This window comes from Oncorhynchus mykiss, chromosome 24, assembly GCF_057628025.1.
Source record: "Oncorhynchus mykiss isolate SJ-2025 chromosome 24, ASM5762802v1, whole genome shotgun sequence".
NCBI classification, from domain to species: Eukaryota; Metazoa; Chordata; class Actinopteri; order Salmoniformes; family Salmonidae; genus Oncorhynchus; species Oncorhynchus mykiss.
The window spans coordinates 19361990-19650347 of record NC_143045.1 but is presented as its reverse complement, the minus strand read 5'-3'; the positions used below and the strand labels follow the sequence as shown (position 1 = coordinate 19650347).

General features: G+C 43.1%; 8 protein-coding genes and 2 long non-coding RNA genes across 16 annotated transcripts in view; 6 read left to right on the top strand and 4 right to left on the bottom strand.

The window, feature by feature from the left end:
* LOC110503944 (reticulon-4 receptor-like 1) overlaps positions 1-63938 on the top strand; it is a 222129-nt gene extending 158191 nt beyond the window's left edge. The window contains exons 2-3 of the mRNA XM_021582607.3: positions 59628-60079; positions 61456-63938. Of these exons, the coding sequence (XP_021438282.1) occupies positions 59628-60079; positions 61456-62442 (1439 nt within the window). The 3' untranslated portion in view covers positions 62443-63938. The remainder of the gene's footprint in view (positions 1-59627; positions 60080-61455) is intronic.
* Positions 63939-78076: 14138 nt separating this feature from the next.
* LOC149972395 (uncharacterized) lies at positions 78077-181294 on the top strand. Of its 2 annotated transcripts, none has more exons than XR_016491369.1 (3): positions 78077-78372; positions 178657-178889; positions 179232-181294. It is a non-coding gene; the product is annotated as an uncharacterized LOC149972395 (long non-coding RNA). The 2 variants fall into 2 exon arrangements; XR_016491368.1 differs by lacking the exons at positions 178657-178889; positions 179232-181294 and adding exons at positions 81291-81376; positions 81564-81676 and having other exon boundaries at positions 78081-78372.
* Positions 133906-187836, bottom strand: rpa1 (replication protein A1). Of its 2 annotated transcripts, XM_021582603.3 has the most exons (17): positions 187509-187836; positions 187264-187314; positions 186925-187003; positions 185337-185445; positions 185045-185133; positions 184820-184891; positions 182472-182601; positions 182022-182124; positions 181861-181929; positions 181351-181543; positions 172373-172509; positions 170111-170259; positions 161044-161173; positions 152646-152822; positions 151047-151154; positions 150643-150729; positions 133906-134809 (listed from the first exon to the last, which is right to left on the bottom strand). In XM_021582603.3, exons 1-17 carry the CDS (start codon positions 187539-187541, stop codon positions 134702-134704), a joined length of 1824 nt encoding a protein of 607 aa, XP_021438278.2. In that variant the 5' UTR covers positions 187542-187836; the 3' UTR covers positions 133906-134701. The 2 variants fall into 2 exon arrangements, with proteins under 2 accessions (XP_021438278.2, XP_021438280.1); XM_021582605.3 differs by lacking the exon at positions 184820-184891 and having other exon boundaries at positions 187509-187692.
* Positions 187837-192320: 4484 nt separating this feature from the next.
* wdr81 (WD repeat domain 81) lies at positions 192321-210526 on the top strand. 2 transcript variants are annotated; one of them, XM_021582600.3, is made up of 12 exons: positions 192321-192658; positions 195753-196265; positions 196476-200044; positions 202725-202832; positions 203130-203332; positions 203577-203758; positions 205112-205277; positions 205455-205620; positions 205767-206621; positions 206812-206957; positions 207261-207443; positions 208467-210526. In XM_021582600.3, the coding sequence occupies exons 2-12, from the start codon at positions 195913-195915 to the stop codon at positions 208791-208793; spliced, it is 6258 nt and encodes a 2085-aa protein (XP_021438275.3). In that variant the 5' UTR covers positions 192321-192658; positions 195753-195912; the 3' UTR covers positions 208794-210526. The 2 variants fall into 2 exon arrangements, with proteins under 2 accessions (XP_021438275.3, XP_021438276.3); XM_021582601.3 differs by having other exon boundaries at positions 192546-192749.
* LOC149972394 (uncharacterized) lies at positions 196498-202266 on the bottom strand. Its single transcript, XR_016491367.1, has 4 exons — positions 202008-202266; positions 200628-200688; positions 200346-200478; positions 196498-196630 (listed from the first exon to the last, which is right to left on the bottom strand). It is a non-coding gene; the product is annotated as an uncharacterized LOC149972394 (long non-coding RNA).
* A 425-nt stretch (positions 210527-210951) lies between the features above and the next one.
* LOC110503941 (alpha-2-antiplasmin) lies at positions 210952-216579 on the top strand. Its single transcript, XM_021582606.3, has 9 exons — positions 210952-211239; positions 212101-212174; positions 212269-212343; positions 212436-212742; positions 213164-213307; positions 214660-214848; positions 214972-215114; positions 215393-215597; positions 215819-216579. The coding sequence occupies exons 2-9, from the start codon at positions 212112-212114 to the stop codon at positions 216190-216192; spliced, it is 1500 nt and encodes a 499-aa protein (XP_021438281.2). The 5' UTR covers positions 210952-211239; positions 212101-212111; the 3' UTR covers positions 216193-216579.
* A 1338-nt stretch (positions 216580-217917) lies between these two features.
* slc13a5b (solute carrier family 13 member 5b) lies at positions 217918-230370 on the top strand. 3 transcript variants are annotated; one of them, XM_021582599.3, is made up of 12 exons: positions 217918-218161; positions 219231-219359; positions 220345-220481; positions 220880-221097; positions 221295-221469; positions 221581-221703; positions 221839-222051; positions 223584-223690; positions 223836-223957; positions 227314-227475; positions 229720-229857; positions 230112-230370. In XM_021582599.3, the coding sequence occupies exons 1-12, from the start codon at positions 218060-218062 to the stop codon at positions 230235-230237; spliced, it is 1752 nt and encodes a 583-aa protein (XP_021438274.3). In that variant the 5' UTR covers positions 217918-218059; the 3' UTR covers positions 230238-230370. The 3 variants fall into 3 exon arrangements, with proteins under 3 accessions (XP_021438274.3, XP_036817976.2, XP_090074742.1); XM_036962081.2 differs by lacking the exon at positions 230112-230370 and adding an exon at positions 227566-227658 and having other exon boundaries at positions 217948-218161; positions 229720-229858; XM_090218616.1 differs by lacking the exon at positions 219231-219359 and having other exon boundaries at positions 217982-218161.
* A 10526-nt stretch (positions 230371-240896) lies between these two features.
* slc47a3 (solute carrier family 47 member 3) lies at positions 240897-254497 on the top strand. The gene is made up of 17 exons (XM_090218615.1): positions 240897-241121; positions 242574-242675; positions 247955-248023; positions 248235-248383; positions 248637-248679; positions 248794-248838; positions 248930-249027; positions 249161-249258; positions 249544-249657; positions 249847-249914; positions 250131-250239; positions 250381-250456; positions 250782-250851; positions 253136-253268; positions 253538-253632; positions 253721-253763; positions 253904-254497. Exons 1-17 carry the CDS (start codon positions 240978-240980, stop codon positions 254146-254148), a joined length of 1701 nt encoding a protein of 566 aa, XP_090074741.1. The 5' UTR covers positions 240897-240977; the 3' UTR covers positions 254149-254497.
* Positions 252903-264424, bottom strand: slc47a4 (solute carrier family 47 member 4). Its single transcript, XM_021582596.3, has 17 exons — positions 264113-264424; positions 263393-263494; positions 263037-263105; positions 262714-262862; positions 259685-259727; positions 259485-259529; positions 258838-258935; positions 258578-258675; positions 258362-258475; positions 258162-258229; positions 257811-257919; positions 257613-257688; positions 257424-257493; positions 257061-257193; positions 256659-256753; positions 255929-256012; positions 252903-255826 (listed from the first exon to the last, which is right to left on the bottom strand). Exons 1-17 carry the CDS (start codon positions 264278-264280, stop codon positions 255524-255526), a joined length of 1824 nt encoding a protein of 607 aa, XP_021438271.1. The 5' UTR covers positions 264281-264424; the 3' UTR covers positions 252903-255523.
* Positions 264425-277786: 13362 nt separating this feature from the next.
* pitpnm3 (PITPNM family member 3) overlaps positions 277787-288358 on the bottom strand; it is a 128362-nt gene continuing 117790 nt past the window's right edge. The window contains exons 17-20 of one of the 2 annotated variants that reach the window (XM_090218613.1): positions 285068-285251; positions 284676-284804; positions 284045-284435; positions 277787-281406 (exon numbers count right to left, since the gene is read on the bottom strand). In XM_090218613.1, coding sequence (XP_090074739.1) covers positions 284112-284435; positions 284676-284804; positions 285068-285251 — 637 coding nt within the window. In that variant the 3' untranslated portion in view covers positions 277787-281406; positions 284045-284111. Of the gene's footprint in view, positions 281407-282321; positions 283262-284044; positions 284436-284675; positions 284805-285067; positions 285252-288358 lie in introns of those variants that run through there. The other variant, XM_090218614.1, reaches the window with a different exon arrangement.

Genomic DNA, 288358 nt, shown 5'->3' with positions numbered 1-288358 from the left:
CTAGTTTCCTGTGTCATGATTTGACATTGTTTTGTCCAAGTATTGTGATTCCATTTACTATGAACTTTAAAACTGCTGTGTAGTACACGTTTTCCTAAATAAACCATTTGGGAGAGAATGAATCCTCTTCTACAGGTCAAGATGGTGCTTAATACTTATACTCGATTGTAGACAAAGCAAACATATCTGTTATCCACAATTACCAGACTATAGAAAGATTTCTGAAAAACAAGCTGACAACAAATTTAGTCTGTACGTATATGCCCACAGTGCCATGTTGGCAATTGCTATTCAGCAATGATGTATATTTCAAACAAACCTGCCAGTGTGAAGCATCGAAGCGAGAAGAAGTCATGGGATGTATGTAATTATAGCCCACATGCTGCCTGAGAAAAATCCATGTGATCTGTGAGTGTGCACGCGTGTGTAAAGCAGGTAGTGTGAGCCATGTTCCCACGGATATTTTCAAACAAGCCATTAAAGTTGGAGGGAAGGAAATGACCTGTAGAATACAGAACAGCTAATAGCTTTAATTAATGATCCATTTAGCAATGCTGCATACAGGTTTCACAGTAGATACAGGGCACTTTAGTCAGTCTTCCACAAGGCTCTATCCTCCTGGGGTTCACCAAACACATACATCACAGTGAAGAAAGGACCAATGAAATGTCTATTTGAAGAATCATTATAAGATGTGAGGATGAGAGAGAGACATTCTCAGCATCTTGCAGTAGCTCTTGCTTGCACAAAAGAAGAACAACTTGTATGCACACAGTATCTAACTAAACCAGCACAAAACATGTTGGCGTCACCACCAACTAAAACTTTTTTTAAATTCTGTAATTTCCTCTCTCCCTCCATTCTCTCCTCCCTCCTTATCCATTGTCCTTTTCCTCAGTCTGGTCAGGACAAAAGAGTGGCTATTGTGGCTCCCAGAGGCTTTCTATGTCTCTCCTCCTGCCTCGTCTCGGCGCTACCTGCCTATCGCCCCAGAGCAGAGCTCCCTTATTATGCCTCCTCTCCTTGTCATTGTGGCACATCGCCCGCCGTCTACAAAAATATCGATCAGCCACAATAACAAACCAACCACTCTCTCAGTACTATAGAAATTATACACTCCCAAATAAAATGGGGGAAAATTACACACACGGGGTTCAATGTGGAGTAGTAATGTACCCAACCTCTCTGGCTTTGGTTCAATGTGGAGTAGTAATGTACCCATCCTCTCTGGCTCTGGTTCAACGTGGAGTAGTAATGTACCCAACCTCTCTGGCTTTGGTTCAATGTGGAGTAGTAATGTACCCATCCTCTCTGGCTCTGGTTCAACGTGGAGTAGTAATGTACCCAACCTCTCTGACTGTGGTTCAATGTGGAGTAGTAATGTACCCATCCTCTCTGGCTCTGGTTCAATGTGGAGTAGTAATGTACCCATCCTCTCTGACTGTGGTTCAATGTGGAGTAGTAATGTACCCATCCTCTCTGGCTTTGGTTCAATGTGGAGTAGTAATGTACCCATCCTCTCTGGCTCTGGTTCAACGTGGAGTAGTAATGTACCCATCCTCTCTGGCTCTGGTTCAATGTGGAGTAGTAATGTACCCATCCTCTCTGGCTGTGGTTCAATGTGGAGTAGTAATGTACCCATCCTCTCTGGCTTTGGTTCAATGTGGAGTAGTAATGTACCCATCCTCTCTGGCTCTGGTTCAATGTGGAGTAGTAATGTACCCATCCTCTCTGGCTGTGGTTCAATGTGGAGTAGTAATGTACCCATCCTCTCTGGCTCTGGTTCAATGTGGAGTAGTAATGTACCCATCCTCTCTGGCTGTGGTTCAATGTGGAGTAGTAATGTACCCATCCTCTCTGGCTCTGGTTCAATGTGGAGTAGTAATGTACCCATCCTCTCTGGCTTTGGTTCAATGTGGAGTAGTAATGTACCCATCCTCTCTAGCTGTGGTTCAATGTGGAGTAGTAATGTACCCATCCTCTCTGGCTGTTGTTCAATGTGGAGTTGTAATGTACCCATCCTCTCTGGCTGTGGTTCAATGTGGAGTAGTAATGTACCCATCCTCTCTGGCTTCGGTTCAATGTGGAGTAGTAATGTACCCATCCTCTCTGGCTGTGGTTCAATGTGGAGTTGTAATGTACCCATCCTCTCTAGCTGTGGTTCAACGTGGAGTAGTAATGTACCCATCCTCTCTGACTGTGGTTCAATGTGGAGTAGTAATGTACCCATCCTCTCTGGCGTTGGTTCAATGTGGAGTAGTAATGTACCCATCCTCTCTGGCTTTGGTTCAATGTGGAGTAGTAATGTACCCATCCTCTCTGACTGTGGTTCAATGTGGAGTAGTAATGTACCCATCCTCTCTGGCTTTGGTTCAATGTGGAGTAGTAATGTACCCATCCTCTCTGGCTGTGGTTCAATGTGGAGTAGTAATGTACCCACCCTCTCTGACTGTGGTTCAATGTGAAGCAGCACTTTCATTCCGTAAAATCAGTTTGACATGTCACAATTCCTTCTCTGACATTTTCTGCAATTTCTTAGGGATTAATGATTAACCAGTGGACGCATTTAAAATCACTGTTCTAAACTAATATATACACCAAACCTTTTAAATGTATAGCTAGCTGGCTAATGTTAGATAGCCAGATAGCTTGTTAAATAGTGATTTTTGTAAATTAACTTTATGACAAAAAATGGTTTCTCTCTAAATGAACTAACAGTTTTAAGAACCATTCAATAGGAAGTGTGCTTCTCGATTTGTATCATTTGGAATAGAGTTCTGAAAAGGCACTATGCCTTGCTCAAAGTTGAATTGGGATACCACTCCGACTCGATGGGGATCTCGCAAATCGGAGGGGACGGGCTAAGGGGGTATTGGGATTGAGCCGCAGGTAGACGTTTATTGTCATAAATCTTCCCCCGGAGGCAGAGCTGAACGTAGGCCAGCTGCAAAATCAAATTTGTCTGTATTGTATAACGTCGTGAAAACAAAAATGGGCAAAATTTAAGGTTAGGGTTATGCATTAGTGTTAGCATTGTGTTAGGTTTAAAATCAGATTTTATGACTTTTGGCTGTGCCAGCTAGTGACCACTCTGCAGAGCTGCCTCCAGTACATGAGTCATCCCAATAAATGCCAACCAGCGATTGAGCCCTACTCACCTTTCCTCCCTCCTCCTCACCCCCCCTGAGTCAGTCAACCTTGTGTTGCCTCGCTCCCTGCATCCACAAACAGGAGGCCATGCCAGAAAACAACACCTCTGCATTTTAGCACGCCAATTACAAATATTAGCATTAATGAAAAATGCATATTGAATAAATAAATGGGGATGAAGATGGTGTGTGTGTTATTTTCCCTCCCTGGACAGTATAGTTATCTCCGAAATGAAAAGGTTGACTGGACAGTATAGTGATCTCCGAAATGAGAAGGTTGACTGGACAGTATAGTTATCTCCGAAATGAGAAGGTTGACTGGACAGTATAGTTATCTCCGAAATGAGAAGGTTGACTGGACAGTATAGTGATCTCCGAAATGAGAAGGTTGACTGGACAGTATAGTGATCTCCGAAATGAGAAGGTTGACTGGACAGTATAGTGATCTCCGAAATGAGAAGGTTGACTGGACAGTATAGTGATCTCCGAAATGAGAAGGTTGACTGGACAGTATAGTGATCTCCGAAATGAGAAGGTTGACTGGACAGTATAGTTATCTCCAAAATGAGAAGGTTGACTGGACAGTATAGTTATCTCCAAAATGAGAAGGTTGACTGGACAGTATAGTTATCTCCGAAATGAGAAGGTTGACTGGACAGTATAGTTATCTCCGAAATGAGAAGGTTGACTGGACAGTATAGTTATCTCCGAAATGAGAAGATTGACTGGACAATATAGATATCTCCGCAGTGAGAAGGTTGACTGGACAGTATAGTTATCTCCGAAATGAGAAGGTTGACTGGACAGTATAGTTATCTCCGTAGTGAGGAGGTTGAGTGGACAGTATAGTTATCTCCGTAGTGAGGAGGTTGACGGGACAGTATAGTTATCTCCGAAATGAGAAGGTTGACTGGACAATATAGATATCTCCGCAGTGAGAAGGTTGACTGGACAGCATAGATGTCTCAGTAGTGAGGAGGTTGAGTGGACAGTATAGTTATCTCTGCAGTGAGGAGGTTGACTGGATAAGGATAGATATCTCCACAGTGAGGAGGTTGAATGGTCAGAGTAGTTATCTCCACAGTGAGGAGGTTGACTGGACAAGGATAGATATCTCTGCAGTGAGGAGGTTGACTGGTCAGAACAGTTATCTCTGCAGTGAGGAGGTTGACTAGACAGTATAGTTATCTCCACAGTGAGGAGGTTGACTTGGCAGCATAGATATTTCCTCAGTGAGGAGGTTGACTGGCCAGTATAGCTATCTCCACAGTGAGGAGGTTGACTGGCCAGTATAGCTATCTCCACAGTGAGGAGGTTGACTGGTCAGAATAGCTATCTACACAGTGAGGAGGTTGACTGGACAGCATAGCTATCTCCACAGTGAGGAGATTGACTGGACAGTATAGATATAGTTACCTCCACAGTGAGGTTGACTGGAAAATATAGTTATCTCCACAGTGAGGAGGTTGACTGGACAGTATAGTTCCAGTATCTCCACAGTGAGGAGGTTGAGTGGACAGTATTGTATCTCCACAGTGAGGAGGTTGACTTGAGAGCATAGTTATCTCCGCAGTGAGGAGGTTGAGTGACAGTATAGTTTACTGGACAATATAGTTATCTCCACAATGAGGAGGTTGACTGGACATATCGTTATCTCCACAGTGAGGAGGTTGACTGGGGAGCACAGTTATCTCCACAGTGAGGAGGTGAACAATACAGTTAACTCCACAGTGAGGATGTTGACTGGACAGTATAGTTAACTCCACAGTGAGGATGTTGACTGGAAAATATAGTTATCTTCACAGTGAGGAGGTTGTCTGGACAGTATAGTTCCAGTATCTCCACAGTGAGGATGTTGTCTGGAGTGTATAGTTAACTCCACAGTGAGGATGTTGACTGGACAATATAGTTATCTTCACAGTGAGGAGGTTGAGTGGACAGTATAGTTCCAGTATCTCCACAGTGAGGAAGTTGAGTGGACAGTATAGTTTCTCCACAGTGAGGAGGTTTACTGGACAATATAGTTATCTCCACAGTGAGGTTGACTGGGGAGCACAGTTATCTCCACAGTGAGGTTGACTGGACATATCGTTATCTCCACAGTGAGGAGGTTGACTGGGGAGCACAGTTATCTCCACAGTGAGGAGGTGAGTGGACAGTATAATTATCTCCGCAGTGAGGAGGTTGACTGGACAGTATAATTATCTCCACAGTGAGGAGGTGAGTGGACAGTATAATTATCTCCACAGTGAGGAGGTTGACTGGACAGTATAGATATATCCACAGTGAGGAGGTTGACTGGACAGTATAGTTATCTCCACGGTGAGGAAGTTGAATGGAGCGACAGGGGAAGTAGAACATGGGGGTACTGAGAGAAATTAGAAGGAGACTGGATTCTGGGATAGGTGGAATACATACTGAGGAGGAGATGTGCTGTGTGTGTGTGTGTGTGTGTGTGTGTGTGTGTGTGTGTGTGTGTGTGTGTGTGTGTGTGTGTGTGTGTGTGTGTGTGTGTGTGTGTCTGTACTCAAAGTGTATATGCTGTAAAGTTGTGGCTTGTTGATCAATAGCCAATGATATTATCAATAAGATAGGAACAGCTGTGTGTGTATTAATGCGGTCAACAACTCCAATACAGCGTTAACGTTCTGAGTGACCCGGCTTTATGGTGGTCCTTTATCTGTTGTTGATTGAACTGGTGTCTGTAAAAGCTTAACTAAGGCATATTATAAGTGTCCACTGGCCATGGTTTATTTGTGTGCCTGCTTGCACATGCTGATTATTAGGAGTGTGCTGTATAACAGGCGAGTACTTGTAGTGAAGCAGATTTAAACAAGGGTAGGAGAGAAGGCCAGAATGGAGGCAAGCAGCTCATCAAAGTCCTTGTTGTCATTCACTTCACTACTCACAAGGGTGCATACTCTCATGCACACCCACACACACACACACACACACACACACACACACACACACACACACACACACACACACACACACACACACACACTGATAAAGGGACACACTTGACACAGTTGGTCGTGCCAGACCTCACACTAACATGCTTTGGACACAGACTCATTGCCTCCACTGCCAACCTGGCACAAAGTCATAGAGAGAGAGAAAGCCTGAGAGAAAGAGGAACAGAGGGAGAGAGAGACACACAAACACACAGGTTGACTGAGAGGGTGAAGGAGGGAATGTGTTAGCAAGAAGAGAGCAAGAACAGAATTTGGGAAGGAGGGCTGGGTAAATCCCAGGGTGCATTGGTTGGACAGTGTTTATTTTTTATCTCTGAAGAGATGTGGCTTTCCCAGAAACACAGAACACAAATCTACAGCACAACTTGGTAGTTTTTTTCCCTTCTTTCCCACTTTCTTTACAGACTGTACCAATTACACCCAGGTCCCAGTTGCATAAAACCTCTTAAGGATCCGCCCCTTTTTTTAAATTTTCGCCTGAAATGACATACCCAAATCTAACTGCTTGTAGCTCAGGCCCTGAAGCAAGGATATGCATATTATTGGTACCATTTGAAAGGAAACACTTTGAAGTTTGTGGAAATGTGAAAGGAATGTAGGAGAATATAACACAATGGATCTGGTAAAAGACAATACAAAAAAAAAAGTTATTGTTTTGTACCATCATATTTGAAATGCAAGAGAAAGGCCATAATGTATTATTCCAGCCCAGGTGTAATTTAGATTTTGGCCACTAGATGGCAGCAGTGCATGCGCAAGGTTTTAGACTGATCCAATGAAGCATTGCATTTCTGTTAATTTTGTATCAAGACTGCCCAAATGTGCTTAATTTGTTAATTAATAACTTTCATATTCAAAATTGTGCACTCTCCTCAAACAATAGCATGGTATTCTTTCACTGTAATAGCTACCGATTAACAAGAATTTAAGCTTTCTGACAATATCAGATATGTCTATGTCCTGTGAAATTTTCTCGTTACTTACAACCTCATGCTAATCACATTAGCCTACATTCGCCTTAAAATGTTTTGTGCAACTTACTTAAAGTTAAGGAAACCTTCAGGGAAATGATATGGGGGAAATTAACTTAAGATGTTTTATGCAACCAGGCCCTGATCCTTAGCATAAGGTATTTTCTCTAGATGCCCCTATGTTGTACTCTGATGCTATGAATAGACTGGACGTCAAGCACACACATCCATCACTCTGAGGCTTTTCATAATGGAGGCAAACTACTGCAGGGCCGCGGGACACAAAGCATGATTCACTGATAACATTGGAAGGGCCATGTGAAAGGGTTCCCATCGCTGCCTTTCATAGATACTGAAGCTGGTGGACAAAGTGCGAGATGTGAGTGACAACTGTAATTTTATAAGATTTCCAGAAGGCCCATTGTCATGCAAGGTTGGTGGAGGGTAGGTCCAAAAGCCAAAGCCCCCAGATGGGTGAGCATAATATACAAGGATTTACTCAAAGGTGCTTATGAGAACCTTAATGACGTTGTACCTAGTCGGTGAGAATTCCAGTGGAGTACCCCATCCAGGTAGTGGTAGTGCTGGCAACACTGGCTGCAGTAACCCAAGGGGAGGGAGTCACACTCTGACAATCAGAGAGGAGGCATATTATTGTGGCCCTAGCAGCAGAGAATAATCAAACGGTTTGACTGCACAGAGGTGCTTGGGAAGATGGGTCACAATGGGGGACCAGCGTCTGTGGGTGCTGGGGGGAAGGGAGGTATCCGAGCTCCATCAGCTAGGACTAGATATTGGTTAATCAACTTCCTATTCCTGCTCAATTTAGCCATTTGGCATGCCTTCTTAAACAGCCAAACTGTATACTGGGCTCAAACCTCCATGGAAGCGCTTATATTGTTACGCATAGGATTTGTTAATTGTGGGAATAAATATGCAAGATTTGTTCATGTATATTTATGCAGTAAAACCGAGGCAAAGGCGTAAGAAATTATGTTGGCTGCGGATCTGGTTCTGTACTGTAGGTGGCACCATGTGCTCTTTTTAAAGGATGGGCCCCTAACTCAAGCCCTAAGATCCATGTGTACAGGGATGGTCAGCCAGTCGATGGAACGTCAACCCAACTTGGGATGGGGAGAGGATTTAGTGGGTGTAATATTGGAGAACAATTAGAGGTTCACAGTGTATTTGGAAAGTATTCAGACCCCTTCTCTTTTTCTACATTTTGTTTACTTTACAACCTTATTCTAAAATGGATTAAATAAAAACATTCTTCATCAATCTACACACAATACCTCATAATGACAAAGTTAAAACAGGTTGATAGACATTCTTGCAAATGTATTTATTATTATTTTTTAACCTTATTTACATAAGTATTTAGACCCTTTGCTATGAGAGAAATTGAGCTCAGGTGCATCCTGTTTCCACTGATCATCCATGAGATGTTTCTACAACTTGATTGGAGACCACCTGTGGTAAATTCAATTTATTGGACAATTTATATAAGGTTCCACAGTTGAGAGTGCATGTCAGAGTAAAAACCAAGCCATGAGGTCAAAGGAATGGTCTGTAAAGCTCAGAGACAGGATTGTGTTGAGGCACAGATCTGGGGAAGGGCACCAACAAATGTCTGCAGCATTGAAGGTCCAGAAGCACACGGTGGCCTTCTTAAATGGAAGAAGTTTGGACCATCAAGACTCTTCCTAGAGCTGGCCGCCCGGCCAAACTGAGAAATCTGGGGAGAAGAGCCTTGGTCAGGGAGGTGACTAAGAACCCAATGGTCACTCTGACAGAGCTCCAGAATTCCTCTGTGGAGACGGGAGAACCTTCCAGAAGGACAACCATCTTTGCAGCACTCCACCAATCAGGCCTTTAGGTTGAGTGGCCAGATGGAAGCGACTCCTCAGTAAAAGGCACATGACAGCCATTTGGAACTTGCCAAAAGGCACCGAAAGGACTCACAGACCATGAGAAACAAGATTATCTTCTCTAAGGAAACCAAGATTAAACTCTTTGGCCTAAATGCCAAGCGTCACGTCTTGAGGAAACCTGGCACCATCCCTACAGTGAAGCATGGTGGTGGCAGCATCATGCTGTAGGGATGTTTTTCAGTGGCAGGGACTAGGCTGCAGAGCACTCAGGATCTCAGACTGGGGCAAAGGTTCACCTTCCAACAGGACAACGATCCTAAGCACACAGCCAAGACAACGCAGGAGTGGGTTCGAGACAAGTCTCTGAATGTCCTTGAGTGGCCCAGCCAGAGCCTAGACTTGAACCCGATCCAACATCTCTGGAGATACCTGAAAATAGTTGTGCAGCAAGCTCCCATCCAACCTGACAGAGCTTGAGAGGATCTGCAGAGAAGAATGGGAGAAACTCCCCAAATACAGATGTGCCAAGCTTGTAGCATCATACCCAAGAAGACTTGAGGCTGTAATCGCTGCCAAAGGTGCTTCAACAAAGTACTGAGCAAAGGATCTGAATACTTATGTATATATCTTATTTCAGTTTTTATTTCAGTTTTTATTCTAAAAACCTGTTTTTGCTTTGTCATTATGGAGTATTGAGTGTAGATTGAGGAGGGAAAAATAAAATGTAATCTATTTTATAAATACGGCTCTAATGTAACAAAATGTGTAACAGTGAAGGGGACTGAATACTTTCCGAATGCACCGTACTTAGTTGCAGCTACAGTATGCTTAACAGTGCAAATATCATGGTACATGGACACTCAATTATTCATGGTACTTTTTAATGGTAAGTTTAGAAACATATATTATGGTAAGTATAATCAAAACATGTATCTCATTATGGTAAGTGGTAAAATAAGTATAGCTAATTATAATTGTAAAGGCTTACCAGATAATAAGAAAAGATCCGTTTTTACCTGGCTAAAAGAGAAGGAATATAACATCCATTGTTTACAGGAAACTCATTCAACACCTTTCAAGAAAGTTGAATGGAAAAAGGACGGGTGGGGGGGCAAATTATATGCATTTCTTAGAAAATATATATAATCATTTATCGAGTTTACAGGAAACACATGACTAAATGATTATGGTGGGAGATTATAATACGCTTTTAAGTACCTCAATGGACTGTAAAGGAAATCACACTACAAAATCTAAAGGAAATTACGAATATTATGGATATATTGGAACTAGTGAATATATGGAGGCTTAAATACCCTGACCTAGTGAGATATACATGGTGGAGGCTTAAATACCCTGACCTAGTGAGATATACATGGTGGAGACTTAAATACCCTGACCTAGTGAGATATACATGGTGGAGACTTAAATACCCTGACCTAGTGAGATATACAGTACATGGTGGAGGCTCAGTCAAGCTAGTCGTCTTGATTACATTCTTATGTCATTTTCGCCAGCACCAAACGCTAATTGTGTTGATAGGGGACAGAATGCAGTCGGACCATCAAATAATTGGTATACACATTACTCTTACAGAATTTCAGTGTGGGCGAGGATAGTGGAAATGTAATCAAAGTCTACTGGATGACAACTTCTTTTTAAGAAGACAGAAGAATTTAGAACCTTACTTTTTCCTAAATGAAATAGGTACAGCATATGGGACACTTTTAAATGTGCTTTAGAGGCAATACAGTTCAATACTCATCTTTAAAACAAAAATAGATAGATAGCAATAAAAACGGTCACATAAAAGCACAAAATAAGTTAGAGGAAAAACTAAAATAAATGGAGGAAGTTGTTCAAGAAAGATGAAGTGTAATATATTATAGAAAAAAGGAAACTGGATGGAATATGGGGAAAAAATGTACCAAATACTTTTTAAATCTTCAACATTAAAATGCTATGAAAAATAATGTATAGAAACTTGTTACAAATGAATCACCCATGATTCACCAAATTATATTTTGAAAGAGGAAGCCTCCTCCATCTCCACTAAGTGAAGTTAATTGTAAGGATTTGTTTTCTATTAACAGTGTAAAATGAACAGCTACACAGAAAGACTAATGTGAGGACCTAATTACGGAGGAGGAACTTCTAGATACAATTAAAGCCTTTAAGTCCTGGGAAAACTCCAGGGCTCGATGGCATACCAGTTGAGGTATATCAAATATTTTTCGGTATCCGTTTTTAACATGTGTTAACCACTCCTATAAAAATGGGAGACTATTAGATACTCAGCAAGAAGGTCTGATTTCACTATTACTGAAACAGGACCCAGGTGTTCAACATAAAATCCAGTCCACCTAAAAAACTGTAAAACCCCTAACACTTCAGTATCGTGATGCCAAAAAGGTATTGTCGGATATTATTGATCCTAATCAGACATGTTTTTTTTACATGGATGATACATTGGTGAAAATATAAAACAAGTACTGGAAACAATAGAACACTATGAAAAATCAGGGAAACCAGGCCTGGTATTCATAGCTGACTTTGAAAAGGTCTTAGATAAAGTATGACTGGAATTTAAATATAAATGCCTGGACTATTTTAATTTTGGGGAATCTCTTATAAAATGGATTAAAGTTATGTATAGTAACCCTAGGTGTAAAATAGTAAATAATGGCTACATCTCAGAAAGTTTAAAACTATCTAGAGGAGAAAAACAAGGTTGTCTACTATCGGCATATCTATTTATTATGGCCATTGAATTGTTAGCTATTAAAATCAGATCCAACAATAGTATCAATGTGCTAGAATTCCAGGGCTTAAAAATAAAGGTGTCATTGTATGCTGACATTCATGTTTTCTTTAAAATACAATATTTGGATCCCTGCACAGCCTCATGGAGGATCTAGATCATTTTTCTAACCTCTCTAGAATAAAACCAAATTATGAAAAGTGCATAATTTTACGTATTGAAAGGCAAAAAAATACAACTTTTACATTACCATATACTTTACCAATAAAATGGTCAGATGGTGAATTGGACATACTCAGTATTCATATCCTGAAAGAAAGAAATTATCTCACTACAATACATTTGTATAGAAAGTTAGCCAAATTAGACAATATGTTGCTACCATGGAAAGGACAACACCTGTCTATTTGTGGAAAAATCACCCTGATTAATTCTTTAGTCATATCCCAATTTCCCTATTTACTTTCTGCACTGCCGACACCTAACAACTTGTTTTTTAAATTAAATGAGCAAAAATGGAATGGCAAGCCAGACAAAATTAAACGTGCCTATTTATATAATGAATATGAATTCGGAGGGCAGAAATGTTTTAATATTAAGCATTGGACCTCTCACTAAAGGCTTCAGTCATATGAAAACTATCCTCTCAGTGGCAGACCATGTGTAACAACACCTGCACAGGATCGGTACATCACGCCTGCGGGACAAGTACAGGATGGCAACAACAACTGCCCGAGTTATACCAGGAACGCACAATCCCTCCATCAGTGCTCAGACTGTCCGCAATAGGCTGAGACAGGCTGGACAGAGGGCTTGAAGGCCTGTTGTAAAGGCAGGTCCTCACAAGATATCACCGGCAACAACTTTGCCTATGGGCACAAACCCACCGTCGCTGGACCAGACAGGACTGTCAAAAAGTGCTCTTCACTGACGAGTCACGGTTTTGTCTCACCAGAGGTGATGGTCAGATTCACGTTTATCGTTGAAGGAATGAGCGTTACACCGAGGCCTGTGCTCTGGAGTGGGATTGATTTGGAGGTGGAGGGTCCGTCATGGTCTGGGGCGGTGTGTCACAGCAACATCGAACTGAGCTTGTTGTCATTGCAGGCAATCTCAATGCTGTGCGATACAGGGAAGACATCCCCCTCCCTCATGTGGTACACTTCCTGCAGGCTCATCCTGACATGACCCTCCAGCATGACAATGCCACCAGACATACTGCTCGTTCTGTGCGTGATTTCTTGCAAGACAGGAATGTCAATGTTCCGCGATGGCCAGCGAAGAGCCCGAATCTCAATCCCATTGAGCACGTCTTGGACCTGTTGGACCGGAGGGTGAGGGCTAGGGCCATTCCCTCCAGAAATGTCAGGGAACTTGCCGGTGCCTTGGTGGAAGAGAGGGGTAACATCTCAGAGCAAGAACTGGCAAATCTGGTGCCGTCCATGAGGAGGAGATGCACTGCAGTACTTAATGCAGCTGGTGGCCACACCAGATACTGACTGTTACTTTTGATTTTGACCCCCCCTTTGTTCAGGGACACATTATTCAATTTCTGTTAGTCACATGTCTGTAGAACTTGCGCCATACAGGTTGGAAAATAGTTGGGAGGAGATTTTCGATATACCCATTCCATGGCTTACATGGTTTATGAACTGATGCACAAAATGATGTTAGATTCAAAACGTATTTTTTTAATGAAAATTATTATACAACATTCTTGCAACCAATAGAATGTTATGTATATATATATATATACTGTGACAAAATACAGTATATGGCTGCTATGGTCTTCAGAGATAGATGGGAGGGGTTGAGGGTAGCTGAAGACTGGGACTAAAAACAAACAAAAAATAATTCATGTAAAATGTACTGTCTGTAAAATGCTGTCCATTAGTTTACTCCAATTAGGGGAGGGATGGTATGGTTAGGGGAAAATATATACAAAAATATATATATTTAAAATAATATATATGTATATATATTTACCCCCCAAAAAATATATATGGGGGATTTTAAATTATGCAGACAATTACATTGATAGAAGCCACAATCTATCCACAATATTAAAGCTGATCTATTCCCCAAAAATACAAAATAAAAAAGGTAGCGCAGAAATGTGGAAAATGTTAAACTATTTGAACTTTTTCACATTTGTTAAATAACATTGAACTGGGATCAAGTTCAGCAGCACTATCCCAGCTTTTGTGGTACACTCTGCCTAATACCCACTCCCCTTCAGAACCTCCGCTCCACTGCTGCTTGGATAACAATAGTTATTGCAGCATGAAGACATTTTTACACTTATAATGTGAAACTTTCATAACTCATTGGCTTCCAGACACACTGCCATACAAACCGGTTCCTGGATATTGACTTCTGCAAGACTCAATTCTGATTGTTCCATTCCAACCAAAACTAGTCAGTACCTTACTATGCTGCAATAGGATTGCATACATCGTAGCAGAATTATATAGCTTACAGGTGCTAGCAGATAGCAGAATCTAGTCATGGAAAAATGCAACACAAGGAACTGGGGATGGACTACACAATGGCTGACTAAGGGACAGTTCTAAATGTACTAAGGTGGTGGGTGGGCTGGTCCAAAATAGGGGAGAGTTGTGTAACTTTTTATTTTGCTTTGTGGAGCATTGTGGAATTTTTTTATTGGGCACAGTGGAGGGTAGTGGATTTTTTTTTTGTCTTACTAAAAAGGCAATAAACAAAAATAATCCACCACCCTTCCCTGTGCCCACTTTTTTTCCACTTTTTAACCCCCTTTCTCCCCAATTTAGTGGTATCCAATTTGATATTTACAGTATTGTCCCTATTGATCTTGTTTAGGCCATACACATGTCATGACGTTGGCCTGGGGGTAGGGTTATGACAGTCATAAATACCTCTTCCCCCCTTTTTCCTCTCTCTCTACCCTACTGATGTTACATTTGCCTAACCCTTGGTTAACATAGAGATTCTGGGAACATCAGAAGGTGGGGGGAAATGAACAATATTCTGGTAATCCGACCAATTGAACATATGCGGTGGTACTTAATGAATATTATGTCAGTTCGGTTGTCATCTGAGACATTCTCATCAATGATAAGATGATATAAACTCTAAAGTGGAAAGTCTACACATCAGAGTTATCGGATTCACATGGAAATATTGTTCAATTTAAATGTTTGAATTATTCGTGATGGGATGAAATTTGATTTTAGCTTCTAAAATGTGAGATTTGGGTTTTAATGAGTTAGGGCTATGCTCAATCAGTGGCCCGCCCCTGTGAAGGGACATGGGCTATAAAACTTTTCAAATACGCCCTCCTCTCCCTTCCTATATAAAGCCTTGACGACAATATAACCTCAGATAATAACTACAGAACGAAGCCAACATCAACGTGAGCTTTGGTTGCGAATGGTATGAACTTTGAACTCTTATTCACTACAGAAGTGATACCTCCTAGCCGTTGAGTTAGCAACAGCCGCTGCAAACGAGGGTTAGGAAGGAACGGACAGAGTATCCCGTCTACCACACAACGACGTTACTACAATGTATCCAATTTACCAGCAGAGACATTCTTCAAAGGACTCGGTTGGGCAACACAGCCTTCCATCTACCACCAACCTACCGAAGCGCAGCTCAGAGTAAATATTTATTGCATTTTCCTTTTCCAAATGGACGGTAATTTAGAATGCATAAGATACTGTATTTACGATAGCACAGCTTCACCCTTTGTTCCTCAGTCTTCCCGCTCTTTCACTCAAACCCAGCCCCTTTTCTTTTGTGTAACCAGCTGTCATATCTGTTCCGCCCGCTAGGGACGTTTTCCTTTATGACGTAATTTGTAATCAAGTTATGATTTAATTATGTGTATGCGTAATTCTGTGTGATTAGTTAGGTATTTAGTAAATAAATAATTAAACACAATTTTGTATTGCTGATTCAACTTGTTAGCCAGGGTTCGTGCAGATAACTAAGAATTTACAACTTTCAGATGAGACTGAATTAAGATGACGATTAATATTGACTGCTATTAATGTAAAATATTACTTGGTCTTTAAGAGTTTATTCGGAAGATAACAGCTCTATAAATATTATTTAGTGGTGCCTGACTCTCTAGTTAATTACATTTGCATGATTAGCTCAATCAGGTAATATTAATTACGTAGAAATTATTTTATAGAATAGCATGTCATATCACTTAATCCGGCATAGCCAAAGACACGACACACATTTGATTTATAACGATATATAACGATGCCCCTCTTCATATTTCTGAAAATAGTATAAAAAGTAAAACTCATTTTGTATATACTTTAAATTGATTTGGACATTCAATTCATGGGAAATTGCAACTCAATAGATGCTAGTAGTCAGCCTGAAGTAAACAGTTCTGAAGGTACGATATAAAGCCTATCACCTCTATAAAATCTGCAATGCATGTTGAAACAGTCATTAACCCTAATTGCTTCTGTAAGTCACTCAGGATAACAGCGTCTACCTAAAATGTAAATGTAATGATACTATTCCTACCAAGTGGGTTAACCGTATTGGCAAGATTACATAGGGTGTTTGCCTTTCACACCAGTGACCTGGTTTTACTACCTTGTCCTGCCATTTGCTACTTTGGTGTCCGTGGGATGGCGGTCATCGGAACGCACTGCTCCGACGTGCTAGGGGGTGAGTAGTCGGAGCACAATCACGTACCTCGCTATTTGAGCCAAGTTACAATTTCCAGCAAGTGGATTAACCCTATTTGTACGATGTGTTTGTCTTTCACGCCAGTGACCCAAGTTTTATTCCCTGCACTACGGTTCACTACAATACCAAAAGGCAAAAATCTCTTGGTGAGGTCGCTAGGTGTTGTAGAAAGTTTGTTTAGTATTATTACAAGGGTTACAATGTTTATTTAAAAAAATATATATACAGTACCAGTCACAAGTTTGGACACCTACTCATTCAAGGGTTTTTCTTTATTTTTACTATTTTCTACATTGTTGAATAATAGTGAATACATTAAACTAGTAAATAACACATATACAATCATGTAGTAACCAAAAGACTGTTTAACAAATCAAAATATATTTGGGATTCTTCAAAGTAGCCACCCTTTGCCTTGATAACAGCTTTACACACCCTTGGCATTCTCTCAACCAGCTTCAACTGGAGTGCTTTTCCAAAAGTCATGAAGGTGTTCCTACGTATGCTGAGCACTTGTTGGCTGATTTTCCTTCATTCTGCGGTCCAACTCATCCCAAACCATCTCAATTGGGTTGAGGTCGGGTGATTGTGGAGGCCAGGTCATCTGATGCAGCACTCCATCACTCTCATTCTTGGTCAAATAGCCCTTACACAGCCTGGAGGTGTGTTTCGGGACATTGTCCTGTGGAAAAACAAATGATAGTCCCACTAAGCACAGACCCGATGGGATGGCATATCTCTGCAGACTGGTTTGGTAGCCATGCGGGTTAAGTGTGCCTTGCATTCTAAATAAATCACAGAGAGTGTCACCAGCAAAGCACCCCCACACCATAACACCTCCTGGTCCTCCTTTCCAGTAGCGGCCCTCATGAGAGCCAGTATCATCATAGGGCTTGGTGGTTTTTGCGAATGCACTTGAAGAAACTTTCAGTTCATGTATTAAAATAATGACTGTCATTTTTCACTTCTTTTTTGTTTGTTCTTGCCATAATATGGACTCGGTCTTTTACCAAATATGCCTATATTCTGTATACCACCCCTACCTTGTCACAACACAACTGATTGGCTCAAACGCATTAACTGAAATGCATTCCAGGTGACTACCTCTGAAGCTGGTTGAGAGAATCCCAAAAGAGTGCAAAGTTTTCATCAAGGCAATGGGTTCCAACTTTGAAGAATCTCAAATATAACATATATTTTGATTTGTTGAACACCTTTTTGGTAACTACATGATTCAAAATGTGCTATTTCATAGTTTTGATGTCTTCACTATTCTTCTACAATGTAGAAAATAGTAAAAATAAAGAAATCAAATCAAATGTATTTATATAGTCCTTCGTACATCAGCTGATATCTCAAAGTGCTAGCCTAAAACCCCAAACAGCAAGCAATGCAGGTGTAGAAGCACGGTGGCTAGGAAAAAGTCCCTAGAAAGGCCAAAACCTAGGAAGAAAATTAGAGAGGAACCAGGCTATGAGGGGTGGCCAGTCCTCTTCTGGCTGTGCCGGGTGGAGCTCATAACAGAACATGGCCAAGATGTTCAAATGTTCATAAATGACCAGCATGGTCAAATAATAATAATCAGAGTAGTTGTCGAGGGCGCAGCAAGTCAGCACCTCAGGAGTAAATGTCAGTTGGCTTTTCATAGCCGATCATTAAGAGTATCTCTACCACTCCTGGTGTCTCTAGAGTGTTGAAAACATCAGGTCTGGGACAGGTAGCACGTCCGGTGAACAGGTCAGGATTCCATAGCCACAGGCAGAACAGTTGAAACCGGAGCAGCAGCACGGCCAGGTGGACTGGGGACAGCAAGGAGTCATCATGCCAGGTAATCCTGAGGCATGGTCCTAGGGCTCAGGTCCTCCGAGAGAGAGAAAGAAAGAGAGAAAGAGAGAATTAGAGAGAGCATACTTAAATTCACACAGGACACCAGATAAGACAGGAGAAGTACTCCAGATATAACAAACTGACCCTAGCCCCCCGACACATAAACTACTGCAGCATAAATACTGGAGGCTGAGACATGAGGGTCAGGAGACGCTGTGGCCCCATCCGATGATACCCCCGGAGAGGGCCAAACAGGAAGGATATAACCCCACCCACTTTGCCAAAGCACAGCCCCCACACCACTAGAGGGATATCTTCAACCACCAACCTACCATCCTGAGACAAGCCCGAGTATAGCCCACAAAGATCTCCGCCACGGCACAACGCAAGGGGGGGGCGCCAACCCAGACAGGAAGATCACATCAGTGACTCAACCCACTCAAGTGACGCACCCCTCCTAGGGACGGCATGAAAGAGCACCAGTAAGCCAGTGACTCAGCCCCTGTAATAGGGTTAAAGGCAGAGAATCCCAGTGGAAAGAGGGGAACCGGCCAGGCAGAGACAGCAAGGGTGGTTCATTGCTCCAGCGCCTTTCCTTTCACCTTCACACTCCTGGGCCAGACTACACTCAATTATATGACCCACTGAAGAGATGAGTCTTCAGTAAAGACTTAAAGGTTGAGGCCGAGTCTGCGTCTCTCACATGGGTAGGCAGACCATTCCATAAAAATGGAGCTCTACAGGAGAAAGCCCTGCCTCCAGCTGTTTGCTTAGAAATTCTAGGGACAATTACGAGGCCTGCGTCTTGTGACCTTGTGACCATAGCGTACGTGTAGGTATGTACGGCAGGACCAAATCAGAGAGATAGGTAGGAGCAAGCCCATGTAATGCTTTGTAGGTTAGTTAAACCTTGAAATCAGCCCTTGCCTTAACAGGAAAAAGTGTAGGGAGGCTAGCACCTGGAGTAATATGATACAATTTTTGTGTTCTAGTCAGGATTCTAGCAGCCGTATTTAGCACTAACTGAAGTTTATTTAGTGCTTTATCCGGGTAGCCGGAAAGTAGAGCATTGCCGTAGTCTAACCTAGAAGTAACAAAAGCATGGATTCATTTTCTGCATCATTTTTGGACAGAAATTTTCTGATTTTTGCAATGTTACGTAGATGGAAAAAAGCTGTCCTTGAAACAGTCTTGATATGTTCGTCAAAAGAGAGATCAGGGTCCAGATTAACGCCAAAGTCCTTCACAGTTTTATTTGAGACGGCTGTACAACCATTAAGATTAATTGTCAGATTCAACAGAAGATCTCTTTGTTTCTTGGGACCTAGAACAAGCATCTCTGTTTTGTCCGAGTTTAAAAGTAGAAAGTTTGCAGCCATCCACTTCCTTATGTCTGAAACACAGGCTTCTAGCGAGGACAATTTTGGGGCTTCACCATGTTTCATTGAAATGTACAGCTGTGTGTCATCCGCATAGCAGTGAAAGTTAACATTACGTTTTCGAATGACATCCCCAAGAGGTAAAATATATATCGAAAACAATAGTGGTCCTAAAACGGAACCTTGAGGAACACTGACATTTACAGTTGATTTGTCAGAGGACAAACCATTCACAGAGACAAACTGATATCTTTCCGACAGATAAGATCTAAACCAGGCCATAACTTGTCCGTGTAGACCAATTTGGGTTTCCAATCTCTCTAAAATAATGTGGTGATCGATGGTATCAAAAGCAGCACTAAGGTCTAGGAGCACGTGGACAGATGCAGAGCCTCTGTCTGATGCCATTAAAATGTAATTTACCACCTTCACAAGTGCAGTCTCAGTGCTATGATGGGGTCTAAAACCAGACTGAACCATTTCGTATACATTGTTTGTCTTCAGGAAGGCAGTGAGTTGCTGCGCAACAGCTTTTTCCCAAAAAATTGAGAGGAATGGAAGATTCGATATAGGCTGATAGTTTTTTTATATTTTCTGGGTCAAAGTTTGGCTTTTTCAAGAGAGGCTTTATTACTGCCACTTTTAGTGAGTTTGGTACACATCCGGTGGATAGAGAGCCGTTTATTATGTTCAACATAGGAGGGTCAAGCACAGGAAGCAGCTCTTTCAGTAGTTTAGTTGAAATAGGTTCCACTATGCAGCTTGAAGGTTTAGAGGCCATGATTATTTTCATCATATAGTGTAGCCACATAGGCCTATGATCCCAGCTGGCCTAGTTATTCAGGAAAGCTTAACGCGCCTTCTGCCTCCTTTCTGATCGAAGCAGCTATTCCTCGACCTAGAACCTAACGCTTCATTATAGCTTAAATATTTGTCATTACCTTTTATCTCTGGCATATACACAACCAGTCACAATGTTTTCATCTGATTAGGCTACTTCAAAAGACTCCTTCCTGTAGGCTACCTGCGCACGTTCATCCACTCCACTCTAATATCATTCCAGCTTCCAAACCCTGAACCAGCCATTTGATGAATAAATAGAGACATCTGTTACAAAACACCAAAACGTTCAGAGATTGACAAGCCAAGCCTTCGATACTGAGTAGGGAGGGATGTATTTTCTGTTTATCAAGACTGAAAACTTCTACTTGATTGTGGTGTTGAGATTGTCACGCCTAGCCTTTGATACTGAGTAGGAAGGGATGTATTTTCTGTTTATCGAGATTGAAAACTTCTACTTGATTGTGGTGTTGAAAAGGCAAACCATGATGAAGCGCTCAAAGTCAATAATGGGTATGCAGTTTTGTGTTGATTATTGGTTGTGTGTGGTGCATTGGCACAGAAACCTGTTGGTGGAAAATAGTTGCATATACATTATGATTATGGCATCATAATGATGAAAATCTGATTTCCCCCTACACTCTTAGAAAAAATGCTTCCAAAAGGGTAATTCAGATGTCCCCCATAAGAGAACCCTTTTTGGTTCCAGGTAGAACCTTTTTTGGTTAAAGGTAGAACTCTTTTGGGTTCCATGTAGAACTCTCTGTGGAAAAGATTCTACCTGGAACCAAAAATGTTTATTCAAAGGGTTCTCCTATGGGGACAGCTGTAGAAGCATTTTAGGTTCTAGATAACACCTTCTTTCTAAGAGTGTAGCTGATCATTGCCAGCTCTGATCACAGCGTAATGAGACAGGCAGGGAGCGTGAGCTCGTCCGTGGTGGTCGAAGGACCCTCAGCCTTCTGGCCCGTAGCCCGGCGTGGTATCGACTGCCACAAAACCATGTTGAAGTGGTCAAGTTGATGTGCATGTTTATAAACACAGGATTGCTACAGTTATTGTTATTTGTGGTGGTAAATATTATTATTACATCTATTATTAATGTTGACCAAACATGTCCCAAACATAACCCCCCCCCCCCCCCCCCCCCCCCCCCCCGTGTCCCATCCCGTCCCTAACACCCACTGGAGATGAGTTGGCTAAATCAGGCTGAGGAACAGCAGCAAGGCCTCCTTGATCAATGTTTGATATCAGAAATAAATACATGGAACTGTTTGCCTGCCATTGTGAAGAAGACCCAGGTGCAGGGAGGCGACTCACAGATTAAAGTAAAATGTTGCATCTCTCCTCTGGATATGGGAGAGGCACCTGCAGAATTTATGTCACAAAGAAAAGGAGCACAAAAGCACTTCCCCCTTTTCCTTCTTTGTTTTATTCCCCGTTTTTATTTTGTGTCTTGTTGAAGTGTTTGCCAATGGAGAATTGAGGGTGGAAAACACCAGAGCTATCAAGAAGCAATCATGGCTTGATGGAGTGGGGCTCTGGGCCACAGAGAAATGGGACAAAAGCAAATGACAGGCTGGTGGAGGAAAATAAAGAAGGGAAGGAGAGAGAGGTGGGGTGAGAGAGAAAAAGAGAAAGGAAAAACCGCCTGCCTGCATAAAGTGCCTCAACTGAATGATCAGTTTTATACCTTTCAACCCATCATAGGACAATATAGCAGACTGTTACATATTCCCCACACACCTGCATCACTGTGCCTGTCCATCACGGCTGTGAAGTCATTTTCTATCTATCTATGAATCAAATGGTTTGGTTGAAAATATTTTTTTGTTATTTGTGTGGATTTTTGTAACTGTAAAAAAGGAAATATTCAACATAAACATGTAGTGAGATGTAGTCTGTTGATTGGCAGTAGCCAGCTCCATCCATTTTCCTCTAGATGAGGTGATTTAGGATTAGTAGGTATTACACATAAAGTGAAAATAAGCTATATACAGTGGGGAGAACAAGTATTCGATACACTGCCGATTTTGCAGGTTTTCCTACTTACAAAGCATGTAGAGGTCTGTAATTTTTAACATAGGTACACTTCAACTGTGAGAGACGGAATCTAAAACAACAATCCAGAAAATCACATTGTATGATTTTTAAGTAATTCATTTGAATTTTATTGCATGACATAAGTATTTGATCACCTACCAACCAGTAAGAATTCCGGCTCTCATAGACCTGTTAGTTTTTCTTTAAGAATCCACCCTGTTCTCCACTCATTACCTGTATTAACTGCACCTGTTTGAACTCGTTACCTGTATAAAAGACACTTGTCCACACACTCAATCAAACAGACTCCAACCTCTCCACAATGGCCAAGACCAGAGAGCTGTGTAAGGACATCAGGGATAAAATTGTAGACCTGCACAAGGCTGGGATGGCCTACAGGACAATTAGGCAAGCAGCTTGGTTAGAAGGCAACAACTTTGGCGCAATTATAAAACCAGAAGAAGTTCAAGATGACGGTCAATCACCCTCGGACTGGGGCTCCATGCAAGATCTCACCTCGTGGGGCATCAATGATCATGAGGAAGGTGAGGGATCAGCCTAGAACTACACGGCAGGACCTGGTCAATGACCTGAAGAGAGCTGGGACCACAGTCTCAAAGAAAACCATTAGTAACACACTACGCTGTCATGGATTAAAATCCTGAGTACAACCCCAAGAACACCATCCCAACCGTGAAGCAGGGAGGTGGAAACATCATTCTTTGGGGATGCTTTTTTGCAAAGGGGACAGGACGACGGCACCGTATTGAGGGGAGGATGGATGGGGCCATGTATCGCGTCTTGGCCAACAACCTCCTTCCCTCAGTAAGAGCATTGAATATGGGTCGTGGCTGGGTCTTCCAGCATGACAACGACCCGAAACACACAGCCAGGGCAACTAAGGAGTGGCTCCGTAAGAATCATCTCAAGGTCCTGGAGTGGCGTAGCCAGTCTCCAGACCTGAACCCAATAGAAAATCTTTGCAGGGAGCTGAAAGTCTGTATTGCCCAGCGACAGCCCCGAAACCTGAAGGATCTGGAGAAGGTCTGTATGGAGGAGTGGGCAAAAATCTCTGCTGCAGTGTGTGCAAACCTGGTCAAGAACTACAGGAAACGCATGATCCCTGTATTTGCAAACAAAGGTTTCTGTACCAAATATTAAGTTCTGCTTTTCTGATGTATCAAATACTTATTGCATGCAATAAAATGCAAATGAATTACTTAAAAATCATACAATGTGATTTTCTGTATTTTTGTTTTAGATTCCGTCTCTCACAGTTGAAGTGTACCTATGATAAAAATTACAGACCTCTACATGCTTTGTAAGTAGGAAAACCTGCAAACTCGGCAGTGTATCAAATACTTGTTCTCCCCACTGTAATTATACTGAACAAAAATAAATGCAACATGCAACAATTTCAATGATTTTACTGAGTTACCATTCATAAAAGGAAATCAGTTCATTTACATCAATTCATTAGGCCCTAATCTACTGATTTTACATGACTGGGCAGGGTCTGGGAGGGCATAGGCCCACCCATTTGGGAACCAGGCCCACCCACTGGGAAGCCAGACCCAGCCAATCAGAATGAGTTTTTCCCCACAAAAGGGAGATCACGCAGGTGAAGAAGCAGGATGTGGATGTCCTGGGCGGACGTGGTTACACCTGGTCTGTGGTTGTGAGGTCGGTTGGACTTACTGCCAAATTGTCTAAAATGACGTTGGAGGCGGCTTATGATAGGGAAATTAACATTAAATTATCTGGCAACAGCTCTGGGGGACATTTATGCGGTCACCATGACAATTGCACACTCCCTCAAACTTGAGACATCTGTGGAATTGTGTTGTGTGACAAAACTGCACATTTTAGAGGGGACTTTTATTGTCCCCAGTACAAGGTACACCTGTGTAATGATCATGTTGTTTAGTCAGCTTCTTGATATGCCACTCCTGTCAGGTGGATGGATTATCTTGGGAAAGTAGAAATGCTCATAGGGATGTTAACAAATTTGTGCACAAAATGTGAGAGAAATACGCTTTTTGTGCTTTTTATGCGTTTTCTATAAACAGAACATTTAAAAAATGACTCAATCCCTTGTTAGTGTAAATGGCCCACCAGTGTCAGGTTATATTGGTATCAGTAGACCACCATGCTATATCAAACACAGCAAGTTTCCTAACAGATACATTTTGTAGCACTACTTCCACCCACTCTCTTTTTCTGGGTCAGAGAAAGGCGATCCCGTCTGAGTTTTAGCCACCCACACCCACCCAGCCACATACACACACACACACACACACACACACACACACACACACACACACACACACACACACACACACACACACACACACACACACACACACACACACACACTATCTTCGCCCCACACACAGTCCCCCAGCTCGGTCCCTGGGGACACTGACTGTGGAGGTGTTGTGTTAGACGGAGGGTCTTGATTGTGGTGGGAGGTGTGAAGAAGGCCCGTGCCATCAGGCATTGCTCTCTTTCTTCTGGTCTCAGCCATTTTGTGGCAGACATATGCTCTGTGGCACAGCAGAGATACCCAGGGTCCCCCATTTCATGCCCAGAATGACACAGGTGTGTGTGTGTTCTCCTGGTAGGGTGTGATCAGTGTGTGTGATGCTTCACTGATAAGGAGGGAAAGATCGTCAGACACGGGGAAGACATGGGGAATGGCTCTAGACAACAGGGGGACAGGGGTTCACCTAATACTTTTTTGCACTATTGGTTAGAGCCTGTAAGTAAGCATTTCACTGTAAGGTGAAACGTGACAAATAAACTTTGATTAGATTCTGGGGAAAGCAAAGCTTGCACATCCACATCCACCTGCCTGTGTCGCAGCTTCTCTCAGTATGTTTGGAATGACCTTTTATGTATTTATCAACTGTAGGGATTTTCATGGTGCAAGGCAGAGTAATATATCGGTACAGGCCTATACAATAAATGCAATGTCACAGGTGGCCAATAATAAAAGATTGACTACCTATAGAGACCTATTCAGAGATGGAAGGAAGAAATGAGGTCAGGCGAAAGCAGATCATGATTATTCTCTGTGTGGGTGCCACGTTTAGGGAAATGAAAGTAAACTTACCACGCAGTGCACTGTAATATAGGGCTGTTTTTCACACTCCACTTTTAGATAGTGTACCCCAGAGAAAGGGGAAGAGCTAACAGTGTGAAATGTGATGTGAAAGCCATTGTAAAGTCATGCAAGTCATATAAATCATAAGAATGGAACATTATACTAAGTTGTGAGGACACTTTGAAGTGTTGCCGTTATATAACTGTTCTAATATACAGCCTACTTCACATGATTACTGGATAGGGGCTACATGGGCAAGACGTGGAATACTGCATCACCTGGGACTAGGAATAATACACTGATCTGTACCATACATTAGCTCTGTGTACATTAGCTCTGTGTACATTAGCTCTGTGTACATTAGCTATGTGTACATTAGCTCTGTGTACATTAGATATGTGTACATTAGATATGTGTACATTAGATATGTGTACATTAGCTCTGTGTATATTAGCTGTGTGTACATTAGCTATGTGTCATCCATTAAATCTGACCAAATTCACATAGAAATGTCATTTTCATTGAAAGCAAGTCTAAGAAGCGGTAGATATGTTCTATGTGCTCTATTTCAATGCTTCCCGTTTCGTTTTTATGTCTTTTACTTTTGGTTTTGTACACCAGCTTCAAAAAGCTGAAAATACGATATGTTTGGTTATGGAAAAGATATTCCACAGCGGATGGTACAATGATTCTCTACACTATATTTGCTTGTTTTGTCACAAACTGTAAACTGAAATTAGGCGAATTTACAATTTTAGCAACTAGGAAATGACAGAGCAACTTCTGCATAGTGCATATTTAACTAATAGATGAGTTGGTATAGACTGGTTTGTTGCTTAACAACACAACGATGCGTGCGCAACTATGGGGCAAAACAGACATGTAAACTTTATTTTGTCTCCAATGTTTATTGAAAACAAATGAATGTGCATAATGAGTACCTGTCTCTCAAATACTGTACATTGTTACAGTTGTTGGTTAGCTAGCAAATTTGAGCTACATTAGCATTGACATGAAATCAGTCAAAACACCTCAAAACAAGACATGGTGTAAAGAACAAGATGAAACACACTGAAACGAGCCACTTACGATTCCCCACATGGCAGTTTCTTGTCATTGTTGCTAGCTACTGTATCTGGCCGTCCAGAATCAAAACAACACACGGACCTCTGTCCCATTGAAGCGAGCGCATTGTTTTCCTGAAGTTGTCAGCTAATCTTAAAGTAATGATGGTCTGTGGTTTCTTTTTGCTTATTTGAGCTGTTGTTGACATAATATGGACTTGGTCTTTTACCAAATCTTCTGTATACCACCCCTACCTTGTCACAACACAACTGATTGGATCAAACGCATTAAGAAGGAAAGAAATTCTACAAATTAACTTTAAACAAGGCACACCTGTTAATTGAAATGCAATCCAGGTGACAACATCATGAAGCTGGTTGAGAGAATACTAAGATTTTGCAAAGCTGTCATCAAGGCAAAGGGTGGCTATTTTGAATAATCTCAAATATAACATATTTTGATTTGTTTAACACTTTTTTGGTTACAACATGATTCCATATGTGTTATTTCATAGTTTTGATGTCTTCACTATTATTATACATTGCAGAAATTTTTTTTAAATAAAGAAAAACCCAGGAATGAGTAGGTGTGTTCAAACTTTTGACTGGTACTGTATGCTTGGATGTGCATCTGTGTGTGTGTGTGTGTGTGTGTGTGTGTGTGTGTGTGTGTGTGTGCATTTCCGCGTGCACACTTGCGTATGAGTGTGTCTGTGCTTACGTGAGTGTAAGCGTGCCTCTGTGTGCTTGCATGCATGAGTGTCTACATCAGTGGCGGTCAGTTCCGTTTAAAATTAGGGAAGATGATGAAACATTTTACGAGCATGGCCTTATTTCTATTACAGCATATTGGATGACTGTCATCCCATACACCCAGCTCAATGTAACATCGATAGGTTTAGGCTACTACATGATACTAACATTTTCCCTTTACACATAATGAGGTTGCTACAAGCTAGCCTATGAATGAAAGTTTACAATGACGGTGCACAGGTCGAGATACATTTTTTAGTAATTAAGGTGACAGACAGTGACACATTCAATACCTCCTAGCTGATCTAGGGTGTAATCATTAATCCAACAGTTGCAAACGAGAGTTACTATTGGACTATTTCAGGGATGTTTATCCCCATTCCGTTTGCTTCTGTTTAAAGAAAGTTTTTCACCAAAATCAGCGGAATGAACACACCCCTGATCACACAAACACAGTTGACTTTCATAGCAGCCACATACAAACAGCATGATCAATTTGCTCTTTGTTATTCCTTCTCACATCTATGCACTCTCCTCCTCTCACCTTTTCCCTTCACTTGTGGACTTCAGTGTACAACACATCAGCTGTCTGTGACCAGGCGAAAAATATTTTCCAAACCATACCTTCATCTCATAGCCGCTACATACAGCCTACATTGTTGTCACCATATTAGCTAACATCATAGTCAACATAGCTAATAGAACTAACACTTGAGTAAATTTGCTACAATCATGCAGTACAGTGCACAGTCAGCAAGCAGTTTAGCAATTACACCGGCAGGCCCCGGTGTCAATAAATTAGTAAAATCAAAAGCTTACCTTGACTTGGAAGAGTTCCAGTGTTGGATATTCATAGCCAGCTAGCCAGGTGTTTGAGTAGGCTAAACTAGATAGCTGCATTCGCTAGCTAAGTAAGTGAAAGTGAAAAAACTACAACAAAATATAGCTCCCTCTCTCTTGCTTCTCTTTCATTTTTAAAGAAATGTATTTGTACAAAACTGTTCAATTATTGTTTTTCTCTTTAAGTCAGCTACTCATTACATTTTATACACTGCAATGCTATCTAGTTAATCCCCTGATTTGGTGGGCATCATGTCAGTTCATGCTGCAAGAGCTCTGATAGGTTGAAGGATGTCCTCCGGAAGTTGTCATAATTTCTGTGTAAGTCTTTGGATGGGGGTGAGAACCATGAGCCGCCTAGGTTTTGTACTGAAGTCAATGTACCGAGAGGAAGATGGAACCTAGCTGTCATCCGGCTACATCACGGGACTACCCAACAGAGTGCTGTTAATCAAATATTTGGGGGCGTGAATATATTCAGTAAAGTTTTATCTAAAAAGGATAACTTTTTTAATGTTTCTCAATTTTTATATTTAGGAAATTCACTGAGGAAGATGGTCCTCCCCTGAGGAGCCTCCACTGGTCTACGTATCGGTATGCGTCTACCTGTACGCATCTACGTGTGAGCGTGCCCAAAGGATGTGTGTGTGTGTGTATGCTGATGACACAACAGTGGTAGGTCTGATCACCGACAACCATGAGACAGCCCATAGGGAGGAGTTCAGAGACCTGGCAGTGTGGTGCCAGGACAAAAACCTCTCCCTCAACGTGGGCAAGACAAAGGAACTGATAGTAGATTACAGGAAAAGGAGGGCCGAACACGGCCCCATTAACATCGACAGGGGCTGTAGTGGAGCGGGTCCAGAGTTTCAAGTTCCTGGGGTCCACATCGCCAACAAACTATCATGGTCCAAACACACCAAGACATTCATGGAGAGGGCACGACAAAACCTATTCCCCCTCAGGAGACTGAAAAGATTTGGCATGGGTCCTCAGATCTTCAAAATGTTCTAGAGCTGCACAATTGAGAGCCTCCTGACCGGTTGCATTACCGCCTGGTATGGCAACTGCTCGGCATCTGATCGTAAGGCACAACAGAAGGTACTGCGTTCGGCCCAGTACATCACTGGGGCCAAGCTGCCTGCCATCCAGGACTTCTATACCAGGCGGTGTCAGAGGAAGGCCCAAAAAATGGTGAAAGACTCCAGTCACCCAAGTCATAGACTGTTCTCTCTGCTACCGCACGGCAAGTGGTACCGGAGCGCCAAGTCTAGGTCCAAAAGGCTCCTTAACAGCTTCTACCCCCAAGCCATAAGACTGCTGAACAGTTAGTCAAATGGCCACCCGGACTATTTACATCGACCCCCCCACCCCCTTTGTTTTCACACTGCTGCTACTCGCTGTTTAAATCTATCTATGCATAGTCACTTTACCCCCACCTACATGTACAAATGACCTCGACTAACCTATACCCCCGCACATTGACTTGGTACCGGTACCCCCTGTTACCTCTTATTTTAGTTTTCACTTTAGTTTATTTAGTAAATATTTTCTTAACTCCATTTCTTGAACTGCATTGTTGGTTAAGGTTTGATTTGATTTGCTTGCGTACACGTCTGTTTGTGTCCACATGTGTAGGGAAGCAGGTTGTCAGGAGTGCAGGTTGCAGTAGTCAGTTAGGGGGAGCAGGCTGTTCAAGCTGCCAGTCAGACCCAGGCAGGACTACAATTACAGCCACACCAGCCCCTACAGTAATGATGATGGGGGAGCAAATCCTGCAATACAGCAGCTCATTAAGGGAGTTTGTTAAAAGCAACAGTCCTCAGGCTGGCTGAGGGGAGACAGGTGTGGCTCCAGGTTTGGGAAGAGAGAGGACGACAGGCTGGGAAGACACAATCACATCACAGAACTTCCATCTAGCCCCACAGAAATGAGGGATAGCCCTACTGAACGAGGGACTCCTTCTGGGGAGAGAGGGATACTTAAGCAATAAGACACGAGTGGGTGCGGTATATGGCCTGTACTCTGAAACGCGGAGTGCTTGGATACAGCCCTTGGATACAGCCCTTAGCCGTGGTATATTGAGCATATACCACAAACCTATGAGGTGCCTTATTGCTATTATAAACTGGTTACCATTGTAGTTAGAGGAGTTAAAAGAAAAGTTTTCTCTTACCTGTGATATACGGTCTGATATACCACGGCTTTCAGCCAATCAGCATTCAGAGCTCGATCCACCCAGTTTTTAAAGAACAGTATACACTGGTATATACAGATATTTTCTAATGAATATACTGTGTGGTAGGGTACTGATGTAAAAGACCACTCAGAGTACATGCATACATTAGCATAATGCAATCCCACACAGCCGATACAGGCATGTTCACACAGATAACAGTAACTTGAACACATATACAGTACCAGTCAAAAGTTTTGACACACCTACTCATTCCAGGGTTTTTCTGTATTTGAAACTATTTTCTGCATTGTAGAATAATAATGAAGACATAAAAATTATGAAATAACACATGGAAGGAATAATGTACTAATCAAAAAAGTGTTAAACAAATCAAAATATATTTCATATTTGAGATTCTTAAAACCCTTTGCCTTGATGACAGCTTTGCACACTCTTGGCATTATCTCAAGCAGATTCATGATGTAGTCACCTGGAATGGATTTCAATTAACAGGTGTGCCTTAAAGTTCATTTGTGGAATTTCTTTCCTTCTTAATGAGTTTGAGCCAATCAGTAGTGTTGTGGCAAGGTAGGAGTGGTATACAGAAGATATCCCTATTTGGTCAAATATTATGGCAACAACAGCTCACATAAGCTAAGAGAAATCACAGTCCATCAGTCAATCCAGAAAATGTCAAGAACTTTCTTCAAGTGCAGTCGCAAAACCCTATGATGAAACTGTCTCACGAGGACCACCACAGGAAAGGAAGACCCAGTTACCTCTGCTCCAGAGGATAAATTCATTTGAGTTACCAGCCTCAGATATTGCAGCCAAATAAATGCTTCACAGAGTTCAAGTAACAGACACATCTCAACATCACCCAACTGTTCAGAGGAGACTGCTTGAATCAGGCATTCATGGTTATGTTGCTGCGAAGAAACCACTACTAAAGGACACCAATAAGAAGAAGAGACTTGTGGAAATCTGTCCTTTGGTCTGATGAGTCCAAATTTGAGATTTTTGGTTCCAACCACCATGCCTTTGTGAGACGCAGAGTAGGTGAACGGATGATCTCCGCATGTGTGGTTCCCACCGTGAAGCATGGAGGAAAGTGAAAGGGGGATACCTAGTCAGTTGTCCAACTGAATGTATTCAACTGAAACATGTCATTTAACCCAACTCCTCTGAATTAGAGAGGTGCGGGGAGGAGGTGTGGTGGTGCTTTGCTGGTGACACTGTCAGTGATTTATTTAGAATTCAATGCACACTTAACCAGCATGGCTACCACAGCATTCTGCAGCGATACTCCATCCCATCTGGGTTACACTTAGTGGAACTATAATTTGTTTTTCAACAGGACAATGACCCAGGCTGTGTAAGGGCTATTTGACCAAGAAGGAGAGTGATGGAGTGCTGCATCAGATGACCTGGCTTCCACAATCACCCGACCTCAACCCAATTGAGATGGTTTGGGATGAGTTGGACTGCAGAGTGAAGTTAAAGCTGCCAACAAGTGCTCAGCATGTGGGAAGTTTTGGAAAAGCATTCCAGGTGAAGCTGGTAGAGAGAATGCCAAGAGTGTGCAAAGCTGTCATCAAGGCAAAGGGTGGCTGCTTTGAAGAATCTAAAGTATAAAATATATTTTGATTTGTTAAACACTTTTTTTTGGTTATTACATGATTCCATATGTGTTATTAATGTCTTCACTATTATTCAACAATGTAGAAAATAGTAAAAATAAAGAAAAACCCTTCAATGAGTAGGTGTGTCCAAACCTTTGACTGGTACTGTAGGTAGCCAAGTATATCTCAACACGATACCACATCCTCTGAGTTGATTGCAGATGGGAGTTTATGGAGTGAACCTCCAACTCCTCCATGTTACTGTGCAGTCAATACTTAAAAAATGTACATTCTTACACCCTAACGTGTACCTATGTTGGACATCTGTTGTTGTGTGCCTTTCTTTCTTTGCTGAAATCCATACTTTTGAATTAAATGTTATTAAAAGACAACCACTGACTGCTTCCTTGTTGCTGTTGCTCTAAAATGGGAACTCAGCGTGAATGCACATGTGCCGATTGAATCTCAACAAGGAAACAGTCACTGGTTGTATTTGATTAACGTATTTTATTAAAGAGTATGGATTTCAGCAAAGAAAGACAGGCACACAACAACAGATGTCAAACATAGGTACACGTTAGGGTGTAAGAATGTACATTGACTGCACCGCAACTTGAGGAGTCGGAGGTTCACTCCAAAAATTCCTGTCTGCGTTCAACTCCGCGGACGTTGAATCATGGAGTTAAGATATACTGTATTTGGCTAACATATAGGGAGCTAGCTGCATTCCATTAATATTAGAGGAGACCAGAACATGAGATTAAATTCCATTCATTAAGTTCTACTTGTAGTTTGTGGAAACACTAATTGTGAGTAAGAGTTTATCACTATTCCAGTTTGTGGGGAAATGAAGTTCTCAGGTACACACAGGCAAATTAATCCTGACAGTCCGACTCTCTGCCGTTAATGATATACATTCACAGTCGAGTGGAAAAGCATCTCATCTCTGCTTGGCTTCACAGTAAAAAACTCGACTCACACTGAGGTAAATGCAGCACACAAGTTTCAGCCAGCCTGGCCATTAAAAACACCATTCAACCATCTCACTCATCAGTTTCCACTTCCCCCTGTCACTATCATTTCTCACCATTGAAATAGATAGAGCCTCTCACACACAGTATAAAATGCCTCTTCTCATTCCCCGCGTTTAGTCAAGGCTGAAAATCATCATAATTACTGCCGCTCTCGCTGTGGATGAGCGCCACAGTTAGGGAAGCACAGGGAATCATTTGATGCTGCAATCTAAAATTAAACACAATACACTTAAACACAAACATAATAGGGGACACATGCAATTACTGGTAATTAAAGAGCAGGACTCTTCTGCAGCGAGGTCAATCAATCTCTCTGGGGCAGGAAAGAGAACCAACGCCAGATCACAAGCTTAGGCCGAAATGACATTTCTCTTCCCTCTGCCACAGCCAGCGGTGGCAATAGAGAGAGTTGCGTTGCGTGCCACCCCAGCACAGAGTTCTGATTTGATATTCCACAGCTCATTATTTCATATTGACAAATCATGACGACAAATCATGATGACATGATGACAAATCTCCCTTTAAATAACATATGGAATGAGAATATAGTTTTTATTCTTTTTTGGGAAGAAAAGTGGCGGTTCTGACTGAATTCCAGTAGCATGAGATTATGCTTTAACTAACAGGCATTAAAGAGCCTAATCCTCCTTCATGTCTGAGAGTGGAGTCGCATGTCGTCTGTTGAATACCCTGTCTGCCGCCCTGGTTGGTTCACATGTTCCCATGGCAGACTGGGTTCGATCATCCAACTGCCGGCTAGAGGGAGGGAACCTCAGGTCCTTACCAACAAACTCACTAAGTGACTTGACTCATCAAAAAAAGATTACATTTGACATTTTAGCAATTTAGCAGGTGCCATTTTCTAGAGTGATTTACGCACGTAAGTATACACATCCGCAAGTACACACGACTTACAGTTACAGATTAGATCTGCATCACTCAGACGGTTTCGGTTTCCAGTTATTTTGAATCAGCATACTGTAGTGTGTGTATGAAGGTGATATTTAACGTTTTCTCAGAAAAGGGGGCACATTGGGTCACATAGCTCAGCCTGACACGTAGCCTACTTGTACTTTGTACAACATGGCTGAAAAGATACCATACGCGGTCAGTGTTACTTTGGGCCGTTGTGGACTATCTCTCAGATTTTAACGGATGAGTACTATATGTTCTGAAAACTGCAGGTCAAACAGGAATCTGCCGTGCGTGAACCTGCCTAGCATACAGTGGTAAAATGAACCTAGAGGGCAGCGTGCTGTGGATCCTGCAGATGTGAACCCACAGAAAGAACAGGACTAGTCACCTCACACACTGCAGAGAACAGGACTAGTCACCTCACACACTGAAGAGAACAGGACTAGTCACCTCACACACTGAAGAGAACAGGACTAGTCACCTCACACACTGCAGAGAACAGGACTAGTCACCTCACACACTGAAGAGAACAGGACTAGTCACCTCACACACTGAAGAGAACAGGACTAGTCACCTCACACACTGAAGAGAACAGGACTAGTCACCTCACACACTGCAGAGAACAGGACTAGTCACCTCACACATTGAAGAGAACAGGACTAGTCACCTCACACACTGCAGAGAACAGGACTAGTCACCTCACACACTGAAGAGAACAGGACTAGTCACCTCACACACTGCAGAGAACAGGACTAGTCACCTCACACACTGCAGAGAACAGGACTAGTCACCTCACACACTGAAGAGAACAGGACTAGTCACCTCACACACTGAAGAGAACAGGACTAGTCACCTCACACACTGAAGAGAACAGGACTAGTCACCTCACACACTGAAGAGAACAGGACTAGTCACCTCACACACTGAAGAGAACAGGACTAGTCACCTCACACACTGAAGAGAACAGGACTAGTCACCTCACACACTGAAGAGAACAGGACTAGTCACCTCACACACTGAAGAGAACAGGACTAGTCACCTCACACACTGCAGAGAACAGGACTAGTCACCTCACACACTGAAGAGAACAGGACTAGTCACCTCACACACTGCAGAGAACAGGACTAGTCACCTCACACACTGAAGAGAACAGGACTAGTCACCTCACACACTGAAGAGAACAGGACTAGTCACCTCACACACTGCAGAGAACAGGACTAGTCATCTCACACACTGCAGAGAACAGGACTAGTCACCTCACACACTGAAGAGAACAGGACTAGTCACCTCACACACTGAAGAGAACAGGACTAGTCACCTCACACACTGAAGAGAACAGGACTAGTCACCTCACACACTGAAGAGAACAGGACTAGTCACCTCACACACTGCAGAGAACAGGACTAGTCACCTCACACACTGAAGAGAACAGGACTAGTCACCTCACACACTGCAGAGAACAGGACTAGTCACCTCACACACTGAAGAGAACAGGACTAGTCACCTCACACACTGCAGAGAACAGGACTAGTCACCTCACACACTGCAGAGAACAGGACTAGTCACCTCACACACTGAAGAGAACAGGACTAGTCACCTCACACACTGAAGAGAACAGGACTAGTCACCTCACACACTGAAGAGAACAGGACTAGTCACCTCACACACTGAAGAGAACAGGACTAGTCACCTCACACACTGAAGAGAACAGGACTAGTCACCTCACACACTGAAGAGAACAGGACTAGTCACCTCACACACTGAAGAGAACAGGACTAGTCACCTCACACACTGAAGAGAACAGGACTAGTCACCTCACACACTGAAGAGAACAGGACTAGTCACCTCACACACTGCAGAGAACAGGACTAGTCACCTCACACACTGAAGAGAACAGGACTAGTCACCTCACACACTGCAGAGAACAGGACTAGTCACCTCACACACTGAAGAGAACAGGACTAGTCACCTCACACACTGAAGAGAACAGGACTAGTCACCTCACACACTGCAGAGAACAGGACTAGTCATCTCACACACTGCAGAGAACAGGACTAGTCACCTCACACACTGAAGAGAACAGGACTAGTCACCTCACACACTGAAGAGAACAGGACTAGTCACCTCACACACTGAAGAGAACAGGACTAGTCATCTCACACACTGAAGAGAACAGGACTAGTCACCTCACACACTGAAGAGAACAGGACTAGTCATCTCACACACTGCAGAGAACAGGACTAGTCATCTCACACACTGCAGAGAACAGGACTAGTCACCTCACACACTGAAGAGAACAGGACTAGTCACCTCACACACTGAAGAGAACAGGACTAGTCACCTCACACACTGAAGAGAACAGGACTAGTCACCTCACACACTGAAGAGAACAGGACTAGTCATCTCACACACTGAAGAGAACAGGACTAGTCACCTCACACACTGCAGAGAACAGGACTAGTCATCTCACACACTGCAGAGAACAGGACTAGTCACCTCACACACTGCAGAGAACAGGACTAGTCATCTCACACACTGAAGAGAACAGGACTAGTCACCTCACACACTGAAGAGAACAGGACTAGTCACCTCACACACTAAAGAGCACTTCTGGTCTCCACAAGTATAGTTAAACACGTCAACATGCACATGTGTGTTTATGTGAGTGTGTGTGTTTGCATGTGAGTCAAGTGAAGTGACTAGCACTTTCTATGAATATCCCCCAAAAGTATATTGGATGAAACCAATAACTTTATGACAGAGTAGGGCATAGCCACTGGTAATTCACACTCTGTCTTAGACCAGACAGGCCAATTCCTCAAATTAGACTAGAAAAGATTGTTCCGTAAGATAAAAACAATGCAATCAGGAGCCATCCGACTCACTGTCTCTCATCCAGAGTATCAGAGTTGCTGATTGTGTTGATTCCCTTTGATAACATTCAACAGTGCAGATCTATCTGGTGAAAGATTAGAGACATGAATAAGTCATTACAGAGAGAGGCCCAGTAACAGAAGTTTTGTGTGTGTGTGTGTGTGTGTGTGTCATTGTGTGTGTGGTGTGTGCTTGCGTGTGTGTGTGTGTGTGTGGAGTGGCATAGCGAGGGAAGAGTGTGTGGGTTTCTCTGTTGTGTCTTTGGACAGTAAAAATAAAGAAAGTTGTACACAGTAATTATATTCCCAAACATTTAATGGGTATAGCAACAAATGTTGCAACACCCAGTGCCTTCTTCGGGGTTGCATGTTAAATGCTTGAACCAGTTTATGTAGAAGTATTCCTACATAACCTAGATCAAGCATTTACCATGTAAAACGTTGGTTGCTACTGTAGAGCCATGACATTTTTGGGAGCATCGTTAAAGTACATTTGAATAGTTTTCTCTCAGTAAGTCAGAAGGTCTATAAAAATGCTATGGGTGTGCGTCCGCTTCTACCTTTTACCACACATTTATAAAAAGTGTGGAGCGTAAAGAGAGTGGGTGTCCAGATATTGTGGAGCTGTGATAACACTGCATTTTGTGAATGAGCCTGGCTGTAGTCCTCAGATCTGGAGCTTATTTACAACAGAAAAGGTTGTGTTATCGGCAGTTTTGCAGAGAGCATATTTCAGTGATAATGCAAAAGGTTTATAGACGTGTTGATGGATTGAAGATATCTGAGATCAGAGAATTATTTCTAGTGAATCCAAAGTCTATGATCTGTAACAGAACATATAGTACAAGCAGTGTTGCTGTGGGGCCATAGAGTTCCAGTTACTTTTAAAAGTGAATGTTCTTATCAGTTTTATGGTCCCAAATGGCACCTTGCTATCCTCTATGGCCTTAATGACCCTGGTCAAAAGTAATGCACTATATAGGGAATAAGGTGCTATTTGGGATACAACTTTAGGCTCATCATAGCCATCATTCCCCATCTCCATGGGCTAGGTGAACCTTCACATCTGAAATAGCTGTAGTAATCTCCATGGGCTAGGTGAACCTTCACATCTGAAATAGCTGTAGTAATCTCCATGGGCTAGGTGAACCTTCACATCTGAAATAGCTGTAGTAATCTACATGGGCTAGGTGAACCTTCACATCTGAAATAGCTGTAGTAATCTCCATGGGCTAGGTGAACCTTCACATCTGAAATAGCTGTAGTAATCTCCATGGGCTAGGTGAACCTTCACATCTGAAATAGCTGTAGTAATCTCCATGGGCTAGGTGAACCTTCACATCTGAAATAGCTGTAGTAATCTCCATGGGCTAGGTGAACCATCACATCTGAAATAGCTGTAGTAATCTCCATGGGCTAGGTGAACCTTCACATCTGAAATAGCTGTAGTAATCTCCATGGGCTAGGTGAACCATCACATCTGAAATAGCTGTAGTAATCTCCATGGGCTAGGTGAACCTTCACATCTGAAATAGCTGTAGTAATCTCCATGGGCTAGGTGAACCTTCACATCTGAAATAGCTGTAGTAATCTACATGGGCTAGGTGAACCTTCACATCTGAAATAGCTGTAGTAATCTCCATGGGCTAGGTGAACCATCACATCTGAAATAGCTGTAGTAATCTCTATAGGCTAGGTGAACCTTCACATATGAAATAGCTGTAGTAATCTCTATAGGCTAGGTGAACCTTCACATATGAAATAGCTGTAGTAATCTCAATGGGCTAGGTGAACCTTCACATCTGAAATAGCTGTAGTAATCTCTATAGGCTAGGTGAACCTTCACATCTGAAATAGCTGTAGTAATCTCTATAGGCTAGGTGAACCTTCACATCTGAAATAGCTGTAGTAATCTCTATAGGCTAGGTGAACCTTCACATATGAAATAGCTGTAGTAATCTCAATGGGCTAGGTGAACCATCACATCTGAAATAGCTGTAGTAATCTCTATAGGCTAGGTGAACCTTCACATCTGAAACAGCTGTAGTAATCTCTATAGGCTAGGTGAACCATCACATCTGAAATAGCTGTAGTAATCTCAATGGGCTAGGTGAACCATCACATCTGAAACAGCTGTAGTAATCTCTATAGGCTAGGTGAACCATCACATCTGAAATAGCTGTAGTAATCTCTATAGGCTAGGTGAACCTTCACATCTGAAATAGCTGTAGTAATCTCCATGTGCTAGGTGAACCTTCACATCTGAAATAGCTGTAGTAATCTCTATAGGCTAGGTGAACCTTCACATCTGAAATAGCTGTAGTAATCTCCATGGGCTAGGTGAACCTTCACATCTGAAATAGCTGTAGTAATCTCTATAGGCTAGGTGAACCTTCACATCTGAAATAGCTGTAGTAATCTCTATAGGCTAGGTGAACCATCACATCTGAAATAGCTGTAGTAATATCTATAGGCTAGGTGAACCATCACATCTGAAATAGCTGTAGTAATATCTATAGGCTAGGTGAACCTTCACATCTGAAATAGCTGTAGTAATCTCTATAGGCTAGGTGAACCTTCACATATGAAATAGCTGTAGTAATCTCCATGGGCTAGGTGAACCTTCACATCTGAAATAGCTGTAGTAATATCTATAGGCTAGGTGAACCTTCACATCTGAAATAGCTGTAGTAATCTCTATAGGCTAGGTGAACCATCACATCTGAAATAGCTGTAGTAATCTCCATGGGCTAGGTGAACCATCACATCTGAAATAGCTGTAGTAATCTCTATAGGCTAGGTGAACCTTCACATCTGAAATAGCTGTAGTAATCTCTATAGGCTAGGTGAACCTTCACATCTGAAATAGCTGTAGTAATCTCCATGGGCTAGGTGAACCTTCACATCTGAAATAGCTGTAGTAATCTCCATGGGCTAGGTGAACCATCACATATGAAATAGCTGTAGTAATCTCCATGGGCTAGGTGAACCTTCACATCTGAAATAGCTGTAGTAATCTCCATGGGCTAGGTGAACCATCACATATGAAATAGCTGTAGTAATCTCCATGGGCTAGGTGAACCTTCACATCTGAAATAGCTGTAGTAATCTCCATGGGCTAGGTGAACCTTCACATCTGAAATAGCTGTAGTAATCTCCATGGGCTAGGTGAACCTTCACATCTGAAATAGCTGTAGTAATATCTATAGGCTAGGTGAACCTTCACATCTGAAATAGCTGTAGTAATATCTATAGGCTAGGTGAACCATCACATCTGAAATAGCTGTAGTAATCTCCATGTGCTAGGTGAACCTTCACATCTGAAATAGCTGTAGTAATCTCCATGGGCTAGGTGAACCTTCACATCTGAAATAGCTGTAGTAATCTCCATGGGCTAGGTGAACCTTCACATCTGAAATAGCTGTAGTAATCTCCATGGGCTAGGTGAACCTTCACATATGAAATAGCTGTAGTAATCTCCATGGGCTAGGTGAACCATCACATCTGAAATAGCTGTAGTAATCTCCATGGGCTAGGTGAACCTTCACATATGAAATAGCTGTAGTAATCTCCATGGGCTAGGTGAACCTTCACATCTGAAATAGCTGTAGTAATATCTATAGGCTAGGTGAACCATCACATCTGAAATAGCTGTAGTAATCTCCATGGGCTAGGTGAACCATCACATCTGAAATAGCTGTAGTAATCTCCATGGGCTAGGTGAACCATCACATATGAAATAGCTGTAGTAATCTCCATGGGCTAGGTGAACCATCACATCTGAAATAGCTGTAGTAATCTCCATGGGCTAGGTGAACCTTCACATCTGAAATAGCTGTAGTAATCTCCATGGGCTAGGTGAACCTTCACATCTGAAATAGCTGTAGTAATCTCTATAGGCTAGGTGAACCATCACCATCACCATCATAATCTTAACGTAGCGTGTTGTTCCATCGCTCAACACATCAACCAACCAAATTTCTCTGACACACCACGGCCCCACACCAGTTATTTCTGTAGGAAAAATATGCTTCCAATTTCTGTTTTGTCACTTCTAACTGGAGCAATCCACTGAACAAATTCCCGTCAGAGTACCAGAAAAAAGTACATATCAAAGAGAGAGAGGGAGAGAGAGAGACAGAGAGAGGGAGAGAGAGAAGAAAAATCAGCTACACTTAACAGGACCTTCTTCATCTCCAGTGAAAAGCGTTTGCTGCACATTTGTCCCTCCATCTTTATTTCTCTCACTCCTCCAGTGTCATTAGTCTCTGCGGGAGAAAAAAGGTTCATTTTCTCCTTGGCTCTAAGTACAGGGTGCAGTGCATTATCTCTCCTTAGAATTACACTTTCAAACACTGTGCCTGTCTGTCACTGCCGTTAAGGAGAGACTGGGCAGCCTCAGGCTAACAATAGCCGAGTACTGAACAACAGGAATCTCTCTCTTTTACTCACTCACTCACTCACTACTATTCGCTCGCTCAATCACACAAATCTATGTCAGTCTCAGTAATGAACGAACAAGCCAAGCTTCACAATCATTGCCTTACCTAATGAGCCAATGAAAACATTGATTTGAAGTCTTCTACCCAGATTCTGCTTCTGTACATGTGTAATGTAGGGGCATGTGTGTGCGTGCGTGGCTGCCTGCAGGCTTAGCATGTGTGTTAATGTTATATTGAAGAAGGTTATAGGAATTATGAAAATTATGTATTTTATCATCAGGTTAGCTCAGAAAGGTGGAACGATGTACCGATAAATGTCAGATAAGATTGTGAGATAGTCATATCCTTAACCAAAGGCTATACAGTGGTATGGTAATGCCTGCATGACAATGTCACAGGTCATGCATGGAAATTGTAATGGAAAAAATGAATGGGAAACATGGGAAATCAAACAAACGCAGCGAGGCTCACATACTGTATCAGTCAGAACATTATCCTTCCCCGAGCTTCAAACTTCCTGGCTCTCTAGTTAGGAACCATAATATTCTGAGAATCTTTATACAAAATACTACAAGCCAATAATATACAATAATATACAGATTTGTTTTTATATATTTTATTATCATACCATGAAATGTCCATCTTGTTCAACCTCTAATTAGCTGTGATATATACTACTTCTCCTTCTCTCTCTCTAACCCCAAGACTAGCTCATACAGTGCCTTGCGAAAGTATTCGGCCCCCTTGAACTTTGCAACCTTTTGCCACATTTCAGGCTTCAAACATAAATGAAATGAAATGTGCCTGAAATGTGGCAAAAGGTCGCAAAGTTCAAGGAGGCCGAATACTTTCGCAAGGCACTGTACATGAATCACATTTCTGTTATCACTTTAGGCCAGCCTACATTGTATTTCCCCATTCCTATAATTTCCCCATTCCTATCATGTAGGTGTGGCAGGTAGCCTAGCGGTTAGAGCGTTGGGCCAGTAACCGAAAGGTTGCAGGTTTGAATCCCCAAGCCAACTAGTTGACAAATCTGTTGATGTACCCTTGAGCAAGGCACTTAACCCAAATGTTTCCTGTAAGTCACTCTGGATAAGAGTGTCTTCTAAATGCCTAAAATGTAAAGTAGGGTGCTGTAACTACTCCCCAGGTCATTGCTGTAAATGAGTAAAATGTATATCATTATTATTAGAAGAGTAGAGAAACACTCTGTATTCTACACCTTTGTTGACTAGACGTGTTACAGAAGCTAATGCCAGAACATTGGTGTCACACTCTGGTATTAACGAGTGATCTTCATCTCCTATTCTGCACAGCATGTCTCTCTCCAGAGGAGAATTCGCTGTCCTCATCCTATAGTCCTGCTCTAGTTCCGGTGAGAGTGGAGGGGTGTGCCGTCAACTGGAGCACCGAGCCAAGTGCACAAAAGCCCATCAGAAAAGAATCATTTCGGCAAACTTGCCGTGTTTGAGTTTGGGCTTTGCCGTCTCTGTACCCGAGGTGAACAGGGCTGAGGATGCTGAGCCTATCCCCCATGGGAGAACTGCCTAGAGCGAGGGCAGGGCTGGTTAGGAGAGAGGTATAGAGGGAAAGAGAGAGGGGGGCAGAGAGGTGGTTGGTGGTGGAAGACCACAGAGGTATGAAGATAAGATAATAGCCCCAATGGGGAGATATGCAAAGCGCTTTATGAGGCTAAGTCAGTCTTGTGTGAAGCCTTACATGACACACACAGAAAATGCAGGTCATTATCTTCAGCTCCTTCCCCTCAGCCTCTCTGCTCTCGGCTGGTGCTTTCACATTCCCCATTTCAACTTATTTTTCTCTCTCAAATGTTACTCATACTTTTTAGTGTAAACAAGCCCGTCTGTCTCTCTCCGCCACTAAGTCCTTGGTTCTCCTTCTCATTATCCGTCATCAAGGAGACGAGCAGAGTGAAACAGGGGAATCTGTTTCGTCCTCTTGCCTCATGAACAGAATAGCCTCCTCTGTTCATTTTCTTTTTAACGAGGACTTTATCTTTATCAGTGCATGGTTGCCTGGTGGGTTCTCAGGGTGTCTCATGCCTTGGTGTCAGACAGTTCAAGGGACTAAGTCATTACAAGTAGTGAAATGAATCCCTCACCGTCACTGTGGAAAACATAACCACATATCCCCAGAGCGTCTTGACCGAGGCGGCCGCACAGCGTCATAAGGTGAGAGAGGATTGGGATCACTAACAAATTAAGAGGATGCGTGCTGAATGAGGAGGAAGAGGAGCCGAGTGGTTCTCCTCACTGTCCGCCCGCCTCGAGAGGCCTCAGGTTTACAATGGGAGAGGAGAGAGGCAAAATACTGTAGAAAACTTCAAATGGCAATTAAATGAAGCAAAGGCGCCCTTCTCAATGGTGCAATGATGAAACGTTCAGAAGCAGGTCTAAGGAAAAGATTGAGTGATTTGTCATGATCCTCAAATCCCTATTTTTGGATAAGAAATTGGGAGTCTTGCTCTAAGTAGTAAGAATAAGAAAGTCATTGCTGGATGAAGCTTTTTGAAGGCTTGATGATGGGGAGGACTTCGATGTGAGTGTAGTAGTGGTGTAGTGTTTCTCCCAGTGAATCCCATAAGCTGCTGTACTATCTCAAGCAGCCAGACTGGGCCCTCTTTAATCACCACTGGGCAGGGACTGGGTTTTATCCAGTGAAGCCTCCTGCGTTGCAGAACTGCAAAACAAAAAACAGAGTGAACAGCAAGGGGGAAGTGACACGTGAGGGGAGGGAGGGGGAGAGAGAGAGAGGGGGGAGGAGGAGTTCAATGAATGGGAGAAAGAGAGAGAGAGAGACACAATCAACATTTTGCACATAGGCAGCTGCCTACACATGCTGACAATTCTTCCAAGAACAGGTTTGGAAGTGAAGATGAGTGCAAAATATTTGTGTTAAACACTGAACTGGCAGGAACAGCAGTCAGGGGGGTAGTCCCAGAAGGGCGTGTGTAGACACTGACTAACCACCCACAAAAGACAGGGGGAGATGATGGGCTAAAATGGAGGTAGAGCAGTCTGAGAGACTGAACAGACACTGAAGGACAGCCACTCTAATGTGCGTAGGAGAACAGCACTGAAGGACAGCCACTCTAATGTGCGTAGGAGAACAGACACTGAAGGACAGCCACTCTAATGTGCTGAGGAGAACAGCACTGAAGGGCAGCCACTCTAATGTGCTGAGGAGAACAGACACGGAAGGACAGCCACTCTAATGTGCTGAGGAGAACAGACACTGAAGGACAGCCACTCTAATGTGCTGAGGAGAACAGACACTGAAGAACAGCCACTCTAATGTGCTGAGGAGAACAGACACTGAAGGACAGCCACTCTAATGTGCTGAGGAGAACAGACACTAACGGACAGCCACTCTAATGTGCGTAGGAGAACAGCACTGAAGGACAGCCACTCTAATGTGCGTAGGATAACAGACACTGAAGGACAGCCACTCTAATGTGCTGAGGAGAACAGCACTGAAGGACAGCCACTCTAATGTGCTGAGGAGAACAGACACTGAAGGACAGCCACTCTAATGTGCTGAGGAGAACAGACACTGAAGAACAGCCACTCTAATGTGCTGAGGAGAACAGACACTGAAGGACAGCCACTCTAATGTGCTGAGGAGAACAGACACTAACGGACAGCCACTCTAATGTGCTGAGGAGAACAGACACTGAAGGACAGCCACTCTAATGTGCGTAGGAGAACAGCACTGAAGGACAGCCACTCTAATGTGCTGAGGAGAACAGACACTGAAGGACAGCCACTCTAATGTGCGTAGGAGAACAGACACTGAAGGACCGCCACTCTAATGTGCGTAGGAGAACAGACACTGAAGGACAGCCACTCTAATGTGCTGAGGAGAACAGACACTGAAGGACAGCCACTCAAATGTGCTGAGGAGAACAGGGAGAATGAGAAGATCATCACTCGTGATTTGAGAGCCAAAGCAATATGAGACCCAAGTCAGATTGAACGAAGGCAAAAAAAAAAGCAGAAACTAAAAATGGAAGATGCATGCAGAGAAATGGATTGATAAGGCGTGGAGGAAGTTGCACAATGGTGCGTGGCATAGGAAAGTGGTTGAATTATTTCCCCCTATTCCAGCAGAAGTGGAGTAGTACAGGGAGAGTGTGAGTTGAGAGGGTCAGCACGATAAGGCATGTTGAGGCCCAGTGTTGCTAATGAATTGACATTACAGCAGGATCAATGGTGAAGCTCTGAGGGTCTGAAAAAGTGCAGTTAATGAAAAGATTACTCCCTTAAGATCAAGGTCTCTTACCCCCCCCCTCTCTCTCTCCCCTCTCCCCTCCCTACCCCCTCCTTTTCCATTCCCTCCCTCATGTCCTCTCTTCACTGTACTCCATATCCTCCCATATTCACACGAACATGTACATGCACACACACACAGATACAGCTATGTATGTATAGATGTATACTATTTTCCCTAAACACAGACTAATCAGTATGATGTTTGTTGTAAGTAATTGCAAACAACTATATTCATGTCTATGCATAAAAGTTGTTTTTGTGGGGAAGGCTCTCTCAGAGCTCATTTTTCTGTTATTGCAGTGGACTTACAGTATATATAGTTATGTGCACTCTGATGGTTGGTGAGATTGTGATAAAGCCCGGGATCGAACCAGGGCCTGTAATGATGCCTCTAGCACTGAGATGCATTGCCTTAGAACGCTCGCGCGTGCATACTAGTGTGTGCATACGATTGTGTATGTCTTCAAAAACATGTCATGCTCAGAGAACCAAACTCACCTGCACTGAATAATTGATCTGTAAAATCTAGGGCGCATAAATGGTTTGTATGCAAGGCAGCTGCTGTAAGCATGCATCTATTAAAGCAGCAAGCAGCCAGGTTCTTTAAGGGGAGGGATGACATGGGTAGGAGGGATAGACATGGGTAGGATGGGTAGACATGGGTAGGAGGGGTAGACATGGGTAGGTGGGGTAGACATGGGTAGGAGGGGTAGACATGGGTAGGTGGGGTAGACATGGGTAGGAGGGGTAGCCATGGGTAGGAGGGGTAGACATGGGTAGGTGGGGTAGACATGGGTAGGAGGGGTAGACATGGGTAGGAGGGGTAGACATTTTATTTTATTTTTTTTTATTTTACCTTTATTTAACCAGGCAAGTCAGTTAAGAACAAATTCTTATTTTCAATGACGGCCTGGGAACAGTGGGTTAACTGCCTGTTCAGGGGCAGAACGACAGATTTGTACCTTGTCAGCTCGGGGGTTTGAACTCGCAACCTTCCGGTTACTAGTCCAACGCTCTAACCACTAGGCTACCCTGCCGACATGGATAGGATGGGTAGACATGGGTAGGATGGGATGACATGGGTAGGAGGGATAGACATGGGTAGGATGGGTAGGCATGGGTTGATTGGGATGACATGGGTAGGAGGGGTAGACATGGGTAGGATGGGTAGACATAGGTAGGATGGGGAGACATGGGTAGGATGGGATAAACATGGGTAGGATGGGTAGACATGGGTAGGTAGGGAAGACATGGGTAGGAGGGATAGACATGGGTAGGATGGGTAGGCAGGGGTAGGATTGGATGACATGGGTAGGAGGGGTAGACATGGGTAGGTTGGGACATGGGTAGGCAGGGATGACATGAGTAGGAGGGGTAGACATGGGTAGGAGGGGTAGACATGGGTAGGAAGGGACATGGGTAGGATGGGAAGACATGGGTAGGTTGGGATGACATGGGTAGGGCGGGAAGACATGGGTAGGGGGGAAGACATGGGTAGGTAGGGAAGACATGGGTAGGTAGGGAAAACATGGGTAGGAAGGGATGAAGCAAGCTGGAAAATGGACTCATTCAGCTCAAGGATATGTGGCTTAAATCCCTTGACCTGATTGGTGGTGAGAGACACACGCATCAAGTTCTAGATCATTCATCTGAAAAGCTTTTACTGACCGTTCATTCAGATAGAGGAGAGACCAGGATGTCCAGTGTTAGTCAAGGACGTTCATTCAAATAGAGGAGAGACCAGGATGTCCAGTGTTAGTCAAAAACGTTCATTCAGATAGAGGAGAGACCAGGATGTCCAGTGTTAGTCAAGGACGTTCATTCAGATAGAGGAGAGACCAGGATGTCCAGTGTTAGTCAAGGACGTTCATTCAGATAGAGGAGAGACCAGGATGTCCAGTGTTAGTCAAGGACGTTCATTCAGATAGAGGAGAGACCAGGATGTCCAGTGTTAGTCAAGGACGTTCATTCAGATAGAGGAGAGACCAGGATGTCCAGTGTTAGTCAAGGACGTTCATTCAGATAGAGGAGAGACCAGGATGTCCAGTGTTAGTCAAGGACGTTCATTCAGAGAGAGGAGAGACCAGGATGTCCAGTGTTAGTCAAGGACGTTCATTCAGATAGAGGAGAGACCAGGATGTTCAGTGTTAGTCAAGGACGTTCATTCAGATAGAGGAGAGACCAGGATGTCCAGTGTTAGTCAAGGACGTTCATTCAGATAGAGGAGAGACCAGGATGTCCAGTGTTAGTCAAAGACGTTCATTCAGATAGAGGAGAGACCAGGATGTCCAGTGTTAGTCAAGGACGTTCATACAGATAGAGGAGAGACCAGGATGTTCAGTGTTAGTCAAGGACGTTCATTCAGATAGAGGAGAGACCAGGATGTTCAGTGTTAGTCAAGGACGTTCATTCAGATAGAGGAGAGACCAGGATGTTCAGTGTTAGTCAAGGACGTTCATTCAGATAGAGGAGAGACCAGGATGTCCAGTGTTAGTCAAAGACGTTCATTCAGATAGAGGAGAGACCAGGATGTCCAGTGTTAGTCAAGGACGTTCATTCAGATAGAGGAGAGACCAGGATGTCCAGTGTTAGTCAAGGACGTTCATTCAGATAGAGGAGAGACCAGGATGTCCAGTGTTAGTCAAGGACGTTCATTCAGATAGAGGAGAGACCAGGATGTTCAGTGTTAGTCAAGGACGTTCATTCAGATAGAGGAGAGACCAGGATGTTCAGTGTTAGTCAAGGACGTTCATTCAGATAGAGGAGAGACCAGGATGTTCAGTGTTAGTCAAGGACGTTCATTCAGATAGAGGAGAGACCAGGATGTCCAGTGTTAGTCAATGACGTTCATTCAGATAGAAGAGAGACCAGGATGTCCAGTGTTAGTCAAGGACGTTCATTCAGATAGAGGAGAGACCAGGATGTTCAGTGTTAGTCAAGGACGTTCATTCAGATAGAGGAGAGACCAGGATGTTCAGTGTTAGTCAAGGACGTTCATTCAGATAGAGGAGAGACCAGGATGTTCAGTGTTAGTCAAGGACGTTCATTCAGATAGAGGAGAGACCAGGATGTCCAGTGTTAGTCAATGACGTTCATTCAGATAGAAGAGAGACCAGGATGTCCAGTGTTAGTCAAGGACTTTCATCTCCACTTAACACAAATAGTTAAATGTTAGATGGACTGGGTTTAACTGACGAGAGAGACACAGGGGATTGTGATGATCAAAAGGAAGCACCAGAGTTATATATAGAGAGAGTTGGGCCAACTTTTAGAACGGCTGCCATGTTAGCACCTTTATTCTCCTGTTGGTGATGTACCAATACGAGAGCAGTTCCCTGTGAAATGACCCGACAGTTCTGACACTTCCCTGTGAAATGACCCGACAGTTCTGACGCTTCCCTGTGAAATGACCCGACAGTTCTGACACTTCCCTGTGAAATGACCCGACAGTTCTGACACTTCCCTGTGAAATGACCTGCTGTAAATAAGCAAGACAGAGCAGCGAATTGAACAGATGTTTTTATTGATTAAATCAAATCAAACTTTATTTGTCACATGTGCCGAATACAACAAGTGTAGACCTTACTGTGAAATGCTTACTAACAAGCCCTTAAGCAACAGTGCAGTTCAAGAAAGTTGAGAAAATATTTACCAAATAAACTAAAGTAAAAAATATAATAAAAAGTAACACAATAACATAACAATAATGATGCTATATACAGGAGGTACTGGTACCGAGTCAGTGTGCGGGGGTAGTTAGTTAAGTTAAGGTAGTTAAGGTTAGTTAAGGTAATTTGTACATGTAGGTAGGGATGAAGTGACGATGCATAGATAATAAACAGCGAGTAGCAGCAGTGTACAAAACAAATGGGGGGGGGGGGTCAATGGAAATAGCCCGGTGGCCATTTGATTAATTGTTCAGCAGTCTTTTGGCTTATGGCTTATGAACTTGAAAATGTATTAATGAACTAGGCGCCCATGTCAAATCTTTTTAGTCTCCTGAAGGGGAAAAGGTTTTGTCATGCCCTTTTCACAACTGTCTTGGTGTGTTTGGACCATGATAGTTCGTTGGTGAGGTGGACACCAAGGAACTTGAAACTCTCGACCCGCTCCACTACAGCCCCGTTGATGTTAAAGGGGGCCTGTTCGGGCCGCGTTTTCCTGTAATCCACGATCAGATAGGCATTCTCACATAGGTGTTCCTTTTGTCCAGGTGGGAAAGGGCAGTATGGAGTGAGATTGAGATGGTGTCATCTGTGGATCTGTTGGGGCGGTATGCAAGTTGGAATGGTATGCGAATTGGAGTGGGTCTAGGGTATCTGGGATGATGCTGTTGATGTGAGCCATGACCAGCCTTTCAAAGCACTTCATGGCTACCGACATGAGCGCTACGGGTGGTAATCATTTCGGCAGGTTACCTTCGCTTCCTTGGGCACAGGGACTGTGGTGGCCTGCTTGAAACATGTAGGTATTACAGACTCAGTCAGGGAGAGGTTGAAAATGTCAGTGAAGACACTTGCATTCGGAATAATGTGTATCCAAGTTGGTACTGTGGTGTTGGTACTGTGGTGTTGGTACTGTGGTGTTGGTACTGTGGTGTCAACAAAATTGCATATCTGTTTTCACTGGACATCTTCATAGGTTTAGAATACTATCAGAAATAAAAAGCACAACGCAGAAGCGTCATTTATCACTTAGAAACAGCTATGGAGGAGAAAACCGTATTGGCCCAACTCTCTATGTATGACTGGAAGGCACTTGCTTCAGGTGTTGTGTAGGTGGAGGATGTTAGAACATAGCACCTTTAGAAGTCTCTCCATTCTATAGAGAGGAATGGTTGGAAGTGATTGTGTACAGGTTGTGTAATGGTTCACGGAACACTCGCTAACACAAATTGCTCTTTTTACCGCTCGGTAACCAAGTAACAACTCAGTAACCAATCGGGGATCCAGGCTGGGCATAAATGTGTGCGGTATGTAACATAGGCTATGCTGGTGGAGGTGCCTGGGAAATAATTCATGTTAGTGGGGACATTGCTTATTCATAGAGTAAATTGCTCACAGGCAGTCAGTCACATTATGCTTAGTATTCAAGCTGACTGGTCTATGGGCCGGAAACAAGCTTAAAGCTACAGTGGTGAATGGCCAACAACCCTACATCTACATATTGGAACCTCTAATTTTGGCAATTTGGCTGGTAAACTGATTTATTTCTATGTCCACCATGCCCCTGTCCCCATCATGCTTCAGACCCTACCCTACCACTCTGCACAGGGAACAAACTACTTCTATGTCATCAACTCACTCCCAACACTGAAACCCAACTATCAGTGCTCACAGTGCTCACAGTGCTCACAGTGCACACACAATATGAGAATTAAAGGACATTCCCTGTATCACTTTTCAGGAAATTTATGAAGTACATATATCTACACAGTAGATGATTTATATGGGCTTGGTCAAGCCATTCGTTTCGATTGGCCGGTTGCAGTGTGATACCGCCACAGGGAACGCAATGCGTTTGAATCATTTAGCTTCATGCTGTCATGAAAAATGAATGTAGTTTGTGGCTGATAGCCTGGCTTCATCCTAGAGCATTGGGCTAGTTGAGTGTTGCCACTGCACTCTCACACACTCCATTACCCAGTCAGCAGTGGGAAGCTAGGTGTGGAGCTAAAACCTCTACCTGGGACAATGAGGCAGTCAATATAATGTGAATATAATAATGCAAAAATAACTACCATCAAAAAGACTTCCATTAGAGTGTGTTAATTCAATTGCAGGTATTAAACAGCTGTGGTTGGCTCAGCTTGCCCGCCTCTGTTTCTGCCTCACTGCACCTTTAAATTCCATCTTAATAACTAACGGCCTTTCCTTTATTCATACTCACACTCTCCCACAAATCCTCCCCTTTATTCCCTACATGCTCCATATGGTGCCTGGCTTATGTTTTTGGAGCATCTGATTCCTCAACTTTAAAAACGCTGCTGTCACTTGTGTCATCGTCTCTCCCTTCTTCTCTCTCATGTTCTCTCTCTGTTTATTTGTTTATGCGTCGAGACACAGAGCTGTCTTTGTAATCTTCATCAGGCCTCTGCTCATTTCAGCTGACGAGACCTCTCTGTCGCAGGTACCTCCAGTTCAGCTGAGGAGACCTCTCTGTCGCAGGTACCTCCAGTTCAGCTGAGGAGACCTCTCTGTCGCAGGTACCTCCAGTTCAGCTGAGGAGAACTCTCTGTCGCAGGTACCTCCAGTTCAGCTGAGGAGACCTCTCTGTCGCAGGTACCTCCAGTTCAGCTGAGGAGACCTCTCTGTCGCAGGTACCTCCAGTTCAGCTGAGGAGACCTCTCTGTCGCAGGTACCTCCAGTTCAGCTGAGGAGACCTCTCTGTCACAGGTACCTCCAGTTCAGCTGAGGAGACCTCTCTGTCGCAGGTACCTCCAGTTCAGCTGAGGAGACCTCTCTGTCGCAGGTACCTCCAGTTCAGCTGAGGAGACCTCTCTGTCGCAGGTACCTCCAGTTCAGCTGAGGAGACCTCTCTGTCGCAGGTACCTCCAGTTCAGCTGAGGAGACCTCTCTGTCGCAGGTACCTCCAGTTCAGCTGAGGAGACCTCTCTGTCGCAGATACCTCCAGTTCAGCTGACGAGACCTCTCAGTCGCAGGTACCTTCAGTTCAGCAGAGGAGACCTCTCAGTCGCAGGTACCTTCAGTTCAGTTAAGGAGACCTCTCTGCCTGACGCCAGTGTGCTTGCATGTGATGAGAGTGCTGATCGTGGCCCACACACTGGACGACATCATACCACATGAATCAATCAGTTCCTTTACCTTACACTCCCACTCTGATCATTAAGACATAAGAGAGGGAGGATACTAAGAGGTTCTCTTCAGTGAATGTCATTTCTCTGCCATTGGTCCCCAGCCTCCCATTCCCTCTTATCCACTATCTAGGCCTATCCTTTTCACATCATGAATATGCTGATTTCTAAGTGTTACCCTTATCTATCCTCAAGCTTGAGATGCTGGATGAAAATAACAGCAATCATTTAAATGACCACTAGGATCTAGTCAACAGATCACAGAGAGAAAACGACAGGGTAATGGGCAAGCTACAGTATGATGGGCAAGCTACAGTATGATGGGCAAACTACAGGATGGTGGTAAAACTACAGGGTAATGGGCAAGCTACAGTATGATGGGCAAACTAAAGGATGGTGGGAAAACTATAGGATAATGGGAAAACTACAGGGTAATGGGAAAACTACAGGATGATGGGAAAACTACAGGATAATGGGAAAACTACAGGATGATGGGAAAACTACAGGGTAATGGGACAACTACAGGGTAATGGGAAAACTACAGGATGGTGGGCAAACTACAGGGTAATGGGAAAACTACAGGATGATGGGAAAACTACAGGATGGTGGGCAAACTACAGGGTAATGGGAAAACTACAGGATGATGGGAAAACTACAGGGTAATGGGAAAACTACAGGGTAATGGGAAAACTACAGGATGATGGGAAAACTACAGGATGATGGGAAAACTACAGAGTAATGGGAAAACTACAGGGTAATGGGAAAACTACAGGATGGTGGGCAAACTACAGGGTAATGGGACAACTACAGGGTAATGGGAAAACTACAGGATGGTGGGCAAACTACAGGGTAATGGGAAAACTACAGGATGATGGGAAAACTACAGGATGGTGGGCAAACTACAGGGTAATGGGAAAACTACAGGATGATGGGAAAACTACAGGGTAATGGGAAAACTACAGGGTAATGGGAAAACTACAGGATGATGGGAAAACTACAGGATGATGGGAAAACTACAGAGTAATGGGAAAACTACAGGGTAATGGGAAAACTACAGGATGGTGGGCAAACTACAGGGTAATGGGAAAACTACAGGATGATGGGAAAACTACAGGATGATGGGAAAACTACAGGGTGATGCGAAAACTACAGGATGATGGGAAAACTACAGGGTGATGGGCAAACTACAGGTTAATGGGAAAACTACAGGATGATGGTAAAACTACAGGGTAATGGGAAAACTACAGGATGATGGGAAAACTACAGGGTGATGGGAAAACTACAGGATGATGGGAAAACTACAGGGTGATGCGAAAACTACAGGATGATGGGAAAACTACAGGGTGATGGGCAAACTACAGGTTAATGGGAAAACTACAGGATGATGGTAAAACTACAGGGTAATGGGAAAACTACAGGATGATGGGAAAACTACAGGGTGATGGGAAAACTACAGGATGATGGGAAAACTACAGGGTAATGGGAAAACTACAGGATGATGGGAAAACTACAGGGTAATGGGCAAACTACAGGGTAATGGGCAGACTACAGGGTAATGGGCAAACTACAGGTTAATGGGCAGACTACAGGTTAATGGGCAGACTACAGGTTAATGGGCAGACTACAGGGTAATGGGCAGACTACAGGGTAATGGGCAGACTACAGGGTAATGGGCAGACTACAGGGTAATAGGCAGACTACAGGGTAATAGGCAGACTACAGGGTAATAGGCAGACTACAGGGTAATAGGCAGGCTACAGGGTAATAGGCAGACTACAGGGTAATAGGCAGACTACAGGGTAATGGGCAGACTACAGGGTATTAGGCAGACTACAGGGTAATAGGCAGACTGCAGGGTAATAGGCAGACTACTGGGTAATGTGAGTGCTTCTTTATCCTCTGGTCAGTGCTTCAGTAGTAGCCCTCTACAGACTCAGTCCTCACAGCATTAGTGAAGTGTGGGGATCATGGAGCCTACACTTGCTACTCTGTCACTGGGTTGGGAATGGTCAAACTAACACGCGCCCTCTCGGACCCTAGGAAGCCATTTGTCATGTGTTCTAGAGCTGTCACTAGGAGGAAATTACTGGAAGATTAGAGTGTAACACAGTTCTTTATCAGGAGCATCCTGCTACTGCAGCCTGTTCACTGTTCACCACGACGTCAACTGACCCACGTATGATGCCACTGACTGAGCAGTCAGTAATAATAATATGCTATTAAAGTATGATGATTACATAAGCAGTGCAGTACACAGTCACTTTCATTAAAGAAAAACAGATTCACCTACACAATGTCTTATCAAAGCAGAACATCACGGAGCGCCACAGAGTGCTAATTATATACAGAGCCTTTCTTTCCCTCCATGTTTTTTAGCTGACGCTCTACAGCTAAGAATGAGCCTGTTCAATCAATAGCTTAGTTTATTGCTTTGCCATTATTAAAGTGGTCCAACTCGCGGTGTTTACAGTCATGACCATGACTGTAAACACCTTTATGGAGGAAATCAGGCTAAGCCGTGATTTATGGTCAGGCAATAGCAGGGGACGCTTATCAAGGGTCCTTGGAGAGAAACAGGAAATTGAGTTTGTCCAGTGTAATGGTGGGTAGAGAGACAGGCAGACCGATCCCTTCCTATTAGCAGAGATGTGTTATTCATGAGGGCAAATTTAGTGTGAACTATGTTTCATTGATATTCTACACAGTCACTTCTCACTGTCTAGGGACCAGAACCATTTTATTTTCTTCATTTATTTATCTATTTTCCCCTCGGTGACGACTAGGAATAAAGGGACTGGGTGACCGTGGGGTCACATGGTCAACCGTCAGGACCAATAGCGGGCTGTTAAATCATTCTCCCCAGTAACAAACTATTAGCAGCATCTCTCATCAGCTGGGTGGGGAGGGTAGGGGGGAGAGATGGGCCTGGGAGGGTGGGGAGAGAGACGGGCCCTGTGATGGTGGGGAGAGAGACTGGTCCTGTGAGGGTGGGGAGAGAGACGGGCCCTGTGAGGGTGGAGAGAGAGACTGGTCCTGTGAGGGTGGAGAGAGAGACTGGTCCTGTGAGGGTGGAGATAGAGACTGGTCCTATGAGGGTGGAGAGAGAAACAGGCCCTGTGAGGGTGGAGAGAGAGACTGGTCCTGTGAGGGTGGAGATAGAGACTGGTCCTGTGAGGGTGGGGAGAGAGACGGGCCCTGTGAGGGTGGAGAGAGAGACTGGTCCTGTGAGGGTGGGGAGAGAGACGGGCCCTGTGAGGGTGGGGAGAGAGACGGGCCCTGTGAGGGTGGAGAGAGAGACTGGTCCTGTGAGGGTGGGGAGAGAGACGGGCCCTGTGAGGGTGGAGAGAGAGACTGGTCCTGTGAGGGTGGGGAGAGAGACGGGCCCTGTGAGGGTGGAGAGAGAGACTGGTCCTGTGAGGGTGGGGAGAGAGACGGGCCCTGTGAGGGTGGAGAGAAAGACTGGTCCTGTGAGGGTGGAGTCAGTAGGGAGGGAGAGAGTGATGAGAGTCAGCACCAGAAATAGCTGCGGTGCCGCATTTCCAGAAACATATTATCTCTCTTTCAGAACCTCTTTTATTCTGCTTGTGTGTCCAAAGCTATTTATATAATACAACGTAGGCTGAATGGCTTATTGTATGAGCAAACAATGCCGTTATGATTATGAAACATTCATTTCTTGCATTTTTATTTGATGACGGCTGCATGTACCTCCTCTCAGTTTAAATCAATCTGTCTGTCAATAGCTCACCTAACAAACATTTCTCAACTCTATAACTACGTGATCATTTCTCAACTCTATAACTATAACTACGTGATCTGTCTCAGTCATTCCTAGACAACCTTTTTTATCTACCTGTTGTGTGTGAATGCATGTTGTGTATCCACAATGGCTCGGGGGGTGATGAGATCAGTGAGGTGGCAGGTGTGAAGCGCATGGTCTCTAGTGGAAAAAGTCTAGCTGATGCCAGCTGCGGAGGAGACAGCCGCCGTGCCATGCCACTGTGCCGTAGTATGCCGCTGTGCCCTGAAAGTAGGGCGAGGGTGGAGCTCACACGTTCCCTCCCGTCTCTCACACCGGAGACACAGACAAGCTTAGTGGTTATTTTAAGCAGCTCCATGGCATCTACATCAACAGCTGCTGTTTCCCCTGCTACAGGAGGGGAGGGATGCTAAACAGGAACAGATCCTGGTCCAAGGAGAGGTTGTGAAAGGAGAGGACAGGAGATATAATGTTAAGACACTCTACTGTACTGTTTGGTTTCCTCTACACATTATCTGAGGCGTGGATAGAGAAAATGAATTAGATGGTAGATTATTCTGAGTAAAGAATTAATTACTGGGTCCTGACATGCTGGGGAAGGGGGGGGGGGGGGGGCGGAGAGGGGAGGGGGAAGACAGAGGAGATATGGGGAGGGAGGGGGATCTTTCCATATAAAGCTTGATTAGCATCTGGGCCCGATTCAAATTCTTTCCCTATCTAAGTAGGATCTACGCATCCCCCCCCCCCCCCCCCTCTCACTTTATCTCACTCTCATCATTTTCCAGTGTCATGGTTGATACCAAGTTCTATTAAAGACATGCACAAAGCAAAATGTGGATTTAAAAAAGCAAGGCACGGAAAAGTTTAATCACAGGCCTGAGTGTGACGGCAGCTCTGAGAGGTGAAAGGAAGAGGTACTGGATGGATAATGGAACAGATAAGGAAACCATCTACCTGGGCCATTCAATGATTCATAGCTTGAACATAGTTTCTCTTAAGTAAAGCAGAGTGAAACTGTAGTATGACATAAACAGTGCTGTTTGTGTCAGGAGACCAATGCCAATACCATGTGTATGAAGTACAGTATACATTCAAATGGGAAAGGCGAGCCAAAGAACACTTGGTAAATAGGAAAGATGTCAATATTATGAATATAAAGCTGTTTTTCAAATAGGCTGCAATGTGAAACATTGAAATATTCCTTAAACAGGGTGATCCATTGACTGTGTCTGAGTCTGTGCATTTGTTTGATACATCCTCCCAACCTTTATTTCCTGGGAGCATCCAGCATGTTTCTACTCATTTAGTCAAGTGCCATGTTCAATACATCTCCTTGTAAATAGAATAGTGAAAGAGAAAATAGGGAGAGAGAAATAAACAAACTGAAAAAGAGTGGAATGTAATGTGGAAGTAAAGTGACCACTATTTGATTGGGAAGTGTCCTCTCACAACAATTTAATACATTTTAGAGAAGGGAATAAGAATAACCCTTTCTAGTTTTGTCCTTTTTGTAATCCTCTTGTTTTCGTCTAAGACATTCCTCTTGTCTTTGTGAAGAAAAGCACTGTATAGTGCTTTACTGGCAGGCCTACAGGAGTGGGAGATGTGTGTCCCAATGCAGTGAACCATGTAATGCGTCCCGACACTGATTCCACTCTCGTGCAAGGGCAGAGATGGCAGTGGCTGTGCCATGTCCCCCGACCAAAGTGCATAGTCCTTTCCCCTCCGGCACTATGGCACCAAATGCATCTGTGTACGACACATGACTATCAAGGACTCTTCCAAATCTTGTAATCAGTGTAGTACTCTGTGATACTGTTCAACAGTTTTATACACAGTTCAACCTAGAGAGGACCTGTATTCGGGAGTATGTTTGCATGGTGGATTGGGAGGATGCATTGTTAGTTGGTTGTCACCCAGCTGCAGAGTTGACAAACAGGATTACAGGGCCTGCTCTGGGGAGCGGAGAGGCTTCTGCCCCTGTTCAAGTAGCATGATACACGGCACATCACTCCTTTCCTCTTCTCCGCTACGGTCACCAGACCAGACACACTGAGAAGGTCTGTGAAGTCAGACGCTGAATGTCACAGCTTCAACACACTTTGGGAAGGAGGAGGAATATTCAGATACATACATCTGTCTATGCTGTCTCCTGTCCTTAAAGAGACTTTCCCTGCTCCTGAATTCCAGTGTAGCAGCCCTGGGATTAGGTAGCAGCGAGTTAAAAGGCAACAGAAACGTATCGATTAGAGGGAGTGAATGAGTGCCATGATGCCTTGAATAATAAATTGAAGGGAACACAGCCACCGCTTGTCAAATGTCATTACGAGGGGATAGACTCCTGCTTTTCTCCTGTTGGTTGATTCCCCCTGTAGATCAGCAGATGGATAAGTCACACTACGGGGCCATGGAAGCGTGTCACCAAACAGCAGGAAGTCTGACTGTCTCTGAGAAACTTAACATAAATTTAAGTGAGCATTCCACACCCCATTTATCCCCACTGCTTTCACAGGTGTACTTTGACAGGTATTTTCTAATCCTTATAGTAAAGGACTGGTTAATGACGTCTCTCTCTCTCTCTCTGACTATGGTTCTGAGTATAGTAGAGTTGTAGTGAGCTGACGGACACAGATTAACTTCCTCTTATGACTACTATCTCCCAGAGGTGAGGAAATATTGGAAAACTGAGAAAATAAAAATGTTGTGTGTGCAGGAGGCATACCTGTAATATAGATCCAATCAGACTTCCTGAGGAACTAAATACAGCGTACAACTGAAGCTCATGTTATTGTTTGGACTGATCTTGAACAGACTCTAAGAGCAACACAGGCCTCATTCTGGAACCGACTTAGACACCAGAAGATTTGGAGTTGTGGATACTGAGCCAAGAGAGTAATGCAATGTCCACATTTGTATTGAGTGGCTCAATAGCAGCAGAATTCCTCAAAGGCCCAATGTCACTCCGTGAAGCCAGAAAATCTATGATAGCAACAGGTCACTTGGCATGAGTCATCTATCAGGACAGAATACGTTTTACTCTGTAATATAGATATATCTGACAGTCTCTCTCTGGTCTAGCCTCCCTACATCATCTCTCATACTGTTTACTCCTGACCTGGCTGTCTCCATATCTCCCATCTCCTTTATCATCCTACCCCCTTGCCCTTCGGTCTTCCTAGTCAATATCTCACTCTTTTATCACTTTGATTCCACTTACAGTATTTCTCCTCTCCCCCAATATATCTTTCTCGACTTCATTGAAAAAAATATTCCAAAAACCATTCTTCTTTCCTTTCAAGTTCCGAAGTGGACATCAAAGTCAGACGGCAGAATTTAAATTCAGAATCAAACCCCAGACTAAATGTAGCTATGTCCTCTTATACATGTTCCTCTCTCTGTCCTCTCTCCAGGCTGCAGGCTAGAGTTCCTGCTGGTTCTCTGTGGATTGGAGCTTTCCTGGTCCTGCCCACACCACTGTATCTGCTACACCGCACCCAGTACTGTCAGCTGCCAGGCACACAACTTCCTGTCCGTTCCCGAAGGCATTCCCCCGCACAGCGAGCGCATCTTCCTGCAGAACAACAAGATCCACCGGCTGCTGCAGGGCCATTTCAGCCCCACCACGGTCACACTGTGGATCTACTCCAACAACATCACCTACATCGAGCCCTCCACCTTCCACGGCTTCGCCCAGCTGGAGGAGCTGGACCTGGGGGACAACCGTCACCTGCGTTCCCTGGCTGCAGACACCTTCCATGGGCTGGGCCGGCTCCATGCTCTGCACCTGTACCGCTGTGGGCTCAGTGCGCTGCCCAGTAATATCTTCCAGGGGCTACGCAACCTGCAGTATCTCTACCTACAGGTACACTGGGGCTCTATGGCACTCTGAGTCAAATGAAACAATTCTGCATTATAAATTATAATAAAAAAAAATATATACATATATACACTACCGTTCAAAAGTTTGGGATCATTTAGAAATGTTCTTGTTTTTCCAAAGAAAAGCTCATTTTTAATCAAATTGATCAGAAATACAGTGTAGACATTGTTCATGTCGTAAATGACTATTGTAGCTGGAAACGGCTGATGTTTAATGGAATATCTACATAGGCGAACAGAGGCCCATTATCAGCAACCATCACTCCTGTGTTCCAATGGCACGTTGTGTTATCTAATCCAAGTTGATCATTTTAAAAGACTAATTGATCATTAGAAAACCCTTTTGCAATTAACAGTGAAGAGGTGACTCTGGGATGCTGGCCTTCTAGGCAGAGTTGCAAAGAAAAAGCCAGATCTTAGACTGGTCACTAAAAATAAAAGATTAAGATGGACAAAATAACACAGACACTGGACAGAGGAACTCTGCCTCTTCACTGTTGACGTTGAGACTGGTGTTTTGCGGGTACTATTTAATGAAGCTGCCAGTTGAGGTATTGTGAAGTGTCTGTTTCTCAAACTAGACACTAATATACTTGTCCTTTTGCTCAGTTGTGCACCGTGGCCTCCCACTCCTCTTTCTATTATGGTTAGAGCCCGTTTGCACTGTTCTGTGAAGGGAGTAGTACACAGCGTTGCACGAGATCTTCCGTTTCTTGGCAATTTCTCACATGGAATAGCCTTCATTTCTCAGAACAAGAATAGACTGACGAGTTTCAGAAGAAAGTCTTTGTTTCTGGCCATTTTGAGCCTGTGATCGAACCCACAAATTCTGATGCTCCAGATACTCAACTAGTCTAAAGAAGGCCAGTTTTATTGCTTCTTTAATCAGAACAGTTTTCATCTGTGCTAACATAATTGCAAAAGGGTTTTCTGTTGATCAATTAGCCTTTTAAAATGATAAACTTGGATTAGCTAACACAACGTGCCATTGGAACACAGGAGTGATGGTTACTGATAATGGGCCTCTGTACGCCTATGTAGATATTCCATAAAACAATCTGCCGTTTCCAGCTACAACAGTCATTTACAACATTAACAATGTCTACATGGTATTTCTGATCAATTTTATTTTATTTTCATGGACAAAAAACGTGCTTTTCTTTCAAAAACAAGGATATTTCTAAGTGACCCAAAACTTTTGAACGGTAGTGTATACCCAGTGCTGTTAAGCTGTGGTTTCTCTGTCCTACTTTATAGTAGCCACATACCTTATAACCAAACAACATGTTGGTAGGTACAGTGTTACAGAGTACTGAAGGTGTATAACCTCTCCATGTTGCTGTGTTTGGCTGTTCTCAGGATAATCACCTGGAGTTCCTGCAGGATGACATCTTTGTGGACCTCCACAACCTGAGCCACCTGTTCCTGCATGGGAACCGTCTGTGGTCGCTGCACCAGAACACCTTCCGGGGGCTGGGGGCCCTGGACCGCCTGCTGCTGCACCACAACCAGCTGCAGTGGGTGGATCGCCTGGCCTTCCACGACCTGCGTCGCCTCACCACCCTCTACCTGTTCAACAACTCACTGACCGAGCTGTTTGGAGACTGCCTGGCACTGCTGCCTGCCCTGGAGTACCTGCGCCTCAACGACAACCCCTGGGAGTGTGACTGCAAGGCCCTGTCGCTGTGGGACTGGCTCAAACGCTTCAGAGGCTCTACTTCGTCCGTAGGCTGTCAGGCCCCGGCCGAGCTGGCTGGGAAGGACCTCAAGCAGCTCCACAAGGAGGACTTCCCCAACTGCTCTGGCTCTGAGTCCCTGCACCAGAGCAAGACCTGGGCCGGGACTGATAAGGTGTCTCTGAAGAAGGAGCCACACCCGGTGCCACCGCCTCACTCCCACCCCCACCGCCCTCACCATGAGGCGCCATACTACCCCTCGCCGCCTTCACCTCTGCCCCATCCGCCCCCGTCCATAAGCGGGGAGGCCCCGGGATCAGAGGGACAGCCTGGGGTAGCACCCCCTCAGAGGCCAGGCCGCGCTCGGAACTGCACCCGCCAGCGCGTCAGGGGAGGCAAGGGGAAAGGGCAGAATGAGGTGCATACCTTAAAGGAGATGGCCGATAAAGAATATTCCTTGCCTGATTTTGAAGGGGGCAAATATGACCACACGTCCCCGGATGGCACCATCACGCGGAGGAAGCATAAGTGCCCTCCCCGGACCACTGTTCGCCCCCCTAGTGGGGTGCAACAAGCCACCAATAGGGCCATGTTCTCCCAGCCCTTAGTGCATCTCAGCACCATACTGGGAGCTTTGTTGCCCGTGACCATTGTCCATATTCTCCGCTGACCTAGAGGGTGGGGAATAGATACTGGCTAAACAACAACAGTGCAGTCCTCAGACCTGCTCTAGCTCCTGCACAACAAGGCCTGTGTGTGTGTGTGTGTGTGTGTGTGTACTTTGTGTGTATGTGGTTGTGTGTGTAAAACATTGTGTAGGGAGCGTCGCTATTTAGACTCTGAAATAGACTTTCAATCATCAACATAAAATGTGAAAAGACTCACGATGCTGTGTGAGGGACAGGGATGTGTGAGGGACGGGGATGTGTGAGGGACAGGGATGTGTGAGGGACAGGGAGTGAGGAAAGACAAAAGGAAAACAGAACACGCTTATACTGCCACTGTTGCCATTATGTTGTATTTCCTGTTGTCCTGGCCTCTTTCTGTCTGAGTTCTGTCTTCGCCTCTACTGGAGCGCAGGTAACCAAACTTTTTTGGAAAAGAGACGTTGCAAATGCAGAAATGTAGCTGAGACAGATAGACTCGAAGGAAAAAGTGTTGGAGCCAGCTTTAATTATCAGTTCACAGTTTATAAATCCTTATTGAGGGACGAAACAGAAAACAGATGACGTGGTGAAAGAAATCATCACAGAGAAGTCTAGCCCAATCTTGTGTTTCATATTATTTGCCAAATGTTTTTTTATTACATTAATTGCCAATAGCTGCTCCATAGAATTGGGCCGCCGAGGTATCCGAGGGTATTGCTCATCAACAGGGAGATAAGCAGGAAGATGCCCGGTCGTAAATCATAATTCCATATCAGAACAGGAATGTGCAATGCTCACTTCTTAGCAGAAGTAATGAAAAACTATAGAAACAGCAATTGAAAGAGCAGCACACACACAGACCAGTCAGCTCCAGGTACAGTATGATAACTAGGTCACTTCTGCTCCATGTCCAGGTAACATTGACCCCGAGCTAGTTATACATCTTCACCTACTTTACAGTATTTCTACATTATTTACATCCTGCTTTATAAATTCTGAATGTCCTGCCTTTCTACCTGCTCCAGGTCATTTTCTACATGTGCTACTACGTATTAAGCTAATGTACCCAAGCTGCTAATTATCTGTATGGAGGTGAGTGGGACTGTGGTCCACTCCCATCTCCTCAAATACCAGTGTGTGTCCCCACGAGAAGGAAGCTGTGAATATTGATGGATCTGTCTATTTCTTGTCTCAAATGTTGTTTGTTTGATTTTGCCAAGACGTAAAGAGGACCTAGAGATGGAGCCCTACAGGGTACAGAGCCTTAGGGGTTAAGGGTCAGATTGGCTATTCTCAGTTTCCCAGTGAGGCTTTGGGCTTTGCTGAACAGAATGCTCTTTAGTGTGGGCATCCCTTCCTCATTGGAATGTGAGGAACATTTATATATTGTCCTAATCAATGGACATCAAAGGAAAACAACTGCCCAACAAGACTAGAGAAGTAACAAAAACAATATGTGTACCTTAAATGACTTCTGTAATGAATAAAAGATTATACGAATAAAAACATTTTGAATCGAGCATGGCAAAACGTGGACCTCTCTCTTGGAAATAATAGAACTGCTAAAATGTCTCCCTCTACAATGACTGCTGTTCTTGTCAAAGGATGTGGGGGAACCAAGAGAAAGACAATCACTTCTAAAGTAGCAGGGAATTAACAGGACGATGGACAGACAGACAGACAGACTACTGCTGGACTGCTATCCCTCTGGACTACTGGAGGTTTTGTGCCTCGGGAAAATGAAACGCTAAGTTGACGATGTTTGTAATAACAGTGATGTGAACTGTACCATTAACAATGACAACAGGAGGACTAACTAACTGCAGTTCTAATATTAATCATTTATTATGAGAATAACAATATTAATGACATCGTCAGAAATGAAAACAGGGTTTCTGCTCCCCTGATGAGGGGACAATCTTTCTTTAAATTAATTTACCATTACATTGTTTTGTTTGTTTACTAAAAAGAAAACATTTCATTTCCTTTTTTTGTTACATCCTCTCAACCTCTTTATCTGATAAAACAATGCACAATTCAGTCCCCCCTCCTACTGTTCCCCATCTATCTCCTGTCTCCTACAGTTCCCCATCTATCTCCTGTCTCCTACTGTTCCCCATCTATCTCCTGTCTCCTACTGTTCCCCATCTATCTCCTGTCTCCTACTGTTCCCTATCTATCACGTCTCCTACTTCTTCCCCATCTATCTCCTGTCTCCTACTTCTTCCCCATCTATCTCCTGTCTCCTACTGTTCCCCATCTATCTCCTGTCTCCTACTGTTCCTCATCTATATCCTGTCTCCTACTGTTCCCCATCTATATCCTGTCTCCTACTGTTCCCCATCTATCTCATGTCTCCTACTGTTCCTCATCTATCTCCTGTCTCCTACTGTCCCCATCTATCTCCTGTCTCTTACTGTTCCCCATCTATCTCCTGTCTCCTACTGTTCCCCATCTATCTCCTGTCTCCTACAGTTCCCCATATATCACGTCTCCTACTTCTTCCCCATCTATCTCCTGTCTCCTACTGTTCCCCATCTATCTCCTCTCTCCTACTGTTCCCCATCTATCTCCTGTCTCCTACTGTTCCCCATCTATCTCCTGTCTCCTACTGTTCCCTATCTATCACGTCTCCTACTTCTTCCCCATCTATCTCCTGTCTCCAACTTCTTCCCCATCTATCTCCTGTCTCCTACTGTTCCCCATCTATCTCCTGTCTCCTAATGTTCCTTATCTATATCCTGTCTCCTACTGTTCCCCATCTATATCCTGTCTCCTACTGTTCCCCATCTATCTCATGTCTCCTACTGTTCCCCATCTATCTCCTGTCTCCTACTGTCCCCATCTATCTCCTGTCTCTTACTGTTCCCCATCTATCTCCTGTCTCCTACTGTTCCCCATCTATCCCCTGTCTCCTACTGTTCCCCATATATCTCCTGTCTCCTACTGTTCCCCATCTATCTCCTCTCTCCTACTGTTCCCCATCTATCTCCTGTCTCCTACAGTTCCCCATCCATCTCCTGTCTCTTACTGTTCCCCATCTATCTCCTGTCTCCTACAGTTCCCCATCTATCTCCTGTCTCCTACTGTTCCCCATCTATCTCCTGCCTCCTACTGTTCCCCATCTATCTCCTGTCTCCTACTGTTCCCCATCTATCTCCTGTCTCCTACTGTTCCCCATCTATCTCCTGTCTCCTACTGTTCCCCATCTATCTCCTGTCTCCTACTGTTCCCCATCTATCTCCTGTCTCCTACGGTTCCCCATCTATCTCCTCTCTCCTACAGTTCCCCATCTATCTCCTGTCCCCTACTGTTCCCCATCTATCTCCTGTCTCCTACAGTTCCTCATCTATCTCCTGTCTCCTACTGTTCCCCATCTATCTCCTGTCTCCTACTGTTCCCCATCTATCTCCTGTCTCCTACTGTTCCCCATCTATCACGTCTCCTACTTCTTCCCCATCTATCTCCTGTCTCCTACTTCTTCCCCATCTATCTCCTGTCTCCTACTGTTCCCCATCTATCTCCTGTCTCCTACTGTTCCCCATCTATATCCTGTCTCCTACTGTTCCCCATCTATCTCATGTCTCCTACTGTTCCCCATCTATCTCCTGTCTCCTACTGTCCCCATCTATCTCCTGTCTCTTACTGTTCCCCATCTATCTCCTGTCTCCTACTGTTCCCCATCTATCTCCTGTCTCCTACAGTTCCCCATCTATCACGTCTCCTACTTCTTCCCCATCGATCTCCTGTCTCCTACAGTTCCCCATCTATCACGTCTCCTACTGTTCCCCATCTATCTCCTGTCTCCTACTGTTCCCCATCTATCTCCTGTCTCCTACTGTTCCCCATCTATCTCCTGTCTCCTACTGTTCCCCATCTATCTCCTGTCTCCTATTGTTCCCCATCTATCTCCTGTCTCCTACAGTTCCCCATCTATCTCCTCTCTCCTACAGTTCCCCATCTATCTCCTGTCCCCTACTGTTCTCCATCTATCTCCTGTCTCCTACTGTTCCTCATCTATATCCTGTCTCCTACTGTTCCCCATCTATATCCTGTCTCCTACTGTTCCCCATCTATCTCCTGTCTCCTACTGTTCCCCATCTATCTCCTGTCTCCTACTGTCCCCATCTATCTCCTGTCTCTTACTGTTCCCCATCTATCTCCTGTCTCCTACTGTTCCCCATCTATCCCCTGTCTCCTACTGTTCCCCATATATCTCCTGTCTCCTACTGTTCCCCATCTATCTCCTCTCTCCTACTGTTCCCCATCTATCTCCTGTCTCCTACAGTTCCCCATCCATCTCCTGTCTCTTACTGTTCCCCATCTATCTCCTGTCTCCTACAGTTCCCCATCTATCTCCTGTCTCCTACTGTTCCCCATCTATCTCCTGCCTCCTACTGTTCCCCATCTATCTCCTGTCTCCTACTGTTCCCCATCGATCTCCTGTCTCCTACAGTTCCCCATCTATCACGTCTCCTACTGTTCCCCATCTATCTCCTGTCTCCTACTGTTCCCCATCTATCTCCTGTCTCCTACTGTTCCCCATCTATCTCCTGTCTCCTACTGTTCCCCATCTATCTCCTGTCTCCTATTGTTCCCCATCTATCTCCTGTCTCCTACAGTTCCCCATCTATCTCCTCTCTCCTACAGTTCCCCATCTATCTCCTGTCCCCTACTGTTCTCCATCTATCTCCTGTCTCCTACTGTTCCCCATCTATCTCCTGTCTCCTACTGTTCCCCATCTATCTCCTGTCTTTGCCATGACTGAATGGTTCAATAAGTTGTTATCAAAGAACAACCGTATAAAATGTTTATAAAGATATTAAAGTCTATATCTTCTTATGTTAAAGATGACTGTTTGACTGTGTTTATTTAATATTCAGACACTGGCTTACACAAGGCTGTGCAGTAGGCCCTGGAGAAGCTGGGAGTCAGCCCCCCCCCCCCCCCCCCTCTCTCTCTTTATTAGGAATTTAAAGCTGAAATTGGCTCTGTCAGCATGTTTGTCTTTTTCCTCCCTGTTTTCCCCTCAGTATGTGCACTACTTTGCAATCTGTCTCGCCTCATCAGACACTGCAGGCTAAACTAGCTGTTTTCTACAAATAGAGACATCTCCATGGCTCAACACTTGGCTTTGTATACATATGCAACACACACATCAATAAGAAATATATTTTATTTGAGAGAAACTGACCAAAGAATGCAGGCCCAAAGCATTAGAGTAAGTGACATGTTTGGACCAAAAACACAAAAAGCAACACAGTAGGCTTACATGCAGACAGAGTTCTGTACTGAGTCAGTGGAACACATATCTCAGTATGATAAACTGAGTTCAATAAATCATTTCAAGGGCACTAAGGGTGTTTGTGTCACAGTGAATCTGTAGATATTCAGTGTTATTATCAATAATATTTCCTTGTCCAAACCCCTCTCACCATGATGAAAATTGATCCACAAGTAAGTGTGCAATGTTTTGTTTATATATATATAATTTTTCTCTGTTAAACAAAAAAGGGAGGAAATATTCATTGTTGAGGATGGCTGCGGAATTTCATTTCAACTGTTGAGTAGCTCTGGCATCTAACAGCATTGGGCTCTATCTCCATCAAGCCCATCTCTCCTGTCCTCTCTCCCTTTTTACCTCTCTGTCTCTACTGTCCTCTCTCTCTCCTCTCTCTGTCTCTCCTGTCCTCTCTCGCCCTCTCTGTCTCTACTGTCCTCTCTCTCTCCTCTCTCTGTCTCTCCTGTCCTCTCTCGCCCTCTCTGTCTCTACTGCCTTCTCTCTCCCTTGTTCCCACTCTGTCTCTACTGTCCTCTCTCTCTCCCTCTGTCTCTCTTGTCCTCTCTCTCTCTCCCTCTCTGTCTCTACTTTCCTCTCTCTCTGTTTCTACTGTCATTTCTCTCTCCCACTCTGTCTCTACTGTCCTCTCTCTCTCCCTCTTTGTCTCTCCTGTCCTCTCTCTCTCCCTCTCTGTCTCTACTCTCCTCTCTCTCTCTCTCTCTCCTGTCCTCTCTCTCCCTCTCTGTCTCTACTGTCCTCTCTCTTTCTCTGTTTCTACTGTCCTTTCTCTCTCCCACTCTGTCTCTACTGTCCTCTCTCTCTCTCCCTCTCTGTCTCTCCTGTCCTCTCTCTCTCTCCCTCTCTCCTGTCCTCTCTCTCTCTACTGTCCTCTCTCTCTCCCTTTCTCTCTCCTGTCCTCTCTCTCCCTCTCTGTCTCTCCTGTCCTCTCTCTACCTCTCTGCCTCTCCTGTCCCCTCTCTGTCTCTACTGTCCTCTCTCTCCCTCTCTGTCTCTCCTGTCCTCTCTCTCCCTCTCTGTCTTTACTGTCCTCTCTCTCCCTCTCTGTCTCTCCTGTCCTCTCTCTCCCTCTCTGTCTCTCCTGTCCTCTCTCTCCCTCTCTGTCTCTCCTGTCCTCTCTCTCCCTCTCTGTCTCTCCTGTCCTCTTTCTCCCGCTCTGTCTCTCCTGTCCTCTCTCTCCCGCTCTGTCTCTCCTGTCCTCTCTCTCCCGCTCTGTCTCTACTGTCCTCTCTCTCCCTCTCTCTCTCTCTATCTCTCTTGTCCTCTCTCTCCCTCTGTCACTACTCTCCTCTCTCCCTCTCTCTCCCTCTCTGTCTCAAATGTCCTCTCTCTCCCTCTCTGTCTCTTCTGTCCTCTCTCTCTCTCTCTTTGTCCCTCCTGGCCTCTCTTTCCCTCTCTGTCCCTCCTGGCCTCTCTCTCCCTCTCTGTCTCTACTGTCCTCTCACTCTCCCTCTCTGTCTCTCCTGTCCTCTCTCTCTCTGTCTCTCTGTCTCTCCTGTCCTCTCTCTCTCTCCCTCTCTGTCTCTCCTGTCCTGTCTCCTTTTCCCTATCCATCTTCTCTCCCTCTCCTGTCAAATCCCTCTCTCTCTTTGTCACACACATCTCTCTCCTAATATAACACCCTAAAAGCCCTGCCTCACACCTCAATACTATACTAAGATGGACATTGAGCTCTCCAATCATGTACAGTGGCAAGAAAAAGTATGTGAACCCTTTGGAATTACCTGGATTTCTGCACAAATTGGTCATCAAATTTGATCTGATCTTCATTTAAGTCACAACAATAGACTAACATAGTGTGCTTAAACTAATAACACACAAACACATTTTAAAAAGTATGTGAACCCCTAGGCTAATGACTTCTCCAAAAGCTAATTGGAGTCAGGAGTCAGCTAACCTGGAGTCCAATCAATGAGACAAGATTTTTTGATGTTGGTTAGAGCTGGCTTGCCCTATAAAACAGACTTACAAAATGTGAGTTTGCTATTCACAAGAAGCATTGCCTGATGTGAGCCATGCCTCAAACAAAAGAGATCTCAGAAGACCAAATATTAAGAATTGTTGACTTGCATAAAGCTGGAAAGGGTTACAACAGTATCTCTAAAAGCCTTGATGTTCATCAGTCCACGACGGTAAGACAAATTGTCTATAAATGGAGAAAGTTCAGCACTGTTGCTACTCTCCCTAGGAGTGGCCGTCCTGCAAAGATGACTACAATAGCACAGCGCAGAATGCTCAGTAAGGTTAAGAAGAATCCTAGAGTGTCAGCTAAAGACTTACAGAAATCCCTGGAACATGCTAACATTTCTGTTGACGAGTATGATACGTAAAACACTAAACAAGATGTTTATGGGAGGACACCACAGAAGATGCCACTGCTGTCCAATAAAAACATTGCTTTTAACGTTTGAAGTTTGCAAAGAGCACCTGGATGTTCCACAGCGCTACTGTCAAAATATTCTGTGGACAGATGAAACTACAGTTGAGCTGTTTGGAAGTAACACACAACACTATGTGTGGAGAAAAAAAAGGCTCAGCACAGCAACATCAAAACCTCATCCCAACTTTAAAGTATGGTGGAGTGAGCATCATGGTTTGGGGCTGCATTGCTGCCTCAGGGCCTGGACAGCTTGCTACCATTGACAGAAAAATGAATTCCCAAGTTTATCAAGACATTTTGCAGGAGAATGTTTGGCTATCTGTACGCCAATTGAAGCTCAACAGAAGTTGGATGATGCAACAGGACAACGACCCAAAACACAGAAGTAAATCAACAACAGAATGTCTTCAACAGAAGAAAATACACCTTCTGGAGTGGCCCAGTCAGAGTCCTGACCTCAACCCGATTGAGATGTTGTGGCATGACCTCAAGAGAGCAGTTCACACCAGACATCCCAAGAATATTGCTGAACTGAAACCGTTTTGTAAAGAGGAATGGTCCAAAATTCCTCCTGACCGCTGTGCAGGTCTGATCTGCAACTACAGAAAACGTTTGGTTACGGTTATTGCTGCCAAAGGAGGGTCAACCAGTTATTAAATCCAAGGGTTCACATACTTTTCCCACCCTGCACTCTGAATATTTACATGGTGTGTTCAATAAAGACATGAAAACATATACTTGTTTGTGTGTTATTAGTTTAAGCGGGCTATGTTTGCCTATTGCAGTGATGGTGACCTAGATGAAGATCAAATTTTATGACCAACTTATGCAGAAATCCAGGTATTTCCAAAGGGTTCACATAATTTTTCTTGCCACTGTAGGCTGTAGTTCTGCAAGCCCACCAAGCCCTCTCAGCACTAGCTGCATTACAGGTGAATGTGTTCTTCTGATCTTTTCCCTGGGACAACACTCAATTGTTTTTTTTGGCATACTGTATCATCAATATTATTCCATCATATACTGTACACTCTAGGGAGCTATTCTGTGAATTTGATTTGCTGGTTATAATATCATCTTTACTACATATACAGTAGTCACTGTATAGAACTTGGCATTCCTTCAAACAGTTGAAGCCATGCAGACATTCACTATAAACTCAATTCCACTTAGCAGTTCCTCTCAGTAGAGGCATCATGGAGCAATAATGGTCTACAGAGAATAAACCCATGCTGACAAACGATGCCACCATTTCCTTAACTAACATGATCATTGCAAATCGTCCCAACTCATTAGGAAATGACACTGACAATTAAGCTGTCAACAGCTACACAAGCCATTTCATATTAATGTCTCACTTCACTAGGGCAATCATTGGTTACACATTTAGTAGCATGCTCAGAGAGCCAGACACAACACCCCATTAACCAATCACACTCATCTGAATCTACTGCTGCCATAAAAACAAGGATAGTCCAAATGTATACCTATGCCATAAGTATGCTATTCAGGATACATTTAAGCAATAATACATGAGGTCATGTTATGACATTTTTATCATGGTCATAGCCACGAGGCAAAGCCGAGTAGACCACCACAGCCATAATAAAAATAGCATAACACATGGCCTCATGTGTATTTTTGTTTTCATACAACTGGTTACCAGCATTAAAAATCAAGATTATTTCCCAAACCATCTATTTTTCAACTAAACATGATGCTACAGTCAATAACACTGGTTGTCAAGTGACATTTTAGACATTCTCTGGTTGTTAGTACTATTTGTATTGACTGCCATGTAAAGCAAAACTACCCAAGCCTGGTTGATACTTCCAGAACCTTAGTTTCTAGGGACGCTGTCCATGGTTCTGAAAACAGTGCACGTCTGCTCTATGCATAGGAAAATGTCATGTCAGATGGAAACAGCGCTGAAATGTTGTATAGGGGTGCAGTCCATGCATCTGAAACAGCACTGAAACGTTGAATCAAAGATATTGATACAGCAGATCAGAATAGAAACCACAATGAAAAAATGTTTTGGATGGTCACAGCATCGACAGCTATTTATTCATGATACTGAATTGCACATTTCCACTGGGCAGAGCTCCCTAGGTTCTCATACATGCAGCCACAAGGATTTCTCTTTCCATGTGATTTTTGTGGTTCTTGGTTTCTTCATTACAAATTAGTCTGGTTTCAATTTGAGTTTTCCTTTATTGCCTCTTCGGCCAAAGCAAATCAAACCACACCTTATTCAGTAAGTGGCGTAGAAACTCCAGAGAATATTACCCATCTCCTGTTTTGAAACAGTTGCCAGATCGATGTTTATCCCCATTTCTGACAGACATTCCAGAAAGCACTTCACAGCCCGGTTGGTTTGTCTTGATGTAGCTAGCTTCTTAATATCTCTCCTTTTCAATATCATCTAAAGCAGCACTAACGTTACTGACTTCTGCATGTCTAACGTTAACGCAAGGCTCAGGTTGCTGGTCCACTTGTTCTTCTTCTGGTTTCATTTCTTACATATCCTCCTCCTCTGCTTGTTGGAACTATTCATTAAACGTTAGTGGATAAAACAAATCAAAAGTAACATGACGAGTTACAGGTGCTAAGACTAGTGGTTGTAAAAGTAGTAGTGCGTTGCTAGGTAACGACATAAACTATGCCACTTTATATGAATATGGCCATGTGTATGTTGTCTCATATATCATGGGCAGGAGAGGCTCTAACAATGGGAATTCCAAGCCACACTTTGTATAAGGGTCATAACCAATGCTAAATGACACAAGAGTTTTTAGTGTCTTTCACTTGGCGGTAGCTTAGCTTAGTCGGGTGGATATTTTTACATGATTAGGTTTTTCTCATATTTGGGATAAATGTGTGTTTCACTCACAGATACTCTCATCTGACTTGACCCACTTATTTGGGAGGCACTTCAAAGACAGGAGCCTAATTGTAATTGTCTTCTTGCGGTTGAATCCAGGAATGAGCAGCATACAGTCAGACATAGTTATGTTGGGAAAATCCTCTGTGTAAAGCAGGTAGGTCACCAATCCAAACATACCATTCAAAAGTTTGGGGTCACTTAGAAATGCCCTTGTTTTTGAAACAACAGCAAAAATGTTGTCCTTTAAGATAACATTATTAAATTGATCAGAAATACAGTGTAGATATTGTTAATGTTGCAAATTACTATTGTAGCTGGAAACTGATGGTTTTTCATTTCAAATATTTTTTATTAAACACACACAAGAATGGTGTATAGGTATACAATACAGGTATACAATTCTTATCTAAACATAAAAGAGCATACAGGAACAACAAGACCAAGAGTTCTGGGTGCAAACCAAATAATACATAACACGACATACAAAACAAGAACACGTAGAAAGAAAGAGGGAAGATGTCCCCCCTATCCCCCCCCCCCCCCCCCCCCCCCAAAAAAAAACCCAACTGCTCGGGTGGCAGGGCCAGCACATGCTGCCCAAAGGTAGATTAAAATATTACAATTGAGAGTGCGTTAATAAGTACAAATTCACAGCGCCGACTCATCCAAGTAGGAGAGGAAAGGCTGCCAGAATTTATTGTTCAGAATATATCTAATTCTTTCTAAGTGTACAGTGTTTGCCAATTCACTGAGCCATAATTTGGTAGAGGGCGCTTCCCTCCTTTTCCAAAACAACAAGATGAGTTTTTTTGCCGAGATGAGACCGTACGAGATTAGTTGTTTTTGGGGGTTGGTTAATCCGTTTAGGGACTCAGATACTCCCAGGATTATCAGAAGCGGGTCTGGATCTATTGAAGTCTCCAAAACTTCAGAGAGGATCCCAAAAATTCCACACCAATAACCATGCAAGCTAGAGCATAGGGCAAAGCAGTGGAGTAGTGTACCCTGCGCAGCCAGACATTTATCACATGTAGGGGATGTATCAGGAAATATCCTATGCAGTTTAGTTTTGGAATAGTGTCATCTGTGTAATACCTTGAATTGTATGAGACGATGTCTGGAATTAATGGAGCATGTGTGGATATACTCCAAGCTCTCTTCCCAGTCTGCCACCGAGATGTCAGTCCCTAGTTCTTCCTACCATTTTGCCTTGATGGCATCTGTAGAAGGTGTGCTAACAGATTGAAAAGCATCATATAGACGAGATATCAGTTTATCTGAGGTGGGGCATATTTTTATGCATCCGTCAAACATGGAAGGTTTAGCATTCCCAAATGTTGGGAGGTGTTTTCTAACAGTCTCTAATTTGTAGGTATCTGAAAAAATTACTTCTGGGAAGATTATAAGTTTCCCTCAGCAACTCAAAGGAAGCAAAGGTCCCTTCTATGTATAAATCCCCTATGGTACATATCCCCAACTCTCCCCATCGCTCAAAGGTGTTATCAAGGTTAGAAGGGGCAAAGGGGGGATTCCTGGCGACAGGGAGCATGAATGACATTGGTCTAAGCTCAAAGTGGACTTTAATTTGCTTCCAGATTCTGACTGTGCTATGTATAATAGGATTGTTATAATAAAGTGACATCTCCAGATTGACAGGCGACAAAATCACAGCGCCAATAGAGAAGGGGTGACACTCCTCACGCTCCATACTAAGCCAGCTGGATGCCGGAAGTGCGTCATCCAGCAGAAACGTAACAACGCGGAGGTTAGCGGCCCAGTAATAAAATCTAAAATTTGGGAGAGACAATCCTCCTTCCATCTTGGATTTACAGAGGTGTTTTTAACCTATCCTGTGTGTTTTATAATCCCAGATGAAAGGATTGATCATTGAGTCCAGTTGTTTATGAAAGGATTTAGGTATGAATACTGGGATGTTCTGATATAGGTAGAGCAGTTGTGGGAGGAAGACCATTTTAATGGCATTAATTCTTCTGAGCAGAGAAATTGGGAGAGTTCTCCAAAATAGTATGTTTGCTTTGAGTTTTTGTATCAGAGAGGGGAAATTATCTTTAAATAGTAAGGAGTATTGTTTGGTAACTACAATTCCTAGGTAGGTAAATTTTTCTGAAGATAACTTAAATGGGAGATGTTCTAGCCAGGAGGTGTTTTGCGACCGTATGGGCATTAATTCACTCTTGTTCCAATTTATTCTGTATCCCAAGAAGGTACCAAACAAATTGATCACATCAAGAATAGCTGGGATACTAGCCTGGGGTTCTGTTACATAGAGGAGGATGTCATCTGCGTATAGGGAGATCTTATTTAGAGTATCTTTAGTATTATAGCCGTGTATTGCTGCATGAGATCTAATCGTCTGAGCGAGCGGTTCGATAATTAGGGCGAAGAGCATAGGCGACAGCGCACAACCCTGCCTTGTCCCCCTGTTAAGGTTAAATCGGGGCGACAATGATTGGTTAGTGAGTATTCTGGCACAGGGGTTCCTATATAAAAGCTGGATCCAATTTATGAACCCATCTCCAATATTACATTTCTGTAGGACCTTGAATAGATAGGGCCACTCAACTTGGTCAAAGGCCTTTTCGGCGTCAAGAGATATGACGGCAAGGTCCACGTTGGGTAACCTCTGAGAATAAATAATATTGAAGAGGCGCCTGAGATTGAAGAATGAGTTTCTGTTATGGATAAAGCCGGTCTGATCCGAATGGACCAATTTGCCAATTAAAGTGCTAAGCCTGTTAGCCAGAGTTTTTGCAAAAATCTTTTGGTCTGTATTAAGGAGAGATATTGGTCTGTATGACCCTACCTCTTCTGGATCTTTACCCTTCTTATGTATAACTGTAATGAACGCTTCGTCCAAAGTAGAAGGGAGAGCTCCATCATCATTGGCCTGAACCAACATTTTGTGCAGGTAGGGAGAGAGCATGTTGCTGAATGTTTTATAGAATTCACCAGGGTATCCATCTGGGCCCGGGGTCTTGCCACTCTTTAGAGATTTAATTGTTTCTCGAATTTCATCAAGAGATATTTCCTTATTCAGGAAGTTAGAATCTTCCTGGTTCAGGGCAGGAAGATTACAGTCCTCCAAAAATGTTTGCATAATTAAGGGGTTAGGATCCGCTTTAGATGTATATAGAGTCTCATAAAACTACCAGAATCTGTCAGTGATGTCTTTGGGGGAAGAGAGTCATTCCCCAGATGCAGATTTAACCCTGTGAATCATTCGGTCACTCACATTTTTTCGAAGTTGTCTGGCGAGTAATTTGTGTGGTTTGCCACCAAACTCAAAATATTTTTGCTTGGCATAGAGAAAAGATTTAGCAATTTTAGCTGAGAGAATCTGATTATATTAAAATTTTAAAGAGGTCATTTTTTTATGTTTCTCCATAGATGGGTGGCTAGCATTCTCCCTATCCAGTAAGTGAATGTGTCCCTCCAGTTTTCCTCTGTTTTGCCTACTCCTGGCAGCCTGAAAGGAGATGATACAGCCTCTCAGATAAGCCTTCAGTGTTTCCCACAATAATGCTGGGGAGGTCTCTGTGTTGTCGTTGGTCTCAAAGAAAAATTTAATTTGGTCTTTAAGATATTCACAGAATGTTGGTTCTGTGAGGAGCTGAGGATTCAACCTCCAGACCCTCTCGTTTGGTACAATGTCACCCAATCTCAGGGAGAAGGTGAGTGGACTGTGGTCCGAGATTATAATATCATGATACCTCACATTCCAGGTATAGGTGAGTAGTCTAGCATCCAACAAAAAGTAGTCAATTCGAGTGTAAACCTTGTGAACATGAGAGTAAAAGGAGTATTCCCTACCCGTAGGGTTAGCGATCCTCCATATATCAAATAAGTTCAAATATTTTATGTAGGTATTCAAGAATTCGCTTGAATAGGAGGTAAATATAAATATTGGTCTAGCACACAGTTAAGGTCCCCTCCAATGACCAGGTTAGTATGGGAGAAATCTGGAATCAGGGCAAGGACTCTTTTGAAAAAAGAGGGGTTATCAATGTTTGGCCCATAGATATTTAGTCGAGTTACTGAGGTAGAGTGGATTTCTCCTATTGCGATCACATACCGACCCTCTTTATCCGCGTTAGTGGTTTTATGTAGAAAGGGAATTCCTTTCCGTACCAGAATCGCTGTGCCTCTCGTTTTGGCAGAGAAGTTAGAGTGATACACTTGCCCCACCCACCTACACTTAAGTCTGCTATGAGAGTTATTCTGCAACTTAAACATATTGCGCATTTAAGCGTCATCCTGGGTCAATCCCAGAGATAAGCAAGATATAGCCTCAAGATTATATTGGTAAGCACTGCCGGTCAAAACATAAACCATCCGCAACCGACATAGTCAGCCGTACCTTTACATACTGTGGGTCAGGAGATCGGAACAAGGATTTGTTAAATTAAACGTTCCCCCCATTAAAAAAAAAAAATGTTTAATAAAAAATTGATAAAAATATATACATATATTTATATATACATACACACACATACACATATATACACACATACATATATATATACATATATATACATATACATACACATACACACACATGCATACATTCACACATACTTACATACATATACATACATATATATATATATATATATATATATACATACATACATACATACATACACACACACACACACACACACACACACACACACATACACATATATATACATACACACACATACACATACATACACACATATACATACACATACCTATATATACATATATATACATACACATATGCATACACACATACAAACACACATACATATACATACATACATACATATGTATGTATACATACCCACACAAAAAATCATATATAAAAATATATATTTAAAGAATATGTATATCCATCCATATGCACATATACACATACAAACATTCATACCCCAGAATAACAATCTACACTGATTTAAAATATACACTGTGGCAAAGAAGGGGGTCGAGTGATAAATGGCAGATATGTGAGAGCAGAACTAATAAACGGGCTCTGCCCGATCACTAAAATAGCCACCCCTGTCAGAACTACAGATCACAAAATGGCCGGCCGCCAAAACTACAAGTCCCAGAAGCAAGGGGAACCCTCAGAAGGTGGAGCCGACCCACAGATAAAGGGTCAAGAAAAACCAGGAAGAGGGAGAGAGAGTGCTGGAAGGATCTATGAACAATAGAGAAAGAGACAATAGAGATTGGCTGGATTTACCGTGTATGAGCTGGATTGTTTTGGATTTACCTGTTGGCGTTTGGACCTGGACCTACCGAGAACCCGATTCGTGTACCGAACTCTGCTATCCTTGACCTCGCCTACGGCCTGGGTGGACCAGGACGGAGAAACAAACACACAGGTACTGTCCTGTTCGAAAGAACTCTCATTCTTGGGTGATTTGGTGATAGTTTACCACTTAATTTGTGACAAACGCTCCTAACCTTGAAGAGGTTTGCCACAACACATACATAATACTAAAATGCTAAGAGAAAATAGTAATAAAGTACAAATAGTAATTATATGTGCGCACACCTACACAGACATAAGCACTACAGAGGGCTGGTGGGATTCTAGTCGGGAGAGAGGCCCACGGCTAGACAAAGGCAGAACGGCACAAAACATCAACTTGCTAACCAGGTGTCTGCCCCCTCCCAACCATCACCCCCAGTCCCCTGCAAGCAATAAATAAATGGTATGGTTGTAAGGATTGTAAAATAAATAACGAAACAAAACAAAAGTGGGGGAATATAAGTATGTCCGTCCGAAGGTGTCAGTGATCAAACCTGGAAGTAAAAAAATATGCATCGCTCTGAGCACAGCCGGGATGAAAGTGAATTTAACGTTAAATGAGAGCTCTGACCGCCATCCATTGGTCTGCTCAGCGTCTTACATGTTCGGAAGCCCTTGTTGAGCCCGTTTAATACGTTTTCACCCAATATGGTATAGTATGGATTCGAGTCCATGAGCAGACCCTAACACGCAATGACAAGGCACTCTAACCTGTATGGGGGATTGGTGTATATCGAGGGAAGAGTAAAGCTGGGCGAAGATGGAGTTTGTAGAGTTTGGTCATGACATCTCTGTAGTCGGCGCGATGCTTTGCCACATCGGGCGCATAATCCTCATATACATGGAATGGATGCCCTTTATGTGACAGGTTGCCCCTCATTCGAGCTTCACGCAGGATAAGATCCTTGGTCTTGAAACTGTGACAACAGATGATTACTGGGCGAGGACATTGGCCCGGTCCAGGCACTGGGACAAGGGAGCGATGTGCGCGGTCCAACTGGGGATCCGAATCCAAAACATCCGATCCCATTGCATCCTTCAATAGCTTGGCGAAGAAGTCGGTGGGGCGAGAGCCCGCCTCTACCCCCTCTGCCAGACCAACAACGCAAAGGTTATTACGTCTGGATCGGCCCTCCAGGTCCACCACTTTCACAGAAAGCCTCTGCACACTATCCTGCAATGACGTGCATAGCTTCTCTAACTCGTCGATCCTACCAGCTTTGAATTCAGAAGCTTTCTCAAGGTCCACAATACTCTGGCCATGCGAAATGACCGTTCGAATGATGCTCTCGATTTTGGTGTCCAGTTCAGCAATAGTGGCCTTAAGATCCTCAGCTATAGCAACACGTAGCTCCCCCGGGTAAGTTCTGTAAGTGTGACGTTGTTGCATGTGCCTCCCGCCATGTCTGTCTCGTTGTTTAGTGGGGAGTAGGCCTTCGCTGTGGATTTATTGTCCTTTGGTCGCTTATTACTCGGCATTTTCATATAAAAAGTTACAATCTTGTATTAGAAAGAAACGTTTGTTGTAAAAAGTGCCATAAAGTAGGTTAAATTAGATTATTTCGCAAAAACGTTGCAGGAGCCTCTCACGCACAGCCGTTCATTCCAACATGCTAGCTCCGCCCCCGAAACTGATGGTTTTTAATGGAATATCTACATAGGCGCACAGAGGCCCATTATCAGCAACCATCATTCCTGTGTTCCAATGGCATGTTGTGTTAGCTAATCCAAGTTTATCATTTTAAAAGGCTAAATTACCATTTTGCAATTCTGTTAGCACAGCTGAAAACTGATGTGCTGCTTAAAGAAGCAATAAAACTGGCCTTCTTTAGACTAGTTGAGTATCTGGAGCATCAGCATTTGCGGGTTCGATTAAAGATCTTTCTTCTTCTGAAGATCTTTCTTCTTCTTTCTTCTGAATCTCATCAGTCTATTCTTGTTCTGAGAAATGAAGGCTATTCAAAGCAAGAAATTACCAAGAAACTGAAGATCTCGTACAAGTACTCCCTTCACAGAACAGCGCAAACTGGCTCTAACCAGAATAGAAAGAGTGGGAGGCCACGGTGCACAACTGAGCAAGAGGACAAGTACTTTAGAGTGTCTAGTTTGAGAAACAGATGCCTCAAAAGTCCTCAAATGGCAGCATCATTAAATAGTACCCGCAAAACACCAGTCTCAACATCAAAAGTGAAGAGGCGACTCCGGGATGCTGGCCTTCTAGGCAGAGTTGCAAAGAAAAAGCCATATCTCAGACTGGCCAAAAATAAATAAAAGATTAAGATGGGTAAAAGAACACAGACACTGGACAGAGGAACTCTGCATGTACAAAACATTAAACAAGACTTCCTAATATTGAGTGGTGGACCATTCTTGATTCACACCGGAAACTGTTGAGCATGAAAAATCCAGCAGCGTTGCACTTCTTGACACAAACCGCTGCGCCTGGCACCTACTACCATACACTGTTCAAAGGCACTTAAATATTTTGTCTTGCCCATTCACCCTCTGAATGGCACAAACAACATCTACAAACACCCAAAGCACAGTGTGAGATTTACTAATTTATTATTCATGCATCAGAATAGAACAGAGCTGCTTGTTGATTCATTTCATAGCCTTAGAATACAGTGCTTTCAGAAAGTTTTCATAACCATTGACTTCTTCCACATTTAGTTGTGTTACAGCCTGAACTCAAAATTGATTAAAAATATGTTTATTTCTAACCCATCTACACACAATACCCCATAATGGCAAAATAAAAACATGTTTTTAGACATGTTAGCAAGTATTGAAAATGGAATACAGAAATATCTAATTTACTCAAGTATTCACACCCCTGAGTCAATACATGTTAGCATCACCTTTGGCAATGATTACGGCTGTGAGTCTTTCTGGGTAATTCTATAAGAGCTTTGCACACCTGCAGTGTCACGGAGGCTCTCCACACTGCCAATGCCGACTCTCTCTCCTCTGTTCTCATCCTCCTAGATCTTTCCGCTTCCTTCGACACTGTGAACCATCAGATCCTCCTCTCCACCCTCTCAGGGCTGAGCGTCTCAGGCCGCTCCTACCAGGTGACGCGGAGAGGATATGTTTCTGCACCACGTACTCTCACTACTGGTGTCCCCCAGGGCTCCGTTCTAGGCCCTATCCTCTTCTCTCTATATACCAATTAACTCGGCTCTGTTATATCCTCACATGGTCTCTCTTATGCAGATGACACTCAACTACTTTTTTTCCTTCCTCCCTTCTGACACTCAGGTGGCGACACGCATCTCTGCGTGTCTGGAGATCCCAAAAACATCTAAAACCTTACCTCTTCAAACAGTATCTGAAATATTCCTCCTCCTCTCCTCAAAGGATTTTATGTAATCTATCACAAGGTGATATTAAAAAGCTGTAAAACATTAACCTAAATATTAACCATCAACTTAGTGAAAAACATTGGTGTTTCTTACAGTATGATGGTTTCATCATGAACTATCCTTTATACTTTTATGTATTTTACTATGAATATGTATTTGTTGTCAATGTTTTGGCATCAAACTGGTGGCAGTTGTGAACACAGTCAGAAGTTGGAAGAGTTGCAGAGTTGATTGAAAACAATGCCATTATTGAGTAGATGCTTTTTAATTAATTAGGCTATTGTCTCTTGAACCATATGGTCTATCTACTAGAAACTCATGGACAAAATGGACCAACATATAATAAATTGATACTATATATGAATACATTTTTTGGTTTGTTATAACAGTATAAATGACCAAAGTTACAATAGCTTGCCATAGATTTTCTGTTAATTATCAAAATTACTGAAGATTCCAGTAATGTTGGTAAATTACTGGAAACTTTGCAACCCCACAAACAGTAAAAGAAGTGGAATGATCCAAATATATATTATTATTATAGTCTATGATGACAATCTGTGTCTGTTGCATAGCTTTTAATTGACTCTCTGTCACCGTTGCGTGGGTTTAATTAAAAGCAGGCATTTAGAAAATTCTAAAAGAGAATGAGAAAGAGAGGGAGCCGAGGGGAGAAGAGTATCACAGGGGGATATGATAATAACAGAAGAAATGTTACCAAAAACTACATTACCTGCTAGCGCTAGCTACAGTTGAAGTCTGAAGTTTACATACATTTACGTTGGAGTCATTAAAACTCGTTTTTCAACCACTCCACAAATTTCTTGATAACAAACTATAGTTTTATTATCGGTTAGGACATCTGCTTTGTGCATGACACAAGTCATTTTTCCAACAATTGTTAACAGACAGATTATCAGAGTATCACAATTCGGGTAGGTCAGAAGTTTACATGCACTAAGATGACTCTGCCTTTAAACAGCTTAGAAAAGTCCAGAAAATTAATGCATGGCTTTAGAAGCTTCTGATAGGCTAATCAACATCATTTGAGTCAATTGGAGGTGTACCTGTGGATGTATTTCAAGGCCTACCTTCACACTCAGTGCCTCTTTACTTGACATCATGGGAAAATCCAAAGAAATCAGCCAAGACCTCAGAAAAAAATGGTAAACCTCCACAAGTATGGTTCATCCTTGGGAGCAAATTCCAAACGGCTGAAGGTACCTTCATCTGTACAAACAATATTACGCAAGTATAAACACCATGGGACCACGCAGCCATCATACCGCTCAGGAAGGAGACGCATTCTGTCCCCTAGAGATGAACGTACTTTGGTGTGAAAAGTGCCAATCAATCCAGAACAACAGCAAAGGACCTTGTGAAGATGCTGGAGGAAACAGGTACAAAAAGTATCTATATCCACAGTAAAATGAGTCCTATATCGACATAACCTGAAAGGCCGCTCAGCAAGAAGCCACTGCTCCAAAACCACCATAAAACAAGCCAGACTACGGTTTGCAACTGCACATGGGGACAAAGATCATACTTTTTGGAGAAATGTCCTCTGGTCTGAGGAAACAAAAATAGTTCTGTTTGGACATAATGACCATCGTTATGTTTGGAGGAAAAGGGGGAGGCTTGCAAGCTGAAGAACACCATCCCAACCGTGGCTGGCAGCATCATGTTGTGGGGGTGCTTTGCTGCAGGAGGGACTGGTGCACTTCACAAAATAGATGGCATCATGAGGTAGGAAAATTATATGGATATATTGAAGCAACATCTCAAGACATCAGTCAGGAAGTTAATGCTTGGGTCTTCCAAATGGACAATGACGCCAAGCATACTTCCAAAGTTGTGGCAAAATGGCTTAAAGACAACAAAGTCAAGCTATTGGAGTCGCCATCACAAAGCCCTGACCTCAATCCCATAGAACATTTGTGAGCAAAACTGAAAAAGCGTGTGCGAGCGAGGCCTAAAAACCTTACTCAGATACTACAGCTCTGTCAGGAGAAAATGGGCCATCATAAAGCCCTGACCTCAATCCTATAGATAATTTGTGGGCAGAACTGAAAAAGTGTGTGCGAGCAAGGAGGCCTACAAACCTGACTCAGTTACACAAGCTCTGAATTTGCCAAAATTCACCTGACTTATTTTGGGAGCTTGTGGAAGGCTACCCGAAACGTTGGACCCAAGTTAAACAATTGAAAGGCAATGCTACCAAATACTAATTGAGTGTATGTACACTTCTGACCCACTGGCCACTGATGAAAGCAATACATGCGGAAATAAATTATTCTCTCTACTATTATTCTGACGTTTCACATTCTTTAAATAAAGTGGTGATCCTAACTGACCTAAGACAGGGAATTTTTACTCTGATTAAATGTCAAGAATTGTGAAAAACTTAAATGTATTTGGCTGAGGTGTATGTAAACTTCCGACTTCAACTGTACCTTCCCCTACTCCTCTCCTTCACTCCTCTCACTCTGTCTCAGAGTCCCTGTCTCCCCAATCAATCACAAAGCTAATAATAGCTACTTCTGCATAAGCCCATTTATTTCCTCTGCCCTTTTAGTCTGTTTATTTATTTAGCGTGAGAATGCCCTAAGAACTGCGGTATACCTCCGCAAGCTCTCTCCATGCTAACCAGGCAGCATACTAAAACGCTAGGACCTGACTAGCCCAAGGCCACATCACCACCTGCAGGGAGGGGAAGTAATTCTGCTGTTTGACCTTAATTTAGGTTTGCTCTGCTGCATTGCTGAAAATAATAAGCTAAACCCAGCTGTCTATTCCCATAATCAGTAACTGGTAGAAAAGCTTATTTGTAGTATTCTGAGAGGATGGAGTTGTGTGTCATAAATCATATTTCCCCTTCCTGGGCTAAAATGCTGTCGGTTAAAGTGCACCTTGGCGTTTACGTTGTCTGGAATGTGATTTACAGAGGGACTTTATTATTGTTTCTTAAAGGGCCAACCCACAGTTGAAACAATAACAAAATGGGCACCCCACCACTGTTTTGGCAAAAAGCTGAGGAATGGGGATGGAGAAATGTAACCAGTCAAATTCATAAACAGAGCTATGGAAACAGGACTGTCCCTCCATGATATCAAAATAATATTTGTAACCATGTTCTGACACTGTACAGTGTTTGTTAACATTTATGTTGTTTACAAAACAGAGTAAAACCAGCATATATTTTGACATCTGTAGTAGTACGACAGTTAAAAAATAAAATAAAAAAATTCAAGAGTCAATGGGTATACAGTGCATTCAGAAAGTATTCAGACCCCTTGTCTTTTCCCACATTTTGTTACGTAACAGCCTTATTCTAAAATGTATTCAATTGTTTTTTTTCCCCGTCATCAATCTACAGACAACAGTCCATTACAACAAAGTTTAAATTTACATAAGTATTCAGACCTGTTACTTAGTACTTTGTTGAAGCACCTTTTGAAGTGATTACATCCTCTAGTCTTCTTGGGTATGACGTTACACGCTTGGCACACCTGTATTTGGGGAGTTTCTCCCATTCTACTCTGCAGATCCTCTCAAGCGCTGTCAGGTTGGATGGGGAGATGTTCAATCAGGTTCAAGTCGGTGCTCTGGCTGGGCCTCTCAAGGACATTCAGAGACTTGTCCCGAAGCCATTTCTGCATTGTCTTGGCTGTGTGCTTAGGGTCGTTGTCCTGTTGGAAGAACATTCACCCCAGTCTGAGGTCCTGAGCGCTCTGGAGCAGGTTTTCATCAAGGATCTCTCTATACTTAGCACATTTCATCTTTCCCTCAATCCTAACTAGTCTCCCAATCCCTGTCACTGAAAAACATCCCCACAGCATGATGCAGCCACCACCATGTTTCCCGGTAGGGATGGAGACAGGTTTCCTCCAGACGTGATGCTTGGCATTCTGGCCAAAGAGTTCAATTTTGGTTTCATCAGACCAGATAATCTTGTTTCTCATGGTCTGAGAGTCCTTTAGGTGCCTTTTGTCAAACTCCAAGCGGGCAGTCATATGTCTTTTACTGAGGAGTTGCTTCCATCTGGCCACTCTACCATAAAGGCCTGATTGGTGGAGTACTGCAGAGATGGTTGTCCTTCTGGTAGGTTCTCCCTACTCTACAGATGAACTCTGGAGCTCTGTCAGATCGACCATCGGGTTCTTTGTCACCTCTCTGTGTCACGATCGCTGTCGTTGTGGAAATTACCTGACCAAGGTGCAGCATGGTGAGCGTACATTTCTTTTATTTGATAAATGTCACCAGCAAAACAAAGAACAAGGAAACAACCGTGAAGCTTACTTAGGCTATAATGCCACTAACAAAGACAACTACCCCAAATACAAAAAGGAAAAAGGCTGCCTAAGTATGATTCCCAATCAGAGACAACGATAGACAGCTGTCCCTGATTGAGAACCATACCCTGCCAAAACATAGAAACAAAGAACATAGAGTTTCCCACCCGAGCCACACCCTGACCAACCAAACATAGAGAATAAAAAGATCTCTACGGTCAGGTGCGGCCGCAAACCTGACACTGTAGGGGAGGGTCCGAGTGGGCATCTACTTTGGTGGCGGCTCCTGTGCGGGACGCAGACCCCGCTCCACTTCTAGCTCCCCCACTTTGGCGGCGCCTCTGGTACGGGGACCATCGCCCCCGCCCCCGGACTGGGGACCCTCGCCACAGGCCCCGGACTGGGGACCCTCGCCACAGGCCCCAGACTGGGGACCCTCGCCACAGGCCCCAGACTGGGGACCCTCGCCACAGGCCCCGGTCTGAGGACCTTCACCGCAGGCCCTGGACTGAGGACCCTCTCCGCAGGCCCCGGACTGAGGACCCTCGCCACAGGCCCCGGACTGAGGACCCTCGCCACAGGCCCCGGACTGAGGACCATCGCCGCAGGCCCCGGACTGGGAACCCTGCCGCAGACCCCGGACTGGGGACCGCCGCCGAAGGCTCCGGACTGCAGCTCGTCACCCCCGGAGGCTCCGGACTGCAGCTCGTCACCCCCGGAGGCTCCGGACTGCAGCTCGTCGCCGGAGGCTCCGGACTGGGGACCGTCGCCATCTGTCCTGGCTGGATGCCCACTCTAGCCCGTCCAATGCGGGGAGCTGGAATGTAGCGCACCGGGCAGTGAACGCGCGCTGGAGACACCGTGCGCTTCACCACATAACACGGTGCCTGACTAGTACCACGCTCCCTACAGTGAGCACGGGAGTTAGCTCCGCCAACCTCCCCGTGTACCTCCCCGTGTGCCTCCCCGTGTGCCTCCCCCCAAAAATGTGAGAACCATACCCGGCCAAAACATAGAAACAAAGAACATTGAGTTTCCAACCCGAGTCACACCCTGACCAACCAAACATAGAGAATAAAAAGATCTCTACGGTCAGGCCGTGACACTCTGACCAAGGTCCCTTCTTCCCAGATTGCTCAGTTTGGCCGGGCGTACATAAAGATATATGAATGAGTGATGGTACAGAATGGCATAGGCAAGATGCAGTAGATGGTATCGAGTACAGTATATACATATGAGATGAGTAATGTAGGGTATGTAAACAAAGTGGCATACTTTAAAGTGGCTAGTGATACATGTATTACATAAAGATGCAGTAGATGATATAGAGTACTATATCTATATATATATATATATATATATGAGATTAGTAATGTAGGGTATGTAAACATTATATTAACTAAGTAGCATTGTTTAAAGTGGCTAGTGATATATTTTTACATCAATTTCCATCAATTTCCATTATTAAAGTGGCTGTAGTTGTGTCAGTGTTGGCATCAGCCACTCAATGTTAGCAGTGGCTGTTTAACAGTCTGATGGCCTTGAGAGAAGCTGTTTTTCAGTCTCTCGGGCCCTGCTTTGATGCACCCGTACTGACCTCGCCTTCTGGATGATAGCGGGTTGAACAAGCAGTGGCTCGGGTGGTTGTTGTCCTTGATGATCTTTATGGCCTTCCTGTGACATCGGATGGTGTAGGGGTCCTGGAGGGCAGGTAGTTTGCCCCCGGTGATGCGTTGTGCAGACCTCACTACCCTCTGGAGAGCCTTACGGTTGTGGGCGAAGCAGTTTCCGTACCAAGCGGTGATACAGCCCGACAGGATGCTCTCAATTGTGCATCTGTAGAAGTTTGTGAGTGCTTTTGGTGACAAGTCAAATTTCTTCAGCCTCCTGAGGTTGAAGAGGTGCTGCTGCGCCTTCTTCACGACGCTGTCTGTGTGGGTGGACCAATTCAGTTTGTCCATGATGTGTACGCCGAGGAACTTAAAACTTACTACCCTCTACACTACTGTCCTGTCAATGTGGATAGGGGGGTGCTCCCTCTGCTGTTTCCTGAAGTCCACAATCATCACCTTTGTTTTGTTGACGTTGAATGTGAGGTTATTTTCCTGACACCATACTCCAAGGGGTGGAGATGTTGTTATCTACCCTCACCACCTGGGGGCGGCCCGTCAGGAAGTCCAGTACCCAGTTGCACAGGGCGGGGTCAAGACTCAGGGTCTCGAGCTTGGTGATGAGTTTGGAGGGTACTATGGTGTTAAATGCTGAGCTGTAGTCAATGAACAGCATTCTCACATAGGTATTCTTCTTGTCCAGATGGGTTAGGGCAGTGTGCAGTGTGGTTGCGATTGCGTCGTCTGTGGACCTATTTGGGCGGTCAGCAAATTGGAGTGGGTCTAGGGTGTCAGGTAGGGTGGAGGTGATATGGTCCTTGACTAGTCTCTCAAAGCACTTCATGATGACGGAAGTGAGTGCTACGGGGCGATAGTCATTTAGCTCAGTTACCTTAGCTTTCTTGGGAACAGGGACAATGGTGGCCCTCTTGAAGCATGTGGGAACAGCAGACTGGCATAAGGATTGATTGAATATGTCTGTAAAAACACCCGCCAGCTGGTCTGCGCATGCTCTGAGGACGCGGCTGGGGATGCCGTCTGGGCCTGCAGCCTTGCGAGGGTTAACACGTTTAAATGTTTCACTCACGTCGGCTGCAGTGAAGGAGAGTCCGCAGGGTTTTATTTTTATTTATTTATTTTTTATTTCACCTTTATTTAACCAGGTAGGCTAGTTGAGAACAAGTTCTCATTTGCAACTGCGACCTGGCCAAGATAAAGCATAGCAGTGTGAACAGACAACACAGTTACACATGGAGTAAACAATTAACAAGTCAATAACACAGTAGAAAAAAAAGAGAGTCTATATACATTGTGTGCAAAAGGCATGAGGAGGTAGGCAAATAATTACAATGTTGCAGATAACACTGGAGTGATAAATGATCAGATGGTCATGTACAGGTAGAGATATTGGTGTGTAAAAGAGCAGAAAAGTAAATAAATATAAACAGTATGGGGATGACGTAGGTTAAATTGGGTGGGCTATTTACCGATAGACTATGTACAGCTGCAGCGATCGGTTAGCTGCTCAGATAGCAGTTGTTTGAAGTTGGTGAGAGAGATAAAAGTCTCCAACTTCAGCTATTTTTGCAATTCGTTCCAGTCACAGGCAGCAGAGAACTGGAACAAAAGGCGGCCAAATGAGGTGTTGGCTTTAGGGATGATCAGTGAGATACACCTGCTGGAGCGCGTGCTACGGGTGGGTGTTGCCATCGTGACCAGTGAACTGAGATAAGGCGGACCTTTACCTAGCATGGACTTGTAGATGACCTGGAGCCAGTGGGTCTGGCGACGAATATGTAGCGAGGGCCAGCCGACTAGAGCATACAGGTCGCAGTGGTGGGTGGTATAAGGTGCTTTAGTAACAAAATGGATGGCACTGTGATAAACTGCATCCAGTTTGCTGAGTAGAGTATTGGAAGCTATTTTGTAGATGACATTGCCAAAGTCGAGGATCAGTAGGATAGTCAGTTTTAATAGGGTAACTTTGGCGACGTGATTGAAGGAGGCTTTGTTGCGGAATAGAAAGCCGACTCTAGATTTGATTTTAGATTGGAGATGTTTGATATGAGTCTGGAAGGATAGTTTACAGTCTAGCCAGACACCTAGGTACTTATAGATGTCCACATATTCTAGGTCAGAACCATCCAGGGTGGTGATGCTAGTCGGGCGTGTGGGAGCAGGCAGCGAACGGTTGAAAAGCATGCATTTGGTATTTCTAGCGTTTAAGAGCAGTTGGAGGCCATGGAAGGAGTGTTGTATGGCATTGAAGCTTGTTTGGAGGTTAGATAGCACAGTGTCCAAGGACGGGCCGGAAGTATACAGAATGGTGTCGTCTGCGTAGAGGTGGATCAGGGAATTGCCCGCAGCAAGAGCAACATCATTGATATATACAGAGAAAAGAGTCGGCCGGAAAATTGAACCCTGTGGCACCCCCATAGAGACTGCCAGAGGACCGGACAGCATGCCCTCCGATTTGACACACTGAACTCTGTCTGCAAAGTAGTTGGTGAACCAGGCAAGGCAGTCATCAGAAAAACAGAGGCTACTGAGTCTGCCGATAAGAATATGGTGATTGACAGAGTCGAAAGCCATGGCAAGGTCGATGAAGAGTACTCTTTTATCGATGGCGGTTATAATATCGTTTAGTACCTTTCAGAAAGTTTCAGAAATAGAGGGTCCAGATTGTCAAGCCCAGCTGATTTGTACGGGTCCAGGTTTTGCAGCTCTTTCAGAACATCTGCTATCTGGATTTCGGTAAAGGAGAACCTGGAGAGGCTTGGGCGAGTAGCTGCGGGGAAGGCGGAGCTGTTGGCAGAGGTTGGAGTAGCTAGGAGGAAGACATGGCCAGCCGTTGAGAAATGCTTGTTGAAGTTTTCGATAATCATGGATTTATCGGTGGTGACCGTGTTACCTAGCCTCAGTACAGTGGGCAGCTGGGAGGAGGTGCTCTTGTTCTCCATGGACTTTACAGTGTCCCAGAACTTTTTAGAGTTAGAGCTACAGGATGAAAATTTCTACCTGAAGAAGCTGGCCTTTGCTTTCCTGACTGACTGCGTGTATTGGTTCCTGACTTCCCTGAAAAGTTTGCATATTGCGGGGACTATTCAATGCTATTGCAGTCCGGGCCGTGTCAGTGGCACTGTATTGTCCTCAAAGCGGGCAAAAAAGTTATTTAGTCTGTCTGGGAGCAAGACATCCTGGTCCGCGACAGGGCTGGTTTTCTTTTTGTAATCCGTGATTGACTGCAGACCCTGCCACATTCCTCTTGTGTCTGAGCCGTTGAATTGCGACTCTACTTTGTCTCTATACTGACTCTTAGCATGTTTGATTGCCTTGCAGAGGGAATATCTACACTGTTTGTATTCGGTCATGTTTCCGGTCACCTTGCCCTGGTTAAAAGCAGTGGTTCGCACTTTCAGTTTCACGCGAATGCTGCCATCAATCCATGGTTTCTGGTTTGGGAATGTTTTAATCGTTGCTATGGGTACGACATCGTCAATGTACTTTCTAATGAACTCGCTCACCGAATCAGCGTATTTGTCAATTTTCGTTATTTTGGTTCCCTTCCCCAGATCAGTGCCTTGATACAATCCTGTCTCGGAGCTCTACGGACAATTCCTTCGAACTCATGGTTTGGTTTTTGCTGTGACGTGCACTGTCAACCTTATATAGGTTGAGAGTGGAACCTTAAATAGACAGGTGTGTGCCTTTCCAAATGTCCAATCAATTGAACTCCAAGTTGTAGAAGCGTCTCAAGGACGATCAATGGAAAAAGGATGCACCTGATCTTAATTTCGAGTTTCATAGCGAAGGGTCTGAATAATTATGTAAATGTGATATTTCTGTTTTTTTGCAAACATTTCTAAAAAAACAGTTTTTGCTTCGTTATTATGGGGTATTGTGTGAAGAGGGAAATACAAATTTAAACCTTTTTAGATTAAGGCTGTAACGTAACAAAATGTGGTGAAAGTCAGGGGGTCTGAATACTTTCTGAATTCACTTGTATATCATTTAGTCCAAAAATCAATGTAGCAATTGCAGATTTCCCCTTTAAAGATGACAGCATCTCCCTCTACTCCCTCCTGGACAGACAGTCCCATTGAAGCAGTCGAACTTGTTATGGGCAGGTGGGACGGTAGCGTCCCACCTGGCCAACATCCGGTGAAATTGCAGTGCGCGAAATTCAAAGTACAGAATTATAAATATTAAACTTTCATAAAATCACAAGTGTAATACATCAAAATAAAGCTTAACTTCTTGTTAATTTCAGATTTCAAAAAGGCTTTACGGCGAAAGCACACAATGCGATTATCTGAGGATAACAGGCATGTGCGACACGAAAATCAGAAATAGCCATATAATAAATGCCTTCCTTACCTGTCCTTAAATGTCCTTCTTTATATCCATAAAAACTCAGTTTAGCTGTCGCGCTTCAGTCAATATCCACCCAGTTTCCCTCCATCAAAATGCATACAAAATTAATCCCAAACGTTACTAATAAACTTTTCCAAACAAGTCAAACAACATTTATAATCAAACCTTAGGTACCCTAATACGTAAGTACATGCTAAAATTTAAGAGAGAGAATCGTTATTGTCTTTACCGGAGAAAAATACCAAAGAACGCGCTCTCATTCATGTGCTTGGAAACACTACAGCCAAAATGAGAGCCACTTAGAAAAACTACAATTTCTGACTCATTGTTCCAAAAACCAGCCTGAAACTCTTTCTAAAGACTGTTGACATCTAGTGGAAGCCCGAGATACTGCAATCTGGGAGGACTTCGCCTTATAATAAAAGTGACAGCCATTGAAAATAGTGGTAGGCTGAAATTATCTTGGGGGGAGGGGGGGGGGTTTGTCCTCGGGGTTTCGCCTGCCATATCAGTTCTGTTATACTCACAGACATTATTTGAACAGTTTTAGAAACTATAGAGTGCTTTCTACCCACATCTACCAATTATATGCATATCCTAGCTTCTGGGCCTGAATAACAGGCATAACAGGCAGTTTACGCTTTTCATCCGGACGTGAAAATACTGCCCCCCACCCAAGAGAGGCTAACATCTGCTCAATTAACACCTACAGTTTAAGTCGGAAGTTTACATACACCTCAGCCAAATACATTTAAACTCAGGTTTTCACAATTCTTGACATTTAATCAGAGTAAACATTCCTTGTCTTAGGTCAGTTAGGATCACCACTTTATTTTAAGAATGTTACATTTCAGAATAATAGTAGAGAGAATAATTTATTTCAGTTTTTATTTCTTTCATCACATTCCCAGTGGGTCAGAAGTTTACATACACTCAATTAGTATTTGGTAGCATTGCCTTTCAATTGTTTAACTTGGGTCCAATGTTTCGGGTAGCCTTCCACAAGCTTCCCACAATAAGTAGGGTGAATTTTGGCCCATTTTCTCCTGACAGAGCTGTAGTATCTGAGTAAGGTTTTTAGGCCTCGCTCGCACACGCTTTTTCAGTTTTGCTCACAAATGTTCTATGGGATTGAGGTCAGGGCTTTGTGATGGCGACTCCAATACCTTGACTTTGTTGTCCTTAAGCCATTTTGCCACAACTTCGGAAGTATGCTTGGCGTCATTGTCCATTTGGAAGACCCAAGCATTAACTTCCTGACTGATGTCTTGAGATGTTGCTTCAATATATCCATATAATTTTCCTACCTCATGATGCCATCTATTTTGTGAAGTGCACCAGTCCCTCCTGCAGCAAAGCACACCCACAACATGATGCTGCCACCCCCGTGCTTCTCGGTTAGGATGGTGCTCTTCAGCTTGCAAGCCTCCACCTTTTTCCTCCAAACATAACGATGGTCATTATGGCCAAACGGTTACATTTTTGTTTCATCAGACCCGAGGACATTTCTCCAAAAAGTATAATCTTTGTCCCCATGTGCAGTTGCAAACCGTAGTCTGGCTTGTTTTATGGCGGTTTTGGAGCAGTGGCTTCTTCCTTGCTGAGCGGCCTTTCAGATTATGTCGATATAGGACTCGTTTTACTGTGGATATAGATGCCTGTTTCCTCCAGCATCGTCACAGGGTCCTTTGCTGTTGTTCTGGGATTGATTTGCACTTTTCACACCAAAGTACGTTCATCTCTAGGAGACAGAAGGCGTCTCCTCCCTGAGTGGTATGATGTCTGCATGGTCCCATGGTGTTATACTTGCGTACTATTGCTTTTACAGATGAATGTGGTACCTTCAGGCATTTGGCAATTGCTCCCAAGGATGAACCAGACTTGTGGAGGTCTACACATTTTTTTCTCGTCTTGGCTGATTTCTTTTGATTTTCCCATGAGCAAAAAGGCACTGAATTTGAAGGTAGGCTTTGAAATACATCCACAGGTACACCTCCAATTGACTCAAATTATGTCAATTAGCCTATCAGAGGTTTTTAAAGCCATGACATAATTTTCTGGACTTTTCTAAGCTGTTTAAAGGCAGAGTCAACTTAGTGTATGTAAACTTCTGACCCACTAGATTTGTGATACAGTGAATTATAAGTGAAATAATCTGTCTGTAAACATTTGTTGGAAAAATTACTTACAAATCATGCTGCACAAAGTAGACATCCTAACCGACTTGTCAAAACTATAGTTTGTTAACAATACATTTGTGGAGGGGTTGAAAAATGAGTTTTAATGAATCCCAACGTAACTGTATGTAAACTTCTGATTTCAACTGTATGATCAATTCGAGAGTGGTGGAAGAAAACAGCAGTCCTTTCTGTGACTGCACAGCCCCGGGGCCCATCACTCTGCTGGGGTGCAGGACCCAGACAAGGGACTAATGACACACACAGAACTTTCTCCACTCCGATGAATCCCCCTACATTTCGACCTGACAGACAAACAACACACTCCTGCTCTCCACAAGCAACACCATTTTACTTTCTCTGCCTTTAATCACATACCTCTCCTTCTTGCACTTCACATACAGCAGGTAGCTTAGTGGTTAGAGCGTTGGACAAGTAACCGAAAGGTTGCAAGATTGAATCCCCGAGCTGACAAGGTAAAAGTCTGTCGTTCTGCTCCTGAACAAGGCAGTTAACCCACCATTCCTAGGCCATCATTGAAAAAAAGAATTTGTTCTTAACTGACTTGCCTAGTTAAATAAAGGTACAATAAACATACAGTACTGTTTGACCCATGGCCATCTTTTTTGCACAGAACAGAACCTTGAATGCGGCCAGGTTTGTCTGGAAAGAAAACAAGATTAGCATACTGTATACTCCAAATTACCACCTTTGATGACAATAAGATGATCTTCGTCAGGTCAAACCAGATTCAAAAGTCTTTGTCTTCAATACACCAAAGCCCTGCTCTCAGAGAAGCAATATGACAATATTTTCATGGTTATTCTATATATCATCCGAGCAGAGGCCTTCCTTATTCAGTGCAGTGTGTTTTTCCTCTTCTCTGAAGTGCTGCTGTGAAACTCTGGCCCCAGATCCATATTTAATCATGCCAAGGCAGGCAGACAGACATGCAGGCAGACAGGCAGACAGGCATGCAGGCAGACAGGCAGACAGGCAGGCAGACAGGCAGACAGACATCGTTGGGGTCATGGAGAGAAAGGAACCTGGTGATCCTACAAATGATTTTCCCACTCGCAGCGACAGACACCTTCAACCCCACGTAATCCTCAGGCTCAGAGGAGAGGGGGGGGGGGGGGGACTTACTAAACAGGAGCTTTCTGGGATACATCCAACGTCGCACCCTATTCCCTGTATAGTCCACTACTTTTGACCAAAGCTAATAGGGTTCTGGTTAAAAGTAGTACATTATATAGGGGATAGGGTGCCATTTGGGACTCACACCTGGATCCAATATAATGTGGTGTGGAGAGCATGGCACGCCATCACTATTTGAAATGCAATGAGCTGCAGTCTGAGTTACAGCTGATGTGTGTAATTACTGGGCTAGCTGGTAGTGTCTAATTATCCCTCCATACACTCTATCCATACACTTCAACAACAGCTGCCAGTCTTCAACGTTTCCCCAATCAATACCCTGATGCTGCATGCTTATCATCGACCAACCGCAATCAAATAGAATTTGTAAATGTAAAATGTATTGTTGCTCTAGTATTTATTTATATACATGTACTTACAAACACATTTTACATGTGGGATATTTAACCTCTGTGTATTTGAGACACACACACACACACACACGCACTACGCATGCACACGAATGAACGAGCGCACGCACACACGCGCACACGCACAGTGCACTACGCATGCACATGAATGCGCACGAACGAGCGCACGCATGCACACACACAAACACACACACACACACACACACTTCCTGGCATAACCAAACAGGTTTTCCTCCCACACCCAATAATCCAAACAGTCTGTTTTATGGTTTAAAACCGATTCCTCAGAATAGATTTGCAAACTGGGATAGAGGGGAACAGTTGGTGAGGTTGGATGAAAAAACACATCTCAAGAGTAAACAGCATTAACGAAAATAATGGCTTGCCAAAATAATTGGTTGTGAGCAAATTCTTCATCATATTCCACTAGATGACCCAGAGGAAAATATAAAGATCATCCTTGCTGTGCTTTGTTTATATACTGTTGTATCCTGTGACTACATCATTAATTTCACCACAGGTACGTTAATAAAAGATTGCATAGGAATCAATTAAGCGGGCATGGAGAGTGAATAACGGTCCAATGGCTGTTCTTTTGCTGCTATCAATATTTCAGGCATGTATAAAGATTGTCATTGCAAGAACATCAGACAGCTACAGGCACGAGAACACACACACATGTACACACACACATACCGGAACAGCTGGTGTTATGGGAAAACAGAGAGATCTCTCTTAGGATACAGGAGAGCCAGTAGACCCAAGGAGGTTAAAGAGAGGAGCATGGCATTTTCCTCTGAGTGGCATATGGGTTTACACCATGTTGTGCTAGAGAACAGATAACCCTAGTACTCTGCCCCAAGATCCTGCACATAGCCTCTCCTTGGACGGAGAATTCACACTCATTTGATTGTCCTGCTGAAAGGCCAATGTGTTCCACTAGAGGAATAGGTTGTCCCTTCAGAAGGAATAATAGCCTCATCTCACCCAGGTACTGTAATAGCCCTGTGTGCCAGGTCTCTAAGACCAACCTGTACTACTATAGTAAACGTAAATCTGTGGCACTATTAGTATGATATGATGTGTTACGTTTCATATGGTATGAATTCATTTGTGGAAGTCCATAATCCATTTCATACGATATGTAACACATTACAATTTATATGATATGTTAATAATTGCAATTTGTACAATATGTTACAAATTTACAATAATTATGATATGTTACGAGCGGCAGGTAGCCTAGTGGTTAGAGTGTTGGGCCAGTTACCGAAAGGTTGCTGAATCGAATCCCAGAGCTGACAAGGTATAAATCTGTCGTTCTGGCCCTGAACAAGGCAGTTAACCCACTGTTCCCCGGTAGTCCGTCATAGTAAATAAGAATTTGTTCTTAACTGACTTGCCTAATTAAATAAAGTTAAAAAAATATATATCCAATTTGTTGTAGCTAATGTTAGCTAGGTTATGGTAAGGGAACGGGTTCACTAACATTCTATCTAGCTAAAAAGTAGTAAGTCATTGCAAAGTTGCTATTTAGCTAAAATGCTAAAGCTGTTCTTTGGGTTGTTAGACATTCCCATTATACCTGTCCCAACCAACCTCCAACCTCTCATAACCTTCTGTCTTATGTACCCATACCAAAACATATAATCCGGGGTGAAAGTAGATTTCATTTCTTCCCGGTACAGGACCTCCTACGTGTGCATGCGCTTGCCTAATCATAGAACGTAGAATCCCTACTCATTCAGGTAGGATCTCTGTGGGCCTGGTCATAGAATGTAGAATCCCTACTTATTCAGGTAGGATCTCTGTGGGCCTGGTCATAGAATGTAGAATCCCTACTAATTCAGTAGGATCTCTGTGGGCCTAGTCATAGAATGTAGAATCCCTAATTCAGTAGGATATCTGTGGGCCTAGTCATAGAATGTAGAATCCCTACTCATTCAGTAGGATGTCTGTGGGCCTAGTCATAGAATGTAGAATCCCTATTAATTCAGTAGGATCTCTGTGGGCCTAGTCATAGAATGATATACAGAATCCCTACTAATTCTGTAGGATATCTGTGGGCCTGGTCATAAAGACTTGTCATTTAACTTTTAAAATGTATTGCCTTTTACTGTGGCATAAACACAACCAGTCATGTTTGTCAAACAATCACTTCAAAAGTCTCCTTTACTAGGCTACCAATGCACATTCATCTACTCACAACATATTTCAAGCCTCCAAACAGTGGGGAATGGAAAGAGACATAATTTACACAAAACACTAAAAAGTATAATGGCATTTGGCGATTGTCATTAGGACAGAAACTATGCATCCACTGCATATTTCAGTGTCGGTCACTCATCTCTGCCTTGACAAAATGTCTGTGCTCTTTTCGAACCACATTGCATTTTGGAGCATAGGCTGTACCACCCGTTTTCAAGTCCATTAGCACAGTTTTCATATCTCTGACGTGTGGTAATGATAAATAGTGGTTTAATAGCCTACAGTTTTCATGTCTCTGACGTGTGGTCATGATAAATAGTGGTGTAAAAGCCTTCAGTTTTCTTGACATTTTGTTTCATTATTGTGATAGGTTAATGTTTTACTGGTACGGCGTACCCCCACTATTTGTTTTGCCAGGACACCGCACTGTATCACCTTAAGCCTCATTCACATTACCCATAACCACTCCATTATGTTGCGCCGGATGTTATGCATTTCAATGGAGACATCCACAACTGAGTGAAAACGCAATGCCCCCTTGCGGTTGAAAACACATACTTTGACATTTTACTAACTTTGCGTCATCTTCAATGTGTCGAAGAACAGGAAGTTACCAAAACACAGAAGAAGATGAAAATGTGGTTTTCAGTGATGGCTTTATGGGATAGCTAGCAACTTGTAAACAATTGCCCATTCCTAAGTGAGTACTGTTTTAATAGTAATGTTAAATGTTACACATTGCCTGTTAAGCCAATTACAGTGTTTTCATGTCTTTATTGAACACACCGTGTAAACATTCAGAGTACAGAGTGGGAAAAGTATGTGAACCCTTGGATTTAATAACTGGTTGACCCGCCTTTGGCAGCAATAACCTCAACCAAATGTTTTCTGTAGTTGCGGATCAGACCTGCACAGCGGTCAGGAGGAATTTTGGACCATTCCTCTTTACAAAACAGTTTCGGTTCAGCAATATTCTTGGGATATCTGGTGTGAACTGCTCTCTTGAGGTCATGCCACAACATCTCAATCGGGTTGAGGTCAGGACTCTGACTGGGCCACTCCAGAAGGTGTATTTTCTTCTGTTGAAGACATTCTGTTGTTGATTTACTTCTGTGTTTTGGGTCGTTGTCCTGTTGCACCACCCAACTTCTGTTGAGCTTCAATTGGAGGACAGATAGCCAAACATTCTTCTGCAAAATGTCTTGATAAACTTGGGAATTCATTTTTCCGTCAATGATAGCAAGCTGTCCAGGCCCTGAGGCAGCAATGCAGCCCCAAACCATGATGCTCACTCCACCATACTTTAAAGTTGGGATGAGGTTTTGATGTTGGTGTGCTGTGCCTTTTTTTCCTCCACACATAGTGTTGTGTGTTCCCTCCAAACAACTCAACTGTAGTTTCATCTGTCCACAGAATATTTTGCCAGTAGTGCTGTGGAACATCCAGGTGCACTTTGCAAATTTCCGATGTACAGCAATGTTTTTTTGGACAGCAGTGGCTTCTTCCGTGGTGTCCTCCCATGAACACCATTCTTATTTAGTGTTTTACGTATCGACTCGTCAACAGAGATGTTAGCATGTTCCAGAGATTTCTGTAAGTCTTTAGCTGACACTCTGGGATTCTTCTTAAGCTCATTGAGCATTCCGTGCTGTGCTCTTGCAGTCATCTTTGCAGGACGGCCACTCCTAGGGAGAGTAGGAACAGTGATGAACTTTCTCCATTTATAGACAATTTGTCTTACCGTGGACTGATGAACATCAAGGTTTTTAGAGATACTTTTGTAACCCTTTCCAGCTTTTTGCAAGTCAACAATTCTTAATCTTAGATCTTCTGAGATCTCTTTTGTTTGAGGCATGGTTCACATCAGGCAATGCTTCTTGTGAATAGCAAACTCAAATTTTGTGAGTGGTTTTTATAGGGCAATGCAGCTCTAACCAACATCTCCAATCTCATCTCATTGATTGGACTCCAGGTTAGCAGACTTCTGACTCCAATTAGCTTTTGGAGAAGTCATTAGCCTAGGGGTTCACATACATTTTCCAACCTACACTGTGAATGTTTAAATGATGTATTCAATATAGACAAGAAAAATACAATAATTTGTGTTATTAGTTTAAGTACACTATGTGTGTATATTGTTGTGACTTACATGTACATGAAGATCAGATCAAATTTGATGACCAATTTATTCAGAAATCCAGGTAATTCCAAAGGGTTCACACACTTTTTCATGCTACTGTAAGTATTCACACACGAGTAAACACATGTTAGAATCACCTTTTGCAGCGATTACAGCCGTAAGTCTTTCCGGGTAAGTCTAAGAGCTTTGCACACCTGAATCACACAATATTTGCACATGATTATTTTTAGAATTCTTCAAGCACTGTCAAGTTGGTTGTTGATCATTGCTAGACAGCCATTTTCAAGTCTTGCAATAGATTTTCAAGTCAGAACTATAACTAGGCCACTCAGGAACATTCAATGTCGTCTTGCTAAGCAACTCCAGTGTATATTTGGCCTTGTGTTTTAGGTTATTGTCCTGCTGAAAGGTGAATTTGTCTCCCAGTGTCTGTTGGAAAGCAGACAACCAGGTTTTCCTCTAGAATTTTCTATTTACGACATAAAGTTAATTTCTTTGACACGTTTTTATCTATTTTTTACTTTAGTGCCATTTATTGCAAACAGGATGCATGTTCTGGAATATTTTTATTCTGTACAGGCTTCCTTCTTTTCACTCTGTCATTTAGATTAGTATTGTGGAATAACTACAATGTTGTTGATCCATCCTCAACTTTCTCCTGTCACAGCCATTAAACTCCACTGACTTAATTTTTTAAAATTAATTTGTAAACATAAAAAAATTAATTCCACTTTGACATTATGTGGTATTGTGGGTAGGCCAGTGACACAATATATAAATGTAATCAATTTTAAATTCAGTCTAACACAACAAAATTTGGAAAAAGTCAAGAGGTATGAATACTTTCTGAAGGCACTGTATATTTATTATATGACTGTTGCCTCCTGTTTAAGTTTATTGTGATGGTAATGACGTTTGTTTTTGATGATAGGCGGTCGCTAGCTATGCTGGTATCTTCAACCTAGCTAAGTGACAAAATGGTGTCGAAATAGAACACTGGCTCTTCTCTCTCTTCCTTCTCCTCTACTCACCTCTCCCAGTGATGCTGCTGTTGTACTCAGGCATGGCTGCCTCCCACATTAGCGGACAGATCGGCATTGATTTTGTGACAAGTGCACCAGCTCTGCTCTAATTGGCTAAGTACGTCTGCAGTCCTCCTGGCTAATTGTGCGAGGCTACAGCAGCAATAAGACATGCTGCTGGGACCATCCTCACGCTCCCAGCTACAGCCAGACACATCTGCCTTGATTTTATACCAACTTCTCCAGATCACTCTGCGGTTTCACTAGATGACATCTTTCAGGTCAGTGATAAGGGAAAACAAGGAAGGAACAGCTTTGGCATGTTCACAATATGGATGTCCATTACCTACCACAGCTCTGGAGGTCCTTTACTTAACACAGCCCCCCCCCAAACAATAAAACACAGCCCTGGATGTCCATTACCTAATCCAGCCCTGGATGTCCATTACCTAACCCAGCCCTGAATCTTCATTACAATAACACAGCCCTGTATGTCCATTATCTAACACAGCCCTGGTGTGTCCATTACCTACCACAGCCCTAGATGTCCATTACAGTACAACCCTGGATGTCCATTACCTAACCCAGCCCTGAATCTTCATTACAATAACACAGCCCTGTATGTCCATTATCTAACACAGCCCTGGTGTGTCCATTACCTACCACAGCCCTAGATGTCCATTACAGTACAACCCTGGATGTCCATTACCTAACCCAGCCCTGAATCTTCATTACAATAACACAGCCCTGTATGTCCATTATCTAACACAGCCCTGGTGTGTCCATTACCTAACCCAGCCCTGAATCTTCATTACAATAACACAGCCCTGGATGTCCATTATCTAACACAGCCCTGGTGTGGCCATTACCTACCACAACCCTGGATGTTCATTACCTACCACAGCCCTAGATGTCCATTACCTAACACAGCCCTGGATGTCATTACAGCAACACAGCCCTGGATGTCATTACAGCAACACAGCCCTGGATGTCCATTACAGTAACACAGCCCTGGATGTTCATTACTGTAACACAGCCCTGGATGTCCATTACATTAAAACAGCCCTTACTTCATGATAAGCTGTAGACCACACTATCTACCAAGAGAGTTTACATCAACATTTTTTATAGCAGTATATTTACCACTAGAAACCGATGTTGGCACTAAGACCGCACTCAACGAGCTGTATAAGTCCATAGGCAGACAAGAAAATGCTCATCCAGAAGCGGCACTCCTAGTGGCCGGGGACTTTAACGCAGGCAAAATTAAATCAGTTTTACCTCATTTCTACCAGCATGTCTTTTGTGCAACCAGAGGGGAAAAAAACTCTAGACCACCTTTACTTCAAACACCGAGACGCATACAAAGCTCTCCCCCGACCCTCCATTTGCCAAATCTGACTAAAATTCTATCCTCCTAATTCCTGCTTACAAGCTAAAACTAAAGCAGGAAGCACTAGTGACTCGCTATATACGGAAGTGGTCAGATGACATGGATGCTACGCTACAGGACTATTTTGCGAGCTCATCCAATGGCATTGAGGAGTATATCACCACAGTCACCGGCTTCAATAAGTGCATTGACGATGTCCCCACCGTGACCAGTACCAGTCAAAAGTTTGGACACACCTAGTTTTTCAAGGGTTTTTCTTAATTTTTACTATTTTCTACATTGTAGAACAATAGCGAAGACATCAAAACAATTAAATAACACTTATGGAATCATGTAGTAACCAAAAATATTTGAGATTCTTCAAAGTGGCTACCCTTTGCCTTGATGACAGCATTGCACACTCTTGGCATTCTCTCAACCAGCTTCATGAGGTAGTCACCTGCAATGGAGGCGTGTCTTGTTAAAAGTTCATTTGTGGCATTTTTTTCCTTCTTAATTCATTTCAGCCAATCAGTTGTGTTGTGACAAGGCAGGGGTGGAATACAGAAGATAGCCCTATTTGGTAAAAGTCCATATTATGGCAAGAAAAGCTCAAATAAACAAAGAGAAACTATAGTCCATCATTAATTTAAGACATGAAGGTCAGGCAAACAGGAACATTTCAAGAACTTTGTGCAGTCGCAAAAACCATCAAGCGCTATTATGAAACTGGCTCTCATAAGGACCACCATAGGAAAGGACGACCCAGAGTTACCTCTGCTGCAGAAGATACCAGCCTCAGATTAGAGGTACCAGCCTCAGAAATTGCAGCCCAAATAAATGACCGGTGGAAATATGTCCTTTGGTCTGATGAGTGTTAATGTGAGATTTTTGGTTCCGTAACCGCTGTGTCTTTGTGACGCAGAGTAGGTGAATGGATGATCTCTGCATGTGTTGTTCTCACTGTGAAGCACGGAGGAGGAGGTGTGATGGTTCTTTGCTGGTGACACTATCAGAGATTTATTTAGAATTCAGGTCACACTTAACCAGCATGGCTCCACAGCATTGTGCAGTGATACGCCATCCCATCTGGTTTGCGCTTAGTGGGACTACCATTTGTTTTTCCACAGGACAATGACCCGAAACACACCTCCAGGCTGTGTAAGGGCTATTTGACCAAGGAGAGTGATGGAGTGCTGCATCAGATGACCTGGCTTCCACAATCACCCAACCTCAACCCAATTGAGATGGTTTGGGATAAGTTGGACCGCAGAGTGAAGGAAAATCAGCCTACAAGTGCTCAGCATATGCGGGAACTCTTTCTCAATTGTTGGAAAAGCATTCCAGGTGAAGCTGGTTAGAGAATGCCAAGTGTGCCAAGCTTGTCAAGGCAAAGGGTGGCTACTTTAATGAATCTAAAATATATTTGGACTTGTTAAACAATTTATTTGGTTACTACATTATTCTATATGTGTTATTTCATAGTTGTGATGACTTCACAATTATTCTACAATGTAGAAAATAGTAAAGATAAAGAAAAATCCTTGAATGAGTCGATGCGTCTGGTACTGTACATATCCCAACCAGAAGCCATGGATTACAGGCAACATCCACACCGAGCTAAAGGATAGAGCTGCCGCTTTAAAGGAGCGGGACACTAATCCAGACGCTTATAAGAAATCCCGCTATGCCCTCAGACTAACCATCAAACAGGCAAACCATCAATACAGGACTAACATTGAATCCTACTACACCGGCTCTGATGCACATTGGATGTAGCAGGGTTTGCAAACTATTACGGACTACAAAGGGAAACCCAGCCACGAGCTGCCCAGTGACATGAGCCTACCAGTCGAGCTAAATGCCTTTTATGCTCGCTTTGAGGCAAGCAACACTGAAGCATGCATGAGAGCACCAGCTGTTCTAGATGAGTGTATGATCACGCACTCCGATTGTGAGCAAGACTTTTAAACAGGTCAACACTACCAGGACGTGTACTTAGAGAATGCGCGGAAACAACCGGCAAGTGTCTTCACTGACATTTTCAACCACTCCCTGACGGAGTCTGTAATACCTACATGTTTCAAGCAGACCACCAGTCCTTGTTCGCTTTCTTTGGAAGGTAACTTGCCTAAATGACTACCGCCCTGTTGCACTTACAATCGGTAGTCATGAAGTGCTTTGAAAGGTTGGTTATGGCTCACATCAACATCATCATCCCGGAAACCCTAGACCCACTCCAATACACATACTGCCCCAACAGATCACGCAATCTCAATCGCACTCCACTCTGCCCTTTCCCACCTGGACAAAAGGAACACCTATGTGAGAATGCTGTTCATGACTACAGCTCAGTGTTCAACACCATAGTGCCCACAAAGCTCATCAATAAGCTAAAGACCCAGGGACTAAACAACACCCTCTGCAACTGGATCCTGGACTTCCTGACAGGCCACACCCAGGTGGTAAGGTTAGGCAACAACACATATGCCACACTGATCCTCAACACAGGGCCCCTCAGGGGTGTGTGCTTAGTCTCCTCCTGTACTCCCTGTTCACCCACGACTGCGTGGCCAAACATGACTCCAATACCATCATTAAGTTTGCTGATGACACAACAGTGGTAGGCCTGATCACCGACAACGATGAGACAGCCTATAGGGAGGAAGTCAGAGACCTGGCAGTGTGGTGCTAAGACAACAACCTTTCCCTCAATGTGAGCAAGACAAATGAGCTGATCATGTACTACAGGAATAGGAGGGCCGAACATGGCCCCATTCACATCGACAGGGGCTGTAGTGGAGCGGGTCGAGGGTTTCAAGTTCCTTGGTGGCAACTTTGAAGAGTATGAAATATAAAATATATTTTGATTTTTTAACACTTTTTTTGTTTACTACATGATTCCATATGTGTTATTTCATAGTTTTGATGTATTCACTATTATTCTACAATGTAGAAAATGGTAAAAAATAAAGAAAAACCCTGGATGAGTAGGTGTGTGTTTGACTGATACTGTATGTACTCTTAAAATCAAGAGTTTGGGGCTATAAGGATTAGGCAGCATTTTTGTCAAAAATGAGTTATTGACATATCCTTGATCTGTTCAATGTTATCTAGCTATATATTATTTTAAAATCAGGGTTTCAAAAACTCCTGCACGTTTACATTTTTGCCGTAGCACTACACAGCTGATTCAAATAACCAATTCGTAATTTTTATTTCACCTTTATTTAACCAGGTAGGCCAGTTGAGAACAAGTTCTCTCTTACAACTGCGACCTGGCCAAGATAAAGCAAAGTTGTGCGACATAAACAACAACAGAGTTACATATAAACAAACGTAGAGTCAATAACACAATAGAAAAGTTTATATACAGGTGCAATGAGCTGATGCTTAAAGTTAGTGAGGGAGATATGAGTCTCCAGCTTCAGTGATTTTTGAAATTCATTCCAGTCATTGGCAGCAGAGAACTGGAAGGAAAAGCGGCCAAAGGAGGAATTGGCTGAAATATACCTGCTGGAGCGTGTAATATGGGTAGGTGCTGCTCTGGTGACCAGTGAGCCGAGATAAGATAGGGCTTTACCTAGCAAAGACTTATAGATGACCTGGAGTCAGTGGGTTTGGCGACGAATATGAACCGAGGGCCAGCCAACGAGAGCATACAGGTCGCAGTGGTGGGTAGTATATGGGGTTTTGGTGACAAAATGGATGGCACTGTGATAGACTGCTTCCAGTTTGCTGAGTCGAGTGTTGGAGGGGGGGGGGGCAGGGGCAGGACCGAGTTCCAGAAACAACGCTCTAAATATCCCAACCCATTATTACATTCCAAAGAGAATACAATATAAAAAAACATGACACCATTCAAACCAATGAGGGTTCGGAACGTTAAAGCCAATTATCTCAAAATCATCTTCTTGCAGAGAACCTTACAGGCCCAAGCTCACCAAATGTATTTTCTAATAACTTTTTCTGGAGGAAAACATCTTATTAACAATGCTCTCCATGTTGTGGTAGTGGGGGCTCTGCCCTGAGGGTGCTTTTTAATACCAGACAAGAGAGAGAGACAAGTCCACACCATGCAAGCAAGGGTGACTTTAAGGTCCTTATGACAACTGGGATTTGCCCATTTTGAACTGAACACAATACTTTCCCACTTCACACATTCCCTTGTATGCTCTTAGTCTGAACCCACAGTTGGCTAAGATGTGTACCCATAGGTCTACAGAGAGTACTGCTAGCTGCCTCGAAGGTCCAGTCTCCATCTGTGCTCTCCTGTCCTGTGCTACTTGCTGGCCCAGACACTGTCCCTCTGAGGCTCTGAGCAGCAAATGCCACTTTTCTCCCAATGTATGTGTCTATCAACCTGCCTTTGTACCTAACTTTATTCAAAACACAAAGGATGAATAGGGGGACAAAGATGGAATCCATCTCTCTCTCTCTCTGCCCTCTCTAGCCCGAACCTAGTCAATTAAATGCAGGCTTGTCAGATCAAACAGACTTAGTCTCCCTGCCACACATGCATAACAACCCCCTCTAGAATGAAGGGGAAGGGCTATGGCTTAAATTCATGGTGAGGAGCGGATCCAGAGAAGAAAGCTGACATTTGAGGACAGGCGAGTGTTCTGCCCATAGATCTAATGACACAAACACACACACACACACACACACAACCCAGTGCGTCCCACACTGCTGCCCAGCACTCAATTTGGAGCGTACTCTGTGAAAGCATTTGATCTGCTTTTAGAAGCCCTGGACAGGGCACTCACACTATGCAAGTGCACACATACACACTGCTGCACGTGTAAACATGTCAACATGAGCGCATGAACACACTATATTGTCCCCAGGGAGCTGAAGGTTTTTCTGCCTGTTTTATGATAGACAGTACAGCGCTTCTCAATAAGTGCACAGTATCTCTTGGAATGAGTCAATGTGCTTCACACATTTTACTGTAGACCTAGATCTATCCCTTAAAAGCTATAAAGAATCATAAAAACTAGAGGAATTTGACAGCAATATACACAATGCCAAATTCATACACATTTCATCCAGGGTTACTAAAAGGCTACATTTTTTAAGTGAATACCCACTGTAACCATCTATTGCAAAAAACAGAGTCAAATATAGGTTGTGTGGAATGCATTATTAAACTAACTGCATATTAAAGACAATAGAAATGGGTGTGACCTTAGAGTCCAATCTATTCTTGGACCGTCTGAAGAACAAGAGGGCACACTGATTTCACATAGCAACTGTCCAAAAATGATTTTATGTGAACCATGCAATTAGAAGATTCCAGATGCAGTGGAGTGATTAGTGTCATGATCTCCAAGCGGTCGGTTCGTTCTATGGTTCTATGGTTTCCTGGGGATTACAGATTCTCAATGCAGCTCTATTTGTGGAAACCCAGCCCTTTTCTCCCAGTTTTCTCCCAGTTAATCAAGTTAAATCTGTGCAATCCAATGATGTTTATAATGTCCTTACCAAAAGTAGGCTGAAACAAAGAGAAGAATGAGGGCTCAGTGACGCTTTCTCCTACATCTTAAGTACAAGAAGGCAAACTGCTGACAAAGCCTTTTCCTATGTGTTGCAGATGTCTCTTAAGTCGTAGCTTAACGGAATAATTAGAGTTTGAATGTAGTCGTCTCTTTACATGCCTGATTAGAAAGTAGTTGGAAGTGAACAGGCATATTAGATATCACCCCATAGAGATCCTATAATAGATTGTTTTTCTGTGACTGCCTCAAAGTGTTGAACCTAGAAAAGGTTGCACTAGGCCTATTCTCTATGACAAAGTTGACTGATTTTCATGACTATTTTCAAAAAAAACATTCTACAGATTTTTTGAGTGTCCGAAGGTATACCTCAAAACTGGACAAAGACACAGATTATCCAATGTATTGACCAGATACTCATGTGGCCGCTCTAACAATGAAAGAAATGTCTTCAAAGATGGAAGGCCGGGAAGCAAGATCAGGTGGGACCCTTCTAGCCAATGAGATGGCTGATATGCATGTGAACAGGCACAACTCCGATATAAAGTGTTTTTTCTCAAAAGTTGTCAGGATGTCACGCATCCTAATTATATCAGTACACTCATAACAACCAAATCATTACGAAACTTTTATTCAATCAAATAAGTCACACCTAGAAAATAAGCCATTACATTTTTTTGTTTATCAAATTCAACACTCTCCCATTGACCTTCATGCAAAAACTCTTTGCTTGGTCAAAACGGGCGAGTATGATTTCAAAAGCCAATGAATCTAAATCAGTACTGATGATGACACAGGTGAAATGAAGCAATTACCCGTCTCCATGTTTTATTGTAGCTCACTGATATCATGAGAAGCAGGCAGATGCCCCTTGCATATTTGGAGGCTTAAAAATGAATGTTTGTTTTTTTGTCAAACTGGAGTGCAAGTTATAACCACATAATTGGCAGCCAAAACAACGGTAGCTCATCTGAATGGAAAGCTTCTCCTGAAAGTTTATCCTCATACACCCATTTATGATAGCAGGGTGGTTGCTTGCATAATGAGTAGCACCTGTGTCGCTTTTTAGCTCAGCCAATCAGAACCTTGGAAATATTCCCAGGAACTCCACAGTGGCTGCAGAGCTGTCAGATTGGAGTTAAGTGCCACAGATTGTAGTAGGTGGTGAAATATGAAGAAATGAAACCATGTACTTTAAAGACAATTAACTGAAGTGTCCTTGTTGAAGAGGATAGCCTAACTCATGATATTTTTATTTTGATGAAAAGCAAAAGAATAGGCTATACCTGTGATTAATTGATAGCAGGTAATTGCATAAACCCAATGAGTATAGCTGGGCAATATGGACAAAAATCCATATTGCGATAAATTGCCTGAGGCATTAACGATAAATAGAACGATAAGTTTAACATTAATGTGCACCAATTTGTTTTTAAATGATCCTTTAAACTACTACTACTAGTTTGATGGTTGTAGCCATCAATTGTCCCATTAACAATCACCCATATTAGCAAACCTATTTCATTTCAAACTTCACATTTCTCTAGTATAGGTCGTTATCGTCCCAGCTCTACCCATGAGTCATACATGTTGTTTACAAGGAGGATACATTTTTCAATTAGACATTTCCACAGCATTCAAGAACATGTTAAGTGCAAATCTTTAACCCTCTTTTACAGGAGTCCATACTCCCTGTTTGTTGTAGGTGAGGCATATGTGTATACAAACCATAGCAATGGAAAATCTGTTCTCTCTATGGGTCTTTAACTGTTAAGATCAACACAAAACACCACAAGCTGAATGCATATATGCATCATTGCTACATCAACCAGGGTAGCAAGGCTAACACACATGGGCTACAATGAGAAGACTCCCTGTGTCTGGGTTTATCTCTATTCCTCATCTCCCTCACCCCGCTCCACCCTCCCCAACACAGGACATGGGGTCCTTGACATAATGACGCATGAGGAGGACATAGGGAGACACCCGGCTTTAAAGACATAATCACCCCACTGCTGTCAGAGATCAGGTCAGAACTCCCCCCCCCCCCACCACCACCTCTACTTCTCCCTCCACACGCCTGCCCGGTCCACTTAGCATTTTGTCGGTGTGTCAGCCCCACACACATTCTACATGACAGAGGGTCGACACTTACACTGCACCCCAGTGACTGCGCTCATCCGCTACCTTCGCCCCGGAGGTGGGAGGTCCTCGTTCTGCCATTCACCACAACCCAAAATATGCTGTGACTGTCTTTCTGCCCCTCCAGCAGATAAGAGCTCCAGGGGTCGAGAGGAAGATGGTGGTGCTTCGACACAGGAGGCCAGGCCTAATCCGAGAGGGCTACGAGTGACTGAACCTAAATCAAATCAAAGCAAATGTTATTTGTCACATACACATGGTTAGCAGATGTTAATGCGAGTGTAGCGAAGTGCTTGTGCTTCTAGTTCCGACAATGCAGTAATATCTAACAAGTAATCTAACTTAACAATTCCAAAACTACTACCTTATACACACAAGTGTAAAGGGATAAAGAATACGTACATAAAGATATATGAATGAGTGATGGTACAGAACGGGATAGGCAAGATGCAGTAGATGGTATCGAGTACAGTATATACATATGAGATGTGTAATGTAGGGTATGTAAACAAAGTGGCATAGTTTAAAGTGGCTAGTGATACATTACATAAAGATGCAGTAGATGATATAGAGTACAGTATATACATATACATATGAGTTGAGTAATATAGGGTATGTAAACATTATATTAAGTAGCATTGTTGAAAATGGCTAGTGATATATTTTACATCAATTTCCATCAATTCCCATTATTAAAGTGGCTGGAGTTGAGCCAGTGTGTTGGCAGCAGCCACTCAATGTTAGTGGTGGCTGTTTAACAGTCTGATGGCCTTGAGATAGAAGCTGTTTTTCAGTCTCTCGGTCCCTGCTTTAATGCACCTGTGCTGACCTCGCCTTCTGGATAATAGCGGGGTGAACAGGCAGTGGCTCGGGTGGTTGTTGTCCTTGATGATCTTTATGGCCTTCCTGTGACATCGGGGGGTGTAGGTGTCCTGGAGGGCAGGTTGTTTGCCCCCGGTGATGCGTTGTGCAGACCTCACTACCCTCTGGAGAGCCTTACGGTTGTGGGCGGGGCAGTTGCCGTACCAGGCGGTGATACAGCCCGACAGGATGCTCTCGATTGTGCATCTGTAGAAGTTTGTGAGTGCTTTTGGTGACAAGCCACATTTCTTCAGCCTCCTGAGGTTGAAGAGGCGCTGCTGCGCCTTCTTCACGATGCTGTCTGTGTGGGGAGGACCAATTTAGTTTGTCTGTGATGTGTACGCCGAGGAACTTAAAACTTACTACCCTCTCCACTACTGTCCCATCGATGTGGATAGGGGGGTGCTCCCTCTGCTGTTTCCTGAAGTCCACAATCATCTCCTTAGTTTTGTTGACGTTGAGTGTGAGGTTATATTCCTGACACCACACTCCGAGGGCCCTCACCTCCTCCCTTGAACTGACAGAGCACAGCTAGAAACAAAATGGAGGAGCACAAAGAAGGGGTTACATGGGCCCATATCATTATTCATCACTTTAGCTGTAAAGATGGCAGACTCCAGCCTCAGAACAGACAGATATGAGTGGGTCAAGGGGATTGTTCAGTCATTTCTATATTACCATATGTCTGTCAGTAGGGGTTCTGCAGATAACCAGTGAAGCATTCTCCAAAGTTCCTACAGAGTATCAGAGAGACAACTCTCTCTGGACCTCCTGGGCTTTTTAAAGAGGGGGGATCAACACAATGAGAGCGTTCCACTGACTACAGTACACTCCTCCTTCTCTACCCTTTATTTCATGGACCCCTGACTCCACCAACACTAGGATTAACATCCTCTGCCCTGCGTTCAGCTAGAGGGAAATGACTTACTAAAAACCACTCCATGTTTCTGCTTTCTTCAAGTCGACAGTGGAAAATGAGTAAAACATCTTTTGTCGTTTACAAAAGGCTGAAGTAACGTAAGGTTGCAGTGATTCATCTTCAATCTTTAAAGAGAATGATGAGAACTCATATTACTATTTAACTATTTAAACAACAGTAGACTTGATCAGAGGCAGAAAAAGGGAGCTGAATAGAGCCAGTGGGCCTTCAGCAGTAGTTCTGCATGGCTAGGCTCTGCTTCAGGCTATTGACTTCCATGAGAGGAATGTAGTGGGGAGGACATAGGGCATTAGACTAATGAGCAAAGTGGCCAATGCCCCAGAGCACTTCTCCATTCCCCAGGGGGAGACAGTCAACATACAGTTCATACCCACTGACCCTCAGCTTCTCTCCCCCTCTCATCTCTAAAAACAGATGCTTATTCAACACAGATAAACATACACAGTACACATAGGCACTCACACACATACAAAATAGCAGAGCCACTTAAAAGCAAATCAGCCAATCAATATTAACGATAAACAGCTATGTGCTATGACAGGCCTTTTCTAATCCAGCCAGTAAAGGCCTGGTTAATGAGAGGGCATTTAGAGCACAGACACACATACACACGGCTGGGCATATCCAAACAACCGGCGACTGCCAATAAACAATGCCAGGACCAAAGCAGAATTTTGATCAGCCTGGCATGGTCACACAGTCTCCATACAACAACCCTCTGTAATCAAAGGACCAAAGCCCAGGGGTGAGAAAAGGTTTGGGGGGGGGGGACCCTGACGCTGGCACTGGAGCTCCATTCCCATTTAAGAGGACATCAGTGGGTCAGTAAGGTTCAAAACATCCAATCAGGAAGGCAATTACAGTGTTATTACAATGTATTAGTGCCGTTGACACTGTTAGTGGTATGGGCTGTCCTGAATGAAAGCAAACGGGTTCAGAATGATAGGATGGTACTGTGTGTTTTATAGACTTGATGCGGACTCCCTGACAGCGTTGTTGTCTTTATGTCAACACAGTGTTCGAAAAGGCTTTTCCATCTGTGTCTTTTCCTTATCTGCAGTGAGCCATCACTGTCTTTTTTGTTTACCCTGCCCTCGTCTTTCAACCTTTCACATCTCTCCGACTCTCCGACTCGGTTCATCCAAAATTGACTCCACCCACCCACTCTCTCCCGCCTTCTCCTCCCCCGCTCAAACCTAACAACCCATACTTCATCCTCATCACTCTATTTCTCCTTAGCCCATAATCCATTGAAAAGCCATCTTAAGACATAATCAATTACAGCCAGATCAATAATTGTTGTCAGAGGAGAGGATCTGGTGACAGGGGTCTCATTGAATTGTCAGTTAGACTGGCTGTTCGGTCCTCTCAGGCCACGCACTCAGACAGGGAAAGATCTCTGTAGTACAGCCATCAACAATAACAAGCAAACACTACACACACATATTTATTTACAGTGTTTTTCTGCAATGACTGTATTTCAGCAGATGACACATTTCAAATCAATTATCATATTTCATCTTCCAAATGTTGACTTGTAGGCTTACCACCACTAAAGCTGTTTTGAATAATTCTCACTTTACAGCTCCACTACACATAAATAATGTTTATTTCTAAAAGGTTAATTTCTTACAACAGCCACAACAATTATTTAGGATTGTAATTAAATCATATTTACACTTGTTGTCAGAGAGAAGTGTTAGCATGGTGAATAGGAATATATATATTTTTTAAAGAACGTAGCTCTCGTTAGACAGCATGGCCTTTTGGTGTTTTGAGCAATCATATTCCATTGTAGTTCATTTTTCAGCAGTGTGTTTGTTGCAATGCCCCGCGCCTGCCTGGCAGACAAAGGGGAAGTAAAACATAGTTTAAAAATTCGACTTTTATTTTCTATACCTACAGGTTTATCATACAGTGGAAGTTCGCATACACTTAGATTGGAGTAATTAAAATTTGCTTTTCAACCACTCCACAAATGTCTCGTTAACAAACTATAGTTTTGGCAAATCGGTTAGGACATCTACTTTGTGCATGACAAGTAATTTTTCCAACAATTGTTTACAGAGAGATCATTTCACTTATAATTCACTGTTTCACAATTCCAGTGGGTCAGAAGTTTACATACACTAAGTTGACTGTGCCTTTAAACAGCTTGGAGAATTCCAGAAAATGATGTCATGGCTTTAGAAAGGCTAATCAACATAATTTGAGTCAATTGGAGGTGTACCTGTGGATGTATTTCAATGCCTACCTTCAAACTCAGTGCCTCTTTACTTGACATCACGGGAAAATCTAAAGAAATCAGCCAAGACCACAGAAATAAAATTGTAGACCTCCACACGTCTGGTTCATCCTTGGGAGCAATTTCCAAACGGCTGAAGGTACCATGTTCATCTGTACAAACAATAGTACGCAAGTATAAACACCATGGGACCACGCAGCCATCATACCGCTCAGGAAGGAGACGACTTCTGTCTCCTAGAGATGAACCTACTTTGGTGCGAAAAGTGCAAATCAATCCCAGAATAACAGCAAAGGACCTTGTGAAGATGCTGGAGGAAACAGGTACTAAAGATTCCATATCCACAGTAAAAGGAGTCCTATATCGACATAACCTGAAAGACCGCTCAGCAAGGATGAAGCCACTGCTCCAAAACCGCCATAAAAAAGCCAGACTACAACTGCACATGGGGACAAAGATCGTACTTTTGGAGAAATGTCCTCTGGTCTGATGAAACAAAAATGTAACTGTTTGGCTATAATGACCATAGTTATGTTTGGAGGAAAAAGGGGGAGACTTGCAAGCCGAAGAACACCATCCCAACCATGAAGCACAGGGGTGGGAGTATCATGTTGTGGGGGTGCTTTGCTGCAGGAGGGACTGGTGCACTTCACAAAATAGATGGCATCATGAGGTAGGAAAATTATATGGATATATTGAAGCAACATCTCAAGACATCAGTCAGGAAGTTAAAGCTTGGTCGCAAATGGGTCTTCCAAAAGGACAATGACCCCAAGAATATTTCCAAATATTTGCAAAATGGCTTAAGGACAACAAAGTCAAGGTATTGGAGTGGCCATCACAAACTTCTGACCCACTGGGAATGTGATGAAAGAAATAAAAGCTTAAATAAATCATTCTCTCTACTATGAAATTTCACATTCTTAAAATAAAGTGGTGATCCTAACTGACCTAAGACAAGGAATTTTTACGAGGATTAAATATCAGGAATTGTGAAAAACTGAGTTGAAATGTATTTATCACCGCAGCATTCCATGAAATGACAAATGATGTGGTTTTGGGGCAGCGTGATTTAAGTAGGAACTTTGGCTAGAGGCTGGGAGCTAGCGAGGTGTCTGCTCCAGATAATTGCCTGATGTCTTTCAGGAGAACCAGGATGGCATCTAACGTCCTGCAGCTTGACAACCTGTCAACTCCCATTCACAGGGAACCAACATATCTCCAGGTTGTCGTTCCTAATAGAAAAGGAGAAGTACAACAAAAAGGTCTGTTCTCCTACAGACCTGCAGCCCACCTGGTTAAGTGGCATTACTCAGTGGCTAGCTGTCCCGGACTCCTTCAGAGGAATGCACAATGTGGATTGTTTGGAGATGGAATGGAATCCCAGCAGAGCTGAGGGACAGTATTAAAGATTCAACATGCTGTCAACTGTGCCAATGTTTGTGTAAGGCTCAGTCTCTAAGAAGTCATGGGGGCTTTTATCCAAATAGACATTGACAACCCCTATTGACTATTCTGAGTACATCTGTCCAGCTCTGAGAAGGGCTGATTATTGATTTATACAGAATCCAGAGACTGTAGCTTCACATGACGGTCATGCTACATTACACCTCTCATCCTGATTCTAGGAAGATATCAAAGGAGGGGAGTTGAAAGCCCCTGAATATAGTTAGAAGTTTGATATAATGTATGGCAGGCCATCAAAAGACACTAGATGACGATTGGCACCTTTGAAGGCCTGTACGTGTTACAGGCTACAAACCCTACATCTCTATCTGAAGGCTTAATGAGGTTCAACATAATCGCTGTGTCTTTTTAAATCTCCAGTGGCAAAGTGCTCAGTTTACCTCAGGCCTTTTAAATTGTACCGGAAGCTCAGAAATATATATATATTTGTATTCCTCTCAGAAACACACGGTCTCTCTCTCTTCCACTGTTCTATTTCTTCACTGCAGTAGAAAAACAGGCATATCTAATCCTGGGAGGTTGAAGTATTGCCCTCAGTGTCACACATCCTTGGCTGCTCTTCTGTCTTGTCTCTATCTGTCAGGGTACGGTGCTCGGCTGGGGACACAGTCACCCCTCCACATCCATCGGAGCGTCCGGTGGGAGGGGGGCTGTCCAAGGCACCAGCACTGAGAGGCATGAAAGGGGGATTTAGATGTCGCCCCACCCGCCGAGTCAGACCTGGCGTTACATTGCCCTTCTGGCCGGCTCACCGAGGTAAAGTCCCCAGCACGCCTCCGCTTAAAAGACATCCTCACGATCAAAGGTGACATATCTGCCCCTCGCTCGTGTTGCATTCCAGGGTCTCAGAGTCTTAGTGATGTGGGGCTTGTGGCTATACACCACGCTTCAGTAATCTACAGACATCCCCCACGCAAGCATGAATGCACGCGGGCACACATACACGTACCCTCACACACACCCACACACTTACACCCCCCCCCGCATGCAGGCAAAAATGCACACACTCCCCCCCCCCCCCCCACCCCCCCCCACCCCACACACACACACACACACACACACCCTACAGGCGCTTCATTAGCACACATCAAAGACCTGCCTGGAAACACTGGGGTCACTAATGGCCCAAACAGGGACTTCAATTAAGCAATTCCAATGGGGGGCTAGCTAGCCTGGTGTAGACCAGTGGAGGCTTCAGGGGACAGAGTCCTCCCATGCTGCTTTGCAGTGTTATCTGTGTCTCTACAGACCTGCATGCAGCGCCTAAAGCCCCTCTGAAGGATAGTTCTGACATCGCATAGCATCCTCTCTTTGTAATTATAGCACTTCAGAGTTTATGATACTACATATTAGCTACATTTTTCCTCCTTAATGTTTGTCACAAAAGCATTCCTCCCTTTGCTTCTCTCCCTTCCTTTTTATATGCCCTGAGTTTGTTGTTTTTACTAGGGAAATGTGAGGCACAATGGTTGGTAATTAATGATCTAGAATCATGGCTGTAGGGTAAATATCATCTGCCTAGCGAGAGCAATTGACTTGGCTGAGTTAAAGAGGCATCTGGGTGGTGGGTTTGCTCTACTTCACTAGTTACTGTAGTCTCTGTAGGTTTTCTTCTCTCTCCTCTCTTTGAGTAGCAATAAAATGGTAGTCATTTAGAACGGTGGGGAGGAATAATTATTTAATGACTCCATATAAGCCTATGGCATCTCGGTAATAACTTGAGATGAGGTTATATCAGTGTGGGGAAGTACCGTTTCAAAATGGCAGAATATTAATAGAGGGAGTGGAACCTCCTAGCTTCTGTGTAAATACTTTTAGGAGGATTTGTTTAATTGAAAATCTCCATCCTTCAGTCTTCACCTGCCTGCCTGTCTTGCCTCCCCCCTCACACACACATGAAGGACTACAGGACTTCTTCACATTCAGCCCTATCTTCAAGGGTCTGTAGAAAGATGTCAAAATAAAATCTGCAGCAGGGCTTGTGTAAAGCTAGATGTGCAGGCACTCTGTCAGCCAGCAAGACAGTACAGCCCTGAACACCCAGACTCCCATTTTCTTCATTTCATTGCAGAAAAGGTTGCACTGACAGTGAGTAAATAAGCAAAATGTGTGTGTGTATTGTAGAAGGCAGCAGGAGAAATTACCCACAGGAGCACCAGGAAGCCAAGATCACTAAAGACAAGACAAGGCAAGGAGCACCAGGAAGCCCAGATCACTAAAGACAGAGCAAGGAGCACCAGAAAGCCCAGATCACTAAAGACAGGGCAAAGAGCACCAGGAAGCCCAGATCACTAAAGACAGGGCAAGGAGCACCAGGAAGCCAAGATCACTAAAGACAGGGCAAGGAACACCAGCAAGCCAAGATCACTAAAGCCAGGGCAAGGAGCACCAGGAAGTTCAGATCACTAAAGCCAGAGCAAGGAGCACCAGGAAGCCATGATCACTAAAGATAGGGCAAAGAGCACCAGGAAGCCCAGATCACAAAAGACAAGGCAAGGAGCACCAGGAAGCCCAGATCACTAAAGACAGGGCAAGGAGCACCAGGAAGCCCAGATCACTAAAGCCAGGGTAAGGAGCACCAGGAAGCCAAGATCACTAAAGACAGGGCAAGGAGCACCAGGAAGCCCAGATCACTAAAGCCAGGGCAAGGAGCACCAGGAAGCCCAGATCACTAAAGACAGGGCAAGGAGCACCAGGAAGCCAAGATCACTAAAGCCAGGGCAAGGAGCACCAGGAAGTCCAGATCACTAAAGCCAGGGCAAGGAGCACCAGGATGCCAAGATCACTAAAGACAGGGCAAGGAGCACCAGGAAGCCCAGATCACTAAAGACAGGGCAAGGAGCACCAGGAAGCCCAGATCACTAAAGACAGGGCAAGGAGCACCAGGAAGCCCAGATCACTAAAGACAGGGCAAGGAGCACCAGGAAGCCCAGATCACTAAAGCCAGGGCAAGGAGCACCAGGATGCCAAGATCACTAAAGACAGGGCAAGGAGCACCAGGAAGCCCAGATCACTAAAGACAGGGCAAGGAGCACCAGGAAGCCTAGATCACTAAAGACAGGGCAAGGAGCACCAGGAAGCCCAGATCACTGCATCTGCTGCATCTCTAATGGAACCCTATTTCATATATAATGACCTTGCCCTATGGGCCTTGGTCAAAATAAGTGCAATATATAGGGAATTCGGTGCAATTTGGGATGCACCCAGAGACAGGGTAAGGCCTCTAGCTCTCCCCAGGGCCGGCAGAGTTTCAGGGGGTGAACCTGGCCTGCTTGACATGGAAATAAGAACAGACCAGCATCCTGGAGACATACAGACAAATGCGCTCCTTTTCTGAGGCTAAGTCCCAAATGGCACCATATTCCCTTCTACACAGTGCACTACTTTTGACCAGAGCACTATGGGTCCTGGTAAAAAAAGTAGTGCACTAGGAATAGGGTGCCATTTGGGATGCACATCAAGACTTTATTGGTACATAAATCAAACAAATCAGTATGACTAGATGAGCTTCTGATCAGTTCCCATAATTCTGTGTAGACTAGAGAGACTGAGTAGGGACAGACTCAAGCCATTGAATCTGTGCAAATAGAAAAAGGTTGGCGAAGCCAGCAAATGTTCTGCAAATGTACTATTCTGTCTCTGAAGCCCACATGAATAAACCCAGCCATAGACTATCCCAGTCTCACATGACCAGCAGGCTAACCCTCATAACTAGAATAACATTGCAGGGAAAAACCCTTCGAAAAAACAAAACTACAATGTGTGAGAGAGACAGAGGGCAGGGGTGGAGAGGGTTGTGAGAGAAAGGGGGATCTGTATTGATGTGGAACAGCTTTCTCTCCAGTTGTGGTGTCCTCCCTATGCACGCACACCCATGTCCCAAAGGCTCACACACTCTTTGGGCAGGAGGGGAACCCACTAGCACCACCAAACAATTAAAGGCCCTTAAACAGTAAGAGGGAAAGAGAGGAAGGAGAGGAGAGAAAGAAGGGCAGCCAGCCAGCCAGCCACAGAGGCAGCATGAGAGCAGGGCCTTGATATATAACCAAACAGCCTGTCCTAACCTTCCCCAGAGGGACCTAAAAATACCTGTTTTTAGACAGAGGGAGGGGTGTGTCGTGTCTTTACTATCATTAACTGAAGACTGATAGTTTTTATCAAAGATTCTCTGTAATTCGTTATTACGCGATTAGACTGATTAATCATGTAACCGTAATTACTAGGAAGTCGGGGCACCAAGGAAAAATATTCAGATTACAAAGTTATCATTTCCTAAAATAATTGTTCAGATATTTTATCTGATCAATTAGTCTTCGAATTAATTAATTATTTACTTTACCTCACGTTAGTCTCATTCAAAACGTCGTAAATTGTTGGTTATCTGCACGAACCCAGTCTTCCCTATGAGTCATCCATACATCAATTGTCTTAAATAATTTATTTATTACTAACTAGGTAATTCACAGAAATGCATAAACAAACAAACAAGGTAAATGTGGTTACATGAAATGATAGGAGAATGTGCCCTAGTGGGCTAAACCGGCATGGCGGCTTGTTAGACAAAAGGGGAAGTGGGGGTCGACTAAGATGTCACTACAAAGTGATAATTATAACAATTGAAATGCTAATCCTTTGCACATGAACGCTCACTCATTTGGGAACAATTGCAATCAATATATATTTACGCTCAGTGTGTCGTCAGGATCGCTGGTGAAAAGTTCATTTATTTTGTAGAATTGTCCGTCTCTCTCCCTCTTTGTCGTGGTTATAGTGGTGGGTTCCGAGTGACATTCATTCGTTTCATTATAGAATGGATGTTTCGGTGGTTGTCGTTCTTCGCGTTCAATGATACCGAATTCCTAGCTGCCGATTAGTAATTAATAGCAAAGACTTGTTCTTATTCTGTCGGTGTCGATAATCTAAGAGTTTAACCACGTGGTATGGTTAAAAGATTCAACAATGGTCTACAACCTTTGTCCTCCTAATGGAGAAAAACATGGTCTGCAACCTTTAGCCATCTCGTAATTGAGGTAAGCTCGGTCTGCTGATCGAAAACCCGAGTGGGGGTTTTATTCGGAAGGGCCGAAAAGGGCTGTCCCAGGATGTCTGACCCTAACTGGGCTCAGGGGCAGTTCTCTGATTTAGTTCAAATCAAAAGGGAATTGTATTTTTGTTCATTAAACAGTCCAAAATCATATTACACAATTATACAAACAGTATCATACTCACTCATTCATCTTATACAACAATTAGATGTAAACCTCATATCTGAGGCTATTATATAAACAGCATTATGGTAATGTACCCACACCGTCTTCCATGAGCTTCCCCAAGTTGTGACAAACGGACCAGTTCGTAGCTGGATTCTTCACCGATCTTTTATTCTTTCTCCGGAACATTTGTTTGTACCTCACGTTCTGTGAGGTGGAAGGATTTCCTTTGTCCTCTATGAAAATGTACTCTCTCTATAGTGTGTGTCCATGAGGAGATTCACAGGAATTTACGACATCTCTCTGACCACAGCAACCTAGTTGAAGGAGGCAAGGGGGAGGCAGGGAGAGGGGGATGGGCTTGCTATACCCAAAGAGGCTTAATGTCATGACAGGTGTGAAGAGGAGAATGGTGCAAACTCTGAAGCAGACAGGCAGGTTGGGAGGGATGGAGGGAGACAAGCAGGGAGGTAGACAAGCAGAAAGTAAGACAAGCAGGGAGGGAGAGAAGGATGGAGGGAGAGAAGGTGGTGGAGTTGGTGTGAGTGTCTAAGAATAGTAGTCATCGGTGGGGTACTTTTGCACTTTTCCAAGTCATTTAACGTTAACGGCAGTAAGAGGGAAGGTGATAATAGATACACATCAGGTGGTACGACTCGCTGTTCTTCATCCTCCCTGTTACATCAGGGAAAAGAGAGACATTTCAGAGGAAAGCAGGAGAGTGGGTGTATGTCTAATATTCCTCTACATGTCAATGAACTCTGACAGACCAAAGCAGTATTCACACCCTGACCTTTCTGCTGTCTAATCACCTGTTATCTTGACACTTCAATGAACTCTGACAGACCAAAGCAGTATTCACACCCTGACCTTTCTGCTGTCTAATTACCTGTTATCTTGACACTTCAATGAACTCTGACAGACCAAAGCAGTATTCACACCATGACCTTCCTGCTGTCTAATTACCTGTTATCTTGACACTTCAATGAGCTCTGACAGACCAAAGCAGTATTCACACCATGACCTTCCTGCTGTCTAATCACCTGTTATCTTGACACTTCAATGAACTCTGACAGACCAAAGCAGTATTCACACCATGACCTTCCTGCTGTCTAATTACCTGTTATCTTGACACTTCAATGAGCTCTGACAGACCAAAGCAGTATTCACACCCTGACCTTTCTGCTGTCTAATCACCTGTTATCTTGACACTTCAATGAACTCTGACAGACCAAAGCAGTATTCACACCATGACCTTCCTGCTGTCTAATTACCTGTTATCTTGACACTTCAATGAGCTCTGACAGACCAAAGCAGTATTCACACCATGACCTTCCTGCTGTCTAATCACCAGTTATCTTGACACTTCACTGAGCTCTGACAGACCAAAGCAGTATTCACACCATGACCTTCCTGCTGTCTAATCACCTGTTATCTTGACACTTCAATGAGCTCTGACAGACCAAAGCAGTATTCACACCATGACCTTCCTGCTGTCTAATCACCTGTTATCTTGACACTTCAATGAGCTCTGACAGACCAAAGCAGTATTCACACCATGACCTTTCTGCTGTCTAATCACCTGTTATCTTGACACTTCAATGAGCTCTGACAGACCAAAGCAGTATTCACACCCTGACCTTTCTGCTGTCTAATCACCTGTGTCATGTCTTTGGCATCATTAAACTGAAGATGAATCTTTATCAAATGACTCTCTGTAATTATTATTATGCGATTAAACTGATTAATTATGTAACTGTAATTAACTATGAAGTCGGGGCGCCAAGGAAAATATTCAGATTACAAAGTTATCATTTTCCTAATATAACTTTTCAGATATTTTCATATCTGATCAATAGTCTTCTGATTAATGAAATGTGCTTTACCTCACGTTAGTCTCATTCCAAACGTCGTAAATTGTTGGTTTCTGCACGAACCCAGTCTTCACTATGAGTCATCCATACATCAATTGTCTTAAATCATTTATTTATTAACTAACTAAACAATCACAGAAGTGCACACACAAACAAAGAAAGTAAATATGGTTACATCTACTCAAACCTCGGCCCTCTCGTTATCGAGGTAAGCTGGTCTGCAACCTTTGTCCTCTCGTAATTGAGGGAAACATGGTCTGTTGGGAAATTCTCAAAGGAGGGGTTTTATTCAGGAGTTGCAGAAAAGGGCCTGTCCCAGGATAACCAACCCTAAATGGGCTCATGGGCGGTCCTCTGATTTAGTTGAACTCAAAAGGGAATTGGAGTTTCCTTCATTAAACAGTCCAAAATCACATTACACAATTTTACAAACAGTATCATCCTCACTCATTCATCTTATACAACAATTAGATGTAAACCTCACATCTGAGGTTGTTATATAAACAGAGTTACGGTAATGTGGCCTTATTGCCTCCCAATGAGTGTCACAAAATTGTACCAAACGGACCAGTTTGTAGCTGGATTCTTCACCGATCTCTTATACCTTCTCCAGAACATAAATGTTGTTCGGACCTCAAGTTCTGTGAGGTGGAAGAAATTCCTTTGTTCTCTATGAAAATTCACTCTGTCTCTATACTGTGGCCATGAGGAGATAATCTCCTCCAGGAATGTACCTCTCTCTGACCACAGCAGCCTGAGAGGGGGATGGGGCTTGCTGTACCCAAAGAGTGCAAAGTCATGACACCTGTTATCTTGACACTTCAATGAACTCTCAGATGATATCACTCCTCAGTATTCATTGATGAGCAGCTCCTTATTCAACGCAATGGGTCATCCAATTAAAAGAAGCCCAGACAAGGTCAGCTACACCTGTACACCCAGAAATACACCACATTGGTTTTCAAAGGGCCTTGTGTCAGATTCAACAAAAGAGCTACATGAAACTTCAGTTATTTTGAAATGGGAAGCCTTATCAGGCATAGCAGTTTCACTGATGTGCCAGACCTTTGATGTCCTCCCATTTGTTCTACAATTTTTTCTTTGTGATGTATGATTTATTGTGCATCTCAAAAATCTGCCTGCGCCATCCAAAAGCACTCTCTGACCATGTTCCTGTAACAGCCAACAGTTGTTGACAGGATCAGGATCCAAACACTGCATCTGTTAAACACAAGCATGCACACACACACAACAGCTTGTGATGTTTTAATCTATAAAACAGGGATGACCAAATATGATGATCTCGACCAGACTGGAGCTGAACAATAGACAGCCATGTGTTCTCCCTCTTAACTCTGGGTAAACATTTACCTCCAGTACCTCGCAACCCGGTAAGTGCATTCTGTTCAGCACAGCACACACACACACACACCCCCCCCCCCCCATTAACACACACCACCCATTTAGAAAAAGGAGACTCATGCTTTTGACTTCTTTTCCAGACGTTTGTTTATTATTCTAACCCACTTTAAAACATGTTTAAGACAAAGATTTTTGTTGACTAATAGAATCAAACATGCCACCTACTCAACCTGATATGTGGATAGTATACTTAGCCTGTCTGTCTGTTCATCGCCTGGAAATTGCTATGAGTCATATCAGTGGCTGCTACTGTGTGGATACAAGCCAGCCAATTGTATTTTAGGTGATGTTGATGAATATCTCGTCTTACGTCTTTGTGACTTTACCTTCAGTATATATAGACCCTCTACTGGAAGCAAAGGAGACAATCAAGAGAGGGAGTGAGGAAGAGTCAGTGTGATTGAATCCAAAGAAAATGTATTTTTTAAGAATACTAGCACCGGGAAAAAATGACAGGCAGGGAAACAGGCAGCAGAGAAAAATTACAACAGCAACTCTCTCCATCGCTATCAGCATGTTTTATTCATTGGCATGGCCTTATAATCTAGTGCTTGAGAAAAGCAGACAAAAAGCCCCTATCTATAACCAAATCCAATTAAAGTGGAAACAGGATAGGAGCCAGAGACACACTTCTATTTACAGATTCAATCTACAGCGCTTTTGACAAGCTACAATGGATTATTACTTTATTTGACCACAACAATAATTGCGAATATCGGCTTTCCACCTGCCAGACATTTGATTGTCAGAGAAATGTTCTGCACTCACTTGAGGAAGCAGGCAAGTAGGGAGAGATTCTACCAAGTATCTTTCCTCTCTCTAAACACAGGCCTTGACTGGGCAGCTGTTCTAGTGTTGAGCAGAAGCCAGTGCAGCAGAAATAGATCCCAGCGCAGAAACATACAACACTGCTTTTTGACTGTAACACCAGTGTTAAACTGGTGTATACACCCTTATGTAATAGTAGAGAAATTGACATACTTGGTATTCATATCCCTAAAGATATAAATTAACTTCCAAGACTAATTTCAATAGTAAGTCATCCAAAATAGACAAGATCTTGCAACCATGGAGAGGTAAATACCTGTCTATGTATGGAAAAATCACACTGATTAACTCTTTAATCATATCACAGTTTGGCTATTTACTTATGGCGCTGCCTACTCCAGAGAACTTGTCTTTCAAATTAGATGACAAAATATACTTACATTTATTTGGAATGGTAAACCAGACTAAATTAAATGTGCATGTTTATATAATGAACCTGAGTTTGGGAGGCTGAAATGATTAAATATAAAAGCATTGAACCTCTCACTAAAATCTTCACTCGTACAAAAGTTATACTTAAACCCAAAATGGTTCTCCAGTAGATCATTAAGAATGGTTTATCCTCTGTTTAAAAATAGCCTTTTCGGTTATAATTGCAAGTTCAACTCAAATATACATATACACTACCGTTCAAAAGATTTGGGGCACTTAGAAATGTCCTCGTCCTTTAAAGAAAAGCAAACATTTCTGTCCATTAAAAGAACATCAAATTGATCAGAAATACAGTGTAGACATTGTCAATATTGTAAATAACTATTTCAGCTGGAAACGGCAGATTTGTTATGGAATATCTACATAGGCGAACAGAGGCCCATTATCAACAACCATCACTCCTGTGTTCCAATGGCACGTTGTGTTATCTAATCCAAGTTGATAATTTTAAAAGGCTAATTGATCATTAGAAAACCCTTTTGCAATTATGTTAGCACAGATGAAAACTGTTGTTCTAATTAAAGAAGCATTAAAACTGGCCTTCTTTAGACTAGTTGAGTATCTGGAGCATCAGCATTTGTGGGTTCGATTACAGGCTCAAAATGGCCAGAAACAAAGATCTTTGTTCTGAAACTCGTCAGTCTATTCTTGTTCTGAGAAATTAAGACTATTCCATGCGAGAAATTACCAAGAAACTGAAGATCTCGTACAAAGCTGTGTACTACTCCCTTCACAGAACAGCACAAACTGTCGCTAACCAGAATAGAAAGAGGAGTGGGAGGCCACGGTGCACAACTGAGCAAGAGGACAAGTACATTAGTGTGTCTAGTTTGAGAAACAGACGCCTCACAAGTCCTCAACTGGCAGCTTCATTAAATAGTACCCGCAAAACACCAGTCTCAACGTCAACAGTCTGTATACTTCCGGCCCTTCTTTGGACACTGTTAACAACCCTCCAGGCAAGCTTCAATGCCATACAACTCTCCTTCCGTGGCCTCCAATTGCTCTTAAATACAAGTAAAACTAAATGCATGCTCTTCAACCGATCGCTACCTGCACCTGCCTGTCCAACATCACTACTCTGGACGGCTCTGACTTAGAATACGTGGACAACTACAAATACTTAGGTGTCTGGTTAGACTGTAAACTCTCCTTCCAGACCCATATCAAACATCTCCAATCCAAAGTTAAATCTAGAATTGGCTTCCTATTTCGCAACAAAGCATCCTTCACTCATGCTGCCAAACATACCCTTGTAAAACTGACCATCCTACCAATCCTCGACTTTGGCGATGTCATTTACAAAATAGCCTCCAATACCCTACTCAACAAATTGGATGCAGTCTATCACAGTGCAATCTGTTTTGTCACCAAAGCCCCATATACTACCCACCATTGCGACCTGTACGCTCTCGTTGGCTGGCCCTCGCTTCATACTCGTCGCCAAACCCACTGGCTCCATGTCATCTACAAGACCCTGCTAGGTAAAGTCCCCCCTTATCTCAGCTCGCTGGTCACCATAGCATCTCCCACCTGTAGCACACGCTCCAGCAGGTATATCTCTCTAGTCACCCCCAAAACCAATTCTTTCTTTGGCCGCCCCTCTTTCCAGTTCTCTGCTGCCAATGACTGGAACGAACTACAAAAATCTCTGAAACTGGAAACACTTATCTCCCTCACTAGCTTTAAGCACCAACTGTCAGAGCAGCTCACAGATTACTGCACCTGTACATAGCCCACCTATAATTTAGCCCAAACAACTACCTCTTTCCCAACTGTATTTTATTTATTTATTTTGCTCCTTTGCACCCCATTATTTTTATTTCTACTTTGCACATTCTTCCATTGCAAAACTACCATTCCAGTGTTTTACTTGCTATATTGTATTTACCTTGCCACCATGGCCTTTTTTGCCTTTACCTCCCTTCTCACCTCATTTGCTCACATTGTATATAGACTTGTTTATACTGTATTATTGACTGTATGTTTGTTTTACTCCATGTGTAACTCTGTGTCGTTGTATCTTTCGAACTGCTTTGCTTTATCTTGGCCAGGTCGCAATTGTAAATGAGAACTTGTTCTCAACTGGCCTACCTGGTTAAATAAAGGTGAAATAAATAAATAAATAAATAAATAAAACAGTGAAGAGGCGACTCTGGGATGCTGGCCTTCTAGGCAGAGTTCCTCTGTCCAGTGTCTGTGTTCTTTTGCCCATCTTAATCTTTTCTTTTTATTAGCCAGTCTGAGATATGGCTTTTCCTTTGCAACTCTGCCTAGAAGGTCAGCATCCCGGAGTCGCCTCTTCACAGTTGACGTTGAGACTGGTGTTTTGCGGGCACTGTGTGTAATTTCATAGTGTTAATGTCTTCACTACTTTCCCACAATGTAGAAAATAGTCAAATAAAGAAAAACCCTGAAATGAGTAAGTCTGTCCAAACTTTTGACTGGTACTGTATATATATATATATATATATATATATATATATATATATATATATATATATATATATATATATATATATATATATATATATATATATATTTATATATTTATTTTTTTTTACACCGTGGTAAATCCTTTAGGGCTATGCGCCATCGGTAGGAACCACAGCGATGTGTGCACACACACACCCAGGTACTAGTGACTGGGCACCAGCCAGGGTCATGAATCTTGAGCGATAAACACAGCGCTCCATCCATTACAATTACAGCAGCACCCCAAAGGGCCTCCAGCCCAACGGTCTCCATGGTGTCAGGGCCATACTGGGGCCTGTGGGCCTTAACGCTCTGTTTCCTCAGCTCAGCACAGCTCAGCACAGCATGCATTACCAACCCACTGGGGCTCACCATGCACAAGCTTAGCCAGAGGAGAGGACACATGGAGCATCACAACAAACAAGGACTGGGGCTGTGTCCCCCAAATGGTAAACAGAGCTTCACAATGTGCAATTACTGCCAAAACAATGGTAGCCATCAGCTGACTCATACTCACTCATACATACACTGCACTAAAAGTTACATTGTTAGTCTATTATCATTAGATTACTTTATTTCGCCATTTCAGGGTCTCAATTAGAGACCCATTTTAAGATGAGACCGATAGATGATCAGATTAGATTTATTGGGGTCTTGGACTCAGTGATCAGATTTCCCATCCAGTTCAGTGCAGAGTGGACAGTCAGTCATGGAGCAGATTGTATTTCTCTAATGGCCCCCATTACAACAGTTTCTATGAATATATTTAATTGACTCCACGGAGAGTTAACAGTTTCTTACCCAGCATGAATGCCGAAGTGCTTGTCTTAGAAACAGACCACTCTTTCCCCTGAGTCAAATACAAACGTCTACACATGAATGTACACACATCAGCACACAATTTTTTTCTTCTTCACGTTCTCCACACACTTGGTCCAGTGTGACACTGCATGTGTAAAACTGTTTCTGCAGTCAACCCTTAGCTACGTGAACACATGGACCCCCCCTCAGTGACTGGTACAGTTTACATAAATGACAATACTGTTCCCCTCATCCAACATGTTGGTAAAATGTCACCATTACTTAACACCAGCTAAAAGAAGGCAAAAAACAACCGTAAACCTACAAGCAATATATTTGTAAATGCTCCAGGGGTAACCAGGTTCATACGGTTCACAGTGCTCCATCTATTGCATGGAAAATCAGCGGATCAACTGATTTCTCCAGTTTAAGTGTCCTGTACAAGTGCAGAACACAAATCTGAATATTTACAATTCATCTCACAAATCAAAATCCTTAATAAGAACCGAGACTCATCAAATTCCTAACCATCGGAGTGAAACAGATGAGCAGCACCAGCGTTGGCAGTCAAAGGTTCTCACCAAGCAGCTGTTGATAACAGACAGTGTGCAGCACTGCTCTACAACTCTATCGTATCCACCCATCACAGTATGCTTAGCCAGGCTGGGAGCACTGCACACACTATCTATAAAAGTCAGCCTTGTCACAGTTAGGAAGGCAGAACGGTACATGCCTTCAAGATAATCGGAGCAGTTTGCCATAGCAAAGGCTGTTTGAGGTCTTAACCAGGTTAAGATAGATGTCCTCTCTAATCTGAACCCTGTGAATGGAGGGTATGGGAGGCCATGTCCCAGGTAGCCAGACAGACAGACAGAAGCAGCCATTTTGGTGCTATACAGGTCCCACTCCACCATTCTGTCTGTTCTGTTCCACTGAGACTTGATGTCTTAGCAGAGATATAGAGTGCCTTCAGAAAGCTTTCAGACCGCTTGACTTTTTCCACATTTTGTTACGTTACAGCCTTTTTCTAAAATGGATTAAATAAAAACATTTCCTCAGCAATCTACACTAAATACCCCATAATGACAAAGTGAAAACAGGTTTTTAGAAATACCTTATTTACATACGTAAGTATTCAGACACTTTGCTACGAGACATGAAATTGAGCTCAGGTGCATCCTGTTTCCATTGATCATCCTTGAGATGTTTCTACAACTTGTTTGGGGTCCACCTGTGGTAAATTCAATTGATTGGACATGATTTGGAGCCAGAGCAAAAACCAAGCCATGAGGTCGAAGGAATTGTCCGTAGAGCTCCGAGACAGGATTGTGTCGAGGTACAGATGTGGGGAACGGTACCAAAACATTTCTGAAGCATTGAAGAGTCTTGGTGGTTCCAAACTTCTTCCATTTAAGAATGATGAAGGCCACTGTGTTCTTGGGCCACTGTGTTCTTGGGTCCCCAAGAACACAGCGGCCTTCATCATTCTTAAATGGAAGAAGTTTGGAACCACCAAGGCTCTTCCTGTCTGATGAAACCAAGATTGAACTCTTTGGCCTAAATGTCAAGTGTCAAATCTGCAGGAAACCTGGCACCATCCCTACGGTGAAGCATGGTGGGGCAGTATCATGCTGTGGGGATTTGATTCAGCGGCAGGGACTGGGAGACTAGTCAGGATCGAGGCAAAGATGAACGGAGCAAAGTACAGAGAGATCCTTGATGAAAACCTGCTACAGAGTGCTTAGGGCCTCAGACTTGGGCGAAGGTTCATCTTCCAACTGGACAACGACCCTAACCACACAGCCAAGACAATGAAAGGAGTGGCTTCGGGACAAGTCTCTGAATGTCCTTGAGTGGCCCAGCCAGAGCCCGGACTTGAACCCGATCTAACATCAATGGAGAGACCTGAAAATAGCTGTACAGGTGTGCCAAGCTTGTAGCGTCATACCCAAGAAGACTTGAGACTGTAATCACTGCCAAAGGGGCTTCAACAAAGTACTGAGTAAAGGGTCTGAATACTTATGTAAATGTTATATTTCAGTTTTCTTTTTCTTTTATTTATACATTTGCAAACATTTCTAAAAACCTGTTTTTGCTTTGTCTATATGGGGTATTGTGTTTTGATTGATAGGCAAATAAACAATCAAATCAATTTTAGAATAAGGCTGTAACGTAACAAAATGTGGAAAAGGTCAAGGGGTTTGAACACTTTCTGAATGCACTGTAGTTTAACAGTAGTGTAGCATATGGGAGCATATTATAGATTAAGAAGATCCTCTACTGTACTATTCAGACATCTGCTTTCAGGGAAAGATCTAGGAATGTCCTCTGATCCCAAGTCTGATGCTTGTCTGTATTGTCCCTGTATGTGTCTGATGCTGATGACAATCTAACTCCTTCCTTTAGGCTTCAATATAGTTTTTATTTATGAATTCATTCAATTATAATACTGATTTTGTTGGGTTACAAAGTCAGATTGAAATAGATGTGATTTTTTTTTGTCATTGATCTACACAATATATTCCATAATGACAAAGTGAAATGAAAATTCTAGACATTACAGATACAAATGAAATAACTAACATATAGTCACTGCATAAGTATTCATCCCCTTTGTTTTAGCAAACCTAAATGAGTTAATGAGTCAAATTTGTCTCAACAAATCACTTAGTAGACGCATTGTGTGTGAAATAATAGGGGTTCACATGATTTTTGAATGACTACCCCCTCTGTCACCCATACATACAACATCTGTAAGGTCCCTCAGTCAAGTATTGCATTTCAAGCACAGATTCAACTACAAAGACCAGGGAGCTTTTCTAAAGCCTCATAAAGAATGGCAGTGATTGGTAGATGGGTAAAAATAACACATCAGACATCGAATATCTCTTTAAGTATGGTCTAGTTAATAATGATGCTGTGGTTGATGTATAAATCACCCTGACGCATCAAAGATAGTCATCCTTGTGAACTGAGCTGCAGGACAGGAAGGAAACTGCACAGGAATGTCACAATGAGGCATTTGGTGACTTTAAAATAGAGTACAATGGCTGTGTTTGGAGAAAACTGAGGATGGATCAACAATATTATAGTGAGTCCACAATAAAGGATCTAAAAGTGAAGAAAATAATGCAATTATACAAAATAAAAATATTCCAAAGCATACATCCTGTGTGCAACAAGGCGCTGAAATAATACTATAAAAAAAAAACACATGACGAAGGAGTACACTTTTTGTTTGGGGCAAATCCAACATCCCTGAGTAACTGCCTCCTTATGTTCAAGCATGGCGGTGGCTGCATCATGATATGGGTATGCTTGAAATCAGCAAGGACTGGCTAGTTGTTCAGGGTAAAAAGAAACAGGATGGAGCTAAGCACAGGCAAAATCCTAGAGGAAAACCTGCTTCAGTCTGCTTTATACCAGACTCTGGGAGAGGAATTTACCTTTCAGCAGGACAATAAATTACAACACAAGGCCAAATTTACACTGGAGTTGCTTACCAAGAAGACAGTGTTCATGAGGGGCCATGTTACAGTTTTGACTTAAATCTGCTTGAAAATCTATGGCAGGATTTGACAATTGATGTCTAGCCATGATCCCAAAAATCTTAATAGTTTGAAGAAATAAAAAAAAAAAAATTGTTAAGTATAAATATTCCACAATTCAGGTGTGCAAAGCTGACTTACCCAAGAAGATTCACAGCTCACTAATCACTGACAAAGGTGTTTCTAAAATGTAATGAGTTGGGGGGGTTGAATACTTAGCTATTGAAAGGTTATTAGTGTTGTATTTTTCATTAATCGTAAAAAAATATTTTTACTTCTTCTGCTTTGAGAGTATTTTGTGTAGATCACTGACCAAATGTTTAATTAAATCCCACTTTGTAACACAAAGTGTGAAGAAATCCAAGGGGGGATGAATACTTATTATATCCACTGCAGCTCACCTGCCAACCCCCAGGTCCCCATCTGTAACGCCCATCTGTTGTCAAGGTAATAGTTCAGTGGGAACTACTTCTGAATATTACACAGAAATGGCATTCAGTTTAATTGAATGGCAGTCGGCCAATGTGTGTCATGCTAACAAGTGTAAAATCTATTCTAAAAGTGCATTAATATCTAATTTTCTTTCTAATTGGAAGTCTGCATGGCATAATGGAAATTGGAATGAAATAATCTAGCTAGGTGTAAACGGCTGGCATCTTGTGACGACTCCTCAGGGTAAGCTTGAATGAAGTGAATTATTCGTTCACCATGTTTTAAATGAGTAGTCTACATGCAGGATGTAAGAGCTATTTATAATGTGATAGACTTGACTCCCCAAAGTCGTCAAAATGTGCTTTGGTTTAATAGTTGGAGTGCCTCCCTCTCAGAGTGTGAGTGCGTCACGAAATGAAGTGTTTGCGCACAACGACAATCACGGGCTCACCACTCACCGAGCCCAGAGGCTGTATCCATGGTTACATGTGTGACTGACAGGCCGGGAGTCGGGGGGGGATTCACAAAGAGATCCGCTCTGCTTTGACACTAGTTAACTTCGGAACCAAAAGACAACAGCCATCCCAGCCAACAAATGACAACGGTGTTACATGGAGGAAACCTCTAGGAATTCTTCCATGGGGAAAACCACCACATAAAGAAGTAGAGGGTGTCAGTTTGTGAGGTGGGGGGAACGAAGACAAGATTGAGCGATAGGAGGCACAGCTAAAAATAAAAAATGTAACAGTGGGAAGACTGCTTTAATCCATCTACACACAAGGGGCCGGAGACTCAGCGTTCAGCGGAAACGCGATGGTTATCAGAAGAAAAACGGGGAAGAAGAGCTTTATTGATGTTCTGCTTTAATACAACATGGAAGTCAAGACTGCAGGAGGGAATCTGAGGCACATCTGAGCTCCACCTCTGGAGATCGATGTGAGTCCCAAATGGCACCCCATTCCCTATATAGTACACTACTTTGGACCAGAGCCTTATGGACCCAGGTCAAAAGTAGCACAAGGTAAAGGGAATAGGGTGCCATTTGGGATATGCCCAGAGAGCCAGATACTGAATAAATCTTTTAAAATGCAGCAACAAAGAAGCAGGCTCCAGACACGCCCCACGGCCTCCACCCCGCGCCCTTCTCTTTAAATGGGCTGAGACCTGGTTAACCTGCCTGCTGTACATGGTTACATTCAGACATAGTGCATTCTAACACATCACATTAACCTGGACCTTTTATTCATATCTGTCAAAAGAAAAAGCAGAAAATATTCATTTAAAAACACACCTGACAACTGCATTGCGTTTGATCACAAACAGGTTTATTTTTATGCAATCAACTGACCAAATAGATGGAAAGAAAAATGTCCAAAATATTTTAACGTAAGAGATAACGAAGTTAATGTCAAAAGGTCAACCACGCCAACCATGTATCTACATAAATACAGTGAAGAGCATCTCCCAGAAGTCTGCCTGCTCATTGAGTGAGAGTGAATGGGCAGGTCCAGACCAGGCATAGTGACGGTGGGAGAGATAGTGTGAAAGAAGGAGCTAGCTACAGCACAGACCCCCCTCTACTTATACAATACACACGTCCGACTTACGGCAGAACACACAACAATGATTTCTGTGGTTAAGACCGTCCCATCTGCGTCTCCAGCCCTCCTCCTCCAAAATCCCTCTGTGGTTCCATTTTATCCACCACCCAAAACATCAGCAGTTTCAGAAGACACCCCCCACACAACACCATAACACAGAGGGATATAATACTGCCCCAGCAGCACTCTCTCTAGATTACTGGTTAGTCCAAGAAAACAAACTACCAGTACATTACGCATAAAAAAAACATATTCAAAGTTCGGTACATGGACACAGCTAAATAATACTTTTTTTTTAAGTATAGAAGAGTGACATTTTAGGTTGCGTCTGAAATGGCACGCAATTCCCCGTGTAGTGCACTACTACATACGGGATAGGGTGCCATTTGGGACGGAACATAAGACTGGTTCACAGTCAGCCTGGCAGGTTGGGAAGAGCTGCAGCTGCAGATCAGAGGAAAGAGCTTGTATGTAGCCGAGGGGGCAAAGCGATCGTTCTTATTGGGTGGCAGCCATCTTCCTGATGTTCATGATGAGTCTCTTGCTGTACTCCTTGTGGTCCACAGGTTTCACCTCCATCACCGTGGCCTTGATCCGGGACTCGTCCTAAAGAGACAGGGGAACACATAGATGTAACATGGTGTCACCCTCCGTGCCCTTTCCTACACTAGCTACCTCTCAATTATCTATCCTAGTAAGTTAAAACTAAATGACTGGTACAAGAAATGTGGCGGAAATTCCCTATAGCCCATATGCCTACACCAATCCAATGCTTTTAGATATGTGGGAAGTAGTATATTATTGGGAAGCACCCACTGTGTTCGAGATAAGACGGACCAACACAAACCATGGCCATGTGCAATAGATAACCTGCTGGGTATAGGCAAACAGTGGCCATTCAACTATTAGAATCGTTGGGAAATTAACAGAAAAACATGGCTGGTGTTCTGTGGTGAGAGGAGATAGCAGCCTGGTACCAGAGAGATTAGCCTACTTCTCTAACACATTAGAAGAGTTGATATTTTAATAGCCTTTATTTAAAATCATCAACTAAAATCTGCTGTCTGGCATTTAGATGGATGATACAACCTCCCTGCACTGCGACGGATTTTAAATGTTTTCACCACCTCCGCATCCGTCTAGACTAGAGAAGGTCATCCACCTGGTCCATCACTCTTTAAACAGGCAGCTACAGTCACCTGCTCGTTCGTAATGGCACCCTCTTCCCCTACATAGTGCACCACTTTTGATCAGAGCCATATCACTCCTGGTCAAAAGTAGTGCACTATGTAGGGAAAAGGGTGCCATTTGGGACGTAGTCAGTCACTTTGTCTTCGTTAATCGCTCTGGAACCACTAGAGGTGATCTGGAAGACATGTTCTGTCAATTGACTCTCACTCCTATTAGAGCCTAACAAGAACTCCCATCCTTCTAGCAGCCCTTACATAACACAGGGTCATACGGAAAGCTAATATGTGCGTAATGACTGCGACCCAGTAGATGAAAGTTTGATTCGACAGTCATCACCATTGTACACAGCGGACACAAAAGATCAAAATGCTGCAACCAATTGTCAATATAGAATTCTCAGAGAAGAAATGGCCATTTCCCGTGCGGAGTGAGCATTGTTCTAGACTGCTAATGTATGTGCAGGTGGCAGGGCGCAAAGCGGGGCGAGGGAGTGTCATAGGGTGCGTGACAGAAGGAAATGAGGGATGTTGAGACTGCGGGCAGTGAGTCAGGCCCACACAGCCATCCAGACACAAACGAATAAGACAAAAACACACCACAGGCTTAGTAGCCTGGACTGCCTGGCCCTAAATCACTAACAGTTCTGCTAGAGTACAGCAGCTACAACAGTCAGCCTCGACAGACCCACAGCGCTGTGATTAACATCTGGCTAAAACTTTAGAGAGCTTCTGCTGCTTGGGGCTTGGCAGTCTGAGGAAAAAGCACCTCTCTCTCACATGGGCTTGGAAAAACAAGCAGGCAAGTTAAGAACAAATAACAAATTCTTATTTTCAACGGCCTAGGAACAACGGCCTAGTTAACTGCCTGTTCAGGGGCAGAACGACAGGGGCAGAACCTTGTCAGCTCGGGGGTTTGAACTTACTAGTCCAACGCTCTAACCACTAGGCTACCCTGCCGCCCCAGTAACCTTATGGTTTAGTGGATGACATATGCAGTCTGTGGTCCACTGAACACTTCACATTTACAATAGCAGTTTTTTTTTTTTTTTACAGCAAAACATTTTATGAACAATTGTTTGAATTGTCCTTACTGTTTTTTAAATAATTTGAGTGCTAGCTGCAGTGGATATCTTCTCATTTCTACAGCAAGAAACAAGAATGACGTAATCATGGTTGCATTGTGTCTGTTAACTTCTTGGTGACAGGGGGCAGTATTTTCACGTCCGGATTGCATGCCCAAATTGCTACTCATCCCCAGAAGATAAGATATGCATATTATTAGTATACATATACATACACACACAGTTGAAGTCGCTTAGGTTGGATATATGTTAAAACTTGTTTTTCAACCACACCACAAATGTCGTTAGCAAACAACAGTTTTGGCAAGTCAGTTAGGACATCTACTTTGTGCATGACAAGTAATTTTTCAAACAATTGTTTACTGACAGATTATTTCACTGTATCACAATTCCAGTGGGTCAGAAGTTTACATACACCAAGTTGACTGTGCCTTTAAACAGCTTGGAAAATTCCCAAAAATGATGTCATGGCTTTAAAAACCTCTGATAGGCTAATTGACATAATTTGAGTCAATTGGAGGTGTACCTGTGGATGTATTTCAAGGCCTACCTTTAAACTCAGTGTCTCTTTGCTTGACATCATGGGAAAATCTAAAGAAATCAGCCAAGACCTTAGAAAAAAAAATTGTAGACCTTCACAAGTCTGGTTCATCCGTGGGAGCAAATTCCAAACGCCTGAAGGTACCATGTTCATCTGTACAAACAATAGTACATAAGTATAAACACCATGGGACCACGCAGCCATCATACCGCTCAGGAAGGAGACGACTTCTGTCTCCTAGAGATGAACGTACTTTGGTGCGAAAAGTGCAAATCAATCACCAGAAGAGCAGCACCTTGTGAAGATGCTGGAGGAAACAGGTACAAAAGTATCTATATCGACAGTAAAACGAGACCTATATTGACATAACCTGAAAGGCCTCTCAGCAAGGAAGAAGCCACTGCTCCAAAACCGCCATAAAAAAAGCCAGACTACGGTTTGCAACTGCACATGGGGACAAAGATTGTACTTTTTGGAGAAATGTCCTCTGGTCTGATGAAACAAAAATAGAACTGTTTGGCCATAATGACCATTGTTATGTTTGGAGGAAAAGGGGGGAGGCTTGCAAGCTGAAGAACATCGTCCCAACCGTGAAGCACGGGGGTGGCAGCATCATGTTGTGGGCGTGCTATGCTGCAGGAGGGACTGGTGCACATCACAAAAATAGATGGCATCATGAGGGAGGGAAATTATGTGGATATATTGAAGCAACATCTCAAGACATCAGTCAGGAAGTTAAAGCTTGGTCACAAATGGGTCTTTCAAATGGACAATGACCCCAAGCATACTTCCAAAGTTGTGGCAAAAGGGCTTAAGGACAACAAAGTCAAGGTATTAGAGTGGCCATCACAAAGCCCTGACCTCAGTCCCACAGAAAAATTGTGGGCAGAACTGAAAAGGTGTGTGCGAGCAAGGAGGCCTACAAACCTGACTCAATTACACCAGCTGTCAGAAGGAATGGGCCAAAAGTCACCAAACCTATTGTGGGAAGCTTGTGGAAGGCTACCCAAAACATTTGACCCAAGTTAAACAATTTAAAGGCAATGCTACCAAATACTAATTGAGTGTATGTAAATGTCTGACACACTGGGAATGTGATGAAAGAAATAAAAAGCTGCAATAAATCATTCTCTCTACTATTATTCTGACATTTCACATTCATAAATTAAAAGTGGTGATCCTAACTGACCTAAGACAGGAAATGTTTACTAGGATTAAATGTCAGAAATTGTGAAAAACTGAGTTTAAATCTATTTGGCTAAGTATGTAAACTGTATATAGCTATTTTTGCGTTGCCCCTTTCTCCCCAATTTCGTGATATCCAATTGGTAGTTACAGTCTTGTCTCATTGTTGCAACTCCCGTACGGACACGGGAGAGGAGAAGATCGAGAGCCGTGCATCCTCCAAAACACAACCCCGCCAAGCCGCATTGCTTCTTGACACAATGCCCGCTTAACGCGGAAGCCAGCCGCATCAATGTGTCGGAGGAAACACCGTACACCTGGGGGCCGTGTCCGCATGCATTGCACACGGCTCGCCACAGGTGTCGCTAGAGCGTAATGGGACAAGGACAACCCGGCTGGCCAAACCATCCCCTAACGACGCTGGGCCAATTATGCGCCGCCTCATGGGTATCCCAGTCACAGCCGTCTGCGACACAGCCTGAGATCGAACCAGGATCTGTAGTGACGCAGTGCCTTAGACCGTTGTGCCCCTCAGGAGGCCCCCTTTCTGTAATAGTCCTAAATGTGCCAGTGTTGCTATCTATGGTAGATAGTTGGAGCAGAAACCTGACTAACCAAATCACACATGAAAAGGGCATCAGTCTCTCAGACGCAGCAGAGATGAAGGGTGGTCTAGAAATGGTATCTCCTCATTCTCTACCGTCTAATGAGTGACTCCCTCAGGACTGTTCTAGACCCCCAACTAACTCAGCCTCACCTCCTCTTCCTCCCCCTAGCACACACAGGGCTCTCTCAGGCTCACACACACCGCACTGCAGTTCCACAAGGGAGTGTGACAGTGTTTGTCAAGCAATTAGTGTTGGTCACATCTTGCCAGAAAGGCAGAATTTGTGGGCAAAGCGAGGCGAATCAGGCTGACGCTTGCTATGCAAATCCACAGCACTTCTCTGCTTCTCCTTGCGTAGTACTACTGCACTGGGCCCACCATGGGTGGGATTTGGATGGAAGGCAGACTTCTATGAGAGCTTGACATGGTTTTATGTCCGATGTGCCCTCTTTACTAGTCACCCAGACAACCAGTTACAAGGACTAGGCTGTCTGGGCCAAGAGAGGAAGGTGAGGAATAAGAGCACTGTACGACATTATAGCTGGGTTACGATCACATATAGGCCAATCGTACTTACTTATTAATTATTATAACTTGAAACAAAATTCTGACTATGCTTCTCTCGCCTGATTCCTCAAACAATGATCAAATATATTGTCAGCAGACATGGCTGAGCTGCATCTCTTCTATCAACACAAAATCATGTCTCTGCTAGTCTGTCTGTAGTCAGTACAGCAGGTAGGTAGCCTCTGGAAGCTCTGAAAGGGACTTTGTATAATGAATCCAGTACCTTCGGAAAGTATCCAGACCCCTTGACCTTCTACACAATCTACACACAATACTCCCACAATGACAACGCCAAAACAGGTTTTTGGAAATGTTTGCAAAAAAATACCTTATTTACAAAAGTATTCAGACCCTTTGCTATGAGACACGAAATTGAGCACAGGTGCATCCTGTGTCCATTGATCATCCTTGAGATGTTTCTACAACTTGATCAGAGTCCACCTGTGATAAATTCAATTGATTGGATATGATTTGGAAAGGCACACACCGTCTACATAAGGTCCCACCATTGACAGTGCATGTAAGACCAAAAACCAAGCCATGAGGTCGAAGGAATTGTCCATAGTGCGCCGAGACATGGTGTGTCGACGCACAGATCTGGGGACGGGTACCAAAACATTTCTGCAGCATTGAAGGTCCCCAAGAACAGTGGCCTCCATCATTCTTAAATTGAAGAAGTTTGGAACCACCAAGACTCTTCCTAGAGCTGGCCGCCCGGGTTAACTGAGCAATCGGGGGAAAAGGGCCTTGGTCATGGAGGTGACCAAGAATCCAATGGCCCCTGTAACAGAGCTCTAGAGTTCCTCTGTGGAGATGGGAGAACCTTCCAGAAGGACAACCATCTCTGCAGCACTCCACCAATCAGGCCTTTATGGTAGACTGGCCAGACAGAAGCCAGTCCTCAGTAAAAGGCACGAGAGCCCGCTTGAAGCTAAAGACTCAGACTATGAGAAACAAGAGACTCTGGTCTGATGAAACCAAGAATGAATTCCTTGGCCTGAATGCCAAGCGTCACGTCTGGAGGAAACCTGGTACCATCCCTACGGGGAAGCATGGTGGTGGCAGAAGCAGCAAGCTGTGGGGATGTTTTTCAGACTGGGAGACTAGTCAGGATCGAGGGAAAAATGAACGGAGCAAAGTACAGAGAGATCCGTGATGCAAACCTGCTCCCGAGCGCTCAGGACCTCAGACTGGAGCAAAGGTTTACTTTCCAACAGGACAACGACCCTAACCACACAGCCAAGACAACGCAGGAGTGGCTTCAAGACAAGTCTCTGCATGTCCTTGAGTGGCCCAGCCAGAGCCCGGACTTGAACCCCATCTAACGTCTCTGGACCTGAAAATAGCTGGGCAGCAACACTCCCTATCCAACCTGACAGAGCTTGAGAGGATCTGCAGAGAAGAGCGGGTGAAATTCCCCAAATCCATGTGTGCCAAGCTTGTGGCGTCATAAACAAGAAGACCCAAGGCTGTAATTGCTGCCAAAGGTGCTTCAACAAAGTACTGAGTAAAGGGTCTGAATACTTATGCAAATGTGATCTTTAATTTAAATTTAATTTTTTTATAAAATCTGCAAATATTTTGAAAATCCTGTTTTTGCTTTGTTATTATGGGTATTATGTGTAAATTGATGAGGGAAAAAACAATGAAATCAAATTTAGAATAAGGCCGTAACCTAACAAACTGTGGAAAAAGTGAAGTGGTCTGAATACTTTCCGGAGGCACTGTCATTAGATGAGAAAACTCCAATCTCCAATGACTGATGCAAACTGCTGCTTGAGAAAAAAAAGATATATTTTTTTTTAAAGCTGCCGGTAATTTCCCCTGTCCAACACTGCTGCTCTCATGATGCTATAGTACTGATGCTCTAGTAGTGCTGGTAGGAGTCATTAATCATGGCAACCAAGAAACAAAAACATGGGCTTTTTGTCAATTAGTGATGGGGGGTGGGGGGGTAATCGATAGTTACCTATGGATATTATTTGAAGATATATATTATCTATCGTTTTGACAATATTGCAATAATTTTTGCACCAGCTGTACTTGTACCAAAACTCCTTCATAGCTTGTTCTCCATCTTCTTTTTAAATAGGGGAACAATTTGTTTTCAGCACTTTTATTCACATGACTGAGTCTGGGTCTCTTGTCCCTCTACAGCAGACATATGGTGAGCAATATGTTTGGAACATTGAGTCGCAATAAAATCACAGAACCGAAATGCATATAGAATCGTGAGTACAACAATACATATGGTTTCGGCACCAAAGTATCATGATGCTATCGTATTGTGAGGGCCCTGGCAATTTCCAGCCCTAATGTCAATACGAGACCCTTACATCGTTCATCCTACATTTATTTTTTATTTAACCTTTAACTAGGAAAGTCAGTTAAGAACAAATTCTTATTTACTATGACGGCCTACCAAAAGGCAAAAAGGCCTGCAGGGACAGGGGGCTGGGATACACACACATCACAACAAGAAAGACAACACAACATAAAAGAGACCTAAGATGACAACATAGCAAAGCAGGAACACATGACAACAGTGTCATGACGCTGGCCCGGGGGTAGGTTTATGACAGTTATAAATACCCACCCTTTTTTCCTCTCTCTACCCTAGAAGTTCAAACTGTTTGGGTACAGACCTGGATAGTAGGACAGAACTCTGCAGGCTATCTTTGCAGTAGATTGCAACACCGCCCCCTTTGGCAGTTCTATCTTGTCTGAAAATGTTGTAGTTTGGAATTAAAATTTCAGAATTTTTGGTGGTCTTCCTAAGCCAGGATTCAGACACAGCTAGAACATCCGGGTTGGCAGAGTGTGCTAAAGCAGTGAATAGAACAAACTTAGGGAGGAGGCTTCTAATGTTAACATGCATGAAACCAAGGCTATTACGGTTACAGAAGTCGTCAAAAGAGAGCGCCTGGGGAATAGGAGTGGAGCTAGGCACTGCAGGGCCTGGATTCACCTCTACATCGCCAGAGGAACAGAGGAGTAGAATAAGGGTGCGGCTAAAAGCAATAAGAATTGGTCGTCTAGAACGTCTGGAACAGAGAGTAAAAGGAGGTTTCTGGGGGCGATAAAATAGCATCAAGGTATAATGTATAGACAAAGGTATGGTAGAATGTGAATACAGTGGAGGTAAACCTAGGTATTGAGTGATGAAGAGAGAGATAGTCTCTAGAAACATCATTGAAACCAGGAGATGTCATTGCATGTGTGGGTGGTGGAACTAATAGGTTGGATAAGGTATAGTGAGCAGGACTAGAGGCTCTACAGTGAAATAAGCCAATAAACACTAACCAGAACAGCAATGGACAAGGCATATTGACATTAAGGAGAGGCATGCTTAGTCGAGTGATCAAAAGGGACCGGTGAGTGGAGAGGTTGGTTGGGGGTCACGGCGATTTAGACAGCTAGCCAGGTCATCGGTAGCAAGCTAGCATAGGATGGAAGTCTGTTATTAGCCACCTCTTGCGTTCTGTCAGTAGATTAGTGGGGTTCCGTGTGGTAGAGGGGATTAATCCAAATCACACAACAACAAAAATAAAAACAATAGATATAGTTAGAGGCCCAAGAAGAAAAAATAATAATAATAAATAAATAAATAAATTGTACGATTGTCTATTCAGATAGCAGCCGATAAGACAGCTAACGGTTAGCAGACCGCAGATGGGCGTTCAGGTAACGTCGCGACGGAGGAGCCAGCCGGATAACTCCTTCGGGTAGATAACGTCGGCAGTCCAGTTGTGAAGGCCCGGTGGGGCTCCGCGTAGGCAGTAAAACGGGTCCGGATAGGTGACTGCAGCCCAGGAGTGATTGATGGAACTCTTCAGCTGGCTAGCTCCGGAATAATTGATGTTTGCTCCGGACTCGACGAAAGCCGATAGTCACACGGATAGCAGCTAGCTAGCTGTGAGATCCAGGTATTAATGTCCAGAGTTAGCGGTTGAAATCCAGAGACATGGAGAGAAAAATTGGTCCGGTATGTTCCGTTCCGAGCCGTACAAAACTGGCGATAGATTTGAGCTAAAGGATAGCTGATGACCACAAACCGTGGTTAGCCGAATACTAACGATTTGCCAGTAAAGAAGCTAACTAGCTTCTGAACTAGCTTCTGATTAGCTTCTGGCTAGCTCCTGGCTAGCTTCTGACTAGTTTCTGGCTAGCTTCTTGGAGGATTACAGATTTGAGGTAATACTTTTTTATAAATATAAATTGGTGAGGCGGGTTGCAGGAGAGCGTTTTGAAGATGAGTTGATGGAAAATTTAAAAAATGTATGTGAAAAAAGTTATATTACACACACATATATACACACACACACACACACACACACGGGACACGACAAGACGAGGACAAAAAACGTCTGAACTGCTATGCCATCTTGGAATCAAGATGAATATGATGTCAGTTCGGTTGTCATCTGAGACATTCTCATCAATGAAAGGATGACATAAACGATACAGTGGAAAGTCTACACATTATAGTTATCAGATTCACATGGAATTGTTGTGCAATTTAAATGTTTGAATATGAAAATATTTGTGAGGAGATTAAATGTGATTTTAGCTTCCAAAATGTGAGAATTGGGTTTTCATGAGTGAATTAGGCTTGTCTCAGTGGCCCTCCCACGTGAAGAGACATGGGTTATAAAACTATGAAAACACACCCTTCTCCCTCCACTTTATAAGCCCTTGACGAAAATATAACTTCCTGTTCCGAGGACGACGGTCCATACGTTAAAATGGACTAACACGTGCAACTACAGAACTAAGCCAACCTCAGCGTGAGCTTTGGTTGTGAATGGTATGAACTGTGAACTCTTATTCACTAAAGTAGTGAGACATCCTAGCCGTTGAGTTAGCAACAGCAGCTGTCAACGTGGGCTAGGAAAGGACAGACAGAGTATCCTGTCTACCACACAACGACGACACTGCAACGTATCCCGTTCACAACCAGACACTCTTCAAAGGACTCTGTTGGGCAACACGGCCTTCCATCTACCACCAACCTATTGAAGCGCAGCTCAGAGTAAATATTTATTGCATTTTCCTTTTCCAAATGGGTGGTAATTTAGAATGCATAGGATATTGTATTTACGATAGCACAGCTTCTCCCTTTGTTCCTCAGTCTTCCCGCTCTTTCACTCAAACCCAATCCACTTTCCTTTGTGTTGTCATATCTGCTCCGTCCGCTAGGGACGTTTTCCTTTATGACAATTTCTAATCAAGGTATGATTCATTCTGTGTATATGCAATTCTGTGTGATTAGTTAGGTATTTAGTAAATAAATAATTAAACCCAATGTTGTATTGCTGATTGAACTTGTTAGCCAGGGTTCGTGAAGATAACCAAGAATTTACAACTTTCAGATGAGACTGAAATAAGGTGACGATTAATATTGACTGCTATTGATGTAAAATATTACTAGGTCTTTAAGAGTTTATTCGGAAGTTAACAGCTCTATAAATATTATTTTGTGGTGCCCTGACTTTCTAGTTAATTACATTTACATGAGGTAATATTAATTACAGACAAAGGATTTTATAGAATAGCATGTCGTATCACTTAATCCGGCATAGCCAAAGACACGACAACAGCATGGTAGCAAAACAACATGACAACATGGTAGCAACACAACATGGAAGCAGCACAAAACAAAGTACACAGATTATTGGGCACAGACAACAGCAGAAAGGGCAAGAAGGTAGAGACAACAATATATCACGCAAAGCAGCTACAAGTGTCCATGATTGAGTCTGAGATAAAACTGTCCAGTTTGAGAGTTAGTTGCAGCTCGTTCCAGTCGCTAGCTGCAGCGAACTGAAAAGACGAGCGACCCAGGGATTGTGTGTGCTTTGGGTACTTAAACAGAATGTGACTGGCAAAACAGGTGTTGTATGTAGAGGATGAGGGCTGCAGTAGGTATCTCAGATAGGGGGACATGAGGCCTAAGAGGGTTTTATAAATAAGCGTCAACCAGTGGGTCTTGCGAAGGGTATCCAGAGATGACCAGTTTACAGAGGAGCATAGAGTGCAGGGATGTGTCTTATATGGAGCATTGATGGCAAATCTGATGGCCGAATGGTAAAGAACATCTAGCCGCTCGAGAGCACCCTTACCTGCTGATCTATAAATTACATCTTCGTAATCTAGCACGGGTAGGACGGTCATCTGAATCAGGGTTAGTGTGGCAGCTGGGGTGAAAGAGGAGCGATTACGATAGAGGAAACCAAGCCTAGATTTAACATTAGCCTGCAGCTTCGATCTGTTCTGAGAGAAGGACAGTGTATTGTCTAGCTATACTCCCAAGTACTTGTATGGAGGTGACAACCTCAAGCTCTAAATCCTCAGAGGTAGTAATCACACAGGTGGGGAGAGGGGTATTCTTCTTACCAAACCCCATTACCTTTGTTTTGGAGGTGTTCAGAACAAGGTTAAGGGTAGAGAAAGCTTGTAGGACACTACGAAAGCTTTGTTGTAGAGCATTTAACACAAAATCTGGGCAGGGGCCAGCTAAGTATAAGACTGTATCATCTGCATATAAATGGATGAGAGCTTCCTACTGCCTGAGCTATGTTGTTGATGTAAATTGAGAAGAGTGTGGGGCCTAGGATTGAGCCTTGGGGTACTCCCTTGGTGACAGGCAGTGGCTGAGTTTCTGACTTTATACACTGCACTCTGAGGTAACCAGGTTAGCAAACCAGGCCAAAGACCACTCAGAGATGCCAATATTCCTTAGCCGGCCCACAAGAATGGAATGGTCTACCGTATCAAAAGCTTTGGCCAAGTCAATAAAAATAGTTGCACAACATTGCTTAGAATCACGGGCAATGGTGATATCATTGAGGACCTTTAAAGTAACTAACTTTGGCCTGATTATTTGTGAGGATAACATCAAGAAGAGTAGCCTTTTCTGGGTGTTTGGGAGTCATACCTTGTGGGATTGGTAATAATCTGAGAAAGATTTAGGGAGTCCCATTGCTTTAGGACTTGGTCAGGTGGTTTAAGCATGTCCCAGTTTAGGTCACCTAGCAGGACAAATTCAAACTTGGTGTAAGGGGCCAGGAGAGAGCTTAGGGCAGGTAGGGTACAGGCCGGTGCTGATGGAGGACAATTAGCACCCAGCAAGTCAACAAAGAGATATTGGAAAGTTTAATTCCAGAAAATCTAATTGACTGGGGACAGACTTGGAGACAACCGAGCTACATCAGAAAACATTCTCTACAACCTAGCTACACAACTCCACGTAAAAACAAACCTTAATTTTTTTTTTAAAAACACTTCCTTTTCTTAGGAAAAAAAATCTGCAGGTGTGCTTTAAAACTTCTTGGCGCACCCATCCCATTAGCGGGATCATTTGTCAACATCCACTGAATTGCAGAGCGCCAAATTCAAATTAAATCACAAAAATATTTAATTTTCATGAAATCACAAGTGCAATATAGCAAAACACAGTTTAGCTCGTTGTTAAATCAGATTTCAAAAAAGCTTTACAGCTAAAGCAAACTAAGAGTTTATGTAAGGACATCTCTCTCAGCAGACAAAACATTAAACAGCAAAGTAGATTGGTCATGAAAGTCAGAAAAGCAATAAAATTAATCTCTTACCTTTGATGATCTTCAGATGTTTGCACTCACGAGACTCCCAGTTACACAATAAATGTTCCTTTTGTTCCATAAAGATTATTTTTCCATCCAAAATACCTCCATTCGGTTGGCACGTTTTGTTCAGAAATCCACAGGCTCAAGCGGTCACGATGGTGCAGGCGAAAATTCCAAATAGTATCCGTAAAGTTCGTAGAAACATGTCAAACGTTTTAATTTTTTTAATAATCAATTTTCAGATTGTTTTTACAATAAATTATCAATAATATTTCAACCGGACCGTAGCTTTTTCAATAGGAGAGAGAAAATGTCTGCTCTAAGCTGTTGCACATGCAAAACTCTGCTGGCACCCAGCCATTCACTGACCCGATGTGATCGTTCTTGCTCATTTTTCAGAATAAAAGGCTGAAACTATGTCTAAAGACTGTTCACACCATGTGGAAGCCATAGGGAAAGGAATCTGGTTGATATCCCTTTAAAATGGAGGGAAGGCATGCAATGGAACAGGGAGCTTTCAAAATAAGAGGCACTTCCTATTTGGATTTTCCTCAGGTTTCCGCCTGCAATATCAGTTCTGTTATACTCACAGACAACATTGACAGTTTTGGAAACTTTAGAGTGTTTTCTATCCTAATCTGACAAATATATGCATATTATAGCTTCTGGGCCTGAGAAATAGGCAGTTTCATTTGGGTACGTTTTTCATCCAAACATCAAAATACTGCCCCCTATAGTCAACAGGTTAAGGAGACATTGGGTTGAGGCAATGGTCAGGACATCCTTGAAACAGCAGAATCCTGTAAGCTGCCGAGGCTGAGCTGGCTGTCGTGTTCGCTCTCTCCCCAGCACAGCAATGGTGTGACAGATTGTGGTCGACTCTTCTGTTGTTAATGGGCCTCCCTGGCAAAGCTCCAACTCTCCCTGCTCACAGTCCCAACTCAATCAATTATTTTATGCTGTGCCCTCAAAACAAGGCTCCATCTGTGTAGTTTCCTGAAGAGGGTGACCACAAGTAATCTGTGTGCACCTTTCACATAGCCCCTGAAAATGAGCCGTCTAAAGAAAACACACCGTCTGTTCTGTGGGCTCATCCTACAGACGAACGGATGGAAGGAGAGGGCAAGAAGAGGTAAAGGAGAAGAGGCAGGAATACAAACAATGTAAGGAGAAATGTCACAGCCAACTGCTAATATTTGTCAGGCCAACTGGAATATCAATGTCAAACAGGTGAACATACTGTACAATACCAGTCCAAAGTTTGGATACACCTACTCATTCAAGGGTTTTTCTTTATTTTTGATTATTTTCTACATTGTAGAATAATGGTGAAGACATAAAAACTATGAAATAACAAATATGGAATCATGTAGTTACAAAAAAAAGTGTAAAACAACAAAATAGATTTTATATTTGAGATTCTTCAAAGTAGCCACCCTTTGCCTTGACAGCTTTACACTCTTGGCATTCTCTCAACCAGCTCCATAAAGTAGTCACCTGGAACACATTCAATTAACAGGTGTGCCTTGTTAAAAGTTAATTTGTGGAAATTATTTCCTTCTTAATGCGCTTGAGCCAATCAGTTGTGTTGTGACAAGGTAGGGGTGGTATACAGAATACAGGCCTATCTGGTAAAAGACCAAGTCCATATTATGGCAAGAACAGCTCAAATAAGCAACGAAAAACGACAGTCCATAATTATTTTAAGACATTAAGGTCAGTCAATCCGTAACATTTTAAGAAATGTTAACTTTTTTTCCCAGTGCAGTCGCAAAAACCATCAAGCGCTATGATGAAACTGTCTCACGAGGACCACCACAGGAAAGGAAGATCCAAAGTTACCTCTGCTGCAGAGGATAAGTTTGTTACTTGGGGTGGCAGGTAGCCTAGTGGTTAGAGTGTTGGGGCATTTACCGAAAGGTTGCAAGATCGACTCCCCGAGCTGACAAGGTAAAAAGCCGTTCTGCCCCTGAACAAGGCAGTTAACCTACTCTTCCTAGGTCGTCATTGTAAATAAGAATTTGTTCTTAACTGACTTGCCCAGTTAAATAAAAAAAATACAGTTACCAGCCTCAGAAATTGCAGCCCAAATAAATGCTTCATGGAGTTCAAGTAAGAGACACATCTCAACTAGAGGTCGACTGATTATGATTTTTCAACGTCGATACCGATTATTGGAGGACCAAAAAAGCCGATAACGATTAATCAGCCGTTTAAAAAATATATATATTTCTAATAATGACAATTACAACCATACTGAATGAACACTTATTTTAACTTAATATAATACATCAATAAAATCAATTTAGCCTCAAATACATAATGAAACATGTTCAATTTGGTTTAAATAATTCAAAAAAAACGTGTTGGAGAAGAAAGTAGAAGTGCAATATGTGCCATGTAGGAAAGCTAACGTTTAAGTTCCTTGCTCAGAACAAGAGAACATATGAAATGGTTCCTTTTAACATGAGTCTTCAATATTCCCAGTTTTAGGTTGTAGTTATTATAGGACTATTTCTCTCTATACCATTTGTATTTCATTAACCTTTTGACTATTGGATGTTCTTTTAGGCACTTTAGTATTGACAGTGTAACAGTATAGCTTCCGTCCCAAAATGTCTGTTGGGCTTGGGAGGTATACTGGGGCCGTTGGAAAAAGCCACAGGATGGTATTTCAATACCGTCAATAGCGTTGAGACTTTTTCTTTTACGTTTTTTTTTTATACTTGTCACTACTTTAAGTAAATACCTTCAGTCAATTTGTGCAATACGTTAGGAGATGTAGAACATTGCGTTCTTAATTTCACCTGTATCATTATGAAGCTTACGGTAGTCCCCAGTCACATGGTGTTTGTATACAGCATGTGCCAGGTGATCTAATTACAGAATGGAATTCACAACAGTTGTGCATTTGGTTTGCTAATTTAGTATCTGGTTAGCTATCTAGCTAAGTGGTTAGCTTCTTCTAAAATCAAGCATTCGCTTGGTAACAGCAGAGAAACCCTTCCTGAATCAACAGCCTTGCTGGCTAATATTTGTTTTGTGCATACAACAAACAGTGTAGCATTTTTTTGTTACTTGTATAGTTTAGGTCAGAAAATGTACAAAATGTTCGCAATGTGCTCATTAGCATTTGGTTAGCATTCTCTATGGGATTTTACATGTACTTGTTAGCATTGGATTACAGAGTATTAGTGGGGTTTGAAAACAGCACCTTGTGTGTTCAGTGTCGGTATTACTGAATATTCCGGAATGGTATGACAATCTAGATACTGCCAAAGTCTAATGTCTATTTGGTTGACAAATATATATATATATTTTTCAATCGGGTGATACTGATCATAGTGATCTTTACACCACCGTTATCGATAAATAATAAACAAAATAAATTATGCTAATCTGAGCACTTCAATTTCTTTAAATTATTTTCATTTTTCAAATATATGCAATTACATTTTAAAGTGTCTTTGAAAAGATGTTTTCACTTGGAGCAAAATCTGTGATCTTTTTTTTTTTTAAAAAAAAAAAGTATTTTTTTTTATTTTAATTTTTACATCTCATATCTGAAAAACAATGCGTCGGCCAAATTGCAACCAGTGTAGCCTCCCAAATATAAGTATTGTATCAGACCCAAAAATCCAATATATGTCAAGCGATACTTACATTGTATGTCTCCAGCTTGACTCTGTTGCGGAAGATGAACGTGTGGAAGTTGGCCTGCTGAAAGATCTCCTCGAAGGCAGCTTCATTCTGCATGAAAATTAACAAAATGTGATCAATTAAACTCAATTAATGACATTTCAAAAACTTGGCTTGTTTCCATTAAAAAGCCATTGTTTTAATCAAAATGGCGGGTCCTAAATCAAAGCCTCTTCCCATCTTTTTTAAAAATGTATTTTTTCATGTAGGCTATATGAGAGCCTACAGAGACCACAGGGCACAGCAGCCTGTTCATGCAGAGCAGAGGTAGCTGGTGGCTAGACAGTGCCTGGGGTTCAGCACCTCCCCAGGCCCTTTCCTCAGACCAGACAGACAGGGAGGCAGACGGGTGGGAGAGTAAGGCTCACCGAGTCTTTGAGTTGCCCTAGGTAAGCAGCGTTCTGTCCCAGGATGGCTTCAGCACTCTCCTGGAAGCAGGTCACCCACTGGTTATCCCCGTAGTCTGCTATGTTGGCCTGCAGGACGAGAGGAGGGACATAGAGACAGACACATGGTAGGAGTGAGTACTGGGGAAAGTCAAAGGGACAGGGAAAGGTCATCTGGGCTTTATTGATCATAGGTTGCAACACACATGGCACCCTATTCCCTTTATAGTGCACCTACTTTTGACCAGAGTGCAATGGGCCCTGGTCAAAATAAGTGCGCCGCATAGGGTGCCATTTGGACGCAGGCAGAGTCTATTAAAAAGGTAGGCTTCTCAGGGATTTGGTACTTTGGTTTATTGTTGTTAATTTATTTATTTTTTTTTAAATTGAACCTTTATTTGACTAGGCAAGTCAGTTAAGAACAAATTCTTATTTACAATGACGGCCTAGGAACAGTGGGTTAACTACCTGTTCAGAGGCAGAACGACAGATTTGTACCTTGTCAGCTTGATGGATTGAACTTGCAAACTTCCGGTTACTAGTCCAACGCTCTAACCACTAGGCTACCCTGCCGCCCATGTATGATGTCACGTTGCTACTGAATAATCAATGTATTGTCAATTGCACAAGTTTATATTGCTGGGAAAATCATTATTATAGAACTCTTCTGTTCTATACATTTGACAGGCAGGGACTTCAAACACCAGAAGATCCAAGGTGTACGTGTGATGTGAGCTGCGCGCAATGGAAGCATATTTACAGCTTATGTTCCAGCTCTGTGGAGAAAAGCCATATGCTGACTGGCGAGAGGTGCAAAACAAAAGGTACTTATTTTAGATGTCTGGCTGCAAGAGCTTGTTTGCTGACTAAATGAGGTAGTATTTGAATGCTGCTATTTTAAACAAGCAGAGACAAAATGCCTCAGCATCGAGCAACAGCATTGAGGGGAAAATAGAGCAATTAACGGAACATAATCCTGACTTACACTCAACAAAACAAATCAAAATGAATCCTAAATAGCCGGCCACTATTTGACGCTTGCAGCAGCGACAGCAGAATGGATTAAATAATAATCTTCTTCAAACATGACTGTAAAGAGATCTGATGGAGAGTTAGTTAAGCACAGTGAGAGAAGTAGTACCATAAGGGAGACTGGCTGGAGGCCTATGAGAAAGAGAAGAGCAAAAGAAAGGAGAAAGAGCGAAAGGGAAAGAGCACACAAAAGAACGAGCGAAAGAAAGGAGGGGTGAATGAGAGAGCAAGAGTGAAAGGAAGAACAAAGACAGAAAGCAAACGTGAGAGCGAGAGAGAGCGAGCGAGAGAGAGAGTCATGAGAAGCAGTAGATGAGTCCCCCAGAGAAAACCCTCAGCCACAGCCAAACCCATAACCACAGCCCCCACCCTCAGGGACCTGTGAGGATAGGAGAGAATGAAAAGAGGCCTAGGGGACAGGGTCAGGAGAGGGTAGGTACCCTGTAACAGTGTGGGTGAATGGGGTGGCAGAATGGGACTCAGCGTGTGTGTGTGTGTCCTCTTTGTGACTGTGAGGCCAGACAGTTTAGACAGAGGTAAGTCACTCACAGAGAGGATGAGTCGGTACTTGAAGTTGGGGAACTCTTTGTCACACTTCTCACAGCGGAACATGCCGTTCTGCTGGTCCACCACCTTCTTACTGCAGTCCTGACTAGGGCACGCCTGATACAGACAGTTCTCCTTACGGATGTACACTATGGTGGCGATGCAGCTGAAGTAGTCTGCCTGGAGGGACAAACACACAACATTCCTGAACATATTTCTTAGTTGTTTTCAAAATGTGTACACCAGCTGTTTTGTGGAAGACCATATTGCAATACATGAAGCTGAAGTAGTCTTCCTGGACACAAACACAAAACATAACAGAATTGTTCTGTCAATCGTTCTGAAGCGTAGATATTTTGTGGCAGGCAATATTGTAATGGACAATATGTGCAGGCTTGGTCCATGATTTCTATGTAAAGGTTGATGCCATTACATTACACGGCGCAGAACTAACAACAGAAGCATAAAGCGCAGATCTGAGAGAACGTCAATAAGAATATTTTCAAACGGTATTAAAAAGAAACATTATTGCAGTGGGATGAAAAAAATACAAACCAACTGCAATCTGCATAGCATAGCTCCAAACACAAATGCAAAACAGCAAAGGCAGGCTGCCTACTTTCGACCAGGACCTATAGGCAATACCACATGGTAATATCTCATTATGTAAACACACACGAGAACCTATGAGGCCAAGTGCCTTCATCAGTCAGTCATTATGATTCATCCAGAGGACAAAACAGGGTGTGCTCTTTAAAAGAAATCATAACACTTCCTTACACCCCAGGAAGAGTTGCTGCTGTCTTGGCAGCAGCTAATGGGGATCCATAATAATACAAAATAAAGACCTACAGTAGGATTACAATGGGGGGAATTTTAATAACCTGGACATCCTGACTCATATTCATGGAGGGGAACATTGCCTGGCGTACCGAAAGGAAAGTAGGGGTTAGGAAACAGGACATTTCTGCATGGTGCACATTTTTTTACAATCTAGATGGAGGCCCCAGGCAAAATCTTAACCTCCAGCTTTTGAAGGAAATAAATAGAAAAACAAAAGGGAACGTTTCTGCCGTAATTGACCCCCCCCCCCCCCCCTCCCCCCTCCTCTACAGGCTAACTGCTGGTCTCTTTAAAACTAGCACATTTCCCCCCAACATCAGACAACCCCTAACTTCAGACACTAGTGGTTGGAGGATTAAATCACTTCGAACTCAACATTTAAATGTCCTGGAAAATAATGGTACATTTTGCAACTAAAGACAACCTTCTAGCTAGCTGACCACCAATTTTAATTTATGTAAGTTAGGTTCAGAGTTTTCCAGAAAGAGATACAGTGCCTTGCGAAAGTATTCAGCCCCCTTGAACTTTGCGACCTTTTGCCACATTTCAGGCTTCAAACATAAAGAAATAAAACTATTTTTTTTTGTGAAGAATCAACAACAAGTGGGACACAATCATGAAGTGGAACGACATTTATTGGATATTTCAAACTTTAACAAATCAAAAACTGAAAAATTGGGCGTGCAAAATTATTCAGCCCCTTTACTTTCAGTGCAGCAAACTCTCTCCAGAAGTTCAGTGAGGATCTCTGAATGATACAATGTTGACCTAAATGACTAATGATGATAAATACAATCCACCTGTGTGTAATCAAGTCTCCGTATAAATGCAACTGCACTGTGATAGTCTCAGAGGTCCGCTAAAAGCGCAGAGAGCATCATGAAGAACAAGGAACACACCAGGCAGGTCCGAGATACTGTTGTGAAGAAGTTTAAAGCCGGATTTGGATACAAAAAGATTTCCCAAGCTTTAAACATCCCAAGGAGCACTGTGCAAGCGATAATATTGAAATGGAAGGAGTATCAGACCACTGCAAATCTACCAAGACCTGGCCGTCCCTCTATACTTTCAGCTCATACAAGGAGAAGACTGATCAGAGATGCAGCCAAGAGGCCCATGATCACTCTGGATGAACTGCAGAGATCTACAGCTGAGGTGGGAGACTCTGTCCATAGGACAACAATCAGTCGTATTTTGCACAAATCTGGCCTTTATGGAAGAGTGGCAAGAAGAAAGCCATTTCTTAAAGATATCCATAAAAAGTGTTGTTTAAAGTTTGCCACAAGCCACCTGGGAGACACACCAAACATGTGGAAGAAGGTACTCTGGTCAGATGAAACCAAAATTGAACTTTTTGGCAACAATGCAAAACGTTATGTTTGGCGTAAAAGCAACACAGCTGAACACACCATCCCCACTGTCAAACATGGTGGTGGCAGCATCATGGTTTGGGCCTGCTTTTCTTCAGCAGGGACAGGGAAGATGGTTAAAATTGATGGGAAGATGGATGGAGCCAAATACAGGACCATTCTGGAAGAAAACCTGATGGAGTCTGCAAAAGACCTGAGACTGGGACGGAGATTTGTCTTCCAACAAGACAATGATCCAAAACATAAAGCAAAATCTACAATGGAATGGTTCAAAAATAAACATATCCAGGTGTTAGAATGGCCAAGTCAAAGTCCAGACCTGAATCCAATCGAGAATCTGTGGAAAGAACTGAAAACTGCTGTTCACAAATGCTCTCCATCCAACCTCACTGAGCTCGAGCTGTTTTGCAAGGAGGAATGGGAAAACATTTCAGTCTCTCGATGTGCAAAACTGATAGAGACATACCCCAAGCGACTTACAGCTGTAATCGCAGCAAAAGGTGGCGCTACAAAGTATTAACTTAAGGGGGCTGAATAATTTTGCACGCCCAATTTTTCAGTTTTTGATTTGTTAAAAAAGTTTGAAATATCCAATAAATGTCGTTCCACTTCATGATTGTGTCCCACTTGTTGTTGATTCTTCACAAAAAAATAGTTTTATATCTTTATGTTTGAAGCCTGAAATGTGGCAAAAGGTCGCAAAGTTCAAGGGGGCCGAATACTTTCGCAAGGCACTGTATATATGATATCTATACACACACACACACACACACACACACACACACACACGTCTTTTCAGTTCACTGCAGCTAGCAACTGGAACGAGCTGCAGCAAACACTCAAACTGGACAGTTTTGTCTCAATCTCTTCAAAGACTCAATCATGGACACTCTTACTGACAGTTACAGCTGCTTTGCATGATGTATTGTTGTCTCTACCTTCTTTCCCTTTGTGCTGTTGTCTGTGCCCAATAATGTTTGTACCATGTTTTGTGCTGCTACCATGTTCTCATGTAGCTACCATGCTGTGTTGTCATGTGTTGCTATGTTGTAGTCTTAGGTCTCTCTCAATGTAATGTCTCGTCGTGATGTGTGTTTTGTCAGATATAGATAATCTATATATATATTATCCCCGTCCCCACAGGAGGTTTTTTGCCTTTTGGTAGGCAATCATTGTAAATAAGAATTTGTTCTTAACTGACTTGCCTAGTAGAATAAAGGTTACATGAATAAAAATAAATACACATTTTGTGGGACAAGCTGTATATTATAACAGACCACACATTTAATATCCAACTTACCTAAATTATTCATACTCATGTATATGTTAGTATTACATTTATCTACTTTCTCAAAACACAAGATTAATCTGTAAAACAAATGAATCAAGTTAATACCTCTGAAATTAACGAGTCACTCACCAGAGAGAGAGAGAGTGAGAGATGAGACTGATGAAAAATGTTCCTCCTGATTTCCCCCCCTCCTGTCTTTGTCACAAGGCTTTACATACGCGGGCAGTGTCAAGGAATCGGGAGGGAGCGGGCTGTGGATGGGGTTAGCCATTTGCTGTCGAGAGGGCAAGCCGGTGTTGTGGAAATTTGAGATTGTGACAGAGACTTTGTGACAGGGACAATTAATTGCTGCTGACTTGCGGAGGGCCTTCAGAGGGCCGACCTTGTGACCCTGTGTCTCCACGGGCTGAGCAGGAGCGGTACCAGGAGAGGACAGACTGTGCTTGAGTCAGCTCCTCATTTCAGACACTACAGGCTGAACTAGAGCCCTGGGTCACACCTCTACCTTCCTCTCTCCTAGTGCCAAGACAAATTGCCTTAACCCAACAGGATAGTCTGGAGGACTCTAATGAAGGTCAAGGGAACTAGTGAATCAGCAATGCTAATACTGGTTAGCATATAGTGCCAACAGCCTACTCTACAATGAGATGGTGAGTACGTTTACATGCACACTAATAATTCTATATTAAACCGATCATGGCAGTAGGCAGAGTATTGAAACAGTAATGTAAACACCTTACTCTGCTTATCTTAAAAATCGACAGAAGGCCAAAATCGAAGTAAGCATACGGCGATTAAAACACTTGGATTTCTGAACAATCTTGCAAATGATTAAGACATGTAAATTGGCATTCTAGTGGTGTATTTGATCTATACCTGTGCCAGCACCGGTAGCACAAGCCTCCCTCTTATGTGCGGGTGAAATGTGTTCAGAAAAAACTGAAAGCATGCATCTTAGAAATAGTTCTCACATACAAACGTTACATGTTCGAACTCGGAACCAAAAAGATGTCGCAAAAATAACATGGTCCCTGTGGTAGAATATTTATTTCATTGGCGATTTCCTGAATTTATCAAAAGTCCCATCAGGAAGCCTGATGTCAGAAGGGTCCATGTAAAAAGGATTATTAGGGAAATTGTTATTCTTGCAAGTAAACATTTAAAACTATTTTATTAATCTGACTAACCACAATAATGGCATTACTGCAGTGCATGTCACCTACAGAATCTACTTTACAATGTGAGGGGAGTGTCAAGTAACTAGTTAGCCTATAAAGGTGTCCATACACTCTACAATGTGAGGGGAGTGTCAAGTAACTAGTTAGCCTATATAGGTGTCCATACACTCTACAATGTGAGGGGAGTGTCAAGTAACTAGTTAGCCTATAAAGGTGTCCATACACTCTACAATGTGAGGGGAGTGTCAAGTAACTAGTTAGCCTATAAAGGTGTCCATACACTCTACAATGTGAGGGGAGTGTCAAGTAACTAGTTAGCCTATAAAGGTGTCCATACACTCTACAATGTGAGGGGAGTGTCAAGTAACTAGTTAGCCTATTTGGGTGTCCATACACTCTACAATGTGAGGGGAGTGTCAAGTAACTGGTTAGCCTATTTGGGTGTCCATACACTCTACAATGTGAGGGGAGTGTCAAGTAACTAGTTAGCCTATTTGGGTGTCCATACACTCTACAATGTGAGGGGAGTGTCAAGTAACTAGTTAGCCTATAAAGGTGTCCATACACTCTACAATGTGAGGGGAGTGTCAAGTAACTGGTTAGCCTATATAGGTGTCCATACACTCTACAATGTGAGGGGAGTGTCAAGTAACTAGTTAGCCTAAATTAAATCAAATCAAATTTTACTTAACCAATAATGCAGTTCAAGAAATAGAGTTGAGAAAATATTGACTAAAACTAAAGTACAAAATAATATAAAAAGTAACAGAAAATACCAATAAAGAGGCTAGATACAGGGGCTACCGGGACACAGAGTCAGTGTGTGGGGGTACAGGTTAGTTGAGGTAATTTGTGTAGGTAGGAGTAAAATTAATATGCATAGATAATAAACTGTGACTATCAGCAGCGTAAAAACAAAGGAGGGGGTCAACCAAATGCATGCTCTTCAACCGTTTGTTGCCCGCACCTGCCCGCCCGACTAGCATCACTATTCTGGACGGTTCTGACTTAGAATATGTGGACAACTACAAATACCTAGGTGTCTGGATAGACTAAACTCTCCTTCCAAACTCATATTAAACATTTCCAATCCAAAATTATATCTAGAATCGGCTTCCTATTTCGCAACAAAGTATCCTTTACTCACGCCGCCAAACATACCCTCGTAAAACTGACTATTCTACCGATCCTCGACGATGTAATTTACAAAATTACTTCCAATACTCTACTCAGCAAACTGGATGCAGTCTATCTCACTGCCATCCATTTTGTCACCAAAGCCCTTTACACCACCCACCACTGCGACCTGTATGCTCTAGTCGGCTGGCCCTTGCTACATATTTGTCGCCAGACCCACTGGCTCCAGATCATCTATAAGTCTATGCTAGGTAAAGCTCTGCCTTACCTCAGCTCACTGGTCACGATAACAACACCCACCCGTAGCACGCGCTCCAGCAGGTATATCGCACTGGTCATCCCCAAAGCCAACACTCCTTTGGCCGCCTTTCCTTCCAGTTATCTGCTGCCAATGACTGGAACGAATTGCAAAAATCGCTGAAGCTGGAGACTTATATTTCCCTTACTAACTTCAAACATCAGCTATCTGAGCAGCTAACCGATCGCTGCAGTTGTACATAACCCATCTGTACATAGCCCACCCAATCTACCTACCTCATCCCCATATTGTTTTTGTTTACTTTTCTGCTCCTTTGCACACCAGTATTTCTACTTGCACATCATCATCTGCTCATCTATCAGTCCAGTGTTAATTTACTAAACTGTAATTACTTTGCTACTATGGCCTATTTATTGCCTTACCTCCTCACGTCACTTGCACACACTGTATATTATTTTTTTTCTTCTTCTATTGTGTTATTGACTGTACGCTTGTTTATTCCATGTGTAACTCTGTGTTGTTGTTTGTGTCGCACTGCTTTGCTTTATCTTGGCCAGGTAGCAGTTGTAAATGAGAACTTGTTCTCAACTAGCTTACCTGGTTAAATTATTTCGACAGGGTAGGAACCAAAGTGATGTTCCGTGTTTCCTAGGTGGACCCTATATTCTTTGGCTACATTAAATCTTTATTCATATAGAAAACATTCATGCTTCGCCTATTCCTCTTTGATTTAGAAGACTGTTAGCTAGCCAGCGATTAGCATTAGTGGCTAACACGATTTAGGTTAACTTGCTAAGAAAATACAAACTAGCTGTTTGCTGATCTAAGAAACACAAACTAATATTGTAATTATAGAACGCTTGTGGATTTATATTAAATTCAAAGTGGAAACATCGCTGTCATCAACATTGTTGCATGTGCTGCATTTACCATGCAGACTGAACTCAAGTGTCTCGTGGTCAAGCAAATGCGCTCCTTGAATGACAGGGGGTGGGACTAGGTCTGTGTGGAAAGCGGCGTGGAGAGAGAGCGGAGAGGGATGACTCAAGTAGCTGAGTCAACTATACAAATGTACATTACACACGGCGTATCACATTTAACAAACCAAACATTCAAATATCGTTATAAAAAGGTCAAGTAAAAAGCCCAACCGGTCCGTGCATCAATACCGGTATATAGTCAAATACGGTATACATTCCCAGTCCCATCCTACCTCTGTCCTGGGCTTGCGCACTATCCTCTCTCCATCCTCACCTCCCTCCCAGTGCTGTTCTAACCCAAGGACTCTCCTCAGACAACGTCAGTCAAATAAACCTAATTCAAATCCTCTCACCCCTCTTACTTACTGCAATACGGAGGTTAAAAATCAAAGGCCCAATTACTATAACTATATATTCCAAATATCAAAGGAAAAATCAGTTTCCATAACCATATATTAATTTATCCACCTTTTCACCCTTCCTCCATTTCCATAAAATGTAAATAAGAAGCTGAAATTACAAGCACATTTATTACTTGACTTATCCGAGTGCAACCACTTCATTTCCAAGCTGAATGAATGGAGCCCTTCTTCTCTTCACAATCAATATGGGAGACAAGTGACTTCACATTAAGCATATACCTAGGTAGGGAGAGGGATGCAGAGGACACCTAATGTTGGTGATTAATGATGGAGAACATCAGAACACCATAGGGTTGTGATGGCACCCTACTCAAATGGCACCCTACTCCTTATTCAGCACTCTACTTTTGACCAGGTCCCATATGGCAGAGTGCCATTGGGCCCTGGACTAAAGTAGAGCACTATATAGGGAACATGGTCACATTTTGGACACAAACAAGCAAGCATTCTGCTTTAAAAACAAGCTCGGGAACCAGCAACGCAGTCATTTACTGAGTCGCTCTGATTACAAATATTTAACATAATGACTGTCAGCCAAGACAAGAGAATCCTGCTCCATAGTGACTGAGATGCTGTATGGTATGCTGCCTGCTGTCTGTTGGATCCACAATGCAGGTTGGTCTACCTCACACTATTAAAATAAATGATGGCTTGTATTCAATATTGTCTTTCAGGTTGTCTTTGAATTTTCTTGCTTCGAATCAAGTCAACAAAGAAAAGCATGTAGGACCTTATTATATTTGACAATATTTGGATGTACATGTGTTTATCTACATAAAAGTATGTGTGCGTGCGTGCCGTATGTGTGCGTGCGTGCCGTATGTGTGCGTGCGTGCCGTATGTGTGCGTGCGTGCCGTATGTGTGCGTGCGTGCCGTATGTGTGCGTGCGTGCCGTATGTGTGCGTGCGTGCGTATCAAACCTTGTCTCCGTGTCCGAGGTGCTCCGTCTTGATGTCAGTCAGGGTCTTCCAGTTGGTGTTCCCTCCTCCTCCACCTGTCCTCGCCTCCGTCAGAGACTGGCCATCCATAGAGTGGCCCTCCTTGTCATACCTGGACGAACACACACACACATCCCCCCCCCCCTTTGGTCAACATCAAATCAAATTTATTTATAAAGCCCCCCCCCCCCCCCCCCTTTTTTTTTTTTACATCAGCAGATGTCAAAGTGCTATACAGAAACCCAGCCTAAAACCACAAACATGTCACTGCAGAAACAACCCCATCAATCACAATAGAAGAGACAAAGTGTAATACATAGAGGTGCCCTGCAGACCACTGCCTTGTAGCCTCGTGCCCTGCAGACCACTGCCTTGTAGCCTCGTGCCCTGCAGACCACTGCCTTGTAGCCTCGTGCCCTGCAGACCACTGCCTTGTAGCCTCGTGCCCTGCAGACCACTGCCTTGTCAGTTGTCTAGTAGGGGTTTAATAAAATCCATCCTGGCCAACATAGCCTTCCCTGTTTGACAAAGCTGAGATAGAGTTCCCTTTTAGGATGCAACCTATTCCCTATATAGTGCAATAAATAAGGAATATGGTGCCATTTGGGATACAGATATAGTCTGTGCAGAGAGCAAAGCAGGCTGAGTGGCAGTGAAATGAATCTACAGCAGTGATGGCGGAATCAGAAACCAATTTTCACTCAGCGTTACCTCCAGGTGATTCACACAAGACAAGTGGGAAGGAGAGAGGGATGGTGAGTAGGGGGAGGGGACAGGGGTAAAAAGGGAAAAACTATAGAACACTCAGGTTGGAATGGTGCAAGAGATCAATAGCACTTACTAATCTATTGCTAGCAGGTATTGTGTAGCGCTGGGTGGAGGCAGTAAATACAGGGAGCCGGGCCTTGCTCTTAGAAGCATGACTAATTGAAAATATCCCCATTAATGGCCTGTGAGCATGTGGCCCGGCCACTATGGCCTCTGCCAATTTCCCCTCCACTGAAAAATGTGAGTAATTCTTTCCTGTGGCACCTATTCCCGCATCTCTGCACTAGCATCCCTGCTTTGTTATAATTGTACCGGTGTTCGTGCAGATAGGGGGTATCAACAAAAGCACCTGGCTGATGATGCATTAAAAACAACATCAACCTAGTTCTGAAATCCACCTGAAAATACTTATTTGTTTCTGATGAACAATAACTCCTTTCATGAAGCTGCTGGTGTTTCGCCAAGAGAAATATGCTGGAATAGAATGAAAGGAATTAAACATTTGTGGCGTTTTCAGATCCAGACAGGGCCGACTCCTGGTAGGTAAGCAGATTATCATTAATGTACAGTATATACCTTATTTCTCAAGACGTTCTTTTCGAGTTACAAAATCCTAAACAAGATACCCTGGAGACTATGTAACGCAGACTATAAAGGCAGACAAACAGAAGATTTTTCTGTAGGAAACCGCTACGACAGGCAGAGTACAGTAAGTCAGTGGGCTTGATGGAAGAGACAAAAGGAGGACAAATTGGAGCTGGCAGAAGATGTGCAACAGTGGTCTGACAGACAGGCAGGGAGATGCTCCGAGCGTGGATGAAGTGAGACTAACCGACTGGAAGAGAGAGACGACAACGACAAGAAGGAGGGAAGGGAAAAGAACAGATTCATGTGCATAGCATGGCACCGTCACAACGAGCCATACAGCCAAGTAGAGGACAGGACTGGCAGGACAGCAGGGCGACATGACAGTGAGCATGTGACAGAAGGAAGGAGATAGAGCAGCTGAGCATGACAGAAACCCTTCTGTAAGCACTGTTTTGTTCCTTCCCTGCCCCCAGCTATGGCTCTCATGGTGTGTCTCTGACTGGCGGACAACATACAACAGGTATGACTAGTCATCATGAGGTCTGCTCAAGAAACCAGTCCCTGTAGTTGTGGAGTTGAACGCAGAACATGAGGTCATTTTCAATAGGAACGTATTCTATTCCAACATAACATTTCCAAATTGTCAATCTCAAAACAGTTTTTGATTTCACAAAAGGACATGCGCCAGGCGGGAACTAAGGTGGGACAAACTACTGACAACAACATGAGGGAATAAGAGGAGAGAGATCAAGTAGAATAGCCACATAGTTAAGCTACATGTTTAACTAAAAAATATTAAGTGTTATTTTGGAACACTGAGACTCAGTCGGAATGAATGAGAGAAAAAAAAAAAGTAGTGGACAGCAGCACAATCAGGGCACAACTACTGGACTGAGAGCAGCGCAGCAACTACTGGACTGTAGAACAGCAGCACAATCAGGGCACAACTACTGGACTGAGAGCAGCGCAGCAACTACTGGACTGTAGAACAGCAGCACAATCAGGGCACAACTACTGGACTGAGAGCAGCGCAGCAACTACTGGACTGAGAGCAGCACAGCAACTACTGGACTGTAGAACAGCAGCACAACTAGTGGAGAGCATACTAAGTCCTCGGCCCCGGAAAGCAGCAACTACTGGACTGTAGAACAGCAGCACAACTAGTGGAGAGCATACTAAGTCCTCGGCCCCGGAAAGCAGCAACTACTGACTGGAGAACAGCGCAGCAACTACTGGACTGGAGAACAGCAGCACAACTAGTGGAGAGCAGCAGCACAACTACTGGACAGCAACAGCACAATTCCAACGTGTAAGTGGAGGAGGGCAATCAAAAGGTTCTTGAAATCCCTAACTGGCGTGCTGCTTCATTAGTAGAGGGTCCGCACGCAAAAGGTTTATGCTATTTTATTCATTGGGGTAAAAAGTGAAAAGGACAAATATATTTTTGCTGTGAGCAGAGCAGCCCCACTAGTGGGTAACAGTGTGTCCACTTACCAAATGGCACCCTATTCCCTATATAGTGCACTACTTTTGACAAGGGACCATAGGACACTGGTCAAAAGTAGTGTACTATAAAGGGAATAGAGTGCCATTTGGGACACATTCCAGTCTGTATGTAGTGTGTAAGGGAGATCAGATGACTCAGTGAGGAGGACTGCAGGAAAACACTGAACAGAAAGAGTGAGAGTGGCCAAGTGTCACTAAGTGAGAGACGGCAATAGGACTGAGGACAACAAGAGGAAAGGAACAAGAGGTTGTGTCAGGAAGGGGAGGAATGACAAGAAGATGGAGACAGACACAGTTGTCCAGTCAGCTAGGAGAGCGAGAGGGAGGACAGGAGCCACTCCAGATGTCTGATGATGCCATCTAATGGACAAAGGCTGCTACTGTATGGACCAGGTGGATCAAAATGAAACATTTTACGTTCAGGTTTGCTTATGAAACAAATTAGATTTTATTTTATGTGGATTTGATCTAAATCGTCCCAAATAGCAACTGAGCAGGCAGGCATTTTCAGGGTATGTTACTAAACTCAGCAAAAAAGAAACAACCCTTTATCAGGACCCTGTCTTTCAAAAATAATTCGTAAAAATCCAAATAACTTCAGATCTTCATTTTAAACGGTTTAAACACCGTTTCCCATGCTTGTTCAATGAACCATAAACAATTCATGAAAATGCACCTGTGGAACGGTCGTTAAGATTCTACCAGCTTACAGACGGTAGGCAATTAAGGTCACAGTTATGAAAACTTAGGACACTAAAGAGGCCTTTCTACTGACTCTGAAAAACACCAAAAGAAAAAAGACCAGGGTTCCTGCTCATCTGCGTGAACGTGCCTTAGGCATGCTGCAAGGAGGCATGAGGACTGCAGATGTGGCCAGGGCAATAAATTGCAATGTCCGTTCTGTGAGACGCCTAAGACAGAGCTACAGGGAGACAGGACGGGCAGCTGATCTTCCTTGCAGTGGCAGGCAGGACCTCACCAGACAACACCAGCAACAACGTCGCCTATGGGCACAAACCCACCGTCGCTGGACCAGACAGGACTGGCAAAAAGTGCTCTTCACTGACAAGTCACGGTTTTGTCTCACCACGGGTGATGTTCGTATTCATGTTCATTGTCAAAGGAATGAGAGTTACAATGAGGCCTGTACTCTGGAGCCGGATCGATTTGGAGGTGGAGGGTCCGTCATGGTCTGGGGCAGTGTGTCACAGCATCATCGGACTGAGCTTGTAGTCATTGCAGGCAATCTCAACGCTGTGCGTTACAGGGAAGACATCCTCCTGCCTCATGTGGTACTCTTCCTGCAGGCTCATCCTGACATGACCCTCCAGCATGACAATGCCACCAGCCATACTGCTCATTCTGTGCGTGATTTCCTGCAAGACAGAAATGTCAGTGTTCTGCCATGGCCAGCAAAGAGCCCGGATCGCAATCCCATTGAGCACGTCTGGGACCTGTTGGATCGGAGGGTGAGGGCTAGGGTCATTCCGCTCAGAAATGTCTGGGAACTTGCAGGGGCCTTGGTGAAAAAGTGGGGTAAAATCTCACAGCAAGAACTGGCAAATCTGGTGCAGTCCATGAGGAAGAGATGCACTGCAGTACTTAATGCAGCTCGTGGCCACACCAGATACTGACTGTTACTTTTGACCCCCCCCCTTTGTTCAGGGACACATTATTAAATTTCTGTAGGCACATGTCTGTGGAACTTGTTCAGTTTATGTCTCAGTTGCTGAATCTTGTTATGTTCATACAAATATTTACACATGTTAAGTTTGTTGAAAATAAACACAGTTGACAGTGAGGACGTTTCTTTTTTTGCTGAGGAAGAGCAGGGTAATTTACTAGATTAAGCTATAATTAAGTAGATGTGCTTTATGATATGGTAAATAAATCATGGTTAAGCATCTTTTAAAATGCCTAAATAATGAGGGCACCAAATGAGCGTGTACCAAAGTTGCAGAAAGCAAAGGTAAAAGCAGCGCCAGTTGAGTAAGGAACCCTTAATTAATCGAGCTAAATTAATCTTTAAGCATTTAAATTATGCAAGGGGCTAAGACAGTGCTCTAAATTACTGCAGCACCACAGAAATCGCATTTGATGCTCTCCATAAAGACAAATCCATGTTTCTTTCATGCACAGTAGTTCATATTCCCAATTCTCCCCAAAAAAGAACACAGATTTCATGGCAAGCTGTAGAAGTCTATTTCAAAGACAAAAAGGGAATCATATAATATATATTATGGAGCTCAGAACCAAATCAGGGCTCAAGATAATTGCTGCGTAGTGCAGCATACTTGTTTGAGGAAATTAAACACTTTCTCTCCATAAGATGAATTAGATTGACATTAAAGGGATAGAAATGTTTTTTTCAGTCCAGCACACACAGGGATAGGCTGAGCGGAACCCCTGATCCACTGCATGGCTTTCAGTCAACAGCTTACCCAGGGTAGGATAGATACTTACGGATATCCAAAGAGTCTGCAGCAAAAATCATCAAATTAAGATACCTGTACTTTGCAAAATTATGCTTTTCAAGAGCTTGGCTCTCAGAGCTCGACTTCATTTTCAGTTGTAAATAGGCTCTGGGTTTTCAATGCTTGCCAGATGAAACGATCACATAAAAGACCTCATTTGTGGACAGATCGGTTACATCCCAAATGGAATCCTATTCCATATAGAGTGCACTACTCTTGAGCAGAGCCCCATGGACCACTATATTTGGAATAGGGTGAAATATGCAATGCAGACTCAGACTGCTAAAAGCATGGCTCACTGATGATCAACATCCTTCTCTCCCAGAGAACTGAATGTACTTTTGTACTTGTGCTAGGCCTAAAATCACTAAATCATTCACTACTAACCTAGTTTTAAATCAACATATTGCTCCGTACTACTTGAAAAGAAAATATAAATTTGTTCTCCGTACAACCTTTTACTTCCTTACAATACGTGAGAGTCTTCCATATTTAGACAGTCATGTACAGTAGGGCTGGGAATTACCAGGGACCTCACAATACGATATTATCACGATACTTAGGTGCCGATGCGATATGTATTGTGATTCTCTGTGTATTGCGATTCAATACAGGGTGGCAGGTAGCCTAGTGTTTAAAGCTTTAGGCTAGTAACCAAAAGTTTGCTGGATCGAATCACCGAGCTGACATTGCAAAAATCTGTTGTTCTGCCCCTGAACAAGGCAGTTAACCCACTGTTCCCCGGTAGGCCGTCATTGTAAATAAGAATTTGTTCTTGACTGATCAATCTAGCTATATAAAAGTTAAATAAACTGCAATTTGAGGTCTCAAACATATTGCTCACTCATATATATATATATCTATCTCTCTCCTGCAGAGACAAAAGAGCATGACAAAATTAGTTTTGATCAGTCAGGAAAATAAAAGTGCTGAAAACATGTTGGCTCATTATATAAAAAGAAGACGGATTACAAGCTATGAAGGAAAAATACTGAAGTTTTGGTGTAGGTACAGCAGACTAGTGGTAGCTAACATTACCTATATTAGCAAAAAAAGCTATACTTTGAGTCAATCGATACATACACTGAACAAAAATATACACATTAAAGATTTGACTGAGTTACAGTTTATACAAGGAAATCGGTCACTTGAAATATATTAATTAGGCACTAATCTATGGATTTCACATGACTGGGCAGGGATGAGCAGCCATGAGAAGTACCCAGCACAAGGTGCACCTGTGTAATGATCATGCTGTTTAACCAGCATCTTGATATTCCACACCTGTCAGGTGGATGGATTATCTTGGTAAAGGAGAAATGCTCACCAACAGGGATGTAAACAACGTTGTGCACAAAATCTTGAAAGAAATACACTTTTTGTGCGTATGGAAAAGTTTCCAGGTCTTTTATTTCAGCTCATGAAAAATAGAAAATGAAAAATGGGACTAATAATTTCCATGTTGCGTTTCTATTTTTTGTTCAGTCCCAAAATATTTTCCCAAACCCTTTTCCCAATATCATCCCAAAATATTTTGGGTCACTGCCACACGCAAAAAATAAGTGTTATATAGGACTTAGTGCACCACTGTCCTTAGACTAATGGCTGAGGTCAGGACTCATATCAGCAACCTCTGAACTGTTTGCTTAATTGATGGATGCCTGCGAACCTGCAGGAGCCCACTGGTCCTTGAGGACCTGCATAATCCCATGGCAGCCAGGCTCTGCACTGGAAAACATCAACACTTAGCCTCGTTATCTCTGGTTGTCCATGTGAGAAGCGACTGAGTGTCTGCATCTCAAATGGCACCCTATTCCCTATGTAGTAGACTACTTTCGACCAGGGCCCATAAGGTTCTGGTCAATAGTAGTGCACTATATAGGGAATAGGGAGTCATTGAGACACATGCGAGAAAGTGAAGGAAGCTCCCACAGCTCAGAGGGTGTGGGAGTGGAACACCTGCATTGTTGAAGTGAGCAGGTGTAAGATTCACGTAAAGTCTCTCCACTACATCCACATCATTATCCAAAGCCATATTGGTAAACAAGCTATACGATTTAATGCAAAATGCTTGAGACAGGCTACCACTCAGACAATGGTCGAGAAGCATTTAACACTCCTACCACATTATGTTTGGAGAATGACCTCTTTGTAATGGCCAAATACCATTCAAAATACCCAACTGGTCCTAATTCTGGAAAGAAATCACCCCAGCCAAGACACCCAGTGAAGTGGCAGAAATTAGGATATTGTGTGGACTTGCCACCCCTCTCTCCCTCCTGCTATGTAGTCACATTTCACTTCTCTCATTATGCAGACCAAGGCTTCTGATCAGCTCAAAAATAATTACAGCGGCCCAACTTTTTTTCAAGGCACAGGAAAGTGGAATTTGAGCACATGTCAAGACACACAGGACGTGCCAGAATATAAATTGGAATTGTTACTTGGTCCTTTTCCCTTTCATTCCTCAGCCTCCTTTCATCTTATTTCCCTGTGGAGTGTGGGGCCGGTGTTGCTGTTGGAAGGTAAATAAAATAAAGCACCTTGGGTGAGAATCGATTGGATCTCAACTTTTGAGACATTTTGCCTTAAATTTTTGACTGGGAGGCCTGGTCTGTTGTCAGAGTGGAGCAGAAGAGGAGAGGACATAGAAGATGGAGGGACAGATCAATCAAGGTGCCAGAAAGCTGAGGTAAAGGTTAAATAGGAGCAATGACTGTCCCTTCAGTCCCTATGATCACCCCACCTCCTCCATCAATCCCTTTGAATTACAAGATTCAATTTTATGCTTCTACCCAGCCATTAACAAGACATGGCTTTGATATAAACTTAAAAACTGCTGCCTCGTTTCCAAACTAGATATGGGATTGGAAAAGCAGAGTATTTATTTTGGGATATGGTACAGAGTGAATAACATTATTTAGGTAATGAATAACGGGAATTGGCAAGACAACGCAAAGAAAAGATGAAAGCATGAGTCATAGTAACTGTTTTCCCATTGCTTTGCTGGAGCAGCCAATAGGCTATCTTCAAGGGATAACAGCCTGTTCCTCTGTGTATGCCATCTTAAACCACTTTATGTAGATGTGCTACTAACTACCTCTTTGCCCAAACAACTACTCTCACATACTAAATCTGGGCCTACATTCACTATATTTGTTCCAATAAAATATAGGCTTTAGGTTTACTTACAAATATTTTTTCAATGTAGTTGTTATTGTCATTAATATGAAAAATGTATGTTCTGCCCATCAACGTGCTAAAAACACAAATGCTCCCAACACCACAATCAAACTCTGTGGTCTGGAGAGCTGTACCCGTTATTTGTTGCTTCTTTGAAGGGCAGATTAAAATGAGAAAAGGGGCATTTTCTGCAGGTAAAGAATGACTAGCATTCATATGTAATGCTTAATTGAAGTAACCTCCTCCCACATCTTCACTAATGGAAGATAGGCTAATCTTGACGAACCAAGCTGGAGCACGCACCCTCAACGAGTTTGGGGATCTGATATTTAACATTCAAATTCCTTTAAGTCCTTTAGAATTCTCTCAACGGTGGAGCAGAGGATGTGAGAGATTCACTCCAGGTCTTCGAACCCAAAATATGACCTAATAGCAGCACCATACATATACAAGAACAGCCTGGGTAACACAGTTAGGGAGGCCTTTAGCACCTAAAGCTATGTGGCTCCAGACAAGAGAGAGATACTTACCAGCCCCGCAGCTTGTATGCCTCAGGGATGTCGGGGTTGACCATCACGGTGCTGCTGAACGTAGCAGACAGAGATCTTCCCCCATAGTCTGACAGCTTGGCCCCTTTGATGGCCAAGATGGGCTGCCCAGAGCCATCAAAGTTCTCTGCCTGCAAATAGAATAGATAGGTTGACTGAGGATACCAACAAGATAGATTTTGCCATAGTTTTGCATATAAAGTGTATGTGGACGCCCATTCAAATTTGTGGATTTTTCAGCCAAACCCGTATTTCAGCCACACCCGTTGCTGACAGGTGTATAAAATCATGCACACAGCCATGCAATCTCCATAGACAAACATTGTCAATAGAACGGCCTTACTGAAGAGCTCAGTGACTTTCAGTGTGGCACCGTCATTGGATGCAACCTTTCCAACAAGTCAGTTCCTCAAATTTCGGCCCCGCCAGAGCTGCCCTGGTCAACTGTAAGTGCTGTTACTGTGAAGCGGAAATGTCTAGGAGCAACAATGGCTCAGTGACAAAGTGGTAGGCCACACAAGCTCACAAAACGGACAGCCGAGTGCTGAAGCGTGTAAAAAATGCACACAAAAAAAGCGCCTGTCCTTGCAACACTCACAAGCCAGTTCAAAACTGCCTCGAGGCAACGTCAGCATAAAAACGGTCCGTCGGGAGCTTCATGAAATGGGTTACCATGGCCGAGCAGCAGCACACAAGCTTAAGATCGCCATGGCAAGCGTTGGCTGGAGTGGTGTAAAGCTTGCGTTCTCTGGAGTGTTGAATCACGCTTCACCATCTGGCAGTCCAACTGACAAATCTAGGTTTGGCGGATTCCAGAACAACCTGCACCAATACATAGTGCCCACTGTAAAGTTTGGTGGAGGAGGAATAATGTTTTGGGGCTATTTTTCATGGTTTGAACTAGCCCCCTTATCCCTTCACTGGAACTGCCCCCTTATCCCTTATCTTAATGCTACAGCATAAAATTACATTCTAGACTATTCTGTGCATCTAACTTTGTGGCAACAGTTTGGGGAAGGCCTTTTCCTGTTTCTGCACGACAATGCCCCCGTGCACAAAGCGAGGTCCATACAGAAATGGTTTGTCAAGGCCGGTGTAGAAGAACTTGTCCTCACTAATGCTCGTGGCTGAACGGAGTCCCTGCAGCAATTTTCCAACATCTAGTGGAAAGCCTTCCCAGAAGATTGGAGGCTGATATAACAGCAAAGGGAGGGGGGGGGGACCAACTGCATATTAATGACCATGATTTTGGAATGAGATGTTCGACGAGCAGCTGTCCACATACTTTTAGCCATGTAGTGTATCAGCAGCACAATTGGCCTAGCGTCGTCCGGTTTAGGGAGGGATTGGTCGGTAGGGATCTCCTTGTCTCATCGCGCACCAGCGACTCCTGTGGCGGGGCGGGCCGGGCGCAGTGCGCGCTAGCCAAGGTGGCCAGGTGCACGGTGTAGCCTCCGACACATTGGTGCGGCTGGCTTCCGGGTTGGATGCGCGCTGTGTTAAGAAGCAGTACGGCTGGTTGGGTTGTGTATCGGAGGACGCATGACATTCAGCCTTCGTCTCTCCCGAGCCCGTACGGGAGTTGTAGCAATGAGACAAGATAGTAGCTACTACAACAACTGGATACCACGAAATTTGTTTAAAAAAATAAAAAAATAAAAAGTATCAGCAGCAGGGAAGAAAAACAAAGTGAAAAATATTAAATGCAATTCTGCATTTACTAAAGCTTATTGTTCTTTATGAACTATACATGTTGTGTACCTTTGCAAGCCCCCTGGATAGGGGATATCTGCAGAACAAATAAAGAGGGAACATTGTGTTGTAGTTGTCATAATGAAAGAAATGGTGGCAAACTAAGCATAGCCACGGCCACGTATAAAATCAAATGCTGGAGCTGGGTTCTTTCATCACAATGTGACATGGTATTTACTCAGTGACTTCAACCACATCAGCTTCTATTAAACCCACAGAGAGAGCCCACTGCTCAAATCTCCTCTGCCTATTCAAATTGCTTATCAGACATTTCCAAACACAGGGAGGCATACGGCTCGGCTCACACCACGTTTTCAATTAGGAGAGGTGTACTGTACCCCTTCCTGGGACGCTGGCTGACAGGACAAAGGGACACAAATCATGAAGGTGCTACTGCATGTCACCCAGCATGAGAGAAAGTGACTTTCATCCTCTCTTTATCAAGCAGGACTGTCCCCTTGTGTCCAGACACAGTGTGTCCCCAGTCCTCACCTCCTCTCCCCACAGGGTGACCTCCACCAGTTTACCAGACTGGTCCATCAGGTTGAGCGTCCTCTTGGAGACCTCACGGTTGTTCTTGGTGGTGAGGCGGGTCACGTCAGCCACGCTCTTACACACTCCAATCACATCTGGAAAACACACACGGTCAACTTATTAGCACAGTAGACTATGAGCAGCATTACTATGGAGAACCTTAAATGACCCAGGAGAAAAAACAGACTTATATTATAAGTATTGATCACGTATGTGGAATGTCCATAGATAGTTGAATATATTTTCAACACAGGTGACATGAGTACAGTACAGATTTTTCACTCCATTGAAGTCAGACACACTGACTGATCTAAGTCACTATACGTCCTGCATAAAAATCTGTGAAAAATCTGTCGATGTGCCCTTGAGCAAGGCACTTAACCCTAATTGCGCCTGTAAGTAACTCTGGATGGAAGCTCAAATATAAATAATTTATAGATCAGTCAGTGTGATGCTCTCTAACACAGCCTCTCATCACTCTCCCAGCCTGACGGATGTAGCCTATTCATTGTTAATATTATCACTGTCTGAAGTTTTTTTTTTTACATAAACTAAAAGCAGTCAACTCTCCTTTATGTACTCTAAACAGAACTCGGTGTATTTTTGTAGAACCATTATATGGGGAAGTGTAAAGACAAAATTACAAAGTGCTAAATAATATCACATTGAAGAAACGGAACAACTTGCGTTACAGGTGTGAAGGAAAAGGACAGTCATTTTTGGGAGAACAGACACATAGGAAAAAGTCAGAATCTCAAAGTCTTACGGTAAAATATAAACAGACACTTTGAAAGGAAGGCTTGGCTACACACAAAAACAACAATGAAAATATTAACATTATCATATATACAGTACCAGTCAAACATTTGGACACCTACATCGAGTTTCTTTATTTTTACTATTTTCTACATTGTAGAATAATAGTGAAGACAACAAAACTATGAAAGAACACATGGAATCATGTAGGAATGAACAATAGTATAAAATCAAAATATATTTGAGATTCTTCAAAGCAGCCACCCTTTATCTTGACAGCTTTGCACACTCTTGGCATTCCCTCAACCAGAATCACCTGGAATACTTATCCAACAGTCTTGAAGGAGTTCCCACATGCTGAGCACTTGTTGGCTGCTTTTCCTTCACTCCAACTCATCCCAAACCATCTCAATTGGGTTGAGGTCATCTGATGCAGCACTCCATCACTCTCCTTCTTAGTCAATTGCCCTTACACAGCATGGAGGTGTGTTGGGTCATTGTCCTGTTGAAAAACAAATGATAGTCCCACTAAGTGCAAACCAGATGGGATGGCGTATTGCTGCAGAGTACTGTGGACACCTTGCTGGTTAAGTGTGCCTTGAATTCTAAATAAATCATTGACAGTGTCACCAGCAAAGCACGCCCACACCACCACACCTCCTCCTCCATGCTTCACGGTGGGAACCACATACTCAAAGATCATCCGTTCACCTACTCCACGTCTCACAAAGACATGGTGGTTGGAACCAAAAATCTCTCATTTGGACTCATCACACCAAATGACAGATTTCCACTGGTCTGATGTCCATTGCTCGTGTTTTTTGGCCCAAGCGAGGCTCTTCTTATTGGTGTCCATTAGTAGTGGTTTCTTTGCAGCAGTTCAACCGTGAAGCCCTGATTTCACGCAGTCTCCTCTAAACAGTTGATGTTGAGATCTCTGTTACTTGAACTCCGTGAAAAATGTATTTGGGCTGCAATTTCTGAGGCTGCTAATTCAAATGAACTTATCCTCTGCAGCAGACTTTGGGTCTTCCTTTCCTGTGGCGGTCCTCATGAGAACCAGTTTCATCATAGTTTTTGCAACTTTTTTACAACACTCCCCCCCACCTTTATTTAACCAGGTAGGCCAGTTGAGAACGAGTTCTCATTTACAACTGCGACCTGGCCAAGATAAAGCAGAGTAGTTGCGACAAAAACAACAACGTACAGTCAATAACACAATAGACAAATCTATATACAGTGTGCAAATGTAGTAAGATTAGCGAGGTAAGGCAATAAAATAGGCCATAATGGCGAAATATTTACAATTTAGCATTAACACTGGAGTGATAGATGTGCAAGTAGAGATACTGGGGTGCAAAATAGCATAACAATAACATGGGGATGGGGTAGTTGGTTGGGCTATTTACAGATGGTCTGTGTATAGGTGCACTGAGGTGATATAAGTCTCTAGCTTCAGTGACTTGCGCAATTTGTCCGTCATTGGCAGCAGAGAACTGGAAGGAAAGGCGGCTAAAGGTGATGACCAGTGAAATATACCTGCTGGAGCGTACTATGGTTACCAGTGAGCTGAGATAAGGCAGGGCTTTACCTAGCAAAGAATTAGATGACTTGGAGCCAGTGGGTTTGGCGACAGATATGCAGCCAATGAGAGCATACAGGTCGCAGTGGTAGGTAGTTTATGGGGCTTTGGTGACAAAACGGATGGCACTGTGATAGACTACATCCAATTTGCTTAGTAGAGTGTTGGAGGCTATTTTGTAAATGTCATCGCTGAAATCAAGGATCGGTAGTATAGTCAGTTTTACAAGGGTGTTTGGCAGCACGGGTGAAGGAGGCTTTGTTGCGAAATAGGAAGTCAATACTAGATTTCATTTTGGATTGTAGATGCTTAATGTGAGTCTGGAAGGAGAGTTTACAGTCTAACCAGACACCTAGGTATTTGTAGTTGTCCACATATTCTAAGTCAGAACCATCCAGAGTAGTGATGCTAGTCGGGCGGGCGTGGGCAGCGACCGTTTGAAGAGCATGCATTTAGTTTTATTTGCGTTTAAGAGCAGTTGGAGGCCACAGAAGGAGTGTTGTATGGCATTGAAGCTCTTTGGAGGTTTGTTAAGTTCTTAAGGTATAGGGGGCAGTATTTTCACTTTTGGATAAATAGCATGCCCAATTTCAACTTCCTGCTACTCATGCCAAGAATATAAGATATGCATAGTATTAGTAGATTTGGATAGAAAACACTCTGAAGTTTCTAAAACTGTTTGAATCATGTCTGAGTATAACAGAACTTATGTAGCAGGCAAAACCCAGAGGACTAACCGTTCAGAATTTTTCTTTTTGAGGTTTCCGTCTGTTCAGTGAGTTCTCATTGGGAAACGATATTTCTTAGGCACTTGTTTTCATTTCCTACCACTTCCACTGGATGTCACCAGTCTTTGGAATTTGGTTGAGGTTATTCATTTGTGCAATGAAGAAGTAGGGCCATCCTGGAAAAGGGTAAAGCTGTTGAGAGTTACTTTACTTGAAAAGTAGTGTTAGTTTTCTCTCGTCCTTTATTGAAAACAGATAGACAAGTCTTCAATTTGATCGATTATTAACATTTAAAAATACCTAAAGTTGTATTACAAAAGTAGTTTATAGGCAACTTTTGAAATATTTTGTAGTGATGTTGCGCATTTTGGAAGCTGTTTTTTTCTGGATCAAACGCGACAAATAAATTGACAATTTGGATATATATGGACAGAATTAATCGAACAAAAGGACCAATTGTGATGTTTATGGGATATATTGGAGTGCCAATAAAAGAAGCTTGTCAAAGGTAAGGCATGTTTTATATTTTCTGCGTTTTGTGTAGCGCCTGCAGGGTTGAAATATGCTACCCTCTTTGTTTACTGTTGTGCTATCATCAGATAATAGCTTCTTATGCTTTCGCCGAAAAGCCTTTTTAAAATCTGACATGGTGGCTGGATTCACAACGAATGTAGCTTTAATTGAGTATCTTACATGCGTGATTTAATGAAAGATTTTTATATCAATTTATTTGAATTTGCCGCGCTGCATTTTCCCTGGTTTTTGGCCAAGTGGGACGCAAGCGTCCGCTATACCATAAGAAGTTATGAGTGTCCAAAGAAGGGCCAGCTGTATACAGAATGCTGTCGTCTGCATAGAGGTGGATCAGAGAATCACCAACAGCAAGAGCGACATCATTGATATATACAGAGAAAAGAGTCTGCCCAAGATTTGAACCCTGTGGCATCCCCATAGAGACTGCCAGAGGTCCGGACAACAGGCCCTCCAACTTGACACACTGAACTCTGAGTAGTTGGTGAACCAGGCGAGGCAGTCATTTGAGAAACCAAGGCTATTGAGTCTGCCGATACGAATACGGTGATTGACAGAGTCGAAAGCCTTGGCCAGGTCAATAAAGACTGCTGCACAGTACTGTCTTTTGTCGATGGCGGTTATGATAGCGTTTAGGACCTTGAGCGTGGTTGAGGTGTACCCACGACCAGCTCGGAAACCAGATTGCATAGTGGAGAAGGTACAGTTGGATTCAAAATGGTCGGTGATCTGTTAACTTGGCTTTCGAAGACATCAGAAAGGCAGGGCAGGATGGATACAGGTCTGTAAGAGTTTGGGTCTAGCCCAGCTGATGTGTAGGGGTCCAGATTTTGCAGCACTTTAAGAACATCAGCTGCCTGGATTTGGGTGAAGGAGAAGCAGGGGGGTTAGCCAGGTGGAAAGCATGGCCGGCCGTAGAAAAATGCTTATTCAAATTCTCGACCACCGTAGATTTATTGACTGCACTTGAACGAACTTTCAAAGTTCTTGTAATTTTCCAGAATGACTGACCCTCATATCTTAAAGTAATTTCTCTTTGCTTATTTGAGCTGTTCTTGACATAATATGGACTCACTCTTCTACCAAATAGGGCCATCTTCTGTATACCACCCCTACCTTGTCACAACACAACTGATTGGCTCAAATGCATGAAGGAAAGAAATTCCACAAATTAACTTTTAACAAGGCACACCTGTTAATTGAAATGCATTCCAGGGTACTACCTCATGAAGCTGGTTGAGAGAATGCTAAGAGAGTGTAACGCTGTCATCAAGGCAAAAGGGTGGCTATTTGTTTAACCCTTTTTTGGTTACTACATGTGTGTAATTTCATAGTTGATGTCTTACATACAATCATACTCGAAACCATCTACAATAACTTTTCTTCAAAAACATTACGATGTGACACTTCCTGCCCAAAACAGCGTTCTTTCTTAGCACTCAATGGACTAAAATGTGTTTGCTATTGTTTTATTAACCTTCCGACTTGATCCGAAACACAGCCATTGCCAAGAGCTATGAAATCTGATTGACTAAAAAACATTTTTACTTTGTATCCTACATTATAGTAACAATAACACTACATTTGGAAAACATAAAGGCCAACGGTAGTCTGTACTTCAAAAATACACACATTCAAGGTAAATACAAAAGTAGTTGAATTAGGAAATAAGCTATTAAGTGTTTTCATGCTCAGGTTGACCTTACTATGTAATTGCCCACCACTAGTCCTTGAAAAGACCTTGACCAACTATCTATGGAATAAGTCAGAAAGACAAACACCCATTCCCATTCTAAATAAATCACATTTCCACATATAAATATTGATCGTGTGTGAGTCTCCTGGGTCACTCAAGGTCCAACAGTTGTCCACAACACATTCACTCAGGGAAATGGGCCGATTTATCCTGTTCAGATTAAGTGTGAGGTCACTGCCTATCCAGCATCTCCTGGTCGCATGGCACATGCATTACTAATGTTTATCATGATGCATGTATTGGAATGGGAAACAAAAATAAAACAAAACCGACATTGCTGCTAATTTATCCTGAGTATAGATTCATGTTAACCTGCTATTTCACACAAGAGTGCGGAGGGAAACTTAATCGAAGATGGTCACCCTGTCTGCAGAACACACAAAAACATAAATAATAATCGGGGCAACACTTCCCACTATTTTATAGCAAATGCAAGGCAAATTAACATTTAGCTCAATGCATGATGTGGGGACTTCGGAACGGGGGAAAATGTCATGGTTTGTCTGTCTAACTTGCTAATAGCTTGTCAATAACGTAAACTGAAGCTTTCAGTGTTACCTACTCTTGTAAAAACAAGTTGTTATGCTGCTGTATGCAGACTATTCGCCCATTGCACACGATAACACGTTATGTAGTTTAGTCACACAACCAACATATTTTGTTCATTTAAAATCCGACAGACTTGGTTGTAAGTGCTCCAACGAGAGAAACACTATAGACTCCTAAACAAGTCAAATTGTTGTGCTCATTGCAATTACTATCACGGTCTTCTTAAGACTAATTTGCATTTATGTAAATTGTGCATGGGGTCATTGCATATACTCAAATGCAACACAGAAGATAGACTGTGTGAATAATAATACAACATTTGCTATTCCCTTGTTTACAGTGTGGGCATGCAGCAGGCAAACCCAGTGATGCTACCGGTCCCTCCTCGTCTACAGTTGTGACAGACACTGAGCAAGCATTTAAAAAGGCAGGCTGCTTATGGACCCACATCATAAAATGTCAAGACCTCACTGCAGCCCTTTCATATATCATTGGACAAAGGACATGATGTCATTTCAAATTGTTGAGAGGCCTGGCTTTCTGAGGCGGATGGTTGCCGTGCCTCACTACAAAGTGAGTGCTGCTAATTGTATTTGTTGTTTGTTTATTTGATTTGCTTACTTGAGGTTGTGTTCATTTAAACCTGCAAGAGGGAAACGTTTACCTCTCATGGCCACATGGTGCCAACTTTAATGTTAATGCTATTATTTTAGTGATTAGGCACAAAAAGTGCATAGTGCTGCTAATTGTATTTGTTGGTTTTCAATATAAAACTTGGGTGACATGATTTCAGTGTGTGTATTAGTACATTTTAAACATCTCCAGCACGTTTTAACAGGGCGATAATACTGATAACCGTGATCATGTCACTATAATTGTGATATGAAATGTTCATACTGTTTCATCTCCATACAGGACAAAGATTGAATCCTACTACACTGGCTCTGTTGCTCGTCGGATGTGGCAGGGCTTGCAAACTATTATGGACTACAAAAGGAAAGCACAGCCGCGAGCTGCACAGTGACACGAGCCTATCAGTCGAGCTAAATTACTTCTTGGCACACTTCGAGGCAAGCAACACTGAAGCATGCGTGAGGTTACAAGCTGTTCCATACGGCTGTGTGATCACACTCTCCGTAGCCAATGTGACTAATACCTTCAAAAACATGTCAACAATCACAAGGCCAGAGGATTACCAGGACGTGTACTCCGAGCATGCGCTAACCAACTAGCAAGTGTCTTCCCTGACATTTTCAACCTCTCCCTGACCGAGTCTGTAATACCAACATGTTTCAAGCAGACCACCATAATCCCTGTGCCCAAGAACACCAAGATAACCTGCCTAAATGACTACTGGCCCATACCACTCATGTCTGTAGTCATGAAGTGCTTTGAAAGGCTAGTCATGGCTCACATCAACACCATTATAGCAGAAACCCTAGACCCACTACAATTTGCATACCGCCCCAACCGCTACTGCCCTCCAGGCTGCCCTATCCCACCTGGACAAAAGGAACATCTATGTGCTCATTGACTACAGCTCAGCATTCAACACCATAGTGCCCTCAAAGCTCATCACTAAGCTTAGGACCCTGGGATTAAACACCTCCCTCTGCAACTGGATCCTGGACTTCCAAACGGGTCACCCCTCCCAGGTGCTAAGGGTAAGTAACAACACATCTGCCACACTGACCCTCAATATGGAGGCCCCTCAGGGGTTTGTGCTCAGTCCCCTCCTGTACTCCCTGTTCACACATGACTGCATGGTCAAGCACGACTCCAACACCACCATTACGTTTGCTGACAACACAACAGTGCCTGATCACTGACAACAATGGGACAGCCTACAGGGAGAAGATCAGAGAACTGGCAGTGTGGTGCCAGGATAACAACCTCTCCCTCAACATGATCAGGGGGGGGTAATCGTCAACCACAGGAAAAGGAGGGCCGAACATGCCCCCATTCTCATCGACGGGGCTGTAGCGTAGCTGGTTGAGAGCTTCAAGTTCCTTGGTGCCCACATCACCAACGAACTGTCATGCTCCAAACACAACACGACAGTTGTTCCCCCTCAGGAGACTGAAAAGATTTGGCATGGGTCCTCAGTTCCTCAAAAAGTTCTACAGCTACACCATCGACTGGTTGCATCACTGCCTGGTATGGCAACTGTTCAGCCTCCGACCGCAAGGCACACCAGTGGGTAGTGCGTACGGCCCAGTACATCATCAGGGCCAAGCTTCCTGCCATCTAGGACCTCTATACCAGATGGTGTCAGAGGAAGGTCCTAAAAATTGCCAAAGACTCCAGTCACAGACTGTTCTCTCTGCTACTGCATGGCAAGCAGTACCGGAGTGCCAAGTCTAGGTCCAAGAAGGTTCCCCCTAAGCCATAAGACTCCTGAACAGCAAACCAAATGACTACCCGGACTATTTGCATTGACCCCCCCACCCCCATTGAACGCTGCTGCTTCTCTGTTTATCACTTTACCTCTAGTGCACTATATAGGGAATAGGGTGTCATTTGGGAGCAGCCTATTCTTTCTGCCATCTTAATTAATTCAGTCTTGTTAGGTTACAACTAATTTAAGCATGATTAAGAAGATATCTTCAACATCACAGGGTTGGCTGGGCTGATGCCTGCTATTACCATCATTACAACTAGGGATGAGTCCAAATGGCATCCCATTCTCTACATAGTGCACTACTTTTGACCGGAGCCATATAGTTCACAGGTAGTGTGCACTGCCATTTGGGATGCTGTCTATGGTTTCTTATTCCCCCTCCTCACCGGGCTCCGCCATTGGGCCCAAAGTCAATCTGCGCCACAGGACACTACTGTCATCAGCATTATTAATGACTTTTATCCCTGCTCTTATAATTACCTAAACCACCCCAGCACAACCCCCTGCTACCGTAGCATCCATCCCTATGATAGGATAATAATAAACTAAGTCTGTTGACGGTTATCACACCCCGCCAGCCCTGCCTGGACCACCCTTCCTCTTTGCTCCTCCCTTGCTACACCTGCACCTTACCCAAAATGGCGTCCTTTTCTCTGGCCTCCAGGTCAGCGATGGAGATGAAGTTGCACTGCACCATGGGTACGTCCTGGGTGTCCTCACAGGGGATGATGGTGGATTCTCCATTTAGGGTCATCTCATAGTCATTCTTCAGGGACGAGTACTGCTTGTTGGCGATCTTCAGTGATCCCTTGGAGATGTAGAACACCTGGGCATGAATAAAAGTAGGTTTAAATCTAAAGTGGATTTGGGCACAGGATTCATTTCAGCTGAATATTGATGTAGGGACTAAATCAAGCCTGGCAGAGGATCTATAGCAGAGGATCATTTTGCTACTGTCCTTTGACTCAATTTGGAGAGAATCATTAATCTCATTACACCAAATCATATACAATTCAGCACATTGTACAAATCAAAAACTATTGGCAATAGCACATTGAGATGAATTACTCAGTTGACCCAAATCTGTGAAAGTGACAAGCATATGGTAGATAAGCATCCTTAATAGGAGGCAGTTCCTCTCACCTTGCCAGTCTCGATGATGCTGTAGAACTTGTCCACCTCCTGGGTAAAGGCAGTCACTCTGATCTCTCCCTGTATCAACACACAACACAGTCAGCAATGGACTAGCTCCACACGATCCAATACGGCAACATGAGAAAATGCAAACAGAAAGGGTTACTCACACTTTCATCCACAATCTCCATAGAGAACAGTTTGCCGTCCCCACGAGAGTTGCTCCAGGTGCGGATGCCGCTCTTGTTGGTGACACGTGCTCGGATGGTCCACCTGAGAGAAAATAACCAGTTTATGTTGCTGTTGGATGGACCTCTATTCCTTGAAAATACCTTGACCAACTATCTATGGAATAAATCACAAAAACATCCCCAAATACAAATCAAACAGTCATCATTCCATTCTATGACTAAAGAGTATGGAATAACAGCATTATCATGACTTAAGAATAAACCTTTGGGCAAGAGATCATGTTGTTTGAGATGTTCGCGAAAGTGATAGGTTGCATCCCAAAAGGCACCCATTCCCTATATAGTGCACTACTTTAAAGTAGTACACTATATTGGGAATACGGGGCTATTTGGGACGCAACCATAGACGGGTATAAGAAGACTACTCACTTTGACTGGTAGGGGTTGAGGCTGGCAATGGGCACGACTTTGGAGGATCCCCCAGGAGTGCTGGGCATTGCAGACAGAGGCATGGCCTTCTTCCCCCCAAACTCTCTGCTGGGACCTTTGTTCATGGTGCCTAATGATAGATAGGGAAATGAGAGAACAGAGAGCTATTGGTGCATATAGAGAGCAGTGAGAGTGGCAAACTCAACAAAATAGACATCCATAACTTATCAGGGCTGAAACTCCCTGATCACTGTAATTCTCACTTCATGAGAGTAGTCTCACGTAACAGAAAAACTTATATCAGGAAGAGTAGCCGATTTATTGCGGTAGATTTGGGATAGTAGGAGAGAGGAGACAACACCCCAAGACCAACTAAGTTCTGAGTTTGTGAGAGATGATTAGTGTATCAGACTCAAAGCAGACAGAAGTGTGAAACAACAAACCAAAGCTGCTCTTCCCACACGAGATTGGTGCATACGGCCTGACTGAGGGTTCTCTGTTCAGACAAGCACTAACTGCACATTTGATTTGTGCGCGTCTCACACTGTGGATTACAGTTCAAAGTGTCAACTTTGCCAACAACTGCATTTCTAGTAATTAAGCCCCCAGATCCAGCAGCACAGCACAGCCACACAACTGAACAATAACAACTGTGCTGATGAGGAGGATGAAGCTCACCATCACTACTTCAATTCCCTAACACCAGATTAGTGGGATGAATACCTACGACCCAGACCATAAAATAAGCTCCTGAAGTCATAGATTGGGCTAAGAGTTCATCGGACATGGTTCACAAAATGCCCTATGATACTGTAGGTTAGCACTAAGAAAACCTTCCTTTAGCCATGAAATCCCTGCTTAAACACTTGTACTGTGTAATGATTAGAAATGTTTATGTCACGAGCGATGATTAACATTTATTTAGTTACCTGCTTTGCTGGTGACACGGTCAGTGATATATTTAGAATTCAAAGCAAACGTAACCAGCACGGCTACCACAGCATTCTGCAGTGATATGTGATCCCATCTGGTTTGCGCTTAGTGGGAATATAATTTGTTTTTCAACAGGACAATGACCCAAAACACACCTCCAGGCTGTGTAAGGGCATCAGATGAGCTGGCCTCCACAATCACCGACCACAACCCAATTGAGATGGTTTGGAATGAGTTGGACCGCAGAGTGAAGGAAAAGCAGCCAACAAGTGCTCAGCATATGTGGGAACGCCTTCAAGACTGTTGGAAAAGTATTCCAAGTGAAGCTGGTTGAGAGAATGCCAAGAGTGTGCAAAGTTGTCAACAAGGCAAAGGGTGGCTACTTTGAAGAACCTAAAATATATTTTGATTTGTTTAACACTTTTTTGGTTACTTCATTATTCCATGTGTGTTATTTACAAGGTAGAAAATAGTAAAAAATAAAGAAAAACCCTTGAATGATACTATATGTATATTTTGGAATCAATGTCAGTAGCATATTATCTCTCATGGCATGATTACCATTTTAACCTGGTACTAATTATAACTAAGTGCTTAGCTAATTACTTGATGAAAAGGGAACTGTCGAAGTTAAGATTAAGTTTGTCCAGTGTAGCTCAGTTGATAAGAGCATGGCGCATGCACCAGGGTTGTGGGTTCGATTCCCATGGGGGACCCGTATGAAAATGCATGCACTCACTACTGTAAGTTGCTCTGGATAAGAGTGTCAGCAAAATTACAAATTTAAGGAGCTGAAACGTATCAGTCAATAGTACTGTATATTCAGATCATATCCAATTCAAAACCAGATGTATAGTCTGACTGATGAGCACATCAGGACTACTGGAAATAACCAGTGTGGCGTTCAGATGGTTCACCCGCAGCATGTCTGTTTTATACATTCTCTCTAAGACCGATTTTAACACCTTATTTGCAACAAAGAGGAGACAGAATATATACCTAGTATTTTGTGTTTAACAGCATCACATTGGTCAACCACCATCTTATCTTAGTAAGATCAGTAGAACGTTACAGATGACAATATACCCAAGAGGCAAATGTTTTTTAACTAAGCATTCTGACAAAAACAGTAGCAGTGTCATATGTTCAGTAGATCTGAGGATTTTAACCAAGATTTGTCCATTTTGCATACATGTTGCCATCTACTGGAAACAAACTAAATGACCTATCCAATAACCTATATTGAAGTGTTTTGCAACCTTCAAACCGACTATGAATGAATATAGCTGCAAAACATTAGGAATTTAGCTTGAGAATACAGTCCATTAATGACCAATCTCTCAATTCAAATCCTGCTATAGGATGTGAAAAGGCATTAGATTTAAAAGCACAGTGGGTGATCTGGAATTGTTTACCATAATTTCCATTCGGGGGCTGCAGGGGGTGGACTGAGGGATTGGGGGCTGACTGTGGGGCTTTACTCTGACCTGCAAGGGAGGTGAGGGAGTGAAAGGTAAAAACTCAAGTAAGCTGCACATTCAACATTGTAGGTTATATGCATGTCTGGATTCAAACATTTGTTCATCTTCACTCCCCCTAAGCCTTATGATATGGTGATGGAGTATGGGATGAAGACTCGCCTTCCACGTAAGGCGTGGGCTCTCCGATCTTTCCAGCCACCTCATCAGCAGACTTCACCACCTCCATGTCTAATATGACCACCACATGCCTGAACAGAAGAACAGCAATAAACAGATTAACAATTGCATTGTTAATTATATTCCAAAGACTAAACACATGGTTGATAAACAACAAAAAGTGTGTCTGTGCATATCCATTGTGTGTCCATACTGACAGCTCTTAAAGTATAAAAATGGAGAGAAAAGGGTTTGTCATTCTGTAGGAAAACATCAAAAAATAGAAGCACCATACCGTCCATCCTTTAGGACATTGGTCACATTCCTCTTCAGCTGACAGATACAGTTTTGGGCCAGTCGGTTGTCCTCAGCCATTGGGTTGAGTTGGGTGGAGAGCATGAACGCTACAGGAGGGATTGGGAGAGGATAGGAGTTGTTCGGGACAAGATAGACCAACAAGCACATGGGCAGTGCAGTAGAGGACAGCCAAGTGCTGCACTTCCACTGCACATGGCCATTGCGTGTGCTAGTCTGTCTTGTCTATGAGATGATGATATGCATCTCCCAACTAATCCCCCCCACACACAGTTCCAAACAACATGCCATCCTTGTTAATAAACATGGAAGAGCCAAATTCAGCCCAGTTTAGTCTGGGATGAGGATCAATTTAGATCCCAAAAATATGTTTCTAAATATGTCTTAAAATATACTATTTTTTATGACTTTGTATGGTTTCACAACACTTCTTCAACTTCGTCAAATTAAAAGGAAGAAACGTATTATTTCTTTGATGATTTCCAGCTCTCTATTCATTTTACTGAATCCTGACTACCTCCTGCTGGTCAGCCCCAGGCAATCCACCGCATAAAACACATCCACAGCATAAAAACACATCCACAGCATAAAAACACATCCACAGCATAAAAACACATCCACAGCATAAAAACACATCCACAGCATAAAAACACATCCACAGCATAAAACACTCCAAAGTGCCCCGTTGCTAAGCTCAGCTATTTACCTTGATATTTTCTGGGTGAGACTATGGAGAAGGACTAAAACAACTTTTAATTAGCCCTGTTGTCTTTTTAGTCTACCTCCTGGTGTAATTCAGATTACGACTATTGCACGCAATATGGATTTAAAACAATGGGGTGCAGTTTCTCAAAAGCTTAATTTGGCAGGTCTAACATCTCTATTATGAATATCCTTGACTTTTAATTTAAACTGATACCTTGAGCATCCTGACTGGTTGTATCACCGCTTGGTATGGCAACTGCTCAGCAACTGACCACAAGGTGCTACAGATGGTAGTGCGTATGGCCCAGTACATCACTGGGGCCCAGCGTACAGCCATCCAGGACCTCTATACCAGGCAGTGTCAGAGGAAGGCCCTAAAAATTGTCAAAGACTCCAGACACCCTGTTCTCTCAGCAAGCGGTACCGGAGTGCCAAGTCTAGGTCCAAGAGGCTTCTAAACAGCTTCGACCCTTAAGCCATAAGACTGCTAAACAGTTAATCAAATGACTACACCGACTATTTGCATTCACCCCACCCCACAATTTTTATTTTTTAACACTGCTGCTTCTCTCTGTTTATTAACTATGCATAGTCACTTTACCCCTAACTATATTACCTCAATTTGATATTTACTGTGTGTGTGTGTGTGTGTAAAAATAATACAGTTGTAACCTTGCATTAATTTAAAATACTGCCATATATTATCCAAATATTACACTTTTGTTTTCTTTACATGCCACTTCTACAAAGCAATGCTATGCATTTGCTACCTGTCATGGTCACCTGCCTCGTGCCTGCCATACAACCATTTCTGTGTGTACTTTGAACAGGTGGTGGAGTGGATTTTGAATAGTTATACTCACAGGACATTGTGTGCTGTCCATCACTCATCATCAGACGAAAGCGGGCTGGTCCACTGCCTCCATCCAGTTTACGGATGTTCTGAAAGAATATGAATACAGGAGTGCGGTAGACATCATATCATATTGGTCAATTTCGACAAATGTAGCAGTGGTCCAAATCCGTATTACCATCTTGGTGAATATCCTTGTCTTAAATGTTGGTCTCTAAAACATGGGTCGATACTGTCCAAGTTAGCTAGCTAACTGTTGACCAGGCCAGTAGCCATTCTTCTACAGTTGGCCTACAGTAACTTGGCCAACTAATTCGCTACTTCCACAAAAACATACACTCATACTCACCACTAATTGAAGAATGGGGTTCGGTAAATCATTAGAGCCTTTGGTTAGATCCTGTTGAAAAGGCAGAAAACAGCTTGAGACAGATGGCAAATATATCTAGTTAGCTAGCATTGTGGCTGGCTAGCTAACGCAACAAAGCATTGAGCAGCAGCACTCCGTGCAGTCCCTGTCCGAAACCATCTTTCTCGATGCTAGGTAAACTTTGTTTACAAGCTTTCTGGGATGTCATAAAATGCCCCACCTACCGCTATCGCTCCCTTTGTCAGCATGTTATTCATGTTGAAGCTATGTAGAGTGAAAATGTACGTTTTAAAGCGATCTCGGAGAGGACAATCTCACTTCTACAGTGACAGCGCTTCCTCCGTGTTGTGTCTGTGGCGCCAAATGTATCCCTGAACGCGCGAACTGTTCATAACGTCATCGCGTAATTTACTGCTAAGCCTTCCGGTTTCTCTTATAGATCTAGGATCAGTTTACACTCGCTAAACCCACCTTTAGCAACAGGGGGTAAAACGTGAAACTGACCTTAGACCAGGTTGCCGAGCCAACGTGCCTCTATGGAACGTGCCTTTGGTTATGGTTAAACGTGTAAATAAAAAAAGTGTTTTATAGTCGGCGTTACAATGTCTAAAATTGCTTTATAAGAAGACACAAAATAACTGTTGTATGAATAGCTGCTCCTTTTATTAGATGTCCTGCAAATTCTGCAACATTTATGAACAACATTTATTATCCTTTTTTTTTTTTTTTTTTTTACATTTATGAACAACATCTTTGTTGAAGAAAAACGAGCGGATTTAAAGGCGCTTCATGGTCAGTCTGACCTCTGCATTGACTATGCAGTATTTACGGTGATACGTTTCTGCATAAGTCAGGGCATTCCTACTTCTTAAGCATTGCCGACAACGCAGAGCGCGTCTTTTCTTTTTCCCAACGCAGTTAAGCCAAAAACCACGCCCCGTTATTCAGAGAGGCGGTCTACAAGTCCGGAAGTGAATATCACGTAGCGCGAAATTTCAGTCACTGATTAATAATGTTTGCCGTTATATTTCAACTTTAACAATTTTATAGAAATTATTATCTAATACATATTTCATAAATTATAAATAATAAGCATGTGCTTTTACCTGATAATAGACAACTAATGATAATATAACAACTTTACATACCGAGCTAGTAAAATTAACTAGCCTAGGTTAATTTAGCTGACCTTCAATTGAGGGAATTCAGCAGAGTTCTCTGAGACATTTTTACAACTCATTGAAACTCTGAAAATAAAGAAATGGACAAATGTGGTGTTGTGTGTTCGTCCATGTCTCTCAACAGGCTGTGAGGCAAAAGTTGCCGTGAGCAAAAAAAACGCTAGCCAATGGAAAGCGTAGTAGAACGCCCCTCTGAATAACGGGGCGTTCTACTACTACGTTCGTTTTCTGGTTTTGGCTTAACTACGTTAAAAAAAACGTTGGGAAAAAGAAAGACGTGCCGGCACCAAAGCTGTTGAGCAGAGCTGTTGTGAAGGAAGTTGTCAAGGAAGTGAGTTTGTGTTTATACAGGACCTCCCGCCCCCACCTACCTTCAACCAATCATGTCAATGCAGAGCTATATGAAGCCCTCCGCATTGTCACAACATGTGGAATGTGCGCATCATGTGGTATAGTGCTCAATTTGGCCTCTGCATGCCTCTGGAGGCTCAGTATTTGCGTCACACCCTCCATACAGAGTCTCTGACCACACATTTCAGATCATGCAATTGTCTTTTAGTGATTTGGAGGCCCCTGCCCATGTATTTTTAGTTAGTTACTTTACACCACTGTGGTTTTGTCACAGTCCATTCTAAAGTGTCCTGCATTGCTTATGAGCGTTGTAGGAAAATAGAAGACATGTTTGTGTCCCTAAGAGTATTAGCTTTCAGGCATGGGGTTATAATAGTCCCAACCGTTCAAAAGCTAGCGCCAAATTCGGAGGGAGAAAACAGAAACGGATCTATTTTCCACATCAGAGATTACTCACGAGAGGAGGAGGGCCTCAAGCGGAAGAGGAAGACAAGATAACATAAATAATGTATTATTAAACAAAATTATACCAAGTTCACGAGGCCCCCTGATGGTGTGAGGCCCCAGGCAATTGCCTTAGTTGCCTAATGGTAACTCAGCCACAGTTCACAAGCTGCTGCTACAGTATGCTTGCACTCCTTATTAAAACATGGAGACCATGTTTTCTTTACGTTGATTGGAGTCAATGCAATGCAAAGCAGGAATTTGCTCTGAACTTATTGTTGAGTTTTAAAGGTATCCTACTTTTCTCCCCATCCAACAAATAGCGTCATATATGATAGAAATGTATAGAGATCTCACACCAAAGGGACTGTTGAGCGCTACATCCCGAGGGGTTCGAGCTGATTGTACGGAGATCGTGACCTCCGGTTAAATGGAGTCCCTTGAGAAGGTTACAGTTTTATATCTTTATGTTTGAAGCCTGAAATGTGGCAAAAGGTCGCAAAGTTCAAGGGGGGCGAATAATTTCGCAAGGCACTGTATGTTAATTATTTTGATTCAAGAAAAGGGTGCCATTGAAAGGAGTGATTACTGGGGTAGATGTAAATGTGAAAGCTGACCAACTGTAGGGGAAGATTCCCGGTGTTTGTGATGCTCGTCGTTTGTTGCGACGCAGACAGGGTGGTGTGAGTGGTGAAACAGAAGAGTCTTTGTCTGTTCTTTTGAGTTTTGATGTTGAGTCTTTGCCCAACATAGATGTTAGGATATATAAATTAGAGGTTGACCAATTCTGATTTTTCAACGCCGATACCGATACTGATTATTGGAGGACCAAAAAAAGCAGATACCGATTAATTGGCCGATTTTATATATATGTATATATTGTATATATATATATATATATATATATATATATATATATATATATATATATATATATATATATATATATATATATATATATATTTGTAATAATGGCAATTACAACAACACTGAATGCACACTTTTATTTTAACTTAATATAATACAGAAATAAAATATATTTAGTCTAAAATAAATAATGAAACATGCTCAATTTGGTTTAAATAACACAAAAACAGTGTTGGAAAAGAAAGTAAAAGTGCAATATGTGCCATGTAAAAAAGCTAATGTTTAAGTTCCTTGCTCAGAACATATGAAAGCTGGTGGTTAAATATTCCACGTTAAGAAGTTTTAGGTTGTAGTTATTATAGGAATTATGACACGTCAACTATTTCTCTCTATACCAGTTGTATTTCATAGACCTTTGACTATTGGATGTTCTAATAGGCACTTTAGTATTGCCAGGCTGATCTCAGGAGTTGATAGGCTTGAAGTCATAAACAGTGCTGTGCTTCAAGCATTGCAAAGAGTTGCTGGGAAATGCAGTAAAGTTTGAATGAATGCTTAAGAGCCTGTTGCTGCCTACCACCGCTCAGTCAGACTGCTCTTTCAAGTCATAGACTTAATTATAATATAATAACACACAGAAATACAAGCCTTTGGTCATTAATATGGTCGAAGCCGGAAACTGTCATTTTGAAAAACAAAACGTATTCTTTCAGTGAAGTATAGAACCGTTCCGTATTTTATCGAACAGGTGGCATCCCTAAGTCTAAATGTTTATGTTACATCCTTCAATGTTATGTCATAATTATGTAAAATTCTGGCAAATTAGTTTGCAACCAGCCAGGCGGCCCAAACTGTTGCATATACCCTGACTCTGCGTGCAATGAACGCAAGAGAAGTGACACAATTTCCCAAGTTAATATTGTCTGCTAACATGAATTTCTTTTAACTAAATATGCAGGTTTAAAATATATACTTCTGTGTATTGATTTTAAGAAAGGCATTGATGTTTATGGTTAGGTACATTCATGCAACTATTGTGCTTTAGTTAAATCATCACCCGTTTGGCGAAGTAGGCTGTGATTCGATGATAAATTAACAGGCACCGCATTGAGTATATACAACGCAGGACAAGCTAGTTAACCTAGTAATGTCATCAACCATGTGTAGTTAACTAGTGATTATGTGAAGATTGATTGTTTTTTATAAGATAAGTTTAATGCTAGCTAGCAACTACCTTGGCTCCTTGTGTCGTAGAAAATCGGTTCAAATATGACACTTGTGAAATCAATAGGCTTTTAATACAACGTATTGCAAGCCGGAGTGGTCCGCGGAACACACACCTTCCCAGAGCCCCGGCTCCTGTATTTATCCACATATGGGTCCAACCCATATGCTGATAAGCATACTTCCCCTAATTATTTTGCCTACCATTATCTTTTTAGTTCATGCTTCCTGCTTGTTCATGCCCAATAACGCCCATATCTGCTTTTCGTCAGATTATAAGAGGTGCTCAGCCTGCCACACTGTTTCCTCGTGGAATGCAATGTAATAGACCATATTCGGCGTCCAAAAATGCTGATTACCAATTGTTATAAAAACAATTGTTATAAAAACTTGAAATCGGCCCTAATTAATCAGCCATGCCGATAAATCAGTCAACCTCTAATAAAAGTTATCCTGTCCAAGCTTTTGTGCTAAATACATTATGTTGTTACAGGTGTCAAGCTTATGGGCATGTGGCAGCAGTGTGTAGGAGGGATGTTCCTAGGTGTGAGAAGTGTACGGAAGGGCATGAGACAAAGACATTTGTAGCATTGTGGAAATTAGTGGTATGTGTTAATTTTAGGGGTGCCGATGGTGCTGGGGTTCAGAAATGTCCAGTGTGAAAGAGGCAAGTTAAGGTTTCCAGGGTTAGAGTAGTGTAGAAGTTGTCATATGCTGAGGCAGTGAAGAAAGTAGAGGAAGATGGGGGAGGGATCCTGAAAGGAGTGATGTGAGTAGTAGATCTGTACCAGTACAGCGGGATAAACCAACAAGTGGTATATGTTTCAGTATTATTGGATTTTTTTGCATTCATAGCAATGGCTATTAACTGTACTGTAGGGATGAAACAGTAAGTCACAGAAAATGTAGGTTGTGGTGGCAGCTGCAGAGTTATTTGGGTGTGCGAGACTTGATGTCAGAAGAGCTACAGGGTGTGTTAAGTGGTGGTGTCCCATCCTTTCAGGCTATTTAAATAGTGGAGTATGTTTTTTTTGTGAGTGTAGTGTTAGATGGTAGGGTATTTATTCATTTTCAAGGAAAGTATAGGGGAGTTATACTCCAGTGTAGTAGGTGGTGGTAATGCAACGTTTTATTGGATGCCAACTGCCGTTAAACCGTATCGAAGAAGAAGAAGAAGAAGAAGAAGAAGGAATCACATGAGCGCGCACGGAATAGGGAAGGGGGTCATGTGAGTTATCGGATTCAAAACATCCTCGGCTGGCTACTTCTTTCCTGTTACCCAATTAACCGAAGTTGCTTCTGAAAGAGTGAGTACACTTGTGCATCCACTCAAATAGAACATACGAATTTATTTCGGACTCAGTATGGAACCAGACGTTGTATAAGTTACTCTCACAGGTACGTGAGGAGCTCATACAAGCTAAGTTAGCTAGCAAAATAAATAGGGAGCTAAGTTAGGTAGACAGCTTGCAGCTAGCTAACGTTAGCTAATGAAATTGCTCGCAATCTTTTATGTCTTGTATTTTAAGTTAGCTAGCGAGTGTCTCGCTGAATGCATTTCAGTTTTTGTGTATGCATTATTATAAAGTTTCGTAGGACTCGGAGACTGAAATGGAGTAGTTTTAGTTAGTTAGCTCACTAGCTAGTTACAACACTGACATTGCTAGTACTATACCAAAGATGGTGGATACATGAAGGTAGTTCATTAAGGGCATTTACCATGGAAAAAAAATATGTATCACATAGACACTAAAGCAATGGCACCTGAGTCTTGTCTACTTAGCTATTTTGTTGACTTTCGTTGAACCAGAAAAAAACATCGAGTGGTGTCTCGCTTCCTCTTCTGTCTGTGGTACCAGTCACGTTCAGTAATGTCTATGCAAGACTGGTTACTACTACATGCAGCGCCAACTGCCGTTGAGGGTGCTAGCGCTGTCTCTGGCCCACACTCCAGTACATTAGTTGGCGGTAACGTAATGCACCAACGTTGAATGCCAACCGCCGAAAACCCCCACCAAAGAAGGATTTTTAACTTTAAAATAACTGCTGGAAAGCAGTGCTCGGCAGGCGGGGCAAACAACACTGGCAGTGTCCTAGCTCAAGGTTTCTCTAAACTCGTTTCGGGGGCCCCCTCTAGGTGCACGTTTTGGGTTTTGCCCTAATACTAGACAGCTGATTGAAACAATCCAAGCTTGATGATGAGTTAGTTATTTAAATCTGTTGTGTAGTGCTTGGGCAAAAACCGAAAGGTGCGCCCAGGGAGGGGCTCCAGGACCTAGTTTGGGAGACCCTGTCCTAGCTAGCTAGCAGTCTCAATGGGAGACCCTGTCCTAGCTAGCTAGCAGTGTCAATGGGAGACCCTGTCCTAGCTAGCTAGCAGGCTCAATTAGAGGTCGACCGATTATGATTTTTCAACGCCGATACCGATTATTGGAGGACCAAAAGGGCAGATACAGATTCATCGGCCGATTTTTATTATTTATTTGTAATCATGACAATTACAACAATACTGAATTAACACTTTTAACTTAATATAATACACCAATCGCCTCAAATATTGAAACATGTTCAATTTGGTTCAAATAATGCAAAAACTAAGTGTTGGAGAAGAAAGTAGAAGTGCAATATGTGCCATGTAGGAAAGCTAACGTTTAAGTTCCTTGCTCAGAACATGAGAACATATGAAAGCTGGTGGTTCCTTTTAACATGAGTCTTCAATATTCCCAGGTAAGAAGTTTTAGGTTGTAGTTATTATAGGACTATTTCTCTCAAATTTGTATTTCATATATCGTTGACTATTGGATGTTATAGGCACTTTAATATTGCCAGTGTAACAGTATAGCTTCCATCCTTCTCCTTGCCGCTACCTGGGCTCGAACCAGGAACGCATCGACAACAGCCACCCTCAAAGCAGCGTTACCCATGCAGAGCAAGGGGAACAACTACTCCAAGTCTCAGAGCGAGTGATGTTTGAAACCCTATTAGCGCGCACCCCGCCAACTAGCTAGCCATTTCCCATCGGTTACACCAGCCTAATCTCGGGAGTTGATAGGCTTGAATTCATAAACAGCTCAATGTTTGAAACCCTATTAGCGCGCACCCCGCCAACTAGCTAGCCATTTCCCATCGGTTACACCAGCCTAATCTCGGGAGTTGATAGGCTTGAATTCATAAACGGCTCAATGTTTGAAGCATTGCGAAGAGCTGCTGGCAAAACTCACAAAAGTGCCGATTGAATGAATGCTTACGAGCCTGCTGGTGCTTACCATCGCTCAGACTGCTCTATCAAATCATAGACTTAATTATAACACACAGAAATACGAGCCTTTCGTCATTAATATGGTCGAATCCGGAAACTATCATTTCCAAAACAAAACGTTTATTCTTTCAGTGAAATATGGAACCGTTCTGTATTTCATCTAACGGGTGGCATCCATCAGTCTAAATATTCCTGTTACATTGCACAAACTTCAATGTTATGTCATAATTACGTAAAATTCTGGCAAATTAGTTCGCAATGAGCCAGGCAGCCCAAACTGTTGCATATACCCTGACTCTGCGTGCAATGAACGCAAGAGAAGTGACACAATTTCACCTGGTTAATATTGCCTGCTAACCTTTCTTTTAGCTAAATAGGCAGGTTTAAAAATATATACTTCTGTGTATTGATTTTAAGAAAGGCATTGAGGTTTATGATTAGGTACACATTGGAACAATGACAGTCCTTTGTTGCAAATGCGCACCGCATCGATTATATGCAACGCAAGACACGCTAGATAAACTAGTAATATCATCAACCATGTGTATAACTAGTGGTTATGATTGTTTATTTTTTATAAGTTTAATGCTAGCTAGCAACTTACCTTGGCTTACTGCATTCGCGTAACAGGCAGGCTCCTCGTGAGGCAGGTGGTTAGAGCGTTGGATAAGTTAACCGTAAGGTTGAGCTTAGCCTAACGAGTGAAGTTGACAACCTCATAGCTCAAATCAAATTTTATTTGTCACATGCTTTGTAAACAACTGGTGTAGACTAACATTGAAATGCTTACTGTCCCTTTCCAACAATGCAGAGAGAAAGATAACACAAGGAATAAATACACAATGAGTAACGCTAACTTTATACAGTACCAGTACAGAGTCGATGTGCAGGGGTACGAGGTCATTGAGGTAGATATGTACATATGGGTAGGAGCCAAGTGACTAGGCAACAGGATAGATAATAAGCAGTAGCAGCTTAGCTATCATTCATGTCAGCAGCACCACCCCTGGACAAGCTCACTTGTTAGTTTTACTGTATAATGAAGTGTTTTTTTCTATGCAGATTTATTTTTATTTAAACCATTAAAACCAGGTCCATCTTACCAAAATTCTGTTTATATTCTGTTTCAAATGTCTTCACAGGAAACCTTGTCAGTCACAACCCTGCTCCTACAGGTCAGCACTTACGCCTTCCATGGAAGGGTGAGAGAGAGGCATCCTCTGTGCTGATAGTGAGGAGGGAGTGGGACGACAGCAGGACAGTGTGACTCTCCTGTCTGTCAGGTCTGAAGAGTAGGTCACCATGGAGTGGCTAGTGTCGGCTGTAGAGAAGGACCTAGGGGTGGACCGTCGGCAGCTAGGTCCAGGGCCCCGGCCTCAAGAGCTGGTGGCCCTGGTCCCCACCCGCTGGGTGATGGGCCTAAGGGAGAGGAGGGTCACCCGTTGTGCCCGTTCAGAGAGCGCTAGTGAAGCAGAGATTCGCACTTACCTCCAGTGCTCCCTTGTGAAGCTGCCTCCTGGCTGGACCCGAGTGTGCATCCAGGGCCTAAGGAAGATCAAGCTGAGCTACAGGCTGACAAGGGACCCAGGCTGCCAACTAGTCTCCCAGGATTCTTTCATGAAGACCATGCAGGGTGTATCACAACGTAATTTCAGGTATTAATCCAATTTTAATGGCATAAATACTTTAATTGTGAAATAATGTAATACAGTATTTTAAGAATTTCAATATAAGTTCAAATGTTAAACTCATAATAAATTCATTGTAAAATGTGGCCCTCAAAATGTAATACATTTATGGATATGTCTAATAAAACATGATTGAGAGTCTCTACCGTACTCATATCTGTTTTGGTCCTTTCACAGAAATCTGTGGTGCGATGCACATCACAGCCACGTGCAGCCCTATTCAGGGGCTACAGAGCAGATGCATGTAGCAGCCATAGATGCGGTGCGCCAAGCGCTGCAGAAGCTCTTCTGCTCAACATTTGTCTCCATCCCTTTGTCGCCATCCCTCTCCCCTGCCAGAGATAAGGACAAAGACAACCCATTATCCCCAAGCAGCTCCTCCTCTAAGCACCCCTCAGACCAACTGTGTCCTAACGTCCTCCCTGCTGAGTGCCTACTAGAGTCAGCAGAGATGCTCTACGTGGTTCTCCCATACACCCAGTACTCACTCCACGACATCGTCACCTACAGCCCAGCCAAGCTGGCCAACAGCCATGCCAAAGTGCTGTTCATCCTCTACCAATTACTGATCGCGTTGCGGGCCTGTCAGGCATCAGGGCTGTCCTGTGGAGAGCTCTCCCTGCAGGACATAGCGGTGGACGAACAGCTCTGCAGCCGCCTCAAGGTCACCCTGGCCCATTATGAAGTGCTGGGGGACGACAGAGAGGCTGAATGCTATGTTACTGAGGGACAAGTGCCAAGAAGCATCAAGGCGAGGGACCAGGGCCAAGGTGTGTACAGTGACCGTGATAAGAGGCTGTGCAGAGATTGTTTTGATGAGCTCAAGTCCTTGGTCCTGGACTGGGTCCATGGTAGAGTCAGCAACTTCCGCTACCTGATGGAGCTGAACCGGTTAGCTGGACGGAGGGAGGGAGACCCTAACTACCACCCGGTCCTGCCCTGGGTGGTGGACTTCACTGTGCCATATGGGAGGTTCCGTGACCTCAGGCGGTCCAAGTTCAGGCTGAATAAAGGAGACAAACAGCTGGACTTTACCTATGAGATGACCAAAGAAGCCCTTGCAGCAGCGGTGGCTAATGGAGGTGGGGCAGTCAGTATTATAGGAGACCTGGGTCTGGGTGGATCTGTAGGTGCCGGTGGTTCAGGGCAGTCTGAACACCTACACGTGCCCCATCACATCTCAGACGTGTTGTCAGACATCACCTACTATGTCTACAGGGCCCGGCAGACACCCAAGTCAGTGCTGTGCAGCCACGTCAGGTCTCAGTGGGAACCGAACGAATACCCAGCCAGTATGGAACGCATCCAGAGCTGGACCCCGGATGAGTGTATCCCAGAGTTCTACACAGATCCCTCCATATTCCGCTCCATCCACCCTGACATGCCAGATCTGGAAGTTCCCACGTGGTGTAACTCCTGTGAGGAGTTCATTGAGGTTCACAGATGCCTCTTGGAGAGCCGAGAGGTGTCTCAGCAGCTGCACTACTGGATAGACCTGACGTTCGGCTACAAGCTGTCCGGTAAAGAAGCCGTCAAGGCCAAGAATGTGTGCCTGCACCTGGTGGACAACCACACCCATCTGACCAGCTACGGGGTGGTCCAGCTGTTTGACCAGCCCCACCCGCCCCGCCTTGCACCTTACCAGTACTCGCCACCTGAACCCCCTCTCCTGGGCCCCGCAACTCTCAACGTGCCACCTCTACAGATCCCACCGCTAGATGCCATGGTGGACGGAATGGTCCCAGAGGCCATGGGGTGTGAGTCCAGTGGCTGGACCATGGTGGACCGAGATGAAGAGCTAGAACAAGGTATGGAGGCTCTGGACTCACTCAGTGGAGGGATCTCTACTGGCACCTCCACTACCTCCTCAGTTCCTCTACCTCTCATCAGCACTGCAAGGTCTGGGGGGAAGACTGGAGGAGAGCACCCAGCCATGGTGGTGTCCCAGTCTCCCAGCTCTTTCCCTGGGGAGGGGACAGCAGGTAATGCCACCAGTGCCCTGGGCTCTGGCATACGCAGTGCCATGCTACAGAGAGGGGGCATCATAAACAAGAAGCATGGAGAGGGGAGTTTGAGTGGTGCCACCAACACAGAGGACTTGAAGATCACCCTGCCTGAGGGCTTCAGCCCCCTTCAACCTCTGGAAGAGCTGGAGAAACTCGACAACTTCCTGGTGAAGAGCCTGCATGCACAAGTCTGGCACCAGTCTGACTCCAGGAAGGAGAGGACAGGAGCTCCACAATGTCTCCCCTCGCTAGCAGAACTCTACCAGAGGGACATGCAGGCTCTTGGCGTCCTCATAGCAGAGATCTTCTACTCGTCTAAACTGCGGGGTGTGAAACCAGGCACTCCCCTGAGTGAGCGCTTCCAGGCTGTGATAAAGCTATGTTCGGCCAGCCTGCGTGACGTGCCCCTGCCACTGCATCATGCTCTGGAGACACTGCTACATCTACGCCAGCACTCCTCCAAAGCCAAAGTAGAGAAACCATGTGGTCCTCGACCTCTTCTTTTTAAATACGACCCCATTTATGAGGGTCTCCCGCCCCCAAACCCCTGTCAGTTACTGAGCCCCATCCTCTCCCCATTGCCTTTCCCCACATATTTCCCTGCCCTCCACCATTTCATCTACTCCTACCATTCCAAGATGGAGACCACCTGCAGCCTTCAAGGTCGCGATGTGGTCTTCCACCTATGGCAGCAGCTGGAGACACTGTTACAGGGAGTCATCACAGCTGAGGGGTTGGAGATCCTCCTGCCCTTTGTGCTGGCGCTCATGCTAGAGGAGTCTACTGCTGTGTATGCTGCCTGGTACCTGTTTGAGCCCATCTCTAGGGTACTCGGGCCTCGAAACGCAGCCAAGTATCTCCTGAAGCCCTTGGTCAGTGTGTATGAGAACCCGCGGTGTCTCAGAGGTCGCTTCTACCTCTACACAGACTGCTTTGTTCTGCAGTTGATCGTCAGACTGGGTCTGCAGGCCTTCCTGTCCAGCCTCCTGCCACACGTGCTCCAGATCATATCTGGCTTCGAGAGCTGCAGCTCGGGCTCTGAGCCCCAATGGGAGGCCAGCAAAGGCCTGAGGGGAGGGGCATGTGACCTAGGAGAGGAGGAGGAGGACTACCAGGAAGGCAGGCCGTCCTCAGGCTCTGTGAGTGGGAAGGTGGGAGGGGGAAGTGGAGGGGCTGGGGGTGTAGGAGTGGGGGGAGACCCAGGGCTGGTGGACTACTCCTCAGGTATCAGCCTCAATGACCAGGTGTTCCTCTCAGAGGGGGAGGACTTCCAGAATGGCTTCTATGTCAACAATGGAGCAGGGGGAGCCACTGGGGGGAAACTGCAGAGCCAGAACTCAGCAGCAGGAGGCAATGAGCAGGACCAGGAGTCTTTGAGCGTGGGGAGACTGAGCGACAAGAGCAGCACTAGCGAGGTCTCTATCGGAGACGCCGACTCCACTCGGGACCGAGCCAGTCTGAAGTCAGCTGACAGCAGCCAGGACCTGAAGCAGGCCAGTGAGGGAGAGGAGGGAGGGGAGCTGGAGGAGGAGACTGAGGAGGGGAAGGAGAGAGGGACAGGGGAGGGCAGTGGTCCCAGCCTAGAACTGACTCTATCTGGCTGCACAGAGGAGACAGTGGCCACCCTGGAGGGAGAGTTTGTCAATGGCATGGAGCTGGAGGACGCACAGAAAGACATGGTGGAGGATGAGCATGACTCTTCAGAGGATTCGGAGGAGAAAGAGCACAAGATCCTTCTAGGTGAGATTCTACTGACATACCATAACCACACTGTGTGGTGTCTCTTAGACACTGGAGCTGCCTGCCAGGGATGTTGGACTTATTGTCTTGCTGGCCACTGTGGACCACAGGATGTTGGTGGCACCTTAATTGGGGAGGATGGACTTGTGGTAATGGCTTGAGTGGAATGGTATCAAACACATGGTTTCCATGTATTTGATTCCATTTGCTCCTTTCCAGCCATTATTATGAGCTAACCTCCCCTCAGCAGCCTCCACTGCTGTGAACATGTAGGTTGGTGTGTAAGCACTGAAGACACTACCTGTGGTTTGGTTGTAGCCCTTGCCAATGTTTGATGACGGTTTTGTAGACCAATGTGGTTTCACTGTTGCAGGGTCCGACATGCATTGCTCCCGAGTTAGACAAAGAGTTATAGAATGCCACCTTGGGTCTGCCTGCTCAGCGGACACAGGAGAGAACACATGAACAATTTTAACTATTGTTCAATTCATCCTGTTTGTTCAATAAATCATGTTGAATGGGATTTATTGAACAATAGTTAACTGTTTGCGTAAAATTGGTGTTAAATTCACATCTGTTTTACCTGCATTCTGTCTTCAGAGCCCATACCTGGCTCTCACTGGTTGTCATTCTGGCATCCAAGGCTAAAATGACAAAGAAAAAAGGCATTCAACATTGAGAAGCAATTAGGCCTATTTGCTCCAAAGTGCACTTAAAAGACATTCCACTGTCGCAGTCTGAAATATACCCTACCCTTCAATGTTTGTAGCAAATATCTGATGTATGAATGCCTAGACTGTTACTACAGATCTTTTTACTCTACCATCACCCAAAAGTAGTCTTGCCAAAGTGTCACCCCAAAAGTAGTCTTGCTATAGTGTCACCCCAAAAGTAGTCTTGCTATAGTGTCACCCCAAAAGTAGTCTTGCTATAGTGTCACCCCAAAAGTAGTCTTGCTAAATTATCACCCCAAAAGTAGTCTTGCTATAGTTTCACCCCAAAAGTAGTCTTGCCATAGTGTCACCTCAAAAGTTTAATTTAAAAATAATCTTAAATAGACCTAATGTTCCATTGTTCACATTTTCAACTTCTAACGAGAGTTCCAGTAAAATAATCTTTGCCGTTTGTGTGGGGGGAAAAAAGGTTTTCGGGCTGACAGTAAACAGTCATATGATATCAACCCAATCTGTGGGTGAAAATGCTCTTTGGCCATGAAGTTTCACTTCCTTATGTTTATAAAATACATGTTGCCTAGAAAAATAGGATTCTTCATGTTCTGGATCGTTCAGTGCGGTGTTGCTCTAACACATCATTAACATATCAGTTGAGACAGCTGTTGAGGATTTTGCATTTTGTGGTCATCTTCAAAGTTGTTTTCTGCGGGTCGCAAAAAGATACGTTCTGAATCTGAATAAACACAATCTACACAATCTGAATAAAATATAAAAGGCTTTGAAATTATAACGCTTGTTATACACTCTGTTGACATTTCAGAGATACGCTTGTTTTTGTGAAATCTTCTAAAAAGAACAGGAATTTCAAATGAACATAAATCATAAACTAAAATATGAAAATACTACATGTAATGCCTAAAAATAAATATCAATCTTACCTCTTTTTTTTAAATGTATTTTTATGCCCTGCTGATTGGAGAAGAAAGATGAGTTCAACGGGAAAGTGAGTCTGTCCGGTAGCCACTAGCCGAAATTCTTGCACAGAATCCAACCTAGCTGATGCGACGCAATTTTCCTGAATTAATTAATTATTTTTGGGATTGATTTAGTCACGAATTCTGGCCATCCTACTATAGATTATCTTAACATCTGCAACTGTTTTATGTTGATGTTGATGCTCTCTCACGTCACTCCTTGACTACAGTAGATGTATCATACACTGCTGATGATAAGCACCTTTGGTTTGCAGTAGTGCTCCCTTCAGTGTACGTCCTATGGTGACAGATTACCTGTGTTCTCTCTTCAGCTCCTCCACCTGTTTCTCACTGTCCCTCAATTTGGCCTCCATGTTTCTCAGCTCCACTGTCTGTTCCACCACCATGTTTCTCAGCTCCGTCCAGATGTCAGGGCTGGTACTTTCACTCCCTTTGACCCTCCCTCCACGATCCCCCTGAGCCCATCCCCCCAGACAGACAGACAGACCAGCAACACCAACAGAGTTACAGCAGCACCCTTCATTCTTAAACAATGCCTTGTCGTGACATCTCTACAGTAGTTTACTGGGTGAAATGCTTTATACACATTCAGAAAAGACCAAGTTGAATGCTCCAGTGCTGGACTTTGCCCTGGACAAATGTAGCCTGAATTCCAGACGCATTGTTTTGCTAACAATATGCTCCTTCTATTCTTTTAAGCCAAACAATGTTTGGAGTGGAATGTTTTCACAAACACTTAAACCCAGGCTATGAAAAATGAGTGCTGAACTGAACTTTACCCCACATGAACAGGCATGGCAGCAGAGTTCAAGTTTTAGTTGCTCAGTGTGTTTTGATATCTCATCCCCAACTGGGAATGGGCTTTGGCAGAGGCGATGGGGATTTTGTTAGGAGAGATTGGAAATCTTTTTCCTCCAGAACTCAAATCGATTTGCAAGAGTTGGTTCTGGGTGCTGAGAATATCAATTGTCAATATTGTGTTGACTGTATATAACTGATTTCTCTCTACAGATACGGTCTGCAAGACAGTTAGATGGCTGTCTGCAAAGCTTGGACCAACAGTGACGTCTCGATATGTGGCCAGGAATCTGCTCCGGCTGCTCACCACCTGCTACATTGGTGAGTAACTGATCAATAGTCGGCACTGAAACTACAGGATTTTAAAATACTGAGGAGTTTGCTGTAACGGGTCATACATACTATATTACAGAAAACACCAAGTCACAGCACTCTCTATTGTCCTGGTTGAGTTATGACACAATCAGCCAGTTCACACTTCAAAATAAATGTGATTGTGTATACTACAGAGATCCTTATCAATTAAGATTGTCATTCTGTAGTGCCTACTGATGGAAATGTTTTTTTTTTTTTCCATCAAGTGTATGCGCTCTCTCTCGTTTCCCTCTAACCAATCAGGCCCGGAGAAGCACCAGTTTGTGGCTCCGGTGGTGTCGGAGGAGAGCAGCCTGGAGAGTGTTGGGATGGGCAGTGTGTATGAGAAGAAGCCTGTGGTTGGAGACCAGACAGCAGGACCAGTTCTGGACTGTCTCATCTACATCGCACACCTCTATGGAGAGCCTGTACTCACCTACCAGTACCTGCCCTACATTGGATACCTGGTAATACTGTCTTTTATTTCATTGCCCTCACTATGGGTGCATCCTAAATGGCTCCCTATTTCCTATTTGGCTGACTATTTTTGACCAGTGGCTGGTGCCATTTGAGACGCAATCTATATATACTTAGTTTTTTATGGTAATGGACTTCAGTATTTCCTGAGATCTCTACAGTCTCACTACTCTTGAGGTCATTCCTCTATTTTGGCTCACAGTTGTAACCCTGTATGGCATGTTTTCCCCCCAGGTGTCTCCCCCTGTGTCCTGTCGTCTGAACACCCGTAAGGAGGCAGGTCTGCTGGGTGCCGTGGTTCTGACCCAGAAGATCATTGTGTTTCTGTCGGACTCCACCCTCATGGACATGCTGATGAAGATCAACCAGGATGTTCTGCTGCCCCTGCTGGACCTGCTCACCTCACCCAGGATGGGGTGGGTAAACCGCACGCACACTAACAACTCAACACGATCTTATAGTTTCCCTTGGGAATTCAACGTGTTCTGGATGAACGTCTCTATTTTTTATGCATTATTTCCACATGGTCACATGGTTAAGTTTAGGTATTCATTCTGAGTGGTTATGACTGGTTTGGGGAAGGCTTAAAACCAAATAATTAAAACGCGCTATTACCATCATGTATCACGTATTCTCACGGCTTGCTAGAGCATTGTGAACTGCACTGCTCTAAGCAGTGTGCTCTGGCTTGGAGCACAATGAGTTCGCTGCTGGTGCCTGGTGATCGTTTTTTGGAAGGCAGATATAAACATTCTAGGGATCGAGGTCTTTCTAGTGGTCTTGCTAAACAACTAACCCTATGGAACGGCTCACCTAGCCCAGGATGGTTAACCTCATGCACCTTAATGCACCTCACAACACTCTAAAGGCACTTTTTACTGTAGTTTCCATTTATATACCAGAAGTTTAATGTACACTTAACAAAAATATAAATGCAAAGATTTTACTGAGTTACAGTTCATATAATGAAATCATTCAATTTAAATGAATTAATTAGTCCCTAATCAATGGATTTTACATGACTGGGAATACAGAGACCTTAAAAGAAAGGTAGGGCTGTGGATAAAAAAAAAAAGTCAGTATCTAGTGTAACCACCATTTGCCTCATGCAGTGCAACACATCACCTTCACATAGCTTTGATCAGGCTGCTGATAGTGGCCTGTGGAATGTTGTCCCACTCCTCTTCAATGGCTGTGCGACGTTGCTGGATATTGGCAGGAACTGGAACACACTGTCGTACATGTCAATCCAGAGCATCCCAAACATGCTCAATGGGTAACATGTCTGAGTATGCAAGCCATGGTATAACTCTAACATTTTAGAGGCCGTTGGAGGTGGCTTATAGTAGAGAAATTAACATTTGATTATCTGGCAAAAGCTCTATTGGACATTCCTACAATCAGCATGCCAATTGCACGCTCCCTCAACTTAGAGACATCTGTGGCATTGTTGTGTGATAACTTCTTGATATGCCACATCAGGTAGATGGATTATCTTGACAAAAGAGATTCTCACTAACAGGGATGTAAACAAAAAAACATTTTAGAGAAATAAGCTTATTGTGAGTGGAAAATTCTGTCATCTTTTATTTCAGCTCATGAAACATGGGACCAACACTTCATATGTTGTTTATATTTTTTGTTCAGTGTTACATTGGACCTTGGAGATGGAAAATTATTTCCCCACATAAATTCTCATAGTGTTACATTGAGTTGAAATAGACAATATGAAACAGTTTATTGAATCTGCCACTCTGTTCTGTCCTCAGGTTCCCCAGTGGAGTGCAGACACGTTCGGCTGTGTGTCTGAAGACCCTCAGCCTAATGGCACTCATCTGTCTGCGCATCGGCAGGGAGATGGTGCAGCAACACATGGTAGAAACCCTGAAACGCTTCTTCACAGTCTTCTCCCTGCTGCAGTGCCTACAGGGACAGGTAAACACTTCCCTTACTGGAAAACAGGCAAAAATGTTTAAGTGAAGTTAGGCTGGTTAAAAGCCAGAAAATGCAAATGTATTAGTTTTGATATGTGAGCTCGATCTTTTAGCATATGTTAAATGGTGAGACTTTTATTTCATTCCATAGTTCTGTCCTCTCCTCTGTGTGGTGTAGATGGAGAGCGCCCCCCGCAGGGAGGTGGGAGAATACATCTTGTTGGATGTGCGTACGCCGGACGGGTCAGAGGTGACGTGTGAGCTGGGGGTTCTGGAGGAACTGCAGGCTGTGTTTAACCCTGAGATGGCATACGCCTCCTACATCCCCTTCTACTGCCTCATAGGTGACACACACACACATACACAGACAGGTAGACACACACACAAACCAGTTTATAAATGCATACAATCCATCTTAAAATGTGAATTCTACATGTTCCTTATATGTCCTGAATGGTACTCAAAGCATTGTGTCCTTTGGCCCTTCAAGGCGATGTAGCGATCCGTAAGCTGGTTTCCAACCACGAGCTGGTCTGGAGTTTGGCCCAGTCCTACCACTCCAGGGTGAGCCCTGGCAGTCCTAATGCCAACCCCCCAGCAGGGTCCAAGGACAGGTTAGAAATGCCCCCCACCACCTGCTCCATTGGCCCCTCCCCAGGTCTGGGACGCCATGTGGGCCGCAGCCCCTTCCCTGCCCCCTACAGCTCCTCCACACCCCTGGGCTCAGACACCCTCCCAGAGTCAGGCACCTTCGGCAGCCATCTGGTGGGCAACCGCATCCAGGTGGCCCGTGACTCTGAGCCAGGGTGTGGGAGCCCCAACCTGGGCTCGTTAGACAACTGGGGCCACCCCCGGCCTAGTCATACTCAGCCTGTCATCACATCTGCCTCCACTTTCACCACTCCATCCCTGGGCCCCTCCTTCTCCTCTTACTCCTGGATGGTGGGTCCTACCCCCGAGGACAGCGCTCTGAAGCAAGAGCTCCCTCGCAGTGGCCGTTCCCTGCAGGGCAACTGGCTGGCCTACTGGCAGTATGAGATTGGTCTCAATCAGCAGGATCCCCACTTCCACTTCCACCAGATCCGCCTGCAGAGCTTCCTGGGCCATTCGGGCGCTGCTAAGTGTTTGGCACCACTGGCTGGAGAGGACTACTTTCTGTCTGGCAGCAAGGACAAGACGGTGAAGCTGTGGCCCCTCTATAACCACGGCGACGGGACACGGGAGGTGGAGCCAAGGTTGACCTACACGGATCATAAGAAGTCTGTGTTCTATGTTGGCCAACTGGAGGCGCTCCAGGAGGTGGTCAGCTGTGACGGCACCGTGCACCTCTGGGACCAGTTCACAGGTCAGTGGGGAGGAGACCTGTTGAGTTGAATCTCTGATTCTGTTCTGTTGGAGTACACAATGTTTTCCATTTAACAGAGTGATTTTTATTTTAATACCACTACATATTTAATAAGAAATTAGGTAAATAAAATGTGAAAGCTTTTGAACATACAGTATTGGGAAATAAAGCCCTCTCTGTGTGTGTCCAGGTAAACAGATCCGCTCCTATGAGGCCCTGGATGGAAAGAACCCCATCACAGCAGTGACCACCATGCCTGCTCCTCACTGTAGTGTGGTGTTTGGCAGTGCAGACTCTGTCCTCCGCTTCATCGACCCACGCAAACCTGGCCTGCAGGTACCTACCAAACCCAGCTGGAGAATAGCTACCCTGCCCACTTCTTCCCTGTTTAGTCTCCATCCTTTTTATATTAATCTCCTGGTCTGGTCAAAGTAGTGCACGATCTAGGGGATAGAGTGCCATTTGGGATAGATGATTTTCTTTCTATCCCATGTTATTGATCAGTGTTGCCTATTGCTGCTTCTCTGCCTATTCTTGGCCTGCCAAAGACGATGCTCTTCCCATAAATATAGAAGACTCTTATTTATACACTTATTCTTATATTGTCTATGGCTTTCCCTGTGTGCTCCCTTTGGACAGCATGAGTTCCGGCTGGCGTACAACAACGTGAGTGCCGGTCTGATCCGCTACCTGGCCGTAAGCCCTGGAGGGCGCACCGTGGCTGCAGGCTTCTCCTCTGGTTTCATCGTGCTGCTAGACGCTCGCACAGGCCTGGTGCTGAGAGGCTGGCCCGCTCACGAGGGAGACATCCTGCAGATTAAAGTGGGTGTAGGTGTGTGTGTGTTCAGTCTGTGTGTATTGGTAATTTCACAGTGACTATGGCTAGAGCAATGGTTCCAAATAAATACACATTCATGTTCCCGTTGAATAGTGATTATTTTTTACTGCGGTTAGCTATTGGATTTCACCAGCGGCATAAACAAAGAATATTGAGAGATATAAAGTGGACCTTGTCTCCTACCACTGACTGCTCCCACTCTCACAGTCAGTTATTTGGCCTGTGGGGCTTTGGTACGTAATGGGCCTTTTCCCATCAACATGTTTCTGCTGCTAGACATGCTGGTTGTGTCCCAAATGGCACTATTCTCTCCCTTTGGGCCCTGGTCAACAGTAGTGCACTACACAGGGAATAGGATGCCATTTCAGACGCAGGCACTATCTCTGGCCAGTCAGTCCTTCACATGCTCCTCGGGGAGTATGTAGGGCTATGAAATGTTCAGTGGTCAGTCAGCTGATATAAACAAGAGGCAGAGTTGCAGCTTACTCTTTTATTCTGCTGTTGCATATTGGCGGGGGTGGTGAAATTTTAACATGAGTCAAGTGACAGTTGTACCCAGAGGGTTTGTTCAGAAGCAGTCAACAAAGCACTAGAGCTGAGCAAACTTGATTTAGCCCTGATTGGTGGGGTCAAGGATTCTCTGGCTTTAGAGGCTCAAGTTCAGGTAAATATGGACAGGAGTTACTCATTAAAAATTCTATACTGAGTCTCACTGCTCCATCCAGATCTGACCCATACTCCTCATTGCTGTAATATTTATGTATTACTCTCAGTACTCCCATATTTGAGGTGCGCCTTTGGCGGGGAAACTCTTCAATCTAACACACCTCAATAGCGCTGATGATAGAAATGTCCTGGCAAAGAATATTAGGACACAAGTGCTCTTTGTCTTCTAGTTATGTAAGTGTGGGTGTGAGCGTGGCTTGGTGTTTGTGTAAACACACACGATGCCCTGTTGCTGTTGTCTCTGGCTGTGGTATCTGACTATGGACCTGTGTATTTTGCAGGCTGCTGGGGGAAATCTGATCATCAGTTCGTCCACTGACCACACTCTGACCGTGTGGAAGGATCTGGAGCACAAGCCCCTCCACCAGTACAAGTGTCCCTCTGACCCGGTCCATGCCTTCGACCTGTACGGGGCAGAGATCGTTGCAGGAACCTTGGCCAACAAGATAGGGGTGTACTCCATGATGAACATCTCTGCCAGCCCGGCCAGCAGCACCAAGCTTAGCTCAGAGAACTTCCGTGGGACCCTCACCAGCCTGGCTGTGCTGCCCACCAAGAGGCTCCTGCTGCTGGGTTCAGAGAACGGGGCCATCAGGCTGCTAGCTTAGGGCTAACACACAACGCACTGGCTCAGCTAGCTATAGATTCTGCTGTTGACGTTTGCTGAAGGTGTCCTATTCCTAAAGCCTTTTGCCTGTATCCTGATCTCTCTCAGCTCCTCTCTGTGTGGGATCGAGGCTAGACCCCCACTGATGCAAGTGGTGGGGTCCTCAAAACATCCTTTTACAAGGGTGAGGGAGAGAGGAGCACCAAGACAGTAGTTATGAGCCTCTAACTGAGAGCACTTTGCTTGTCTTCTCTGCTGTAGTCAACGACCAAAATAAAGAGTGTTATAAAAGTGTTATGTCACTGTCGAGGATAGATCTACCGTACGGGGCAACGAAACACTTGATTATGACCATCTATAGATCTTATATTATGAAGAAGATTTTTATCTGTGACTAGGTCAATATTCTGTTCAAAAGAATGGATCTGAGGAACTGCTCAGGAAGGTGGAGCCTAAAATGACTCTGATGTAGTGTTTGCCCTTTCCAAATAGATGCATACCTACCAACCAAAAAGACTGACATTTCACACACCCAAACATACCATCATTCTCTCCCTGACATTAGATCGCACCAGATGCACTGAATAACTATGCAGTATTCGTAGATAAAATAAATAAAAATGTATGTATGTTTGCCATGTCTTTCTAAAGCAGTAATGCTTTCTCTCACCTTTTTATTTCATTTAGAAAAAAATGTAAACCTACACAAGACCTTTTCATTTGACAGTGTGCATCTTCTCCAGCTTAAGGCTTGACGAACGGGACGGCGGTCACAATGTGATTCTTCAACCTGTTATTGCTGTGTGCCAAGGTCACATGGTCAAATCCTACTGCACAATAAGGAGCTCCATTATCAAGCTATTCTCATAGATCACATTTTAAGATTATTATTTTACAATGAATCAGTGGTTTAATATTAGTGTTATTTCTTTTGAAAAAACCTAAACCATGTTTGCCGAAAGATTAAACTGTTGATAGATTATTTCTATCTGTTTGTGTGATATAGGCCTAATTAAAGAATGTTGACTTGATGTAATGTATCATGATGAAACCAACTCAGACATTAAGCAAGCAATGTGTTTGGACTCTTGTCCATAACATAGACTAATGAGCATAGCCAAGACACAATTTACTTTTATAATGTAATAAGTATGCCTTGTATGTAATCACAAATTGGCAGTGTAAGAAAAGAATGGCAAGAAAAAGCCATTCAAAAAAAAAAAATGAATTTGTGGTCGAAACTAACTCCTGATGTATTTTCAGTACTTCAGTGCGGAGGCATTTGTTATCTGACCGAATTTTGTATGTACCTTGTTATCCTGTTGCCAATGTTTTCACTCTTGTTCTTGGTCAACCTTCAAGACAGTCTACTCTGCTCACAAGGGTGTCTATGCTCTTCTTCACTTTTATGACGTGCATTACCATCCTTGACCTCAACACAGTCCTATGGTTGATTTTAGGAGAGAAAGGTCAACCTTGACTCATCCATTTGTTTAACAGGCCACAAGTGTCACCATGTTCCCACGAGGCTCGCTCACTCAGATTTTTTTTATTTTATGTTTCCTGTGACTTTTCTATTCTAATAATAAAACATGTACTTTGTTTTCAAAAGGAATCAAGTACCACCTTGACGTTCAGAAAAAGGTCATACTAATGTCCATTACAACATTTTGATGAGAAGTACACAAAGTTCTTATTTTATTTAACAGGTTTAATAAAATATTACCTACACGATGTGCTTGTTTCAGGTTAAATCAAGAATGTCTGTTCAATGTCAGTCTTCTCCAAATCTTACTCTCTCATTCTTCTCTCTGTTTCAAGTGACTCCGAGTGAGCAATATTCTTGGTTTTTATTGGACAAAGTCCCCTCTTGATTTTTGTAGAAAAATGCCTGTCAGCTCAGCTGCAGTCATGTGATCTGATAACACCTACTGTTTATGTTGAGTGGTAAAAATATTTGTCTTATGCAGTGTAGCAACATTCAGATTTGTTCAGGTTTGGAGTTGCTCCATACCCAGATGGCTACTTCTTGTACGTACAATTGTAAGTTGGGAATCAGCGATTCCATCCACATTACTTTTTATCTGCTTTTATTTATTGTCCCACACAAACACTGTTACAACTCACTAATGTAATCAAGCCATATGACGTGTTGCTTCACACCTAGTCCTAGTGTTTCAGTCTGCAGATTTGCCAGTATGCTTTGATTCTCAAAGTGTCCGGCTCTGTCAGGCTCACTGTTTGACCCCTGAATCGGTCTCAATATTTACATTTACAAACAAGTAGTGACATATATGAAGCACAGATCAATGAAAGTTGAAGTTTAACAGCCTGCTGAGCAACTGGCAGTATTTTGCAAATGAGAACTCTGCCATTGCACGTTTAGTGTGTATGTCGCTCTCTCTTTTTAGACAGGATAGCAGGTCTCCCATCTTCATTTTGTCAAGGTAAGATCAAACATTTGGGAATTTATGTTATGGCTTATGATTTAACTGACTTACACTTTCATTTATTCAAGTCATAATGTTTCAGCGAAACCTTTGCCTCAGTGTAATAGTAGTAGGCCTAATAGTAAGAGATAGTTATAGTAATAGAGTAACACTTGAGGTTGCCCCTTGATTGTGTGTTCATCTAAACCAAATATCACCTCATTTTACATTCAATTGCCAACAGTTAACATTTTGTTTTCCTGTTTTTGGTCTGTTATGAAGAAATAGCAAGTAGTTCATGTACTTGGTCATAAAGTATTAAAGTAATTCCCCTCGATGTGTACTTGTGGCAAGGCTTGCCATTATGTAGATACGCAGCTAGATGGTGTTCTCAACTAACCAGATTTACCAGCTGCTGGTCTTGCTAACCAGCTTTACCAGAACAAGAGAGCCCAAAATGTTACTGTTTGTACTGAGTCACCATCTTTCAGGTGGTCTCTTTAAATTAAGAATCCAGGTGCCATATAGAGAGGGAGAGATGGGATTATGTACTTCTAAATTAAATGTGCATCACAAATTATTATTATTTTTAAATGTTTAACTACAGGTGTGAATGTTTTGTATGATATACCTCAGTAAATACATGTTTTCTTCAAGGGAATAGTCTGTTTTCTAATGTTTTCTATTTTAAAAGGAGATACACTGCTGTACCATACTAAAGAAGTTGATACAACAGTTTTTTGTTTGTCATTGCGAAAGACTATTATCTATCCTAAATGTCAGGTTGCTGTCGTCCTTCAACTGTGATTCATTCCATTGACAGGAATTGAATAGGCCAGCCTTATTGGGTAATAGCTTGTTACCCTCTTGTTGTTTCAGGCTGGCTGTTCATGGACATGGACCTTCGTCTACTATCACTCCTGTTGTTCTGTGTCTGCAGACAAGGACTAACTGTAAAGCACTGAAACTAATCATCAACATCAATCGTGACTGCTTTTTCTGAAAGATGTGCATTATTCTCATATCACTGTTTTTCCCTACAAGCAGAATGGAGAAGTGTCAAATGATGCTCCAATCCCTCTGGTCCCTCTCATCCCATTGATGCCCAGCCACCCTAAAGAGGTCTGTTGCCAAAGCAGAATACACAGCTCGCATACCCTCCATGTGCCTTTTCACTCTACATTCTCTTAACCCAACACAATCCACTCTTCCAGGAATCAGGGACTTCAGCCCCTAGTACACAGGAGCCTCCAAACACAAGTCCCACCTCATATACGTGCACCCCACCTCCCCTCGTGACGACCAGTGCCCCAGGTGGGAGCTCGTCTGAGGAGGATAATCAGCAGCAGGATGGGGGTTGTAGGGCCCAGGCCCGCAGGCCAAAATCCAGGCAGGCCTTAGCTGGTGCCATCCAGAGGCTGGGCATGAAGCTCTTGGGCCAGATGAAGACAGGACCTGAGCAGCCCAATGTCATCATATCCCCCCTCAGCATATCCCTGGCACTCTCCCAGCTGGCTCTGGGTATAACATGTTCTGTTTTTGGTGTTTTTGTAGGAGTGATTAAAACGTTTTAGAAATGTAGGTGTTGTGCATCTATGCTCTTTCAGTATCAACTGTACTTGGCATGGTTTACAGTACCAGCATCACAACCTCTTTTGCTCTGTCCCAAATGGTACTCTATTCCCTATATAGTATGCTACTTTAGACCAGAGGAAGTGTCAAATTTGACTCAACATAACCTGTTAGGTACTTGTTTGCTGTAAATGTTGAGAGCTCAAATCAAATTGGATTCGTCACGTGTACAGTTTAGAGCAGGAGTAAAAGGTGCAGCTAAATGCTTGTGTGCTAGCTCACTCAACGTTGCAGTCCAATAATCAATAACACAATCAATAAGCTGCAGCACATTGCATCATCATCATGTCTATCTATGTATGTTTCTCAGGAGCCATGAATGAGACCGAGGAGCTGTTGATGCACCATCTCCATGGTGACACTCTGCCCTGCTACCACATGTCTCTGCACAACTTCCTGGAACGCTTCCGCAAGAGTGACCTGCAAGTGGCTACACGCCTCTACCTGCAACCAGGTCAGTGTTCACTGCTTCAGGGTTGGGGTCAATTCCATTTCAATTTCAGTCAATTCAGCAAGTACACTGAAATTGCAATTCTCTTAAATGCTTTTCATAGAGGAACATTTGGAATTAGAATTTTGTTTATTTCTTAATAACTACAGTGAGCTGTATCCAGGATCTTAAACAAATCTACTTTGAAACAAAAGTATACACCTCACACATGATTAGGAGCTTAATAAAGAAGACGACACCTGTACCATGTCAGATATGGAGTTGAAATGTAATTTTGAGTTTGCGTCCCAATATTACACTTCATATACATCACAGAAGAGTGAAGTATAACAAAATCACATGGAAACACCGGATTTTCAACGTTTTCAACAAAATAATGTTTATTTATTTATTTTTTTATTTCACCTTTATTTAACCAGGTAGGCAAGTTGAGAACAAGTTCTCATTTACAACTGCGACCTGGCCAAGATAAAGCAAAGCAGTTCGACACATACAACGACACAGAGTTACACATGGAGTAAAACAAACATACAGTCAATAATACAGTATAAACAAGTCTATATACGATGTGAGCAAATGAGGTGAGATAAGGGAGGTAAAGGCAAAAAGGCCATGGTGGCAAAGTAAATACAATATAGCAAGTAAAACACTGGAATGGTAGATTTGCAATGGGAGAAAGTGCAAAGTAGAAATAAAAATAATGGGGGTGCAAAGTAGAAATAAAAATAATGGGGGTGCAAAGGAGCAAAATAAATTAATTAATTAAATACAGTAGGGAAAGAGGTAGTTGTTTGGGCTAAATTATAGGTGGGCTATGTACAGGTGCAGTAATCTGTGAGCTGCTCTGACAGTTGGTGCTTAAAGCTAGTGTTTCCAGTTTCAGAGATTTTTGTAGTTCGTTCCAGTCATTGGCAGCAGAGAACTGGAAGGAGAGGCGGCCAAAGAAAGAATTGGTTTTGGGGGTGACTAGAGAGATATACCTGCTGTGTGCATGTGCATTGATGATGAAATTATAAAAAATATGAGTAACATTCCACCCATGAGGCCACCAGAGTGCGATTTGGTCATTTGACTGCAGATAAGGGGTTGAAATGGAATTGACCCCAACCCTTCACTGGTTACTTGAGTAAGAGGGTTAGGAAGTTAATGGAACATAAAGGAAACGGACCTGGAAATGGAAGGAAGATAATGACAATAGACACATATTAGGCTTGAGTGTACAGAAGTTCAAACAAGTGACATTGAATGAAACAATACTCTAAATGGCCAGATTTAAATAAGAAAGTACTGATGTGTTACTGACTTTATGACTTCACGATAACATTACTGAAAGAGTCTTTTGATGTCTATTTCAGGGTTTGAGCCCAAACCAGAGTTTGTTCATCAGTCTCAGGATGTATATGACTCAGAGCCAGTGACCTTGGAAGGGCTGGCTGAGGTCAACGAGTGGGTAGAGAGGGCCACTAATGGAAAAGTGACCGACTTCCTGACCAGTCTGCCACCCAATCTGCTTCTCATGCTCATCAATGCTGTTCACTTCAAAGGTTTGTCATAGTATCTATATACTCAATTCACAATTATATTTAATGTCTGGCATTATCAGTCTGTCTTTCCTTAAATGCTTTTTTCTAATATGATCTCCATAATCACCCATTTGTCCTAAACAGGAGAATGGAAGGCTCGCTTCGACCCACGATTTACCTCCAAAGATGTCTTCTACGTTGACGACAAGCACATGGTCAATGTTGACATGATGATGGGGCCCAAATACCCCTTGAGTCTGCTCATTGATAATGATCTGGAGGCTCAGGTAAGACTCTCACTCCCTCTTGTCCCCTCCTGCTTGAGCATTTATGTTTTTCATACTTTCACCACCCATCACTCTCTACATGTAGTACATACCTGTATGCTATATTATATTTAAAATATGACTCCCAAATGGTATTTGCCTCCTTTTTTTGACATATTGTCTTCCTTTTGTCCTTTCTCTCCTGGAATTTCTCTAATCACCCTCCAATTTTCCTGAGTCACAAAATTGTTGCGCACTATATTACCTCACTTCATAATTGTCCTCGTCTTCCTGTGCAGGTGGCTCGCTTCCCCTTCAAGAATCAGATGAGCCTGCTGATAGTGATGCCCATGAATGGCCAGGTGAACGTGTCAGCCCTCACAGCAAAGCTCAACATCTCTGACCTGTACAACCGCCTGCCCAGAGAGAGACCCATGCAGGTCAAGCTGCCCAAATTTAAACTGGACTACAGCCAGGACCTGCAGGAGGCTCTGACCAACATTGGTAAGTAGTAGAGGATCCATAAGCAGATAAGATGAATATGTGAGGTAGGTATACTAGTGAAAACATTCATACTGTAGATAATAAGGCTTGAAGCACAAGGAAAGGTGAGATAAAGATTTTTAAAAACAATTGTCCATCTTATTCTTCAACAAAACTGTTGAAAACTTTAGAACTGCCACTCTTTCTCATATACTTAAGTGTGTGATTTGTTCTATTCTCAGGTATGGGGGAATTGTTTGCTAGTCCCAACCTGGCTGCCATAGCTGAGGGCCCTCTGCTGGTGTCCAGTGTGCAGCACAAGTCTAGTATGGAGATCACTGAGGAGGGAGCAGAGGCTGCTGCAGCTACCAGCCTGGTCATCTCACGGTCCAACCCCTCTTTTAGCCTCAACCAGCCATTCTTCTTTGCCCTCATGGACGATAAGACACAAGCACCAGTCTTCCTGGGCGTCATCACCAACCCTAACCCTGGAGCTCCTGCTATGCAGAGTAGTGGAGGGTCTGCCAACCTAGATAAAGTACACTACCCCATTGATGACAAGAATGGCAAGAATGACAAGCATTATAGTCACTCTTTTGGTGGGCCACCCAAGTAAGCCGAAACCTCATTCAATGAGGGGGGAGGTAATGGTCTTATCTATTGACCTTGAACTGTACTGCTGTCTGTCAGAGAGGAAGCAAATCCAGATGAGCAACTCAGATGTATGACAACAGCCCAAGTTATCCAAATGGTCAGCTGGATTGAAATGTAACCATTTTTCTAAATGTGAAACTTTTTTTTTTTTAAATACAAATACTTTTTTATTTTTTCTTTATTTTTATTTTAAATACACAACACACTGAGGTGCCCCACATTCTCTAATGAAGTTTACTGCTGATTAAAAATACTAGTATTTCTATCTGTTGTTTTGGATTAAATGTATCATGAAAATGCAATATTGTGTATTAGGCTACATGATAAGACATTAAACATGTCAAAATCCTATGTGAGTTTTGGACATTTTTGCCCTGATTCATACATTTTTCATAATTTATGAGTGATAAACATGTCCTATCAATGATTTAGGTCAACTCTGTAGTGATTTTGTACGTCTAAAGTAGAAGAAACCAACAAATGGATATGAACAAATGATAATTTCATGTCCAGCTTATTCTGTCCAAGCTTAGGTCAAGCACTCAGGCAGTGGTTGTAGACTAGAGACATACACAATAATCCTCACAAACATTACAAAGTGCTTATTCCCTTATATTTACTGTTAAATTCTGGTATTTTCAGAATTCAAATCATGCCACACAAATCCAGGTACGCAAACAAATTACCTAATGATCACTGAACTGCAGCTAATCAGAAAACCCACAAGGTGGCGATATAAGATCCTTTGAGATCAGCTCAGGGTTCGTCAGTGATCCTGGATCCTATGGGTCTTATATGGTGGGAAAAAATATGTATAATTTGTAACTAATAAAACACTGATTGGAATAAAGTATTGCACCGGACAGATACAATTACCTCATATACCTCATCATATGATCTCATATAGTTTGTCTATAGAGCCAGTTCGCTCTAAAACAGTAGGCTATCTTCTGCATGTTCTGTTGTGCCTCTTTCGCAATCTCAATGAGCTACTACTAAGATAAAGTTTAATCTTGAGAATGACATGTATGGTACACATATGTTTTAATGTTATAAGGGCAATGACTAAGCACAAAAAAATTGAATCTTGTCCAAATAGTTATGACATTTGCTGTAATAACATGTAAGAATTGGCAGAAGCAATTCTTGAAGCAGAAATGTGACTGGGCATGATAGTGGAAAGCCCATATACTGGGTCATAACCCACAGAGCTTTGGAGACCAAAGGGAACATTATCATTACTGCTGTCTGTGCAGACCCAGAGGACTATACAGGGAAATGTCACTGAACAGCATGACACTTCATGGCTCATCAGGCACAATTGCAAACACTATCAATTTTAGGGAGTAAAGAAAGTTAGGTTTATAATTTCTGTTAATTTTTGTGCTCATACTTAAAAAATATATATTTTAGGTGTCCTGCTAGTACAGGGTTTCATTTCTCTGTCAGAATTTGAGTTCAGTTCCATTTGAAAAAGCTATAATCGAAGGTACAATAAAATTAGATAATAAATATTGAGATTACTGGTCATAGTTTACATAATTGTTGTTGATTGTTTAGTCTCTCAGATTTTTTTTTTTTTTAATTGATATTTATTGAAAACGTTGTGGTAAAGTTTTTCAGGATCCCACCACCGTTAAATCTAGGTTTAGCCTTCTCTCTCTCCATCTGTCTCCCATCATTATATGTTTGTGAGCTCTCTTCCCTCTCCTATTATCAGCTGCGGGACTCCCCCTTTCACTTCCTCCCCTCCCCCGACCTGCTTGAAGTAAAACGACCGTCCCTAGTGCTCCAACTTTCTTTGCCTCTGCATCTCCTAAAGTCATAGGATGGCAGCATTTCTGAAATCCCTTCGGAATCTGAAGAATGAGATCGTTCTATTCTCTACCCCGTTACTTCTTCTCCCGCTGCCTTTAGTCATTGGAACAAAGGTATGTCACATTTGTTTTGCACAGATTCATACACACGTTTTTCTGTTTCAAATATATTTTATGTATCTTGAAAGCGGTTTTATATTGTTGTTTAATTATATTGTTTGATTTGTAAAATGCAAAAGTGGCTGGTAATTTATGAATACTTTACTTTATTACAAAGATGTTTGTATAATTAAATTGATCCTAAACCTTCAATTAGACACTTTTTGGAAAATGTATTGAAGCAGGTCTAATCTGTGGTTGAGAGACATTTAGTCATTGCATAAGTTTTGTTCAGTCTTGCACCTGTTGATGCAGCCTGAACAGTGAGTTGCAGCATGGCAGAAGCTACAGTATAAGCATGTTATCTTTGTCTAATTCTTGGTGTGTAGTTTCAGTGTATCAGAATCAATACTAACTACGTCATCATACCTAATCTGTCATGCACACACACACACACACACACACACGCACACACACACACACACACACATACACACACACACACACACACACACACACATGCATCATAGAGGACTGCTGAGTAATACGTGTGGACTGGTCAGTGTACAGTAGAGACTAGCAGGTGCTGCCATAGACTACAACACAAAGTGATCTTTAACCCCAATCAACATACCTCGGTACCAATCAACTATAATCTCTCCAATTTAGGATTATATAATGTAACTTTTGTGTCATATAACTTTCCTGTCACTAACAGCAGTACAGATCTGCTATCTAAATTTGATCACACTGTTGTCGCAGAGAATATTCCTGCGCAGAAGGAAATGCAAATTGTAGTATATTCAAGGCTTGAAAAGGCTTCTAAGGTTTGTAATTTCCATTTTGAAATGTCAGACTTGCCCTAACAAAAAATGTATCCACCCCTAAAAAAAATTATATGAATTATAATTCAGATAATAATTAACATTTCCTGTCTGCAGGATTATTTTCCTGCTGTGAGAAGCAGGGTCAAATTAAGATATTGCATCTGTATGAGCCAGCAGTATTCATTCCCAGGTGTTGTGGTGTGTTGGATGTTCTGACCTGTTGGTGACCTGTTAGATCTTATGTATGTGTTGTGCAGGAGGCAGCATGTGCCTATGTGATCATCCTGATGGCAGTGTACTGGTGTACAGAGGCCTTACCTCTGGCTGTCACTGCCCTGCTCCCTGCTGTCCTCTTCCCCATGTTTGGCATCATGCAGTCCAAAGATGTAAGACAGCCTCTATTTCAAGCCATCTTTCAATAACATGATGAATGAAACTACTATAAAACTGTCTAATGAAACTGTACTATAATAGCCTACTAATATTAAATATATACAGAACAAAAATATGAACGCAACATGTAAAGTATTGGTCTCATGTTTCATGAGCTGAAATAAAAGGTCCCAGAAATGTTCCATAAGCACAGAAAGGGTATTTCTCTCAAATATTGGGCACAAATTTGTTTACATCCCTGTTAGTGAGCATTTCTCCTTTGCCAAGATAATCCATACACCTGACATGTGTGGCATATCAAGAAATTGAATAAACCGCATGAATTACATAGGTGCACCTTCTGCCGGGGACAATAAAAGGCCATTTTAAAATGTGCAGTTTTGTCATACAATACAATCTCACAGATGTCTCAAGTTTTGAAGGAGCATGCAATTGGCATGCTGATTGCAGGAATGTCCACCAGAGCTGTACCCAGAGAATTTTATGTTAATTTCTCTACCATAAGCCGCTTCCAACGTTGTTTTAGAGAATTTGGCAATACGTCCAACCTGCCACAGAACCTCAGACCACGTTTAACCATGCCAGCCCAGGACCTCCACATCCGGCTTCTTCACCTGCGGGATCGTCTGAGACCAGCCACCTGGACAGCTGATGAAACTGAGGAGTATTTCTGTCTGTAATAAAGCCCTTTTGTGGGGAAAAACTCATTCTGATTGGCTGGGCCTGGCTCCCATAGCTGTGCCCCTGCCCAGTCATGTGAAATCCATAAATTAGGGCCTAATGAATTTATTTCAATTTACTGATTTCCTTATATGAATTGTAGCTCAGTAGAATCGTTGAAATTGTTGTGTTTATATTTGTGTTTAGTATACTTCACAATGGTGTCTGCACATTGTCTACAGTATTGGTAGATGTTTGCATATGCTTACACAAATACACTGTGGACCCATGAGTCACTTGTCTGTGTGTGTCTTCCAGGTGTGTATGCAGTACCTGAAGGACACCAACATGTTGTTTGTGGGAGGACTGATGGTGGCGGTGGCAGTGGAGCACTGGAACCTGCACAAACGCATTGCCCTTCGAGTGCTGCTCTTTGTAGGGGTGCGCCCCGCTCTGTGAGTGACCCTCAACTAACTAACCGACCGACCGAACGAACGAACGAAACAACTAGCCAACTACCTAACTAACCCATCAATACAAATCCCTTGCTATTCTTGGGACTATATATATCTCTAGAGAAGGGAAATCAGTTAATCTGTATGACTATCTACAGATATATAATATTGTATTGACCTTGCCGTTATACATGATGAGGACATATTACCTAACATTTCACTCTCTCTGTGTCAGAGTGTATTTAGCCTTTTAACTGATAATTTTTTTGTCTTATGACCTTCTAAAAGCTCATACATGCTTATAACAAGTTATAAAGCATTTAACCTGTATGCTATGCCTTAAGTAAAGTGTTACAGAATATTCTTATTCCACATTCTATGGTTTCCTGTCTCTCCAGTCTGATGCTGGGCTTCATGGGGGTGACAGCCTTCCTGTCCATGTGGATCAGTAACACAGCCACCACAGCCATGATGGTGCCCATCGTCCAGGCTGTTCTGGAGCAGCTCAACAACTACACAGAGACTGAGATGCCTGTGATCTTCAGCACTGAGGAGGACACCCAGCCTCAGGAACCCACTGACAGCAAACAGACGGAGAAACAGGCAGAGGGACATGGTGAGCACTGAGCAGAGAAGGACTAATTAATGAACAGTTCATTTGTGTGTTTAATGAAAGAGTTTATTATCCGTTGAATGAGCTCGGGGACCATGTAAGCTTATTATGGAGCATATATATGAGAAGTGTGCATTGCAAATGTTTGCTTTGAGACTATTTATGCTGTTAACGTTCCTATTTGGACTATGTTTGTCCAGTTGTGGTGACCTGTTTAGACCCGTTTGTGGAGGCTATCCGGCGTAAGGAGGCTGCAGACAAGAAGAAGATGTGTAAGGGCATGACGCTGTGTGTGTGCTACGCTGCCAGCATCGGGGGCACTGCCACCCTCACAGGGACTGGCCCCAACCTGGTGCTCAAGGGACAGATGAACCAGTGGGTACCTTCAGCTATGGATAGTGTATTTCAGTACTTTCAAGTCATGTATCTTTCAAATAATATTTTTCTTTATGTGTTAATGTTAATAATATTTTATGTTTCCCTCAGGCTGTTTCCTAACAATGGCGATGTCATCAATTTTGCGTCCTGGTTCGGCTTTGCTTTCCCCAACATGATCCTGATGCTGACCCTGGCTTGGCTCTGGCTGCAGTTTGTCTTCATGGGATTCAAGTGAGTTTCAGATCAAAATATGATGTTTTTATCTTTCAGTCAGAGATCATCCTCATTTGAATCACTCAACTGAATTCAATTTACTACTGAAGTCACCCTTTAAGCCACAACCCCTTTCTCTCCCTCCATTCCCAGTTTTAAGAAGACGTGGGGCTGTGGGGAAGTAAAGACAGAGAAAGAGATAGCTGTGTACAATGTGATCAAGGAGCAGCATCGTCAGCTGGGCTCCATGTCTTTTGGAGAGCTGAGTGTGTTGGGTCTCTTCAGTTGTCTGGTGGTTCTGTGGTTCACCAGAGATCCTGGCTTCGTGGCAGGCTGGGCCACATACATCTTCAATGCTGACGCAGAGTACGGCCCTTTACTGTTCATGCATACTACACTGTACATACACAGCATATTTCACAGGCCTAGTATGCTTTTCAAATGGCATTCTATTCCCTTTATAGTTCACTACTTTTGACCAGGGGCCATATTGCTCTGGTCAAATGTAGTGAGCCATTAAGGGAATATGGTGCCATTTGAGATGCAGCCCTAATCAAAACAAAGACGACTTGAGACCGTTACAATAATTGAGACCATTGTATAATTGACCAATTATACACTATATATACAAAATTATGTGGACACCCGTTCAAATTAGTGGATTCAGCTATTTCAGCCACACCCGTTGCTGACAGGTGTATAAAATTGAGCACACATCCCTGCAATCTCCATAGACAAACATTGGCAGTAGAATGGCCTTACTGAAGAGCTCAGTGACTATCAACGTGGCAATGTCATATGCCACCTTTCCAGCAAGTCAGTTCGTCAAATTTCTGCCCTGCTTGAGCTGCCTTGGTCAACTGTAAGTGCTGCTATTTGTAAGTGCTGTTATTTTGAAGTGGAAATGTCAAGGAACAACAATGGCTCAGCTGCGAAGGGGTAGGCCACAAAAGCTCACAGAACGGGTCACTTCACTACCGAGTTTCAAACTGCCTCTGGAAGAAACGTCAGCACAAGAACTGTCGATCTGGAAGTTCATGAAATTGGTTTCCATGGCCGAGCAGCCACACACAAGCCTAAGATCGCCGTGTGCAATGCCAAGCGTCGACTGGAGTGGTGTAAAGCTCACTGCCTTTGGACCCTGGAGCAGTGGAAATGCGTTCTCTGGAGTGATGAATCACGCTTCACCATCTGGCAGTCCGGTGGATGAATCTAGGTTTAGCAGATGCCAGGAGAACGCTACCTGCCCCAATGCATAGTGCCTACTGTAAAGTTTGGTGAAGGAGGAATAATGGTCTGGAGCTGTTTTTCATGGTTCAGGCTAGGCCCCTTAGTTCCAGTGAAGGGAAATCTTAATGCAACAGCATATAATGACATTCTTCCAACTTGATGGCAACAGTTTGGGGAAGGCCCTTTCCTGTTTCAGCATAACAAAGTCCCCGTGCACAAAGCGAGGTCCATACAGAAATGGTTTGTCGAGATTGGTGTGGAAGAACTTGACTGGCCTGCACAGAGCCCTGACCTCAACCCTATCGAACACCCTTGGGATGAATTGGAATGCCGACTGTGAGCCAGGTGTAATCGCACAACATCATTGCCCAACCTCACTAATGCTCTTGTGGCTGGATGGAAGCAAGTCCCTGTAGCAATGTTCCAACATCTAGTGGAAATCCTTCCCAGAAGAGTGGAGGCTGTTATAGCAGCAAACTTCATATTAATGCCCATGATTGTGGAATGAGATGTTTGACAAGCAGGTGTCCACATACTTTTGGTAATGTGGTGTATCTCACTTCCCATATGCTTCAATAATTCACAAGAAAAAATAAGCAAGAAAACATGAATTGTATGTCTGAATGCTGACAGATAACCACCCTATCTTTATCCATTCTTCCCTCCAGGTATGTAACTGATGCCACAGTGGCAGTGTTCATTGCTGTCCTTCTCTTCGTCCTACCTTCCAAGCCCCCACGCTTCTGTTGCAGGAGGTCCCAAAGCTTTGACACTGGTAAACCATGTTTTAAAACAACACATAAAATGTAACAAGCACGGTACCTGATCTTGAGTATGCTACTTTAGTATCTAAGGATATGAAGACTTGAAGACCATTACAATAGCATATCTGTAACAGTGATTCGTTAACCCCTCTACAGAGCACCAACACCCAGCTGACCCCACACCAGCTCTGCTGACCTGGAAGGTGGCCCAGAAGAAGTTACCCTGGAGCATCGTTCTCCTCTTGGGGGGAGGGTTCGCCCTGGCCAAAGGCAGCGAGGTGAGAGACAAGGGCCAGGATGTGCATACAGATGTAGGATCACCCTGTTGCAGGGGAACTGTCCTGACATCCTTGCAATGTAAAACTTGTAGTGTATTTGAGGTTTATTCATTAATTATAATCAAATGTATTTATATAGCCCTTCGTACATCTGCTGATATCTCAAAGTGCTGTACAGAAACCCAGCCTAAAACCCCAAACAGCAAGCAATGCAGGTGTTGAAGCACGTTGGCTAGGAAAAACTCCCTAGAAAGGCCAAAACCTAGGAAGAAACCAGGCTATGAGGGGTGGCCAGTCCTCTTCTGGCTGTGCCAGGTGGTAGATTATAATAGAACATGTCTAAGATGTTCAGAAATTGCCAGTATAGTCAAATAATAGGTCTGGGACAGGTAGCACGTCCGGGGAACAGGTCAGGATTCCATAGCCGCAGGCTAACTGGAGCAGCAGCACGGCCAGGTGGACTGGGGACAGCAAGGAGTCATCGTGCCAGGTAGTCCTGAGGCATGGTCCTAGGGCTCAGGTCCTCCGAGAGAGAGAAAGACAGAGAAAGAGAGAATTAGAGAGAGCATACTTAAATTCACACAGGACACCGGATAAGACAGGAGAAGTACTCCAGATATAACAAACTGACCTTAGCCCCCCGACACAAACTACTGCAGCATAAATACTGGAGGCTGAGACAGGAGGGGTCAGGAGACACTGTGGCCCCATCCGATGATACCCCCGGACAGGGACAAACACAAAGGATATTACCCCACCCACTTTGCCAAAGCACAGCCCCCACACCACTAGAGGGATATCTTCAACCACCAACTTATCATCCTGAGACAAGGCCGAGTATAGCCCACAAACATCTCCACCACGGCACAACCCAAGGGGGGGGGGGCGCCAACCCAGACAGGAAGATCACATCAGTGACTCAACCCACTCAAGTGACGCACCCCTCCTAGGGACGGCATGAAAGAGCATTAGTAAGCCAGTGACTCAGCCCCTGTAATAGGGTTAGAGGCAGAGAATCCCAGTGGAAAGAGGGGAACCGGCCAGGCAGAGAAAGCAAGGGCGGTTCGCTGCTCCAGAGCCTTTCCATTCACATTCACACTCCTGGGCCAGACTACACTCAATCATATGACCCACTGAAGAGATGTGAAAGGGTTTTCTTCCTCTTCGTCTGAAGAGTGTAGCAAGGATCGGACCAAGATGCGGCGTGGTAAGTGTCCATGGCTGTTTATTTAAAAACATAAACTGAACACTCAATGAATACAAAACAATAAATAAACGTGAACAAAACCAAAACAGTACTGTGTGGCGAACAGACACAGAAACAATCACCCACAAAACAACAGTGAAACCCAGGCTACCTAAGTATGATTCTCAATCAGAGACAACTAACGACACCTGCCTCTGATTGAGAACCATACTAGGCCGAACACAGAAAAACAACCTAGAAACACAAAACATAGAATGCCCACCCAACTCACGTCCTGACCAACTAAAACCTTGAAAACAGCCCTTGCCTTGACAGGAAGCCAGTGTAGGGAGGCTAGCACTGGAATAATATGTAACATGATCAAATTGTTTGGTTCTAGTAAGGATTCTAGCAGCCGTATTTAGCACTAACTGAAGTTTATTTAGTGCTTTATCCGGGTAGCTGGAAAGTAGAGCATTGCAGTAGTCTAACCTAGAAGTAACAAAGGCATGGATTAATTTTCTGATTTTTGCAATGTTACGTAGATGGAAAAAAGCTGTCCTTGAAACAGTCTTGATATGTTCGTCAAAAGAGAGATCAGCGTAGAGAGTAACGCCGAGGTCCTTCACAGTTTTATTTGAGACGGCTGTACAACCATTAAGATGAATTGTCAGATTCAACAGAAGATCTCTTTGTTTCTTGGGACCTAGAACAAGCATCTCTGTTTGGTCCGATTTTAAAAGTAGAAAGTTTGCAGCCATCCACTTCCCTATGTCTTAAACACAGGCTTCTAGCGAGGGCAATTTTGGGGCTTCACCATGTTTCATTTAAATGTACTGTGTGTCATCTGAAAAAAAAAAGCTGTGTGTCATCTGCATAGCAGTGAAAGTTAACATTATGTTTTCGAATGACATCCCCAAGAGGTAAAATATATGGTGAAACAATAGTGGTCCTAAAACGGAACCTTGAGGAACATCGAAATTTACAGTTGATTTGTCAGAGGACAAGCCATTCACAGAGACAAACTGATATCTTTCTGACAGATAAGATCTAAACCAGGCCAGAACTTGTCCGTGTAGACCAATTTGGGTTTCATATCTCTCCAAAAGAATGTGGTGATCGATGGTATCAAAAGCAGCACTAAGGTCTAGGAGCACGAGGACAGATGCAGAGCCTCGGTCTGATGCCATTAAAAGGTCATTTACCACCTTCACCTTCATAATCCACATAATAATTCATTTCCTGTTGCTGCAGGATTATTTTCACATTAAAATTCTATATCTCTACAGTATAATCTTTGTTCGCTTTCCACAGAAACTTTTTAACCAAAAAAGTCAGATCCTCACGGAGAACTGAATCATCCCATATTTCATCAGGATCATTGTGACAAAGGGACATTTTTGATTAGTCAATACAGCTCCACCCTGTTCACTTCCCAAGTACGATGAAACGTAGGGCATATAATGTGGGATGATACAGGTGACATATTAGCTGCTTACTTAGCTGCTAAAGTAGACTAAAATCAACCTTTCTGTTTTTGAAAAACTGTTCACAGTATGTACAGGTAACTGCCAAAATAAAGGAAACAAAACACCATCATAAAGTGTCTTAATAGGGCGTTAGGCCACCAAGAGCACAATATGCCTTGGCATAGTTTCTACTATTGTCTGGAACTCTATTGGAGGGATGCGACACCATTCTTCCACAAGAAATGTCATAATTTGGTGTTTTGTTGATGGTGGTGGAAACACTGTCTCTGGTGCCACTCCAGAATCTCCCATAAGTGTTCAATTGGGTTGAGTTCCGGCGACTGAGACACAAATATACACACACACACACACACTTTAAACACCTTATGCCACTTTGAAACCTCTCTTTCAAAGTCACTGAGATCTCTTCTTCTAGCCATGGTAGCCAAAATAATGGACAACTGGACATTTTTAAACATAACCCTAAGCATGATGGGATGTTAATTGCTTATTTAATTCAGGAACCAATTCTGTGTTGAAGCACCTGCTTCATTTACTCAGGTGTTTCCTTTATTTTGGTAGTTACAGTGCCTGTACATGTGTAGATAGATGTATGTGAGTCTGGTTAAGTGTCGGATACAAAAAAAAGAGTGCCATGGTTGTTTGAGACTGATTGCATGGTTTTGTACACGCCCCTACAGGAATCAGGTCTGTCTATGTGGATGGGGGACCAGATGACTCCCCTCCACACCATCCCACCCTGGGCCATCGCTGTCATCCTGTGTCTGCTGATCGCCATCTTCACAGAGTGCACCAGTAATGTGGCCACTGCTACTCTCTTCCTACCTGTCCTCGCCTCAATGGTAAGACTCAACACACAGCTCTGGGAACCCAAGAGCAGACTCAGACGAGGAGAATGAGATGAAGTAACTAAGGTATTAATTGAAACACAGGGGGAAGATGGAGTGCAGGTCAGGGGAAGCTCGAGCAGGTTGCAGGAAACCAGGTGCGGAGGCTGAGGCTGGAGCGAGAGGAGTTGGGACAGGGTAAGCAGGTCCTTTGGGGAATCCAAGGGAGTAGTAGAGTGGGGAATACAGGACAGAGTAGCAGGATGAAGAGACGTGGGACTGGAGACAGGGACCAGAGTCCGAGCGGGCTGAACTGTAGCGGAGCGGAAAACAGCATCAGGCAAGGAAAACAGGCACAACAAGATAACAGGATCTAAATAGTAACAAATGGCTAGAAGCGTAGACTGACTGAGCAGAGATTACGATCTGGCAGTGTGGAAGTGGCAGGACTGAGTATTTGTAGAGGTCTTGATTTTGGAACAGGTTGCAGCTGGTGGCGATCGGCTCTGACTCCAGCACACCTGTCTCCGCCCACACAATCTCACAGAGAGCGAGAGAGAGGGAGAGAGCACTGGGGGAGTGGCGGCAGGTCAAGGAGACACAGGATGAGCAGTAGAGGCCGTGGCAGAAGCAGATGTAACAGCCCTACTACACAATACCACACCACTACACAATACTACACAATACTTCACAATACTTCACTACTGCACAATACTACACCCTACTACAATCCTACACAATACTACATTACAATACTACAAAATACTATACTACCACACAGTAGTACACAATACTACACTACTACACAATACTGTTCAATACTACACAATATTACAATACTCCACAATACTGCACAATACTACACTACTACACAATGCTACACTACTACACAATATTACAGTATTACACAAATCAAATCAAATCAAATTTTATTTGTCACATACACATGGTTAGCAGATGTTAATGCGAGTGTAGCGAAATGCTTGTGCTGGAAGCAGGAATACAATAGCTATCCAGTCTGGTAAACTGCTCTGACACACGGATACGTATAGTACATGCAGCAGCAATACTTTCAATAGCCTGAACACTGTAGCTCCTTGATGTGAAGTACAGTGCTTACCAGTGTAAGCCCATTCAGAAATCTCCCCTATAGGAGTGCAGCATTGAAACTACTCCCCGTGGAAGCCGGCCTACATGTCCTTGTTTGGCTGCCCTGGCCTGTGTTGTTAGTCATTTGAGATGAATATATTTGGTCCCCTTCCCTGGGCCCCTCCTTCTATAGCCACCCTGCCAAACACACCAATTGAGCTCTGTGACTTGTCCTGGTGCCCACCCCCATCTACACTGATGAATGGTATCACTGTGCCCAGTGCCCAAGCACTCAGAGAGGACCCAAGCTGGGCCATGCCGGAATGTGCCAAGCTTGGGTATAGAGAGAAGGATTTATTGAGGTCAAAGCCAACAGGAGTGCATGAAGATGACATAAGTATAGAAAAGGGTGAGTGAAAGAGGGGAAGGAGAGGAAGAAAAATGGGGTTAGTGAACCAACTACTAGTTACAGTGAAGTCTGGGAAAGAGAGGATGCTAGGATGTGTGATTTTGTGTCTAGCTGCTTGTTTTATGTCTGTATTGTCTTTCCAGACTGCTACAAAAATGAATCCAACTAAATGATATAACATCCATTATATTTGAGGAAGGTTCTGACGGAGGGATGAGTATTATGACATGAAAAATAATCTCAGCCAGTAATAATTTTCAAACTAATTACTGTCGTGTGAATTTTTGGGGGATAATATTCAACTCTACCGAGGCTTACATTCTAATCTATGTTTTGCTATTACAATGTGGTTCTACACCGTTCTGGATGCGTTTCTGTGGTGCGTTTCCATTTTGCCTGCCATGACTCAGACCCCAAACAACATAGCATGTATAAGAATTACATCTTAATTACACACGCCTAATGGACGATTTTGAACCCTAGAATTACAAACACTAAAATCAGAGATAGTGTTATGAGCCAGTGATTACGGTTCAGAAAAGCACCAAAGCAGACTTGAGTGTTGTCATTAGGGATGCGTCCCAAATGGCGCCCTATTCCCTATATAGTGCACTACTTTTGACTAGGGTGCATGGCCTCTGGTCAAAAGTAGTTCACTATGTAGGGAAAACGTGTGCCATTTGGGACTCATAGTAAGAGTGTCCTCCTCAGCCCAGGCTCAGACAGCTAAAGATGTGTGTCTGTCTGTGTGTTTATTTCAGTCCCAGTCCATTGGAATGAATCCTCTGTACGTCATGGTGCCTTGTACTCTCAGTGCTTCCTTTGCCTTCATGCTACCTGTGGCCACACCGCCCAATGCTATCGTCTTCTCATACGGCTACCTCAAGGTTTCTGACATGGTGAGTTACAGTACATCATTTTATAAAGATAATATAATCTAGTGAATTGTCTATCTTATTATTTATTAACAAAAATAAATAATAGCAAACAAATCCTAAATTAATTTAGGAAATGTCTTAACGTGCAATTTCCAAATTATTTGAGGACAATTGTCCTGGGCCACAGATCACTTGATTGCCTTCTTCTGTTTGAATGATTGCTAACAGAACTTGAAATTCATTGCACCTCATTTTACTTCCCTGCTCTCTCCCAGGCTAGGACAGGTATAGTGATGAACATCATCGGCATCCTGTGCATCACTCTGGCCATCAACAGCTGGGGCAGGGCCATGTTCCACCTAGACACCTTCCCTACTTGGGCCAACACTACTGGGGTTTGAGGGCACCGAGGGGCCACGGTCCACACCATGAGGAATGCACATAGAGGGCCCCTAATGTGCCATGGACCTCTGGCGAGAAAGGCACCAACGTGACTGGTCGTGTTAGGTTGTTGGGAGAAAAGCCACATGGCTTCCATTACAAAGGACACTTGAATAACCCTGTGGAAAGAGAGGATGGATGGATGGATGGATGGATGGATGGATGGGTGGATGGATGGATGGATGGATGGATGGATGGATGGATGGATGGATGGATGGATGGGTGGATGAGTGGGTGGGTGGGTGGGTGGGTGGGTGGTCAGGTGGGTGGGTGGGTGGGTGGTCAGGTGGGTGGGGGGATTGGAGGATGAGTTTAACTGCAGAGATGAGGTTAAAAGTAGCACTACTGTACTTTTAATGCTGTAATGTGTTATACAGAGTATGTCCAGTTCCATTTAAAATGCCCAAGTATTATCTCCATCAAATTATCATGTTCTCAACTTCTCACTCTCAGAAGAAGGTTCTGCCTCATATTTGTTGGTCTGTTTATATCTCAAGACCCATAGTTCAGATCCATTTGGGGTTTAAGATTTTTGATAAACTGTTCATTTGCACAAAATAGCTTCTGAACTATGTTTCCATGACCAAATAATGTATGCCATCTTCTCTTTTAGCTAATCTATAGTCTTATATTAACTTGTTTTCATTTTGCTCGTAGTCAATGGTGAAACATGGTGCATTGTACTTCCGACCCCATTTGAACTTTGAATACTGTATGACTGTATAACTTGAGATCCCTCTGTACACACTTTTCTAAACTTGAATCATTGGGGCTGGAAAATGCAAACATATTGAAAACTCAGATATGTGAATACACTGTACAATGGTTACTGTGTGCGGACACTTTGACGTTTCTCCTTTATTATAACAGTAATATAATATGTAATTCAATACTTTTTATTGAATTATTGGTATGTTATCTTGATCAGAAGTTGTTTATTCATAAGATGTAATATAGTTTATATATATAGTTTATTGTATATGGTGCTTGCTATTGCACCCTTTGAAATTGACAAAATGTCAAAGGTAATGTCTGGGCTGCTTGCATGTACAGTCAGAGATGGGCAAAGATTACAAGATACAATTACAGAATACAATTACAGAATACCATAAAGATCAATGTATCAAAATAAACTACAAAATACTTGTATTTTGAAATGTATTTAATTAAATGACATGTATTTTGTATTTTAAAATACAGAAATAGATTTGCAAGTTGCTGGCCCAAACAGCAACAGCATTCTCAGTAACGGTTACAGAAATGTTTTACTTGCTATGACTGTGATATGTTGTTGTTTATCTACCTTAGGTGAATGCACTGACTGCATATGTGAAAATGAACATATCAAACTGAACTGCAAAGTACACTGTGTATTATTATTGGCCTTGTTTTGGGGTCATGTCTAGAATGGATACAGCTTAACCTCATTTTCTAACCTTTTCTAACCTAAGTTAATTCTCCTAACCTACTGCGTAAGTCCTCCTAAACCTGCTATGAAAAGTCAATTTTGACAAAGCTGTGTCGCTTTTACACAAAATCTTGTTTCGGGGCAGAGCTCATTAGAATAATACTCTGCTTGCTTTTCAACTGTCCATTTTTACATACACATTTATGTTTAGTTCATTTAGCAGAGCACACCATAGTGCTGTTAGACTTCTGATACCAATGCAAGGTGAAAAGAAGCCACAAAATGGTGAACCGCTATACAAAATGAAAATACGAATTACTGTACAGCTCTTGAAAGTATCTTGTTACAAAATACATTGGAGTGTAGTTCAGCCCAGTGTAATACAAATGACAAAATACATCTCTGTACAGTTTCATATAGGAAAATAAAATATGTAATCATCTTAACGGACCAAATATGTATTTTTTTTCCATAACTGTTATGTGTATATAAAACAATCACTTTCACACAAAAAACAGTACATTTTGTTAGTGTTGCCTGGGAAGCATACTGTTACCTAACCTAAATTGCTCCTAATAACTTCATTCATCCATGTGCCATTAGTTACATAATGAAATGGGAAAGTGTTGGTTGTCTTGAAAAATGGACCACTAACCCAGTGTAAATTGTTTCAATGAGAATCTAACATGGAATGCTGTCCTCCCAGGAACATTGTGAAAACCTAGTGTAACGTGTCCACCTTTCAGTCTGGGCAGAAGCATTGTTAAATGCAGCCAAGATCACTGTGTGCCTTTCTTTATATATAAAGAAATGACCTATTCTCAAATAGATTAAAGACATTGCTTAGCTCTACAGAGCGTGACTTAGAGTGCAGTTTTAAATATATAGACAGAGGGGAGCTGTGCCAGCAGGAATGTCAAGAGTTTTTTGAATGTATTATTTTGTATGCTTGAGTTATGTTCTTCCCAGCAGGTCCTGGAATGTAAAGAAACCCATTGTAACCTTACATTCATTATAACCCCTATAGAATAAAGGGTTATAAACTCAGCAAAAAAAGAAACGTCCCTTTTTCAGGACGGTCTTTCAAAGATAATTCATAAAAATCAAAATAACTTCACAGATCTTCATTGTAAAGGGTTTAAACACTGTTTCCCATGCTTGTTCAATGAACCATAAACAATTAATGAACATGCACCTGTGGAACGGTCATTAAGACACTAACAGCTTACAGACAGAGGCAATTAAGGTCACAGTTATGAAAACTTAGGACACTAAAGATACCTTTCTACTGACTCAGAAAAACACTAAAAGAAAGATGCCCAGGGTCCCTGCGTGTGCAGATGTGGCCAGGGCAATAAATTGCAATGTCCGTACTGTGAGACACCTAAGACAGCGCTACAGGGAGACAGGACGGACAGTTGATCGTCCTCGCAGTGGCAGACCACGTGTAACAACACCTGCACAGGAGTGGTACATCCAAACATCACACCTGGGGGACAGGTACAGGATGGTAACAACAACTGCCCGAGTTACACCAGGAACGCACAATACCTCCATCAATACCTCCATCACTGTCCTCAATAGGCTGAGAGAGGCTGGACTGAGGGCTTGTAGACCTGTTGTAAGGCAGGTCCTCACCAGACATCACCGGCAACAACGTCGCCTATGTGCACAAACCCACCGTCGCTGGACCAGACAGGACTGGCAAAAAGTTTATCTTCCCTGATGAGTCGTGGTTTTGTCTGGTCGTATTCATGTTTATTGTCAAAGGAATGAGCGTTACAATGAGGCCTGTACTCTGGAGCTGGATCGATTTGGAGGTGGAGGGTCTGTCATGGTCTGGGGCGGTGTCACAGCATCATCGGACTAAGTTTGTTGTTATTGCAGGCAATCTCAACGCTGTGCGTTACAGGGAAGACATCTTCTTCACTCATGTGGTGCCCTTCCTGCAGGCTCATCCTGACATGACCCTCCAGCATGAAAATGCCACCAGCCATACTGCTCATTTTGTGCGTGATTTCCTGCAAGACAGGAATGTCAGTGTTCTGCCATGGCTAGCGAGGAGCCCGGATCTCAATCCCATTGAGCATGTCTGGGATCTGTTGGATCGGAGGGCGAGAGCTCAAGTCATTTCCCCCAGAAATGTCTGGGAACTTGCAGGTGCCTTGGTGGAAGAGTGGGGTAACATCTAACAGCAAGAACTGGCAAATCTGGTGCAGTCCATGAGGAGATGCACTGCAGTACTTAATGCAGCTGGTGGCCACACCAGATACTAACTGTTACTTTTGATGTTGACCCCCCCTTTGTTCAGGGACACATTATTCAATTTATGTTAGTCACGTCTTGTCACGTTCGTCGTAAGGATCGGACCAAGGCGCAGTGAGAGTAAATTTCCACATCATTTTAATAAATCGAAATTCACTGAACCAAACAACACATGACGCTACAGCTGTGCACTAAGGCAACTATACATAAACAAGATCCCACACCAGAAAGTGGGCAAAAGGGCTTCCTAAATATGATCCCCAATCAGAGACAACGATAAACAGCTGTCTCTGATTGGGAACCATATCAGGCCAACGTAGAAATACAAAACATAGAATGTACAAAAACTAAAGTTTTATGTTCATACAAATAGTTACACATGTTAAGTTTGCTGGAAAATAAATGCAGTTGACAGTGAGAGGATGTTTATTTTTTTGCTGAGTTTATTTGAGACCTATAAACAATTATCATAGGAATACATGTTGTAAGTTATGATCAAAGTAAGCCCTTTGTAAGAAATACTGTACATTTATTCATATTCCTGACTAAATGTGGGGGAGATTCCAGATTTCCTGATTTACTGCTGCCTCCCTGTATGCAGATTATTTGACAGATATTTACATTTCAAAATAACATGCATGTTTTTATTTTAAGACAATTATTGATGCCATAAGTCAATGGTGCTACCTGTCAATGATTTTAGAGACTGGTATAATGATGATTTAAATGGTCTGACCATCCATATCTGTTTACACATGATTGATCCAGATACAATGGGTCCCTAACTACCTGCGGAGGTGGTCAAAAAGTTCTGATTACAGTCAGATTACAATGAGTCTTTTAATCGCCTACACCTGTCTAAAAATGTGGATACAATCAGAATGTGGACAAGATCAAGACAAAGGACACATGTTAGAACCAGCTATAAACGTGGCTCTAGAGAACGTGTTTGAACAGCTAGCAGGAGATGACAACGTTTCAGTAGCAGTCCTCCTCGGCTACTCCTTAGCTATTTCTCAACTTCATGACTAAAACATGCAGAGTTTCACAGCTGACTCTGACAGTACTATTGTTTTCGTCTGCTCCTTTTCTCAGTGATTGGTGGTTTGGTACATAGGCCCAGATGATCCAATAAACTTAGCACACAGGCTTTGGCTGAATGGCTCTACCTGTGGAGAAAGAAAAGAATGTGTCATTGTCCCACCACTGAGAGATTGCATGAACCTGGCGAGGTCAGGAGATTCACTACAAACCCAGTATTGTTGTACAGACAACATAGTCAATTTCACAACCTCCTATTGATAGTATCCAGGACTATAGCTCCACTTCAATACAACACACAGTGGAGACCTGGTGAAACATCTCACTAACATGAAAGAATTGTATAGAGAGGGCATGTTTCACAGTCTAGACAAGACAGCAGACATTTCACAGACACTCTACAGGTTTTTAATGGTTGAATCCTACAAGACGATATGGTCATTGACAGCTAAAACATCCCAAAACTGCACTTTATTGTGGGCTATGGAGGAGGATTGGAACCTCAAGGGGCAGAGAGGAGACTGAGAAAGGGAAGGAAGGAAGAAAATATAATATCTTAGCTAAGCCCTGACCCTGACCACAGTCTTGGGAATTTAAAATGTTAGATACTTAAGGAGTAGCTGGGTGTATAGTACAGCTCAGATCACTGTGATCTAACTATGATCTAACGTCCTAAGGGGGTAGAAGCTTATGTAATTACAGTGCCTTTCTCTCTCTTTGCTGCCTCTGCAACACCCACTCATTATCCAATTGAAACAAGTCCTCGTGTATCATAGCCTCTATTATTACCTATATATACATTTAAGTGTTCAGCAAGAAAGGGAGAATGGTAGCTATATTCTTTGCTGAGGTTGCATAAAAAAATATTCTATAGACAAGTAAAGGCCTTTGGTAAATTTACACAGCACAGCAGAACTCGTGTTGTTATTAACCATGTGTGTGCTATTGAACACTATTTCATACCGGACAATAAGACACATAGTTGTTCAATGGTGCATGTTAGGGTCACTTGGGACCTCCGAAGTAATATCTATTACCTCAGCTCAAACACAGCAAAAGTCAATGACACCACTGAGGTCTGTGAGGACAGGGAAAATGGGAGCTCTGTGTGGTATCTGTGTACCTGATACACCTGAGTTGTATCCACTGAGTCATGCTGATTCAGACATGGAGATAGTTTCATAGATCAGCCTTACAGGATGTCTAAGCTTCTGTTGCCCCCCTACTTAGCCACTGTATCAGTTACTAAAGCAGACAATATGTGGCCTGTCTGATAGAATCAACCTCTCCTCATACTCAGAAGATAGTGTTTGATGCTTTCCCACAGGCCAAATCACTCTCTAATTAAATGAACCAGACATTCTTAACTCATTGAATTTTCTCTCATCCAAGCTAAAAGAGCCAAGACAGTGGGACAAAAAGCCTTTCTTTGTGTCCTTGTGTCCTTGTGTCCTTGGTACCCAAATTGAGTTGACGCTGACCCGAGAGAAGTACCCTGACAATCAATTCTCTGACAATCAATTGGTTTTCAACACAACTAAATTGGAATAACCAAATGTAATGTTTCCATGAATATAAGTCTCCATCCCATTATAAGAGCTATTAATATGAAGCATTAATATGAAACAAAACAAAGCAAAACACTGTACATACAATGTCAAACAGTACACACTATTAGAAAAATATTTCCAAAAGGGTTCTGAGGCTGTCCAGATTTTTTAAATTTTATTTAACTAGGCAAGTCAGTTAAGAACAAATTCTTATTTTCAATGACGGCCTAGGAAGAGTGGGTTAACTGCCTGTTCAGGGGCAGAACGACAGATTTGTACCTTGTCAGCTCGGATATTTGAACTTGGAACCTTCCAGTTACTAGTCCAACGCTTTAACCACTAGGCTACCCTGCCGCCCCTGCCAAAGGAGGGGCGGCAGGTTCCAGGTAGATTCTATTTGTTGGGCAGAACTCTGTGGTTCCATGTAGAACCCTCTACCTGGAACCTAAGGACAGCCATGGAACCCTTTTTGGTTCTAGATAGCACAAGATTGTATGATACCTAATACTCATGGTTTAAGTGTGTTTTAAACATACTTGAAATTGTCTTAAAGACCCATTAGGCTGTACGGTCTGTGTTACTTTTAGACAGGCACTATTATCTACACTAATGCGTTCACTGGGTCATACTCTGAGTCAGGTGTCTAGAGCCTCATATGTTTGATCTTTCAACTGATGGGACTGGCACCTACCATCGACTTTCTTTCAGAGACTTTTGCAGCTTTAGACCTTTGTAAATGTCATTGTTAAAATTGCCTGGGTGTTTTGGAAATCGACTATATTGCAGTCGCCCATAACAGACTGACTGATCTCCAAATCATCTCAAATGACTACTCATTATTTGTCTGCTCAGTCGGTGATCAGCTACTGAGCAAAATTTATGCTCCAGAACATGTATTCCCAAACTGGATAATGCCATCGGGGGTACGCCAAATAAAAGTGTGATTCACATTTTCATAGTCCATTTATATTTTCCAACGGGGTTATACATTTGGGTGATGTTTTTTTCTCGCCTGAGTAGCCTCATTTCACTGCCAAAAATAAAATGAAACCATCTATTGTTCAGCGATATAACAACACAATGTCAAATACAGGTAGTCGACTCAAATAATTAACATCCAATCACATTAACCGTTACTCTCTCGCGGGAATTCCACTAACATTCCGTATGTAGCCAAACGTAGCTGCTGCTCTTTCCGTTTGCTCCAAAATGGATAAATGGTTCAACAAGTAAGACACATAACAGCTGTACTGGTAGTACTGCTACAACCAGCAGTCCGGCACCAGCACCTGTCGATGACAAGTTGTTCTGCTTCCACGATCACATCCAATGCTAGCATTAGTAATTCTACATTTGTTGTTAACCCAGCTAGCATGGACACTGACAGTTGTGAATCTGATGCGGCCGAAGAGCTACTGCCCCCTTACCCGGGAAAGCACCTTACAGACAGGGACGATGGAACATCGAATTGGGGTTCACTTATATTGGGAGCAGTGCCTTTCCTCAGCCAGTGTGTTATAGGTGCAAAGGTACTCTCACAACCCGATGAAACCTTCACTCTTGCACAGACATTTAAAAACAAAACATACCAATTTGAAAAATAAGCCACCGTTTTTTGTTTGTTGCAAGAATTAAGACAATTTCGAATAGTAAGACATGTATTAAAGCAAAAGATACCATTAATAGGAAGGGGCTAGAAGCATCTTATATGGTGAGCTACCGAGTGGCTAGGACAGGCAAGCCCCATACTATTGTGGAGGACATAATTCTTCCTGCTGCCGTGGGTATGGCTGGGACAGTGCTGGGGGAAAAGGCCCAAAAAACTATACAGACAATATCTTCATCAAACAACAATGTTTCATGATGCATCAGTGACATGGCAGGAGATGTTTTGAAACAATTACTGCTTCGCACACAAGCCAGTGAATTCTATGCATTACAGCTGGATGAGTCAACAGACGTGGTGAGCCCGTTACGTTCATGCAGGGTCAATTAAGGAAGCCATCCTCTTCTGGAAACCAGGGAAACAGGAGAGGATATTTTTAAAGTACTGGACAGCTTTGTGACGTCAAATGGACTTTGGTGGTCAAGATGTGTTGGTATCTGTACTGATGGCGCAAAAGCAATGACGGAGACATAGTGGAGTGGTAACACTTGTGCAAGCAGTTGCTCCCGACGCCACTTGGGTACACTGCAGCATCTAACGAGAGGCTCTTGCTGCCAAGGGAATGCCTGACAGCTTGAAATACGTTTTCACTGTAGTGAAAATGGTTATGGTTAACTTTGTTAAAGCAAGGCCCCTGAACAATCGTGTATTTTATGCATTATGCAATGATATGGGCTGACCACTTGCATGATGAGGAGTTTCTCACACGTCTGGCCTATCTGGGTGATGTCTTTTCTCACCTGAATGATCTGAGTCTAGGATTACAGGGACTCCGCAACTATATTCAATGTGGAGGACAAAAGTGAGGCTATGATTAAGAAGTTGAAGCTCTTCTCTGTCTGCATTAACAAGGAAAACACACAGGTCTTTCCATCATCGTATGATTTTTTGTGTGCAAATGAGCTCAAGCTTACGGACAATGTCAAATGTGATATAGCGAAGCACCTGAGTGAGCTGGGTGCGCAATTACGCAGGTACTTTCCCGAAACGGATGACACAAACACCTGAATTCGTTATCCCTTTCATGCCCTGCCTCCAGTCCACTTACCAATATCTGAACAAGAGAGCCTCATCGAAATTGCAACAAGCGGTTCTGTGAAAATTTGATTTAATCAGAAGCCACTGCCAGATTTATGGATAGGTCTGTACTCAGAGTATACTGCCTTGGCAAATCGCGCTGTTATGACACTGATAACCTTTGCAACCATGTACCTACAGTGGGGAGAACAAGTATTTGATACACTGCCGATTTTGCAGGTTTTCCTACTTACAATGCATGTAGAGGTCTGTAATTTTTATCATAGGTACACTTCAACTGTGAGAGACGGAATCTAAAACAAAAATCCAGAAAATCACATTGTATGATTTTTAAGTAATTAATTTGCATTTTATTGCATGACATAAGTATTTGATACATCAGAAAAGCAGAACTTAATATTTGTTACAGAAACCTTTGTTTGCATTACAGAGATCATACGTTTCCTGTAGTTCTTGACCAGGTTTGCACACACTGCAGCAGGGATTTTGGCCCATTCCTCCATACAGACTTTCTCCAGATCCTTCAGGTTTCGGGGCTGTCGCTGGGGAATACGGACTTTCATGAAAACTAATTACAGGCACAGAATGTGTGTGGAAAATGATTTAAGACTGAGACTATCTCCAATTCAACCCAACACTGCAGAGTTATGTGCATCCTTTCAAGCACACCTTTCTCATTAACCTGTGGGGAGTTATTCACAATTGTTGATGAACAAATAAGGTTTTATATGTAAGATGGCTAAATAATGAGCTAAATTATTGATTATTATTATTATATTATTATTTGTGCCCTCGTCCTATAAGAGCTCTTTGTCACTTCCCACGAGCTGGGTTGTGACAAAAACTCACACTCATTCTTATGTTTAATAAATGTATCATATAGTGTGTGTGGCAGGCTTACAATGATGGTAAAAAAAAACAGCATTTGAGAGTGCTGACCCTGGCGCTAGAGGGGGTACAGCTGACCCTGGCGCTAGAGGGGGTACAGCTGACCCTGGCGCTAGAGGGGGTACAGCTGACCTTGGCGCTAGAGGGGGTACAGCTGACCCTGGTGCTAGAGGGGGTACAGCTGACCCTGGTGCTAGAGGGGGTACAGCTGACCCTGGTGCTAGAGGGGGTACAGCTGACCCTGGTGCTAGAGGGGGTACAGCTGACCCTGGTGCTAGAGGGGGTACAGCTGACCCTGGCGCTAGAGGGGGTACAGCTGACCCTGGTGCTAGAGGGGGTACAGCTGACCCTGGCGCTAGAGGGGGTACAGCTGACCCTGGCGCTAGAGGGGGTACAGCTGACCCTGGTGCTTAGAGGGGGTACAGCTGACCCTGGCGCTAGAGGGGGTACAGCTGACCCTGGCGCTAGAGGGGGTACGCAGCTGGAGGTTGAATGTTTGAAGGGGTAAGGGACTATAAAAAGTTTGGGAACAACTGCTCTAGAACACGGCTTTAGAGAAGAAATACTTTATTTTCAAACAATGTTGATGTTTGCAGAGGAAGGAAAGAGCTCCATCATGTGGTGCAGTTGCAGAATTGACAAAAGACGGTGAACTTTGTCCAGCAGTTGATTGGAAATCATGTTTAACAATGCTAGTTGAGATTGCCAGTGTACAGCTAAATCAGAGCTAGGGAGTGACAAAGGATGTCATCAGATAGGAAGTCTCGCTCTGGCAGCTGGCAGCTAGAATACCACCTTGTTCTCACTTGACCATGCAGACTTTTCTGAGCGACAGTCTTTAGAAATGGATTCTAATGGAATTGTGGAGAGCAGGATGAATGGGAATGAATTGACAATATGTGGGAGCTGTTTGAGATGTATTCGCAGGTTGATTCCTGTTGAATTCAAAAAAGAAATTCTTGAATTATCAACAATGGCTGGGCCTGTGGTAAGAAACATCTTTATTACATTTTGCCCACAATTAGGTCAAAGTTATATAAAACTTTGCATTTTTATATTACATTATTATTGTTATTTGGCAGTGATGCTTGCATATTATTGAATTCACTTAAATGCCACTGGCACACTGGATAATTATAGGTTACTGGTATCTGGCATACTATATAGGTCTGTTTAACCTGAATCCTCGATTCATCTGTCACCTGGTCTATTTAACCTGAATCATCGATTCATCTATCACCTAGTCTGTTTAACCGGAATCATCGATTCATCTATCACCTAGTCTGTTTAACCGGAATCATCGATTCATCTATCACCTAGTCTGTTTAACCTGAATCCTCGATTCATCTATCACCTAGTCTGTTTAACCTGAATCATCGATTCATCTATCACCTAGTCTGTTTAACCTGAATCATCGATTCATCTATCACCTAGTCTGTTTAACCTGAATCCTCGATTCATCTATCACCTAGTCTGTTTAACCTGAATCCTCGATTCATCTATCACCTAGTCTGTTTAACCTGAATCCTCGATTCATCTATCACCTAGTCTGTTTAACCTGAATCATCGATTCATCTATCACCTAGTCTGTTTAACCTGAATCATTGATTCATCTATCACCTAGTCTGTTTAACCTGAATCATCGATTCATCTATCACCTGGTCTGTGAATCATCGAATCATCTATCACCTGGTCTGTTTAACCTGAATCATTGATTCATCTATCACCTGGTCTGTTTAACCGGAATCCTCGATTAATCTGTCACCTGGTCTGTTTAACCTGAATCATCGATTCATCTATCACCTAGTCTGTTTAACCTGAATCATCGATTCATCTATCACCTAGTCTGTTTAACCGGAATCATCGATTCATCTATCACCTAGTCTGTTTAACCGGAATCATCGATTCATCTGTCACCTAGTCTGTTTAACCTGAATCATCGATTCATCTATCACCTAGTCTGTTTAACCTGAATCATCAATTCATCTATCACCTGGTCTGTGAATCATCAAATCATCTATCACCTGGTCTGTGAATCATCGAATCATCTATCGCCTGGTCTGTTTAACATGAATCATCGAATCATCTATCACCTAGTCTGTTTAACCTGAATCATCGATTCATCTATCACCTAGTCTGTTTAACCTGAATCATCGAATCATCTATCACCTGGTCTGTTTAACCTGAATCATCGAATCATCTATCACCTGGTCTGTTTAACCTGAATCATCGAATCATCTATCACCTGGTCTGTTTAACCTGAATCATTGATTCATATATAACCTGGTCTGTTTAACCTGAATCACTTGGAATTACCTCAAACCGTAGATTGTTTAACACTTCATAGTGTTAGGCCTATTCACTCCACATATGCCTAATAGTATGTACAACGACATCAACTGATTTATCAAATGTTGTGGATGTATTCTATTCTTACCAGGTTATGGCTCAGCTCATGGTCTTTTTAGTTAGTTTCGTCAGTACAATTTTCTGTGGCCATTTGGGGAAGACAGAACTGGCAGGGGTCACTCTCGCCATAGCTGTAAGTATTGATTGATTTATGAGTTTATATCACTTTTTTATTACAACAATTCTGGATAATATTATCCCGGGTACTTGTCTGTTTGTGCCATCATGTGACTTTTGCCACTCCTTGTCATGCCAAACATGATGGCACAAACAGACTGGTACCTGGCTGTGGTAATATTGAAATTACAGTACACCATGATATTGACATTTTCTGTTATGGTGAGTGAATGAGGACCCAAAAGCGAATCAACTTAAACAGAGCTTCTTTAATTACCAAACATAGGTAGGCTCAGATGGACCGGCAGATTCCGACAGGACAGGACAAGGTTACAGCAAACATGACGACAGTCTGGTTCAGGCATGAATGACACAAACAAACAAGAATCCGACAAGGACAGGAGCAGAAACAGAGAGAGATATTGGGACCTAATCAGAGGGAAAAAAGGGAACTGGTGGGGAACGGGGTGAATGGGTAGTTAGAGGAGACAAGGGACAGCTGGGGGAAAGCGGGGGAGAAAAGGTAACCTAACACGACCAGCAGAGGGAGACAGGGTGAAGGGAAAGGACAGAGACAAGACAACATGACAGTACATGACAGTACCCCCCCACTCACCGAGCGCCTCCTGGCGCACTCGAGGAGGAAACCTGGCGGCAACGGAGGAAATCATCAATCAGCGCACGGTCCAGCACGTCCCGAGAGGGAACCCAACTCCTCTCCTCAGGACCGTACCCCTCCCAGTCAACTAGGTACTGATGACCACGGCCCCGAGGACGCATGTCCAAGATTTTACGGACCCTGTAGATAGGTGCGCCCTCGACAAGGATGGGGGGGGGGGGGGAAGACGAGCGGGGGCGCGAAGAACGGGCTTAACACAGGAGACATGGAAGACCGGGTGGACGCGACGAAGATATCGCGGAAGAAGAAGTCGCACTGCGACAGGATTAATGACCTGAGAGATACGGAATGGACCAATGAACCGCGGGGTCAACTTGCGAGAAGTCGTCTTAAGGGGAAGGTTCTGAGTGGAGAGCCAAACTCTCTGACCGCGACAATATCTAGGGCTCTTAGTTCTACGCTTATTAGCAGCTCTCACAGTCTGCGCCCTATAACGGCAAAGTGCAGACCTGACCCTCTTCCAGGTGCGCTCGCAACGTTGGACAAAAGCCTGAGCGGAGGGGACGCTGGACTCGGCGAACTGAGATGAGAACAACGGAGGCTGGTACCCGAGGCTACTCTGAAAAGGAGATAGCCCGGTCGCAGACGAAGGAAGCGAGTTGTGGGCGTATTCTGCCCAGGGGAGCTGTTCTGACCAAGACGCAGGGTTGCGAAAAGAAAGACTGCGTAAGATGCGACCAATAGTCTGATTGGCCCGTTCTGCTTGACCGTTAGACTGGGGGTGAAAGCCGGAAGAGAGACTGACGGAAGCCCCAATCAAACGGCAAAACTCCCTCCAAAATTGAGACGTGAATTGCGGACCTCTGTCCGAAACGACGTCTGACGGAAGGCCATGAATTCTGAAAACATTCTCGATGATGATTTGTGCCGTCTCTTTAGCAGAAGGAAGCTTAGCAAGGGGAATGAAATGAGCCGCCTTAGAGAACCTATCGACAACCGTAAGAATAACAGTCTTCCCCGCTGACGAAGGCAGTCCGGTGACAAAATCTAAGGCGATGTGAGACCATGGTCGAGAGGGAATAGGAAGCGGCCTGAGACGGCCGGCAGGAGGAGAGTTACCGGACTTAGTCTGCGCGCAGACCGAGCAAGCAGCCACGAAACGACGCGTGTCATGCTCCCGGGTGGGCCACCAGAAACGCTGGCGAATGGAAGCAAGCGTACCCCGAACGCCAGGGTGGCCGGCTAACTTGGCAGAGTGAGCCCACTGAAGAACGGCCAGACGAGTAGGAACGGGAACGAAAAGAAGGTTCCTAGGACAAGCGCGCGGTGACGGAGTTTGAGTGAGTGCTTGCTTTACCTGCCTCTCAATTCCCCAGACAGTCAACCCGACAACACGCCCCTCAGGGAGAATCCCCTCGGGGTCAGTGGAGGCTACTGAAGAACTGAAGAGACGAGACAAAGCATCAGGCTTGGTGTTCTTAGAGCCCGGACGATAAGAAATCACGAACTCGAAACGAGCGAAAAACAGCGCCCAACGCGCCTGACGCTCATTAAGTCGTTTGGCAGAACGGATGTACTCAAGGTTCCTATGGTCAGTCCAAACGACAAAAGGAACGGTCGCCCCCTCCAACCACTGTCGCCATTCGCCTAGGGCTAACCGGATGGCGAGCAGTTCGCGGTTACCCACATCATAGTTACGTTCCGACGGCGACAGGCGATGAGAAAAATACGCGCATGGGTGGACCTTGTCGTCAGAGAGGGAGCGCTGAGAAAGGATGGCTCCCACTCCCACCTCTGACGCGTCAACCTCGACAACGAACTGTCTAGAGACGTCAGGTGTAACAAGGATAGGAGCGGATGTAAAACGATTCTTGAGGAGATCAAAAGCTCCCTGGGCGGAAACGGACCACTTAAAGCACGTCTTGACAGAAGTAAGGGCTGTGAGAGGAGCTGCCACCTGACCGAAATTACGGATGAAACGACGATAGAAGTTCGCGAAGCCGAGAAAGCGCTGCAGCTCGACGCGTGACTTAGGGACGGGCCAATCAATGACAGCTTGGACCTTAGCGGGATCCATCTTAATGCCTTCAGCGGAAATAACAGAACCGAGAAATGTGACGGAGGAGGCATGAAAAGTGCACTTCTCAGCCTTCACAAAAAGACAATTCTCTAAAAGGCGCTGGAGGACACGTCGAACGTGCTGAACATGAATCTGGAGTGACGGTGAAAAAATCAGGATATCGTCAAGGTAAACGAAAACAAAGATGTTCAGCATGTCTCTCAGGACATCATTGACTAATGCCTGAAAGACAGCTGGAGCGTTAGCGAGGCCGAAAGGAAGAACCCGGTATTCAAAGTGCCCTAACGGAGTGTTAAACGCCGTCTTCCACTCGTCCCCCTCCCTGATGCGCACGAGATGGTAAGCGTTACGAAGGTCCAACTTAGTGAAAAACCTGGCTCCCTGCAGGATCTCGAAGGCTGAAGACATAAGAGGAAGCGGATAACGATTCTTCACTGTTATGTCATTCAGCCCTCGATAATCTATGCAGGGGCGCAGAGACCCGTCCTTCTTCTTGACAAAAAAAAACCCCGCTCCGGCGGGAGAGGAGGAGGGGACTATGGTACCGGCGTCAAGAGCTACAGACAAATAATCCTCGAGAGCCTTACGTTCGGGAGCCGACAGAGAGTATAGTCTACCCCGGGGGGGGGTGGTTCCCGGAAGGAGATCAATACTACAATCATACGACCGGTGTGGAGGAAGAGAGGTGGCCCTGGACCGACTGAACACCGTGCGCAGATCGTGATATTCCTCCGGCACCCCTGTCAAATCACCAGGCTCCTCCTGTGAAGAAGAGACAGAGGAAACAGGAGGGATAGCAGACATTAAACATTTCACATGACAAGAGACGTTCCAGGAGAGGATAGAATTACTAGACCAATTAATGGAAGGATTATGACAAACTAGCCAGGGATGGCCCAAAACAACAGGTGTAAAAGGTGAACGAAAAATTAAAAAAGAAATGGTTTCACTATGATTACCAGAAACAGTGAGGGTTAAAGGTAGCGTCTCACGCTGAATCCTGGGGAGAGGACTACCATCCAGGGCGAACAAGGCCGTGGGCTCCTTTAACTGTCTGAGAGGAATGTCATGTTCCCGAGCCCAGGTCTCGTCCATAAAACAGCCCTCCGCCCCAGAGTCTATTAAGGCACTGCAGGAAGCTGACGAACCGGTCCAGCGTAGATGGACCGAAAAGGTAGTGCAGGATCTTGAAGGAGAGACAGGAGTAGTAGCGCTCACCAGTAGCCCTCCGCTTACTGACGAGCTCTGGCCTTTTACTGGACATGAAGTGACAAAATGACCAGCGGAACCGCAATAGAGACAGAGGCGGTTGGTGATTCTCCGTTCCCTCTCCTCAGTCGAGATGCGGATACCTCCCAGCTGCATGGGCTCAGCACCCGAGCCGGCAGAGGAAGATGGTAGTGATGCGGAGAGGGAGGCGACGGAGAGCGCGAGCTCCTTTCCACGAGCTCGGTGACGAAGATCAACCCGTCGCTCAATGCGAATAGCGAGTTCAATCAAGGAATCCACGCTGGAAGGAACCTCCCGGGAGAGAATCTCATCCTTTACCTCTGCGCGGAAACCCTCCAGAAGACGAGCGAGCAAGGCCGGCTCGTTCCAGCCACTGGAGACAGCAAGAGTGCGAAACTCAATAGAGTAGTCTGTTATGGATCGATTGCCTTGACATAGGGAAGACAGGGCCCTGGAAGCCTCCTCCCCAAAAACAGATCGATCAAAAACCCGTATCATCTCCTCCTTAAAGTCTTGATACTGGTTAGTACACTCAGCCCTTGCCTCCCAGATTGCCGTGCCCCACTCACGAGCCCGTCCAATAAGGAGAGATATGACGTAGGCGACACGAGCAGTGCTCCTGGAGTAAGTGTTGGGCTGGAGAGAAAACACAATATCACACTGGGTGAGGAACGAGCGGCATTCAGTGGGCTCCCCAGAGTAACACGGCGGGTTATTGATTCTGGGCTCCGGAGATTCGAAAGCCCTGGAAGTGGCCGGTGGATCGAGGCGGAGATGGTGAACCTGTTCTGTGAGGTTGGAGACTTGGGTGGCCAGGGTCTCAACGGCATGTCGAGCAGCAGACAATTCCTGCTTGTGTCTGCCTAGCATCGCTCCCTGGATCTCGACGGCTGAGTGGAGAGGATCCGAAGTCGCTGGGTCCATTCTTGGTCGGATTCTTCTGTTATGGTGAGTGAATGAGGACCCAAAAGCGAATCAACTTAAACAGAGCTTCTTTAATTACCAAACATAGGTAGGCTCAGATGGACCGGCAGATTCCGACAGGACAGGACAAGGTTACAGCAAACATGACGACAGTCTGGTTCAGGCATGAATGACACAAACAAACAAGAATCCGACAAGGACAGGAGCAGAAACAGAGAGAGATATTGGGACCTAATCAGAGGGAAAAAAGGGAACTGGTGGGGAACGGGGTGAATGGGTAGTTAGAGGAGACAAGGGACAGCTGGGGGAAAGCGGGGGAGAAAAGGTAACCTAACACGACCAGCAGAGGGAGACAGGGTGAAGGGAAAGGACAGAGACAAGACAACATGACAGTACATGACATTTTCAACAAATTCTCAAAATCTCTATTCTGGTCTTCCAGGTGATTAATGTTACAGGTGTCTCCATTGGGTATGGTTTATCATCAGCTTGTGACACACTCATATCTCAGGTAGGAATGAAACCTGGTCTGTTTCCTCCTCCTAACACAGAGCACTGTCTCCAAAATGTTATCAAAGGTGCCTTCACCCTAGCTCTGGTCCAGGGGGTCACACGCGGCTTGCTGGGGCTCAGCTTCAGCAAGGAGCATTTAACGCCCTGGACCAGAGCTACATTATCCTGCCGTGCCACTCAAAGGTGAACTTGATTATGGTTCCTTGCAGACTTTTGGGAGCCGTAACCTCTTGAAAGTTGGGGTCATTGTACAGAGAGCCATCCTCATTCAACTTCTGGCCTGTTTCCCATGCTGGGCTGTTCTCATCAACACAGAACCAATCCTCCTGGCTGTCAAACAGAGCCCAGAGGTCGCCAGGTAGATCAGACCCCTCCAGTCACTGCAAACAGTTACCCCAGATCTAATAGATGTCTAAAATTGCACCCTATTCCCTATATAGTGCACTACTTTTGACCAGGGCCCATAGGGAATAGGATTCCATTTGGGACGCAGACTAGATCTCTGAATTTGGCTGTTTTCTCTCATTCACAAAGTGACATGTAGAGATTGGTTTGTAGAATGTGATTACTGTTTTGGATCATTCTGACAGAGCTCTCCTATTTCACTTTAGGCTGTCTCAGGTGTATGTGAAGATTTTTATGCCAGCACTCCCAGTGAGTATACCTATCTATCTACCCAGACACACTTGCACACAATCAATTAAGAAAATAATTAATCTCCCATGTCAATAACTTACTAAAACATGTTTATCATTTATTTTTTAACAGGCCACATTTATTTATCAGCTGGAGGCCAGATATCTACAGAATCAGGTTAGAGCTAACCTAGACCTCAGGTCAGTCACCCTGCAAAGAGAATTATAACCTGACCATTTGATCTGAATGAGACTTTATTGTCCTTCAGGGAATCATATGGCCGCAGGTCATCACAGGTGTGGTGGCCAACGTACTGAATGCCCTCATCAACTACATCTTCCTCTATGTTCTGGACCTGGGTGTAGCGTGAGTGTCATCCCCAGAGAGGGAATCCTCTGTCACCATCATTACCATTGAGGGCTATAGGATGGGATGGTAATTGTTAGCACTGAGGGCTATAGGATGTAATGTTATGTTGTGGATTGCTTTCGGTTGACAGTGGGTCTGCGTGGGCCAACACCATCTCTCAGTTCTCTCTGGCTGCTATACTTTATGCCTACATCCTGTGGAAGGAACTACACAAGGCCACCTGGGCAGGTGAGACATGATTACACTAAAGTAGAGATTATACCGCCAAATCCACAAACTCTTTGAACTCTCTGAACTCCCAGTCTGTGACTTGAATGAATCACATACAAAGGGATGCATAGACATTTATTAGTATGCATTTATTGAGGGGAACAGCAGCGCCATGTCAAACCAAGTGCTCTGTTTGTGGCTTCCTAATGTATTAACACAGCATGGTTTTGGTTTAGACCCAAACACCTTCTGAGAGAACATTAGCATGAACCTTTCAGGGACGAGCCTTGTGTTCCCCTGTAGGTTGGTCTTGGGAGTGCTTGGAAGACTGGGGCACCTACATCCACCTGGCTATTCCTAGCATGATCATGCTGTGTGTGGAGTGGTGGACTTATGAGATTGGAGGCTTTCTAGCAGGTAGGACAACAGATAGATATTTGGGTTGTTTTGATGTCTGTGAATGCCATTGATCTATTTTTTTAAAGTGAAATGTTGCTCTATATTTGACTATTTTCTTGTGGATACTTCTACACATTACAAACTGTTTAGATACTACAGTGTTTCTACTTTGGTTTGATATCCTGTCTCACTACCTCTCAATGGCAGGTCTGATAAGTGAGGTGGAGCTTGGAGCACAATCAGTCGTCTTCGAACTGGCAAGCATTTGCTACATGGTAAATATACAGTTGAGATTTACTTGAACTTTTCGGCAAATGTTCATCCATCATACTATATATTCACACCAGGCACATAGGAAGTGAATGATCTGGTTGCAGTCCCAGAGATTGATCATGGTGTGTGTGTGTGTGTGTGTGTGTGTGTGTGTGTGTGTGTGCGTGTGCGTGTGCGTGTGCGTGTGTGTGTGTGTGTGTGTGTGTGTGTGTTGTCAGTTCCCTCTAGGGTTCAGTGTGGCAGGCAGTGTGAGGGTGGGCAGTGCTCTGGGGGCTGGAGATACAGAGCAGGCCAAGCTGTCTGCCAAGCTGGCCATGTTCTGTGCTGGTACATGTGCCTGCCAAACACCTCAAATGATATTTCAAAGCTTGACAACAGCAAATGAAGCATTCATACAATAATTAAAGAATTCAATGTTTTACTGGAGATATGTGTTCCGTCTGTGCATGATCTGTTGTCTCTGTCCAGGGTCCGTTTCTGTGTGCTTGTCGGTTCTTGTTGGGATACTAAAGGACAAAATCTCCTACGTCTTTACATATGATGAGTGAGTAATGTAGTCTATGGTAATTTACCACTCCAGATTTGTTCCTGTGGCTTTGGGATCTGTTGATCGTCACCATGGCAACAGTTTGTTGTGTTTTACTACATCACTGGTGTGTTTTATTGTATCGTTATCACCAGACCTGTGTATGAGAGTGAACATTAATAACCTTTCTCTATGACATAACTAAGTCACTCACTGTAATACAGACGTACACTGTCATGAACTTTGCTTACATATTCCTTTACACTTTAACTAGGGTGAGGTGTCTCTGTCATTGATTCTACATAACTGAATGTATTTATTCACCCTGAATTTCTACCAACAGGCAGATCAGAGAGAGGGTTGCTCAAGTTATGGCTTTCTACGCCCCTTTTCTTCTGTTATATGCAATATCGGTAAGGAGTCAATGCTTCTACTGTATCACAACTTATATGGATCCACTTTTTATAATATCAAAGGTATTTATGTATCTAAAAGTAACTGCCAAAATAAAGGAAACACCAACATAAAGTGTCTTAATAGGATGTTGGGCCACCACGAGCCAGAACAGTTTCAATGCACCTTGGCATAATTTCTAGAGGTGGAGGGAGTCACTGAGATCTCTTCTTCTAGCCATGGTAGCGAAAATAATGGGCAGTTTTATACATGACTCTAAGCATGATGGGATGTTAATTGCTTCATTAACTCAGGAACCACACCTGTGTGGAAGCACCTGCTTTCAATATCTTTTTTAACCTTTACCTTAATCTCCCAATATACTTTGCATCCCTCATTTACTCAAGTGTTTCCTTTATTTTGGAAGTTACCTGTATATACAGTGCCTTCAGAAAGTATTCATACCCTTTGACTTATTCCACATGTTGTTGTGTTACAGCCTGAATTAAAAATGGATGAAATATATGTTTTTTTCTCACCTATCTACACACAATACTCCATAATGACAAAGTGAAAACTTGTTTTTAGAAATATTTCCAAATGTATTGAAAATTAAATGCAGAAATGCCTTATTTACATAAGTATTCACACCCCTGAATTTTAAAATTTTGTAGAAGCACCTTTGGCAGCGATTATAGCTGTGAGTATTTCTGGGTCTCTAAGAGCTTTCCACACCTGAATTGTGCACCATTTGCCCATTACAATTTTCTAAATTATTCAAGCCCTGTCAAATTGGTTGTTGATCATTGCTGGACAAACATTTTCAGGTCTTAGATTTTCAAGTCAATTTAAGTCGAAACTGTCACACCTGCTCCCTGCATTGCGCACTCCTGCCACCATCATTATGCACACCTGCTCCCCTTGTCACTCGCATCAGCGATTCATTACACTCACCTGGACTCACTCACCTGTGTTTATTTCCTCCCCTATATCTGTCTGTTCTCTAGGTTGTCCCCCACATCAGCATTAATTGTCGTATATCTTTGTCTTACCTGGTTCTGACGCTGTTCCTGTCCTGTTCCATGTTTGTGCTAAATTAAATGTCAACTCTCTGTACCTGCTTTTCATATCCAGCATTTGTCCTTACCACATGAACATTCACTGTCTTCTTGATAAGCAACTCCAGTGTAGATTTGGCCTTGTGTTTTAGGTTATTGTCCTGCTGAAAGGTAAATTCCTCTCCCAGTGTCTGGTGGAAAGCAGACTGAACCAGGTTTTTCTCTAGGATTTTGCCTGTGCTATGCTCCATTCCATGTATTTTTTATCCTGAAAACTCCCAGTCCTTTAACAATTCCAAGCATACCCATAGCATGATGCAGCCACCATTATCCTTGAAAATATGGACAGGGTTAGTCAGTAATGTGTTGTATTGGATTTGCCCTAAACATAATAGTTTGTATTCAGGAGAAAAAGTTCATTGCTTTGCCACATTTTTTTGTAGTATTACTTTAGTGCCTTGTTGCAAACAGGATGCATGAGTATTTGTATTCTGTACAGGCTTCCAGCTTTTTACTCTGTCAATGAGGTTTTCTCCTATCATAGCCATTAAACTCTGTAACTGTTTAAAAGTCACCATTGGGGTCATGGTGAAATCCCTGAGCATTTTTTTCCCCTCTACGGCAACTTAGTTAGGGATGACGCCTGTATTCTTGTAGCAACTGGGTGTATTGATACACCATCCAAAGTGTAATTGATAACTTCACCATTCTTTTTTATTTTTACCCATCTATCAATCAGTGCCCTTCTTTGCGAGGCATTGGAAAAACTCCCTGGTCTTTGTTGTTAAATCTATGTTTGCAATTTACTGCTCGACTGAGGGACCTTACAGATAATTGTATGTGTAGCGTACAGAGATGAGATAGTCATTCAAAAATCATGTCTAACATTATTATTGCACACAGAGTGAGTCCATGAAACTTACGTGAGTTGTTAAGCACATTTTTACTCTTGAACTTATTTAAGCTTGCCATAACAAAGAGGTTGAATATTTCTCTACTCAAGACATTTCAGCTTTTCATTTTTTATTTATTTATTAATAAAAAATGAATAAAAATAAAACATAATTCCACCTTGACATTATGGCGTATTGTGTGCAGGCCAGTGACAAAACAACTCAATTTAATACATTTTAAATTCAGCCTGTAACACATTTGGAAAAGTAAAGGGCTGTGAATCCTTTCTGAAGGCACTGCACACATGTTTATAGTGGAACAGTAACCGTGTCTGGTTCTCCTGTTTCCCCAGGCTGCCTCAGGTAGTATTATAAGGGGGGCAGGGAAGCAGAAGGTTGGGGCGATATGCAACATCCTGGGTTACTATGGGGTTGGCTTTCCTATTGGAGTGTCCCTGATGTTTGCTGCCAAGCTAGGAATCATGGGTAAGAACATCTATAACATATTCTGAATTTTGTCCTATGAATTTATGGGGTAATACAGTATCACATTTCTTTTTCAGTCTTTTGATTGCTCCAATATTGCACCTGGGCACCTGACTGTTTCGTATTTTAACAACATCACATTGTTGGTTTGTGTAGCAAGGTGACAAGTTGGCTTAAGTGAAGACAAACTGCCGCCAATCTCCCTACTGCCTCTTTCAGTTGTCTTCTCTTCTTTGACTGTTACTGTTATGCGTCCTCTCCCTTCCCAGGCCTGTGGACCGGTCTGTTTACCTGTGTGTTCCTACAGTCCTCCTTCCTCATCGTCTATCTATCCAGAATGAACTGGAAGAAAGCCACTGTAGAGGTGAACACAGGCATAACCCTCAAGTCTTTATTTAATTTAATGTAAATGCCTTGAAGGGGATCTTAATGATGTGTTGGGTTGTTTGCAGGCCCAGATCAGAGCTGGGATACAGGGGAACTCTACAGACATGGGTAAGAAAGTCTACATCAATCATTGACCCTTCACTTTACTGTTCATCATAACTCTCTCCATGGCTTTACAAAGGTATAATTTTATTTGTGGTTATGTAAGAAATAATGCTCTGTCTAATAGGTGTGTTTATGTGTGACAGACATGGCCCCAGAGGCCCATTCAAATGATTCAGCTCCATGTGAGGGCCACAAAGACAGAAATGCCCTGGCTGAAGATGGGGCTGAGGTTGATGGTGAGGCTGGGGACAGGGTGGCCCTCAACAAGGTGGGGGCACTGCTGGCCCACAGGGCCCTGATAATGCGGAGGGCCCTGGCTCTGTGTGTCATGCTCTTCATCCTAGCCCTGGGAATCATCATCAACCTACTGCTCACCAACCTCACTTGATGAACACAGAGTGAGTTCCAGAGAAAATGTTCCAGTCTTAAAATGAATGGGTTCCAGAGATAGCTCCACTCAGTGAGAGTGGTCAGAGGACCACCTAAGCAACGAAGCAGAGAAGATAGGAGTGAAGAGGAGCTGGCCAAACTACAGTATGGTGCCAAAATTCCAGTACTGTTGGTCTGTGAGGAGCCAAGGGGTTACTAATTCTGGACCTTTTCATTAATCATCTGAATGAAACTGTATCACACTGTGAGCTGATTACACAAACCAATCAAACCTAATGTTTTCTCATGGTAATATGATATATTGTAAACTAAAAAGTAAAGACAGACTCACACTGTACCATCCTAAATGTTTGTATTGCATTCTATTCATTCATTCCAAAACCAGTGGCGTCATGCCCATAGGGTGCACGTGCCCCCTCAGATTTGTCAAATTTTTACAGTATTTTACAGTACACTGACTGGACCAGGCAAAGAGAACACCCCAAACCCCCCTTTAGTCTTTCTAGTAAGTGGTTCCCTCCAAGGTGCACAGAGCAAAGAAATGCCTAGGCAGGAAGCTAGATACTCTACTGCATGCAGTAGAGTAGGAGAGAGAGAGTGATGCCGGTGATGTGCAGAAGGGTATAATTGTAAATTAATTTGATCAAGCTGTGTAGCCTATTGATTCCTTCTTGATGAATATATCAAATCAAAAATGCTTTATTGTTTCTTTGTAATACTAGCCACCCAGCAAGTTTTTGAAATTGGCATTAGCTAACCAGCTAGATAGATTCCCAACTTCATACCTACATTTTTAGAAAAAAGGATCACAAAAGAGTTCTGAGGTCGTCCCCATAGGATAAACCTTTTTGGTTCCAAGTTGAACCCTTTTTGTAGGACAGAACTCTTTTTGGTTCTATGTAGAACCCTCTACATGGAACCCAAAAGGGTTCTACCTGGAACCAAAAAGGATTCTATCTGGAACCAAAAGGGGCTCTTCAAAGGGTTCTCCTAGGGGGACAGCCAACGAGTGTAGCTAACAAACCATGTCAGGCTATCAATCAAGTTAGAGTAGCTTGTCTAATTACTGTATCTTAGCTGGGCATACCTGCTGCCAAGGTTGCTACACTTTAGAAAAGCAAGCCCTTACTAAATGTACTGAAGGCATAACATTTCTTAAAGAATCAATTTGCATCATTCATTAAAATGACAATTGAACAAGGTAAGAGGTATGCATAGATAACCTACAGAAAAATATGCATAATGATTATAGCTCTAGATTGCAGGAAAAATCTGATTCACGTTTAATAATTGGTGTAATAACAGATTCAGTGACACAGCACACTATGACTGTCTTGCTACAGGGTCTGTTCTGGATCGCCCAGGTATTACTCCTAGATGAGAACTGTTGACGGGGTGAGTTCAGGGGGGTAGGTAGTGGTAAAGGTAGTGTTGCTCCAGTCTACACTCAGATTGCGCCATGAGCTGATTGGTAGAGGCAGTAGAAGATGGACACTTGTCCCCACAGCTAGGATGACAATGGCAGCCAGTACGGTGAAACCTCTCCTCAGGACCAGCTGGGTGGTAGAGAGCAGAGCTCTGGGGCTCCCATCCTCCTTCTGCACCTCTGGGGTCAAATTGCTTCCCCTGAGGTCCCCCTGGCCCTCAGCACTCACTGACATGTATCCATTCACTGTCTGGGTGTGGAAGCAGGCACAATCTGGGTTAGAACAAGGTTGTTTGCGAGAGTATAGTATAAATAACATAAAAAATAGGACTGAGCAACATGTTCTACTCACCCTGCCATTGTTCTCTGTGTGGTCAGGTGCAACTATACTCCTCATTGACACCATATGTCCAGCCTTTCCAGCTCGTTTCACAGCCTGTCACAAACAGTTCAACTCCATGATGCTGACAGCAAACATTTTCCTTCACCCACCCCAGGCCACTACTATGCTTCACAGAAACCATAAAGATAGAGGCCACCCCAGGCCACTACTATGCTTCACAGAAACCATAAAGATAGAGGCCACCCCAGGCCACTACTATGCTTCACAGTAACCATAAAGATAGAGGCCGCCCCAGGCCATTACTATGCTTCACAGTAACCATAAAGATAGAGGCCGCCCCAGGCCACTACTATGCTTCACAGAAACCATAAAGATAGAGGCCGCCCCAGGCCACTACTATGCTTCACAGTAACCATAAAGATAGAGGCCGCCCCAGGCCACTACTATGCTTCACAGTAACCATAAAGATAGAGGCCGCCCCATGCCACTACTATGCTTCACAGTAACCATAAAGCTAGAGGCCGCCCCAGGCCACTACTATGCTTCACAGTAAGCATAAAGATAGAGGCCGCCCCAGGCCACTACTATGCTTCACAGTAACCATAAAGATAGAGACCGCCCCAGGCCACTACTATGCTTCACAGTAACCATAAAGATAGAGGTATGGGCTGTCAGTCTCTCAATTACCTGAGTCCCTGTATGTCCAAGATAGAGAAGTGAAAAGCCACTGGTGACGTACCTTCTCTGTCATTTTCCTCCAGTCGAGCCTGAAGATGACAGTGATGAAGAAGCTGGACTGTAGAATTACACAGATTAACAGGCCTAACCAGAACCCTGTGGAGAGGAGAGGAGAGGAGAGGAGAGGAGAGGAGAGGAGAGGAGAGGAGAGGAGCTTTGACCAAGGACAGAGAACATTGTGTCATCTTCAATACAGAATAGCTCTGCTATTCATGATTCTTAATTGCTAGTGAGAGCAACTATTTTTCTGAATGTTTTTGTACCAAATTTTTGAATTTGATCATAACCATACTTCTGTTGCAAGTATATGGCAAGGCAGTAAGAATGACCAAAGACCTCTGGTCATGAAAATAATGTATAAAATTGTGTTTGGTTTTCATAAAATTCAGAACTGAGTACATACCTACAACCCTGAGGCCAGCTGCAAACATCAAAGAGATGCCCAGTGGAAGGCCCACGCAGTAGTAGGTGATGAGATTAGCCATCGCTGCTATCTTCTGTTTGCCCGTGCCCAGGATGATTCCCATACACACACACTGGGACAGACAGACAAATCTCCGATTAGTGGGTGTTAACAGAGAGAGACAAACACTGTTACCAGGTTTCATGGCTTATCACTCATTCAACCAATGTTCCTGGGTCCCGGACAAATACACAGACTATCTCTCTTATTCCACTGTATATTAATGACTTCTTATTATAGCAGTGTTATTGCATAAAATGTTATTCATTTTTCAATGGTTACAAACCACTTGAGTGCACTTACCACTAGCCCATCAAAGAACTGAAGAACACAGTACACATTGAGAAGTTGAGAGACCAGATCTATGATCTGCCTGAAAAGGAAAGAGAGCATGGTTATTGAGATGGTCAGGTTCCAATTTGGGACTGTCTTGACTTGAATCAATATGTTGAATATGTGTGTATATGTATATATGTATGTATGTGTACTTACGCATCAGAAGTAAACATGAAGCCGATTACTGTTTTAGTAGAGATCAGCATGATTCCCTGAATTACTGCCATTGAACCTAGAGCATGGGACAGAGGTAAAAGACCAAGCATTACTGCAAAATAACTACTAGTTTGTCAAAGTAATTATTGTCATTTTAGTTCACCATAGATGGTTTAAACCAGGGCCATATGAGCTGACCTGACAGGGCAAGGGACACCTTGCTGGTGAGGATGGCCCCGGCTGTGTCTCCGGCCCCCAGGGCGTTCCCCACACGAACACATGCTGCAGCCTGGATCCCCAGGGGGAACTTTACCCACACAACACAACACATTAACTAGACACCTCATAAACATCTTGCTGTCTTAGTCTAACCATGCCTCAAACAAAGTTAATGTGTGTTTTCGCCTCAAATTTTACTTTGATCTGTAGCCTAGAATTTTGGGTTATTCTTCAACTTATTTGGACTGGATAGCCAGGGCATTGGGTTTTGTTTGGTTTCCATGATAGGACTGTTAGGGTGGGTGTGTAAAGGAGTTCTGTACACAGTACCATGTAGTTGATGAAAGCCAGCATTATGACCACGTGTTGCGCAGCCAGGTCCACTTCACTCAGCATGCCTGAGAAAGAGAGAAGGAAAGAGAGAGGGGGAAGAATGCAGAGGTGGATGTTACATAAATATGGTTGTTTTGGCCTTTGGAATGTGACTGTTCATTGGTTCATTGGTGTTAACCTTAAGAGCTGAAATGTACCTGCAAGGAACCCCCCAAGCTCATAGATCCACCATTCGAAACACAGCATCAGTGTACTGGGGATGGCTAGTTTCATATAAGAGCCCCACTCCTGCAGCGCTTCTGTAGTCCAGCCTGTAGGGAGAGACAATGGCCTGTTCATCCCAACACAAACCAGTCGATTTCAGTGGGTCACATTCATCAGGCACAATCACAGAGATGTGAACGTTCTATTACCTCCCCATGTTTTCACATGTAGCTTCTTCCAACAAATGTAAGCAAATAAGAAGGAACATATGTAGAGTTGGGAAAGGGTATTAGCTGCTGCCGACCCTCTAGAAAACAAACACACAAACAAACAAACAGAAACACACTCCATGAAATGATAATGAGCATTGCATACTTACACTGGGAGGTACATACTTGATACCCTGACTATGTGACTGACTGTTAAGAATATGGCACTGTTATTAATGTTATTGTGTGAGCACACCTACATAACTCCCAGGTCCATCCAGTAGAGCAGGATATAGTTTGTCACCACATTGGCGATGTTGGCCGCTGCTGCTGTGTACATCTGAGGCAGTATTATCCCCTGAGCACAGAAACACACTCGTTGATATGATTATAAACATCAGAATCACACCTATGATTGTCTTACTCCTTAACCCAGATGATATACAAGAGACTGGGATGAGGATGCCATCATAGAAATAAGAATGAATAGAAAGGGCATCTCCATATAAGTCATTGATGGCATAATGGGTGGACTGGCAGCCATTTTGAGTATACCCATGCCAGGAAGTAAAATCAGGAAGTGTACCCTTCAATCTGTGCTGTGATTTGTTGAGTCAACTCAACTGACATTACAAAAAAAACATGAGCCACCTCAATTAGCATCATTTGAATGAACATGCTACATTACCATGGTAATCCAGCATCACTTGATAGAACATTCCAAAATAACATGAAAATTATTGCATTACAATACTTGGCAGCCATTGCGAGTGTACCTATGAGTTTACCAGTCAATTGCCAGGGTAAGAGCTTCCAAGGCCATTCTATTCATTCTTATTTCTATGGATGCGATGAGGTGTGAGAAACAAAACAAGTCAGTTGTAGCCCAGCAGCACGGTCAGTGTACCTGGTTCTGGAGATAAGAAGCCTGAAGTTGATGCAGGAAAATAGCCTAAAATAAAGAGATACAGAGTAAATGACAAAGACAGGGAGGAGAGGATGTTCTATTCATCTAATAAGAATAGGTTAATGGAGCCAGCGAGTTGAAAACAGACTAAATTGAAGCCAGTCTAAACAAGTAGGTGTTTGATAAAACAGACAACTCACTGGCACTGCAGGTAGGTAGGCGATGACATACAGCTGTGCTATCCTAAAATACAGAGCATATATTCACTGTTAAATCACACTAAATTACTACACGTGTTTCCATGTATTAACCCTATACACACCACATACTGCTACACTCTATCCATTTACCATTATGTTGTCCATAAAAGTCCCCTATTCAGGCAGCAGTGTCAAAATGTTTTGTTGCATCTAGAAACGAACAGCAATCTGTACATCTCATTGAGTAGGTCAATTGGCTGTGAAAACATTGCTGGCGTTTCCACTGAATGGAGTGTTTGTGGAATTGCCAGGGGCCACATTTGATGCTGAGAGCAGCCAGAGATGGTGTTATTGCAGCTAAGAGAATGAAGAGTTCTGTTCTCCCCAACTAGCATACAAACAAGCACATATCTTTACCCATCATCAGAGGCACGGCACCGTGCATCAGCTGTATCTGTGCTTTGAGTAGGGCCTCATATATTTCCTGACCATGTGACCTGATCAGGAACAACAAGTGTTAAACATATCAAAATATATTTTATATTTGAGATTCTTCAAAGTAGCCACCCTTTGCCTTGATGACTGGGGCTCCTGAGTGAAGCAGTGGTCTAAGGCACTGCATCTCAGTGCTAGAGGTGTCACTACAGATCCTGGTTCAATTCCAGGCTGTATCACAACTGGCTGTGATTGAGAGTCTCATAGGGTGGCGCCCAGTGTCGTTAGGGTTTGGCTGGGGTAAGCTGTCATTGTAAATAACAATTTGTTCTTAACCGACTTGCCTAGTTAAAAAAAGACAGCTTGGCATTCTCTCAACCAGCTTCATGAGTAATGCTTTTCCAACAGTCGTGAAGGAGTTCCCACATATGCTGAGCACTGCTTTTCCTTCACTCCTCGGTCCAATTCATCCCAAAACATCTCAATTGGGTTTGAGGTCGGGTGATTGTGGAGGCCAGGTCATCTGATGCAGTACTCCATCACTCTCCTTCTTGGTCAAATAGCCCTTACACAGCCTGGAGGTGTGTTTTGGGGACATTTTCCTATTGAAAAACAAATGTTAGTCCCAATAAGCACAAACAAGATGGGATGGTATATTGCTGCCGAATGCTGTGGTAGCCATGCTGGTTACGTGTGCCTTGAATTCTAAATAAATCACTGACAGTGTCACAAGCAAAGCAACCCCACACCATCACACCTCCTTCATGCTTCACGGTGGGAACCACGTATACAGAGATCATCCATTCACTTACTCTGCGTCTCCCAAACATACAGTGGTTGGAACCAAAAATCTCAAATTTGGACTCAGTCCAAAACAGATTTCCACTGTTCTAATCTCCATTGCTTGTGTTTTTTGGCCCAAGCAAGTCTCTTCTTATTATTGGTGTCCCTTAGAAATGGTTTCTTTGCAGTAAATCAGTAAATCTCCTATGAGAAGTTGATGTTGAGATGTGTCTGTAACTTGAATTCTGTGAAGAATTCGTTTGGGCTGCAATTTGTGAGGCTGGTAACTTTAATGAACTTGTTCTCTGTAGCAGAGGAAACTCTGGGTCTTCCTTTCCTGTGGCTGTCCTCATGAGAGACAGTTTCATCATAGCATTTGATGGGTTTTATGACTGCAATTGAAGAAACTTTCAAAGTTCTTGAAATTTTCCACATTGACTGACCTTCATGACTGATCATTACTGACCTTCAAATGTATAAACTTTTGACTGGTACTGTACATTACTGCTTTACCCTCTTCATATGTATATAGTGTATTCTAGTCAATGATCATCTTATATAAATACTGCTGTGGACACCTTTTCTATTCATATACTATCAATACTGTCTATACACACCATCATATACATATACACGTATATTCTGGACTCTGACTATACACACCATCATATACATATACACGTATATTCTGGACTCTGACATTGCTTGTTCTGATATTTCTTAATTCCTTTCTTTTAATTTTGTGGAATTTGTGTGTATTGCTTTATATTGTTAGGTATTACTGCACTGTTGGAGCTGGAACCATAAGCATTTTGCTGCACCTGCAATAACATCTGCAAAATATGTGTACGTGACCGAGATGTACGCGATCAATTCTCTGGCTGACTCTTTTCTCTGTATACATCAATGATGTTGCTCTTGCTGCTGGTGATTCTCTGATCCATCTCTACGCAGACAACACCATTCTGTATACTTCTGGCCCTTCTTTGGACACTGTTTTAACAAACCTCCAGACAAGCTTCAATGCCATACAACACTCCTTCTGTGGCCAACAACTGCTCTTATGAAAGTAAAACCAAATGCATGTTCTTCAATCGATCGCTGCCCGCACCTGCCCGCCCGTCCAGCATCTCTACTCTGGACGAGTCTGACTTAGAATATGTGGACAACTACAAATACCTAGGTGTCTGGTTAGACTGTAAACTCTCCTTCCAAACTCACATTAAGCATCTCCAATCCAAAATTAAATCTAGAATCGGCTTCTTCCTTGACTTCGGCCATGTAATTTACAAAACAGCCTCCAACACTTTACTCAGAAAATTGGATGTAGTCTATCACAGTGCCATCCGTTTTGTCACCAAAGCCCCATATACTTCCCACCACTGCGACTTGTATGCTCTCGTTGGCTGGCCCTTGCTACATATTCGTCGCCAAACCCACTGGCTCCGGGTAATTTTTTCTCCTTTGCACCCCAGTATCTCTACTTGCACCCCAGTATCTCTACTTGCACATTCATCTTCTGCACATCTATCACTCCAGTGTTTAATTGCTAAATTGTAATTATTTCACCACTATGGCCGATTTATTGCCTTACCTCCCTAATCGTACTACATTTGCACTCACTGTATATAGATTTTTTTATTGTGTTAATGACTGTACGTTTGTTAATGTGCAACTCTGTGTTGTTGTTTGTGTCGCACTGCTTTGCTATATCTTGGCCAGGTTGCAGTTGTACATGAAAACTTGTTCTCAAATGGCCTACCTGGTTAAATAAAGGTGAAATAAAAAATAAAAAATAGCATTGACTTGACCTGGCCACTTCAGGCTCCTGGCCCAGAGCCAGCAGGATAGACTGGGTGTTGAGGAGCATGGCCCAGCAGGGGAGACAGAAGAGCAGTAGGATCAACACACTCCTCTGGAGAATCACCCCCACACGCTGCAGGTTCTTACCACCAAATGTCTGCTCAGACACACACACACACACACACACACACACACACACACACACACACACACACACAACAGCGTGAATGACATAAGACATTATCGTTAGGGTCACAGACTCTGACAGTTGCATACATTTCAACAGTAACGTACACTTCAACTACTGCATGTTTCATTTACACGTACATACCTGAGATACCAACGTGTCACATGCTAAGGCAAGTCCACCTCCTGTTGCTGCAGTCGTAACATTAATAGTCTAAAGAAGATGACCATCAAACACATTTACAGCACACGATTACATAAAGATTTACATTCTTACAGTATGTTAATGTTTTTGTTATGATAATTGGTTATTGATTATTATTATCCCCTTCCTTGTGGTTCTTCAAAGGAATACCAGAATATGTAGGGACCTGAGGTGATGTTGTAATATTTCTTTCCATTCTCCCTCCTTTCCTCTCCAACCACATACTGAGGGACATTTTCTTATCTAAGCTGATAGATCCCAGCAGAGTACACAACATAGCCAGAGGATTGACTCACCGCGCAGGCCAGGCCATAGCCAGCTAACATCTCATTCCCCAGGCGACCACAGAACATAGTGATGACAAACGGAAGCAGGTAGTTTAGGATTCGAGATAGCAGCTAGGGGAAGACAACACTCATAAACAATAACTAACACCCTACTGGGCAAAAGCCCAAGAATCTATGTGATGATGTTGAATCAATGTGGAAAACTCATTGGATTTGCTAAAAGTCATCAACGTAAAGACATTTCACCTCACTTTGAACCTAAATCCAATGACATGGTGAAATGTTTTGTTAATTTCACGTTGAATTCACAATAGTTGACAACTCAACCAAATGTAAATCAAAACTAGACGCTGAACTGATGTCTCTGCCCAGTGGGACAGACATTACTTCTAAGCCAATCAAGAGAAATATACTTGAAACACTAGTTCTGATGGGCTTTAGTGGCCCTCGGAGTGTACTTTGAATAAATCATAGTGCCATTAGTATGCACTGCACAGTACATCCTGTAGCCTAGTATTTCACTCTCACAGAGTAATCTACCTATAACCCTGACAACAGAGCTATCCACTCCAAACAGTGCCACACAATAGTTGTGTCCCAAATAGCACCCTATATTCCCTTTATAATGCACTACCTGGTCAAAAGTAGTGTTCTATATAGGGAGTATATGGTGCCATTTGGGAAACACAATAACACACAACAGGCTCGGTGGGCAGTGCCAGTCCTTACCAAGGGTCCAGTCATCCGGAGAATGTGGTAGAGCTCCTCTCTATGTGCCAGGGGGATTCTGTGCCTTACCCAGCGGCAGCAGAACAGTTTGGCACTAGACTCCTCCATTATAGGTGGACTAGAATTAGAAGTGGGCCCAGATGCCAGTGTAGGCCCAGACTCTTCCATCCCTGCCTCTGTGTCTGTGTGTGTCCCCTCTCAGTCCTCAATAGTGTTACTGCTGGGACTGTGCTGTAACTCCCCTGTCACTGTCAGACAGACAGCTCCTCTGCAGCTGTGTAAGCACTGCTCTGGTCAGCAGGTCACCAATGCAAAGTTTCAACATCCCAAAAGGCTTACATATTAAACACAAGCGTGAAGCATCTCAAGTGCCTTGTCATTGCATAATAGAAGGACTCAGATAAACAGAACAACACATTCAACCCAAAATACAGTACCAGTCAAAAGTTTGGACACATCTACTCATTCAAGGGTTTTTCTTTATTTTTTACTATGTTCTACATTGTAGAATAATAGTGAAGACATAAAAACTATGAAATAACACATATGGAATCATGTAGTAACCAAAAAAGTTGTTACTATATTTTAGATTCTTTAAAGTAGCCACCCTTTGCCTTGATGACAACTTTGCACACTCTTGGCATTCAACAAGGACCAAGCTGGAAGAGACCAATAAATACCAGTATTTCTATTGCAGGTCTTTTAACTGAATGACTAATACTTGTTGGGTATTTATGCTTTGTTTGTATCGAATGGATGGGGAGTGCCAACAGAGAGAAACATAATGATTTACATACATGCAATTAACCTTATCGTCATCCTCTTTCCTCAACGCGAAAAGAAATGAGATAGGTGATTAAGAGCATACAGTGATTGTTGATAATATTTTTATGACAACAATCTTAGCTTCTGACCAAGCAATCCACCTCAACTGCAAAGTCAAAATCAAACTATTCAACTAGATGTGTGTTTATCATTGTGAAGGATGTAGCATCACATGTTAGATCACCCGGTCAGTACACTGGCATAAAGCAATAGAAGATCCAGCCTGCTTCATTTACCTGGCCATCTGTAACACTGCGACAGCAGACGGTAATGCAAATGGGAAAAATATATCTTATGAATGGAATATATCCTTATATTCTCATAAACACTTTACGGAAACGTGACTGTTGCCTGAAGTTATTTTATGGAGGAGAATTACAAACCAAAACCAGTAGACACACCCACAAACTATGAAGACACCTATCAGGTAGAGAGAACTGATGACAGTGACAGGGAGATGTAGTATCTAACTGCACTCCCACTATCTCAGCACTGGAGGGGGCAACAGGGCTGTAAATACCTGAAAGCTGTCTAAAATCTCAACAGTTATCAAAAGGTTCCAAAAGGGTTCTTCAGCTGTCCCCGATAGGAGAACCCTTTTTGGTTCCAGGTAGAACCATTTTGGGTACCATGTAGAACCCTTCTACGTGGAAGCCAAAATGGTTCTACCTGCAACCAAAAGGGGTTCTTCAAAGGATTCTCCTATGGGGAGAGTGTACTGTGTCAGTCTCTGGACCATCATGCCAAATCAAACATAATGTGCTGTGTCACTTGACATCTTGTTGTTTCCCTTCTGATGCCCATCTGTTATCGTGTTGTTCACAATCTCCTGGACTGATGATGGCACTTCATATCCCTGCTCTCCTCGCCTCTCTCTCTCTCTCTTGTTTGGACAGCTTAGAAACACAGGAGCAGAGATATGTGAAGAGGAGACACAGTGGGAAGATTGGATGCAGCTTGGGAATCAAACCCTCAGGTCTCCATGGTCATTATACAGCTGATGTGCTAAGAGCTAGCAGTGTTACCACTTGACCACAGGCACTGCAGAGGGAAGCTATTTCTGTCAGCTATGAAATACTATTGTCCCCTGGCTTCCTCCTCTAGGTCTCAGCCATCAGGATGAAAATAAACCGTCTGATAAGAGCCCTTCCCCCGCTTCTCTTCCTGGACTGTTTGTGTCAACTAGCAGCAGGTAAATAAAAAACAACCCTCCTTCCTTCCAAAATGCACTGCTGATATCTACCTCTCCACCAAGGAAACTATCCCCTTTCAGCTCTAAGACAATGTTTTTCCAGCACAGTGAGTACCAGTGCTTGGTGTAAAATTAATTTGCCCTGTTATAGATGGGTATGTTTCATGTCTGAGGTGTGAATGCAGTATACAGAGTTAAACAGGAAACACAAACAAAATAGAACAGAAGAATAAAAGCTTTGGAGGAAAGCCAACACAAGTCACCCAACCAAATTATAGTATTTTCCCTAAATTATATTGTCTTTCACACAGCATGTCATATTCAGATGATATGAATTACAAACAGATATAAAAAGCTACTGTAAGTACAGTATATTAAAAACACCCATGTACAGTAATCATGTCTGGTGTTTTTATAATGGCACCATAACAAATTATATTGTTCTCTTGTCTTGGATGTACCGATTCTGACTTAGGAAATGTAGTTGGTATTCAGACTTAACTTATACAGATAAATAACAGGCATAGAATTATTATTTTTTGCACATGCTACATCGGTCCACTAATACAGGATTAGTAAAGGCCCTGTGCACTACTTTTGTGAGAAAAAAAATATTTTCAAATATGATTATTTTTATTAATATATGTGTTTAATTCAGATTTTCCCATGGCTATGGTAATGGGCTTTGCAGGCGTGGTTCCCTTGCACACGCTGAATACATTTAATTCAACCACTGAAAATCCTGCCACTTGTTAGCCAACAGATTTTCTCGTGGAGTTTTCATTCATTTGGGTTTTCAGTACATTTATCTTAAGCCATCCATTCAAATATGGTGTACATGTAATATGAAATTTGTCGTCAAACTAGAATACGTAGATTTAAAAACTCTCTGATCCTGTAGATTATTTAGGTACATTTCTGAGTTGGGAAAGTATGTATAAATCATTAAAAAAAAACATCTATATATATATTGATGAATCAAAAACAGTCGTTTGATTCATCCTGAAAGTTGTCATATTCAAGTTCAATCCATTAAATATTAGAAGGTGGAAAAAAGCGTACAATATGGGTTAAACAATAGTCCTATAAATCTACCCTAATCCTCACTAGTAATGGAACTAAATGACAATGGTCCAGTTGTTATGAACCATGTGCTAGGCTCCAGGTTTAACATGCTATGTGTGGTCTACGAGTTGCAGGTTAGTCTCAGTAAAGGAAGGGAACATTCTCAACTCTAAATCTTCTTCTGTAAACAAGTAATAAGGGTGCTTGGAACAAGAAATCAAACACATGGAATGTTTTTTTTCTTCATCTTTCTGTTTATTTTCTTTAACACATGGTAGCAAAGTGTTATTAAACCATATGCATACGTTTGGGCTTGTGACTTCTTCAGGTTAACCTAGGCGAGGGGAACAGTGTGAATGTCAGCAGTCTGTGTGTACAGGACGTGTCCCAGGCCGACCACCAGGTCACCTTCACCTGCCAGCAAAAGAGAGACCCCAGCATCAAAGCCTCTGTGATGCTGATTGTCCACTGTGAGGACTGATGGACAGACATCTATCATACTCCGAATCCTCATTCTCAGTCCTCATTCTCAGGAAGCATGGATCAGAATATGAGGGAATTTAGCTTGAGTGCTTTCTCAATTGTACTCACTCATTGTTCTAAAACACCAGTCTCAACGTCAACAGTGAAGAGGTGACTCCAGGATGCTGGCTTTCTAGGCAGAGTTGCAAAGAAAAGCCATATCTCAGACTGGTCAATAATAAGAACAGATTAAGCTGGGCAAAAGAACACAGACACTGGAAAGAGCAACTCTGCCTAGAAGGCCAGCAGCCCGGAGTCGCCTCTTCACTGCTGACGTTGAGACTTGTGTTTTGAGGGTACTATTTAATGAAGCTGCCAGTTGAGGACTTGTCTGTTTCTCAAGCTAGACACTCTAATGTACTTGTCCTCTTGCTCAGTTGTGCACCGGGGCCACCCACTCCTCTTTCTATTCTAGTTAGAGACAGTTAGCGTTGTTCTGTGAAGGGAGTAGTACATAGCGTTTTACGAGATCTTCAGTTTCTTGGCAATTTCTCCCATGGAATAACCTTAATTTCTCAGAACAAGAATAGACTGACGAGTTTCAGAAGATTTTGAGCCTGTAATTAAACCCACACATGCTAATGCTCCAGATACTCAACTAGTCTAAAGAAGGCCAGTTGTATTGCTTCTTTAATCACACAACAGTTTTCAACTGTGCTAACAATTGCAAAATTGATCAATTAGCCTTTTAAAATGATACACTTGGATTAGCTAACACAACGTGTCAATGGAACACAGGAGTGATGGTTGCTGATAATGGGCCTCTGTACGCCTATGTAGATATTCCATTAAAAATCCATTTACAACATTAACCATGTCTACACTGTATTTCTGATAAATGTTATGTTATTTTAAAAGACAAAAATGTGCTTTTCTTTAAAAAACAAGGACATTTCTAAGTGACCCCAAACTTTTGAACAGTAGTGTACATTTACAATAGAATTCATAGCATGATAAATCTGTTTATGCCTTAGCACACACTCAATTAAGTTGGAGAGCCCTATTGATCCTTATCATAATATAATATTCCTCTCCTCATGCTGTCCTCACAGATCTGTCAGGTACAGACAATGTGACAATGGAGGAGTTCAGTGACATGGTGCTGTCCTGTCCCATCTACGCCAAACCCCCTGTGACGGTGTCGTAGCTGCTGGACGGGAGGCCCTAGAGCTGGTCGGGAGGCCAAGGTCACCATCACCAAGGCCCTAAGGGACCTCCACCCAGGACTCTTCAACTGCATGGCAACAACCACAGAGTATGGAGACACCACCAAGTTCTTCCAGCTCATTGTGGAAGGTTAGAGCTGTCATGGAGAGATCAGAGAGAACTGAATGGTGCTATTATACTGTGGTAAACATACAGTTCAAGTCTGGGTTAAACTCAGATTATTGTCATTTCTATCACCTGAACAATAGGTCATTTTCTGAGAGATGTAGCTTGTGAAATTGTAGTCTGTCTGGATGTTGTAGATTCAAGAAATTATAGTCTGTCTGGTTGTTGTAAATTCAAGAAATTATAGTCTGTCTGGTTGTTGTAGATTCAAGAAATTATAGTCTATAAGTTTTACAGTTCGAAAGAAGATCATGTTAATACATTCATAAACAAGTCTGGGATACTATGACATTAGTACCATCATTTCTATCAGAACAAACAGACAGGACAACATGTGCTTTTCTGAGAGAGCTAGCTTGTGAAATGACTATGTCTGCTTGTTTTATTGTAAGGTGTCAACTGATGGAACGTAAGGAATTAACGCCAACGTTCTATACATTGCCTTGGAAATAATGGACGACACAATGGGAAGCGCCGGACCCAAAGTTAAAAGTGAATCTAGTGTTTTCATGTGCAGAACGCATTCAAATACCATACCTTTTCAGCCTGCAGCATACCGCCCTGTAACCCACTGCTGGTTTGTTTCTGATGGAAAGCAGGGTTGGTCCTGGATGGGACACCACATGCTGCTGGATGTGCTGTAGAAGGGCCAATAGGAGGCACTCTTTTCTCTGGTCTAAAACATTTTTCCCAATGCCCCTGAGCAGTGATTGGGGACATTGCCCTGTGTAGGGTGCTGCCATTTGGATGGGACATTAAACAGGTGTTTTGACTCTCTGTGATCACTAAACATCCCATGGCACTTATCATAAAAGTAAGGGTGTTAACCCTGGTGTCCTGGCTAAATTGCCACCTGGCCAATTTGGCCACCTAGTCATCCCCAGCTTCCAATTGGCTCATTCATCCCCCCTCCTCTCCCCTGTAACTATTCTCCAGGTTGTTGATGTAAATGAGAATGGGTTCTCAGTCAACTTAACAGGTAAAAAAAAAAAGTTTATGTCTTTCACAGTGCTGGAAGTAAGATATTTGTTCTTCAACGGTACCTACACAGTTACGGAAATGTTGTAACTAATCTAATTGTTTTCTTTTGTCTAACATCCTGCCGATAAGAAACATCATATATTTGACCTAAGTAATAAAGAACTGAAGTCTAACAATTATTTGATTTCTGGTGAATTATAAAATGAATAAGTGACTGAAGGAACTTATTTTCTATTATATTCTTTGCTTATTGAAAGCTTGTCACCTTGCCAGGTCTTACCATGCCTGGATCCTGGCAGACAAAGATAATGATTCAGCTGCATTCTCATGAATGTGATTCCATAAAGTTACATATTGGTGGCCAGCATGCAAATTGCAGAAACAAGGGCTAGTCCCGCAGCTCTTCTTTTGAGATCCAATAAAACCACTAAAGCCAGTTAAATATTGATGAAATCAGATCAGATGAGGCCATGCAAGCTGGCAGTCAAATCCAAAGACGTAGCCAGTGTGGGAATCGTCTGATAAATAATAGGCTCAGGTACGTGACCTTTCGTGGCTCGGGTGCATGACCTTTTTTTATTTTTTGTCCTCTGAGTTTAAATAGAAAACAGAGACAGAATTAATCATATTTTCAAAATATTTTTAAAGTATTCTGATGGAAACCACTATATAATGAATACATGAAGTAATGTAAATAATTTATTTCCAAAGTAATTCCCTTCTACATTTTTGGAAACTAATAGTAGTGTCTGTCTGTCTGTCTGTCTGTCTGTCTGTCTGTCTGCCTGCCTGCCTGCCTGCCTGCCTGCCTGCCTGCCTGCCTGCCTGCCTGCCTGTCTGTCTGTCTGTCTGTCTGTCTCAATTCAAGGGGCTTTATTGGCATGGGAAACGTGTTAACATTGCCAAAACAGGTGAGGTAAATAATATACAAAAGTGAAATAAACAATAAAAATGAACAGTAAACATTACACATACAGAAGTTTCAAAACAATAAAGACATTACAAATGTCATATTATGTATATATACAGTGTTGTAACAATGTACAAATGGTTAAAGTACACAAGGGAAAATAAATTAGCATAAATATGGGTTGTATTTACAATGGTGTTTGTTCTTCACTGGTTGCCCTTTTCTTCTGGTAACAGGGCACAAATCTTGCTGCTGTGATGCCACACTGTGGTATTTCACCCAGTAGATATGGGAGTTAATCAAAATTGTGTTTGTTTTCGAATTCTTTGTGGATCTGTGTAATCTGAGGGAAATATGTCTCTAATATGGTCATACATTGGGCAGGAGGTTAGGAAGTGCAGCTCACTTTCCACCTCGTTTTGTGGGCAGTGTGCATGAGAGCCATGTCTGCCTACGGCTGCCTTTCTCAATCGCAAGGCTATGCTCACTGAGTCTGTATGTAGTCAAAGCTTTCCTTAAGTTTGGGTCAGTCACAGTGGTCAGGTATTCTGCCACTGTGTACTCTCTGTTTAGGGCCAAATAGCATTTTTTTTTTTTTTTTCTCATGATTTGCTTTGGTCTAATTGTGCTGCTGTCCTGGGGCTCTGTGGGGTGTGTTTGTGTTTGTGAACAGAGCCCCAGGACCAGCTTGCTTAGGGGACTCTTCTCCAGGTTCATCTCTCTGTAGGTGATGGCTTTGTTATGGAAGGTTTGGGAATCGCTTCCTTTTAGGTGGTTGTATAATTTAACAGCTCTTTTCTGGATTTTGATAATTAGTGGGTATCGGCCTAATTATTATTGCATTATTTGGTGTTCTACTACGTTGTACACAGAGGTTATTTTTGCAGAATTCTGCGTGCAGAGTCTCAATTTGGTGTTTGTCCCATTTTGTGAAATCTTGGTTGGTGAGTGGACCCCAGACCTCACAACCATAAAGGGCAATGGGCTCTATGACTGATTCAAGTATTTTTAGCCAGATCCTAATTGGTATGTTGAATTTTATGTTCCTTTTGATGGCATAGAATGCCGTTCTTGCCTTGTCTCAGATCGTTCACAGCTTTGTGAAAGTTACCTGTGGCGTTATAATTACTATGTGGGGTTCTAGGTTTATTTTTCTATGTTGTGTTTGTGTATGATTCCCAATTAGAGGCAGCTGGTAATCGTTGTCTCTAATTGGGGATCATACTTAAGTTGCATTTTTCACCTGTGGGTTATGGGATATTGTTTATGTTTAGTTGCCTGTTCGCACTACATTGTCATCACGATTCGTTTATTCTTTATTTTGTTTTGTATTAGCTTAAGTTTCACTTTCATTAAAATATGTGGAACTCGAAGTACGCTGCGCCTTGGTCCGACCATCAGTATTACAAACATCGTGACACCTGTAGCCCATTCAAGGTAAGATGCTTTAGAGTGTTTTCTATCCAATAATAATTATTATATGCATATATTAGCAATTTTTAATATTTTTTTTTTTCAGTTTACTAGGGGTACCCAATTTCTCCAAAGGGGGCGTAAATCTGCCTGGCATCAACAGGTTATAGAGCCAAAAAGATTGGAGAAGTGGTTTTACCCATACATTTCCATTTTGGATAGATAATACGTTGTGTTGTTGTTTGTTTAGTGTTTTCCAATTTTACCAGAAGTGGTTAGAGTCTATGGATTCTTCAATTACATTGAGCTGATTTCTGACGTGCTGTTCCTTCTTTTTCCGTAGTGTATTCTTGTATTGTTTTAGTGATTCACCATAGTGAAGGTCTCTCTCTCTCTCTCTCTCTCTCTCTCTCTCTATATATATATATATATATATATATGCATGCACTGGGCTGTTTATCTAGGCAGAGTTTAAAGCATTTCCTCCCTGCTGTGGCATCCAGAAGTCACCGGCAAGATCACAGGACAAATTAAGCTTTTGATTTCTGTCCAGGAATAACAATCCCTGTGATTCAGCACTGGCACGTGGTTCCAAGCTCTGTAACTACCTGCCATGGAGAAGTTTAGTAGAGAGTTATTTTGGAGCTAGATAATTCTGGAAAAGTATGAGCTGGAACGTTACTGCTGTGCAAGTGTGCAAGTAGTACAGTATGTGTCCTGTGAATAAGAATTTTGATGTACTAGTCAATTATGTTTGAACAAAACATGATCTGTTGCTGCACGCCTTCTGAGTTCTCTACTCCCCTGTTTGGCGGCTTTATACTTCTGTTTCACAACCAAGACGTGCAGACGCATCTTTCCTCAGTCTTTATGAGCACTGAAGTGCTGCGCTGCTAGGGGCTATTTCAGGCCACATTCTACAAATCATAACAACCACTTTCAGTGGGACTCCATAGTGGTCTTGAGACCACTTTCTATCAAGTACATGGATTACCTACCATGTTACAGTGCCTTCAGAAGGTATTCAGATGCCTTGACGTCTTCCAAATTTTGTTAGATTACAGCATTATTCTGAAAGGTATTCAATAGTTTTTTTCCTCATCAATCTACACACAATTCCCCATAATGACAAAGCAACAACAGGTTTGAATGAATTAAAACACATTTATAATAAAAAAACTACTAAAATATTACATTTACATATATATTCAGACCCTTTACTACTCAGTACTTTGTTGAAGCACCTTTAGCAGCGATTACAGCCTCGAGTGTAATTGGGTATGACGCTACAAGCTTAGCACACCTGTATTTGGGGAGTATCTCCAATTCTTCTCTGCAGATCCTCTCAAGCTCTGTCAGGTTGGATGGGGAGCTTCGCTACACAGTTATTTTCAGGCCTCTCCAGAGATGTTCGATCAGAAGAGTTTAATCTTGGTTTCATCAGACCAGAGCATCTTGTTTCTCATGGTTTGAGAGACTTTTAAGTTCCTTTTGGCAAACTCCAAGTGCACTATCATGTGCCTTTTACTGAGCAGTGGCTTCCGTCTGGCCACTCTACCATAAAGACCTGATTGGTGGAGTTCTGCAGAGATGGTTGTCCTTCTGGAAGGTTCTCCCATCTCCACAGAGGAACTCTAGAGCTTTGTCAGAGTGACCATCGACCATCCTTCGACCTCATGGCTTGGTTTTTGCTCTGACCTGCACTGTCAACTGTGGGACCTTATATAGACAGGTGTGTGCCTTTCCAAATCATGTCCAATCAATTGAATTTACCACAGGTGGACACCAATCAAGCTGTAGAAACATCTCAAGGATGATCAATGGAACGTGTTGCACCTGAGCTTAATTTTGAGTCTGAATACCAATGTAAATAAGGTATTTCTGTTTTTGGGTGGAGGCTAGTTTAAAGAATCTCAAATATAAAATATATTTTGATTGGTTTAACACTTTCTTGGTTACTACATGATTCCAAATGTGTTATTTCATAGTTTTGATATCTTCACTATTATTCTACAATGTAGAAAATAATAAAAAATAAAGAAAAACCCTGGAATGAGTATGTGGTTCCACTGGTACTGTATGTGCTGAGACGAGTTTGTGTGTCGAGTATGTTGTTGCCTTTCCAGTCCCCTCTCTCCCGCTGTGTGAGCCATATTTCAAAGTGATTGCATGGCATGATGGCCCTCTGCTGTGTTGTCGACCATTTAAGGGAATAGCTTTGCAGCCAAAGAAATCAAGTGCAATTAATCAAACTGAATGAGATGGAAGTCACGACTCCTATCATAGCCCAAAGGAACAACTCTGCCAGGCTTCAAAAAGCCTTTACAATTAAGGGAATTCTTTATGTGGAAGAAGAGAGGTAATGGTGGAACTCTAATAAACTGTTCAGAAGAACAATAGTTACTACATACTGTAAGCCTGGTAACTGTGAATGAGGATAAATAGAGTTGCAGTGATCATAATCCCTATACTATCAAGTCTAGAAAGCTTTTGTTTTGCCTCAGAGTGTATTTGATGGAGAAGTACATGTTTGTTTGACTTTGAAATTACCAGTGACAATGACTACATGAGTCTTATAGGGAAAGCCTTCATTCCAGATATTGATCAGGCCAGAGAGGCTTGGCAGTATAACAAATGATGTCAAAAAGTAGGCAATACTTTCTACAGACTTCCTGTGAACTAACTTTTCTCCCCATTAATATATCCATTAATATACCAAAGACAAATGAGATTCATAACAACAAGGATAAGGACACAGGAAGTCAAAATAAGGCTGCGAGGGGTTCAATTTCAGGGTTAAGTTTGACAATGTGGGCTATCTGGTAAAGCTTTCCAAATAGCTGTGGATTAGCATAAATATTAAGTAGAGGTCTGCACAAAGCTGTGTGATTATGGGCTTGATGGAGTCATTAGAATGATGGGAGGAAGTTCTCGGGACTGATTCTTAGAGCTGGAGGAGACAGTTAATCAAGGAGCATTGAACCAAATTGAGTGTTTGTCTGTGCTCATTTTTTATTACTGACAGGATAGTGAGAGATGGTTGAAGTCCAATAACACAATTACAGGAAACTATATCATATAAACAAATGTTTCCACTACATTAAAACTGTACAAAATGTTCAATTTGATTTCTGCAGCAGTGTAACTCTGACCATACAGTTTTCCTCCAGATAGAACAGCATGACAATAAATAAAGACATATCACTTCATTCACATAAATTATGTAAAATATTGAATGCCAATTGTTTTGCCCTTCCCACCACATTTTATAGGAAACAGGCCAGCTGAAATCAGAATTACTGTAAATAGTGTACTGTACAACACCCAATGGTAGTGTCGTTGAAAATACAGTGAGTACCATACAGTGTACAACACATTATATTGATGGGTAAAGTTAAGACATCGTCACGTCAGATGACATTGTCATGATCAAGATACAAATCACAAGTCAAAGTGTATATCATCCTATCAAACAGTATTCACCCAGACCAGGACATCGTTGCTGGTATGTTATTGACATTATTATAGGGATGGGGATACAGAAACCTATTTACATTCACATGTTTTAAATATACAGTGCCTTGCGAAAGTATTCGGCCCCTTTGAACTTTGCGACCTTTTGCCACATTTCAGTCTTCAAACATAAAGATATAAAACTGTATTTTTTTTGTGAAGAATCAACAACAAGTAGGACACAATCATGAAGTGGAATGACATTTATTGGATATTTCAAACTTTTTTAACAAATCAAAAACTGAAAAATTGGGCGTGCAAAATTATTCAGCCCCTTTACTTTCAGTGCAGCAAACTCTCTCCAGAAGTTCAGTGAGGATCTCTGAATGATCCAATGTTGACCTAAATGACTAATGATGATAAATACAATCCACCTGTGTGTAATCAAGTCTCCGTATAAATGCACCTGCACTGTGATAGTCTCAGAGGTCCGTTAAAAGCGCAGAGAGCATCATGAAGAACAAGGAACACACCAGGCAGGTCCGAGATACTGTTGTGAAGAAGTTTAAAGCCGGATTTGGATACAAAAAGATTTCCCAAGCTTTAAACATCCCAAGGAGCACTGTGCAAGCGATAATATTGAAATGGAAGGTGTATCAGACCACTGCAAATCTACCAAGACCTGGCCGTCCCTCTAAACTTTCAGCTCATACAAGGAGAAGACTGATCAGAGATGCAGCCAAGAGGCCCATGATCACTCTGGATGAACTGCAGAGATCTACAGCTGAGGTGGGAGACTCTGTCCATAGGACAACAATCAGTCGTATATTGCACAAATCTGGCCTTTATGGAAGAGTGGCAAGAAGAAAGCCATTTCTTAAAGATATCCATAAAAAGTGTCGTTTAAAGTTTGCCACAAGCCACCTGGGAGACACACCAAACATGTGGAAGAAGGTGCTCTGGTCAGATGAAACCAAAATTGAACTTTTTGGCAACAATGCAAAACGTTATGTTTGGCGTAAAAGAACACACCATCCCCACTGTCAAACATGGTGGTGGCAGCATCATGGTTTGGGCCTGCTTTTCTTCAGCAGGGACAGGGAAGATGGTTCAAATTGATGGGAAGATGGATGGAGCCAAATACAGGACTCCTGATGGAGTCTGCAAAAGACCTGAGACTGGGACGGAGATTTGTCTTCCAACAAGACAATGATCCAAAACATAAAGCAAAATCTACAATGGAATGGTTCAAAAATAAACATATCCAGGTGTTAGAATGGCCAAGTCAAAGTCCAGACCTGAATCCAATCGAGAATCTGTGGAAAGAACTGAAAACTGCTGTTCACAAATGCTCTCCATCCAAACTCACTGAGCTTGAGCTGTTTTGCAAGGAGGAATGGGAAAAAATGTCAGTCTCTCGATGTGCAAAACTGATAGAGACATACCCCAAGCGACTTACAGCTGTAATCGCAGCAAAAGGTGGCGCTACAAAGTATTAACTTAAGGGGGCTGAATAATTTTGCACGCCCAATTTTTCAGTTTTTGATTTGTTAAAAAAGTTTGAAATATCCAATAAATGTCGTTCCACTTCATGATTGTGTCCCACTTGTTGTTGATTCTTCACAAAAAAATACAGTTTTATATCTTTATGTTTGAAGCCTGAAATGTGGCAAAAGGTCGCAAAGTTCAAGGGGGCCGAATACTTTCGCAAGGCACTGTAGCTACTGTTCTGTCATTAGTTTAGTAAGCTTAGGTACTGGCCCGAAGGTGTGTTACTCTATGTGGTTCAATAAAAGAGGAAAGCAAATAACTAACTCTATGCTTCTGGTTTCCTGCCAAGGGGGAGGATTCTTCTCCAGTCAATGGGGTTTGAAGCTTAACGCTGAGACAACTCTAAAAGCTCTTGCTCTTTCTCAACAGTTATAAAAACCTTGCCAGTGCAATTCTTGGTGAGACACTCGTTGAATCTGACCCATATGAGAACACAGTACTACTCCTGCCTTGAAGAACACAGTACTACTCCTGCCTTGAAGAACACAGTACTACTCCTGCCTTGAAGAACACAATACTACTCCTGCCTTGAAGAACACACTACTACTCCTGCCTTGAAGAACACAGTACTACTCCTGCCTTGAAGAACACAATACTACTCCTGCCTTGAAGAACACAGTACTACTCCTGCCTTGAAGAACACAATACTACTCCTGCCTTGAAGAACACAATACTACTCCTGCCTTGAAGAACACAATACTACTCCTGCCTTGAAGAACACAATACTACTCCTGCCTTGAAGAACACAATACTACTCCTGCCTTGAAGAACACAATACTACTCCTGCCTTGAAGAACACAATACTACTCCTGCCTTGAAGAACACAATACTACTCCTGCCTTGAAGAACACAGTACTACTCCTGCCTTGAAGAACACAATACTACTCCTGCCTTGAAGAACACAATACTACTCCTGCCTTGAAGAACACACTACTACTCCTGCCTTGAAGAACACAGTACTACTCCTGCCTTGAAGAACACAATACTACTCCTGCCTTGAAGAACACAATACTACTCCTGCCTTGAAGAACACACTACTACTCCTGCCTTGAAGAACACAGTACTACTCCTGCCTTGAAGAACACAGTACTACTCCTGCCTTGAAGAACACAGTACTACTCCTGCCTTGAAGAACACAATACTACTCCTGCCTTGAAGAACACAATACTACTCCTGCCTTGAAGAACACAGTACTACTCCTGCCTTGAAGAACACACTACTACTCCTGCCTTGAAGAACACAATACTACTCCTGCCTTGAAGAACACAGTACTACTCCTGCCTTGAAGAACACAATACTACTCCTGCCTTGAAGAACACACTACTACTCCTGCCTTGAAGAACACAATACTACTCCTGCCTTGAAGAACACAGTACTACTCCTGCCTTGAAGAACACAATACTACTCCTGCCTTGAAGAACACAATACTACTCCTGCCTTGAAGAACACACTACTACTCCTGCCTTGAAGAACACAATACTACTCCTGCCTTGAAGAACACACTACTACTCCTGCCTTGAAGAACACAGTACTACTCCTGCCTTGAAGAACACAATACTACTCCTGCCTTGAAGAACACAATACTACTCCTGCCTTGAAGAACACACTACTACTCCTGCCTTGAAGAACACAGTACTACTCCTGCCTTGAAGAACACAGTACTACTCCTGCCTTGAAGAACACAGTACTACTCCTGCCTTGAAGAACACAGTACTACTCCTGCCTTGAAGAACACAATACTACTCCTGCCTTGAAGAACACAATACTACTCCTGCCTTGAAGAACACAATACTACTCCTGCCTTGAAGAACACACTACTACTCCTGCCTTGAAGAACACAATACTACTCCTGCCTTGAAGAACACAATACTACTCCTGCCTTGAAGAACACAATACTACTCCTGCCTTGAAGAACACAATACTACTCCTGCCTTGAAGAACACAATACTACTCCTGCCTTGAAGAACACACTACTACTCCTGCCTTGAAGAACACAGTACTACTCCTGCCTTGAAGAACACAGTACTACTCCTGCCTTGAAGAACACAGTACTACTCCTGCCTTGAAGAACACAATACTACTCCTGCCTTGAAGAACACAATACTACTCCTGCCTTGAAGAACACAATACTACTCCTGCCTTGAAGAACACAGTACTACTCCTGCCTTGAAGAACACAATACTACTCCTGCATGGTCTTTACTTGTCGTGCTCAGGAGCATATTGGAGCTACAGGTATTTACACCATAAATACTTAATACTTGAATATACAGAAACGTACACACACACAATAACACACACTCACAGTGCATGCATGACGCATGACTCCCTTTCAGAATATACTTCAAATGTATACAAGACAAAATATCAAGTCGATACAACACACTTTCTCATGAATGTCAAACTCCTACTTTGGTCAAGCAATTAGGATAATAATGTAATTTTCATAATTCTACACAACAACAAAATACAATTTAAGGCAAAAGTAACTATCAGTCACGTTAAACAACCATGTTAAAAAAACACACTTTTAAAATATTTCTGTACACAGTTTTCATTATAGAAAAATATGTGAGTTGCACAGAGTGGTCAGATCTTTTACTAACCCACCATAGTAGAGTAGATATGATGACATGGTATCTCATATCAATAGACACACCCCTTCATTAGTCCAACGACGACTCTTACAGTTCAAGCTGTAAGCTTTCCTAAAATGGATGGTAGCTAGAACATTCTGAATGATGTTATTTCACCCCACAGGAATGTTAGGATCTATTGAAAGATATACCGTTCATAGAACATATTCACTTCTCAGTGTCAGTTCCACCTTTTAGACTTCTGACAATAACAATATTCAATCAGTTGTTTCATCATTCCTCATGTGAGGTCGTCATGACTACTCTGATGTCTGAGTCTATCTCATCACAACCTTGTAAAGAATTTTGGGTCAATTCAGTACAACCATTCCCTCAAACAGCTTTACAAAGCACATCATACTCAGTCCATCCATACATGCCCAGGATCCTGACAGAGGAGTAAAACATGTAGTTCCACATCTGCAGTCAGATATAAGATCACAACAACAGCAAGCAAATCCCGCTATTGTATCTGAGCCACCAGGAGTAACAGCATTCCACAGGCATTGTCACAGCCTGCAGCGAGTGTGCTGAGATACAACACATCCTTTAGGATTCAGACCTACAGAACACCAAGCACCGCGGTATACTGTAGTACTTGGATAGTGCAAGACAGAGCAGCTTTCGGCTGTCCACTCTGTCGTCGGTTCAGTGGCCATGGACCCCCTACCATGCTGCTGTCTGAAGCTGTGTTCTGCCTCACTGACTAACTGAATGAGAGAGGGAGAGATGGATGGATGGATGGCTATAGGGCTGAGGCTGGAGTGGGGTTAGGTCAGGTCAGCCGGGCTGAGGAACATAAGGTTAATGTCCACAGTGTGAAGCAGCCAGAGGCCCACAGCACTCCTGGGGACACAGACCATAGAGAGGGACAAGATGTCTGTCCTATGTGTATAAAGGATAATTGCAGGAGTCTGTCAGTGTAGCTCTGCCACCTGTCAACACAACAGGTCAATGAACACACTGTCTGGAACATCTTCTGATGGTATATTGCTTGGGCTAGAACATTGCTCCATAGGTTTCAACAGGATCTCCTCTGTTGCTATTCCCAGTGGGGGACGAGAGGGAGTCTTCTAGCATTTGACTGTGGTGGCGTCTGTGTGTTGATCTCCTGTTCTGTAGCAAGTGTTTTTGCACCATGATACAAATGACCAAAGTGTCTCTCTCTTTGCTTGACAAAAAACAACATACTGTTTCAATAGCACTGCCACTGAAAAAACTTGGACATAATTTGAGCTTGAGAGGCAGCATTAGGATGAATGCATGGCTGTTTCAAGCATTAGGTGAAAGCTTGAGGAATATTAGACATGAGTCCTGGGAATGGAGAAGCTGTTGAAGATGTGTAGAGGGCCAAGCAGCCAAGCAGTAGGTTAACACAACGGATACCAGCAGAAGATCCAATATAGGTGACAACACTGAAAAGAAAGAAAGATTTGTTTAGGTTAGTGGTTCCTATTCCAATCAAAGCCCAAAGCCATATACAGTTGAAGTCGGAAGTTTACATACACCTTAGCCAAATACATTTCAACTCAGTTTTTCACTATTCCTGACATTAAATCCTAGTAAAAATTCCCTGTCTTAGGTCAGTTAGGATCACCACTTTATTTTAAGAATGTGAAATGTCAGAATCATTGTACATGATTTATTTCAGCTTTTTTTTCTTTCATCACATCCCCAGTGGGTCATAAGTTTACGTACACTCAATTAGTATTTGGTAGCATTGCCTTTAAATTGTTTAACTTGGGTCAAACGTTTCAGGTAGCTTTCCACAAGTTTCCCATAATAATTTGGGTGAATTTTGGCCCTTTCCTCCTAACAGAGCTGGTGTAACTGAGTCAGGTTTGTAGAGGCCTCCTTGCCTCCACACGCTTTTTCAGTTCTGCCCACAACTTTTCTATGGGATTGAGGTCAGGGCGTTGTGATGGCCACTCCACTAACTTGACTTTGTTGTCCTTAAGCCATTTTGCCACAACTTTGGAAGTATGCTTGGGATCATTGTCCATTTGGAAGACCGATTTGCGACCAAGCTTTTAACTTCCTGACTGATGTCTTGAGATGTTGCTTCAATATATCCACATAATTTTCCTCCCTCATGATGCCATCCATTTTGTGAAATGCACCAGTCCCTCCTGCAGCAAAGCAACATGATGCTGCCACCCCCGTCCTTCACGATTGGGATGGTGTTCTTCGGCTTGCAAGCATCCCCCTTTTGTCTTCCAAACATGACAATGGTCATTATGGCCAAACAGTTATATTTTTGTTTCATCAGACCAGAGGACATTTCTTCAACGATCTTTGTCCCCATGTGCAGTTGCAAACCGTAGTCTGTCTTTTTTTTATGGCGGTTTTGGAGCAGTGGCTTCTTGCTGAGCAGCCTTTCAGGTTATGTCGATATAGGACTCATTTTACTGTGGATACAGATACTTTTGTACCTGTTTCCTCCAGCATCTTCACAAGGTCCTTTGCTGTTGTTCTGGGATTGATTTGCACTTTTTGCACCAAAGTACGTTCATCTATAGGAGACAGAAGGCGTCTCCTTCCTGAGCGGTATGACGGCTGCGTGGTCCCATAGTGTTTACTGTCGTTTGTACATATGAATGAGGTTCCTTCAAGCATTTGGAAATTGCTCCCAAGGATGAACCAGACTTGTGGAGGACTACAATTTTTTTTCTGTGGTCTTGGCTGATTTCTTTTGATTTTCCCATGATGTCAAGCGAAGAGGCACTGAGTTTGAAGGTAGGCCTTGAAATACATCCACAGGTACACCTCCAATTGACTCAAATTATGTCGATTAGCCTATGAGAAGCTTCTAAAGCCATGACATACTTTTCTGGAATTTTCCAAGCTGTTTAAAGGCACAGTCAACTTAGTGTATGTAAACTTCTGACCCAGTGGAATTGTGATACAGTGAATTATAAGTGAAATAATCTGTTTGTAAACAATTGTTGGTAAAATTACTTGTGTCATGCACAAAGTAGATGTCCTAACTGACTTGCCAAAACTATAGTTTGTTAACAAGAAATGGTGGTTGAAAAATGATCTTTAATGACTCCAACCTAAGTATTAAAACTTCCGACTTCAGCTGTATAAGTGAACAGTGAATTATCCTATACACCTGTGTATTATCATTACCAACAAAAGCCAACTAGATTAGTTCCTACAGGCCCACTGAAGTGACAGCACCCACACTCCAATCTCCGTAATTGCAGAAACACTATTCGTGCTTGATTGGACACTCCAGTTGTAGCTCATCAGGCCCTCTATGCGGCTCTGTAAAATGGGAAAATAGGAGGCATTGGGCGTTGAAAATAAAGGAGCTGTTCCTAATAATAGCACAGCTACCGCAGGTTCCTTCATGAATATTTATGAGAGAGAATACAGACTGATCTCTGCTCTCTCTGTCTGGTCTCCCCATTCGATTTCTTCCTTTTCGCTTTCTTTCTCCATCCCTCTCTCTCTTTCATCTCTCTCCATCTTTCTGACTGCAGCCTCTCTCTCCATGTTCCAATTTCTCAGTCTCCCTCTCCATCTCTCTTCTCTTCCTCTCTGCCCCTCTCTCCTCCTCTCAGACAGTAAAGCTGTTATTATTCTGTTTAGCTGTATAAATCATAATGCCTGCAGCACCTACTTCAGCTGTGATGACCCTCGCGCCACAAAACATAACAAAATCAAGGTGAACATTTATTGACTGCACCAGAGTACAATATGAGCAAAGCAAATCAATCTGTGTTGGAGTGAAAGCGTTACAAAGCCTTGTGTTCTCAAAGGCTTAGGACACAATGCTGAAGAACCAAAGGTGAATGTCTAAATTATTCAGAATTAATAATTTATTCACATGACATAATTGCTACTATGCTGCAGTAAAGTTAATGACTCTTCCATTACACAATGGAAGAGAGACAATATATTTTCACAGCCTCAAGTACAACAACTCAAAAACACGTTCTGGGGGGATATTTTTTAGTTTTTTGCTATTATAGAGAGACAGTATGATCATATAGTTGTAGGAGTATAATATATGGCAATTTAAACCCTTTAAGTGTGAGTTCTCACCTTGGCCATGGACAATGAGACCCTTGTCCTCCACCTTGTCCATCTTCCCTCCATCTCTCTCTGTCTGTCAGGGTGTGGCGTCTCCACGGTGTATGGAGGCCCGCCCCCAGACACCATGGCCGCCGCCCCCTCCTCCTCCCCCGGGATCCTGATCAGACTCTGGTTGGCTCTGGGCCCGCTCAGGCTTAGGGTTGGGGGTGCAGGGAGGGTCAGGGTGCTGGACAGACATGGTTCTCCTCAGGTGGGTGCGTTTACACAGGAAGTCAGGTTTGGCAGAGAGGCCGAAGGAGCCTTTCCTCAGGACCATGCGGACCGAGGAGGTCTTCTTGGGTCTGGTCCGGTGGCCAAACTGCAGTGAGGAGAGGTGCACTGCATAGCCATCACTTAGGAACTATGGGAAAGAGAGAGATAGAGAGAGAGAGAACGAGAGTTAGTGAGATTGGCCATGTTAGATAAAGAATGGAACACTAAACAGGTAGAGAGAGATGGAGAGTGACAGGAAAGAACAAAAGCCACAGACAGACTGGAATAGATACATCAAAACACAATCGATAGCTATTAGTGAGTCAATGCCATTAGCTTGATCGTTAAAGAAAAGTAGAAGAGGAGTGTACAGTCCCCTGATGTCTACCTGGCATTGATTCTGGTACTTCTTGGAAGGCCTGCCCACAATATAAATCTGTGAAGGACTCAGACCCAGCATGTTGTACACAGAGATGTCCTTCATGGAGCCATAGGCTGAGTTGATCTTAATGTGACACTGGCAAAGAGAGATAGAACAGAGAGAGAGATAGACAGAGAGGGATGGAGGCCCACAGTCAATGTCAATGTGAGAACCAAGGAAGTGTGCGTGAGAAATAGAGGAAGAGAGAGAAAGAAAGGGAGAGAAAAAAGAGAATGAGAGATATATAGACGGGGTGAGAAAAAGAAAGAGAGAAAGAAAAAGAGGAAGATATATAGAAAGACAAGGAGTTGAGATGAGAGCAAGAAAGATATATCCACTGCTTCATGTATGTAATGTACCTCCTGAACTAGGTTCCTGAGGAAGATGGTTTTCTGTCTCAGTGGGTCGTGGACCAGGCCCTCAGAGAAGAAGATCATGCCCTGGGGGAAGTTGTGTTGGGACAGCCATGACACCACGCGCTGCTTCTGCATGTCTGGCCTCCCTGTGATGTAGATGATAAGATAGCCCAGGTCCTGCCAGTGTCTGGACACAAAGATAATAGATCAATTCCTCTGAGAATTGTCGTTTTACTGAACATAAAGACATAACGACTGACATCAATAATATTCCTCTGAGATTTATGGTTTATTTTCTTTTTTTTCTTATTATTTCTTATGTCCAGTATGAAGGAAGTTAAAGGTACAGTGCATTCGGAAAGTATTCAGACCCCTTTACTTTTTACAGCCTTATTCTAAAATTGATTCAATATTTTTTTCCGTTATCAAGCAACACACAGTACCCCATAATGACAAATCGAATTATTTAAAAGAAATTGCAAATGTAGATAAAAAACAAAGTACTTTGTTGAAGCACCTTTGGCAGCAATTACAGCCTCAAGTATTCTTTGGTATGATGTTACAAGCTTGGCACACCTGTATTTGGGGAGTATCTCCCATTCTTCTTTGCAGATCCTCTCAAGCTCTGTCAGGTTGGATGGGGAGCGTCACTGCATAGCTATTTTCAGGTCTCTCCAGAGATGTTCGATCGGGTTCAAGTCTGGGCTCTGGCTGGGCCACTCAAGGACATTCAGAGACTTGTCCAGAAGCCACTCATGTGTTGTCTTTGCTGTGTGCCTAGGGTCGTTCTCCTGTTGGAAGGTGAACCTTCTCCCCAGTCTGAGATCCTGAGCGCTCTGGAGCAGATTTTCATCAAGGATCTCTGTGTACTTTGCTCTGTTCATCTTTGCCTCAATCCTGACTAGTCTCCCAGTCCCTGCTGCTATAACATCCCCACGGCATGATGCTGCCACCACCATGCTTCACCGTAGGGATGGTGCCAGGTTTCCTCCTGAAGTGATGCTTGACATTCAGGTCAAAGAGTTCAATCTTGGTTTCATCAGACCAGAGAATCTTGTTTCTCATGGTCTGAGTGTCACGTCCTGACCGTAGTTCCTTTTTGATGTATCTATTTTAGTTTGGTCAGGGCGTGAGTTGGGGTGGGCATTCTATGTTTTGTTCTCTGTGTTTTATTTCTAGGTGTTTGGCCGGGTATGGTTCCCAATCAGAGGCAGCTGTCAATCGTTGTCTCGGATTGAGAACCATACTTAGGCAGCCTGTTTTCTCACTATGGGTTGTAGGTAGTTGTTTTCTGTTTTGTGTATTGCACTTTGCAGAACTGTTCGTTTGTCGTTTTGTCATTTTTTTGTTCAAGTATTCGTATTGATTAAAAGGTATTATGAATACTTACCACGCTGCACCTTGGTCTTCTCCTTCTCCCGACAACAGAGGTTACACTGAGAGTCTTTAGGTGCCTTTGACAAACTCCAAGCGGGCTGTCATGTGCCTTTTACTGAGGAGAGGCTTCCCTCTGGCCACTCTACCATAAAGGCCTGTCGTGACGTTGTATTAGTTAATATGACGTCTGTTGTTCATCGAATGATTAAAAGTTTATAATTGCTTGATTAACTGAATCAAGCAATTATTAACTCATTAACCTTGGGCACCATGGGAAAACTAGTTTATATTGAGTTTCTATTTCCCAAATTACCTCAAAGAATATCAGAAAATCGATTTTACAACAGCCGCTAATTAACCAGTTACCTCTACAATCCCCTTCTGAACGTCGTATAGCCCGTGAATCTGCACGGACCCGGGTAAATCTTCGTACCACACCAATCTTAGTTGAATATTTATTTACGAGAAAGCTAAAATGATGATAAAATATACACATAGACAAAACACATTGTAGGCTATTGATTAGAACTTAGTATAACGGGCCAACACACTATGGCGTGTGTTACCCAAAATGGGGATTTCATAGAGAGAAAGGAAAAAGAAAGTACACGAGAGAAATATACCTTTGGGTGAATTTGTCAGCTATGCTATTCTAACCCTAGCCTTGCCCCAAACTGCCGCTCTTATGGGTCAGAATATAATGATGTAATTACGTGGGGAAGATCTCAGAGGATTCTCTGCGTGGACCGTTCAGGCTGCTCGATGACGCACTTCTCCGGCGCACCTTTCTGGTCGTCCTCACGATGTCAGTGTCCTTTTGGCTGTTCCCTCACCCTTGCTCTGGAAGGGGTCTTCTGAGGACAGACAGCTCTGTAGCTCAGAGCTCACAGAATAGGAATGAAACCGTTTCGATACCACGATTCTCTGGGATTGGATGCTAAGGGGGTTCGACTTGAATTCACCCGCTTAGACACAGCTACTCATCCGTAGCTTGGGTAGAAAAATATTTCTTTGTCTTCAAACTTCAAACTTGTGTTGCGTTCTGGGTTCGTTGACTTTTTAGACCTTGGCTGCAGCTTGGGTCATGTAGTCTTGTCTGTAAATTCTTTACTCACAGGTTTTATACCCTCGTGTCAGAAGTGGGCATAACCCCCTTTAGGGCAATTCTCTGGGCGTACCAAATTATGAGGCAAGGTCTAGATTGTACTCAAATCCAATTTTAGACAACTAACTTCACATTTCATCTTTACCAAAACATTCTCTTTGATTTGGATATTTTCAATACAACGTACAATGTATAAACATCAAACATATACTAGGTAAACTGTTGATGTTACAATGTTTTCGTAATAACGTCATCTATTAACCTTTAATAACAAAACAAAAATTACATACATTTTCATATTCCATCTATCATCATGACCACCATTGTGGCTGACGGAAACCTTTGTTCCAAAGTCCCTTTATTTCATGTTTAATGTTCTGAGGCTGGTTCTCCATAGTAACAGGACAAAGGAATTTGTCTGTGGCCTGAGATTTACCAGGGGCGTGAGGGGTCATAAAACCCCCACATCTTCAGACCCCTAGATCTCTCCTTCTCTGTTGGGGTTGAGAGATAATCTGTAGGGTTGTGGTCTCCTGTAACCTGACCTGATCAGGGCAGTCATGACAGGCCTGATTGGTGGAGTGCTGCAGAGATGGTTGTCCTTCTGGAAGGTTCTCCCATCTCCACAGAGGAACTCTGGAGCGCTGTCAGAATGACCACCGGGTTCTTGGTCACCTGCTTGACCAAGGCCTTTCTCCCCCGTTTGCTCAGTTTGGCTGGGAGGTCAGCTCTGGAAAGAGTCTTAGTGGTTCCAAACTTCTTCCATTTAAGAATGATGGAGGCTACTTTGTTCTTGGGGACCTTCAATACTG

Bases quoted from the DNA above. Each gene is read 5' to 3' on its own strand.
- rpa1 (XM_021582603.3), bottom strand. From the start codon at position 187,541: ATGAATAACATGCTGACAAAGGGAGCGATAGCG. The intron at 185,446-186,924 runs GTGAGTATAACT...TCCCTCCTGTAG, and splicing joins TGGACAGCACACAATGTCCT to CGTTCATGCTCTCCACCCAA. The intron at 181,544-181,860 runs GTGAGAGGAACT...ATTCATGCCCAG, and splicing joins GCATCATCGAGACTGGCAAG to GTGTTCTACATCTCCAAGGG.
- wdr81 (XM_021582600.3), top strand. From the start codon at position 195,913: ATGGAGTGGCTAGTGTCGGCTGTAGAGAAGGACCTAGGGGTGGACCGT. The intron at 200,045-202,724 runs GTGAGATTCTAC...TTCTCTCTACAG, and splicing joins AGAGCACAAGATCCTTCTAG to ATACGGTCTGCAAGACAGTT. The intron at 205,278-205,454 runs GTAAACACTTCC...TGTGTGGTGTAG, and splicing joins TGCAGTGCCTACAGGGACAG to ATGGAGAGCGCCCCCCGCAG.
- LOC110503941 (XM_021582606.3), top strand. From the start codon at position 212,112: ATGGACATGGACCTTCGTCTACTATCACTCCTGTTGTTCTGTGTCTGC. The intron at 212,344-212,435 runs GTCTGTTGCCAA...CCACTCTTCCAG, and splicing joins TGCCCAGCCACCCTAAAGAG to GAATCAGGGACTTCAGCCCC. The intron at 215,598-215,818 runs GTAAGTAGTAGA...TTCTATTCTCAG, and splicing joins GGAGGCTCTGACCAACATTG to GTATGGGGGAATTGTTTGCT.
- slc13a5b (XM_021582599.3), top strand. From the start codon at position 218,060: ATGGCAGCATTTCTGAAATCCCTTCGGAATCTGAAGAATGAGATCGTT. The intron at 221,470-221,580 runs GTGGGTACCTTC...TGTTTCCCTCAG, and splicing joins CTCAAGGGACAGATGAACCA to GCTGTTTCCTAACAATGGCG. The intron at 227,476-229,719 runs GTAAGACTCAAC...TGTTTATTTCAG, and splicing joins TACCTGTCCTCGCCTCAATG to TCCCAGTCCATTGGAATGAA.
- slc47a3 (XM_090218615.1), top strand. From the start codon at position 240,978: ATGGATTCTAATGGAATTGTGGAGAGCAGGATGAATGGGAATGAATTG. The intron at 253,633-253,720 runs GTGAACACAGGC...GGTTGTTTGCAG, and splicing joins GGAAGAAAGCCACTGTAGAG to GCCCAGATCAGAGCTGGGAT. The intron at 253,764-253,903 runs GTAAGAAAGTCT...TATGTGTGACAG, and splicing joins GGGGAACTCTACAGACATGG to ACATGGCCCCAGAGGCCCAT.
- slc47a4 (XM_021582596.3), bottom strand. From the start codon at position 264,280: ATGGAAGAGTCTGGGCCTACACTGGCATCTGGGCCCACTTCTAATTCT. The intron at 259,530-259,684 runs GTGAGTTGTCTG...TCTTTATTTTAG, and splicing joins CCTACCTACCTGCAGTGCCA to GCTATTTTCCTGCATCAACT. The intron at 257,194-257,423 runs GTAAGTGCACTC...TGTCTGTCCCAG, and splicing joins AGTTCTTTGATGGGCTAGTG to TGTGTGTGTATGGGAATCAT.